Consider the following 239,256-nt stretch of genomic DNA (forward strand, 5'->3'; position numbering starts at 1 on the left):
CGGCCTTGCGGCCTGGCTTTCATACGGCGTGAAAATAGCGGCCTAGCGGCCTGGCTGCCTAACGGCATGAAATAAGCGGCCTAGCGGCCTGGCTTTCTTACTGCGTGAAAAAAGCGGTCTAGTGACTTGGCTGCCTTACGGCATGAAGTTAGCGGCCTAGCAACCTGGCAGTCAAACGGCATGAAGTCAGCGACCTGACTGCCTAACGGCGTGAAATTAGCGGCTTGGCTGCCAAACGGCGTGACGTTAGCGGCCTAGCGGCCTATTTTTTGTTGTTTTTTTTCAGGAAAGCACACCAAATTGTTGTGGACTTGACATCATTGACGTCACTGATTTTTTTCCAAGCACTGTGCGCGATGACGTTTGATTTTAAAGGGGCAGTGAAAAATATTTATGTCTTATTGTTACAGTGATGATATGTAAATATATACGGTTTTATTTAACTGGTACATTCGCTAAATCACAGGAAGGCATATACGAAATCCATACAAATAAGATCACGAATGTATAAGACAGATTCTTCATTAGCATAACTAATTTATACACAATTTTTAAAACACAAAATAAATCAGCAAAATGAAATTACAATTTTACGATGCAAGCGAAACGGTCCATTAAAATCCATTCGAATAATGAATGATACATAATAATGATAAAGGTCATTAACGTTATAGTGTGTTCGTTAAATCACTACGTAATTAAAATATAGCATAATTATGGCACAATTTCCCGTCGTGAGAGTGAAGTTCAATCGGCCATTTGTTTTCGTTGTCTGAGAATGTCCGTGGTGTTCCTATTGAGAAAAAGTTCAATCGGCCATTTTGTTTCTTTATTTTCGATGGAAAATGGCCAAGGTGTTCCGATTGAGTGAACGTCTAGTCTGTGTCGTCGTAATCGTCGAATGAAGACATGATAACGCCAACGTAAATGCCGACGAAGACGACAATAAACACAACGCTGACGATGCCGACGACGTAGCTAATGCGGACAAACTGCCGGGCGCTATTCGATGCCGACTGTGCTCCAATCAAATCGCCCCGGGCCAGAGCATCTCGTGACTAAAAACATAGAATGGTTACAATAAACAAGTGTTATTACATGTAGAAATATATATTCTAAATACAGCAACATGTTTACACTTTAATACACATAACTAGGCCAACCGCATCGTCGGCAACCACGGTACTTGATTACGTTACATTCAATGACAACGAAGCATAGCGCAGTTCAATCGGAACACCTCGGCCAGTATCCAACAGGTCTATCTCGAAGCTTGCCGGAGATGGCCGAGTTGTTACGATTGAGCGCAGTTGTGTATCGGCGTTATCCGACGATATACCCACCGAAATAAATTTACACAGTAGAAGTAAGACCTTTAAGAAGCTAGTGCGCCAACCACTGCGCTAACGAGACAAACTTCACATATGTCTTCTTAAGGAATTTGACTAACAAGACAACTCGCCCTCTGTTAGCGTCATTACCGTTCGAATGTTAAATGAATGATATTAAGTAAATTAAACATCAACCTTTTAATCTTTGACGTTTTGTATATGTGCTCTTGAAATTAACCACGGACCAATATTATAGGTCCGTGTTTAACTGAGATCGGGCATGTAGTGATTTGAAGGTTTAAGTTGTTTGGCTTATTTTTTAAGATATTATTTTTGTTATATTATTCCGCACATAAAATGATACCAAACAAGTGTGTGATACCACGGACCTGTAACCCGGTGCTAATTTGCCGTTTTTACTATTTCCTTGATAGAATATTATGTTGTGAAATTAGCGTTTTCATGCACGGAGATTTTCGTGAGATGTTCTCACTTCAAACATTGCTTTTGGGAAACATCTTGTATTGTACTTTTTAAAGTTAGGAGTTTTAGCATTATGATATTTGGTATGTATTGGCCCTTCATTGTTTAATTCTGCATTTGGTGCAATGAGTTGTATTGGATGCTTTGAATTTTCGGAGCAATTCATGTATTTTCGTGGTTCTTGTGAAATACTAGTTCAAGATAGCAGTGATGTCTCTTTCTTGTCTTTGTTGCACATTTTGCACATGTTTATAATATGTTGATTTACAGATTAACAGTACATTGACAACACGGTTATGGGGTGAGATAGGAGACGTTTCGAGATATTTATAGGACATTTGGTTCCACATACCTGTTAGTTTTCATTGTGTTTATGTTAGGTCATATCATACTATTTTACCATTATACCTTGTTACGGCCACTAGACGTATTACAACTTTAGTATTATGTGTGTACAAGATTATAATAAAGTAACATGTTTAATAGTAAAAGTATTAACATGCAATGTATAATTATAACTATGTATTAATTGTTATTCCATTGTCTATTTTCAGTATGTTCAGTTATATTATAGAACCACACAGTTGTGATACTCGTGGAATACACATATGATGAAAAGATATTGTAGTTGTCAATTTATCCACTTCAACCTTAATCCACCTGGACATTAAACCCGAACCTTACACGTCGACTCTCTAACTTTCAATTTACCGGAAATGTCGGCATGTTACAGACCTATAAACCATATGGTCCGTGGTGATACCATGAATCCAAAATGCACATATATTTTGGGATCGAATGTCTTCAACAATACTTAACTTTATCTAGGTCCACATTTAAAGCAGCGCACTTGTTCTGGCCAGTATATTTGTTGTTTTTTTTATGTGGGGAAATTAGATGAATATTGAATAGCAGGTTGAAATAATTTTCATTACACTTCTACCTTATTGTAAAGAGTGTCAATACAATGGTACTACCTTTAAGCCTAAACTGTTATTACTATATAGTGCACTGTTTGTTTTTTTGTAATTTCTCAGTAAAGTTTAAAGTCGTTGGGACGTATTTTTTTCAATAACTACAAAGAATTAATAACAACAATAATAGTAATAATTTGTTCTTAAAAGTTCAAACAACAATAAACAATAACAGTAAACATCGATTCAACGGCGACATACCTTAATTATAAAATATTAAATTGATAACCATACTTCCGTCGGCACCTTTAAGGCCAACACTTAACCATACATTCGTCGACACTCAAATACCCTTAGGCCCACACTTAACCATACATTCGTCGACACTTAAATACCCTAAGGCCCACACTTAACCATACCTTCGTCAACACTTAAATACTCTAAGGCCCACCCTTAACCATACCTTCGTCGACACTCAAATACTCTTAGGCCCACACTTAACCATACAATCGTCGACACTCAAATACCCTTAGGCCCACCCTTAACCATACCTTCGTCTACACTTGAATACCTTAAGGCCCACACTTAATCATACCTTCGTCAACACAAAAATACCCTAAAGCCCACACTTAACCATACCTTCGTCAACACTTGAAAACCCCATAGCCCACACTTAACCATACCTTCGTCGGCACTCAGATACCCTAAGGCCCACACTTAACCATACCTTCGTCAACACTTGAATACCCTAAGGCCCACACTTAACCATACCTTCGTCAACACTTGAATACCCTTAGGCCCACACTTAACCATACCTTCGTCGACACTCAAAATCCCTAAGGCCCACACCTAACCATACCTTCGTCAACACTCAAATACCCTTAGGCCCACCCTTAACCATACCTTCGTCAACACTTGAATACCTTAAGGCCCACACTTAACCATAGCTTTGTCAACACTTGAATACCTTAAGGCCCACACTTAACCATAGCTTCGTCAACACTTGAATACCCTTAGGCCCACACCAAATCATACCTTCGTCGACACACAAATACCCTTAGGCCCACACTTAACCATACCTTCGTCGACACTCAATTACCATAAGACCCACCCTTAACCAAACCTTCGTCAACACTTGAATACCCTAAGGCCCACACTTAACCATACCTTCGTCAACACTTAGATACCCTTAGACCCACCCTTAACCAAACCTTCGTCAACACTTGAATACCTTAAGTCCCACACTTAACCTTACCTTCGTCGACACTCAGATACCCTAAAGCCCACACTTAACCATACCTTCGTCAACACTTAAATACCCTAAAGCCCAAACTTAACCATACCTTCGTCAACACTTGAATACCCCAAGGCCAACCCTTAACCATACCTTCGTCAACACTTGAATACCCTTAGGCCAACACTTAACCATACCTTCGTCAACACATGAATACCCTTAGGCCCAAACGTAACCATACCTTTGTCAACACATGAACACCCTTAGGCCCACACGTAACCATACCTTTGTCAACACATGAATACCCTAAGGCCCACCCATAACCATACCTTCGTTGACACTCAGATACCCTAAGTCCCACACTTAACCATACCTTCGTCAACACTTGAATACCCTTAGGCCCACACTTAATCATACCTTCGTCGACACTCAAATACCCTTAGGCCCACCCTTAACCATACCTTCGTCTACACTTGAATACCTTAAGGCCCACACTTAATCATACATTCGTCAACACAAAAATACCCTAAGGCCCACACTTAACCATACCTTCGTCAACACTTGAAACCCCCAAGGCCCACACTTAACCATACCTTCGTCGACACTCAGATACCCTAAGGCCCACACTTAACCATACCTTCGTCAACACTTGAATACCTTAAGGCCCACACTTAACCATACCTTCGTCAACACTTGAATACCCTTAGACCCACACTTAACCATACCTTCGTCGACACTCAAAATCCCTAAGGCCAACACTTAACCATACCTTCGTCAACACTCAAATACCCTTAGGCCCACCCTTAACCATACCTTCGTCAACACTTGAATACCTTAAGGCCCACACTTAACCATAGCTTCGTCAACAGTTGAATACCCTTAGGCCCACACTTAATCATACCTTCGTCGACACTCAAATACCCTTAGGCCCACACTTAACCATACCTTCGTCGACACTCAATTACCCTTAGACCCAACCTTAACCAAACCTTCGTCAACACTTGAATACCCTAAGGCCCACACGTAACCGTACCTTTGTCAACACATGAACACCCTTAGGCCCACACGTAACCATACCTTTGTCAAGACATGAATACCCTTAGGCCCACACTTAACCATACCTTCGTCAACACATGAATACCCTTAGGCCCACACTTAACCATACCTTCGTCAACACATGAATATCCTTAGGCCCACACGTAACCGTACCTTTGTCAACACATGAACACCATTAGGCCCACACGTAGCCATACCTTTGTCAACACATGAATACCATTAGGCCCACACTTAACCATACCTTCGTCAACACTTGAATACCCTTAGGCCCACACTTAACCATACCTTCGTCAACACTTGAAACCCCCAAGGCCCACACTTAACCATACCTTCGTCGACACTCAGATACCCTAAGGCCCACACTTAACCATACCTTCGTCAACACTTGAATACCTTAAGGCCCACACTTAACCATACCTTCGTCAACACTCAAATACCCTTAGGCCCACCCTTAACCATACCTTCGTCAACACTTGAATACCTTAAGGCCCACACTTAACCATAGCTTCGTCAACAGTTGAATACCCTTAGGCCCACACTTAATCATACCTTCGTCGACACTCAAATACCCTTAGGCCCACACTTAACCATACCTTCGTCGACACTCAATTACCCTTAGACCCAACCTTAACCAAACCTTCGTCAACACTTGAATACCCTAAGGCCCACACGTAACCGTACCTTTGTCAACACATGAACACCCTTAGGCCCACACGTAACCATACCTTTGTCAAGACATGAATACCCTTAGGCCCACACTTAACCATACCTTCGTCAACACATGAATACCCTTAGGCCCACACTTAACCATACCTTCGTCAACACATGAATATCCTTAGGCCCACACGTAACCGTACCTTTGTCAACACATGAACACCCTTAGGCCCACACGTAGCCATACCTTTGTCAACACATGAATACCATTAGGCCCACACTTAACCATACCTTCGTCAACACTTGAATACCCTTAGGCCCACACTTAATCATACCTTCGTCGACACTCAAATACCCTTAGGCCCACCCTTAACCATACCTTCGTCTACACTTGAATACCTTAAGGCCCACACTTAATCATACATTCGTCAACACAAAAATACCCTAAGGCCCACACTTAACCATACCTTCGTCAACACTTGAAAACCCCAAGGCCCACACTTAACCATACCTTCGTCGACACTCAGATACCCTAAGGCCCACACTTAACCATACCTTCGTCAACACTTGAATACCCTAAGGCCCACACTTAACCATACCTTCGTCAACACTTGAATACCCTTAGGCCCACACTTAACCATACCTTCGTCGACACTCAAAATCCCCAAGGCCAACACTTAACCATACCTTCGTCAACACTCAAATACCCTTAGGCCCACCCTTAACCATACCTTCGTCAACACTTGAATACCTTAAGGCCCACACTTAACCATAGCTTCGTCAACAGTTGAATACCCTTAGGCCCACACTTAATCATACCTTCGTCGACACTCAAATACCCTTAGGCCCACACTTAACCATACCTTCGTCGACACTCAGATACCCTAAGGCCCACACTTAACCATACCTTCGTCAACACTTGAATACCCTAAGGCCCACACTTAACCATACCTTCGTCAACACTTGAATACCCTTAGGCCCACACTTAACCATACCTTCGTCGACACTCAAAATCCCCAAGGCCAACACTTAACCATACCTTCGTCAACACTCAAATACCCTTAGGCCCACCCTTAACCATACCTTCGTCAACACTTGAATACCTTAAGGCCCACACTTAACCATAGCTTCGTCAACAGTTGAATACCCTTAGGCCCACACTTAACCATACCTTCGTCAACACTTGAAACCCCCAAGGCCCACACTTAACCATACCTTCGTCGACACTCAGATACCCTAAGGCCCACACTTAACCATACCTTCGTCAACACTTGAATACCTTAAGGCCCACACTTAACCATACCTTCGTCAACACTTGAATACCCTTAGACCCACACTTAACCATACCTTCGTCGACACTCAAAATCCCTAAGGCCAACACTTAACCATACCTTCGTCAACACTCAAATACCCTTAGGCCCACCCTTAACCATACCTTCGTCAACACTTGAATACCTTAAGGCCCACACTTAACCATAGCTTCGTCAACAGTTGAATACCCTTAGGCCCACACTTAATCATACCTTCGTCGACACTCAAATACCCTTAGGCCCACACTTAACCATACCTTCGTCGACACTCAATTACCCTTAGACCCAACCTTAACCAAACCTTCGTCAACACTTGAATACCCTAAGGCCCACACGTAACCGTACCTTTGTCAACACATGAACACCCTTAGGCCCACACGTAACCATACCTTTGTCAAGACATGAATACCCTTAGGCCCACACTTAACCATACCTTCGTCAACACATGAATACCCTTAGGCCCACACTTAACCATACCTTCGTCAACACATAAATATCCTTAGGCCCACACGTAACCGTACCTTTGTCAACACATGAACACCCTTAGGCCCACACGTAGCCATACCTTTGTCAACACATGAATACCATTAGGCCCACACTTAACCATACCTTCGTCAACACTTGAATACCCTTAGGCCCACACTTAATCATACCTTCGTCGACACTCAAATACCCTTAGGCCCACCCTTAACCATACCTTCGTCTACACTTGAATACCTTAAGGCCCACACTTAATCAAACATTCGTCAACACAAAAATACCCTAAGGCCCACACTTAACCATACCTTCGTCAACACTTGAAACCCCCAAGGCCCACACTTAACCATACCTTCGTCGACACTCAGATACCCTAAGGCCCACACTTAACCATACCTTCGTCAACACTTGAATACCTTAAGGCCCACACTTAACCATACCTTCGTCAACACTCAAATACCCTTAGGCCCACCCTTAACCATACCTTCGTCAACACTTGAATACCTTAAGGCCCACACTTAACCATAGCTTCGTCAACAGTTGAATACCCTTAGGCCCACACTTAATCATACCTTCGTCGACACTCAAATACCCTTAGGCCCACACTTAACCATACCTTCGTCGACACTCAATTACCCTTAGACCCAACCTTAACCAAACCTTCGTCAACACTTGAATACCCTAAGGCCCACACGTAACCGTACCTTTGTCAACACATGAACACCCTTAGGCCCACACGTAACCATACCTTTGTCAAGACATGAATACCCTTAGGCCCACACTTAACCATACCTTCGTCAACACATGAATACCCTTAGGCCCACACTTAACCATACCTTCGTCAACACATGAATATCCTTAGGCCCACACGTAACCGTACCTTTGTCAACACATGAACACCCTTAGGCCCACACGTAGCCATACCTTTGTCAACACATGAATACCATTAGGCCCACACTTAACCATACCTTCGTCAACACTTGAATACCCTTAGGCCCACACTTAATCATACCTTCGTCGACACTCAAATACCCTTAGGCCCACCCTTAACCATACCTTCGTCTACACTTGAATACCTTAAGGCCCACACTTAATCATACATTCGTCAACACAAAAATACCCTAAGGCCCACACTTAACCATACCTTCGTCAACACTTGAAACCCCCAAGGCCCACACTTAACCATACCTTCGTCGACACTCAGATACCCTAAGGCCCACACTTAACCATACCTTCGTCAACACTTGAATACCCTAAGGCCAACACTTAACCATACCTTCGTCAACACTTGAATACCCTTAGGCCCACACTTAACCATACCTTCGTCGACACTCAAAATCCCCAAGGCCAACACTTAACCATACCTTCGTCAACACTCAAATACCCTTAGGCCCACCCTTAACCATACCTTCGTCAACACTTGAATACCTTAAGGCCCACACTTAACCATAGCTTCGTCAACAGTTGAATACCCTTAGGCCCACACTTAATCATACCTTCGTCGACACTCAAATACCCTTAGGCCCACACTTAACCATACCTTCGTCGACACTCAGATACCCTAAGGCCCACACTTAACCATACCTTCGTCAACACTTGAATACCCTAAGGCCCACACTTAACCATACCTTCGTCAACACTTGAATACCCTTAGGCCCACACTTAACCATACCTTCGTCGACACTCAAAATCCCCAAGGCCAACACTTAACCATACCTTCGTCAACACTCAAATACCCTTAGGCCCACCCTTAACCATACCTTCGTCAACACTTGAATACCTTAAGGCCCACACTTAACCATAGCTTCGTCAACAGTTGAATACCCTTAGGCCCACACTTAATCATACCTTCGTCGACACTCAAATACCCTTAGGCCCACACTTAATCATACCTTCGTCGACACTCAATTACCTTTAGACCCAACCTTAACCAAACTTCGTCAACACTTGAATACCCTAAGGCCCACACGTAACCGTACCTTTGTCAACACATGATCACCCTTAGGACCACACGTAACCATACCTTTGTCAAGACATGAATACCCTTAGGCCCACACTTAACCATACCTTCGTCAACACATGAATACCCTTAGGCCCACACTTAACCATACCTTCGTCGACACATGAATATCCTTAGGCCCACACGTAACCATACCTTTGTCAACACATGAATACCATTAGGCCCACACTTAACCATACCTTAGTCGACTCTCAAATACCCTAAGGCACACACTTAACCATACATTCGTCAACACTTAAATACCCTAAGGCCCACACTTAACCATACTTTTGTCGACACTTGAATACCCTTAGGTCCACACTTATCCATACCTTCGTCGACACTCAAATACCCTTAAGCCCACACTTCATCATACCCTCGTCGACACTCTAATACCCTTAGGTCCACACTTAACTATACCTTCGGCGACACTTAAATATCGTTAGGCCTACACTTAACCATAGCTTCGGCGACATTAAATATCGTTAGGCCCACGCTTCACCATACCTTCGTCGACACTCAAATACCCTTAGGCCCACACTTCACCAAACCTTAGTCGACACTCAAATACCCTTAGGCCCACACTTCACCATACCTTCGTCGACACTCAAATACCCTTAGGCCCACACTTCACCATACCTTCGTCGACACTCAAATACCCTTAGGCCCACACTTAACCATCCCTTCGTCGACACTCAAATACCCTTAGGCCCACATTTAACCATCCCTTCGTCGACACTCAAATACCCTTAGGCCCACACTTCACCATACATTTGTCGACACTTAAATACCCTTAGGCCCACACTTCACCATACCTTCGTCGACACTCAAATACCCTTAGGCCCACACTTCGCCATACCTTCGTCGACACTCAAATACCCTTAGGCCCACACTTAACCATCCCCCCGTCGACACTCAAATACCCTTAGGCCCACACTTAACCATACATTTGTCGACAATGAATTACCCTTAGGCCCAAACGTAACCATACATTTTCCAACAATGAATTACCCTTAGGCCCACACTTAACGATACCTTCGTCGACACTCAAATACCCTTACAAGTCCACACTTACTTACGCATATGCCCACACTTAAACTTCAAAAAGTCCACTATCCGAGAATACCTATGTCGAAAAACATACCTCAGACGCCTTCATGATAGCTAGGAGTCCAGTTGGCCAGAAGCAGCAAAGACAGGCGATCCAAGCCTGGGTCGTATAGTCCTGGGGCGAGGTCTGGTAAATCGGGCCCCCTCCTACCTGTGCCACCTGTATGAGGTAAGGAAATGAGCTTTCATCAGTATATAATTTCCTATTATTAAGATATGAGTCTGAAAGACAATGTATGCGAATCATCAATAAAATCCCTAATTATTACACTCACCACAACATTGCTATTTGACATTGAACTGCTGTTTACAAACTGTCCCTGCGATCCGTGGGCGTAGCCAGCATACTGCCCTTGGGGAGAGCCGTTGTAGTGTCCCTGGGGCTGGTCATAGCCATAGTTAGTTTGACCTGGATAGCTCGCGTTGGCGGCCGGGTTCTGCAGGCCGTAGTTACCGGAAGTCGGCGGGCTGTAGGGTGGCGGGGCTTCTCCTGAAAACCAGAATACATAGTAGGTAAATTGACAAAAAATGATGTTCGTGTATCTTAGCAAGCCCGCTATGGACATGCAGGGTCCCGTTTCAAAAAGATATCTTGTATTGCCATTTGTGACGTTAATACAGATTTAAGATAATCAAAGTCGCGACTAAAAGTCTTTATTGAAGCAGCCGCCATGTTTGTTTTCTACATTTATTTCATAGAAAGCAGTACCATGGTAACCAGTGTCATTCATATATATTTATGATGTGAGGATGTTGTCTTGTTGATTTCATGAATTATCGAACATTCTACAGTTCGAAGATCATTGCCCTTCATCAGATGGGGTATATTTAGTATATCTCCTATATGACGTCTTATATGCATCTACAAAGCTATTTGAACATGCCAGGTTGAGTGTCTTATTGTGAAGTTCACAGCGTACGTTGTTAACGTGATTTGTCGACAAAGGTTTTGTAAACATTATATCCAGTTAATTAGTGTTCAAGTTAACATAATTTTGACATCATGTGGTGGTATATCTCGTCAAGTTGGCAAGCCTTTATGATTAAATAACCAGTACAGAATATAAACGCTTTCATAGAGACACCATGGTCACTTCCTCAGGATATAGGATATACGCTTCCATAGCGTATATGGTCAATGCATCAAAACGTATATACACTTTCATAGACTACATGATCAAATCATCATGTTGGTACTGTATACGCTTCCATAGATATTTGTGAACGCATCTCTTAAAATGCGTTTTAAGTAAGTGTTATTAGTATTTTTACAGATTACATTAACATCAGCTGACGCCAAAACAAACATTACTGGATAGACATTTCCTTTGTGCGACTCATCACTGCATGCACTGGATATGTATTTCTTTTGACGACTTATCAGTTGATAGACATTTCCATTGTACGACTCGTCACTGGATAGACATTTTTTGATATTCATTTCCTTTGTACGACTCATCACTGGATAGATATTTCCTTTTTTCGACTCGTCACTGGATATATATTTCCTTTGTTCGACTCGTCACTGGATATATATTTCCTTTGTTCGACTCGTCACTGGATAAACATTTCTTTTGTACGACTCGTCACTGGATAGATTTTACCTATGTACGACTTATCACTGGATCTACATTTCATGTGTACCACTCATCACTGGATAGACATTTACTTTGTACCACTCATCCCTGAATAGACATTTACTTTGTACCACTCATCCCTGGATAGACATTTACTTTGTACGACTCACCCCTGGATAGACATTTTCTTTGTAAGACTCACCCCTGGATAGACATTTTCTTTGTACGACTCGTCACTGGATATACATTTACTTTGTACGACTCCTCACTGGATAGATATTTCCTCTGTACGACTCATCACTGGATAGATATTTCCTTTGTACGACTCATCACTGGATATATATTTCCTTTGTACGACTCATCACTGGATATAAATTTACTTTGTACGACTCATCACTGGATAGACATTTCCTTTGTACGACTCATCACTGGATAGATATTTCCTTTGTACGACTCATCACTGGATATAAATTTACTTTGTACGACTCATCACTGGATAGATATTTTCTTTGTACGACTCATCACTGGATAGATATTTCCTTTGTACGACTCATCACTTGATAGATATTTCCTTTGTACGACTAGTCACTGGATAGACATTTCCTTTGTACGACCTATCATTGGATATACATTTCCTTTGTACGATTCACCATTGGAGAGACATTTCCTTTGTACGGCTCATCATTGGATAGATATTTCCTTTGTACGACTCATCCCTGGATATACATTTCCATTGTACGACTCATCATTGGAGAGACATTTCCTTTGTATGACTCATCATTGGATAGATATTTCCCTTGTACGACTCATCATTGGATATACATTTCCTTTGAACGACTCATCATTGGAGAGACATTTCCTTTATACGACTCATCATTGGATAGATATTTCCTTTGTACGACTCATTACTGGATAGTTTACTTTGTACGACTCATCCCTGGATATACATTTACTTTGTACGACTCGTCACTGGATAGATATATTCTTTGTAGGAATCATCACTGGGTAGACATTAACTTTGTACGACTCATCAATTAATAGATATGTCACCAAGACTTTAACAGCTGTTCTGGATATTTTTACAATTCGATAATACATTGATAACAAAACATGATAATGTCACTGAAAACTGTTAGTAACGGTATTGAAAATTGTGGTCATTAAAGCAAATATCAACATTTGTTGAAGGGTTCCAGATTTTGAAATTTTAGTTTTAACACATCTTATTATTTGCCACAATTTTTTTCGTAATTAAAAAGTGCATTTTAAAAAACATGATCGGGTCCCTTTTATTAACATACATTTACATCACTCCATAATTATTCTGACAGGTATAATCTTATGTATGTATGCGGGAGTTTAACGTAATATTATAACAAAAATAAATGTTATAACTGCATAAAAGAAACAACATACCTTTGTCATCCATGTTTAAGTCACTAATGTAATTCCTATATCAGTAGATAATGTGAATATACATGTGAAATGAGACGGTATCATAACTGGTCACTGATAAAACAAGATGATTTCATTCACATGAGCTAAGTTATGATTATAAATGATTAATCATTGTATTAAAGCAATCCTGTCCCCAAAACCACATATGTATTTAACAAACTATGTTATGTATGCATTATGTATGTATTTTTGTACATAGTAGATCATAAAAAAATCCTCCAAAAACCTAGAGATACTAGAATATAGAAATAATTGTTATTGTGTTTACGAACCCATATTCATAAAAAATAAACAACATTCAGTGTAACTATGGCGACTACGGACTGGTTTTTGACACATTTGTTCTGTATTGCAAAATATTACAATTGTCAGAAGCTCTTTTTTAAATTCGAAAATTTAAGGACACATTCTATAAGAACCTGTGATTTTAAAAAGTATAAACACATACGATTTTGATAAATTTTGCTTTAATGTGATAAAATGAATTGAGATTACTATGGGGCAAGATGCACGCTGACCGTGACCGGACGAGGTTCCAACATTCATGATTAAGCGTCAACTTGACGAGTATAGACCGACATTTCATCATTAGCTTTCAGAAGGTGAAAGTAATATGCAGCAGGCACTAAATGCAATGTCGCAAATGTGACTCTGTGGTTCCAACAACACCTAGGCGAGTACACTGTCATTTAAACTCTATCGATTGTGCAAGATACAGAATGAAACAATACAACACTAAATTCTTTTACTTGGCCCTGAACCCAAGTCTGCTTACTAGTAATACAAACCTTGGATGAATAGGCGACAATTTGTTTTTACAAAATTTCAGTGAACTCTTTAAATGGGCGAGGACACACTACTCAACTCAACTCAACTCACTTAATTTACATTTTTCAAGATGGAGTTTCGCAATGGCGGTCTGCATATTTGCCTTGATGGGATTAACATGTGACCCACGTTCCATCACTATCTTCTAAGGGAATATGAAATGGACAGGACGATATCACGCGCTGACATTCCATTGATAACACCTTCCCTTTTTTGGAGGAGAGACCAAGAAGATATGGACATACAAAAGCATGACCAGTATTTAAAACTGCACTCTCACAGATTGAACGTTTTGAAAACTTTTTTTGTGTGGGAACGAGACAATTTTTTCCATTATAGTGTGGAAACTAGTGATATAATACTACATACAAAAGATCCGATCGCAGTTTTTCATATTTGCATTCGAAAATTGATGTTTCATGCGCTTAAAGAAAAATGAGATTTTCGGCAGTTTTCCAGACAATTGAGATCAGTTCTTTAGTAAGTTATCTTATATGACTGAATTGAAGGTACTGATGCAAAAATCAAGTGATTCCGAGACAAAAAAAAAGAGTAAATGTCAAACTGTCAATCTGTGAGAGTGCAACTTTGAGATATGTTCTTTAGTAAGTTATCTTATGTGACTGAATTGAAGGTACTGATGCAAAAATCAAATGATTCCGAGACAAAAAATAGAGTAAATGTCAAACGGTCAATCTGTGAGAGTGCAACTTTAAAGAATTGGTCATGTGTACACAAGTGAAATCATACCTCATATACATTTTCAGAAAACTTAATGCTAAATATAATTCTGTTTATATTTTGATTGATATATTTTAAACATATTTATTTTACAACGATTGTGAAACAAGTTATTACAACATTATATTAATCACTCTCGTTGGCACGATGTTACGCGAGAGTGTGGTCTTGTGTTGTGGGGGGAAACCGGAGAACCCGGGGAAAACCCACTTGTGCGACATAGTGACCACAAACCAAACGCACATGCGCCCAAGCCGGGCCATTGATATGACAGAACAATAAAAACAAGAGAAGATTCAATTTTAATTTTAATATATAATGATAAAACAAGGAGAATAGGTACAAAATTCCACTTAAAACTACGACATACACACATGTAACTTAGTTATCCCATTCAAAAAGAAACTAAAGAAAACCACACAAACATTTTCGATGACAATCAATAATAGTTCAAAACTTGATTTTCACTATAATAAATTGATAAATAATTTGTTTTGCATAAATGCATATTTAAAAAGTATTTATAAGGAATGATATTTGGAAAATTTACATTTATGTCCACAAAAAAACCCATTCATAAGCATAAATTATAACACAAACTCTTATGTATTTATTCAACGCAGACATACTCAAAAATGGTATCGAAAGGATAAATGATGAATAAAATCGTTTTTATGAAAAAACTTGTTACATGGCATATACAAATGTTGGCTATAAAATCATTTTATACATTTACAAGTACCATATCGATACAAAAATGCTTGGGTATCAAAAAACAATTCCAAGAGACTGAAAGGTTTGGACTTGTGCTTTTGTGATGAAAAAGCCTTTAATAAATTGCTATTTAAACTGATGTGGTGTGAAATTATTAAAAAAAGTACAAAATCGTAAATGTATGAACCTAACCAGTCAGTTTGAATTACACAGATTTATTCTACGAAATATCAACCTTTCGAAATATAATACTTTTAATAAGAGTTACCAGCGATGTTAACATTTCTTAAGATTGTAGGCATTTTTAGACATGAAACAAGAAAGTAGTGTATGTGCCTTTTCTTGATAACTTCTTTCACTCAGGCAATAAAATGTTTCTGCCTAGCAGAAAGAAATATATAATGTTTTTGACAAATTTGGATTCATGGTCTGACAGGTGGCTGTTTCATCTAGTACCTTAGGACCAACTTCAAACTTAGAAGAGATATTTAACAGTGCATTATCTCTCCTAGTGACAGAGGCACTCTTTTTAATGAAACTGATCCAGGATCTTAAAGGGACTTAACACCAGATGGGCCCAAAATCGACAAATAAAGTATTTCCTTAAAACTTGCCTAGAATTATTAATTCCAACTAGTATGAGGCCGATAATACATCATTATACATAATTAAAATGATATTTTATTACTGTTTCAGCTTGGATTACCTGTTTTAAAATAGGGCATAATGGTTTCCCCTTATATATTTAGAATGTGATAGTTAAGTGATTAGTACAGATTTTACTTTTAAATTTACCAGGATTTATGTGTTAGACACACCCAGTAAATAGTGGATTGGAAAAATATGCGAAAACAGCAAAATACACGTGTCGTAAGCGATGTGATACATCAGTAAGTAACATTTTCTTGCAATGGTGTCATCTGGTGTCTTGTCCCTTTAATAAATGCATGTGAACCATTAAGTACTTTCAAAGACAATGTAATGCATAATGTATAAATATATTTATAATGTATATCGAAGATAACATAAAATGTGCAATTAAAAGGTATAAACTAGAACAATCTGGTTAAATTATAATGCAAATATTTACAAAGAAAACCGAATACAATGATACAAATATTACAAGAATCTGAATGTATATAAACCGAACTGAACATAAGGTTTGCTTTTCCTTTAACATTTTTCTTGCAAACATAAGTTGTGAAATATTTATATAATAATTTTTGATACATTAATAGACTATTGTGATAAAATCCTATTTTGTAATATGAACAGCAATTTTTTTCTATTTTTGTAAAATGAATTACGAAATATTCCAATTATGTGCCTAATTCTAATAGTGAAATATTCTAACTATTGTAAAATGCATTATGAAATAGAGGATAACTGTTTGTTTCAGTGTAAGATCGTAATATATTTCACTGAGTGAGCACCAAAAGATATACTTCCATGAGTGGCTTAGAGGTGAAATATATTGCTATCTTACACTGAACAAACATTTTTTTCTTTTTATTATATGCCAGAAATTAGAATGAAATTTAATTACACTTTTTTAGCCCTCATGAGCACGTAACGGCATTAAGTAATTGTTTACCAGCCCTGTGCAAGGCTGACGTTTGACTTGGCAGGCTAAGATTTCAAAACATTGAAATATATCAATGTGATATTTTCACTGTTTCAAACAGTGAAATATAAATGCTATTTCACTGATAATCTCTATAAACCACTGGAAAGCATATAATAAATGTTCAAACTTGTGAAACATTCAAAGTTTTTTTATTTGTCATTATAGCAGTAGTAGTCTTTACATTAAAAAAACAACATCAGGTGCCTGTTTTAATAAGGCATTATTCCAAAATTATTAAATCTGTGGAAGTATATCAAAAGGCAACAAATGATTTATTTTCAATTTACCGACATTATTTTCAACCCTAAACTCATAACACACAAATAAATCGCAAAGTAATGACATATGATACTTATGCCTACAATCTTTGATGAAACAGATTACTATTATTGCATATACATGTACGATGTATTCTTTTCACACATGAACAAAAAATTAAAAACTAGCTATATAAAATATTAAATTAAGCCTGTAATTTTCAACATGAAATACATGCAGAATATTTACCCTAATGAAGTGTTTTCAGTGTTCAGTAAACAGTATGATCAGTGTTCTAACAGTATGATTGGTGTATTAACAGTATGATCGGTGTTCTAACAGACTTATAACATGAGGAGACTAGACACAATATTTAAAATAATCAAACCACAATGCTGTGAGAATTTCTTAAATCTACAGCCTTGATTAATAATTTGAGCATTAACCAAGCATTTACAAGAAATTATGGATTTACTTTAAATTTCAACAAAATATCATCTCTTAATTCACTCATATATGTACATAGATATGTACAAAGGCTGAAAGCTATGTATATGAATGTTTAGATCAAAGACAGGACTCCTTGTGTTTAGAAGTTTAAGAAAATTATACTAGAAATCTCAATTGAATAAAATTAAAAACATTTTTCTACATAATGTATATACATCTGCAAGACATCATAGCTTGGGAAAATTTAACGTTTTCTTTCACAAAAGTATAAAAACATCAAGTTCAATGCACATTATGCAACCTATGCAAAATTCATGCTAATCATCATTGTGAATACATATTCTTCAACTTATTGTCATTTTTTTTATCTTTATAATGACCTTGATCTTTTCAAAGTTGAATGATCTCGACCTTTTGAATTCTACACATTGGTGACCTTTTGACCCCAAAGTTGAACTCTTGACCTCTCCACATTGTTGACCTTTAAATGACCTTTCTACATGCCCTTGACCTTCATCATCTTTGTCCTGGCTTGTTTCCTCTTCATGTCCCTTTTGCTCTCCTTTTCCTGAAATACACATACAGACTGGTTACTTTGGTTTTTAAATATTCAACTTATGTTGAGGAAAGCTTTAAACCATTATGAATCAGCCTCAACTACATCACAAGAAAGTGCAAGTATGTGAAATTTAATTCATTTGGGTTACATGCCGACAAATATACTAATTACTTTTTAACAACGTCACTCTCTTCCAACATGGTTAGCAAGAAGATTAAACAAAATTTAAAACATGCCACCACCAACTCAGAATATCAAGGGGCACAACCCAAATTATAACATCCAAGAGTATGAGTTTGTTCATGAGGAAAACACCTACAAGACCTTGAGAACAGGGACTTATTCTTAAAATAAATAATAAAAAAAACAACGCCAAAAACAACTGGCACCTATACATTCTTCAAAGATAACACCTATAAGGCTATGAGGAGCCCTTAATTTTTTCCTTAACCAACACCAAAAACAACAATACATACCTCTAGCTTGCGTGCCCTGTCAGGATCCTCCTCGTTCATGATGCGTTCCTTCTCCTGTCTCCGTTTTTCCTCGCGCCGTTGTTGGGCCGCCTCCTGCCGCTGGGAATGCGCCAGCTTCAGGAACGCTTCTTCAGCCTTCTGGCGGTTACGTTCAGCCTTGGTACGTGCCTGTAAAAGTTACCATCATAGTAAATAATCTAGATCTCTAACATTTATATCAGTGATGTGATCGAAATTCACACTAACCTATCGAAAAAAAATCGAGTAAAACTTCTTTTTCAGGCTGGTGGATATATCGGAAATTCTCAGGTAAGGTCAGACTAGATTGTTTATTTAGCATTGTATACAATGACGATAGCAATTCAGACAAGTGCTTGAAAACCTGAAATTCTTTGACTGGTATAAGAAACCCACTTAAGTCACTGTGTGCCACACATTCTGTAGCACCCAGATTCTTGGTGAGAAGGAGTACAATGTGTATTTTATATCCATTTGTTAACATATCTTATTTCTTATTGTAAAAATTCATTACAAACAAGAAAAAGAAACGGAAGGGTAATAACTCTGTAATCATCTGAAATAAGGATATGGTTCTTGCACACTACGATTGCTCTCTTTTTCTATCATCTCATGAAGTTTAATCAACTACAATCCAGTAGTTTTCAAGATATCCTTCGGACAAGGAAAATTGTAATGGACTGACCAACCATTCCTCCAACCAACCACAGGGTGATTCCAACATACCCCCTTCATGCAGTGTTCAACAACCTCTTTCTTGTTACATTAATACGTACCTCCTTGGAGAGGGACATCCTGCTGACTTTGTCCACGCAGTAGAAAACAAGCTTCATCAGTACAACTGTACCCTCGATGTCTGACACACGCGTCTTACCCTTGCCAGGCACTGGAATGGAGGGTATTTAAGGATTGAATGTTGCTGCCTTCATCATTAAAGAAAGGTTAGCAACAACATACACTTGTATAAAAGAACAGCTGTTTATTAAAAACAACAACATTCTTTAAATGCTGTCACAGTAATCACCAACAATACCAGAGCTCACCCCCTTTTCCCACTTTAAATCAGTTATTTCACTTGATTAAATAAGTAGGATGGATGGTTGTTAACACTTGTGTTAAGTATTTGCTGAGATATTGACTCAAATGTGCTTACATGAAAGACCTTAACCAATGTGTGACGATGACGCTAAGTTGAGTAGTAAAGCTCTCCTTATTCTAGGAATTGTCAAGCTAAAAATGCAGAGGTCAAAATTAACACAAGGCTGCAAGAAATGCACTGGTAAAATGTCTTCCTGGCTTGCTTAAATTCTTAATTTTACATAGCAGGGCTTGTTAAATTTTTTGATGCCAAGCAAGTATAAGAAGTATTCGGGCTTGTTCATCCAAAAGTCCAATTTCGATGGCTGAAAATGACATCATAGAGCATTGCAGTTAATACATAATGAACCTGAAGATTTCTGAACACAAAAGGTTAGGTGAACAAAAATATAATTGAATAAGTGCAAGCGTACCGTTGAAGCAGAAGACAAGTGATGGGGTGACTTCCGGCATCTTTGTCTGGGCATCACTGTAAAACAAAGTATAATGAGAAGGTGGTCATCTTAAATAGGAATGATTACATTTTACCATCCTATCAACTATCATATCGTACAATTATTTTGTAATAAAAGTAAGTTCTATTATTTTCCTAAAAGGTAGTTCCAGATAATATAGCGGCATTGCTAAGGTATTTGGGTATCACGGACATGCAATAATTCTCAAGAAATTATAATAAGAATTATCACGGGTTATCCACTCAAGATCCCTTTTCCTCTTGAATTTCAACTGGAGCGGGTGCTCCATAAATTTTAATAATACCTATAGTCAAAATAATAGTTGTATTAATCAGTTCAAACCTTCTTTCTAAGATTTGGCCACCAAAAACATTCAATTTCATTTGTTTCACTGACATATAATTGAACTGAAATTATTGGTCTTGTATTATTTTGTTGTACCATATTATCACACATACATTAAAATATAATCATTAAACCAATGTTAAAGTCTATTGTGGAACCACTATCACATTCATAATAACTCGGCCATCTCCAGTTTTGCCATATCATTGGATAAAACCTGAGCGTGTTCTAATAAAGCATGTTTTAAACATTTCTCCGTCAATCCCACCATTTTTCAAAACAGTCAAAAATATTAAATAAAATATTTCTTCTGCATTTTACTTTTGATATTGACATAAGTTCTCACTAGGACCATCTGAATTGCCTTTCGGATCTCAACAAAATTTAGATGACCAGGCCTGTAGGTACGACAGTCGGTAATTGTGAAGACTTGTAAACTTGAACATAGTCAGAATCTTTCTTCAGTGAAAATGACATCAATATTACACAGTGATAATTGACAAACACTTACTCATACTGGTTCTTAGGTCCGGAGTACTGGTCCGAGATGTGGATGTACTCGATCTGACTCTCATACTGTTCTAAGGCTGAACATACCTGCACAAATAGAATACTTTCTTATGAAAAGGAATGGCATTGTTATGTTTGAAAATTATCCATGTACACACTTATATTTAATGAGATCCTGGGTGATATATGTATAAAATCGCATTACAAAAATGTAAGTTATGAGAAACTGGCTCAAAATCAAAATATTAAAAAATACATTTTCCCCAAAGCATATTTATATATACATTTTAAAGAGGGTAATTGTTTGTTTCAGTGTAAGATCGTTATATATTTCACTGAGTAAGCACCAAAAGCCATATTTCATGAGTGGTGAAACCTCAAGTGAAATATTCAATTTTGGTATTCACAAGGTGAAATATATTTTGATCTTACACTGATTTTGTTTTATTCATGTTTAAAAAAATAATTAATATGGTCTCCTTTTTTATAAGCCTACCCGTTTGTCAAGTATAAAGCTGGAGGCCTCAGGGATCTCTGACAACATTTGGAAAGATGATGGGATGTTATATTTCTCGACACCTTTCTTCTCCGCAAACTGGCTCTGAAATTACACATGTATCAATATAGAATGTTCTCCGCTAACTGTCTCCTACTGAGGCAATTACACAAATGTATCAATATAGAATGTCCTCCGTGCATGGGCTCCTACTGAGGAATTTACACATATGTATCAATAAAGAATGTTCTCTGTAAACTGGCTCTGAATGATTACAATATATATTTTATTTTAACATTATTCCAACACTTAAGAAGTCCACTCAACAAATTAGGCTATACTTTGTGTAGTTTGTGGTTAGACATATTGAGAAGAAACATAGACTCAGAAGGTCAAAGCTAAGAACTGTAATACTCTAATAAGTCTATACAGTAACACTCATGGCTTCTTTTAAAAATTTGAAAGTGGAAGTTTCTTTGCCATCCCTTTAGAAAAAAATCCTCACAAACATTGAAGTTCAAATCTCAACGCAACAAATTTCTCCACAATTCTGACAAAATATGAAATAATTTGCATCAAAAAAATGCCAACTCCACAAGAGTGTTCTCAATATTTTATTTTTCTAATTGAAATCATGCCTTAAATGTAGAATTGATACCAGGTTTTGATATCCTAAACTTTTATCCACAGTGTCATAGTTTCTGTACTTCCATGCACCCAATTTAGGAAGTTTAAGCCCATTTCATTGAGTAATAACCTCTAAACTTCTTTAAACCAAAACCATTATTATTATTTTTGAAAAAACTTGAATCATAAAGATCAAATGCAGCATTTTTACTCATCATTCAGGGAAAGGAGTCTGGGTCCTTCTGATTGGGATGAAATGAGACATTTTGACTATAATTGTGAATTTCTGATTTTGCCTAGAAATGAATAAGACTGCTTTAATATAATTCAGGAAATTATCCAATTTTGATTTGATTTAAGTACTCCAATGACCTTGTGTTTAGAAAATGATTATTATTACCCGTCTTATACCCGAGAAATGACATCTTCTAACTTGAACTCTTTTAATCTAAATAATGTGTAACAAACACTATAATAAAATAATACTAAGATATTTAAGCCTTCAACAGAGGTATAATGATTTTCTTACGAAATTTCATAGAAACTCCATCTTTAAACTACATTATCATATGCAATAAAACAATTTTAAAAATTATCATTGGCACCATTAATTAGATGATTTCATTATCTTATTGCTCTATTATATATTGACATCAAAAAGATTCAGCCATAATTTATATTAGTAATAATGACCTAAAGGTCATAAGGGTCCATAAATTAGCACTTGACCAATAACACTGTGACTAAAAAGGGCCTATATAAATAAGGACTGCTTATCAGTAAGTTGGCTATTGATTATTGATAAGCTATCCACTGGCTGTGGTATTGACTGGGAGGGCTTATCTGGTCACAAGGCTATCAGCTAAAGGGTTAAAAAAAATAAAGATAAAACAAATGTGATGAAGTTTGTTCTGGGTGGTGTCCATTTAATTAACTGTTTTCAAAACAAAGATAGGGAATTTCAATTTCCATATCAGTGAAAAAATGGTATATGTTTTATCATTAAGACTAGGGCTGCATTTCGATCACAAAGAGTTTAGGAAAAACCTTCCACTGCCCTACCCACCTACTCACCAAATCTGTCTGCTCCTTGTGAAGTTTTGCGATTGATTTCTTGTTGGCCACACAGAAACAGAACTTCTCCATTGCCGGATCCATTGTCACCTTCACAACCTGAATGAAATATTACAGTGACTCAGTGCTAGACATTCACTATCATAAGGAGGAGACAAGTCTGTTGGACTACCAACTTACAAATTTAAGAAGACTGTGTGAAGATTATGGGGTCCTTCGCATTTAAAAGAAAACGCCCTTGTCAAAAAAATACAAGGATTTAAGCAAATTAACTTCAAAGATACTTATTTTCATAAACTCACAATAACATTTATATACTGTGAAATCATTAATGTTCGTGGGCATGAAATTTCGTGGTTTGCCGAAAAAAAAAACAATTTCGTGGGTACTTGAATTCGTGGATTTTCATTTTTGAAAAAAAAAATCGAAGATGTGATCGTCCTAGATCGTCTGCATAATATCCACGCGCTGGCCCGTGATTTCCGTCTTCTACATCACTCGGTTTATGACACTCGCTAATGTGGTAAGACATGCCAATTAGTGCATATACCCATGTCACTTATCGATTTAATTGGGAATAAAGGTAATAAAAGAAGATGTACCCTGATCATAAATACAGATAGGGGAAGCCATTGAATGCCAATTAAGAATTTTTCAAACTGTGAAAACACCGAAAAGGTGCGTATATTGTCACGTTCGGTGCTTAGTAACCTTCAATGTACTAGTAATTGATTAATTATTTCATTAAATAAAAAAATCGAGTACAGACACTCATCACGCACATCTTGTAAACTTGGAGATTTTCATTAACAGCACACGTTTAAACAGGTGCTTATAACTGTCATTTGCTGCATAAAACACATTTAATTGATTTGGTTAATTATTTGTTAAAGGCAGTTATAATATATTAACAGAATAATGATCGTAAGTTATACAGTGAGACAGGTTTTAACACTGTATACTGCGACCTCTGTAAATAATATACTAGAGTATGTACGTAACAAGACAATTGAAAAAGTGAATAAAGGGTTTATATTTCGTGGGATCTTGAATTCGTGGATCACCCAACCCACGAAAACCACGAACATTAATGCCCAACGAACATTAATGATTTCACAGTACATGGAATTATATTATATAATCATGGAATTATAATGACTTTTGAAATTAAGGTAATTGTTGTTCTGAAAGAAGCTTTGGGTTAATACTTAAGTATATAGAAAATAAAGTAATCAATTTCTGAAAGGTTTTCTTCAGTTTTAGTCTAGGCAAATTGAAAGAGCCAAAGCTTAATTTGAAACTGCCACAGACAGTGCACCCTCAGTCATGAGGCCAATTACGCCACATCCACTCAGTGTTTGATGAGATCATTATTCATCGTTTAGCATTATTGAAATGTGTTTTAAATATACCTCCCGTGTAGGTGTACAACCTTGACACCCAGTTGACTACCTATTTAGACAATGAAATGTTTATGTCATGGTATGGAAAGAGAGTTATTAGAGACAATAAACCACGCCACTTTTCAATTCCTACATGTAGAATAGACAAACACTAACAAGGAAGAATATTGAAATGACTGTTTTAGGAATACTTTGGGTTCATACTTATATAGAAATAATTTATAATGGCAAATGACATTTGCAACATAACAGCAAAGGATCAGTCGCCAAGGCAATTTATGAACATGTAAGATCATTTGGTCGAAATTACCAGTTAACCAATTGGAAAATGCAACCATGTGCTTATATTTAGGGCTATTCCATTTAAGCAGATAACCCCCATGGGGAAGGCACTTTTATGCCCCCACCCCCCTACAGAAGCAAATTACCCTTGTGGGGTGCAAGTTAGCAAAAAAAGACACTTGCCTATATACTATTTAAATACTTGCATTCCCTCCTGGGGGTTATATCTTTTACTTGAATGGCCCTAAGTGACAAAATATCATCCTGTTATTGGTCAACAGATTGGTTGATTGACAACTGCCACCTGGTTAATTAATCCTGATGGCCAAACCCAGCAGTCAGCCAGTGAAAATGTTGATATATGAAGGAGGGGGCAGTTCATATACTCACAATCTGGTCAGCCAGGGGTTTGAGCAGCGTGGCCATGACATTGATGAGGTCCTGCCTCTTGATAAGCTTCAGTTCAACCAGCATCCCCTCCACACAAGTACGTCCACTACACCACAGGGTATAGATGTTCTCTGATTCCTTCATTAACGTTCCACCTGCAACTTCCTTAGAGGTGCCATCATCACCTAAGATAGAAAAAGATCATTTTAGTGTCACTAAATTAATCATGTAAGTCCATACATGTCCGCCCGCTAATGCAGTACAAACATGTTCCCTGATTCTTTCATCAAGTCCCAGCCAACAGCCTTTTAACCTGTGCCCCTACAATGCTTCAGTCAGGATGTGAAATGGTTACTGGTAGGACGGATGGGCATTGAATGAGCCTTAATGGGCCACTTGCAAGAGCAAATGATCATTTCTTATTGTGTATGATTTGTAACTACTTTCAATACTGAAAATTTTATGAATACCTTGTGTCACAATTATGTATATTTATTATTTTTATACCTATTTTTAAACTAGAAATGTGTCCATAGGACACGGATGCCCCCACTTTGATTTTTTTGTCACAGAAAATAAGCCATAATGATTATTCAGGATAATCTGCACATATAGGATAAGTTGAGTTGAGTTGGGTTTTACGGCATCGCAAGACTGTATAGGTTATATGGCGCCATTCAGGCAGGAAAAAACTTGTTGGATCCACATCTCATTTACATCGAGATGATATTTTTTAAGTATTGTTGGGAAATAAAGGGCCCTAACTCCTAAAGGATTAAAGCGATTTCCATGGCTATCGAACTTGATCAAGATATTATGGTCACAATCATGTATGTAAAGTTTGGTGAGGATTGGACACATACTTTTCAAGAATTAGATTGGAAACATATATTTTTGAAGTATTTTTGGCAAAAAAAGGGCCGTAACTCCTAAATGACTAAAGCGATTTCCATGACTATCGAACTTGATCAAGATATTATGGTCACAAACATGTGTTTAAAGTTTGGTGAGGATTGGACAAACGGTTTTCAAGAATTAGATCGGAAACAATCTTCGGGACGTACGTACGTACAGACAGACAGACAGACGGACAGACGTACGTACGGACAAGGGCAACCCTATATGCCGCCACTTTGTCAAACCCTGTCAAACATAAGGGCACTGCAGGGTGCAGTAATGAGTCAGCAGGGTGCCGGAAATGGCAGCAGGGTGACCCAGCCTGCTATTAAGGCCAAGCTGGAGCACTGACCTAGGTTGAGAGAAAATTTATATCTGGAATGACTGAAATCATAATTTTTCACAACTGTCCCTCCCCTACATCACAAGAAATATTTGACTGTTAATTACCAGATAACAGACAATTCACAAAGACATCACTTTTTCTTAGAAACCCAAACCTGCTTCATCAAACCAAGATGTAAACACAATCCACTATCTTACCCACAAGTGAAAAATTCTCATCCAGAAGAGTTTTGTGTGATGTAAACCATGCCTGAGCCAACTTGCTGTTCTTCGTCTTTCCAGCGAGGAAGTTCAAGAAATACACACCCAACCCAGCCAGCATGAGCATCTCAAGGTAGAAACTATCCCAGTTGGTTCTGAGATGAATAGGCACCTGTAAAAGTTTCCTGTCATATTGGTACAAGTCAATGAAATAAAACTTCGCTTAAGGGAAGTCCAAATTCTTACACTAAGGCTTGGCATTAAAGAAGTTTTTATATATCCTACTACTATTTCAAACCCTGAAGTACAGCCAACCTAGCAAGCATTTGACCGGAGCTTTGTGGTGCTAATTTCAAAAAATGGTATTATGTAACATTAGAACTATGGACGTTATATTCCAAGATTGATTCACTTATGTCGCTAAAGTAGATTCACTTCTTTCAGACAATGCGAATGTCCGTCGGACAATCGGACATGTCCAGTATATTTCCATTTTGACCTACGAAACTTTTGTTTTGGTCGGTCACAATGTCTGGTGAAAAATTACAGTCACCACTGTTAAATTTTCTTTCAGTTTCTTAATAAATGTTTTGAGTTATTTTTAACTATTACAGTGGTCGAAATTAGCACAAGCCTGCAAGCCCTGCACTGGTAAAATGTCTTACGGGCTTGCTCAAATTCTGAATTTTATATAGCAGGGCTTGTTCATAAATATAATTCCATGCAATAGTATAAGAATTCGGGCTTGTTCATCCAAAAGTCTAATTTTGATGACTGCTATTATATCATGATTACTCAGCATGTTAATCCGTATATCACAATTTGTAAACCCCGTTTTGCACATGTTTCCGTAAAAGCCGAATAAACACGCAAGTTTCTGATTTCAGCTTGTACTCTAATACTTTTTAATAGACAGAATTTTACGGAAATGTTCGGAAATTACAAAATTCCGTATGTATTTTTTTATTCGGCGAAGTGGTTCCCAGCAATTGTGTTAATTTAAATATGATGATGAATATAACGAGCTGACACTCTTTCCGCTCTGTTTAACATTGCCAACAACAAGAACTCTACTTTCATTTTCGCATAAATGTTGTGTCTGAGTTTGACTTGTAGTACAATTCGTACTGTACCTTTAATTTAAATATGAATTAAAATAGTAAGATCTATGGGCAGACGAACCGACAATGAGTTTTTTGGGGAGGCAAGGAAGGAAAGACATATATTATGACTTACGATCCGAAATATTGATTTTTTACCTGATGTTTAGCTTCTTTTTTGTAATTTATAATAGTAGGACACATCTAACCAAGAAGATCTAAACCAGTTTTAATGGGGAATTACAAAACTTATTTAAATATGAATTAAAATAGTAAGATCTATAAGCAGACGAACCGACAATGAGTTTTTTGGGGGGGGGCAAGGAAGGAAAGACATATATTATGACTTAAGATCCGAAATATTGATTTTTTTTACCTGATGTTTAGCTTCTTTTTTGTAATTTATAATAGTAGGACACATCTAACCAAGAAGATCTAAACCAGTTTTAATGGGGAATTACAAAACTTATTTAAATAAGAGGCTTAAAATCAAGGTTTACTGAATACTGTTTGTAACATTGCGACAGGTAAAAAATTTGTGTGACAGGTAAACTTTCAGTGTTTACCTGTGACAATGTCCTGTGAAGAAACAAGGTTTTTGCGTTGTCTGTTCTTAAACTTCGTTTAAAAGGAATAAAATTAAGCAAAATCCTTAAATTTCTACCCAATTTTAGGCAAACACAACAGAATCATCACTAGCTGAAAACTTACAAACAGAGAGATATGAAACCACTTACTTTGGCAATTTTGAGATCAGGCACATCATGTGGCTTGCCTTTACCTGCCCGAGTGTCCCGGTCAAAACCTATAAACTCTTCCTCATCCATCATGTGGTCAAACTCATCATCCTCTGTCTGAAAATTAATACTTCATCAAATATCCGCACTATACAACTGAAATATGCAACATCTGTAAATGGGTATTCAATTTATATAATGCAAGTTTACCAGTTTTTTTGTTCCAATGTATATGTGGCCAGGGCTCTTATAATAGTAAAATAGCAAAAGTATGGCTAACTTTTGATTTTACCTAGCATCTTGGTGGGTATAATATGGCGTTCGAAGCATTTTGGGAGGACTAATTTAATAAGGTTATGATTCATTTCATTGGTTCGATCATTAACAGAGCACTTTCACATGGCCTATCAGGGACACTAGTTTTAGTTTTAACTCGAAGAAAAAAAACATGATTCGATATCCAGCTTTCATCACAATTGAGGCTAAAGAAATTGAACTGGTTTCAAATAAATCATTGTGTTTCGACTTAAAAACCAATATACAACCATTACCTCTACTACTCCTTCATCTTCTTCCTCTTCATCATCATCATCATCATCATTTTTCCCTGCTGATGCTGCCTGGCCTTGTGACTCACTTTCACTGGGAAACTCTGCATCTTCTTCAACTACTGTACCTTCCTCTGTAAAACATGCAAATAAATGTAAGAATTTATCACCAGACATAGATGCCAAAATAATGTTACACACTTAGTAATTCAAAGTCTCAACTTTTTAGAACTAATAACCCATTTTTTTATAAATTGTGTACCTTCTTCATCATCAAAGTCTTCAAACTCTGCGAATTCATTGTCTTCAAAGTCTCCATCACTATGTGCCTTCTTACTGCCAACTCCCAAAAGACCTGTCAACAGCAACACTGTGACAACAAAAAGAAGTCGCATCGTGTTGCCTGAAATCATAACAAACAAAGCTGAGTGAGTAAACCTTTCACATTATCATGATAACTAGAAATAAACAACATAGAAACCATTTGAATAAGTGTTTATAAAAAATAATTGAGGTATTTGAAGAATTTTATCTTTATCCGAATCATTTCCATCCGATTATGCGCTTTTTAGAAAGAAGGTATATAGTTGTACGTATTCTGAAATATTTGGGTGAAACTTATGCTTTCTAATAATGCAAAATAAGAAGCTGTATGATAAAACGTATACTTACAAGAATACAGACAAGAACTCAGAGAATTATTTCGACGTTTCGTCAGATACTTTTTTGCCGACACGCTATAATATATCACGTTGTAAAATTTGCAAAACTACTTGAGTTGGCGGCAGCCAACAGTTTGGCTCGAAAACAAAGGGGATGCGTGGCTTATCTATACCTGGTTTGTTTTAAGATAAGATAAGATAAGATAAACTTTATTTTAAGTCGGCAAGTCAGAAATAACAATATAACATAAGCGACAAGCGCTTTTGAACCGACTATAACAATAGTATACATGTTGAATCACAATATCATGGTAAGAAAGCTGTAAAATAATTTTGAGCATTGTTAAATAAGCACATATCACATAGCAAAGCAAGTAAAAGAGGTTAAACCTGTGAAAGATCTGCTGCTCTAGACCTGAGGCCTAAGAGACACTTAAGAAAAAGAGTAATAAAAAACTGATAGTCAAAATAGTTGCAAAAAGCAGATTAGAAGTAGTCTAAACGAAAATATCACCACAGATCAGATCTGGGATGACCTGAGCAGCAATTCCTTCACAGCAGCACATACAAGAGCACAATCAATAATAAAGCATGGTATGACAATGACGATATCATATACAAAGAGAGTTTTATTAATAAGCTACTGCATAGCAAGTACTAGTAAGCAAAATTAAGCAGTAAAAGCAAATCAAGTAACGTACAACTATACAAAAAGAGCAGAGCATGCAGCTAGAACACTTGAACAAGCTAATGCAAGCAGAAACACATAACACAAAATAAACTCAAAAGACACAACACAAGCAAGATATAAACTAAGATAGATATTGAACAAAAAGACAAAGATGATGTCCGGCCCTGTAGAACAAGCAACTAATTTGATTTGCACATTGAACACCTGCAGTCCCGTCCATTCCAATGTGCAATCAAGCTTTTGAATTGATTGTAGTTTGTTGTATTTCTAAAAGCTTCTGGGAGCGAGTTCCATAGGACCGGAGCAGCATACTTAAAACTATTTTTCCCATACCTAGTTGTTGTTACTCTGGGAACTTCTAATAAGCTTGCATACCCAAAATTAATATGGCGGAAGTGTAGGTGAGCGATTCCATAAGAATAGAACGTTTACAGGCTATTTTGGCGTTAAGTGATCAATGATTGACCATCAAATTCAAATCAAATCAAATTGTACTGATAAAAATTCCAAAAATGGTACTTAGAATACAATCTGAAATGTTTAGAAATATCATCTTAAACATACAACACACAAGCATCTGAATCATTGTTTGTCACTAAAATGTTGTTTAAAACCATTTTGGGTTGTTTATCTCATTGTATATACCCAAAATGGTTATAAACAACATTTTAGTGACAAACAATGATTCAGATGCCTGTGATACAACATGGAAAACAAAAAAAAGTTCTTGATGCTGTGCTCATTCAAAAATGCTTGTGTCCCCTTGTGTCAATAGAGACGTTTTAGCACAGTTTCTTCAATATTTCTTAAAAACAAAGCAATAAAACTGGCAGTATTTAGAACTGTCTTTACGTCCTTAATTTTTATCAATAATACGTATGGCATCCCATTTTTAATGAATAGCATCTGATTGAAATATATTGAGTTTTAGTGTTGTGTTGCCAATTGTATGGATAATTCACGTAGGTGCAAATCTTATGGAAATTTCTTTAAAATGTAACTACTCTATTAATTAATTGCCTGCACACTTCCGAAAAATGTCTGTATAGCTCACTCCGTGTGTCTGTCGTAGGACAATATATATATATATATATATATATATATATATATATATATATATATATATATATATATATATATATATATATATAAATTTAATTCCTCCCGATATAATACAATTCCTAAAGAACGCTTTGATGTATGCTTATTAAACATCAGCGGTAGGTTGCCCTTGACAGGCGAAAGAGGTCAGTATGTCAGGTCAACGTCCCCAGTGTTTTGAAAATTTTGTTCACCCACACCCACTGGAGCCAGTTTGATGTAGTCCTGAGCAGGAGGTTGTCATTGATCTGTTCATGACCGCTATTGTTTTAGGGAACAGTTGGTACAGTGTCAAAGTTACAGTCAACGATGTTCGTTCTCACCAGACAGCAGAGCGACGAGGCTTTGTCATTGTCAAATCTCTGATGAGCGAGAATGTCAATGTTATGAATACGTACACACAGAACATCAGAGAGGGTTGAATCAATACCATTTGACATTCAGTGGTATTTTGCCAGGATTCATATCCTTTTGGGGTCAGTAGAGAAAATGTCAAGGTAACAGCCAACAATTTTATGAATACTATGTCCACACAGAACTGCAGAACAGGCTAAATTTTGATTATTTAACCTTCTGTGGTATGTTGCCCTAGACGTTAAAACACTAAAAAACTATGGGGTCAGTGGGTCAAAGGTTATGGTAACAGCCAACAGTGTTATGATAGCAAAACTCTATACTTGTTTGACCTTAGACCATTGAACCTTCAGTATATGTAAATGTAGGTTGCCATTGGTAAATACATACCCATTTTATTTTGAGTCAGTGCGTATAAAGTTTTAAGATCATTGTCATGGTAAACATGCAATGGTCTGAAACTGTCCGCAACATTGTTTTTAATCCGCATACAAACATATAAAAACATGTTTCAGTGTCATCGATTAATTTTGACATCGATCACTAACGAGGTATTTTATCGGCCTGTCCTTATGATTACTGTCAATCTCCTCGTGTGTTTCACGGCTAAATGTACGTATGTATGTATGGAAACCTCTCAATTGAGGTTCGGCGGGGGACACAGTCGTAACATCGTTCGAATTGTCACAGACGCGTTTAACTCCAGTCTCCTCAAGGGGGATGCTTAGTGTTTGTTTTGCTCACTATGACTGCGTTCACATAGAGTCCCGTATCTGTTCGGAGTTTCGAAGTTCAAAGGACCCGTAGAGCTTTCATACGAGGTTCTTTGTCGAGATCGCCCGCGGTCGTGGTGCGGCATGCAGGTCTGTTAAATACGTCGTTTTGTTGTGGGGGGTCCTCATACAGATGCAAATTGTTTTTTATTAACATCATACAATTGTCCATTAACATAGAGGCGGTCTGCAACAATAGAACATTTGTAACTTTTCCGTTTGAGAATGCGCATCACGAGAAATAGTTGCCTCCTCTTCTGATCAACATCATATGGAAAATGTTCGTTCCATACTGATTGCATTTTTCAATATTAAATTTAATCCCTGCTTCTCGAATGAGCTCCCTATCGTTGAAACTGAAAAGTTGCCAGTATCAGGCGTTAAGGGTAGTTCGGGCCTCTAATTCGATGTACCTTTTGGAAATTTATGTTTGATAAATCAAACTGTTTCACATTCACTTCTGGGTCAGTTTGTAGTTTATTTGTGATGAAGTCTCGGAGGGTAGTTTCCCACTTTTCCTTTTTGTTTAGTGCTTCAACGGGACTGTTATCTGGATCTTCTGCGATGCCAATGAATGCAAGGTTGTTTTGGAGGGATTTACACCTCGGGTCAGTTGATTTTGCATACTTTCAGTTGAGATTTTTACGTCCTTCTAAGCTTTGTCGACAAATTCTGATTTTAACGTTGCAAAGTTTACATATCAGATTTTTTATTATACGTTTCACCGGAGATGAAGTTCATCGATTTTTCCACATCAGACATAGTTTTTGGGTAAAATTATGCTGTCGATCATTACTGAGGTGTTGCTGTTTTTAATCACTGACAGTCTTGCGTTCTTTTTTCTGCCTAGATCAATGAGCATTTGGGTATATCCAGCCTCTCATGACTGAACTTCCGACATAGGGATGGTATCATTTTTAATGAGAAGTTGTAAATGTCACCTTGACATGTGCCACTTCAAGCCAAAGCACAAGTGATGAAGAATCACATACTGTTGGGTGGCAACCTAACAAGCGGTGACATTGTATTAAAGACATAGACAGAGCTTGTGTTGACTCAGTTTAAGATCTCCTTTAAAGAGCTCTATGGTATCAACAGCTGTACGTGGCCATAATATACACAATATTGGATACCATCTGGCAAACTATGCACTGACATGGTCCATTTATGGGCATGGTCATGCTCTGCATTTCATTATCTGAATGTGGTTTAAATAGTCTGCCCAGTAGCTAGGGCTTAAAAACTTGTAGGCCCGATGATTCCATGAGAGTTTGGGGACTTCTGTATGCACATAACACGCAATCAAATAAATAAAGAATTTGCAATAATTACAATAAAAACAAGCAATACACCCTGTAAACGTTGTTTAAATAAACACCAAACTTGCTTTGGTTTAAATAAAACAAACTTTAGTGTTGTTCAAAGTGTTTGAATAGTTAGTTTTTTTAGTTTATTGCATTTTGGGTTATTCATTTTTTTTTCCATTTTTCAGAAAAGGTGTAGGCCCAGGCCTACAAGGCCTATGTGTAGCTACGCCACTGCCATGACACTGGAGACGCCTGCATGCAATTTCTGACAACGCTTCCCGCACAGAAAAAGCTTCATAGTGCAGTGAATGAGATCAAAAACATTTCACATTAGACATGCTAACTACTGGTAGGAGAAGGAAATATTCTACTGAATGTGGGAATTGACCTTGCTGGGCAAGTTTTTGATTTGCCATGATCAACAATTGAATTAGCAATTAATGAACTGCTTTGGCACAGCTTAATAATCATGTTAATGTTCCCTCTAAAGATTGTCTCACATCAACCTAAATGGCCAACTGATTACCTACAAGAGGATGCAAAAAAAAATGTTTCACTGCGTTTATTGAATTACTGCTGCATCAATACAGTGAATATTTTTCTGTCTAATGAAATCTGTGCTCTGTGTTTTGCCTTTGTAAAAGAAATGAAAGTTATAGGCCTTGTAAATGAAAAGGTTTGTCGCCTGATTCATGTTAAAGAAAATGATTGGGTATTTGATTGAGTGGGTATTGGGTGTTTGATAGAGAGGGTATTTGATTGAGTTGGTATTGGGTGTTTAATAGTGTGTATTTGATTGAGTGGGTATTGGTTGTTTGATAGAGTGGGTATTTGATTGAGTGGGTATTGGGTGTTTGATAGAGTGGGTATTTGATTGAGTGGTATTGGGTGTTTGATAGAGTGGGTATTTGATTGAGTGGGTATTGGGTGTTTGATAGAGTGTGTATTAGTAAACAATGTTGTGAAGAAGTCAATGTACATTGACGGACATTGCTTATGTGGTTAGGCTTCCAAACTTCTTCAGCAATAATGTGTATGAACGTGACTCAGTTAAAGAGATTAATGTACACACATGTACAGAATTGAACAGTTGGTATTTACAAATGACATAGGTCATTTGGCAAAATAAACATTTTAGTATCTCTGTACTGAAGCTTTTTAACACAATATTTGCAAAATGATTAAAAGTACAATGGAGGTGTGAACATAAACATGTAAACCTGTCAACAAATTGCCTGCGGTCGCATTAACGGATCATTTTAACATGTGAATAATTTAAAGGGACTGGATTAAGTGGTCGTATTAATGAATAACGGGGTGGCCGTTTTTTTCGGGGACCATTGAATTATAGAGGAAAAAAATCGGTCTCATGAGCGGGTTTGTCGTGTAAACGGGGTGGTCGCATATAGGAATTTTACTGTACATGGAATTCAAAAAGCTCAAGGTGCTTGTACATTTTCTAATCTTGTTAATTTTGCATCCACATCAACTGGCTTTGAAATAAATATGTTCATACTACAGCAATTTATATTTAAGAAATTTACTTAAATGATCAAATATGCTTTAGCAAATACATTCAAAAGCTAGGCAATTTCATATTTGAATATAGATGCGAAATTGATTCTCTTTTCTTCTATATATAAATTCTTGAAATATGTACCAGGTAAATATGAGATCTTCACCATAGATGCTGGTATGTTCATTTCAAGATAGCTACACAGTTTGCCACAAGTTACATACACATATATTTATAATTTGACACCTTTGTATTTTATTTGGCATCTGCTTTTGTATCCATATTGTTTGCATTTTTGGATTTTAGTTCAAGCTAAGTTTCCAATATTATATTATATTCAGTCATAAGTACATTGTCTGAACATTGCCTGAATAATCTTGTTATCATAGTTTTTAAATAAACAAATATTCTACTCAGCAGTAATAATTTTAGTTTTCTTATGTGTTCATAATGTTTTATCTATTTAGAATAAATGTATTTATAAAAATCTAATATAAACTCATTTTATGTCCAAACTGTTTTGCTAATACTTTTCAATTTTAATCTTATTTTAATGCATTTATTATCTTTTAGATTCTGTATTGCATTATTGATGTTATTCGATTTGAATTGTGTCAGAAAATAGCTCTGTGAGCAAGTGAATGTAAATCCAACATTAATTTTTCTTGTAGATCTGGTATCAAATGACTCACAAAATATTTGAATGGTGGAAACCCTGAATGTGAACCAAACATAAATACTAACATATTGATGACCTATTGATTTTCGTATTTAATCTTGGTAATTTGATTGCACATTTTTTTTTACGAAATGCCGAGGTAACATTTTATGTTGTTACATTTTCTGAAAGTTTGGCATTTTAACTTCTCCGTGAGATGTCAAATAATTGCTTTAGATGCAGCTCACTTTTATGAATTTAGTGATGTAAAAATTTTGAAACCGAAAAAAGTGCAGCTTTGGCACTCTAAAGTGAGGCCCATCGGTATATATACATGTATATTTTATAAGTATAAAAACTATTTCTACAAGTATATGCTATAAATCAGTATCTAATTTCAGTGAAAATAAACACATGCTATAGAAAGTTTTGGCTACTGTATCCATTATTATGTGTGAAGAAATTTAAATTATGGGCACAGTGCAAAATTTGTGACGTCATGGTTATGACATCTTTAAAATCACATGCAAAATGTGGAAATTTCAATTTAGTGATTACTTGTTTTTTTGTTTTTTTCAGGCAGTTATCAAGAATTCTAGCATGCAAACGAACTGATAGGAAGGCATTTGTGAGGCATTTCCCATTGTACACTAAGAAAGATGGCATTTATTCTTAGTCTTCTAAAAATAAGTCGGCGTCAGGCTGTGCCCGGCCTGATGTCTTACTTTAGTAGCAAGACCTAAAATACACACAAACTTTATAACTCAATGGCCAGTTGTAACTTTCAAAAGTATGATTATTCTTTCGCAGGCCCTCTTAAAAGTAATAAGTCATACTTAACACAGATCTTCAAGCACGTCTTGTCAACTACACAGTACTATAAGTATAATTCAACAATTATCAAGCATACATATTTAATATAATTTGGTGAGTCAAGAAGAGACAAAATGAAGTTAAACTATTTATTAAACTATTTATTTAAATAAATATTATATAAAGAGGACTAAGTAAACATTTCCTTAAAGTCAACATAATTGGTTCAAATGTTATCGCATTCTCGTTAACAACTTAACATGCATGAAGTTGAATTGCCTAAAACATCACAAAATATAAAAGGCATATGAATTATTTTTTTTCTATGGCCACACAAATTGAATTGTTTTGTTCCACAGTTTTGGGTTTAGAAAAATAGAGAAAGCAAATAAAAGAACATTTTTTTGCATTTATCGAAAAATTGGTGCTGTTAATCCGTTACGAGTCAAATTAGTGAGGCCTTAACTAAACTTTTAAACATGAGTGATATGCAAATTGTAGAACATAGTATATATCAAGTATCATGAATGTAAATAAACTTAAGAGCGCCTAAAATGAAGCTTTTAGATTTATTGCAGTATAAATGCATAAAGCTTAGATTTGCTGTATATTTGAATTATTTTCACAATGGCTTGCAAAAAATGGTATATTTTTAGGTTTGTGTTTTCTTCATTACATTTGATATTTTACAGCAACTTCAATGTGATTGACCGTTGTTGACCAGTAGCATGGTAACATATGAGCAAATATACTTTATTATAAATATATAATTATGTATAAAATAAAACAAAGCATTGCTTCCTTAAATGCATATCACAGAATAACATGAATCACATGATATCTTTTCCAATAAAAACAAATAAAATCATTTCAAATTTCAAACATTCAACATATATACGATAAAATAGATAAAATGAATCTTGATCATTACTAAGAAATACTACTTGTTCATATATACATGGCGATGGACGGGTAACATCAATTGAGCATATCAGCATTATATCGCACAATTTTAGATATATTTAGGTGGCAGTTTTTCGCAATTAAATGAACATTTTACACTGAAAGAAAATTTAAAAGTAGGTTTTAACATGTATATGAGATAATATGTTTCTAAAGACTAAACATAAAGAAAATTATGCAACAAATACTTGCATCTGACCATCACAAAAGCATATGGTCTCTCTTTAAGTGTAAAAAGGACTTGCCAGTGCATTGGAGTTTAAAGTTGCATTCGCACAGATATACCATTTTGACAACTCATTTATTTTTTGTCTTGGATAGAGCAAATTTTTGTGTAAATATCTTCAAACCAATGATAAACGATTGCTGACAAAAGATCAGATCGCCGATTTTCATAGTTCAGTTCAAACAATAATGTATTATAGATGGCTTAAACTGTTACGAATGGTTTAAGAAAAATGCATAAAACAATGTTTTTTGAACTAAAATATAAAAATCCGCGACCTATTTTTTGTCAGCAGTCTACTAGAACTGATTTCCATGGATTTCACCAAAAAAGGGCTCGTTTCAAGACAAAAAAATAAAAAATTGGTCAAAACATTCAATCTGTGAGAGTGCAGATTTAAGTCAACATTGAAATAACTGACATAATTATACTGTTTAATTCTCAATAAATGCTTAGTTAATTAAATAAACAACCAGAGACTATAAACTTTCAATACACACAAAATATTAACATAAAAACAACACAAATGTACATACATATCAATCTTTTAGTGTAAATATCATAATTTATATAACAACAGTCCTACATGACAATTTCAACAAAAGTCCTACATCACAATTTCATATCTTTATAACAAATATATTTTGAATAAAAAACACTATAATCTAAAAAATCAATGACACAGAAACACGTACCCTGTATTGATCTTGTAAGTTATAAAAAAATCTTTCACTTCCTCCAGATTCTGAGAGTGGGGAATATCTCTCTAAAAAATCTAAATATTATGTTTTAATTTCATTTATTAAGTTATATTACATGGATATCCCTTATTACCAAAAACACATCTATATTATTTATTTCATTGTTATAATAATAAAGTGTGGTTTTTTTTAAATAATGCAGTATTTAACTGTTTAGTTAATTTAAATTTATTTATTTTACAACAATGAAAATAGTTATTACAACATTACCGGTATATAAATCTTGATTTCTCTGCTTCAATAATGGCTGCACCAATTATCCACAATCAAATCTCCATAATACATACATGCCATATTTCTAGAGAACATTCCAGGGGATTTGTTCAGAAAGGCTGAAAATTCAGGGGGATTTTGGTAGTTTTCAGGGGGATTTATTAAGCAGGTCTAAGTTGGCGAAATTCAGAAGTATTTTTGGACACAAGTACGAAAAAATGTATTCACATATATTTACTGCTATGAAAACCTATATTTAAAGTGACACTCTTGTTCAAAATCAATACATACACATGTATAACAAACATCAGTTTTGACTGATAAACCTTCAACTACTTACTAAATAATACATTTATGAAAAATATTCATTACTGATAACAAGATCGTAACCATGTATCAAAAAGCGCAAAAATATTACATGAATGGTGAATGCAAACAATTTTTTTTTTCAAAACGGTCAATCTGTGAGAGTGCAGCTTTTAACGGAACTAACATTCTAACTAAATAAGCAAATAGTCATTCAAAGTTGTGCAGTAGTCTCTGCTCAGTAATTGTTTTATCGGAAATTTTAAATTTAACATTCAAATAAGCTAACTAAATTGAGTTGAAACTAAATTTTGCTGGATTTAGATTGACTAACAAAAAAATCCCTAAGTGTGTGACAAAGTTGATCCTTGTTTAGACTGCTGCTATAAGTTTTATTGAATACTAAGCATTATATGCTTTCGTTTATTATATTGCATATATTTCTGCCATCTGAAAGTCAATACTCCAAATTTATGCCGTAAGGTTTTGTCATGATCTAAATTTTGTTTACATATTTTTTGGTTAGTGGACATCTTTTTACAAGGAAATGGAGGAGGTTTTTTCTTGAATATCTCAGGAAATACTGATTCTTTTCAAATAAAACACAGGGAGAAAGTAATACCCCTGATAAAAACATTTGTATGACAAGAATAATAATTCATGGTTTATTCTAAGAACGAATTCCTGTGCCAAACAAACTTAGTAAAACCCACAATGTTTTTCGCTAGAAATATTCAACTTCCAATACATTTATCTCTGTTTACTTACATATTGTTGCTTGAGTTAATTAAAATGGTCATATTTTCTAGCCAAACATACACCATAATAAGGTAAAAAATGTGCCAGTATGCCCTCTGTTCATTATAGCACAGTTGATCTGTAATGGTACGCACCTCCAACTTATAAGAATTTGCAAGAGATCTTTAACGACAATATCACAGGCAATCCAATATTGATTTACACTATTACAAAAATTTAACTGCCATATTATAATAAATTATCATCACTATAGAGTCATGGAGGTTTGACTACAAGTTCATATAACACCTACCATTGATAGGATTATGTCCATTTTACCTGTTAAACCTTAGGTATTGTACATATATCCAGTTGCAAGTTTGAACCTGGTGAACTCGATGAACCTGATGAACTCGGTGAACCCGATGAACTCGATGAACTCGTATCACTCTTAGGTGACTTAGCACCAGCTTGTGCATCGATGTTACATTCCATATACTGGTATTCAGCTGTTGTTTCCTTGTCATAGTGATGTTTGTCTTTGCTGCTCGAGCGATGCTTCTGAGAGTGACCCTTCCTTCTTCTGGACCGCAGTGATTGATTGCTTGGCCCAGCTTTGTCATAAAGATGCTCGGCATTATCATAGTGATGCTCAGCTTTGTCATAGGAATGATGACTGGCCTGTGCATATTCTTGACCTAAAGTAGCATCATATGTTGGATTGGAAGTCGATCTTAGATTCCCACCTCCTCCATTTGGACCATCCCCTCCATTTGGACCACTCGATTCAGAGAGACTGTCTGTTAACATTCCCTTAAAAAAAGAAAACAAGGAATCATCATAATTGCATATATATATATATATATATATATATATCGAGGGCTCAATGCAATACTGTTGTAACTCCATTTTTCAAAATTGTTCAGGAGAAGGAAAAAACTTTCTTAATTTATTTGTGTCGGATATATTTAAAGTATTTGAACATGAATGACAATGCTGTACTGTATGTTAGTTTTAAACCAAAAAATATATTATCTTCAAACATTGACCACAAAAGATAAATTTGATGGAAATATGACTATTGACTTACTACAGTTTTCCACCTCAAAAGTCAGATTTCATCAAAGTATATGTTTATGCAATACTGTCGTAACTTGACTTACGACAGTTTTTCACCTGATATTATTTCAATTTGAGAAAATATATTTATGCAACACTGTAGCACTTTTTGCCTATTTTATTATCAATGAGATATATGGTTTATAACTAACAAGATAATGGACAACTTTTATTATATGATAATTGTTACAACCAAAGTAGTGCATCACTTTTGAAATTGCTTATAATTTGAGTTGAATAGAGGTCTAACTTTACACTTAAATATTGGGAAAGGGTCAGTCTGTATGAGCCGTAAAATAATGAAGCATAAATCAGAACATAACACAACATGACTATTATTTTTGAACATTTAATCACTGAAGTATTTAACTTGCACAACAAGATTTTGTTCATCCGTAAAATTTAACAACAATGTTTAAGCTTTAACAAAGCATAGATTCATGATTTAAACATAAGTTCAAAAACAACTATAATTAACATCATTTTCGCAATGCTATAAAGCACACTTTCAAAACTATCATTCAATTTTGAAATAATGTATATCTATTTTATATTCTTTACCTTATAATCTCATCCCATTTAACTGACAAAAATTGGCAAATTTCTTGATAATTCCATCTGACTGTCCAATTAAATTTCATTTAAAAAAACCCAGAGAAAATGATTTGGAAAATATCAGAAAAAATGACCTTCAAAGGAATCTTATAATGACAATATTGACCATTGTTTTCAAATATTTGGTTTGTTTCCATACAGGGGAAGTTCTTAGTAATATACAAAGATCACTTGTTCTATGAGCTCTACTCAACTGGTTCAAAAACACTTAAGGTCATTGCCAGAAAATATGTTTTAGTCAAAGCAGCCTTACACCAAGTAAAAGAAGAAAAATCAATTAACTTTCTTTTTCGGATGACTTTGAAAAACTATTTTCAGACTATACAATGTGTGGAATGCACGTGTTTCAAGCATTAATACAAAACAAATAAGGTTTTCTTATTTGCAATGACTACCCTGGACTTTGACACTGCAGTGTCATGTGGGAGTAGGAGGGAAAAGGGGTGGTGGACATCTGGAATGATTGGCCTTATGCGCAAGCTCAATAAATCTGGTTATTACATTGGTCAGTTTTTAAATTGGCTTTGACATTAATTGGCTAATAAAATTTCCCCTTTGTCAACAAGATAAGTCAATGGTATATCATCATCTTTCTAAAACAAGAGGCACATCAGTGCCTGTGCTCCACTGGCCAAAAGGTTCAAGCAAAGACCACCTAACGAACATTTTCGTCAAGTTTCATAGAAATACAATCATCAATTTTTGAGGAGAAGTTATTTAAAAATTTTTTTTACTTTAATAGCTCTGGCTGCCATGTTGTGCAGTGGACCGAAATGATTTGGGCAATTTGAGTAAAGGAGCACCAAACAAACATTTCTGTCAAGTTTTATCGAAAAAAGGTCATCGGTTTCGACGACAAGTCGTATAAAGTTTTTTTTATTTTTTAGCTCTGGCAGCCATGGTGTGCAGTGGACTGGAACCATTTAACAAATTTTGGTTAATGACCATCCAAGGAACATTTCTGTTAAGTTTCATCAAAATCTGATCATCGGTTTCTGAGAAGATGTTCTTTAAAGGTTTTTCTATTTTTTTGCCCTGGCAGCCATGTTGTGCAGCGGACCGGAACCATTTGAGCAATTTTGGTTAAGGACCACCCAAGGAACAATTCTGTCAAGTTTCATCAAAATCTGCCTATCCGTTTCAGAGGAGATGTCGTTTAAAGATTTTGCTATTTTTAGCTGTGGCGGCCATATTGTGCAATGGACCAGAACCATTTGAGCAATTTTAATAAAGGACCACCCAAGGAACATTACTGTCAAGTTTCATCAAAATCTGCCGAACCATTTCAGAGGAGATGTCGTTTAAAGATTTTGCTATTTTTAGCTCTGGCGGCCATATTGTGCAATGGACCGGAACCATTTGAGCAATTTTGGTAAAGGACCATCCAAGGAACATTTCTGTTAAGTTTCATCAAAATCTGATCATCGGTTTCTGAGAAGATGTTCTTTAAAGGTTTTTCTATTTTTTTGCCCTGGCAGCCATGTTGTGCAGCGGACCGGAACCATTTGAGCAATTTTGGTTAAGGACCACCCAAGGAACAATTCTGTCAAGTTTCATCAAAATCTGCCTATCCGTTTCAGAGGAGATGTCGTTTAAAGATTTTGCTATTTTTAGCTGTGGCGGCCATATTGTGCAATGGACCAGAACCATTTGAGCAATTTTAATAAAGGACCACCCAAGGAACATTACTGTCAAGTTTCATCAAAATCTGCCGAACCGTTTCAGAGGAGATGTCGTTTAAAGATTTTGCTATTTTTAGCTCTGGCGGCCATATTGTGCAATGGACCGGAACCATTTGAGCAATTTTGGTAAAGGACCACCAAAGGAACATTCCTGTGAAGTTTTGTCAAAATCCGCTTATCAGTTTCAGAGGAGATGTCGTTTAAAGTAAAAGTTTACGCACGCACGCACGCACTCACGACGGACAATCTGTGACGACATAAGCTCCATGGCCTTCGGCCAGTGGAGCTAAAAAACACCATCAACATCGGCATCATTGCCATCACCCCAATCAGCATCATAATCATTAACATTACCCACATTAACATTGCCACCAACCACATCAAAATCATAACAATTAACATCTCCCCCATCCACATCATTGCCATCAACCACATCAGCATCATAACCATCACCATCTCCCTAATTGACATCATTGCCTTCAACCACATCAGCATCATAACCATTAACACCTCCCCCATCAACATCATTGCCATGAACCACATCAGCATCATAACCATAAACATCTCCCCAATCAGTATCATTGCCTTCAACCACATCAGCATCATAAACATTACCATCTCCCTAATCGACATTATTGCCATCAACCTCATTAACATCATAACCATTAACATCAACCCCATCAACATCATTGCCATCAACCACATCAGCATCATAACCATTAACACCTCCCCCATCAACATCATTGCCATCAACCACATCAGCATCATAACCATTAACACCTCCCCCATCAACATCATTGCCATCAGCATCATAACCATTAAAACCTCCCCCATCAACATCATAACACCATAACCATTAACATTAACCACATCAGAATCATAACCATTAACATCAACCACATCAGCATCATAACCATTAAATTCTCCCCCACCAACCAACTCAGCATCATAACCATTAACACCTCCCCCATTAACATCATTGCCATCAACCACATCAGCATCATAAGCGTTAACACCTCAACCATCAACATCATTGTCACCCCTAAATAAAAAAATATATCCATCGTTTCCTCATTCCAGTTTGTTTGTTGAATTGAATAGGATGTTACTAATGCGCACACCAGATTTTGCTACACATTGTCACCCTCTTCCACAAAACACTTTGCTTCCTTCCAAGTAGCTTTTGCTTGGAGCATGATGTGAAATCTGAAGATTGATGACAAAAAACTGACAAGAACTGTATTAGCATTATTAGGCATTATTTGATTCCCAACCACTTTGACTAATATCAACTTCAGGGAGCAATTTTTTTTATCCATAATCACAATATTTTGCCTTAATAGGTATTTTTTTTTTATAAATATTAGATTTCCAATACCACATTAATAATGCAAGCTATTTTAACTACTATGGTATAGAAGTATTAAAGTAAGACTCATTAATTTATCAAAATGCTACATAAATATCCTATAAGTTTGATAAGTAATTTATGGAAAAAGTCAGTTTTATTAGGATAAGACTTCATTCACTAAGTAAGATGCTACTGCAATAACTTATATCGCCTCAGAATATCAAATATAAGGTAATCATTTAACTTCTATAAGCACAAGTTACAATACATAACTAGCATAAGGAATATTTCATATTAAAGTATTTAAAAAACAAAACAAATAAAAACACTTAAAAACTGTTATCTTCAGATGTGGCGTAAATAAATCTACAAAATTCTTTGGATTTCACAATTTTTAACATGTACATGTATATTTTTACTGTTGTTGTTTTCTTTTCTGAGAAAAGTGAAATTACAGCACCGTGGCATCATTATTATGACATCATTTTGTTTAAAATCATTGAGTTACTACAATGTTGCATATTTTTTTAATTAAACTTGGCCTAGTTTTCAGTGCAACACTGAAAATTAAGATACGACTTTTGGACAACTTTTCATTTTAAGTACTTAAAAATCAATATTTAAAAAAAATATTTTTATGACAGATAGAAAACTGTTAAAGCATGTGAAAAATGCAAAAACATCATTTTGTGAAAAAAATGGAGTTACGACACTATTGCGTTGAGCCCTCGAATTATGTATATCATTTAATTCTTGGAAAAGGGAAATTTATAATTGATCAATACAAGATTTTATCTAAAGAGGTATAATTCGTAAATCTTATTTAAATGTAGTTTTCTGGAATAAAATCCTTGATGCCTTTTCTGGACAGAATACAAACAATCATGACACAGATAATTGAAGAGAGCACTTTTTAAAACACTAAGTATGCTGGTATTAAATGTAAGAAATGTAAAAGGAGAAAAGGGTGACGTTCTTACTGCATTATCAGCCATCTGGCCCTTCTTGATAGCTCTAACATTACGACCAACAACAGCACCAAATGATTGATTGGAAGCCGATTTTAGATTCCCACCTCCTCCATTTGGACCATCCCCTCCATTTGAACCACTCGAGTCAGAAAGACTGTTGGTTAACAGACTCTTCAAAAAAGAAAACAAGGCATGATCATAATTGCATATATTATATAATAATATTAAATTCTTGGAAAATGGAAGCATCATAATTAATCAATACAAAATTTTATCCAAAGAAATATAATTTGTGAATCTTATTAACATGTAGTTTTCTGGAATAAAACCCCAAAAATAACATAACACTGACATTTGAAAAGAGCACTTTTTAAAACACTAAGTATGCTGGTATTAAATGTAAGGAATGTAAAAGGAGAAACGGGTGATGTTCTTACTGCATTATCAGCCATCTGGCCCTTCTTGACTGCTCTAACATTACGACCAAGTTTCTGGAGGGGAAAATAAAACAAAAATATAAATCATGTTAGAAATCTATGCTTGTTCACATATAAGGTGTCAATATAATAATGATTTTGAAAGCTACATTCATGGTATTAATGTCCTAATATGTACCATTACCACTACTACTTCTACTTACATCATCACCACCACAATCACTACAACTACTTCCATCACCACGACCATTTAAACTTACACCATTACCATCAACTTCGCTACCAACCCCATTACTACCACTACACCACCATTAGCATGGCTACCACTGCCATCAACACGACAACCACCAACACCACCACAAACATTACTACTACACTACAACTATCATCTCCACCACTACTACCACCATCACCAACACAACCATAACTACAATTACCACCACTATCATTTCTACTACTACTGCCACTGCCACCACCACATACACCACCACTATCAACACCACCTTTCTCAACCACCACCATTATTATTATTATAATTATTTAAAACAAGAGGGCCCTGAAAGCCCTGTATCGCTTACATGATCCAATTCAAGTGTGAAATAAATGTTTTCAGGGCTAGGGCAATTGTGACAGGGGGTTAGGTCCTTCCTAGTGATGAAGTTTTTTTTTTAATATCACCGATGAACAAGTTGTAAACCTTACCTTACTGTAATAAGTACATTCTGACCAGGTTTCATATAGATAAAGTAGAAAATATGGCCTCAACAGTGCTTTCACAATGTTTCCAATGATTTGACTTTGTGACATAGTTTTTGAACTCGGGTTACCCAAACTCTACCTAAAGATCATCAAGAATATCATTCTGATCAAGTTCCATGAAAATATGGTCATAAATGTGACCTCTTGAGTGTTAACAAGATTTTCCTTAAATTTGACTTGGTGACCTAGTTTTTGACCACACATGACCCAGATTTGGACTTGGCCTAGAGCTAATCAATATAAACATTTTGACTAACTTTCATGAACATACAGTCATAAATGTGACCTCTAGAGTGCTAACAAGCTTTTCCTATGACTTGACCTAATGACCTAGTTTTTGACCGCACACGACCCGGATTCAAACTTGACTTAAAGATTATTAATAAAAACATTCTGACCAACTTTCATGAAGATACAGTCATAAATGTGACCTCTAGAGTATTAACAAACTTTTCCTTAAATTTGACCTGGTGACATAGTTTTTGACCGCACATGACCCAGATTTTAACTTTGCCTAGAGCTCATCAATATAAACATTCTGACTAAGTTTCATGTACATACATTCATAAATGTGACCTCTAGAGTGCTAACAAGCTTTTTCTATGATTTGACATAATGACCTAGTTTTTGACTGCACATGACCTAGATGTAAACTTGACTTAGAGATTATTTATATAAACATTCTGACCAACTTTCATGAAGAAACATTTATAAATATGACCTCTAGATTGTTTTCAAGCTTTTCCTTAAATTTTACCTTGTGACCTTGTTTTTGACTGCACATGCCCCAGATTCAAACTTGGCCTAGAGCTTAACAATATATACATTCTGGCTAAGTTTCATGAACATACGGTCATAAATGTGACCTCTAGAGTGCTAACAAGTTTTTCCTTCAATTTGACCTGGTGACCTAGTTTTTGACCATACATGACCCAGATTCAAACTTGACCTAGAGAAAGACCATACCTAAGGGTGTAAAATGGCCAGAGCGTATTCATGTTTGTGTCAAGGAAAAGGGGTGGATGGACCAGGCCATGTGCTATGATTGGCTACCCACAGTATGGGATAAACGACCTGGTGCTGGCTTCAACCGCTCATTGTTGGTTCTTGATGCATTCAGAGCCCATACCACACCAGGAATGAAAGAAAGGATGAGAGACACGAGAACGACATTGGCTGTAATCCCTGGTGGCTTAACTTCAATCCTACAGCCCCTAGATGTCTCCCTTAACAAGCCGATGAAAGTCGCCTTGCGTCGCAAGTGGAATGACTGGATGGCCGGGGACAGCCATACATACACAAAAGCCAGACACAGAAGAAAACCCGAATTAGAACAGATCTGCTCTTGGATTGTGGATGCCTGGGAACAGCTCAACCACAAAATCATCATACATGCTTTCAAGAAATGCTGCATATGCAACGCTCTGGACGGAACAGAGGATGACATACTTTGGACCATGTAAAACCAGCGGACAACCAACACACAGAGGAAGAAGAAGAGGAATGCTGCAGTTTCTATAGTGACAAAACACCGGAGATGACCGAAGAAGAGATTGAAAGATTCTTCGATAGCAACGCAGACGATGAATTCGAAGGCTTTGATGCAAGCGACATCCGACTGAGGGAATAAGACTTGACTGTGCTATTGTTATTATGTGTGCTATTATTTTTGCTGCTATGTGTGTTTTTTATTTGTCATCGTTATGCTAAAAATGTAATTTCATTCTTGCAATAACAAAGAAACAAATATCAATTTGGTATTTATTAACGCATGGTATTTATTAGCCTTTGTGCCATTTTCACAAACGTAAAATAAAATGACAAAACAAAATGGTGGTCTCCAACTTTTAGCTCCAATTTTTTCACTGCGTCTTTTCTATAAAGACCTATCAGGGTTTTTACCTGATTTCTCACCAAATATTTTGCCTGCGTCCTATCTATGCTAGCATCCTATACATAGTATAATATGGTATTAATATTAACATTCTGACTAAGTTTCCTGAAGATAAAGTCATAAATGTGACCTCTATAGTGTTAACAAGCTTTTCCTTTAATTTGACCTGGTGACATAGTTTTTAACCCCAGATGACCCAATATCTAACTCGTCCAAGATTTTATTGAGGTTAACATTCTGAGTGTTAACAGTCAAATTGTTGACGTCGGACAACGGACACAGGGCGATCACAATAGCTCACCTTGAGCACTTTGTGCTCAGGTGAGCTAAAAAACTATACTGATAATCGTTATTATTAGTATTATCATAATTATTTAAAAAATTAAACTAATTATCATTTTTTTTTTTTATTATTATTATTATTATAATAATTTAAAAATCAAGCTAATTATCATTATTTTTTATTATTGTTATCATTATTATTTAAAAATCAAGCTATAGAGAATTTCTGATGAATTATGAAACAACACATTACCGGGAATTTAAATTCTGACCGCTCAGTATCGGGATTCTGCAATAAAAATAAAACATAAAAAAAGCAAAAAATAGGGAAACATCTTAATGAAACAGGTACATTATTAAACTAATGGTTGCCTAGTTAGTGCACTCACTTCTCACCAAGACGACCCAGGTTTGATTTCCCAGCCTGGGCGCATGTGTGTTTGGTTAGTGGTCACTTAGCCAAGTGGGTTTGGGTACTTTTTCACAATTGTTGTAAAACATAGAATACTTATCGAATATTCAAACTGAACGATGTACATTAAATGTAATTGAATCATTTATGCTTGTACACATAAAAACATGTAAATATTTAACAATAATTTACAACTACCACCACCACCACAATCAATACCACTTGAGTCTGCTTCATACAGGACATTTGGACAATTCTAACAATACTAATGCTTGCTAATGGTACTTAATTTACTACTTAACCACACCAGGAAGTGTTTTAAATTAACAAGTAAAAGGCATCAAAAATAAAACCGTACCTTTTCTACATCTGGTATACATCTACAGTAAAACATTGGGCAACAACACTCATGTGTGATTTGAGGTTCTGGATCATTTTTGTCGGACTGATTCGGACTCACTCGCTTTCCATATTAAAAGAAAGAGAAAACATGACATTACAATGTGAGAAAAAATATTACAAACTGAAAGTAAAGTAGATTATGTATGTATGCATTAAGGTTAATGGGCAATAGTTGTCAATGAATCATTTGTATGTTTTGCACATTTCTATACAAATCTGGTCTTCATATGAAAGAGCTATATATATAGACATATTGGGGGTGCTTATGAACCAAATTACTCATGCTATTCTTCCCGACAAAAATCACAACTGTTCAAACTTTTGATGTGATGGATTATATTACCCAAGTGCAATAGACTACACATGTACTTTGATACTGCTGCACATCAATTGTTTTATTCCATTCATTCGTTATATTAATATTATTGCATTAAATGTAATAATGATATATTATGTTTTGTAAACACTGTATTGAATATACTGAATTCTTTATGAATAATGATAAAAAAAGAATAAACCCCCATTTTCCTAAACATAAGTTTAATATGGATAAACTTCCATTGCAAAAAAAAACAAAAAAACATGACATTACAATGTGAAAAAATGACATCAAACCAATTGTATAGCTGATAAGCCCCGTTACCTTAACATACTTAATAATGGAATGGAATCTTTAGGGACAACATGTTGATGTGATTAAAAAAAGAGGCCAGATGGTAGAGCAAACATCAATTTATTAACCTATTTGGGGTAAGTATAATTATAAAGGAGGATGCCATGGTTTTGTGCACAAATGTACAAACACTAAAATGATTATCACCAACAAAATGAGTCGTTTAAATTTACTAAAGTTTGGCAAAGTATGTCAATAAATGAAAAAAATAATCCTTATGTCTTTCCAGCCAAGTTTCTTGGCAATCATATCACAAGATAGTTTTTATAATGGAAGAAACCAATTAAATAATAACCACTGTCTTAAATCAAGCATTCATTACTGAATTTGGTAAAAAAAAATAAAACAACAAAATAAGGAAAACAACAAAATTAAGATTATTTTTTTTACTATAATTTTTTGGTGAATAACAGTTCTTTATAAATATTAACTTCATTGCACATTTTTCACTTTTAGGCTAGAAAAAAAGTTCCTTGTATCCAGAGTTTCGCTTTATCCTGAGTACATTATCTATTTATATTTTTTACATTGAATAATTATGGGCAAAAATCAGGCTAAAAACACTTGTTAGTTATATCCGGAGTTTCGTTATATCTGGAGTTGTTATATCAAGAGTTTACTGAATTACAAGTTGAATGAAAGTCTTGAACTTTATAAAGTTAAAAAGGATTACTATTTGCATTGTACACCAATTTTAAACATTGTTGCTTTTCAAGCAGACAGTCATTATCATTGGCAAGGTGGCCCAAAAAAAATCAATAACATGACTCATATTTTGTAGTTTTTTGTTTATGAAATATTCATGATTAAAAGAAGTTTTCTAATTACATTTTTTTTGCTATATGTAGCAACTACTTACAGTATTTTCCTCATGTTAACGATGGAAGCCATTTTGTAAGAACAATTTTTTGTGTTTATTTCTCAACCCTCTATTATGTATTGGATTTTTTTTCATCAAGAACAGAGATTTTAAATGTCATTTGATTCCAAAAATAACAACTGGTTTGATGACTTCAAACTTTAAAATTACATACCGGTAATTAGACATTTCATAACTGACTAAAATGGAAAATTGGGAAGTCTGAAACATCATGTCACTCAAGGTTTTAGCTTAGCTGGCATTCTCAAGCAATCACAGTTTTGCTGTTCTATTAAATATCAGTTTTTATTAAATTATAAGACTGAAATAAAAAAGAAAAAAGTTTATTTCAGTGTAAGATTGCAATGTATATCATTTCGTGGACACCATAAATAAATATTTCACTTGTTGCACAGTCACTTGAGATATATTACTTTTGGTGCTCACTCGGTTAAAGCTATAATCTTAAACTGAAACAAACAATTATCCTCTATGTAACCTCTGTGTGATGTTCATGTTAGTTTGCTCTGTTTGTCTATATGTATTTTCTCTCTTTTTGTGACTCCTGTGTCTTGACATAGTAGTCAGTCATAGAATATCTAATCCATTTTATTGCTGTCAGATGAGCATGGTAATTAATACACATTTAGAACGTATGACGTCAAACATCATAAGATTGAACACATTTAAAACATTTTTTTTAATATACCAAAAAGCATGAACAAATCTCGAAAACAATGGTGCTTATGAAGGATACCAAGATTAATTTAAAAGAAATGTGCAGAAAACAAGGTATTGCTACCTTATGAGACAATAGTTGATCCCAGTAAATCTTTTAGCATTCACCAATCATTTAATATTTTTGTGTTTTTAGCTATTAAATACAGTAAGAAATATTGTTAATAGTAATTAATGTTTTCCATAAATGCATTTTTAAGAAAGTAGTTGAGGGTGTATCACTCAAAATTCATTTTTGTTTTACATGTGTTTGTATTGATTTTGAATAAGAATGTCACTTTAAATAAAGTGGAAAGGATCTTATCAGGGAAATTGAATTAATATAGAAAGGCCAATCTGAGTGGACCAGGAAAATCAATACTGGCTTATCTAATAATCTATAGACAACATTAGTTTATCCATAGTGCACTCCTAGTGCACAAGAGTGTAAAGTTTGTTCTAAACAGTTCTGTATACAAGGAATTTATTTTTGATTTCACGAGCTACTGATTTTACAGATTGTTCCTTTTTGAATGTAGATATAAACACTAGAACACCTCACCTGTCCAGTTACCAAACACCGTCTGTACAGGTATATTAGAAAGGCAATAAATGCAATACCGACTCCAAGGCCAATCACGACGTAAACAATCAACAGAGCAACTGAAAATCACACAAATTCACATCTCTATCAAACAAAATCAGTAAAACAGCACCAAAGTCATATCTCGTTAAGGGCCTGCCACAAAAGTGGGTGGGATTATCAGGCCAAATATCAAAACATTTCTAAAGTTAATGCTTTATTTAATTTTGAAGTATGATCTTTTTGGGGGAATAAAACGTACATTTTTTTTGTGACATGGTTTGGGGAAGTAAAGAGTTGACCAAAGTTTAGGAAAAAAGATTTTATCAGATTTTGGATAAAAAAGCCCAGGACTAACTTAAACTAATAAACAATAAAAGTAGCTGCTATCACCACAATGCCTTAAGACATTGTTGATTAGTTAGAACTGACAATTTTGACACAAAACATACTCATTTTGTATAAGGCATTTTCTGAAAAAATGGTTTATGAAACACGCTGATGGAGTAATACCATTTCCTCTCCGAAAAGCCAAGACTTTAAGGAGTTGAAATAATTATACTTATAAATCTTAAAGCAAAACACAACTTACCGTGCTCACATCTGCCCCCAGTGACAGCTGTGTGACCACTATCACAGACACAGGTCTGCTCCTTGCATATCTGGTTAGTTCCACATTGATCAGTCGCCGAACACTCACCAGGAATCGCTGGAAAATATGGGAAACATGTGGCTATGGTTTACTGTCATTCATGTACAAATGTGGCTCAGGAATGCTCTGAGTGGGACGCAAAAGCACAACCCCTAAGTTGTGAAATGACAATGATCCTACTGAATAATCTAATCTGGGCAACCTCTTGAGGCCTTAAGGTTGCTGACCACATAAATGTGAATCTTGGATTAAAGGTTGGATTAAAGGTTGCATACATAGACATATGTGACTCTTGGATTTCAGGTTTCCTTTGTAGAAATTTGTGTATCTTGGTTTAAAGTTTCCTATGTAATAATATGTGAATCTTGGAATTAAAGTCTGTTATGTAGAAATATGTGCTTGGATTTCCTATGTAGAAATATGTGTATCTTTGATTTTAAGTTTCCCTCATAGAAATATGTGAATCTTTGATTTAAGGTTTCCTATGTAGAAATATGTGAATCTTGGATTTAAGGTTTCCTATGAACAAATATGTGAATCTTGGATTTAAGGTTTCCTACATAAAAATATGTGAATCTTGGATTAAAGGTTTCCTACATAAAAATATGTGAATCTTGGATTAAAGGTTTTCTACATAAAAATATGTGAATCTTGGATTAAAGGTTTCCTACATAAAAAATATGTGACCCTTGGATTTAAGGTTTCCTATGTAGAAATTTGTGTATCTTGGTTTAAAGTTTCCTCTGTAGAAATATGTGAATCTTGGATTTAAAGTTTCTTATGTAGAAATATGTGCTTGGATTTTCTATGTAGAAAAATGTGTATCTTTCATTTGAATTTCCCTCATAGAAATATGTGAATCTTGGATTTAAGGTTTCCTATGTAGAAATTAGGAATCTTGGATTTAAGGTTTCCTATGAACAAACATGTGAATCTTGGATATATGGTTTTCTATGTAGAAACAGGTTTATCTTTGAATTAAGGTATTCTTCATAGAAATATGTGAATCTTGGATATATGGTTTTCTATGTAGAAACATGTATATCTTTGATTTTAGGTTTTCCTCATATAAATATGTGAGTTTTGGATTGAAGGTTTTCTTTTTTTTTAAAAATGTAAATCTTGGCTTTAAGGTTTCCTATGGAGAAATATATGAATTTTGGATATAAGTTTTACTTAGTACAAATATGTGAATCTTGAATTTAAGGTTTCCTATGTAGAAATTTCAATAAACATAAACATGTAATAAAATAAATAAAACAAGAGCTAAAGTATTTTCAATTCATGACTAAAATTGACGAAGATTTCAATTAAAACAGGTCCTGAATTCATCTTAAAGATTCAAAGTCAAGATCGTTCTTAAACGTTCTTTTGCAATTTTAACAAACTATATAAAAATCATTTGGTCTCTTTTACTTTATTTTTGCATTACATTTCAACATACTTTGTGATTTGTTTGTTTATACTTAAAATTTAAATATACCAACAAGTTATGTCATCTACATTCTTTTTTTTAAATGCTTTGCATGATATTTAATCAAAATATTTGATTGACAGACCTTCATCACACCTTGTGCCTCTGTAACCCGCAACACAATCGCATGTGAAAGAGTTAATCCCATCCACACACATGCCAGCCTTACACGAATCCGCTGTGCACTCGTTGATGTCTGTAAAATAAACAAGTCAAATTAGCCATTACCTTTACCATTACTTAGACTGACCGTACAGTTGTAATATGATAAGTTTACATACAATTTGATTCTGAGATGCATTATTATATTTGATCAATATTACTTTTTAATGTTATAAAATCATTTATAATTGGTCGTGTCATTTGAGAGAAGCATGTAAAAAAAAATATTTGAAAAATAATGAAAATTAAAGGAAGGTGGAATATTAATATGAGTGCAATCTATCAATGTCAACATATTATATTTTGTTTATAATGCCTAAAGAGGCGGACAGCAACAAGCAGCGTCTTCTTTTACTCTTCAATCAGGATGTCGTTACTATATAATAAAGAGGGTAGGTTTTATATACATACACCTTCGGTGGCTGACTGAATGGGCCTTATAATGTCATATTTACCTCAGTGGTATGTAATATTTCTTAATTTATCAGGGGCGTAGCCAGCGTTACGCACTAAAGCATGTGAGTTTCATCAATTTGAAAAATAAAAACAATATTTATGGCCAAAAATGGCATCAAAGTCGAGGGCTAAGCTAAAAATTGATATTAGAACAAAGGGAAGATCAACTATAGTCTCTCTGTGCTAGATAACATACTGAGCCTAAATCCATCTGTTGGTAACTACATAGTCGGCGGCTACAAAGTAGAATCTATACATCCCTCCAAATACACATCAGTGCTCAACATGTTAGTTCCATTTTCCATTTTTCCATGGGAAGGCTCCCGAACCCCCCACTGGCTACAGGGATAATCTCCCTCCCACACCCTCCCCCTTTCATGCATAGCCCTCTATTAATGTTATAAAGTCTATTATGGTAATGTTTTTTGAGATACTCGTGTAGAAGTAAACAAAAATAGCTGTATAAAATTCAAACACAAAGTCATACTTATTTCACAGTTGACTCCGGTATACCCAGGAACACATGAACACGTGTAGAGACCAATAAGATTAGTACAGTTCCCACCGTTCTGGCAGGGGAGGGATATGCACTCATTAATATCTGAAAGTAAAAAAGGACAGACAAAAACCTGAAAATGCAATTATTCTGATGAATAATGGACAAAAAGTTATAATTTGGGAACAAATTATTATTTTCTTGGGCCCATTTCATTAAGGGGTCTTTGTTGTAAATTAAAAATATGTAAAATCTGTGTAAATACCACAAATACCAACATGTTGATTTTTTTTATTTCTACAACATTTGTTCATCTTTAATACTGGCTAAATTTGAACAAATGTTAAGCAAAATAAGCACTAAATAACACAATGTTAATTTTGATTTTCAACTAAGACAGACTTAGATTTGTATTGACTTGGGCAGAGAGCCTTATATAGTGCAAGAAATATACCTCCAAGACGATCAAAAAAGGGAAGATACAGGGGTGGTACATGCATAAAACATCTTAAATCAATATCCTAAAATTTCGTAATCAAAAGAAAAGCATAAGTATTTTTTTACATAAAAGTTTGTATTGTGAATCAAATCAATGAAAATAAAGTATTTCAGATATTATCAAGAGATTATTTCATATCGTAAGTAAGATACTTAACTTAAGAAAATGACTTAAGTTAGAAAATGAGATGTCTTATGAATACAGGCCTAGCTACTAAGAAAAATTGTATTGTATCCATGTACTTTATTGCATGCTCATGGACCTTAAAGCTGCACTCTCACAGATGGACAGTTTTGACGTTTCTTTTATTTTTTGTCAGAATCAGGTGATTTTGGTATCAATGCCTTCAATGTAGTCATATAAGATGATTAACAATTTATACCTTACATAAATGTGTCCCTTCTTTGTGTACATAAAGTTGATCGGTCTGTATATTAATGTATTTTAATAAAAATCCAGTTTTCATGACGTCAGCAGTCCATATCAAGTTTTTTGGCCGGCGGGACCTCGCCAAAAATATAATATGGACCGCTGACGTCATATAATATGACCCGCTGACGTCATAATTCTGGCGGGTGCTGCTTGAAATTTTCACAACGACATTTTTTGCGCAAGTAAACTTTATTAGATTTGTTCAATAAAACATATCAAAGGCGCTCTAAAATTATTAAATGGTAAAAATGTGTTCGGTATAATATAAGAAATATTACACACCACTTCGGTTCGGGCCATATGGCATTATAAGGACCGGCCAGTCAGCCCCCGAAGGTGAATATATGAATATACACATTCGAGGGCTGACTGGCTTGTCCTTATAATGTCATATGACCCTCAGTGGTGTGTAATATTTCTTATATAGAACAGATCCCAATTGTTTGGAAAACTGCCAAAAAAATCAATTTTCTTAAAGCATTAGTTAAAAGGTTTTTCGAACACAATAATGAAAAACTGCGATCTGATCTTTTATCAGCAGTGTTATATGACGGTTTCCTAAATTTAAGCAAAAAAAAGGCCCATTCCAAGTCCTTGTCGTAACTGCGTTGCCCGAAACCCAGGACAAGTATATACTTTTTCGGAGAAGTCAAAATTCCCAGGTGGATGCCCCAAGTGCATTTTTCCAAAATTAAAATCCCTCAGCTAGTTTCTTCAGCAACAATTCACAAATCCTGAATGAACGCTCTTAATATTGGCTTTCACATATTTACGCATGATTTGATGCATTCCACATGCTCAACATTTGTAGTATTCAATTAATAAGCGTCTTAGCGTCTGCCAGACGGTTTTATTAAATACATTTATCAGCTTCTAAGCATCTGCTTGACACTTGGACGCTTATTATTTAAATTCTCCTCTCGTTCATGTTTTGGTTTTGATTACAAAATGATGAAGTATGTTGCGGGTAAAAAGCCAAAATAGCTGAAGATATACTAGTACATCAGGTAATTAGAAGCAGTATGAAGAAAAACGAGAATGATCTTTTGGATGGTGATGATGGTGATGACTTAGAGATGACTGAAGACCTTGTTTTCAATTTCCTGTTATCCTTTAGCGAATAAATGAACACAACAATTTGATTTTTGTTGGGTTTTTAAAAAAATATTTTGGGCAAGTAAAACTGTTTTTGGGCAAGTGGTTTTCTTCAATCACTTACCCGAAAGGACAAGTGCTGATTTTTTTTTAAGGCAAAGACCGCATTCCAAGTCAAAAAGTAAAGTTGTCAAAAACAGTCAATCTCTGAGAGTGAAGCTTTAACCCTTTGCATGCTGGGTAAATTGTCGTCTGCTCAAAAATGTCGTCTGGTTTATTCTAAATTTCTTTCAATTTACTTAAAACTTTGGGGATATATTGACTGAGTGGCAAACAGCTTGGAACCTGACCAGACGCCGAGTTACTCGGCGTCTGGTCTGGTTCCAAGCTGTTTGCAAAGCCTTTAAAATCCCCATCAGCAGCCTAAGGGTTAAGGCCTTTACGCATTTAATGCATTTAAAATAAAATATGAAACTACAAAACTATGTGATTGTAACACAGTCATCCAAATGTGAACTGGAAGAGGTAACAAATCATTCTATCGAAACAGTTGTAAAATGTGATTTTGTCTTTCTCATGGTCTGGACCTTAAATGTTCACAAACAGTCAAGTCATAAACTCACACTCAGAAAAGCCCTTTTATCAGGTAACAAAGAATTATATTTATTCAGTTTTGCCCCTTAAGCTTAATTTCAGACTTTCTACTGTTTGTAATCTAGGCCCCTTAGGTATTACAAATTTGTATGTTCACCTATTTCGCAAAGGTTGCCAGTATATCCAAGCGGACAAATGCAATTGAAGCTCCCAATGGTATCTATACACGTGCCACTGTTCCTACAAGGGGAACTCAGACATTCCAGCACATCTGCAAATAAAATAAAGGTAGAAAACAGCAATTATTGGTTACATTCCACGAGCTACATGACGATAAGGTTTTAGTTAGAAGAGCCACTTGTTAACATACTTATACTATTTTTTAAACTTGTAGAGATCATTAAGCATAGGTAGGTTTGGTAGAATATGCAAGTCCATTGTGTAATGCAACCATGTGTTTTATATATTCACAAATATACTCCAATCATTGGTCATCAACTGATTCTTTGATTAGGTTATATAGGTTATGCACCAGTCAATTGTAACCACGACCTCCCCAGGTCCGGGGAATAGAGGGGACTTTGTCTTTGGGTCAAGCAAAGCACGGGTAAAATCCCGTCCTGCAGGGATAAACTGCTGGTAAATCCAGCCAAATATCCTCGCACCCCAGGTAAGACCCATTCCCCGCTATTTTTGGCGCGAAGACAAAACCTACGCATGCACCCGGCACTGTGGGGCCACCTGAAAGATAAACAAAATACGGCCCATTTCCCCGGGGCTGTGGTAACAATTGACTGGTGCATTACGGTATACTAATTTCTTTGAGCTTGAGCGTGATGAAACTCGATAGGTTATAGAATAACTCTTGCGTCTGTTTCCTGGGAAGGAACCAGTATTGGCATCCATTTTGAAAGGCCATGAGAAAGTACCCCTAGTGGGGATCTAGCCCACAACCTCTTGGGTAAGCGGCAGACACCTATACCACTAGAACACTCTCACCCTGGTGGGAATCCAACCCACAACATATGAGTGAGAGGTGGAAACCTTTACCACTAGACCACCCTCACCCTGGTGAGGATTAAACCCACAACCTCTTGGGTGAGAGGCGGACACCTTTACCACACCTTTACAACCTACGACCATTCTCACCCAGCTGAAGATTCAACTCACACCCTCTTGGGTGAGAGGCAGACACATATACCACTAGACCACTCTTACCCTGGTAGGGATCAAACCCACCACGTCTTGGGTGAGAGGCGGATACCTTTACCACTAGACCATTCTCACCCAGGTCGAGATCGAACCCATAACCTCTTATGTAAGAGACAGACACCTATACCACTAGACCACTCTCACCCTGGTAAAAATCGAACCCACAACTTCTTGGGTGAGAGGTGGACACCTTTACCACCTGCCCATCTTACCCAGGTCGAAATTGAACCAACAACCTCTTGGTTGAGTGGAGGACACTTTTACTACTAGACCACACTCACTCTGGTCGAGATTGAACCACAACCTCTTGGTTGAGTGGAGGACACTTTTACTACTAGACCACACTCACTCTGGTCGAGATTGAACCAACAACCTCTTGGTTGAGTGGAAGACACTTTTACTACTAGACCACACTCACCCTGGTCGAGATTGAACCAACAACCTCTTGGGTGAGAGGCAGACACCTTTACCACTAGACCACTCTCACCCTGTCAAGGATTGAACCCACAACCTGTTGGGTGAGAGGAGGAAACCTATTACACTTGAAAACTCTCACCCTGGTTGGGATGGAACCCACGTCTTGGCTGAGAGGCAGACACTTTAACCTCTAGACCACACATGCCCTCATTGTTTGATTGAAATTTGGCATCTGAATGATTGGACCTTTACTGATACACTGGGCTTTGGATAACATGTACTTGTTTGACTGCTATGTGTTTTTAAATAATAATAGTAGGCATTATATAAAAAAAAATACTAATGAATGCATCAGAGCATGATATTTAAAAGTGTGGACAAACTACTAATTCCTTAAAAAAACTTATTGAGAAATAAGTTTCCATCTACTTACTTATCCTACAGAATTCACCAGTAAATCCAGTCGGGCAAAGGCATGTGTAACTGTTTATACCATCAATACATGTGGCATAGTCTGCGCATAAGTTATTTAGGCAGTCTGGGATATCTGGAAAATACAACTATATCAGTTACCCAACTTTCCCAAACCAAGTTTAAAGGATTAAAAAGATAATAAGTAACTCACTGTAATTTTACCCTTGGCTGTGCTAATTTTTGTACTTCTTTGAATTCATACAGTGTGACTATTGTTGACCTGCCTTCATTTGATGAAGTGTGCTTATTTCCCCCCTGCTTTTAATTCATAATGTGTGTTTATATTTTACCCGCTTTTAATTAATAAAGTGTGCTTATTGTTGTTCTTCTTTAAACTCATAATGTGTGCTTATCGTTGTTGTTTTTAAATTTATAATATGTGCTTATTGTTGTTCTTCTTTAAATTAATAATATGTGCCTATTGTTGTTCATCTTTCAATTCATAAGATACAGTTATTGTTGTTCTTCTTTAAATTCATATGATATGCTTATTGTTGTTCATCTTTAAATGCATAATGTGTGCATGTTGTTGTTTTTCTAAATTCGTAAGATATGCTTATTGTTGTTCTTCTTTAAATGCATAATGTGTGCATGTTGTTGTTTTTTTAATTCGTAAGATATGATTATTGTTGTTCTTCTTTAAATGCATAATGTGTGCATGTTGTTGTTTTTCTAAATTCGTAAGATATGCTTATTGTCGTTCTTATTTAAATTCATAAAGTATGTATGTTGTCTTTCTTTTTATAATGCATAAGATATGCTTATGCTGTTCTTCTTCAAATTCATAAGAGTTACTTCTTAATAATCTTTAAATTCACTTTAAATACTTATTGTTCTTTTTCTCTAAATTTATTAATTGTGCATGTTCTTGTTGTTTTTCTTCAAATATAAGATTTAAAGATAAATTGTTGTTCTTAAAATAAATAAAATATGCTTATTGTTGTTCTCCTATAAATTCATTTGATATGCTTGTTGTTGTTCTTCTTTAAATTCATGAGATGTGCTTTAGTTGTTCTTCTTTAAATTTATAAGGTGTGGTTATTGTTGTTCTTCTTTAAATTTAAATTTATTCAGTGCACATGTTGTTGATCTTTTTTAAATTCATAATGTGTGCTTTTTGGTGTGCTTATTGCTGTACTTCTTTGAATTCATAAAATTGTGCCTTTTTTACCTGCTTTTAATTCATAATGTGTGCTTATTATTGCACTTCTTTTAATTGAAAGAGTATGCTTATTGCTTTGTTTCTTAAATTCATAGAGTGCTTATTGTTGTTCTTTGTGCCGATGAGCTTTCCATTCGTAAAGTGTTTATTGTTATTTTTCTTTAAATGATTGTATTTTGTATGGCTATTCTTGACCTGCATTCTTTTCGTAAATGTGCTTATTGTTGACTAGCTTTCAATTAATAATGTGTGCTTATTGTTGACTACATAAATTCAACCAATTAGCATATTGCTGTTCTTTTTTTTCGATTTAAAGCTTGTGTGCTTATTGTTGACCTAATTCTAATTCATAAATGTGCTTATTGCTGTTCATCTTTGAATTCATATCATGCTAATTGTTGCACTTCTTCAAAATTCATAGTGTGCTTTTTGTTGTACGGTCTTAAATTTACAAAAAGTACTTACTTTTGAACTAGCCTGGTTATTGAACTAGCCTGGTTATTGAACTAGCCTGGTTATTGAACTAGCCTGGTTATTGAACTAGCCTGGTTATTGAACTAGCCTGGTTATATAAATTTATAAAATGTGCTTCACATGTTTGTTTCAAACATGCTTAATAATGAACTAATCAAAATGGTTTGAATGACAGTTCAACACATATAATTATATCAGAATGTCCAAAAAACATACTAAAGTAATACAAAAGCTTTGCAGTAATGCTTTGAGTTAGGTGAGAGTCCTTTCAAATATAAAACATGTCTGTACGCTAATCCACATATTAACAAGACAGTTAAGTAACTGAACCTACTTATTCCACAGTTGGGTCCGGTAAATCCAGAAGCACATTCACAGCTGTAGCTAGCCACGAGATCCCGACAGGTTCCGCCATTCATACAAGGCAGTGAATTACACTCGTTGATCGCTAAAATAGAGGAATATAAATTTTGGGTAATATCTTGCAAAAAATGTCTATAATATATAATCGTAAAAACATATGCTATTTGCTTATACCCTATAACAAAAAAGGTCATTGACTGCATTGCCAGGAATGACAGTAAAATTCCAGATTATAAAATATACGTTGTGATCTACAAATCAACGTCAATGATGCTACAAGCTGAAAATAGATGCCTTAAAAATAGCTCGCTAAAGTCCAATTAAGCAGTGAAAATGATGTCAAATGGTTAAAGCACAGGACCAGCAGTCCAATGATCTCGGCTTGATTCCCTGTTGCGGAGGTGGATATGAATATGAAACCTGCGATCTGATCTTTTGTCAGCAGTTTTTAATCACTGTTTCCCGACATTAAAGTAAAAATTATTATATTATTATTATAAAAGTATTTCAGATGTTACGCTGTGAAACAAATATACTGGTACTCATATGTCTTGCACATCGAGCCCAAAAAGCCAGGAGGCCTATCGGGTGCTTGTGACAGGACATGGGTATACAGTTTAAAACTTTATTTAGATGGTGTACATAGAATAAGATGACTTAACCTATGCATTTCACACATTTCATGAATCCTGGAGGACAAATACAGAGGTAGGCATTTACAAGGTCCTCACAGCTGGCTGTGATGGGACATGGATATATTGTACAAGGGTATGCTTTCAATAACCAAGGAATTTAACAGTATATTTACTCACGTGCTTCACACATCACCCCCGTGAACCCCGGAGGACAGTTACACCGGTAGGCATTCACCAGGTCAACACATGTGGCTTGGGCAGGACAAGGGTTAGATGCACACTCGTTTATATCTGTAAAAAACAAGCATAAGAGCAACATTGTGGAGGTCAAAGCTAATCAGGTTTTCTCAGTTGACCAATGGGCATAACTCGACAAATATAATAAGATATGATAAATGCATATTGTGTGTTTTCAGCTGCATGTGAATATCTTTTATGATTTGGGACAGTTATGCACCAGTCAATTGTTACCCCCCCCCCACCCCACCCTAGGTCAAGGAGTATACTGGGTAAGCGGTGGAAATGGGCCTAGTTTTTATCTGCCAGTAGGCCTCACAGTGCCGAGTGAATGCGGCGCTTTTGGTTTCACCCTGAAAATAGCAGGGAAAGTGCTGTGGCTTTGTGCAGAGGTTACAACTGACTAATGCAGAAAATTGACAGTTTTCGCAGTGAACAGCAGGAGAACATGATCACATATGTTTTTTGTATTAAATTCTAGTAACTAATTATCATTATAATTAGAGATCAATCAGAATCTTCTGTTGATACACATAGCTAATTAAACTAGCTATGATGAAAACTAAAACAAGAGCACCTCACATGCACACTCATCTGTGGTTTTACATTGCAAAAATGGGTAAATCTCAATCATTATTTAAGCCATATTTATGGACATTGCTCAACAGTGATTGGAATTTCTCTGGTAACATGTGTTGTAGGCAGTGTTAAAGTCTATTCACACTGATGACAATGCCACCAACAACAATGCCATCGCCGCCAACAAAACTGCCATCGCCACGAACCACAATGCCATTGCCACCAATGACAATGCCATCACTGCCAACGACAATGCCATCACCACAAACAACAATGCCATTGCTGCCAACAACAATGCCATCGCCACCAACGACAATGCCATCGCCGCCAACAACAATGCCATCACTGCCAACAACAATCCAATCGCTGCCAACAAAACTGCCATCACCATCAACAACTATGCCAGCACCACTACCAAAACTGCCAACAACAATGCCATCGCTGCCAACAACAATGCCATCACTGCCAACAACAATGCCATCACTGCCAACAAAAAACTGATGCCACGAACCACAATGCCATCACCACGAACCACAATGCCATTGCCACCAATGACAATGCCATCACCACCAACGACAATGCCATCACTGCCAACAACAATGCCATCACCACCAACAACAATGCCATTGCCACCAACAACAATGCCATCACCAACAACAATGCCATAGCCACCAACGACAATGCCAACAATGCCATCGCTGCCAACAACAATGCCATCAATGCCAACAACAATGCCATCACTGCCAACAACAATGCCATCGCTGTCAATGACATGCCATCGCCACAAACAAAAAAGTTGTTTGCATTTGATATTTAAAGGAAACTGCTTACTTGTTTGGCAAATTCTACCAGTCCAACCAGGTGCACAGACACACCTGAAGCCGTTAAGGAGGTCAATGCACAATCCATTATTTTGACATGGTTGGGATGCACACTCGTCGATATCTGAAGTACAAATAATATATCATTGGAGTGATTTTTGCGTGGCATGAGGATTGACAACCATAATTTGATAATCATTCATTCAAATAATATGAATACCTGAATATAAATCACAGGAAACATCAAAGGAACTTTTGTACAGCATGAGAATAATGACACTTAAACCAGGTTTCAAGGTGTATCATTTGTTTTTGTTTATACAGTAACTCCCATATTGGAAATTGTGTGTTGCGTTTGAATATTGAATCACAAAAATAGTGTATTTAGTGACTGTTTCGCACTAAATTGTCACAGTGTTCAATAATTAAGTAACGTGTATATTGGAATATCGTAATTTATCCGCACGCTACTTATGCATAACCAAAATCAAAGGATTAAACACTATATTTTTTAGTGTTTCGGGTCCGGATCTAAATAAATGAATTTTGATTGAATGAAATTCTTAAGTTTTAGAAATGGAAACTTTCCTTCAAAAGTGCATTCTGAAACTGCTGTAAAATAGGACTGTATCTTTCAAGTTTTATTTCTTGACACAAAGAGTGGTACAGGTGTTTCCACACACAAAATGGACTCAGGGAATGATTCAAAGCAGTGTTCATGTAGCCAACTGTATATCACTCTTGTATAAGTTGTCCATATGTTATGTTTAGGCTAGGTTGGACATATTAATTATTTGATTGGTTAATATCAATTTTTGAATAAATATTGACCAATCACTTAACAGATACAAAACAGAAACAATTAAAAATACATCAAACAGCATTGAGAGTGACAGATTAAAATTAACTTACTCGTTTCACATCGTATTCCAATGTACCCAGGAGGGCAAGAGCATGTGAACCTGTTAATTCCATCTCTGCATGTGCCACCATTCCGACATGGTGACGACAGGCACTCATCTATATCTAAGAAACAGAAAAAAACTTGAACAACAAAGAGCTTTGGCTTTATACTGGAGTACATAAATACTTCAATTAAATGTATAATTGTTCTTTTCTTCATAACATACATATACTCAAAAAACACACACATACATGTAAATTAGGGATGCAATCGAATATTCGAATATTCGATCAAACGTTTGGTATTCGAATGTCAAAATCGGTATTCGAAAATTCGAAAAAAAGTTCAATAAAGAGAATAAAAAACCTTTTGCCTACAACACTGTTGTTGTTTATAAAGTTCTTTTGTCTTGTCTTTAAAACGATTGGCCCCTAATGCTAGAGGTGTGAATGTAATGACAATACACACACATCTTATGTCATTTAGGGACTTATCGTCGGGTACTATAAAAAGTCCCCCTACTTTTACAATATCTGGCTAGGAATCGGCTTTAAGACCAACGTGTTGTCTTGGCTGCAGATTAAGCTGTGCAACATAGCTCAAATTGCTGTGATGATAAGAATGACATGTGCTACAATTATGTTGTAACATATATGTGCTTTAAACTGTTTTCCATGCTTCGATACAATGTTCGTGCTTTGAAATGTAAATGTATAGTATAGCGTTTTAGGATATATTTCCTCTATTGTTGTACACTATATGACTCATATCCATATATTTTCGTTTTATTATTTTATTAGTTCCCGAATTGGTTTGGGTTTTCCATAGTTATATTTAGTCAATTTAGATGTCAATCACAGAACGAGGTTGCATGTCCTACAGAAAGACTCTCCATTGGCGCAAAACGCTATTTGACTAGGAATCCAACTAATTTCACATCGTTTGCAAATATAAAGGCAGCGGGATTAAAATTATTCGATATTTTGTTTGTTGTTTATAATGTATTGCTTATTTCTTCCTGAAAATTGGAGATTTTCTAAAACTCATTTGGAGAAAATCAGGGTCCGCTGTGCGTACTGGCTACAACAAATTACGGGATAAAATTACCCCAGCTATTAGTTTAGCTAATAATAATAGTAATTGACTACATCTTCTAAAATATGTATTTCGGTAAATAAATATTTGAATATTCGATCGAAAGATTTAACGAATATTCGAATATCAAGTTTGCCATTCGTTTGCATCCCTAATGTAAATACATTCATAATGTCTGGAAATTCTGGTAATTTATCACACTGTGAAACATATTTATTCAAACCAATTAGTGACATTTAAATGTACATATTGTATGTATCCCTTATGATATCTGCTTTTTAATCTTATAGTAAACCAGATATACTTTTTTGAGTCACCAGGACTTTGACCTTTGACCTACTGGTCTGAAAATTAGGGCTCATCTACTGGTAATGACCAACCAGTGTACCAAGTATTAATTTCTGGGGTCCAAGTCTGAAGTTCATGGTTCCACGAGTTCTATAGTTATTCATCAGAAACAGTGTGATACACCTACTGGTAACTAACAAATCTTTTTCCACATGAAGGCCACTTTGACCTTGACCCACTAATCTCAAAATCAATATGGGATATCTTCAATTAATGACCAACAGTGGACTGGCATACCAAGTATGAGGTTCCTGGGTGTTCTTTAGTAACTGAGCATACATCATTTTTCAGCTTACATATCATTTGCCTATAGGTCACTGTGACCTTGACCTTTGAAATACTGAACTCAAAATCAATAGGGGTCATCTAACAGTCATGACCAACTCCATTCCAAGTATGATGTTCTTGGACCCAAGGGATCTTCAGTTATTGAGTGGAAACCATTTTGTCACCTCAAGGACACTGTGACCTTGACCTTTGATATACTGATATCAAAATCAATAGAGGTCATCTACTGATCATGACTAAACTGAATATAAAGTATGAGCTCCAGCGTCAAAGTCTTCTATAGTTATTGAGAGGGAAGAAACAATATGTCTCCCCATGAATGAATTATTCATTTATATTATTTTCTGATGAGCTCGTCCCTGTAGTTTTCATAGTAAAGTAAGAAAACAAACTGTATCAAATTTTGATTATTCCCTATAACATACTTATTTCACAGATGATTCCTGTAAATCCTGGTGGACAGACACATGTGTATCTGTTGACGAGATCCATACATATACCGTTATTCAAACACGGTAAAGAGGCACACTCTGGTATATCTGGAAGTGAAGGAAATGATATAAATCTTTATGTCATGTTTTTCGGTGGTTAATTGGAAAATAGTTGTGGATCATGTCCAGAAAACTCCCCATTTAAACAATGAGTTTATCAAAATATAACTTTATTGTTTCCCTCATTTCTGCCCGTTTAATTCTCTGTAAAGACGAACAAACATCAACACACACAGTATTTTTTTATTTTTGATGAATTACACACTTGAAACAAAGGAATTTGTTTTTTTATTGCAGACTACAAAATATTTCACCTTTCATGAGCACCATAATTAAATATTTCACCAAAAGGCATGCAATATAACTTTGAGGCTCACTGTTAAAAGTATAGTGCCCCTCTTATTCTTAATGAAACAAACGTATTACCTCAGATTTATTCTTGCTGTCAACATTCTAATAACCAGTAAATTTTGCATAAGCTATAACCAAGAGATTGTTGTTGATGGAACTTCATTAAACTTCATTAAAGCAATGAATGAGGGTAACATGACTCAATTTGAGACAACTTATTTTATTATTTTAATCTGCATCCTGCTAGAATGAGTTTCTGAAATCAGTTTTTAAATACTAGATTCAGTTTTCTTCCTCCCACCATTATGGGAATGATGCCGAGGTCTTTAAGATAGGGACAAATGTTTCATATTCACTAAATTTGGGATTTCCAATTTTGCCCGGAAATTTACAAGAATATTAAAACAAATGGACAGAAAAGATAAACAAATGTGGTAAATTGTTTCTTTAAGAAAACAACAACTTCTATACAAAAATGGTTTGGAGGTCAAATTTTAGTATTAAAAAAAATGAGAAAAAATAATATTTTTATCAAAGCATTAAATTTTATTTTCACATGTAGGAAAAAAATTATATGCTTTAGGAAAGGAATTGGAGCTGTAATAAGTCAGGAAAAAACACTGAAAAAAAACATTTAAAAGACATGATATTGACATAACAAAACCATCGCAATGTACACAACCTACCCTGAGGCAATTCACAGACATATCAAGCAAGGATGCATACTCACCAATCTCACAAATGATGCCTATGTAACCAGCAACACAGTTGCATGTATACATGTTGATGCCATCAATACATGCGCCGCCATTCAAACATGGTCCAGAAAGGCATTCATCAATGTCTACAAAATATAATGCAATTTAATCAAAAGCTTACAGAAATCATCTGCATTTATTTTATTATTATAAATGTAATATAAGAAATAGGTTGAGATCTTGACTCACTGTTCCAAGACGGCATCCACAATATTAATGGATAATGATATTTTAATTTCCATGGGTTGTCTGGTGCAGTGGTAAGTGCACTTTGCTTCTCACCTAGGTGACCTGGGTTCGATTCCCCCCCTGAGCAAAAGTGAGTTTGGTTTGTGGTCACCAAGCCAGACCAGTGGGTTTCCTCCAAGTACTCCAGTTTCCCCCTCAACACAAGACCACATCCTCACGTAAAATTGTGCCAACGAGAGTGATTAATATAATGTTGTAATAATTTGTTTCACAATTGTTGTGAAATGAATAAGTTTAAACTAGTTTCCATGTAATCTATATTTGTAATCATGTGATGTTTATTTGGCTTTTTATCTTGTGCAAGTAAAAAATTCATAGCCAAATGTATGGCTATATGCAAGACTTCTACTGGAGCGCAGTGCTAAAAAATTGGCTTACTAGTTTCACAATGTATTCCCGTGAATCCTGCTGCACATGTGCAGTTGTAACCGTTAACTAAATCGTTGCAAAAGCCATTATTTAAACAAGGTGTAGATTCACATTCTGGTATGTCTGAAACAAAAAAAGGAATCTGAAGTTCAAATATGATTTTCATTTTGTCAAGCTATTATACATTTTTTCATGCTATTATTTGTTTTGTCATGCTATTATTCATTTTGACAATCTATTTAATGTTTTGTCATGCTTTTATACTTTTTTTCATACTATTATTTGTTTGTCATACTTTTATCAGTTTTGTCATGCTATTATTCATTTCATCATGTTATTATTCGTTTTGACAAGCTATTATTCGTTTTGTTATTATTCATTTTGTTTTGCTATTATTCATTTTGTTATTATTCATTTTGTCATGCTATTATTTGTTTTGTCATGCTTTAATTATTCATTTTGCTTTCCTTTATTTGCATACATACTACAGATCACAAGTGTATCCATTAAACTTCCATTGTAGTTAAGATTTGCAAGTTAACAATGATGATGTTAATAATGTTGTTAACTTTACCAAAGTTCTAAAAACAATCGGCCAAATGTTGAATTGAAGTTACCATTATATTAACTTTCAATCAGCACAAATATGTTAAAGCTATCTTAAACTTTATAGCTATGGTTTTTAACGTATTTCACTTTAAAACCTTTGTCATAAGCTGAATTACATATACTTTCAATCTTTCATGTAATGTTTCAAATACAGTAAAACTGCAGTCGTTTGAACAGGCATTCATTAAAAACTGGCTGTCAGTCAAGGTCCAAGCTTAGTTCCGACCATTATTCCTTCTATGTTCATATATAAATTTACTGACAGTTGATAGAAACCTGAATAAGTCGAGGAGTCGAACACCATTGCCAGTCCCAAATACACATATCATGAGCAAAACCTTATGATAACATCAGGGTCATAATTTCACATGACCACAGTTTTACTGTACATGCATGTTTATAAATAATCAGGCATTTTTAATGATTAAGATAGGCTCATTTGCTACGCCTTCTTCGCCCATTCTAAATCATTAAAATTTTACTTCATGTTATATAACTATTACTCAATCTACTATAACTCTGCTATTTTATCTGATTCTACTTTATAACACACTTTGTGACACATATCAAGCTATCTATTGTCTTCCTCTCACTAAGCCTGTTTGAAGTAGCTTGATCTTATAGATTTAACATTTCTCTATCATACATTGCCTAATATTTATCTGAAAATATACATGTTATCTTATCTTACCTTAACTTAATTATCTGCTCTTACCTATCTCACATTTCGGACCCGTATAGCCAGCTCTGCAGACACATGTGAAGTTATTTACTCTGTCAATACAGTTTGCCCCGTTCAAACATGGGTTCGAAGCGCATTCATCATCATCTGAAAGTCAGAAAATAATCAATAAAGAAAAGTTACAGTTGTTTGAATCATTTTTGGTCATTTTAAGTTGAACAAATATCAACAAGAGCTATCACTGGATTCTTAGTTACCCCACCATACCACCTTCTTGTAATAAGAAGTATCACAGGGAGTGATCTATACTCCTTGAGTGCATGATCTCGTGAGAAGGCACCAATTAAGTTAATTGTCCTTAGTTCTACTATAATTTATTTAAATACAGAAATAAGGACTATAACATCTTTAAAAATAAGGCATGAAGTTTTAAAAAGCATAGCACAGTTTATAATTGGGATGACTGTAAGGTTGACCATTGCTGTATAAATCAATACCTTAAAAACATAATTATATAGTTATGGAGAAGAGGTAAAAAGAAAATAAGTATAAAATATGTGTATGAAGTTTGAAGTCAATAACATGTAAAAAAAGAGTTATGGAGAAAAGTAGACTAAATGTCCAGATGTCCATGGAAAGACGGACGGACGGGACAAGGTGATTCCTATATCGCCCCTACCTCAAAGTGGTGAGGGAATAGTAAAGTAAAGAAATAAGAGTTATATTCATTATCATCCGAGAGTCTACAACACATCAACAGGAATATTGAGAATTGAGTTCAAATTATGTAAGTACATACAGGGAGTTGAGTCTCATTATAAACTGCAGGGGGCTCTCCCGAGGGGCGACTTGGACAAAATGGTCACCTAAAATCCCCAAACTTCGCCTATATGTATCAACAAAGCCACATTGATTTCACCGACAATTTTAGCACATTGTAAATCTGTCAATCAGCGAGTATTTTGCCACTGTCCCATCAGTAAAAACCATCGCAATTAGCCATTCATAATTAGTAATCTTATAATCCAATAATTGGGCAATATCATCCAATCACCGAAACATTGACAGCTCTGTTTAACAGTAAGTTATAGTAAAGTAACCGTGAAAGGTAGGAAAACAAGTTTATTATCACTCTGTCTTACCTATATTGCAAGTAATGCCGGAAAAGCCGTCTGGGCAGACACAGGTGAACGAATTAATGCCATCAACACATAAGCCCCCATTTTGGCAAGGAAGTGAAGCGCATTCGTTTAAATCTGCAAGTTGGGATAAAATAATCTTGTATCGGATATACTGTCATTATGTATTTGCATTTTTAATATTGTATAATACAAAATGTAAACAATAGTTTGAAGCTTTTTATTTTTGAAACATGCACTCTTGCTCCCAAATAAGATTTACCACAATTGATCCAATTGTTTTGATAAACCAAAAAGGACGAATATATGTCATAAACAATAGTTCTGATGAAGGATACCGAGCTTAAGAAGGTCCAGAAAACATGGTATTTCTACTTATCAGACTATAGTAGATCACAATAAATCTTTTAGCACTCACCAATCATTTCATATTTGTTTTATTTTTCAGCTATATAGGACAGGGTTATGATCTTGTTATCAGTAATTAATATTTTCCATATAATTATTGCATTATTTAGTAAGTAGTTAAAGGCGTATAACTCAAAATTTATGTTAGTTAAACATGTTTATGTATCGATTTTGAATCAAAATATCACTTTAAGAATGCAAGGATGATATGCTCTTACCATCCTGGCAAATTGTTCCTATGAAGCCGGCCGGACACACACAAACGAACCTATTAACTTGATCAATGCATGTGCCGCTGTTCTGGCAGGGGTTTGATTGGCACTCGTCTATCTCTAAAGTAAATGAATAAAAATATTATTCATAGAATAAATCAAAATATTACAAATCACCAGCCAATAGGTATAGGCAAATTACAAGAATAATGTAAATATCTGGGAAATAATCGAATACTTCCTTGTTGGTAACACATTTGATGGGAAACATTTTAATCATATCTAACAGGTTTAAAAGAAAATTGTTTAAATTGGTCTTTTGCCTCCAATTTTCACAGTCGGTACCTTTGTTATGAAACAGGTGCTTGTTAACTATTTTCCTAGTAACAAGGAGAAAAATCAAAGTGCTGCTAGCACTGGTGTTCTGACTGCATTGGAACTGGGTTGAGTGTGACATCTTTGCATTTGTCATGTATTAAGGGGCAGCTGCAGTGACCTTCCAGGCTTTTTACATTTATGATACTTTTTGCATGCACTATATTAAGCATCTGTATACTCCTAAATTGTTTTTCTACCTTCTGTACCCTGTGCAAAGGAGTGTATATAGACTATTCTTACGCCTAAAATTAGACCACAGCCATTTTGTTGTCAGGTGACCATCATGGCCATTATAGAAGTGAAAATCCCAGATAGTCTGCAAGAACGCTCACACGCCATTTTAATATTAAAATTGAGTCCCAAATGACCTCCGAGAAGCATCTACGCAAGTTATTTTATTGGAACAGTTTTTCTGAATGTAATTGTAATAGATAGTAGACCGTATAGTACCTTCTGAGCAGTTGACTCCTGTGTACCCTGCCTGACAGGAGCATGTGTACCTGTTGATCCCATCAATACACAGTCCTCCATTCACACAAGGATTCGGACTGCAGTCATTTATATCTGTAAGTAAAAGTTCCCTTGAAAGTTAGTTGTCATGCCTCCATGTCTCTGTTTAAGCCTTTTTAAGTTTTGAATTTTGGCAGGCTTTAGAGTCATAGCTTAATGACCTTTGAAAACCTATATGGTAACCCTTTGTAGACTACATGTATGGATATGTGTACATTTGGACTATTTTTTGTGCACTACATCATCCAGGTATGTGTACATTTGGACTACTTTTTGTGCACAACATCATCAAGGTGCGTGTACATTATACAAGTTAAGAATTACATGCACAAAAATTATTCCAGGGCAAAAATACACTTGAGCAATTGCAGCATAAAGAAAAACTAATATACTCTTTTTGGTGTAGATTTTTTTTCTTGAAACTTGATTAGGAAAATTAATCAAAGATATTTTGTGAAAACTCCATAAAAATAAATATTAAAATACATTAACATGGAATTTAACTCAATATACCGTACATATCTGTACAAGGCTACATAAAACATGTGGCAAGAATAAGCTATTGATTTACAAGAATTTCAACATTGCACCTTATGTAATTTTAAAGGCTGATTTGGGAAGTAGCTAAAATATCTCTTTCTTAAATCATATTCTTTTAAAGCTGCACTCTCACAGATTGACCATTTAGACAACTTTTTATTTTTTTGACAAATAAGCCAAATTTTGCATGAATCTCTGAAACCCTTGAAATAAAACTGCTGTTAAAAGATTAGATTACAGAGTTTAATAGTAGCGCTTGAAAATTTATGTTTTCTGGCTAAAAGTGTTACTGATGCTTTAAGAAAAATGAAAATTTTGGCAATTTCTAAACAATTGAGATCTGTTCTATTGTGTGTTATGATATATGACTGATTTGAAAAGATTGATCCCAAAATCATCTGATTTTGATTCAAAAACTGAAAAAGTTGTAGAATAGGTCAATCTGTGAGAGTGCAGCTTTAAATAATTTAAGGAAGTATCACTTACTGGTTTTGCAGTTAATGTCAGTGAATCCAAGCAGGCAGGTACATCGGTACATGTTGATTCCATCCACGCAGATACCGTTGTTTTGACATGGTTGAGAAGCACACTCGTCAATGTCTGAGATAAAAATAAAAGAGTTAAAGGGCAGGACCCAGTTTATGCTTTAAGGCATCAATGTATAATTAAATACTGCGAAGTATTTCTTCTTGGGCATTCTCCTTCTTGTTGATATGGTCTTGAATTGTTTAAAAAAGAATTGACAACATGGTTTTTGGAAACATAAGTGACGATTGTCGTGGAGTATGCAACTGTATATAACAGAAAAAAAAGCACTGACTTGAGTCAAAAGAACAGATTGCATACATTCACTTGAATACATTTAAAGACATTTTGCTAAAACATGTTGTAATTAATATTTCTATTAGATATAAATATTTATACTAACTTATTTGACAGTTGACTCCCGTGAAGCCAGGTAAACAGACGCAGTCATAGCGACCAATACCATTAATGCACCGACCCCCATTTTGACAAGGAGTGGAGTCACACTCATTTATAACTGAAGTAGAACATATATATATGTACATGTATATCAAAGTTAAAAACATTCATCAAAGCGAGTTTCTTCATTGCAGACATAATCATCACATTTGTCTAGAAATTCCTTGATTTTAAAATGGGTAAATTGGTTCAAATCAATTGTACCATAATTTGTTACTTATGTTATATAATGTTATTTATTATTGATGAGTAAAACATGATGGACGTCAACAATAACTTCATAATGCACATTGAAATCAACTAACAGGTAGTCACATAAAACCATTTTGAAAGAATTTTGGTTTCTTTCATGGTCATTTTAAGACAACTTCCATCCTGCTGTTATACATGTATATGGTGGTCATTTTAAGACAACTTAACATCCTGCCCTTATATATGGTCGAAATTATGAAATATTGATCGAGACCTGAATGTCTTTCTGTCTCGTATGCAGTTTTTACTATTTTCATATAATTTTATATATTCCCTTTATAAATGTTAACTTAAACTCCATGGCCCCGTTTCACTATCTCTAATGAATTGAAAATGATTGCCTTTGACACTATATAATCCATGACAAAGAGCGGTCCTTTATTTGGAGGAATATAGCGAACTCAATCGGCACATACTTAGCTCGCAGTTGACTCCTGTGAAGTCGATCGGACACTGACAGATGTAACTGCCGTAAGTGTTCAAACAGGTCCCTCTGTTGTGACATGGAAGGTTTAAACACTCGTTGATATCTGAAATAAGTATTATTAGAATACGAGCTACATTTTCAGCCAATGAAATTGCAGATAGGCAATCAATAAGTACTATGCTTAATCATTAAGAATTTCAACTTTTGTGGGTGTTTCAAGGTCAACTTACTGCCTGTCATCCAATACACCATCCCTGTGTCTGTTTTTTGCGTTGACAATGTGTCTGCCAATGACATTGAATTCTAAGTTACCGTAGATGACTTGCTGTAAAATCTTAATGATGAAGAAGGGCTCATTTGCTCTGCCCATTCTTTATCATTATCATTAAGATTTTACTATTACATAATATGAACACGAAGATATTACTTATGTAATAAAGCGGCTTCAACAGAATTATCATTGACTAAGTATTTCATTTTTTTACTGGATTAACATTGATATATTGAAGGATTGAACAAATACAAAGATCTGAGCAGGGCCAATATTCATATTAGACATCGGTAGTCATTTCCTTACATAAGCATGACCAAGGCAAGTCTCTGTATTGATCTAGAACATCTAATTATTGATAACTGTAAAAAAACATGTGTTTTAACAGGTGTTCGGGAATTTTGTCCTATACGGGTTTGTAACATCAACCAGTAATTCCCGCATTCTGTATTGATCTAGATCATCTAATTATCGATCACCGTAAAAAACACATGTTTTAACAGGTGTTGGAGAATTTTGTCCTATTTGGGTTTGTAACATCAACCAGTAATTCCCGAACTCTGTTGATCTAGTTCATCTAATTATCGATCACCGTAAAAAACACATGTTTTAACAGGTGTTGGAGAATTGTGTCCAATTCGGGTTTGTAACAAATTCAACCAGTAATTCCCACCTACCATCTTGACACCTGTCGCCAGTAAAGCCGGGACGACAGATGCACTGGAAGCTGTTGACCATGTCCCGGCATGTTGCACTGTTCTGACATGGACTGCTGGCACACTCGTTAATGTCTGAAAACAGGAAGTGGACACTCTATAACATTCATAATGACCTGACTGTAATTGCATCCATGTGAAATAGAAAAGCACAATCATGTCACACACTGGCTAAACTATAAATGTATTATCTTGAAATGAAAAATCAAAAGCCCAAGGTTATATCAATGAACAACAATGAATGACATCTAATGCATTACACATTCTATATATAAGAGATGAAAGGGCCTTGTAAAAGAAGGCCGAGCATAACTGGTGTGCAAAAGAAAAATAATATTTATCCTTGCTACACAATCACTTGCTAAAAGTATATCAACATTTTTCTTACTGTTTTGGCAGTTGATTCCATCATACCCTGGCACACAGCGACAAGTGTAGCGGTTGACTTCATCGATGCATGTGGCGCCATTCACACATGGGTTGGACAAACATTCGTTGATATCTACAGTGCCAAGAATTACTTGTATATAATTTAGAGCAGTTTAATTGTGTTTGTGTAGATATTAACTTCACAGTTATAAAACCAATGAAATGTACGCAATTTTTGTCATTGAAAATTATGGATCAAAATGAATTCAGATTTTATACTTAAGATTTTATACTTAACATACTGCACTTAACATACTGTACTTAACATACTTAACATTGTACAAAACTGCATTTATAATGTATTTGTTGACCACAGAGCTAAACACATCAATTAAGGCCCTCAGACCCTTGCTTACCTGAAACCTGGTTCAAAATACTTAAGATCATCTATTATACTTAAAAAAATTTTTTTTAACAATTCATATAAAAGCTGTCTTACAAAACATTCAAGAAGTCATGAAAACTCATATTTTGTAAGAGTTTCCAAGTAGTGATTGTCAAGTTAGCGCAGTGGTTAGTAGACTCACTTCTCACCAAAGCGACCCGGGTTCGATTCCCGGCCTGACCATGCCATCATGAGATTGATTAATATAATGTTGTAATAACTTGTATCAAAATCGTTATGAATGAATAATTTTAAAAATGCTCACCTATTTCACAATTAACACCTGTGTACCCAGGATCGCACTGACATTCAAATCTCCCAACACCTTCCTGGCACACTCCATTCAGGCAAGGGTCAGGGACACAATACAGGATGACTGAAAATCATAAGAGAATGGTAATACATAACTATGATGCATGACTTCTGATTGTTCAGTTCTTTGTTCAAGTTCATTAACCCTAAAAAAAATAGTTTTCTGGTTTCCCTACCGATCCTACTAATTTGCCATCCACACTTTTATATTTTGTATTTACTTATTTAGTTCTTTTTTTATTTATTCATTTATTTTGTTCATTCCTTAAAATTTCACTTGCCAAAAAAATGTGGTATACAAATGTTTCATCTAATTGTAAAGAATTTGCTCATTTCACAACAATACTTTTTTTCAGCACCAAATGGTGCTAAAGTTTTTGTCCCAGACGACAAAAAAGCCCTTTGACAATACAAAAAAACAACAGCCCTACTAACTATCTTTTCAGGAATAAGTTACCAAAAACCCATTCTTCAGGCCTGATGTTGTTAACATCACTGTCATTAACTTTCAAATGTTAACTAATCTGGAAGTTTCATGGACAAGTTTTTGATATGCAGTACTTATTACAAGTGAACTGTTTCAGCTGTGCTTGTTTATAAAAAAAAATATACAAGCACATCATTGAGTATTTCACCTATAAAATTTAACAATAATGCTGTGAACAGAACTGAACAATACTGTTAACTTTTACAAAGTTCTGAACAGTTGGCTCATCATTAACATTTAAATTAAATTAACAAAGTAAAAGAAGCTGTGTGGAGTAAAAGCTATCTTTTACATGCATTAGTTTGGACTTTTTGGTTTTACTATGGCTTATAAATCTTATTGTTGGTTGATTAATAAATTAAATTTTGTTGATAACAACTATTGGAAATAAAATAGAGTGAACACCAAAATCTACATTTCAAGAGTGAAATTATTTACTTCAAGTGTTTATGATATCTTTATCAAGTGAAATATATAGGATTTTTTTCCGTTAAATATATGCCTAAAATGGATTTAAAATGATACTTATAATCATGGAACTATAAACCATGGATTGGCAACTCTCATCTGTGTTATTGCGATAATCTCAAAGTCACGCGTGCAGCGGGATTTCATTCCAAGATCTTACTTTGTGGTCATTTTTGAGACGTCCGACATTGGCGGAATATAAAAATGTAGGAGAACATTAATTAAAATCGACTCAAATGCGCGGTACTTTCATTTGAGTTGATAATAGTCCAATTGAATTTGATTAAAATCACAGTTATTAATAATAATTAAATCTATAACGAACAAGGCATAATATTAGCAGAGTTGGCGGAAATAACCGAAGATCGCCGTTAATCACCGATCGGAGATTCGGCGTAATTTTCGCTATTTGCCGAGTGCGCGCAAAGGATTGTGGGTAAATTATTATTTCTTATCGTTTCACCGATATGGGGCAGTTGCCAGTCCATGGTTTAAAGGTCCGTGTTATAATTATTGTAGTTTTTCAGAAAAACATGCAGAATTGTATGTGAACGAAATGCTATTTCATAAATGACATCAATGAACATGTGTCCAAGCTATTAAAAATAGTGAGAAATATCCAACTGATATTTTGCCTTTTGAAACAGTGAAATATCATTTTTATTTCACTGATGAATCTCTATAAATTACTAAGGAAAGGGTATGTTAAATGAAAACAAAGACGCTTCATTAATCAAATTGATATTTTCACTGTTGTTATTTCACTGTTAAAACTCCGTATTTCATCGAAAAGCATGAAAGAAATAACTAAAATACTGACTAGATTCACAGTTGGTCCCAGTAAATCCTGGAGCACAGGTACAATTGTACTCTGCAATTTGGTCAACACAGATACCGCCGTTCTGGCAGGGCAGGGACGCGCACTCGTTTATATCTGAAATACATTGATAGGCAGCTTGATGTAATATAATTATTGTTATAATGTAGATCCTGATTTTGGCAAAACATTTTTTTATCCTAAAAAACTAATAACCTATTCAGATGTCTGCTTCAGACTTTCTTTTTTGTAAAGCATGTCAAATAATAAAAAGAGAATGTATTCTTTTAAAAAAACTACAAGAAAGAATTACTAAATGCATTGATCTTTAAATATTTCTATGACTGCTTTTTTAACAATAAAATGCTACCATAGCACAGGCATTAACTGGGGCTGTATGTCAATGTTTAAGTGATTTAATAAGTATATGAATGCGCATAATGCTACCAAACTTTGTGATTGAATGCACTTATATTTTATTAAGAAAATTTAAAAATAATAAACAAATGTGATTCGAACTTCCTGGGAATGAAGCATTTATTACCAAAGTGAGCGATAGATGATGGATTAATATGTCGAAATGTGAATTGTTCAACAACATTTATTTGTGTTTTCATAAAATTTTCATTTCTGTAAAGTTTCCTGTTCAAACATTGTCTAAAGTTACATACTATTGCAGAGTTATTGCAGACAAAAATACCCCCCCCCCCACCCTCTTAAATCCAAATTAAACAACATGATTATCTCAGCATACTGTGCTTAGACGGACATAACACCAGATGATCCCAAAATCAGTAAATACAGTATTTCCTCAAAGCCCTGGGCCCAAGGTTCTTCAACATGAATAACCTGCATACCAAGTGAAACTCCTGGGTATATAAGTTATTTAGCAGAAACCATTTTTTCACCTCAAGGTCATAATGAACTTTGACCTATTTATCTCGAAATCAATCTGGGTCATTTATTAGTCATGACCAACTGCCATACCAAGAATGCAGTTTCCTAGAGCAAGGGCTCTGTAGTTATTTAGGGGAAAACAATTTTCAGCTTAAGGTCACTGCCAACATATTGTTTTGCACCAAGAATAATACTGTGACCATGACCTTTGACCTACTGAAACCAAAATCAATAGGGGTCATCTACTGGTCATGACCAACCTGCATACTTAGTATGTACTTCCTGGATCCAAGCGTTCAATAGTTATTGAGTAGAAACGAAGTAAGACAGACAGACTGACAGACAGGGCCAAAACAATATGTCTCCTTATGAATAAGGGAAAACATAACTATATAAATTTCAAAGCTGAATTATGGTCTTTTTGCAGAAATTAAAACAACATCATTTGACATCATTGGATTGCCCTGTTTAGCTCTAACATACTCACGTTTATTTTAAGACTACATGAAGCAAAATCCCGGAATCTGAATGAAATTTTGAACGATTTCTGTGGATTGTTTTAATATAATTATTACCTCTATTATATGGTTATATACAGTGTCTACATATTTTTGGTATGGCTCTCTTACATAAATGTTCCTATCAGTGTATTATTTGTCTTGAAAAGTTTCGTGTGTAACACTAGAATATGCATATATATATGATAATATTATGACCAATCAACAACTTATGACCATGCTTACGGTAGATTTACAGAGACTTATATAAATCAGAGACACATGAATTACCTCTCTGACAGGTAGTTCCAGTGAACCCTGCAGGACAATTGCATATGAAAAAGCCAACAAGATTGATGCATGTGCCGCCATTCAAACATTGAGGACGAGGTTCACACTCATCTATATCTGCAAAGAAAGGAAAACTTTTTTTTTGTCAATTTTACATGTTAAATAATTATATAGATAGATATATTTTTTCCTAATATGATGTATATATGATGAGATTTACCCCCATGGGCAAATTTACTCCAGGGGAAAATATGTGCATATGAACACAAATACCCACAGGTTAAAATTTACTCTTGGGTACAAATTAGCCCCAAGCCCAGGGGTGGGGTCCATTAGCAAAGATTGGATACTCATTCTTCTAGCTCTGCAAAGAAGAAAAATATTGAACAGAACAGAACAGAAGTTTATTTTGATTTAGACTTCATAGTCTCTCATCATACAAACAATCACAGAAATGTACATACATAAAAAAACAAACACATACACATACAAATAATACATTTAAAAATAAAACAAAACATATAATAATACAAAGAAAACAATGTGGAGGGTAGTAATAAAAAGTTCAGAAAACCATTTATTATTATGTTACTATATTTTTTATAGCATATGTATCAATAAGCATAAAACAGAAACCGTCTTACTTTAGGTATTGTTTAAGTTATTTCTAATTTTAATCGCACAATTTATAAAACAAGAAAGATTGTTTAATACATTCTTATTTTTACTTTGTAACAGTCCTATAAGCTTAAACATACTTGGATTCTGCCAGTAATAACGACTTATGTATCTTTTACTTATGCTTTTATATATATCACACTTGAACATGAAGTGAAACTCATCTTCAATGTCTCTGCTATCACAAAAAACACATATTCGATCATGTCTCTCTTCTCGTTTTCTCCCGTAACGACCAGTCTCAATTCTGAGTTTATGTGATGATAGTCGCAGTTGACTTAACACATGTCGATAACACTTTGAGTTCATAACGTCAAGATACTGTTCATATTCAATCTTTGGTTTTACATATTTATAAAGAGTAAGTATGTTATTATTTTGGAGGGAAGTGTGCCATTCTTGGGGGAAGTGATCAATAAGCCGCTGCTTAAACAATTGAGCAAAACAGTTAGAATTTATAGTTGATGGATTTTCCCATACATTCCCGAAACCGTGTCTATAAAGTAGGTCCTTTATCTTTGACGACCAGTTATCTAAATGTCTAATATTGTTGTCAGCAACTAATTCGTCATCAAGTGCCTTAATTACACAGTTGTTAGTATTGATGACTTTAAACCAATATTTCACCATTCGAGTCTGTCTTATAATATGTAATGGGTAGCGTCCTAATTCACCATAAACACCTACATTACTTGTTGCAAGTTTTACACCTAGCATACGCTTGCAAAACTTCAGATGCACTCTTTCCAATTCTTTGGTATTGGAATATCCCCATATTTCACACCCATAGCCTAATATCGAACCAACAAACGCGTCAAAAAGGTCACACTGTGTCTTTGGGCTCAAATCAAAGCCCTTTAAATTCCCACTTAAAGTAAACATAGCTTTTAAAGCTTTTCCCACTAGCATTTGCTGGTTTTTGTTGAATTGGCCGTTACTACTAAATATCGTTCCTAGGTACGTGAATTGGTCAACTGTTTCTACTACTTTATCGTTATAGATTCAACTTTCACCAAGTTTCAGCCTTCCTCGTTTTCTAAAAACCATGATTTTACTTTTATCGACATTGACTTGCAGACCCCAACGCTTGCAATAATCGGATAAACTGTTCAAACTTCATTGTAGATCTTCGGCCGTTTCCGCTAATATTACCATGTCGTCGGCATAAAGGAATGATATCAAAGTTAGATGTTTCAACGTGATTCCACTGTCTGGATTAGATTGTAAAAATAATTCTAGATCTTCGATAAACATGGCCCATAACAAAGGTGAGCATATTTCTCCCTGCTTCAAGCCGGTAGCTATATCAAAGAAATCGGAGTAACTATTGCAGTGCCGTACCTGTACTCGTACATTTTCATACATGTTCTTAATAATTCTAAAAATTATGCCCCGTAAACCAAGTTGTTTATAAATTTTGTACCACAGACCATTTCTATATACACTGTCAAAACATTTGGACATATCAATAAATGCCGCATATAGGCGTTTTCCTTTAAAGAATATGTGTTGCATGATGCTATTCAAACAGAAAACAGCATCCGTAGTTGATAATCCCTGACGAAATCCAAACTGTGCGTCTGATATGTTGCTATTTTCTTCGGCCCGACTCTTCAGCCTATTATTTAAAACCAATTTGAAAAAATTGACAGGCAGCTGCATAGGGTAATTGCTCTGTAATTATTCACATTGCTATCATCGCCCTTTTTAAAGATTGGGACAACAATGCCTGTATTGAAAATCATATTAAAAATGTCCGTTAAGTGTGCAATGATTATGCCCCCTGCTTCGATGAAAAACTCATGAATCAAAAGGTCGGTCCCATAAGCCTTTCACCGTTTCAGTCCCTTAATAGTCCGTCTAACCTCGTCAACACTTATTTCCCTATCTAGCTCCGGAAATGCCGGTGTGTCAGTCGGGTGCTCCGTAGAACAAAAATTCTCCGAATCTCTCTCATACTGTGGTCCGATTTGGCTCGCTAAATTTTCAAAATGTTCTTTGAACTCATTAACGTCTACATTTTGTCCTTTCATTTGCCTTTCCTTAGCAAAATATTTCCAAAACTCTTTCGGCTGTTTGCCTTTCAATCGTTCAATTTCTTTAATCTTTGCATGCCTGTAACGTCGTTTTGTCCTCTTCGTAATGCTCTTGAAGGCCTTTTTAGCACCGACCAGTCGTACTCTATTATCATTATTTTTAAGATTATTAAAGTCCCGTAATGCATTCCCATATGAACGTTTTGCAACTCGGCAATTACCATCAAACCATTCATTTGTATACATAACCTGCGTGTTCACTAGACGGGAACGTTTAACCGTGTTTCTCTCTTTGCAGAATAATGGTTGCGTAACCTCGTTCATTACATTTAAAAAACAGTTTAAAACATTGTCCATGTCGTCACTACATTGAATTGAACAATCATTTATGATATTATTAAAAATTGGCAATTTCGATATCATATTTCATCTATATAATTCTTTCTTATCAGAGTTCCACTTAATATAGTTCGACTTTTCTGTGCCCGCATCACTGGTCCTTTGAGGTTGTCCCTTTAAGCTTATCCCTAGCGGCGCGTGGTCCGAAACAGATTAAAATCTAGTACTTCGAAATTGTTAATACATTTAAAAGCAGACTCGTTACACAAAAGATAATCAATGACCGAACATCCCGCATTACAAAAGTACGTATGTTTGCCATCTCTTTCAATACGTCCGTTGCATATTCGCATTTCCGTTGATTTACATAGATCAAGTAATTGCAATCCTTGTCTATTATGAACCATGTCCATACTGGTGCGCAGTAGCCGCCTATCTGGAACATAATCGTCACTATCTATGTATTCATTGAAACAGTCCGATTCGATATAATCTATCTCTTGGCCAACTCGTGCGTTCATATCACCAACAGCAAAAACGACCCCTAAATCTTGATATTTACAAATGTCCCTTTCAAGAATTTCAAACAAATTTGTATTAACAACCTGGTAAGCCGGCGAGTCTTTGCACCAAATGTATGACACACATATAAATATGTCTTCTTTATTTTGAAAGAAAGTCTTTTTAAGTTTAATCCATATTATAGTGTCGAAATGGTTTTCTACTATTTCTATTCCAGGCATCATAGTGCTTCTACAGTACAAAACAATGCCACCGTTGTTTCTTTTCGCCCGTCTATTCTGAAATTTACGGTAAAAATTTAGTGTTTCGTAACCTTGTATACCGGAAGGCCCATGCTGATCCGTCCATGACTCAAGTAGACATATAAGATCATAGTTATCAAAAATATTTAAAAAATCGTCATTTTCCTGTTTATCTCTAGACAAACCATTGCAGTTCCATACTAGCACGTTAATATCACCCTCCCGTCCGTCCTATTCGACCTTACCGTTCTTGCCATTGCTGTACGCTTTGCCGTCCACATACAACTTGTTGTACTTAATGTACGAGTCTTTGCCATCCTTTCTGGCTGCTACCATTACTGGAATCAGCTTTCACCTTTGGCTAACTATCTCGGGTGGGTATTGGTCGTGCATGAAAATTCCAGTATTCTTGGAGTCATTATTGTTTCCGTGTGATTTAACACAGTCTTTATCCGACAATGTTTTGAACACAGCAAGGATACTTCTATGTTTTCCTTGCTGTTTAGTACCTATTCTCGACAGTTTTTCAAACATAATCGCACTTGCCCTCTCTTCAGGAATTTTCAGAGTGGTCGTCATAAAACCATGCATGGCGTCATGAGTTTCCTTTGAGTTCGGGCGTTCATCTCCCTGTTCGTGTATGCCGCCTATAATCAGATTGTTCATCATCGCCTTAGCGTTAATATCTATCATTGACTCTTTCAATTTCTGGCTTTCATCCTGCAAAGTTTTTACGTCCTTTCGCGTTGCATCGAGATTGAAATCCGTCACGTCACACTTTTCTTCTATCGAAATAATAGTCTCTGTGTTTTTTGCCACACGCTTATCAGTATCAGTAAAGAGTTTATTAAGCTTGGTGTCGACGTCGGTAATCTTTTTTTCAAGGCTTTCTAATATACAAGGCCATCCTTAAAAAATGTTTGCTTGCAGCCTGGCAAAAGAAAAATTGGGCCGTCCTATTTTCTACAGAGGGGCGTTAGTAGCAAAATACTACCAGGTAACCTACCCACTCCCAAAATTGTGGGTAGGTCTAACTATTTTATTTTGTTATTTAAATAATACCAGTATATATATTGACAAATATGTGTTTGAAACATTTATGTTCATTATCTAAATTACACTAAAGCGATATTGATAACACATGGATTTAAAATGAGATTTCAGGGACATTCTAATCACCCAAAACAATGTACCAAGATCTAATTTGTTTTATCATAAGCAGCAACAACTTGGTGAACAACAGGTTATGAATAAAGTTTTGTTTGAAGAAAAGAAAGAATTGCATTGATTGTACTGATTATAATCATTGACCCTAAATAATTTATAACATAAAACATATAAATAGCAAAAGTAACAATGATTTAGGTACTTATAAGTTGTATTCCACGACCATGTATTTTCATGTGAATACATGTATACCCTTTTACATTGCCAGTATGATTTCTGAATTAAAGGTCAAATTTTCGTTGGGATCTTGCATTTGTGGATAAGCCAACCCACGAAATCCAGGAAAATGAATGTCCCGTGAATGTTTATGATTTCACAGTATATTATTTGACAGCTTTTGCCAAGCCAATTAGTTTCAGCAGCAAGTTAAAGTAAGTTCCTTGAGGTACCTTCAAAATGTCTACCTCATCTCTCCATTTTTTCAGGTATCTTAAAATAAAAAATCATAACAAAGTCACAAATCAGGTGCTTATGCATGCAGCATGCATATATAGTCAGTACATAGAGACTTACCAATTTCACAATGGATGCCCACATATCCTGTTGGACACGTGCACGTGTACTGGTTAATCCCGTCCACACAGATCCCGTTGTTTTGGCAAGGGTTTGAGGCGCACTCCTTTATATCTATAAATGTAAGATCCCCAAATGATGACCATTTAATCATTTTATTGAAAAATGTAATTTAGACCGATCATCAAATTCTAGAAGAAGGTATGATGAGCAAATGACAGTCAGTACTTTTTAAGAACACCTTTATGGTCAATTTGCATGGATACAGTTTAAAGCAATATCTCTCTGACTTAAACTCATGAGAACTTTGACTAAGTTTGACAATTTATTTTATTTTTTCGTGTGGCCTCAAATCAACATGATTTTTTTTTTTTTTTAAGTTTTGAATATATGTTCTTTTTTATATCAATTTAATACAATTTTTTAGACTACTGCTCCATTGGCACCAAAATGTCATAACCTACTATGTTCACACAGCGTGCCATCAAATCCTGGGCGACACCCGCACATAAACATGTTGGCTCCATCCACGCATGTACCACCGTTCAAACATTGATCAGGTATACAATCATTAATATCTGAAACAAAGATGATTTCAATTAACAATACTACACCAGGGCTATTTCTATAGTACCCACGGGTCCGACTATCGGACCCATTCCCAAAGCAAAATATAAGATATTTTTCCCAATCTTCAGAAAAAAATCCCAATCCAAAAAAAAAAAAAATTTTTTTTTTTTTTTTTTTTTTAGAAATTCTTTATACCTGTACTGGTTCATTTTCAACATGCTAATAAATTATGTGATGTAAAGTTTTTTTGGTACTTGAACTCAGAAATCATTGATTTTCATCACATTCAGAGATATGAAATATCTGTCATGATTTATTGAAATAGATATTTACACCCCAAGGATTGATATTTCAGCCATTGTGGGTGTTTTAAAGAGAAAATAAACTTATATTAAATCATTTCCTAATTCACAGGAGACTAGACAGCTTTTTCTTTTCACTGTAAAATTTCCCAATTTCCGCATTTTCACGACGCAAAATTTCCCAAAATGTCTAAGGTCTTTTTCCCAAAATGGGCAGAAAAAGCCCTGTACACTGCTGCGAATGGCACTCTACATGAAGTATATTCTTTTTTGGAGTATTTTTTCCGGATGAAACGGTGTGATACCATTATAACATTATACAGCATTTAATATAACTATATAAGATTTAATTTGACAAAGATTGTGATGTCAGGAATTAAAACTTAATTTCAAATTTTCCACACCAATTAAACCAAAATTGTGGATATTTGAAAATAACCTCTTTACAAAATACCAACTTTCATGAATACTGAAATAAAAGGAACCATAATGAGGATACCATACAAACTGTATGCACATGTTTATAGCATGCCTCCAGCATGAATGACGCAATGCCATCATACCAGGACTGGTCACGCGGTGACCCCATATTTTTCCATGTTTGGTCAACAAATTTATATCATACCAATATTACGTCTACTTATTATCTACTATTCCGATGAATAATCCGATGAATAAATGAAACATTTAAACATGTACACAGGTGTTTGATGTTATATATACAGGGTTAGTAGGTGACCAAATATGGGATATACAGGGTGAAAGAAGCCATATTTGGGTGAGAGCAAAATTCCTTTGCCCCGTATATCCCATATCGGGTCACTTACTAACCCTGTAACTTATAATACTTACTTATTTGACAAATATCTCCGGTGAATCCAGCAGGACAAGTGCAAGTGAACTGGTTTATCCCATCAACACAGATCCCACCATTAAAACATGGATTCGGGTTACAATCGGGAATGTCTAAATATAACAGAAGAAATAAGAGATATCATAATAAGGATTATTATATTAAGATTCAAGTATAAAGGTGTTACAACACTTTGAGGGTTTTAATTCAATGCTACCACTATCTCAAAGTACACAACTTGAAGGTCATAATAATTTAAGAAAAGAAATTAGCACACAAAGAACTGAATCAAAGTTATCTTACAAATTTCGTTACATACATATGTAAAAGTTTAAGGGAAACAATCTTTTGACATACAAAATTTATAAGGCTTAAAATGTTGGCAGGGTTGGGGGGGGGGATGGTACTCCCCAAAGAAAGTTTTAACAAATTCTAGTCCGGAATGGTGCATTTTGAGCATATTTTATTACCTTATTTCAATATTAACAAATTAACTTTTTAGTGAGGGTGTGCGCTGGATACAGCCTGTCCCCCGCCCCCCAGCCCCTCCCCCTTAGTCCGCTAGTGATTAAAAACCTTAGATTATGTTAACAGTAATCTACTTACTTTCCTCACACATGATGCCCGTGAAACCAGTGACGCAAGTGCATGTGTAACTTGCTATCCCGTCAATGCATGAACCACCGTTCAAGCACGGGTTCCCCGTGCAATCAGGAATGTCTGTAACATGTGTATTCATATAATCTTGTATTCATATAATCCTGTATTCATATAATCCTGTATCATTATAATCTTTTATTCATATAACCCCTTATATAATCTTGTATTTATATAATCTTGTATTCATATAATCGTGTATTCATATAATCGTGTATTCATATAATCTTGTATTCATATAATCATGTATTCATATAATCTTGTAATCTTGTATTAATAAAATCTTGTATTCATATAATCTTGTAATCTTGTATTAATAAAATCTTGTATTTATATAATCCTGTATTCATATAATCTTGTATTCATATAATCTTGTAGTATTGTTTAATAGATTTAATAAGGAATTCTTACTAACTAATTTATCATTTAAGATTAAATTTCTGTTGAAATATATCACTTGTTTACCTAGGATCAGATTCTTAATAACTGAATTGATATAAAAGCATTCAAACTGTGTTAAATTTGATCCAATGAAACAAAAGATTACTTGGCATGAAGAAGACTCTTATTGGATATTACATACTTGTTTGACATTCGTTTCCCGTAAATCCTCTTGGACATAGGCATGTGTAGCCATTCACCTGGTCAATACATATTCCACCGTTCAAACATGGGTTCGGGATACAATCGGGAATGTCTAGAGATAAGATTAAAAAATGAGATATAATAATGATTATAACATATTGACATTCACACTTGATTTTCTGTATGATAAGATTTGCATTCATTTACATGTCCCCTCACACATTGAAAAAGGTATGCACTGTCCTACGTGGAAGTCCGTATTTGACAACAGTTGACGTCAGAGCCAGATACCATCATGATCTCCATGCACAAACTTTCATTGTATATTGAGACATATAGAATGAAGTTATGTCCCTGAGAGTAAAAATGTTTTGAATTTTTAGTATAAGGAGTCATTTATAAATAGCAAATCCACTCACTTGTCTGACAAAAAGTTCCGGTGAAACCTGGTAAACACTGGCAGGCGAAGGACGCCACCTGGTTCAGGCACGTGGCATTGTTCTGGCACGGGTCGGAGGCACACTCGTTGATATCTTGAATACCATATTATTTGTGTATAGGGGGCATTGTTACATAGTGGCATACGTGGTTTTATATTGTTAACTTATTCAGTAATAAATTTTAATTCGTAATAAAACATATATCTATGGCCTCACTTCAAAATGCAGAAGGTGCATTTTTTTCTGTTTTTGAATTTTCACATCACTAAAATCATAAAGGTCAGCCACATCTAACTGCAAAATGCTGAGTAAATAGTCCAATGAGAAAATCGTGTTATATCATGTGATCAAAATGTCGAGCAATGATTAGACATTTCACAGAGAAGCAAAAATGCCGAACCTTCAGAAATTGAAACTACAAAAATTGTAACTTCAGCATTTTGTAAAAAAAAAGTGTGATCAAATTACCAATGCAAGATTAAATACTTAAAACGTTGCTACTGAAAAAATGGAAATTATTTAGAATTGGATTTAGATGAATATGTACATACTATTCCAGTTAATTAGTTTCATATAAAATTCAATTATATTAATTTTCTTATCTTAATTTTTTTCTTACTAGTTTCGCAATGTACGCCTGTATATCCTGGCTGACAAGTGCATGTGTAGGAGTTGATTCCATCTGTACAAATGGCGCCATTGAGGCATGGGTTACTTGCACACTCGTTGTTGTCTACAAATAATCAAATACTGCAAATAATGATTATAGTCACTAGTATGTGTGTGAATGTGAATGGATGCCCTTTTTAATCAATTGGACTCCAAGGAACTTGTACTAATGAAATGAAAAGACCAGGCGCAAATTTCTCAAAACTACATAAGCTTAACCGGCTTAAGTACCTTATTTCAGTTAGCCCAAATACATACTGGATACTTATATTGAATTTTGATAAATGAATCATTGTTTATTATAAAGATAATTCATATCTGTTACAAGTCTAAAAACTCTTTAAGAGGTAAATATTACGCAATTAATTTTAAACAAAAATAGTGAGGTTAGCTTAATCCTGTTATAAGGGATTTAAGGAGTTTCGAGAAATTGGGGCCAGAATAATTAATAAAATTGATAAGAAATCTAAAAAAACTAAACTCACAAATAATTCTAAAAACTTCCTGAAGGAAGTCTGAACAAACACAAGTGAAATTCAAACTTAAGCAACGTATTTTGTTTAGATCATTGTATATATTATCAAACAGATGCAGTTACTTATTTCACAGCGATTTCCGGAAAATCCGAGGACACATGTGCATTGGTATCCGTTGATAAGGTCTGTGCATGTGCCTCCATTCAGGCAAGGGTTTGACAGGCACTCATTGATGTCTGAAAGAAAATGATAATGTAAATGGATAAATGAAGCTAATTCTCACAGATGCAACGAAATATTATGTTATCCTTGGTGTGAGCGACAGCCTTAACAGTCACTAATGGTCAAGCCAAATTAACCACTGCCTTGCAAGACCATAAAATTTTAGCCTAAAACTGGTGGGCCAAAGTCACAAAACTTGAAAACATTTGAAAGAAGGTCCAGAGGTCAATGCATTCCGATACTTACTTGTGTTGTAGAACTTGTCAGTCAAGCTGAAGAACATTATAGCAAAATATTGGAAAGCAGGACACACGGTCAGTGTCTTGGTTTACCAATACTGCATACATGCCATATCCCCCGGCGGGGAGAAAAATCCCCTTGAATTCAGAGCAAAATCCCCTGGGAAGCCTCTCAGAAATATGGCATGTATGGTACTGGTGTGTTGAAACTTTCTAGCAATCACAAAACTGTGAAACACACAGGTACCTAGAGAAATACTGATGGCTATTTACTTGTTTGGCAGATATTGGAGTTGGTGGAATGAAAGACTGGACACATTAGGTCAGTGGTGATGGCTTAACTTACTGGTCTGGCAAAACTGGTTATTTTACTACCAATATCACACTTTAAAATGTGTAAATAGCTACTTACTAAATCGATAAAAGTCAGCGTTGCTTAGCTGCTCACTGGTTTGACATATAATGTATGTGTCAGGCTAAGACAATGTGCAAAAGAAATCAATTTCAATATACTGAACACAAGGTCAGCGTTGCTGGCTGTTCATTGGTTTGTCACATGTGTCAGGGTAAGACAGTGTGCAAAAGCAATCAATTTCAATATACTGAACACAAGGTCAGCGTTGCTGGCTGTTCATTGGTTTGTCATGTGTCAGGCTAAGACAATGTGCAAAAGAAATCAATTTCAATATACTGAACACAAGGTCAGCGTTGCTGGCTACATACTGGTTTGGCATTGGTCATTAGTCCATCCAGGTGCACAGTAGCAAATGTCAGCAATACATGTGGCACCGTTCAAACAAGGGTCGGGGTTACAGCCCACTGGGTCTGAAAAATAAATGAGCAAGATGAGATATTGATCATTTGATTAAAGAAGCAAGATGTTATAGAAGAATGGATGACGTTAGCTAGCACAATGTGAGGTTTGTGATAGCAAAATATCTGTTCATATTATAAATACTATGCCAAATCAAGGGAAAAGGTCACATCTGATACTGACAACAGTTTATTGTACAACAAGAGGACCTAGATGGCCCTATATCGCTCACCTGATTAGATAAAGGGTTATAAAGTTATCTTAAAACAAACTGTACACCTTTCTGTGAAAATATTTTGAAATCTGGTCAATTGTTTTCGAAGAGAAGTTTTTCAAAGTTATCAATATAGACATAGTGTAAAAAACCCTAACCCCTTCCCTGGCAGACATGTTTTTATGAATCACAATGGGGTGAAGGAATTAAATATAAGGAACATTTCTGCGAAATTATTTTGAAATCAAGTCAATGGTTTCTGAAGAAAATATTTTTATAGTTTCCCATATAGACAAATAGTGGCAACTAGCCCTGCCCCTGGCAACCATGTTTTTTTTAAATAAATTACCATGGGGTGAAGGAATTTGACAGAGGATCCACTTAAGAAACATATCAAAATCATTTTAAAAATTGAGCCAATAGTTTCTTTAGAGAATATTTTCAAAATTTTCTGTTTAGATATATAATGAAATGTAGTCCTGCCTCTAAAGCCATCTGTTTAATGGATCAACATGGAAGTTATTTGATTGAGGGTCACCTATTAAGGAACATTTCTGTGAAAATATTTTTAAATCGAGCAAGTGGATTCTGAGGAGAAGATTTTCAAAGTTTTCCATATAGACATAGTGAAAAGAAGCCAAAACCCCTGGCAGCCATGTTTCTTAAAAATCAGCATGGGATGAAGAAATTTGATTGAGGGTCACCTAAGGAACATTTCTGTGAAATTACTTTAAAATCAGGCAAGTGGATATAAGAAAAAGATTTTCAAATTTTTCCATATACCCAGTAGACATACACATGTATAGTGAAATAGCCCGGCCCCCTGGCGACCATGTTTTTTATGATCTAATATGAATAAATATTTATTAGCAAATCCAATTGCTGACGTTTTCTGCCAAGTATTGAACCAATTATGCTTTTAACCTGCTGGAGAGATATTCCCATTTAGACTGGTCTAACATACTTTTTAATAGACAAAATGTAGCATGGTAGTTTGATATGACTTATACATGGCATTGAAGAAATTTCAGACTTATTGTATACAACAAAAAGCACTTACCCGCGCATATGGGTCCATCGAAGCCATTGACACATGTGCAATTGTAGCCATTGATCAGATCCATACAGACGGCTCCATTCTGGCAGGGGTTTGGGTCACAGTCTGGAATATCTGAAATAATATTTCATTAAATATAAGAGAAGTGGCTGTCGAAGAACCTTGTAAGATAAATACGATCCACTTTCCCCATTTGGCAATTCTCTTTCAATTTAATAATCCGTCGGGAATAAAGTTATAAAAAATCAAATACCAACTCCAATTGCCACAATTAACCAGCACTTTGATAGTAGGTGGAGTCGAAAGCCCGCGACTGACAAATGAGCAATCAGTATCATCTAAAGCATAGCCGTATACACCCCCTGGTGTGTAGATCAGTAAAATGGTTTACTGAATACATGATTATTGTTTATTGACATTGGTATTTGCATAATAACTTCCCTTTATAGTACGACTGATACTTAGACATGCCAGAGTTACTCCCCTTTGATGTAAATTGACCATTTGTAATTTTAAAGGAGTCATTTGAGGAAACACCAGCTCTAACATGTTTCTGGCATATTATTATTGTAAGTAATCATCGATACTAAGTTCATTATGTTACTTATTGTATTCATTAATGTACTGTACCAATTATTCTTTAGTATCGTTTCCAATGTTAATTATCGGGACAACATATTATTTGGTAAATATCTGAGTATGTCTCATTTATGTATTTCAGACTGTGTTCATTGTTAATCTAATAAAGATGCACAAATAGACCACGTTCTTATATGAACACAGTAATAATAATATTCCAGAAACATGTTAGAGCTGAACACATGGCTTAAATAAATCAATACACAACTTTAGGCAAGAATGAGAAATGTTTCGCTCTGTTATCAATGAAGGTGGTGTGTAACCTAAATTTTACGATAGGGTCTGGTTTTATATGCATCTTATCAGCAGTCTCTGCAGTTGGGCTAAACACAATGTTATGCTGATGTTAATATGTTTCTCATGGGAACAAATGACCTTTTTTTTAAATTTTGCAAGTTAATCATAATTCAAGTCGCAAAATTCCAACAAAAGACTGTCTAATATCACATTTATGTTATAATCAAATTATTGTACTATCATATCCTACAATATCAAAAGTCAGGAGAGAAGGACAAATTAGGTTCATACTGCATGAGTTGATGAATGTAGATTATAGACAATAACTTATATAAATACATGTAATACGGATTTATAATAGATAGAATATTAATGCATTGATAAATCTATGTATTTCATGGATATGGGATTCACAGTTCATGCATTTAAAATTAACAATAACCTTTGAAAAGACTAATAATTATTTTTGGCATATATATTTGTCTTAACCTGGAGTCAAATAGTGCATAACTGCACCAATTTGAATCGTTGTTTAAGTCATATTATATATAATTAAATGATAATAGATTTGCGTATACAATTAAACTAAGCAAATATAAATATCATTATATTCAAATGTTTAAATTGAAAAACTATTTATAGACAAAATCCTCATCCATAATGAGATAAACATTACTTGTTTCACAACAAATTCCAGTGAATCCCAGTACGCACTCGCACTGAAAAGCTGCCAAATAATTTACACATGTGGCCCCGTTCTGACATGGATCCGATAAACACTCATCAATCTCTGAAAAAAAAAATGAATTGCAAAATAATCCTCAATAATCATCACTTGTACATACAATTACTAACTAGCCTCAATAGTCATCACTAGTACACACTATTACTGACCCTCCTCAATAGTCATCACTGGTACACACTATAACTCTCCGTCCTCAATAGTCATCACTAGCACACACTATTACTCTCCATCCTCAATAGTCATCACTAGTACACACTATAACTCTCCGTCCTCAATAGTCATCACTAGCTCACACTATTACTCTCCATCCTCAATAGTCATCACTAGTACACACTATAACTCTCCGTCCTCAATAGTAATCACTAGCACACACTATTACTCTCCATCCTCAATAGTCATCACTAGTACACACTATAACTCTCCGTCCTCAATAGTCATCACTAGCACACACTATTACTCTCCATCCTCAATAGTCATCACTAGTATACACTATTACTTACTGTACTCAATAGTCACCACTAGTACACACTATTACTGACCCTCCTCAATAGTCGTCACTAGTACACACTATTACTCTCCATCCTCAATAGTTATAACTAGTACACACTATAACTCTCCATCCTCAATAGTCATCACTAGCACACACCATTACTCTCCATCCTCAATAGTCATCACTAGTACACACTATTACTGACCCTCCTCAATAGTCGTCACTAGTACACACTATAACTCTCTGTCCTCAATAGTCATCACTAGCACACACTATTACTCTCCATCCTCAATAGTCATCACTAGTACACACTATAACTCTCCGTCCTCAATAGTCATCACTAGCACACACTATTACTCTCCATCCTCAATAGTCATCACTAGTATACACTATTACTTACTGTACTCAATAGTCACCACTAGTACACACTATTACTGACCCTCCTCAATAGTCGTCACTAGTACACACTATTACTCTCCATCCTCAATAGTTATAACTAGTACACACTATAACTCTCCATCCTCAATAGTCATCACTAGCACACACCATTACTCTCCATCCTCAATAGTTATAACTAGTACACACTATAACTCTCCATCCTCAGTAGTCATCATTAGCACACACCATTACTCTCCATCCTCAATAGTCATCACTAGTACACACCATTACTGACCCTCCTCAATAGTCGTCACTAGTAAACACTATAACTCTCCGTCCTCAATAGTCATCACTAGTACACACTGACACTCTCCATCCTCAATGGTCATCACTAGTACACACTATAACTCTCTGTCCTCAATAGTCATCACTAGAACACACTGACACTCTCCATCCTCAATGGTCATCACTAGTACACTCTATTACTCTCCATCCTCAATAGTCATCACTAGCACACACTATTACTCTCCATCCTCAATAGTCATCACTAATACACACTATTACTTACTGTACTCAATAGTCACCACTAGTACACACTATTACTCTCCGTCCTCAATAGTCATCACTAGTACACACTATTACTCTCCATCCTCAATAGTTATAACTAGTACACACTATAACACTCGATCCTCAATAGTCATCACTAGCACACACTATTACTCTCCATCCTCAATAGTCATCACTAGTACACACTATTATTTACTGTCCTCAATAGTCACCACTAGTATACACTATTACTCTCCATCCTCAATAGTCACCACTATTACACACTATTACTCTCCATCCTCAATAGTCATCACCAGTACACACTTTTACTCTCCATCTTCACTAGTCACCACAAGTACACACTATTACTGACCCTCCTCAATAGTCGTCACTAGTACACACTATTACTCTCCATCCTCAATAGTTATACCTAGTACACACTATTACTCTCCGTCCTCAATAGTTATCAGTAGCAAACACTATTCCTCTCCATCCTCAATACTTATAACTAGTACACACTATAACTCTCCGTCGTCAATAGTCATCATTAGCACACACTATTACTCTCCATCCTCAATAGTCATCACTAGTACACACTATTACTTACTGTCCTCAATAGTCACCACTAGTATACACTATTACTCTCCATCCTCAATAGTCACCACTAGTACACACTATTACTCTCAATCCTCAATAGTTATCAGTAGCACACACTATTACTCTCCGTCCTCAATAGTTATAACTAGTACACACTATTACTCTCCCTCCTCAATAGTTATCAGTAGCACACACGTTTACTCTCAATCCTCAATAGTTATCAGTAGCACACACAATTACTCTTCGTCACCAATAGTTATAACTAGTACACACTATTACTCTCCGTCATCAATAGTCATCACTTGTACACACTATTACTTTAAGTCACAACAAGTATACACTATTACTGACCCTCCTGAATAGTCGTCACTAGTACACACAATTACTCTCCGTCCTCAATAGTTATAACTAGTACACACTATTACTCTCCATCCTCAATAGTCATCACTAGTACACACTATTACTCTCCATCCTCAATAGCTATAACTAGTACACACTATTACTCTCCATCCTCAATAGTCATCACTAGCACACACTATTACTCTCCATCCTTAATAGTCATCACTAGTATACACTATTACTCTGCGTACTCAATAGTCATCACTAGCACACACTATTACTCTCCATACAATAGTTACATCAACACACACTATTACTTCCTGTCCTCAATAGTCACAACTAGTATACACTATTACTCTCCGTCCTCAATAGTCATCAGTAGCACACACTATTACTCTCAATCCAATTGACATCACTAGCACACACTATTACTCTCCATCCAATAGTCATCACTAGCACACACTATTACTCTCCATCCAATAGTCATCACTAGCACACACTATTACTCTCCATCCAATAGTAATCACTAGCACACACTATTACTTACTGTCCTCAGTAGTCACCACTAGTACACACTATAACTCTCCGTCCTCAATAGTCATCACTAGCACACACTATTACTCTCCATCCTCAATAGTCACCACTAGTACATATTAGTACTCTCCATCCTCAATAGTCATCACAAGTACACACTATTACTCTCCATCCTCAATAGTCATCACTAGCACACACTATTACTCTCCATCCTCAATAGTCATCACTAGTATACACTAATACTCTCCGTCCTCAATAGTCATCACTAGTACACACTATTACTTACTGTCCTCAATAGTCACAACTAGTATACACTATTACTCTCCATCCTCAATAGTCATCAGTAGCACACACTATTAATCTCCATCCAATAGTCATCACAAGTACACACTATTACTCTCCATCCTCAATAGTCACCACTAGTACATGTTGTACACACTATTACTCTCCATCCTCAAAAGTCATCACTAGTACACACTGTTACTCTCCATCCTCAATAGTCACCACTAGTACACACTATTACTGACCCTCCTAAATAGTCGTCACTAGTACACACTATTACTCTCCGTCCTCAATAGTTATAACTAGTACACACTATTACTCTCCGTCCTCAATAGTTATCAGTAGCACACAGTATTACTCTCCATCCTCAATAGTTATAACTAGTACACAATATTACTCTCCGTCTTCAATAGTTATCAGTAGCACACACGTTTACTCTCCATCCTCAATAGTTATCAGTAGCACACACTATTACTCTCCGTCATCAATAGTAAAAACTTGTACACAGTATTACTCTCCGTCATCAATAGTTATCAGTAGCACACACTATTACTCTCCATCCTCAATAGTTATAACTAGTACACACTATTACTCTCCGTCCTCAATAGTTATCAGTAGCACACACGTTTACTCTCCATCCTCAATAGTTATCAGTAGCACACACTATTACTCTCTGTCATCAATAGTCATCACTTGTACACACTATTACTTACTGTCCTCAATAGTCACAGCAAGTATACACTATTACTGACCCTCCTCAATAGTCGTCACTAGTACACACAATTACTCTCCGTCCTCAATAGTTATAACTAGTACACACTATTACTCTCCAGCCTCAATAGTCATCACTAGTACACACTATTACTCTCCATCCTCAAGAGTTATAAATAGTACACTCTATTACTCTCCATCCTCAATAGTAATCACTAGCACACACTATTACTCTCCATCCTCAATAGTCATCACTAGTACACACTATTACTTACTGTACTCAATAGTCACCACTGGTACACACTATTACTCTCCATCCTCAATAGTCATCACTAGTACACACTTTTACTCTCCATCCTCAATAGTCACCACTAGTACACACTATTACTCTCCGTCTTCAATAGTTATCAGTAGCACAAACGTTTACTCTCCATCGTCAATAGTTATCAGTAGCACACACTATTACTCTCTGTCATCAATAGTTATAACTTGTACACAGTATTACTCTCCGTCATCAATAGTTATCAGTAGCACACACTATTACTCTCCATCCTCAATAGTTATAACTAGTACACACTATTACTCTCCGTCCTCAATAGTTATCAGTAGCACACACGTTTACTCTCCATCCTCAATAGTTATCAGTAGCACACACTATTACTCTCCGTAATCAATAGTTATAACTAGTACACAGTATTACTCTCTGTCATCAATAGTCATCACTTGTACACACTATTACTTACTGTCCTCAATAGTCACAACAAGTATACACTATTACTGACCCTCCTCAATAGTCGTCACTAGTACACACAATTACTCTCCGTCCTCAATAGTTATAACTAGTACACACTATTACTCTCCATCCTCAATAGTCATCACTAGTACACACTATTACTCTCCATCCTCAATAGTTATAAATAGTACACACTATTACTCTCCATCCTCAATAGTAATCACTAGCACACACTATTACTCTCCATCCTCAATAGTCATCACTAGTATACACTATTACTCTGCGTCCTCAATAGTCATCACTAGCACACACTGTTACTCTCCATCCAATAGTTATCACTAGCACACACTATTACTTACTGTCCTCATTAGTCACAACTAGTATACACTATTACTCTCCATCCTCAATAGTTATAAATAGTACACACTATTACTCTCCATCCTCAATAGTTATTAATAGTACACACTATTACTCTCCATCCTCAATAGTTATAAATAGTAAACACTATTACTCTCCATCCTCAATAGTAATCACTAGCACACACTATTACTCTCCATCCAATAGTCATCACTAGTACACACTATTACTCTCCATCCAATAGTCATCACTAGCACACACCATTACTCTCCATCCAATAGTCATCACTATCACACACTATTACTCTCCATCCAATGGTCGTCACTAGCACACACTATTACTCTACATCCAATAGTCATCACTAGCACACACTATTACTCTCCATCCAATAGTCATCACTAGTACACACTATTTCTCTCCATCCTCAATAGTTATAAATAGCACACACTATTACTCTCCATCCTCAATAGTCATCACTAGCACACACTATTACTATCCATCCTCAATAGTCATCAGTAGCACACACTATTACTCTCCATCCTCAATAGTCATCACTAGCACACACTATTACTCTCCATCCAATAGTCATCACTAGCACACACTATTACTCTCCATCCAATAGTCATCACTATCACACACTATTACTCTCCATCCAATAGTCATCACTAGCACACACTATTACTCTCCATCCTCAATAGTCACCACTAGTACATACTATTACTCTCCATCCAATAGTCATCACTAGTACACACTATTGCTCTCCGTCCTCAATAGTCATCACTAGTACACACTATTACTCTCCGTCCTCAATAGTCATCACTAGTACACACTATTACTCTCTGTCCTCAATAGTCATCAGTAGTACACACTATTACTCTTCCTCCTCAATAGTCATCACTAGTACACACTATTACTCTCCGTCCTCAATAGTCATCACTAGTACACACTATTACTCTCTGCCTCAATAGTCATCACTAGAACACACTGATACTCTCCGTCCTCAATACTCATCACAAGTACACACTATTACTCTCCGTCCTCAATAGTCATCACTAGAACACACTATTACCCTCCGTCCTCAATAGTCACCACTAGTATACACTATTACTGACCCTCCTCAATAGTCGTCACTAGTACACACTATTACTCTGGGTCCTCAATAGTAATCACTAGTACACACTATTACTGACCCTCCTCAATAGTCATCACTGGTACACACTATTACTCTCTGTCCTCAATAGTCATCACTAATACACACTATTACTCCCCGTCCTCAATAGTCATCACTAGAACACACTATTACTCTCCGTCCTCAATAGTCATCACTAGTACACACTATTACTTACTGTCCTCAATAGTCATCACAAGTAGGTACACACTATTACTCTCCGTCCTCAATAGTCATCACTAGTACACACTATTACTCTCTGTCCTCATTAGTCATCACTAGAACATACTATTACTCTCCATCCTTAATAGTCATCACTAGAACACACTATTACTCTCGGTCCTCAATAGTCATCACTAGCACACACTATTACTCTCCGTCCTCAATAGTCACAACTAGTACACACTATTACTCTCCGTCCTCAATAGTCATCACTAGTACACACTATTACTCTCCGTCCTCAATAGTCATCACTAGTACACACTATTACTCTCCGTCCTCAATAGTCATCACTAGAACACACTATTACTCTCCATCCTCAACAATCATCACTAGCACACACTATTACTCTCCATCCTCAATAGTCATCACTAGCACACACTATTACTCTCCGTCCTCAATAGTCATCACTAGAACACACTATTACTCTCCGTCCTCAATAGTCATCACTAGCACACACTATTACTCTCCGTCCTCAATAGTCATCACTAGCACACACTATTACTCTCCGTCCTCAATAGTCATCACTAGTACACACTATTACTCTCCGTCCTCAATAGTCATCAGTAGTACACACTATTACTCTTCCTCCTCAATAGTCATCACTAGTACACACTATTACTCTCCGTCCTCAATAGTCATCACTAGTACACACTATTACTCTCTGCCTCAATAGTCATCACTAGAACACACTGACACTCTCCGTCCTCAATACTCATCACAAGTACACACTATTACTCTCCGTCCTCAATAGTCATCACTAGAACACACTATTACTCTCCATCCTCAATAGTCATCACTAGCACACACTATTACTCTCCGTCCTCAATAGTCATCACTAGCACACACTATAACTCTCCGTCCTCAATAGTCATCACTAGCACACACTATTACTCTCCGTCCTCAATAGTCATCACTAGCACACACTATTACTCTCCGTCCTCAATAGTCATCACTAGTACACACTATTACTCTCCGTCCTCAATAGTCATCAGTAGTACACACTATTACTCTTCCTCCTCAATAGTCATCACTAGTACACACTATTACTCTCCGTCCTCAATAGTCATCACTAGTACACACTATTACTCTCTGCCTCAATAGTCATCACTAGAACACACTGACACTCTCCGTCCTCAATACTCATCACAAGTACACACTATTACTCTCCGTCCTCAATAGTCATCACTAGAACACACTATTACCCTCCGTCCTCAATAGTCACCACTAGTATACACTATTACTGACCCTCCTCAATAGTCGTCACTAGTACACACTATTACTCTGGGTCCTCAATAGTAATCACTAGTACACACTATTACTGACCCTCCTCAATAGTCATCACTGGTACACACTATTACTCTCTGTCCTCAATAGTCATCACTAATACACACTATTACTCCCCGTCCTCAATAGTCATCACTAGAACACACTATTACTCTCTGTCCTCAATAGTCATCACTAGTACACACTATTACTTACTGTCCTCAATAGTCATCACAAGTAGGTACACACTATTACTCTCCATCCTCAATAGTCATCACTAGTACACACTATTACTCTCTGTCCTCATTAGTCATCACTAGAACATACTATTACTCTCCATCCTTAATAGTCATCACTATAGAACACACTATTACTCTCTGTCCTCAATAGTTACAACTAGTACACACTATTACTCTCCGTCCTCAATAGTCATCACTAGTACACACTATTACTCTCTGTCCTCAATAGTTACAACTAGTACACACTATTACTCTCCGTCCTCAATAGTCATCACTAGAACACACTATTACTCTCTGTCCTCAATAGTTACAACTAATACACACTATTACTCTCCGTCCTCAATAGTCATCACTAGTACACACTATTACTTAATGTACAATTATTCACCGTCTCTTAAAATCATCAGTAGGTATTTTTCTTACCGGTCTCACAGTCGGTACCAGTATAACCCATTGGACACAAGCACTGATAAGCGTTCACTAAGTCCCTACAGATACCCCCATTTTGACAAGGTGAAGAATCGCACTCAGGAATGTCTGTAAATGAAAAAACATATTGATTAAATAGCCCTGACAAAACACAATTTAAATATTTAATTGTGGATTTCATGGTATCAAAATATCCCTTAAGTTTTTCTCTTGAACACATTTTGATGTACATGTTGACGGTAAAACCACAGGGGTTTCCCTAAAAAAATTTTACCCTATATAATATAATCTTTTGTCAATAGATTATATATAGCGTAAAAAAAAATCGAGATAAACCCCTGTGGGTAAAACAACACAGTTTCAGAGCAGAACCATGGCATTTACAGCAGCCAGTAGTGCACACTATTTATGCTCAGCTTTTGAAAAGAGAAATTCACTTTTCCAGGAATAAACATCATATACTTGTTACAAGTTTTGACTTTTAGTATATTGTAATTTATATATAATTAGTTATCAATGTCATAATATCAAAATGTACTTTATCTATGTTTTGACAGATACTATTATTTAATCCATGCTCACTTATTTGCACAAGTAGTTTTCATGTATGTATTGTGTGATGTTTGCATGGGCTGGTGGCCTTCTAGCAAATAAACTGTTTGTTGTTTGTTGTTGTTGTAGTATAAAGCTGGTACAATTTTAAATTGTGTAAAATCAACCATAATGCCTATTGATTGGTTCATTTTTATTTTATTTGACCTTACCAATCAAATCATTTGAATTTGAAAACTGTTGACAAAGTTTCAACCCTTATGGTTAATTATGTGTTTGTTGTACATGAAGTTGTCAATTAGCTGTAAACAGCATTGGACCTAATTGTTTACTCGAACAAAAATAATATGAAATGAAATACAAAAAATAATGTATTATATTTAGCATAACTCTTCAGGCAAAACTAAACAACTGCAAATTGAGGACAAATTATAATGGGTACACATAGTTGACCTACTTGTTTCACAGTATGTGCCTGTAAAACCGGGTCTACAGTTGCATGTGAAGGAGTTGGGTGTATCAATACATGTGGCCCCGTTGAAACATGGAGTTTCTACTACACACAGCCCAATCGCTGAAAGAGATAGATTCAAATTATTACATTATATAGTCTGAACACAATATTTTTATCATTTTTAACTGAATCTACAATAAGTAACAAGCAAAATAGCCTAATTTGGTAATTTATTACATCAGAAGTCCTGATATAATAAATTACCATAGGTACCAAAATACTGACTTAGACGTTGTGGACCGAAATTATTAAAAATGAGAAAATTTTGGACCGATTTTTTCGACACTTTTTGAAACTGGAATCGGTCTGACTTGGTCAAAATCGGTCCAGACCGGCAAATTGCCGGTTTTTAGAAGCCCTGTTCAGGACCATTGCTTGACCAGTTTTCAAAATATCTATAGCACACTGATATTTATCTCCAAGCAGCCTCAAGTTCAACCATTATACTTTTAAAAGTCGTGAAAGACAATTAAAGGCTGTCAAAGAACTTATGCTTGACCTACTGACCTACTTTACAAATGTAGCACTTACAGCATGTTGAGGGACAAATATGTTATCATGTGTCAATGTAGCACCTTGGTTTCTTATTGTGGCATCTTTAAGAAAGGCTGTCTAAGAACATATGCATGACCTAGTTCCCAAGATGAACAATTAGACCATTACCCTGCTTTTTTTGCAGGTTTTACATATCGCCCTGATTTTTCCTTACCGCAGATGTTATCTTTTTAATTTAATTTTCACTATACCATGCAATATAAGCATAACACCCACCACGTTCCCTTCTATGATTTTCCCCAGTTCCCAATGCATCGAATCAACGCTTTCAGTCAGTGAAATTTTGGATGACCAAGCCCGAATTCTTACAATAGCTCTTGGCATAGTTTTTTTAACAAGCCCTGCTATATAAAACCCAGAATTTGAGCAAGTTTTGAAAGTGCAGGGCGTGTGGACTTGTGCTAATTTTAACCACTGTGCTATACGCAGCGTTGGGAAGTATTAATTAATAGTGATTAAGGCAGCTGTGAATTGAATGAAGGCTATATCTTTGTTCCTGTTCTATAAATATAATTAATGTCAGTTTTATTAAACTTGTACAGCTCAAACCATAATCTACAAATATTGACTTAGTACATACTTAAAACGTAGTTTGAGCCCTGAAAATTATGCTTTACGGCTTATCAGCCCTGCATTCTGATTGGCTGATAGGACCTGTCAATCAAATCCTTTCGTAAGGTCAATTGTGGAAGTTTTCAGATGTTATTTAACTATCACTTTATTCACACTTATCTAAATTTTGAATGACCTTGTTAAACTTCTGTGAATGTGAATAAATAAAAAATATAATAGTACAATGTAGGGTATCATTATATGATATTCATTATTGGTGGTTAAAAATAGCTAGTAATTTTCCAAATAAGAATAATTAAGGCAAAAAGTCCTTCCACCAAGGGCTGTGAACGTGGCTGACTCCAGTCACTTTAAGTGACTTCAATTGTGATTTTCCGAAAATCTCGAAAATGTAACATACATAACAAACTAGAGCTGTCACAGTAGTGACGAATACCCCCAAATGCCGCCTGGACACAGGAATGGCAAACCATTCCTTTGAAAAGAGGCCATAACTCCAAGGTTACTGCAAACTGCATCTTCTTTTATCATGCATGTACTGTTTTATTTAAATATGTTGAGTAATTTAGAAGTTACACTGCTGACAAGAAAAACTAGCCTTTCATGAGTTATCGTCCGGAAACTGTTTTTCTATTTTTAGTAACAGTGACCTTGACCTTGGCCCCAGCAGCCCCGATATCAAACTTGACCTGTATCTTCTGATGTTACACCTGTGTACCAAAAATTTTCAAATCTGTCTAGCCTTTCATGAGTTATCGTCCGGAAACCGTTTTTCTATTTTTAGTAACCGTGACCTTGACCTTGGCCCCACCAGCCCCAATATCAAACTTGACCTGTATCTTCTAATGTTACACCTGTGTACCAAAAATTGTTCAAATCTGTAAGCCTTTCATGATTTATCATCCGGAAACCGTTTTTCTATTTTTAGTAACAGTGACCTTGACCTTGGCCCCACCAGCCCCAATATCGAACTTGAGCTGTATCTTCTGATGTTACACCTGTGTACCAAAAATTGTTCAAATCTGTCAGGCCTTTCATGAGTTATCGTCCGGAAACCGTTTTTCTATTTTTAGTAACAGTGACCTTGACCTTGGCCCCACCAGCCCCAATATCGAACTTGACCTATATCTTCTGATGTTACACCTGTGTACCAAACTGTATCTTCTGATGTTACACCTGTGTACCAAAAATTGTTCAAATCTGTCTAGCCTTTCATGACTTATTGTCCGAAAACTGTTTTTCTATTTTTAGTAACAATGACCTTGACCTTGGCCCCACCAGCCCCAATATCGAACTTGACCTGTATCTTCTGATGTTACACCTGTGTACCAAACATTGTTCAAATCTGTCTAGCCTTTCATGAGTTATCGTCCGGAAACCGTTTTTCTATTTTTAGTAACAACTAGACAAAGCTGTATAATTTTTGCCTATTTTAACTTATTCAGGGGCCATAATTGGGGACATGATCAGGTGATTCCAACCACAATCACAGGGGCAAATGTTCTCACCATGGCTAAAAGTTTGAAAAAGATTCATTCAAAAATGACGAAGGAGTAGGACGAACAAAACTAATTTTACCCAATTTAACTCATTAAGGGGCCACAACTCCACTCAGGATCATGTGACTCCCACCAAATTCATGGAGGCAAAGGTTTACATCATGGCCATTAATATTTGAAAGTTTGAAAAAGATTCATTCAAAAATGACGAAGGAGTAGGACGAACAAAACTAATTTTACCCAATTTAACTCATTAAGGGGCCACAACTCCACTCAGGATCATGTGACTCCCACCAAATTCATGGAGGCAAAGGTTTACATCATGGCCATTAATATTTGAAAGTTTGAAAAAGATTTGCTCAATAGCTTCAAAGAAGAATCCTGGACAAAGCTAATTTTGCCCAATTTAACTCATTAAGGGGCCACAACTCCACTCAGGATCATGCGACTCTGACCAAATCCACGGAGGCACAGGTTTACATCATGGTCATTAATATTTGAAAGTTTGAAAAAGATTTGTTCAATAACGACAAAGATGAATCCCGGACAAAAAAAAAACGGACGGACAGACGGACAGACGGACGGACAACCCGATTCCAGTATACCCCCCCAAACTTTGTTTTGGGGGGTATAATCACATTTAAACAAACACTTTGCACAATCATAACTTATGAAAACGAAATTCAAATTGGGTTTATTATTTTGACACTTACAAAAACGTATACTTCGCAGGTATGTTTTAGTACCAGACTGAGTTAACTTTTTTCAAAAATGTTTAAATAAACACTCATATTCCAGCAACATAATTATCAAATTTGGGGGATGAGATTTGTTTACCCTTGCAATAGGGTGAATTAGCCTATCTGAAATCAAGGTACATTTCACAATTTTTATTTGTACTAAATCTTATTTAATTTAATTTTTTATGGTACCAGGTGTTAAAATGCCTGCATACCTCGATAAGTCGTATCTCGGCGATATGCCACATGCATGTTTTAGGAAGTCATACGTGGTAGCAGGCGATGAACATGGTGATAAAGCACACCACCGCGTTGGCTACGGCAAAATGTAATTATGACCGCAATTTATCGCGATTACGCAATCTCTCCTGCGAGGGCAACATGTTTTTTTTGCAAAGAATGTGTGGTTGGTATTGTAGTATGCAGATTTTTATTTTGCACCACAAGAATAAATGTATGTTCATATATCTAGAAAATAATATATGACCTTTGTTTGCCTGTGGTATCATTTGCTAACAATGGAACAAGCCTTTGTTTGAAAAAAATATATCGTCAATAAAAGTCTACAGAAAAATTTAAGATTTAAACCATTTGAAATTTTAATTAGTGATTGAAATCTGGTAAATCGCTTAAATTTCAAGACTATTTAATATTCCCAATTTTCCGCAAATTGATCCGTTGACTAATCGAAATGTTAAATTGTCAATAACTTTCTATTTTGGAATAAGCGCTTTGCGAATTTTAAGCATCAAAAAAAAAAAAAGAATTTGCACAATTGAAACAATATAAAGTACTCACGACTCTGGCAGTTAATCCCCGTCCATACCGGCGGACATGTGCACACATATCCGTTCACCAAGTCATTGCAGATACCACCGTTCTGACATGGGGTCGAGCTGCACTCATCGATATCTAAAAACAAATTATGCTTGTGAATTCAAAATTTGAATTGTGCATGCAAAGATTTATAAAAATGATATATTTTGGTCCATATATGTTGAGGAAATATTTATTTTTATTATATACCCATAATAAATCCACACGCAATACATATTGCAAAATATGGTAGTCTGTATTCCACTCTAGTGCAATACGGCTGTATTTCACTCTTGTGACATCACGTCATAACAAGTATCGTTGCGCGGTGTTAAAATGACTTCATAAAACAAAATAGTGTGTCCTTTAAATGACATTTATTATAAAAACATGTGGCTTTTAAGTGATCTAATCAGTATTGCATATACCGTAATAAAAGGCTTATTAGTACTGCGTATTGATTTGTATGTCAACCGATTGCGCCTTGTGAAATCAGAATCTGCAAAAATCCACTCAAGTCAAATACAACCTCCCGGATAAAAACGCAGTACTAATAACCCTATTATATAATTAGTAATTAAACTGAATCTAAACATGTACTGGCTTAAACACATGACTTACCGCATTCACAATTGGTTTCTGTGTAACCAGGACGACATAGACAAGTGTAACTGTTTGGTTGGTTAGTTATGCACGTGCCCTGGTTTTGACACGGTAGAGACAGACACTCGTCGACATCTGTTTAATGTAACAAAAATTAATGAATATATATCAGCTCTATGATAAACTTCCATCAACCAATTTTCGAAAGATAAAGGACTTAAAAGCAGCAAAAAATATTTACTTATGAATATTGAAAAAATCATCATAAAAAGGTCTTGTGAACAAATTGTTTCACGTAAAGACATCAGCAATGAATATAATAATTCTTTTAACCATGAAATATGATGACTTGTGTTATCAGTAAACATTTGCGTAAAAATTAAGTCCTGCACTAAAAACGTGTGTACCTATTTCACACAGAGTTCCAGTGTAGCCAGGAGGACACGTGCACCGAAAGTCTAGATGAAGATCCGTACAGATGCCTCCATTACACGGGTTTGGTTGGCATTCATTTGTCACTGGTAAAAAAGAAGATTTTTCAAGGAGTCATAAAAAGAAGTCATAATTCAGCAAGCCACCTAACAAATATTGATTGAAATATTGGGATGCTTCCCTGTACGGCTATAGTTAGCTATACATAATTCAGGATTTTGCGGTAGAGGGATGCACTGTGGATGTGCAACAACGAATGCACACTCTCTTCCAAAAGAATATGATCAATTTATAGTTTTAATGGGCTAATTAGGGCAACGAAAGATTGAGACAATTGAGTCTGAAATATTGCATTGAAATGCATTATTTGCATATTTTTCCTCGGATATTGATATAAAAAAGTAAAATTCAACACTTATAGAGGGGGCACGTGCCGGGTGCACCCCCATCTAATTCGTCTTGTGATTATGGGCACATCTTTTCTATGAGCATATGACATGGAGAGATTTATATAAACTTTATTATGTCCAACTAGGATGTTTACCTGTAGGCTAGTTTGCTATACAAAATGGGCATGTCTTATCAATGAGCACATGATAAAAATGTCATAAGATCATGATTTTCAATGGCATTCTATTTAGCGACTGCCAAAAATGAAATTAAAAATTGATTTTTTAAATCAGGGGCCATGATTACGAAAAGTCTCAAGTTCAAGTCTAGACTCAGACTCAGAAACTCATTTATTCAATTACATCAATCATTCTTATTCCATTCGTTTTACAAAAATAAATGTGAGTAATAGTACAATTTTTGAACATGGTTATAAAATTCAGCAAATTTCACCATTAAAACTCAACTAGAAATAAAATAACAATGAAATGAAGATTTTGCAGTCTTGCCACTTGGGTCTGAACGTAGACTTACGACTGTTCGTAATCATGGCCCCTGAACATTGTCAACTTAGAGTATAAATTTCCAGTCAAACTTTTAGTTTTGAAATATGTCTCGTTACAACCAAGAATGAAGAAAACAAATCAAAGTACACTCTCACAGATGAACGTTTTGACAACTTTTTCATTTTATGTCTTGGAACGAGCCAATTTTTGCAAAAATCCATGCAACCAGTTCAACAAGACGGCTGACAAAAATTAATTTGCAGATTTTCATACTTAAGTTCAAAAAATGATGTTTTAAGCATTTTACTTAAATCGTTAGTAACAGTTTAGGTCATAATACATTAATTTTTGAATGGAATATGAAAATCTACGATCTGATTTTTTGTCAGCAATCTTATACCATTGGTTTGCAGATATTTATGCAAAAATTTGCTTTTTCCAAGACAAAAAATAAAAAAGTTGTAAAAATGGTATATCTGTTAGAGTGTAGCTTTAAGCGTTGACAGGTTTTCGGTCTGCCATGTTTTTTGAGTATCTTAAGAATTGTAATTGAAAACAAATTTACTTAAACAAAGATAGCATATCAATGCTCATGAATTCATTCACAAATACTTTTAGATATTTATGCTGATAATCAATTAAATAAAAACCATGGAGTCACTTGAAATATTTATTTGATAAGTGGAATGCCCAAGTAATAACAAAAGCTTGGAGTAATATTACCTGTATAATATAATTGCATATGAAACCCAATCCGGAACTTTGGTTTCATAAACAATGCACTGCCACAAAATACGCATTTAGGCATTTTTAGTTATATCTACTCACACTTCAAACCTGCCTGAGTCATATTTAATTTACTACCTCAGCATGGGTATGTCTGCTGAACCAAATGCATTCAACAAAATACATTGAACATTTTAACCCTTAGGCTGCTGATGGCGATTTTAAAGGCTTTGCAAACAGCTTGGAACCAGACCAGACACCGAGTAACTCGGCGCCTGGTCAGGTTCCAAGCTGTTTGCCACTCAGTTAATATATCCCCAAAGTTTTAAGTAAATTGAAAGAAATTTAGAACAAACCAGACAACATTTTTGAGCAGACGACAATTTACCCAGCATGCAAAGGGTTAATAAAGGTTATGTTTGAAGTCTCTAAATACTACAATGACAGGATCCTCATTCATGAACAAATCCAGCTCCATAACAATGTATTAAAACTACACTCTGACAGATTGATCATTTGGACAACTCTTTATATTTTTTTTGTCTTGGAAAGAGCCAAATTTTGCCTAAATGTCTGAAAATTGGTGATATAAGACTGCTGATATATGATCATATTGCAGTTATTAATATTTACGCTTTAAATTTGATATTTTATGGCTAAAAGCGTTTCTAACATTTTAAGAAAAATGAAATTTTCGGCAGTTTCCTAAACATACAGATCTGTTCAATGGTGAGTTATCCTATATGACTGACTTGAATGCATTGTTGCCAAAATCGGCTAATTCTGATTCAAAACATGAACATGTTGTCAAATCAGTCAATCTGCGAGAGTGCAGCCTTAACAATCATGATTCAAGGCCCCAGACTCAAACTTAAACATTTTTTTTTTTTAAAGTATACAATAAAAGAACAAATACAAATTATAAGAAAAATAATATTGTTACCTCTATGGCAATCTGCTCCAGTAAATCCAGGAGGACATGTGCACAAGTAGCGGGCAATGAAGTCTTGACATGTCCCACCATTCTGGCAAGGGTTTGAGGCACATTCGTCAATATCTGTAGATAAAGCAATATTGCATTGAATTTGGATGACATGTCCCACCATTCCAGCAAGGGTTTGAGGCACATTCGTCAATATCTGTAGATAAAGCAATATTGCATTGAATTTGAATGACATGTCCCACCATTCTGGCAATGGTTCGAGGCACATTCATCATTTTCTGTAGATAAAGCAATATTGCATTGAATTTGGATGATATGTCCCACCATTCTGGCAAGGGTTCGAGGCACATTCATCATTTTCTGTAGATAAAGCAATATTGCATTGAATTTGGATGATATGTCCCACCATTCGTCAATATCTGTAGATAAAGCAATATTGCATTGAATTTGGATGATATGTCCCACCATTCTGGCAAGAGTTCGAGGCACATTCGTCAATATCTGTAGATAAAGCAATATTGCATTGAATTTGAATGACATGTCCCACCATTCTGGCAAGGGTTCGAGGCACATTCGTCAATATCTGTAGATAAAGCAATATTGCATTGAATTTGAATGACATGTCCCACCATTCTGGCAAGGGTTCGAGGCACATTCGTCAATATCTGTAGATAAAGCAATATTGCATTGAATTTGGATGACATGTCCCACCATTCCAGCAAGGGTTCGAGGCATATTCATCATTTTCTGTAGATAAAGCAATATTGCATTGAATTTGAATGACATGTCCCACCATTCTGGCAATGGTTCGAGGCATATTCATCATTTTCTGTAGATAAAGCAATATTGCATTGAATTTGAATGACATGTCCCACCATTCCGGCAAGGGTTTGAGGCACATTCATCATTTTCTGTAGATAAAGCAATATTGCATTGAATTTGGATGATATGTCCCACCATTCTGGCAAGGGTTCGAGGCACATTCATCAGTATCTGTAGTTAAAGCAATATTGTATTGAATTTGGATGATATGTCCCACCATTCCGGCAAGGGTTCGAGGCACATTCGTCAATATCTGTAGATAAAGCAATATTGCATTGAATTTGGATGATATGTCCCACCTTTCTGGCAAGGGTTCGAGGCACATTCGTCAATATCTGTAGATAAAGCAATATTGCATTGAATTTGGATATGACATGTCCCACCATTCTGGCAAGGGTTTGAGTCACATTCGTCAATATCTGTAGATAAAGCAATATTGCATTGAACTTGGATGACATGTCCCACCATTCTGGCAAGGGTTCGAGGCACATTCGTCAATATCTGTAGATAAAGCAATATTGCATTGAATTTGAATGATATGTCCCACCATTCCGGCAAAGGGTTCGAGGCACATTTGTCAATATCTTCAGGCACATTTGTCAATATCTGAAGATAAAGCAATATTGCATTGAATTTGAATGACATGTCCCACCATTCCGGCAAGGGTTCGAGGCACATTCGTCAATATCTGTAGATAAAGCAATATTGCATTGAATTTGGATGACATGTCCCACCATTCTGGCAATGGTTCGAGGCACATTCATCATTTTCTGTAGATAAAGCAATATTGTATTGATTTCCGACACTTCCGGCATTTTTGCAACAGTCTCAGTGCATATTTATAAGGTACCCTGCAACAAAGGCGTCAAGCCCCATTCGGCATTATTCTGACACAGATCATGGGCTTGTGTCATTAAAGGATCTCTGTAGTAAATTCATCTTTAATCTCACTGCTCTGGCCAGGAAATGAGAAGAGCAGGATGCTAGGTCAGAAAGGGCATTTTCAGTGAATAGTGTCAGACTAAAGCTGTCAGTGAATACCGGCCCTGGAACCATCAGAGTCTCAGACTCAAGTTGTCAGTGAATACCGGCCCTGGGGCCATCAGAGTCTCAGACTCAATCAAGTTCTCAGTAAATACTGGCCCTGGAGCCATCAGAGTCTCAGACTCAAGTTGTCAGTCAATACTGGCCCTGGAGCCATCAGAGACTCAGACTCAAGTTGTCAGTGAATACCGGCCCTGGGGCCATCAGAGTCTCAGACTCGATCAAGTTCTCAGTAAATACTGGCCCTGGAGCCATCAGAGTCTCAGACTCAAGTTGTCAGTCAATACTGGCCCTGGGACCATCAGAGTCTCAGACTCGATCAAGTTCTCAGTAAATACTGGCCCTAAAGCCATCAGAGTCTCAGACTCAAGTTGTCAGTCAAAACTGGCCCTGGGGCCATAAGAGTCTCAGACTCGATCAAGTTCTCAGTAAATACTGGCCCTGGGGCCATCAGAGACTCAGACTCAAATTGTCAGTGAATACCACGCCTGGAGCCATCAGAGTCTCAGACTCAAGTTGTCAGTCAATACTGGCCCTGGAGCCATTAGAGACTCAGACTCAAGTTGTCAGTGAATACCGGCCCTGGAGCCATTAGAGTCTCAGACTGAAGTTGTCAGTGAATACCTGCCTTGGAGCCATCAAAGTTTTCTCAGACTCAAGTTGTCAGTGAACAACGGCCCTGGAGTCATCAGAGTCTCAGACTCAAGTTGTCAGTGAATACTGGCCCTGGAGCCATCAGAGTCTCAGACTCAAGTTGTCAGTGAATACCGGCCTTGGAGCCATCAGAGTCTCAAAATCAAGTTGTCAGTGAATACCGGCCCTGGAGCCATCAGAGTCTCAGACTCAAGTTGTCAGTGAAAACCGGCCCTGGAGCCATCAGAGTTTTAGACTCAAGTTGTCAGTGAATACCGGCCCTGGAGCCATCAGAGTCTCAGACTCAAGTTGTCAGTCAATACCGGCCCTGGAGCCATCAGAGACTCAGACTACAGTTGTCAGTGAATACTGGCCCTTGAGCCATCAGAGTCTCAGACTCAAGTTGTCAGTCAATACTGGCCCTGGAGCCATCAGAGACTCAGACTACAGTTGTCAGTGAATACTGGCCCTGGAGCCATCAGAGTCTCAGACTCAAGTTGTCAGTGAATACCTGCCTTGGAGCCATCAGAGTCTCAGACTCAAGTTGTCAGTCAATACTGGCCCTGAGGCCATCAGAGTCTCAGACTCAAATTGTCAGTCAATACTGGCCTTGGAGCCATCAGAGTCTCAGACTACAGTTGTCAGTGAATACCAGCCCTTGAGTGATCAGAGTTTCAGACTCAAGTTGTCAGATAATACCGGCCCTGGAGTCATTAGAGTCTCAGACTCAAATTGTCAGTGAATACCGGCCCTGGAGCCATCAGAGTCTCAGACTCAAGTTGTCAGTCAATACTGGCCCTGAGACCATCAGAGTCTCAGACTCAAATTGTCAGTGAATACCAGCCCTTAAGTGATCAGAGTTTCAGACTCAAGTTGTCAGTGAATACCGGCCCTGGAGCCATTATATTTTTCACAAATTTTTCTTAATTTTCATCCTGATTAAACTCCTCTCCTCATTAACGCAACACATTTTTTGGGATGGTCTACTTTTGTCAGTTCTCAGTAAATACTGGCCCTGGAGCCATCAGAGTCTCAGACTCAAGTTGTCAGTCCATACTGGCCCTGGAGCCATCAGAGACTCAGACTCAAGTTGTCAGTGAATACCGGCCCTGGGGCCATCAGAGTCTCAGACTCGATCAAGTTCTCAGTAAATACTGGCCCTGGAGCCATCAGAGTCTCAGACTCAAGTTGTCAGTCAATACTGGCCCTGGGACCATCAGAGTCTCAGACTCGATCAAGTTCTCAGTAAATACTGGCCCTAAAGCCATCAGAGTCTCAGACTCAAGTTGTCAGTCAAAACTGGCCCTGGGGCCATAAGAGTCTCAGACTCGATCAAGTTCTCAGTAAATACTGGCCCTGGGGCCATCAGAGACTCAGACTCAAATTGTCAGTGAATACCACGCCTGGAGCCATCAGAGTCTCAGACTCAAGTTGTCAGTCAATACTGGCCCTGGAGCCATTAGAGACTCAGACTCAAGTTGTCAGTGAATACCGGCCCTGGAGCCATTAGAGTCTCAGACTCAAGTTGTCAGTGAATACCTGCCTTGGAGCCATCAAAGTTTTCTCAGACTCAAGTTGTCAGTGAACAACGGCCCTGGAGTCATCAGAGTCTCAGACTCAAGTTGTCAGTGAATACTGGCCCTGGAGCCATCAGAGTCTCAGACTCAAGTTGTCAGTGAATACCGGCCTTGGAGCCATCAGAGTCTCAGAATCAAGTTGTCAGTGAATACCGGCCCTGGAGCCATCAGAGTCTCAGACTCAAGTTGTCAGTGAAAACCGGCCCTGGAGCCATCAGAGTTTTAGACTCAAGTTGTCAGTGAATACCGGCCCTGGAGCCATCAGAGTCTCAGACTCAAGTTGTCAGTCAATACCGGCCCTGGAGCCATCAGAGACTCAGACTACAGTTGTCAGTGAATACTGGCCCTTGAGCCATCAGAGTCTCAGACTCAAGTTGTCAGTCAATACTGGCCCTGAGGCCATCAGAGTCTCAGACTCAAATTGTCAGTCAATACTGGCCTTGGAGCCATCAGAGTCTCAGACTACAGTTGTCAGTGAATACCAGCCCTTGAGTGATCAGAGTTTCAGACTCAAGTTGTCAGATAATACCGGCCCTGGAGTCATTAGAGTCTCAGACTCAAATTGTCAGTGAATACCGGCCCTGGAGCCATCAGAGTCTCAGACTCAAGTTGTCAGTCAATACTGGCCCTGAGACCATCAGAGTCTCAGACTCAAATTGTCAGTGAATACCAGCCCTTAAGTGATCAGAGTTTCAGACTCAAGTTGTCAGTGAATACCGGCCCTGGAGCCATTATATTTTTCACAAATTTTTCTTAATTTTCATCCTGATTAAACTCCTCTCCTCATTAACGCAACACATTTTTTGGGATGGTCTACTTTTGTCAGTTTAAGAAGAAAAACATTGCTTACCAGTTGCGCAGGTGTCACCCGTGAACCCTGCTTGACAGGTACACCTGAACGTGTTGATCCCATCAGCACAAAGTCCTCCATTAAGGCAAGGATTCGGACTGCAGTCATCTATATCTGTAAGTAAAAATGCCCTTGATGGTTAGTGTGGCTTCCAATTAACTGTGCTTAAGCCTTTTTAAGTTTTGATTCATGGCAGGCTTTACACTGAGTCATGGGTTACTAGCATTTGAGAACCTACATGATAAAACCAGAGAGGTCGCGATACACTACTTGTACGGGGACATGTATGTGTTGACTACTTTTTGTGCACTACTTCATCCAGGTATGTGTGAATTTAACAAGTTTAAAATGTTACATGAGAATAAGTGTTTTATGTGATAACAGTCAGCCTTAACAAGTACAAGGTTAAAGAGAAACTTTGCATATAACTTTTTAAATCAGTTGCAACTTTTCATTGTATATGAAGCTACACAAACATAACATAATGTTTCGCGACCTCCAAATTTATTTTACAACCTCGTTATTATCACAGATGATGGTACCTTGTTGAAATTGTTTAAATTTGGGATAATGTTAGTTTTTAAACAGTTATTCAAGTCATATCGGAAGTTTAAATCTCAAAATCAACTTGAAAAAGTGCAATTGTCTAATATTTTCTAAAACAGGCGTCTGTACCTCATAGCCATGTCAGGTGCTGTTGACTATCAGTATGTATTTTCTTTAGATTACCAAAGAGCATTATATGCGATGGAGCTTGTAAAATTATTTAGGAAAAAAAGATAAGCTGCGTTAATATCTTTCCTACAACCAGAGTGTTGTTTATAACTTACCCATAATTTAAAAATGAATGCTAATGCGTTTAAATTTGAAATTAAGAAATTCTGTTAAAAAATGCATAGAATATAGTTAAAACTTTTTGGATTATGAATTGTATAATGATATTTTCAAAAACATTTAATGCTCGATCAGATAACTCTGCATAAAAATAATAAAATCATTCGCACGCCTTACTGATTTCGCAGTTGGGTCCTGTGAATCCTGGTGGGCACGTGCAAGTATACGGCAAGCCCGCGTGATCAGTACAAACGCCTCCGTTTTCACATGGCTGCGAAAAACAGTATGTTACGACTGCAAAGAGAAAAAATACAGGATTTGTTTTTCATTTTGTCATCTCAAATAAAGGGACTTGTTCACCTTTAAAAGCATACATGGTATATCCTCCTGTGGGGGGGGGACTATCCAAGAATTTGAAAAACAAAACAAACTATTTGTATTAATAATAAAACATCGGCAAAAGTTTAAACTAGATCTGTCGATAATTATTATTGAAAAAAAATGACAGAAAAGGCTCTATTGTGCTACAAAGCATTAGTTATGCTATTGAAAACTCAATGATTTTAGCCTTGGATTTATTCAATTCTGTTCAAAGGAGAACCTTGCAGGTCCCGTTTAAATCTTATTCATAAAAGCAAGTAATTCACTCAATTTTTAAGCAACTTAAAAAAAAAGGTTTATCTGCGAGTCTCTAGAAACTCTGGGGTACATTATAAATATTATGTATGTATTTAGACATACATGTGTATTTTAAAACTATATGGGTATGTGGTATAATTTGTTTATAGTTTCTGATCCTCTATTAACCTGATACATACTGAATCAAGATAAAACTCATAGTAGAAATTTGAGTAATTGTTCTCTTTCCTTAATTAAAGCTGCATTCTCACAGATTGATTGTTCTGACAACTTTTTTATAATTTGTCTTGGAATGAGCCTACCAGTAGTTTTGAGTAAATGTTGGAAACCAGTGATGTTACACTGCTGACAAAAGAGCAGATAACAATTTTCATATTTACGTTTGAAAATAGATGTTTTATGGCTAAAAGTGTTACTAAACACTTTAAGAAAAATGAAATTTTCGACAGTTTCCCAAAGAATTGAGATCTGTTCTATTGTGAGTTATCTTATATGACTGAATTGAGATAACTGATTTTAAAATGAGTTGATTCTGAGACAAAAAATAAAATGAAAAAGGTCAAAACTGTCGATTTGTGGAAGTGCAGCTTTAAGGCGTTCTTACTTATAATGTTGTATAATATATTTAGGTTCCTCTGTTTATTACCAGAGGTGTAATTCAAGTTAAAACCTATAGTAGGAATCGGAGTAATTGTCTTCTTTTCTTAATGTTTAGACCTATTGAATCACATTCATAAATATGAAAAGGCATTCAAATAGACATATGGAAAATCTACATGTATAAATTCTTCAAACTTGTGTTCACTTTTTCACAAAAGTGTTATAATTTTAAAAACATTGATGCAAATTAATGATTAAAATACAATTAATATTTATAAATTTTAATTATACATAATTATATTTAACTTAAGACAAATTATGTTAATTAATAGAACTTTAGAAGCATTATTAATTAAATAATTTTTCAATAAAAATAAATAATTGTCTGATATACCAGTCTGGCACAGTATGCCTGTGTATCCAGTTGGGCAGGTACAGGTGAAATCGTTGATACCATCTCTACAGAGTCCTCCATTCAGGCAAGGCGTAGAGGCGCAGTCGTCAATGTCTGAAAGCAAACCCCCAACAATGGAATAAGAGAACCTCTTTAAAAAGATAATTGGGGGGGGGGGGGGAAGATGGGGGGGGGACTTTCTTAAAATCATTTCTTACTGATCAAGTAGCAGGATTCTTTAGAAAGGAGGAAATTATGTTTAATAAACACTTTCTAATTACCTGCTGGAAATGCAATACTAAAAGAAAGGGCTAAAGGGATATGGTAAGATAAAATTTCCAAAATCCAAGGCGATAAACTAAGGACCACATGGACACGAAATAATCCAATTTCAGAAATCAGGATAAAATGCATGGAAAATCAAAGACCAGAAAAAGGGGGTATTGGAAGAATAAAATACTTGAAATAATACAATTAAAGAATACGGGAATATTTTAAAGACAAATATGTATTGCAACAGCTTACCATTGTACGCACATCATCAGTCATATCCTTCTTTAGCCCACCCACATTTAATTTAATAGTTTAAGCCCGGAATATAGATATGCTGGTTTTCCCAAGCTAATCCTCCGGTTTTAGAATGACTAATCGTACGGTACAAACAAAACTATACTGTTTTAATATACACATGTTACTTCAGAAGCAAAAGAGTCATTGGAATCTTACATGAATTTAAATAGCTCGAAATTCACGTTTTATTTGTACCGGCATGGGAAAACCCAGTTATGTGAATTCCGGGCTATATATATTATGACATGCTTGTACTGGCCATACTACACATTGTAAACAAACTGTGATCTCTCATCTGACCAATAGCAGTTATCAAAAAGCTGATATCCAGGCCCCAGTTTCCCGAAACTTCCTTAGTCCCTTTTAACAGAATTAAGCTAAGCTCACTATTTTTGTCTTTCGAAAGTTTGTTTAATATTAACTTCTTTAAGAGATCTTATAGTTCATATAGGAATTATCTTTATGAATTTCACAATAAAACCATTTGCATTAATCAAAATCCAATTTAAGTATGTATTTTGACTTATTGAAATAAGCTTCTTAAGCCTCTTAAGCTTTAATTAAAAGATGTTTTGAGAAATTGAGTCCTGAATATTTGCTTTTATTGGTACTCGTTCTTACTTGTTTGACACAGCACTCCCGTATATCCGGTCCGACATTCACACACAAAGCTGTTCGGACGATCATGACATGTGCCATTATTATGACATGGAGTGGAAACGCAATCATCGATATCTGAAAACAGGAAAACTCAGTATATTATGTATGTGTGTTATGTGATTACACCCTGATGCCCGCTTGCAGGCTTGCTTTTCAGATCAACAGCCAGTCACCGAGTCACCTGATATGAACATGAGTGGTAGTTGATTGCCCAATCAAATGGCTCAAACATTGTGATAATGAATTTTACTCTGCGTGGCCATTGGTATTTTGATTTTGGAGTCTGTAATTTTATGCATGTCTGATCATTTACTAAGAACCTGACCTTAACAAAAAGGGTCGAAAATGAATCAATTCTGGAATTAACTAAATTAATTCTTAAGATAACAGTTTAAAGAAGACTTAACCCTATAAAAATCACTTTTGGAATAGTCAGTCATGAAAAACACAAAATGAGATTTTATTGTTTTATTAATGAAATTCTACTTTTTAAGTTCAAAGTGCAGAAAAACATTTTGTAATTCCATACATGATACGAATGTGATAATGAGAAATAATATAGAAAATGAGAATGAGAATGAAATCGCAGTTACAAATTTTCTTTTTGGTTACATATATAATACGCTTTTATTTCTGGGAAGAAAATAAACCACACCAGTAGCAAAAAGTCGATGTAATTTGAGATGTCATAATCGTGACAACTTCCAACATGCATGCTTTATTGATGTATTGCTTTTTTATGCTTTCAGGTGTTTTAAAGAGTTTTAATAATGAAATAAAATTGATATTTCACTGTTTGAAACAGTGATAATATTGAATTGATATTTTTCACTGTTTTGAAATTTTAGCCACCTCACACTTCCAAATCAAACGTCAGTGCGCACAGGGCTAGGACACAATTTCAAAGACGTCTTTTCCGAAATGATTTTACGTTTGCATACAAAATGGCGCGCTTTTGTGAAGGAAGTGTAATAAGATGACTTTTAACTCCAATTTTAAGCATATTATAGATTTTTTTTGTTTGTTTCTGTGTCAGATAGCAATATATTTCACCTCACAATCACAAAAAGTGAATATTTCACTCATGGCTAAGCCACTTGGTGAAATATATCTTTTGGTGCTCACTCGGTGAAATATAGTATGATCTTACACTGAAACAAACAATTATCCCTTATAAACATAATCATATGTGCAACTATGAGTTAACTGTTATTCAACATCGCTCTGCAAGCAGGCATGAGCTTCATTAGAAAATTATCAAAAATGTTTTGTGAGTAACTGACCCCCAATTGTATAAAACTTGGTGCATTCTGGGCATTCTGAGGTGCTTCATTTAGTATGGAATTTAGTTTGGAATATGAACAGTTTAAGGATCATGTAGTCAATAACACATGCTGCAACTTTGGCTGATTTGTTTTTGTCAGAATCATGTGCATTCTGCCATGTAATCACGTATAACCATCTATGCACCATTTTTCAACGATTGAAACTTACTGATTCGACAGTTGGGTCCTGTATAACCAGCAGCACAAGAGCATCTGTATTCATTCAGAAGGTCGGTGCACGTGCCACCGTTCTCACAGGGAAGCGAAGCACACTCGTTTACGTCTGTAGAATTAAAAAAAATAAGATATGTATTTTCTATGTATTATTAACATTGTACATATCTTTATTATATACCATAAATCCAGATGCAATATATATCTCAAAATATGGTAGTCCTTCTTCCATTTAAGTGCAATACGGCTGTATTCCACTCTGCTGATGTCGAGTCAGATCAAGTATTCATTGCACAACTTTAAAATGACGTCATTAAACAAAATAGTGCATCATTAAAAGATCATTTATTATGAAGCCTTTCAAGTGATTTAAACCGACAATAAAAGCTAAAATTGGATATAAAATTAAAGTCTAGTAAAATGAAAATCAAAATTTAAGAGAGATAGTCCAACGGTGACAAATATATCACAGCAAATTTGCCAGCTAAATTACATACCTCGGTTATTAAACATCAATGCCGTAAGAATTCCATAACTTGTTCTGTTACTCACTAACATAATGGCAAGACAGTGATTATAAAAATATATAACTATAAACACCAAGTATAAGTAATTATGTACCTATACTACAATTGCGCCCAATGTAGCCATCCCGACAGCTACACGTGTAGTCATTTACATTGGTGTCACATCTACCATTTGTGCAAGGGTTAGGCTCACATGGATCTGAAAAGGAAGATTTGAAACATAAGATCTTAATATGCATAAAAAACTCCGTTCCCGATCAAAATTGAGGGAGATAATTGTAATGTTTTAGCAATGAATAGTCAGGGACGCAGTCAGCGTTACGCATTTACGCATGTGCTTAACATCAATTTGAAAAATGAAAAAGATAATTATGTACAAAAATGGCATCAAAGTCAAAGGCTAAGCTTAACTCAGAGCTCAACAAGGTAGTTCCATTTTCCATTTTTTCCCTGAGGAGGCCCCCGATCCCCCAACCGGCTACAGGAATATTCCCCCTTCCACAGCCGCCCGCTTTCGTGCCGAACATTCAGTAAAGCCTGGCTACGCCCCTGATAATGATACTGGTCGGGCTTCAGTCTTAACCTCAACTTAACACACCACAAGCCTTAATTTGGTTTTAACTTATATAATTTTACAACGATTGTGAAACAAGCTATTGCAACTTACATTAATTACTCTAGTTGGCACGATGTTGCACAAGTGTGTGATTTTGTACGTGTTGTGGGGGAAACTGGAGTACCCGGAGAAAACCAACTTGTCCGACTTGGTGACCACAAACCAAACTCACATGCACCCAGGCCGGGAATCAAACCCAAGTGCACTAACTCCTGTATTTTTCTTGGACAGGAATAAAATTACCTCCCTAAAGAAAATTCCTGGTCTCTAGAAATTCCCAGGAGGTTCCTGGTCCCAAAAAATCTCAGTAAGTTTCTGGTCTCAAGAAATTCTCATGAATTCCTGGTCCCAAGAAATTATCAGGAAGTTCCTGGCCTAAAAAAACTCAGGAAGTTCCTGGTCTCCAGAAATTCTCATGAAGTTCCTGGTCCCAAGAAATTATCAGCGAGTTCCTGGTCCTTAAGAAATTCCAAGGAAGTTCCTAGTCGCAAGAAAAGTTCCTGGTCCTCAAGAAATTCTCAGGAAGTTTCTGGTCCCAACAAAAGTTCCTGGTCCTCAAGAAAATCCAAGAAAGTTTCTAGTCCCAAGAAAAGTTCCTGGTCCTCAAGAAATTCTCAGGAAGTTCCTGGTCCCAAGAAAATTTCCTGGTCCCCCAGAAATACCAAGGAAGTTCCTAGTCCCAAGAAATTCTTAGGAAGTTTCTGGTCTCCAGAAATCCTCAGGAATGTCCTGGTCCTAAGAAGTTCTCAGGAAGTTCCTGGGCTCCAGAAATTCTCAGGAAGTTCCTGGTCCAAAGAAATTTTAAGGTAGTTCCTGGTCCTCAAAAGATTCCAAGGAAATTCCTGGTCCAAAGAAATTCTCAGTAAGTTCCTGGTCAAAAGAAACTCTCGAGAAGGTCCTGGTCCTCAAGAAATTCTAAGGAAGTTCCTGGTCCCAAGCAAATCTCAGAAAGCTCCTGGTCCTTAAGAAATTCCAAGGAAGCTCCTTGTCCCAAGAAAAGTTCATGGTCCTCAAGAAATTCTCAGGAAGTTCCTGGCCTCATGAAATTCTCAGGAATGTCCTTGTCTCCAGAAATTCTTAGGAAATGCCCAGTCTCCAGAAATTCTCAGGAAGTTCCTGGGCCTAAAGAAGTTCTCAGGAAGTTCCTGAAGTTCCTGGTCCAAAGTAATTCTCAGGTAGTTCCTGGTTCCAGGAATTTCCTGAGATCCTGGGTAATTCCTGAGGAAATCTTGGACACATGATATTTTGAAGAGATTTCAGTCCTGGAGTTCCTGAAAAATTCCTGTTTTTATACTGCACCTGGTTCCCAGGAAACCATGAACTTCCTGGGATTTTCTCAAGATTTTTTCTTGTAAAATTCCAAGGAAATTTTCAGTAATGTCCATGTCTAGGTATTGGTAATTTCTGCACGAGTTACCAAGACACACTTAGCCTTTGATTATTATCTCTGATTTCAAATATTTCGGGATCACAAAAATAGATTTGTATGTTAGTCAACAGTTTCCTCAAACTTCTTAACTTTTTTATAACAGGTTTAAACTTACCTGGTAGCTCAATATTCTTGTTTCTCTACAATTTGCGTAAAATTTGTAAAGAATTTTTAGACTTTATAATTTTTTCTGTTCATGACTATTATAAGGAACTTTTTTTCATTTATCTAAATCAAATTGAAGTTTATACTTTAGCTTATTGAAAAATGGTACTTAAACCCGTTGAGCTTCAGAAGTTTTGAGAAATTGTGACCAGATCTTACTTGTGTATCCTAGGTTACAAGCCCCTGATAAGAATGTCAACAATAATTATTTGGGCTTGCTATGATGTAAGAACGCTTCAATGTATAAAAGAGGTTTGTATATTACCCCACTTATCCTAGCAAAAAGAATGAGCCAATAAAGTAGGTATTTGATCACAGGGAAACTATGATACAATAAATTGCAGCCTTAACGACTAGATTGCCAAACTGATATGGAATTATTTTTTTTTGGAATTGCAATTTAGTTATTTAAAGTCCAATGTACACACTTGGGTGTTTTATAATGAGAATCAAACATATCTGTTAATTCATGAATGAGCTTTTCTAAATTGTTTGAATGCATAATAATGGTATCTCAGTCCATACTTTCAAACATTAATTTTTCCATTTTAAAAGATTGCTTTGCCTGTTGTTGTTTTTTTCTATCTTAAAACTTCTAAAAGAAAACTTTTTCCACCGCCTTTTGTGCTCACTCGTTAAAATATATAAAGTGGATATCCATAGTGTCAGGAATGTTAGGGTAGCTACACGGCATCAGATTTGAATTTATAAAGACAGAAAACTTGCGGCTGCAGTACGGCCTTTGGAGTAATGACGCATGGTTGCCTTATATTTTTTATTATTATTATTATTATTATTATTATTATTATTATTATTTATTATTATTATTATTATTATTATTATTATTATTATTATTATTTTATTATTATTTTTTTTTTTGGGGGGGGGGGGTGGAGGTGGAGGGGTTGTGGTTGTGGTCGTTACAAGGGGTGTGGCATAACAGCACACCATGTCCCTGTGGACAATAGGGTATAAAACAGATGCAACACCCATCCCCTTGGGTGGAAACTATACATAACTTGCATGTTATACTAGTTGTGTATATACATGTTATTTGATAAATTATGTGTAATAATTATTCCTTATGTATCAAGTTACAGTAGTATATCTTACTTGGGCATGGTATGTTGATGCATAGGCATTGATACCCGAAGTTGATTGTGCTACAATTGTAGTCTGCCGGCGGTCGGCAGGGATTGTTGGGAACACAAATGTCATCGGCAACTGAAACACAGAAAATAATGTTGAATAATAACAACAACAAAAGATCTTAATAATACTTGACAATGTACTTCAAATTGTAGTAGGTATGGCCACATAGGCCAAGTACATTTTGGCTTTACCCAAATTCAGTACCCGGTATCCGATCAATACAGCAATGAACTAAACAATACAGCAATACAAATGCATTTTTTTTAAATTTATTTAAGCATTGTATAACAGAGACAGCATTTCGTCTTTTCATGACATTGTTAATTTGTGCGACGAAACTGTGTATTTATTATTTGTGTAAATTCTACAGCATTCCCAACACACCACATCATGAGAAGCGGTATACAAATGAATACCTTCCTACCCTTTTTAAATTTATCGATCGATTACTATCATAAACTACCCGAAAGTAATAGTCTAAACATGATGTTGCGAAACTGCCTTCAGTAAAATATAGTTTAGCTAAACCACACCTCACACAGTCCTCTCCCCTTGTTTGAAATTAGCCATAAACTTAACATCGTCTGACTTTCATAAAGTCAATTCTATTAGAATTATTGTAATCTTGTTGTTTTTTTGGTTTTAATTAATGGCGTGTACATGATGTTTTCAGAACTATTGAAATCAAGGTCAGCTTTAAAAAATTAACATCAGTGTGGGGAAAACAATTTTAACACGTGACACACACATGGTAACGTACACACAGGAAGTATGGCAAAAGTGCACTCATCAGGTAAGTTATTTGCGTATTTCTACCTTCTTAATTCGCTCCCAAATTCGAGACCTAGCGTGCCGACTGCACCAATTCAAAAGCTTTCCGAAAATGTTTTTGTCTTTCAGAGCGTTTTACTTTTTGAGAACATTCAAACACTATCTTGGAAACACAGCATGCCAACGTGCACGCATTTGACCAATTTTTTTATGATAACGTCCCAAAATACCGTTCACAGTCGTTTGCAAATGTTTTGAAGTGGCCTTTTCGATGTAAAAGAAGATCCTACCATGCTTAGACGCCAAAAGCAGGATTTTAAAAGAAAATACAAAACAGGTGGTACTGTCGAAATGTCAACGTGCACACTAGTGAAATGTTTTGCTATGCTATGCCAACGTATATACTTCTAACGTTGTATGGTGTAATTCTTAACTAACGTTTTATGGTGTAATTCTAAACTGCTACCTTGATAGCATTTTAACGTATTTGAATTATCTGAACTATATTAATTATAACGTTGTTTGAATTATTTTGTAAGGGGCATAGACACTGCGTAGACTTTGCCGTATCATGCAAAACCATGTGTTGCCTTTTGTCGGGAGCTACAGTTTGTGTTTGATTACCAATCGCTTATTCTGCAAGCGTAAGTAACAGCCAGGAGCGACAGACGTGGATGCTTTACCCTGCCATCAACCTGACCTACACGGGTCAGTGCGGTATCTTTCCGCTTAAGGTATAGGGCACAGACTTCCACAGGCACTGAGCTAGAAGCATCAGCATAAACACTGTCGGCCTCGCCACGAACTGCTATCTCTCAGCGTATCTCTAATGTTAAATTTGTAATGTTTTTAAAGGAAGAAAAATGAGATTATTGTTATAGCCTTGGCTGCATTGTCATCAGCGATGTAAAGAATTTTAATGTTGCCATTAAACTAAGACCGTTTCAGACATTCAAATGTTTGTTGATTGGTAAATACTTTACAACTATAATAACAATTAACCAATCAAATAGTTTTAATTGGTCAACCAGCCAAAAGATAACCTGTGAAAAACTTTATTCATATCAATGTTGTATACAGCTGTATTTCTCATGAAAGACTTTCATCGAAGAATGCCATGCACAGGGAGAAATCCTCCATCCGAACCAAGATAACTACGATTACGAATTGTGGTAATTGAAAGAGTAAAATATAAAAAGTGAAAGCAGATTAGTTATGGTTAAACAGGAAAGACATTAATAACAGAGAGGAAATGGAAATAGTGGATAGAATGAAAATAATAGTGGACATTAATTGTAGGGAAAACAATAAATGGTGTAAACTTATAATAACTAAATCATATAACACATAAAACAAAGGCACACAGATCTATACATAATAATGACCCCGTAACATAAATAAATTCGATTTGCGTGGGGGGAGAAAAGGTTCACAGAAAACGAAGAAAGCTCCGATGCAACTTGTTAAAACAGGGTGTTCCATGTAAACAATTCACGGTAGCTATCATATGTGAACTGCCGGGGACAGAAAGAAGAATTGGTGCATTTTTGTAGGGGTCAATGTCAAATTCTTTGTTCATTAAGTTGACGTACAAAAGCACATTTTTTTTAAAACAAAGCACTAATGGTCGATCAAACATTGGTTAATGTCGAACATTGGATAAAAAGTGTATATAATCCTCTACTTCATTACAACAAATAATTTAAAAGGACAATCTTTTAATATCAAAGTGAATAAATTAAAATTAGTTGCAACAAAATTATGTAACAATTTAATTTTATAAAATGTTTGACTTTGCTGTCGACAAATGACTCATGGATTATATAGTACCATTATTTCCATTTTCTTTCATGCTAAAATGAAATATCAATTTGATATTTTCCCTGCAAACTAAGAAGTCAAAATATTCTCTTTATGAACTAAATATCTTTTAAAATCCATTGTAGTAACATTTTTTTGTTCAAAATTATACACATCACCTTTGAACAAGAAAATGTTCTCAAAAATTGAACTTCAACTTTGAAGCTGAATGTTCGAACATGTGCTTTCATTCAAAACAAATCACAGACGAAAACAACTGCTCGAACACAAATTCGATTTGTTTATCCATCAAACATATTTTTAAACTGTTTGACTTTGTAATTAATACGGACTTCCAAGAAAATTATCAAAACTATAAATAGATTAACTGATGATTTGTTTTACCCCACCCACGCCTCAAAATTGTCAACAACCTAGCGTGGTCTTCTCTCTTTATCTGGAAAATGACCTGCCTTAAAGCGATTTATTTTATAAATAAATTAGTGTCATCTGCAAGCTGATCAATAACATGTAGCCGTGTTTCGTGTACGTTCATACCTTTATACGTTTCTATAGATTTCAGTTGGGTTGATAGACCTTCAAAAACTATAATAAAAAGTACAGCAGAGAGGAGACAGCCCTGCCGAAACCCACATTGTAGATGAAACGAATCAGATATCCATCCATGATTTGTTATTTTGGATGTTATATTATAATAAAGAGTTAAACCTATTTTATTAAATAATTTTGAATATTTATGCGAAAAGCTACAGAAACCAACTTTAGTCAGAAAATTAACATAAACGGTCATTTCACTGTATCAAACGCTTGTTTAAAATCAATATATATATACTTGAGTGGCTTTTTTCTGGTTGAAAAAAGATCATTGTAATTAGATTACATCATCTATTAAACTGATGTTAAAACATATACACACATTGAATGTTTTGTTAACATATATTCATATGCAAAGTAGCCAGCCAGTATGTCAATGGTCAATGACTCGATTTCAATGTGAAAACAACCAATCGATAACTGGTTGGCAATTACTTAAGAATTGTAACGTCACTCATCAATCTGTATATATTCATATTCTTTATATTGTTGATCGAGACTTTTAATTTCAAGTAAAACTAATAGCAAGTGTTTTAATTTGAACCTAGTTTATAATCGATATCTAAAATTGATATTGGACGCCAATTTTCAAGGCTTTCGGGGTCTCCAATTTATGTATTATAAAGAAAAGACTGCTTGTTTCAGGGAAAAAGACAATTAACTTTTTTTGTAACTTTCATTTCATGTAAAGACAACCCGGTAACCGATAATATCCCTTAATGTTTTATAAAACTTTACAGTAATTCCATCAAAACCTGGACATTTGTAAAGCTTCAAGTCATTTAGTGCTGCGGTCGCTTCTTCGAAAGTTATCGCTTCTTCGCATTTTTCAGCGCTGCATTTGATTCTAAGTTGACAGTATTATATATTGGTTGTATTCTACACCGTCATTTTAAATTCAGTAGTGTACAAATTTGTATAAAAATAACCTCTTCTTGCGCCGTCGACTTATATTGAATTTTTAAATTTTCTGCATTATTTTGATTTTGTTAGATTTAGAAAATATTTTGAGCCTTAGTTTCACCGTTTTCAATGAAGTCTACTTTTGCACGCAATTGAGCTCCTATAATGTTTATATTTATCCTATATTTCTGATTCAATTAAGTTGATTTGCATTGTACTTTCTTCATTCTTGGCTTGACTATCAAATTCATATACTAGTTTAAGTTCCCTTTCTAATTTATTCATACGATTATGCCGTCCTCTTGGAATTTGCTTGGATAACTCAATTGTTTTATTTTACGGTATTACCATTGCAATTGAGGGCTTGGATTTATTTGAATAACTTGATCAAAAAGATTTCAAATTTTGCTTTTGTATTCATTGTTAGCGAAAAGATAATTATTTATTTTCAAATAGCCAGGACCAATTAAGTGTCGCTGGGCACATAAGGCCAGAAAAAGTAAACGGCATCATTCCGCTGCTCATTTCTAATATACACACTTAAAGAAAACTTAAATGATGAAGGAAATTATGAGTATGAAGAAAGATTTCATTTAAAATTTCAAAACATCGAAGAAATAAGTTGTACATGTATTGGTTATGTACAAAGTTGAGTATGAAAATGAACATTGTCTTGATGTTAGATAGACATACTTTTTGAACATGTAAAACAAAACAAAAACATACATATAATTTTCAATAAGAAATCTTATTGTCTTTAAAATGGTATACAGGTACTGTAGTAACATAAAACAAGAGGGCCATGAAGGCCCTGTATCGCTCACCTGATCCAATTCAAGTGTGAAATAAGTGTTTTCAGGGCGAGGCCAAATGTGACAGGGGGGGGGGGGAAATAAGTGTTTTTCAGGGCGATGGAAAGTGCAACGAGAGGGGACTTAATTAAAACAAATTAAGGACTAGTTTTCAATGCTACATGTTAAATATTAAAGTTGAAGGTATTACAGTTTTAGAGAATTTGAAATGTCAGTCTGGTGGTTTGCTACCTTTAAAAGGATGCATACTTGTCTTTGTTTGTACATTTTTATTTTCTGTTCTTGTTATGGTTCGAGTATAAACATGAAAATTGTTTCATTTAATTCAGAATGTATTTAAGCAGAGAGTATTAAAACACTTGTTCTGCATGAAAATGCACGAAACATTGAAAACTTATTATACATACTTTTGACAACATCGTGGAATTTTTTTTTTTTTACTAAATTACAGAGTATATTTTCAATAAATCTGCACATAATCATGAAGTATGGAATCAAAACATTTATACCTGCTGGAATTAAAAGATATTACTTAGATCCTTTCTAGTGACCAAGGTTTTTTTTTAATATCACGGATGATTTTTTTAATATCACGGATGACCCAGTTGCAAACTTTACCTTGCTGTAATAAGTACATTCTGACCAGGTTTCATATAGATTAAGTAGAAAATATGGCCTCAACAGTGTTTAACAATGTTTTCTATGATTTGACTTCGTGTCCTAGATTTTGAATTCAGGATACCCAGTTTCAAACTTGACATAGACTTCATAAACACAAACATTCTGACATAGTTTCATGGTGATCAAAGAGAGAATGTAACCTCTACAATGTTTACAAAGTTTTTCTTTGATTTGACCTCGTGGCCTGGTTTTTGTCCTCTGATTACCCAGTTTCAAACTCTACCTAAAGATCACCAAGAATAACATTCTGATCAAGTTCCATGAACATATGGTCATAAATGTGGCCCCTAGAGTGTTAACATGCCTTTCCCATTATTTAACCTGGTGACCTAGGTTTTGACCACACATGACCCAGATTCAAACCTGACTAAGTCATTATTAATATAAACATTCTGACCATTTTTCACGGAGAAACATTTATAAGTGTGACCTCTAGATTGTTAACAAGCTTTTCCTTAAATTTGACCTGGTGACCTAGTTTTTGACAGCACATAACCCAGATTTAAACTTGGCCTAGAGATTATTAATATTAACATCCTGACCAAGTTTCCTGAAGATACAGTCATAAATGTGGCCTCTATAGTGTTAACAAGCTTTTCCTTTAATTTTATCTCGTGACCTAGTTTTTAACCCCAGATGACCCAATATCGAACTCGTCCAAGATTGTATTGAGGGTAACATTCTGACCAAGTTTCATAAAGATTGTGTAAAAATTTAACCTCTAGAGTGTTAACAGTCAAATTGTTGACGACGGACGACGACAACGGACACAGGGCGATCACAATAGCTCACCTTAAGCACTTCGTTTCTCATCATCGTTTCTTACTTGTTTCATACTCGTGAGTACCAATTAAACATAAAGATCAACATGTTTGAAACGACCTATATAAGTCTACCTGAATAACTTTAACATCTTTGCAACTGTTTTTAGACATTCATTAAGATTGAACTCGGATGTGTAAAAAATGATGTTTCACACTGGCATCATCAGACTCCATAACAATTTAAATTTCTTGACTTAATTTTGTTGAGTATCACAGTAAATGCAATGGCATGTGCTTATTAAATAAAAAGTACAAGGGTATGTTCAAATTACTTTTATGGCCAGTGAAATGTTTTTATAATCCCGGATTATGCTGTAAAGAAAAAATAACCATCTCCGTGGCCTAGTGGTTAAGCATCCGCCTACGAAGCGGGAGGTCGTAGGTTCGATCCCTAGCCGCGTCATACCAAAATACGTTAAAAATTGGTACAAGTAGCTCCTTTGCCTGGCGCTCGGCATTTAAAGGTTAGTAGTGGTGTACTCAGTACTGGTTTAACCCAGGAAAGTTGTGCCCCGTATATCGGTGCTTTACACCGAGCGCATAAAAGAACCAAGGGGTCTCTTCGAAAAAGAGCTAGGGTATCGCACCCGGACTTCCTTGTATCCCACCACTGTCTCTTCAGCGTGCTGTCCTTTCAGCAAAAACAAAGGACCCCGTTGGAAATAAGTGCTTGCACTTTCACGGATTATCCTTGACCGCAAGGTCTAAAGAAATACATACATACATACATAAATTAAGGTGATAAACTTAGGATAGGCATACCTATTTTTGGTCTATCCGCACCAGTGTGAATATCATTATTTGTGAAAATATATTTGTTCATTTGGTAAAAAATGACTTTAATACATCAATTTGGAACAAACAATAAACCATGTTCTTTTCAAGAGATGCTGTCTTCTTCAGCATCGACATCATGAGTAAAATTCTGGTCACTTGAATTATGATTTGAATCAAATAATACTTTATTGAGTCATTGTTCATCATTCCGACTTCCATCCAAAAAGAATCAATAATAACGCAATATTACAGCTACCAGTATCAGATACGTGTTTTATTGCATCATTATTTATTCAATTAATTTAATTTAAACTTATTAATATTATCATAATATTATAAAATCATAGACGCGGGCGTACAAAAACAATTAAAATATTTTTTTACATTTTTCAAAAAAAAATAGGAGAGGTAAATCCACGGAACAAAACATTAATTTGGTGTGGCCTTAGTATAGGTTAATATTTTTTTCGTGAATAAGAATACTAAGGGAGCGGAGCGTTATGGAGCGCAGCGACTATCCAACTTAGTGTAAGACCCTCCTAAATTGCATTAATCAGCTTTAAAATAAATCCGTGCGCCTGTCAAAAAGACTTGTCAATCAAAAGTCATATATTATGAATGTAATTGATCGATGTCTGACCTTTTAAAATGTGAACGAGACCCTTGAAACGTGTGTCAAAAAATAGTACATCTATTTTAATGGGTTTTTGTTCAATTCTGCGTTTTAACGCAAATTTTAATTTACTTCCTGGTTGTTTGCACTTAAATACACAGCAAATTATTTGGGTTTGCAGGTTTGGAGTTAGAATGGCGTAACTTCGGGGCGTTAATTTGGACATACATCTCTAACTTTTAAATATGGGAAGGATCGAGGGTCCCCCGCCCCCGATAATGTTTAATACAATAATCTCGGGGAATGTATTTTCCGTTAAGAATCCAATTCAAATTTTGGAACAGTATTTATAAAGGTTTTCAGCTTATTAAATAGTAATTTTATATTGATCTATGATTTCATATAACTTTTGTGTCATGCTGACTTGTTTTGAAGTATTTTCAAGGCTCCGTTTTTCATACCCTTTGTTTTCTTTTCAAAAGTTTACGTTTTTGTTTGGAATACGATCCGGCCATATCTACAAATTGAAATGAACCGTTATAGGTGACTCTTTGAAATGTTCAATTCAAATTGCGTAACTATATTGATCTTGATAAATACAAAGCCTGGCTTCGTACTGAAAAACAACTATCGTATATATGTATTAGGATAAGTTGTTTGACCAGATCAGAAATGTAATATGCTTATATTGACTCTTTTATCTACTTCTATTCTCGACACAGTTTCAAATTTGGTTTGCTTCAGAAGAAAATTCTCACTCGTATAATATCAGAAAACTCATTGACTCTGGTTTGGGTTTATTGACATTCTTATACGTTTCACAGAGAAGTGTAAGGTATAGCAACGATGCCTACCAAGGTATGTTTAGAAGCATTGAATGGTCGTGACCTTTGCTCCGCCCAAAACCAACAAGTTAGTTTCGGATCAATAAAACATCGATGGCTTGTCAATCGACTATCAACGAATTTCTACGAAACACCGACTGCCGCCCTCAGTGATTTAGCGTATTCTATAATGTATCACTAGGAACTTACATCGGCAGAAGCGGGCTCATTATTATACATTTACAATTCATAGAATGAATAGATACTTTGTTCGTTTATACCAAACATATAATATAATTCGAAGCATTAGCAACGCAATTCATACCACTAGACTAACATTCAGACAATCATGTTTGTTTTATTTTATCTCATAAAAATGATATAAAAATACACCATTAAAAATAGGTTGCTTAAAAATTCTGGGTCACGAAAGGTCATAATGGCTTCAATTAGGAGATTGGGCAATTGCGGTCGGCAATGATTTTTTATAAATTCTTGAGCTTATCTCTAATGTGATAACAGTGTATTATGTTACTTTTCTTCCAGAGCCTCAATCCTTTTGACCAAAACCTATCTGATAAATATAGCGATCTAAAAAACGTTTTATTCTGCTTAAACTTAAAACGCCGGGATACAAAGTACAGCGCGGTAGTAGCCGAACAAGTACGAACTCATACTCGGACTTCAATGCAACTAACCTTTTTTTGATGGCTTTGACGTCAGTCTGCTAGACAAAGAGCGCATTGACACCAACAAAATGGATTATTATTTATATGTAAAACTACAGAAACAGGTACAGTAGTCGAAAGTTAAAACATAAACCCCGTTTCATGGCACAGGGTCAACGCCAAAGACATAGAACACACAAACAAACAATCACAAACCAGAAACATGGACAAAACTCGATAAACATCACACTACATATTGAATGTTTACCATTTGTATAAAAATAATCATCCATATTATATTTTATCTGTTTTTTTTTGTTTTTTTTTCGCTTTTCCTTCTTACCTTGCCATGTATCATTGTGACCATACTAATTATTATTCGACATATCATATTTTGTCAAGAAACTGTTATTAACATGTTTACGAAAATAAACAACTCTGTCTGTCTGTCTGTTATATAATATATAAAAGCTCGGGGTGTTTGTCAAGGAATTTTAGGTAGCGCCTTGGAACGGTCAATAAAATGTAAATTTACTGGATGTTTTAACTAGTTTGAGCGCACAATCTCACTCTCATAATGCACCAGTCATTTGTAACCACGGCTCCCCAGGTCCGGGGAATAGGCGGGACTTTGACTTTCGGTCCAGTCAACCCCGGGTAGGCGGGGACGAACTGATGGTTAAACCCTGGCCAAATGCCCCCGCACCCTAGAGACTCTATATAAGGTCCAATCTCGGCTTAATTTGGCGCTATGACAAAACCACCGCGGTCACCCGGCCCTGCGGGGCCACCTGGAAAGTAAAAACACGGCCTTTTTCCCCGGCTATCCCCGGTATACCCCTCGGACCTGGGGGGCCGTGGTTACAATTGACTGGTGCATAATTAGAACCGACATGAAAATAAATAGTTGTTAGGAGTTTGCGGTCTAAGCGCAGATAGTCTAAATAATGCGCTGTTACAAACGAAACTCTATGGAGAGATAACACTAACATATCGACGCATTCACACTGGTTACAGCCATTCATTATTTTATGCATGAAATTATTTCCAAGGCATTGAGAGCGATTGCTTGATTTGCAAAACATAATCAATACCCGCCTCTATTAATCGTTAAAACCAGATATTCTATTTACAGCCATACCAGATTCTTTCTCTGTTTAACGTCCGCTGACGGATAGGTTAGGGCTTTGGGCTTCCCGATAAAAATACCAACACATTTTATAACATACATAACATAACATAAGTTTTATTAGCATTAATGTTGTGGCAACATCATAGCCATACAAAAATGGGTTTTATATGATCAACGATCTTGCCGAATATTTTTTCTATCCTTTAATTGTTATTCCATATGTGTAAAATAAAGTGTAAACAACATGCTTTATACTTTGTACTTGAATTTCAAAATACAATGCATTATTGTGGTGGCAAAAAAACTGCCGTAATCGTAATACGAATTGTATTACGTTAACCTGTTAGTATGTTACTATTTAAGTGGACTTCGCAAACCATAATTTTAAGATAACCTGTTAGCGCCTGAACATGGAAAGCATTCATAGCTAAGTGGTAACACAAATCTTATTGCGTTAACCTGTTAGTATGTTACTTATTAATTAAGTGGCATTCGCAAATCATAACGTTAAGATAACCTGTTAGCGCCTGAATAAGGAAAGCATTCTGTTAGCGCCTGAATATGGAAAGCATTCTGTAAGCGCCTGAATATGGAAAGCATTCTGTTAGCGCCTGAATATGGAAAGCATTCTGTAAGCGCCTGAATATGGAAAGCATTCTGTTAGCGCCTGAATATGGAAAGCATTCTGTAAGCGCCTGAATATGGAAAGCATTCTGTTAGCGCCTGAATATGGAAAGCATTCTGTTAGCGCCTGAATATGGAAAGCATTCTGTTAGCGCCTGAATATGGAAAGCATTCTGTTAGCGCCTGAATATGGAAAGCATTCTGTTAGCGCCTGAATATGGAAAGCATTCTGTTAGCGCCTGAATATGGAATGCATTTATAGCTAAGTGGTAACACGAATCTTATTAAGTTAACCAGTTAGTATGTTACTTATTAAGTGGCATTCGCAAATCATAACTAGTTGACCCGTTAGTGTTGTACAGCTAAACAAGGTAATAGGTGGCAGTTCTGGGCACTTTCAAGTCTGTTTTTAGTCTTATGACATTTATCTTACCGAAATTGTTTCGCGAATATTAACTAGTTAGCTAAATAATTATTGCGAAAAAATAAGTGGTTAACACGGAACAATTCGCGAACGTTAATAGGTTTTCTCCCACCTCAGATAAGTAGATTCAAAATTTAACCATGCTAAAATTCTTTTCTCCCACCTCAGATAAGTAGATAAAAAATGGCCATGCTAGAAATTCTTATCTTGCCCATGGGGAAATATTAAACAAGTAACTGTATGGAACTCCTTTTTAATTGTCAGCACACAATTACCTCCCTTGTTGAAGACCGTCGTCTGTAGCATCATGGAAACCTTGTCTTGTGGCAACATTTATAATGCTAATTAATTATTCTCGCTTCAAATGGCACCAAAAAAGAGTTTTAAAGTACCATTCAAGAAATAATGCTGCACTCTCCTCTGAACTTTTTAAAGATCGATGTGACTATTAACATGATCTGAATCACTGCTCGCATATCCATGCCAACCACGAATTATCACATCTCCATAGGCATTAATTTTCACTACGCACAAAAGAGTTGCAGCAAAAAAATACATTTATACTTCATTTTGATTAACTGAGGTGGGAGAAAAAGCATCTACCATAGCCGCTCGTGTTAGATAGGTTCATCCCGACCCTCGCGCATGGTGTTTTGCGGAAACTCGGTAAACCTCGTTTCCGTAAAACACCCTACGCTCGGGTCGGGATGAACCTATCTTACACTCTCGGCCATGGAAGATACTTATAATCTTACGGCATTTATATGTCACCATACATTATGTGTGACTCCAATGAGTAACACAATTAAAACAAGTTTTTATACGAATTCATTTTGCAGTGAAAAACTATCTAACAAGTGATCGGGATATCCTTGTTTTAAATATAGCTAGATAAGATTTTATAAAGAAGGATCGACGTTAAACATAAAAGCAATTTGGTATGGCCTAATATTCCTCCATGAAGAACCGACATCATATTTCCAGTGTATGTATACCACGTGATAAATAGCGTCATAAATGCAAGAAGATAACAGAAGGCATATTTTGCTTCGAATGGAAACTTCAAACAAAGATAACTTTTTTCTTCTTCGCAATTTTAAATTAAACAAAGGGCAAAATAACGTGTTGACAGTGCTCCATCAAGCGGCGTTTTTGTTAGACTCTCTATCAAACTCTAGTAAAAGACCTAAGTGTGTGTGTGGGGGGGGGGGGGGGCTGTGTAAGCGGCATAGAATGTGCTATGTTTCATTTAAAATGGTGACTTCCAACGTAGCATTTATGACCTTTTTTATCACGTGGTATACACACATTAATCTCTACTTGCGCATTTCTAACAAATTGATGTATCTCTCTTATCAAGGTTTCGCCTAATTCAGTATTAAATTGTGCATAATAGGGTAATCTATGCATGTACATTTTCCCAAGCAAATTGATATGAATAATTCACTGGGAATATCTCAAACAAACCAAGTAGTGGAAAATCAATTTCGTAGAAATTAAACATTTCAGTCATCAGTATAAACCATTATAGGTTCACAACTGCCGTGTTGTAAATTAAGAGAAGACTATTGTATCACTATTTAAATAGTGCTTCCATCGATCTAATTTATATCAGATGAAATCGTTTGTCAAAACGATAATGTTATCTATTTTTATAAGCATTCATCGATCGGATAAACTTGCTTCAAAAACTGTATATATTGAAAAGAAGAAGTTTGTGTTACTAAGTTCTGCCCCAGCGAATCTTTATCAGATAAAATCGTTTGTTTCAAAACGATAATGATAATGTATTTTTTATTAGTAATCATTAATCGGATATACTTATTTTGCTTCTAAAATAGTATATTTACTCATTGCCGGAAGCAGAAAATAACGGAACAGACATTCGGAACTCCTCGGCCATTTTTATCGAAAACAACTGCGGATGTATTTGGACGGTTAACATACTCAGAACTCGGTATGTTTAAGTCCGCTGCAAGTAGATCGCGTAGATATTTAATTTAGCAGTTAACCTAATGGCTTACTCTTGGAAATCTTAATTATGTTTGGAATACTACATTTCACTGGCAATCAATTTAAACATAGATCAATAAATACAAGCTAAAACACTATATTTAAAAAAAATCACGAACTACTTCAACTGAGGTACCAGCATATACATCCGAGGTTGCTTTCGATAAAGATTGCCGAGGTGTTCCGAATGCAGAACAAATAGTTTATGAGGACGTATAGCACATCGTATCCATAACCACGTTTATAAACACGACCATGAATGAACAAATACTTCAAAACATGAAATAAGAAAGAGTAGAATATGGATATAAGCTGTATTAAGTTAAGGTGACTACACGCTCGGATATTTTGTTGAGAAAGAAATGAAATGTTTATGTTCATGAACACAATATTAAAGGGACTAAACACCAGATGATCCGAAAATCAATAATAACATTATTTCCACAAAACAAGCTTAGAATTGTCTAAACTAGATATATCAGGCCGATAATACAATCACTCTACATGATTTAAATAATATTTTGACGCTGTCTCAGCTGAGCATACCCGTTTAAAAATAGTGCAGAATGGTTTCCCTGTTTATAGTGAGTAAATTTAACATATGAAGGTCCCGTGATTAGTACAGATACATAATCCGATTTTATGTTTAAATTAACTGGGATTTACGTGGTTGGCAAACCCAGTTCATTTGGATTTGGAAAATACGCAAAAGCTGCGAAAGATACATGTGTCGTAGGCGATGTGATTAAAATTCAATGTGTTGTTCACAGCGATATCAATTTTATGCCAGATTTATAAATTTGTTTTCTTTCATTGTTAAACTGGTGTCTAGTCCCTTTAACATACAATTTTGGATCAATCATTCAGAATGCTAGCTTGCTTTTCAAGAGTTTCGTGTTTTGTGTTGATAAACACACACGCACACAATTACAAACAAGAAAAAAAAATCCGTTTTACTTATAAAATATATAAATATGGAGCAAAAAATGTTGCAAAATATTATTTTACAATTTACACATCCTTAATCCTTAAACCTTTTAAGAAAAGGTAAATTTTCACATAATGTCGTTTTATTTTCCTGTAAAAAATGTCCCAAACGGAAAATTCAGACAAAAACTTAATTATCTCAATATATGATTATATCCAACATCTAATACCATTAGCTAGGTCCTTTTTTGAGATATTGATGGGTTTTGAATGTTTTTTTTCCTGAAATAGACAGACTTTTCTCCCACCTCAGATAAGTAGATCCAATAATTTAACCATGCTAGAAATTATTATCTTGCCCACGGGCGAAGATAAAATGCCCGTATGGAACTCCTTTTTAATGGTCACCACATTGTAATAACCTCCCTTGTTGAAGACTGTCGTCTGTAGCATCATGGAATTCTTGTCTTATGGCAATATTTAGAATACTTATTAAGTATTTCTCGCTTCAACTGTCACCATAAAACAGTTTTCCCGCACCTTTGAAGAAATAATGCTTCACTCTCCTTAGAACTATTTAAAGACCGATCTGAATATTAACATAATCTGAATCACTGCGCGCATATCCATGACAACCACGATTTATCGCATATCCATACGCAATTATTTTCACTAAGCACAAAAGAGTTCCAGCAAAAAATAAAATTTTACTTATTTTTTTTAACTGAGGTTGGAGAAAAAGCATCTACCAAAGCCGCTCGTATAAGATAGGTTCATCTCGACCCTAGCGCATGGTGTTTTGCGGAAACTCGGTAAACCTAATTTCCGCAAAACACTCTACGCTCTGATCGGAATGAGCCTATCTTACACTCTCGGCCATGGAAGATACTTATAGTCTCCACGCATATCTAAATATGCTTACAAATATCACGTTCCCGAAACATCTAAAGTCCCTTATAACAAGATTTAGCAAGGCTCACAATTGTTGTTTTAATATGGTTTGAAATATATTTATATTCATAAGAGAATATGGGTTTTTAAAATTATTAATAATAATCACGATCAATTATTTTCATTAATAAATATCAAGATTAAGAAAGATATTTGGCTTAACGAAATACGCTTCTTTAGCTTGTTAGCTTAAGAACTTTCGAGAAATTGATACCAGTAATTTACACGTGCATGATATTAACCACACGTATTGCAATCTTGATGTTATTTTATCATCGCAGATGTATTTTTGAAGAAAGAGAAACTCGCGTATAGATCTCAAAAATAATCGGACACAAATTGAACATGAAAAAGAGGTTATGATAGTCTGGTAACCCTCGACAAACCTGCACGTATATGATAAGTGGTCAACATTATATTTTGTCAAATGAGAAGGCAGTATTCCTCAACGTTTCAAATACATTCATAAATTAAATCGGCAGTCAGCAGTTATTGATTTTAATCAGGTGAAGCGGTAAACAGTGGCCCAGTAAGTGGACAGGTTTCTCGATATAATGTAGACCACCAATTTGTTAAATCTTGTTATAATGAATTAACACAACATAATAGTAATGCGACTGTGTCGTACCAAACTATTTATTTTTGTATGTTCATACTTAAAAACTTTAAAGCTGCACTCTCACATATTTACCGTTTTGACAACTTGATTTATTTTTTGTCTTAGAATGGGCCAATTTCTGCGTAAATATCTGCAAACCAGTGATATAAGCCTGTTGACAAAAGATCAGATCAGGTTTTCTTGCATTTAGCCTAAATTGGTTCGGTCCAAGACAAAACATAAAACAATTGTCAAAACGTTCAATCTGTGAGAGTGCAGCTTTAACCATTAATTACTGTTGAATATATAATGACCTGAAATTTCGTTGACTAGGGAACGTTAGTAACGCTTTTATTTTTTCAAAATGTAAGTAAAATCATAATGCAATGAAATACTCCCAAATGAAATAACTTTCTGATTGCTTCCTTCAAACTTGAATAAAAGGTATTTTATCCTAAATCTCCAATTACATGCAATGCAATAACAAATAAACCCAATAACCTTCTGTCGCAGCGTATTGTCATCACCACGATCTTTGCTATACGCGGCTTCATATACGTATTGTTTGAAACACAATAGTGCCTGCTTCAAATTGTCAAAATAAATATCTTAAACTAAAATAATCATAATTAGTATAATCTATCATTAGTTATTGATCCTCAATGTAAACTTGAACTTGTTTTGATAAGCACTAAAATATATTTTTATTCAAGACATGTTTGTTAAGTCGGACTAATATGAAGTAATGCTTTAATTATTTGTACTTTTGGCGTTTTTAAAATTTACATTTCGAATACCATTTTGTAGCTAAAGTATGTAATAGACAAGTGATTAAAATTGACAAACGTTCCGTCTCCATATTGTCTTGAATTATATCTTGAAAATGTTATAAAATATTGTTTTGACCAACCCATGTCTTTGATTGTCAATTTTGAAAACTTTCATCTCCTCATTACTTACTTTTTATTGCATGTAGTAAAAAAACATTTCTTTTTTTGAAAATGTGAACGATGTCATGATTTTTTTATAAACTGGGAACGCATACAACATGTTTGTTCACATGCAAAAGTCGCATGTTAGAGACACGGCATTTGAAACAGAACGGATAAGTAAGGAAAATAAAAGTCTTACCCTGGGCTTGTATGAAGCCTGGTACAGACATCAAGAAGAATGCGAATATCCATCTATTGTCCATGATGCATCCACTCTCTATAAACTTTTCCGAACACAGTGGATTAAGCAAAACAAGCAATGAACAAACACGACATCAAATATTTGGTAGCATAACGACCAAAGACAGCTAGATTGCCTTCTCGTTGTAGGCTCTATCGGGAAAACCAAATATTTGATGTTTGGTTTTCCCGATAGAGCCTACAACGAGAAGGCAATCTAGCTGTCTTTGGTCGTTATGCTATCAATTAACACAGCTTACGAATTCACTAAATCTTTTGAAGCATTACATAAAGTTTGTTTTGTTTTCAAGAGAGTAAAAATGTTGTCAAGGCTAGAGCGCGCATTGTGAAAAAACTGCACAACGGAATCATTCTCACACTAGTAAGCACCGGCTCGTCTTTGTGCAACTCCTCACTTAATATTGGAAATTCAAACTAGCTCTGTTAGCGCATGTACAGGGAATGATAGTCAATATTTGGCGCGGAGTTAAAAATTGTATTTTCAGAAAATTTGAAAGACAAGGACACGTTAACATGTTCGTACACGATAGGAATTGGTTTGATGTAAGTTATTACGGGGTTAGTAGGGGACCCGATTTGGGAAACAGTGGCGTAGTTGCATATAGGACTTGTAGCCCGGCCCTACAATTTATTTTGAAAAATGTCAAAAAATAATTAACCATAAAACGTCATAAAAACGTATAGCTACTCAAACACTTTGAACAACTCAAAAGGTTGTTTTATTACAACCAAAGAAAGGTTGGTGTTTATTTAAACTGCATGAAGGATGTATTGCTTGATTTTATTGTATTCTTTGCATATAATTAGCGTGTGAAATGTGCATATAAAATGGATGTAATTATGCGCCTTTTCTCTCTCCTAGAATGCTTCCAAATTGTACCATTTTGCTTTTAATTCAGAAAGAAATCTTGGGGGGGGGGGTATCTCAAAACTCACCTAGAACCATCGGCCTAGCTACGCCCCTGGTAAATAAGTGGCAAAGGAAACCGTATACCGAATATTGATTCCTGTGCCCCGTATATCCCGTATCGGGTCACATACAAACCCCGTAACGTATATATAACGTTGACAGCCTGTTTACATGTTTCATTTTTCTATCGGAATCGGAAAAAAGGCGCCATTGTGGTACGATATAATTATTGTCACCCTGTATGGAAAAAATATGGGGTCACCGCGTGACCATTCCGGACCAATGGCGTTGCGTCATTTATGTTGGAGGCGTGATATACATCCTTATGCTATTCTAACTTTTGACTTGCTATCATATTGTATCTAGAGCGTACTATTGTTACCGGGTATTCGATGTATATTTGGTGCTTCTATCAATTTGAAGGTGAACATAGTTTTATCAGTTTTGGCTATCTTCATAAAATGTTGGTTTTAAAAGTGATATAGTCTTGGTCAATGAAACAATGGAAACTTAAGGGACAAACCCTGTCGCATAGATTAGTGTAGGGCCAAACAACCATAATAGACACCTTTTATTTGCAAAAGGCTACTCCAGGTGAAAACGACCTCCCGAATGAAAAGGCAGTACTAATAATACTCTTTTATTGAACGTATTAAATGTTAATATCAGGTGTGCAGGGCCCAATTTCTCGAAACTTCTTAAGCTTAACAGGCTTAAGTCGCTTATTTCAATTAGCCAAAATATATACTGAAAATGGATTTTGATAAATGAAAAATAGTTTATTCTGATAATCATACAGATTATTCCTACATAATTTCTAAAAATTCTTGAAGAAGTTAATTTAACACATTTTATAGAACAACAAAAATAGTGAGATTAGCTTAATCCTGTTATAAGGGACTTAAGAAGTTTCGAGAAATTGGGGCCAGGGCTTCTTCCAAACGGCTACTTTCAAAATTGGGATAAAGTTTGCCTTCCGAAGATCTTGCCACATTGATGTTGTTTGTTTCTTTTATGGCCGCAAGATCATATTGACACAGTAATCATCACTTCTAATCAGCTATCATGCAAAACAACCACAACCGACCTATCAATCATGCCAGAAATTATTGAATGAGAAAGCAGCGATTTTTTCACCACGGCCTGTCTGCAATTTATACCCGCAAACAAAGCAGTGATTACTGTACAAGCTGAAATTTAATATTGGTCTTAATTGGATCTAAGAACGATGTAACTAATCGGATTGTTTGTTCTAAATAACTGACTAACAGAGTGAATGTTTGTATGGCCACTAGATTGACTACAAATTGAAAACGACCCCAGTACAAGTTATTATAAAAAACTAACGTTTCATTTATTGATGCAGATTTAAATGTTTTCCTCGAGATTCAAAATACGAGTTTTGGATGTTTTTGGATGTTTATGCTCAACTCCATGGACATGCGTACTCGTTTAAAAGAACACCCATTACACTGTGACGTGCACTTGGTATCGAAGTGTTTACACTTAGTCACTTAATTTGACTTTTATCCATGTCTCATTGACTACATGATCAAAACTGCGGTCGAATAAAATGATTTGGCAATCGGAGTTCTCATTTACGACATGTTCAATTTCCACGAAAAGCAATGATTCTTTATTTGATTCCTTTTGAAAAATCCTTCAATGACATTGTTTATGAGCAACCTTGCTATTCAATCACCATATCAGGTTACATATTTACATTTATTGCCCGGCTGTAGTCAACGAAATCTTGCTGAATTACAATATCTGTAATGCGATAGAGTAATAATTGTCGTGTTGAATATAATGGCTCAGACTAAGCCATAATTGTAAAGAAGGTAATTGCAAAGACGGCATTGAAAACATGCTACCTACCAAAAAAATCACCGAACTCAAATTATCTCCATTTGGTACCTTAAGGGGACTCCATAGTGTAAAAGTGGGTGAGGAGAGAAAACATTAAAATGTTTCAAAAGCGGGTCCTGGGGCAGGTTTACTTTTTATGTCAATAAAGGAAAAACATACACCCAAAATGCACTGTGGAAGACCCTTAAGTGAATAATTTGTTATGCCTGCATGCTTGAAGTGTTATAATGAACAGAGTAATTGTTGAGTTTAGTTTAAAATCTTTGACAATAGAATGCAATTTTAATTGCTCTTTGAACATATCTTTTAAAGCTACTTTTCACAATGTAACAAAATCAAATTATCCACATTTGCTACGATAATATACATTACCTTGTAAAATATGAACTGCTACACGTTTGGGTATAATACCATTTCAACTGAGATGTATCAAAATACAACACACGAACTGTATTGTATGAAAAGACAAATAGTATCATTACCTAAAATTGAGATTATAAGACTAGGCCTACTATCATTTCTTTAACTAAACAATTGAAACTCAAAGGCAATTAGTACTGACCATTTCAAGGCGATAACCCCATCATGTATGTGTGTCTTCGCTGACCGTTCCAACACCGACAACTCCATCAGTCATGTGTGTTTTCAAATGCCGTAACACCATAATGTATGTGTGTTTTCGCAGACCGCTCCAATGCGGTAGCCCAAACACGTTTGGGTGTGTTTTTAGCTGACCGTTCGAAGGCGGACACCCCATTATTTATGTGTCTGCCCTCGCTAATTGTTCCAAGGCAGCTATTTTAACACGTGCATATGTGTCTTCGCTGACCGTTCCAAGGAAGTATCCCCAACATGTACATTTGAGTCTTCGCTGACCGGTCCAAGGAGGTATCCCCTACATGAATATGTGAGTCTCAGCTGACCGTTCTAAGGCGGTATCCCCTTCATGTATATGTGAGTCTCAGCTGACCGGTCCAAGGCGGTATCCCCTACATGTATATGTGAGTCTCAGCTGACCGTTCTAAGGCGGTATCTTTTACATGTATATGTGAGTCTCAGCTGACCGTTCCAAGGCGGTATCCCCAACATGTATATGTGAGCCTTTACAACCCGTTCCAAGGCGGTATCACCTACATGTACATGTGAGACTTCGCTGACCGTTCCAAGGCGGTATTCCCTTCATGTACATGTGAGTCTTCGCTGACCGTACCAAGGCGGTATTCCCTACATGTACATGTGAGTCTTCGCTGACCGTTCCAAGGCGGTATCCCCAACATATACATGTGAATCTTCACTGACCGTTCCAAGGAGGTATCCCCAACATGTACATGTGAGTCTTCGCTGACCGTTCCAAGGAGGTATCCCCAACATATACATGTGAATCTTCACTGACCGTTCCAAGGAGGTATCCCCAACATGTATATATGAGTCTTTACTACCCGTTCCAAGAGAATTTTCTACATGTACATGTGAGTCTTCGCTGACCGTTCCAAGGAGGTATCCCCAACATGTACATGTGAGACTTCACTGACCGTTCCAAGGCGGTATCCCCAACATGTACATGTGAGTCTTCGCTGACCGTTCCAAGGCGGTATCCCCAACATGTTAGGTGAGTCTTCGCTGACTGTTCCAAGGCGGTATCCACAACATGTACATGTGAGTCTTCGCTGACCGTTCTAAGGCGGTATCACCAACATGTATATGTGAGTCTTCGCTGACCGTTCTAAGGCGGTATCACCAACATGTATATGTGAGTCTTCGCTGACCGTTCTAAGGCGGTATCTTTTACATGTATATATGAGTCTTCGCTGACCGTTCTAAGACGGTATCCCCTTCATGTACATGTGAGTCTTCACTGACCGTTCCAAGGCGGTATTCCCTTCATGTACATGTGATTCTTCGCTGACCGTTCTAAGGAGGTATCCCCTTCATGTACATGTGAATCTTCACTGACCATTCCAAGGCGGTATCCCCAACATGTACATGTGAGTCTTTACTGACCGTTCTAAGGAGGTATCCCCTACATATACATGTGAGTCTTTACTGACCGTTCTAAGGAGGTATCCCCAACATGTACATGTGAGTCTTCGCTGACCGTTCCAAGGAGGTATCCCCTACATGTACATGTGAGTCTTTACTACCCGTTCCATGGCGGTATCCCCAACATGTACATGTGAGTCTTCGCTGACCGTTCCAAGGCGGTATTCCCTTCATGTATATGTGAGTCTTCGCTGACCGTTCTAAGGAGGTATCCCCTTCATGTACATGTGAGTCTTTACTACCCGTTCCATGGCGGTATCCCCAACATGTACATGTGAGTCTTCGCTGACCGTTCCAAGGCGGTATTCCCTTCATGTATATGTGAGTCTTCGCTGACCGTTCTAAGGAGGTATCCCCTTCATGTACATGTGAGTCTTTATTGACCGTTCCATGGCGGTATCCCCAACATGTATATGTGAGTCTTCGCTGACCGTTCTAAGGAGGTATCCCCAACATATACATGTGAGTCTTTACTGACCGTTCCATGGCGGTATCCCCAACATATACATGTGAGTCTTCGCTGACCGTTCTAAGGAGGTATCCCCAACATATACATGTGAGTCTTTATTGACCGTTCCAAGGAGGTATCCCCAACATATACATGTGAGTCTTCGCTGACCGTTCTAAGGAGGTATCCCCTACATATACATGTGAGTCTTTACTGACCGTTCTAAGGAGGTATCCCCAACATATACATGTGAGTCTTCGCTGACCGTTCTAAGGAGGTATCCCCAACATGTACATGCGAGTCTTCACTGACCGTTCTAAGGAGGTATCCCCAACATGTATATATGAGTCTTCACTGACCGTTCTAAGGAGGTATCCCCAACATGTACATGTGAGTCTTCGCTGACCGTTCTAAGGAGGTATCCCCAACATATACATGTGAGTCTTCGCTGACCGTTCTAATGAGGTATCCCCAACATATACATGTGAGTCTTCGCTGACCGTTCCAGTGAGGTATCCCCTACATGTACATGTGAGTCTTTACTACCCGTTCCATGGCGGTATCCCCAACATGTACATGTGAGCCTTCGCTGACCTTTCTAAGGCGGTATCACCAACATGTACATGTGAGTCTTCGCTGACCGTTCTAAGGCGGTATCCCCAACATGTACATGTGAGTCTTCACTGACCGTTCCAAGGAGGTATCCCCTACATGTACATGTGAGTCTTCGCTGACCGTTCCAAGGAGGTATCCCCTACATGTACATGTGAGTCTTCGCTGACCGTTCTAAGGCGGTATCACCAACATGTATATGTGAGTCGTCGCTGACCGTTCCAAGGCGGTATCCCCTGCATGTACATGTGAGTCTTCGCTGACTTTCCAGTGAGGTATCCCCAACATATACATGTAAGTCTTCACTGACCGTTCCAAGGAGGTATTCCCTTTATGAACATGTGAGTCTTCGCTGACCGTTCTAAGGCGGTATCCCCTTCTTGTACATGTGAGTCTCCACTGACCGTTCCAAGGCGGTATCTTCTACATGTATATATGAGTCTTCGCTGACCGTTCCAAGGCGGTATTCCCTTCATGTACATGTGAGTCTTCGCTGACCGTTCTAAGGCGGTATCCCCAACATGTATATGTGAGTCTTCACTGACCGTTCCAAGGCGGTATCCGCTTCATGTACATGTGAGTCTTCGCTGACCGTTCCAAGACAGTATCCCAAACATGCATATGTGAGTCTTCGCTGACCGTTCCAAGATTGTATCCCAAACATGTATATGTGAGTCTTTACTACCCGTTCCATGGCGGTATCCCCTACATGTACATGTGAGTCTTCACTGACCGTTCCAAGGCGGTATCCCCTACATGTACATGTAAGTCTTCGCTGACCGTTCTAAGACAGTATCCCAAACATGTATATGTGAGTCTTCGCTGACCATTCCAAGACGGTATCCCCAACATGTACATATGAGTCTTCGCTGACCGTTCAAAGACGGTATACCAAACATGTATATGTGAGTCTTCGCTGACCATTCAAAGGCGGTATCCCCAACATGTATATATGAGTCTCCGCTGACCGTTCCAAGGCGGTAACCCCATCATTTGTGTGTGTCTTCGCCGACCGTTTGAATGCGGATCATTCATATGTGCGTTTATGCTGACCTTTCCAAGGCGGTAACCCTACCAGTCATGTGTGTGCCTTCGCTGACCATACGAATGCGGTAACTACATCATCCATATGTGTTTTCGCTGACCGTTCCAAGGCGGTAGCCCCATTATTCATATGTGTGTTATCGCTGATCGATCAAAGGCGGTAACCCCATCATTCATATGTGTGTTACGCTGACCTTTCCAAGGAGGTAACCCTATCATTCATGTGTGTGTTATCGCTGACCGTTCCAAGGCGGTAACCCCATCATTCATATGTGTGTTATCGCTGACCGATGCAAGGCGGTAACCCCATCATTCATATGTGTGTTATCGCTGACCGTTCCAAGGCGGTAACCCCATCATTCATATGTGTGTTATCGCTGACCGTTCCAAGGCGGTAACCCCATCATTCATATGTGTGTTATCGCTGACCGTTCCAAGGCGGTAACCCCATCATTCATATGTGTGTTATCGCTGACCGATCCAAGGCGGTAACCCCATCATTCATATGTGTGTTATCGCTGACCGATCCAAGGCGGTAACCCCATCATTCATATGTGTGTTATCGCTGACCGTTCCACAGCGATAACACACATATCATTCATATGTGTGTTACGCTGACCGTTCCAAGGAGGTAACTCTATCATTCATGTGTGTGTTATCGCTGACCGTTCCAAGGCGGTAACCCCATCATTCATATGTGTGTTATCGCTGACCGATGCAAGGCGGTAACCCCATCATTCATATGTGTGTTATCGCTGACCGTTCCAAGGCGGTAACCCCATCATTCATATGTGTGTTATCGCTGACCGATCCAAGGCGGTAACCCCATCATTCATATGTGTGTTATCGCTGACCGTTCCAAGGCGGTAACCCCATCATTCATATGTGTGTTATCGCTGACCGATCCAAGGCGGTAACCCCATCATTCATATGTGTGTTATCGCTGACCGTTCCAAGGCGGTAACCCCATCATTCATATGTGTGTTATCGCTGACCGATCCAAGGCGGTAACCCCATCATTCATATGTGTGTTATCGCTGACCGATCCAAGGCGGTAACCCCATCATTCATATGTGTGTTATCGCTGACCGTTCCACAGCGATAACACACATATCATTCATATGTGTGGTATCGCTGACCGTTCCAAGGCGGTAACCCCATCATTCATATGTGTGTTATCGCTGACCGTTCCAAGGCGGTAACCCCATCATTCATATGTGTGTTATCGCTGATCGATCCAAGGCGGTAACCCCATCATTCATATGTGTGTTATCGCTGACCTTCCAATGCGGTAGCCCCATCATTCATATGTGTGTTATTCATATGAGTGTTATCGCTGACCGTTCCAAGGCGGTAACCCCATCATTCATATGTGTGTTATCGCTGATCGATCCACGGCGGTAGCCTCATTATTCATATGAGTGTTATCGCTGATCGATCCAAGGCGGTAGCCCCATCATACATATGTGTGTTATCGCTGATCGATCCAAGGCGGTAGCCCCATCATTCATATGAGTGTTATCGCTGACCGTTCCACGGCGGTAACCCCATCATTCATATGTGTGTTATCGCTGACCGTTCCAAGGCAGTAGCCCCATCATTCATATGTGTGTTATCGCTGATCGATCCAAGGCGGTAGCCCCATTATTCATATGAGTGTTATCGCTGACCGTTCCAAGGCGGTAACCCCATCATTGATATGTGTGTTATCGCTGTCCGATCCAAGGCGCTAGCCCCATTATTCATATGAGTGTTATCGCTGACCGTTCCAAGGCGGTAGCTCCATTATTCATATGTGTGTTTTCGCTGACCGTTCCAAAGCGGTAGCTCCATTATTCATATGTGTGTTTTCGCTGACCGATCCAAGGCGTTAGCTCCATTATTCATATGAGTGTTATCGCTGACCGATCCAAGGCGGTAGCTCCATTATTCATATGTGTGTTTTCGCTGACCGATCCAAGGCGGTAGCCCCATTCAGCATATGAGTGTTATCGCTGACCGATCCAAGGCGGTAACCCCATAAACCCATCATTTATATGTGTGTCTTCGCTGACTGTTCCAAGGTGAATCATTCATATGTGAAGTTTCCAAAGCATTTGTGTTTTTGTACCGGCCAACACGATCATGTGTTATTGTTTGTTTGTTTTTATACTAAAATTGTTACTTAATTGCGCAGACACGTTCGATACAAATGGATATAATAATACATGGCATAGTAAAACTGAACAGCTGCACTAAAACTCAAACCTTTGCCAGTTTCTGGCAGTGTCAGGTAGCATCAAATAGTTAAAATGGTATCGACGTATTTGGTTAAAGATTAATTCAATTAGACTTTAATTATAATAATCAATTATTAAATTTAATCTCTTATCTCTTCCATGTCATAAAAGTTGCTATATTTTGTTTTGCCGTCATGAACAGTGATTTAATCATTATTAGAGTACATGAATGAATATATTTCAGCGTTTAGTTTACGTGTGAGGTGGGTGGAAAACAATACCTTATCGTAGACTGATCGTGATGAATATTCATGAGTTGTACTACAGTAGTAAATGGATTGTGAACAATCGACTATTCGATCGCCATAAACGTAGAGTTTTATTAAATGGTAGTGAACTTTAAGTGACTCGCTCATGTTTTTGACTAAAAATTAGTTTTCCCGGTAATGCATCTGAAAACACTAATTTGATCATTATTCTACTGAATGATATCGAAATTGCAGAAAAAATACAGTTATAGCATTAAAAAGTATTTTGGTTTTAGTGGGGTTCGAACCAACGCCGGTAAAGTCAAGACGAAATAGATTACAGCCGGTTAGTTCACACGGCCACCGGGACTTGTACAGAATCGTGGATATGTTGACCCCTTAATGATACCTTGATAACATCACGTGAAAATGTTAATCACGCAACACCACAGCCGTATTAATTTTCAATCGCATTATTAACGCTTATGAAAATTGTGGTCTGTAAAGACGATATTGGAGCAAATATCAACATTTGCTGAATGGTTCCAGCTTTTGGTATTTTTGTTTTAACACTCCTAAGGAATTGCCACACTTTATATCGTAATTAAAAAAGTGCATTTTACAAAAATGAGCAAGTTATTTTAAACCACACCTTAAAAGACCGTACTTATAGCGTAGCAAATCTTAGAGGAATTGCACTGCTGCGTTACGTATTCGTTAATACTCATAGCCATGTCCTATAGATGAAATCGGGACCATATTTCAAGTACGATTAATGCTTCACTCACATACACGGATATTTCTAACGAATCCTTAAATTTGGCACAAATTCGTAATAGTTAACGGATCTTAACGATTTGGCACATTTTGCGATCGATTTAAGAGTGTTTACGAGAACTTATGTGCCATTACCGATTAATAACGAGTTATTGCGATATATTTACGGCAAGTTCCGAGTTACCACGGATTATTACGAGCAAGTTACGACTTTTAACGATCTTTTTTATCGGTTGTTACGAGTATATTACGGAATGTTACGATCTAAGTTGACATGCAAATTAAGACCTAAAAACGTGCTGTTACGAATAGTTGCGAGTTAGTTACGAGTTTTACGTTTAATTATCTTTGCTTGCAAAAAGATATGCAATTATGTCTGTATCATCATTCGACAAGTGACACCCAGCAAGACAAGTAGGCATATGAGAAACAGATTGCAGTTATGCACCAGTTACTTGTAACCACGGCCCCCAAGTCCGGGGGTATACCGGGGATAGCGAGGAAAATAGGCCGTTTTTTTACCTTCCAGCTGGCCCCGCAGTGTCTAGTGAATGCGGTGGTTTTGTGTTCACAAAAATATAGCGGGAATGGGCCTTACCTAGGGTCCCTGGGGTGCGGGGGCATTTGGCGGGGAATTTACAATCTGTACGTCTCCGCAGGGCGGGGATTTTACCTGGGGTTGGCTGGACCGAAAGTCAAAGTCCCCGCTATTCCCCGGACCTAGAGGGCGTGGTTACAATTGACTGGTGCATTCTAGCAATGATTTCTACAAGCCCAGAGAGAAGAGGAAGATATCAAGCAACAAATAGATATTCCTCGCAGAATGGACGCCAATTGCTTGATACACAAGAAAGCAAATAATTGTAAAATAACATATTATATTATTTTATATTATATTATACTGAGCATACACTTGGTGTACCCATGTTGTGTAAGGCATATAGAAACTGCTTTCCCAAATGAGTTTAATATCTAACAAAACAAATATAACCTGTAGAACAACAAGCACACATTGCGGTAATTATAACAATAACTGTTACCTTCTTCTGAAGCGGTCATGGCAGTAGCTGTAGCTGCACCATCGGCCATAGCCTCACTTGCGGAGTCACTTTCTCTGGCTACTGTATCAATTTGAAGTTCAATGTCTTCTGCATCAGTAGAGCATAGCTGTAATTTTCGGTTAAACGGAAGGAGGGCCTGCTTTTATCACCTCAGCGGGCTGTCGCTGCGGATGTAGTTTGGGAAGGTGAACGCGTTCATTTTATCAGTATCAAACATATAAAAACATACAAATAAACACGAAAAATTGCTAAGATCACAGTATAAAAGTAAATTAATGCACAGAAACACAGAATATATGACACATTTTAGAGCACAGAAAAAAACGACAATTAAAAACCAATGAAATTAACACATACCCCATTTATGTATGTCTAAAACAATGTCGAAAAGTATCTTGTACTGTGATTTTTCTGTTACATGTTTACTATATCATAAACGGCGCATCCCAGTCTCTACAAAGGTGAGTTTTCAAGCTAAGAGACAAACTGTCTTTTCATTAAAGACGGTTTATTTTTCCAGAGCCTAGGGCCAACTGTACTCAAACTTCTGTCATTAAAGGATTGCTTTTGTTGAAAGGTGTTTCAAAATGTAACTCTATCGAATATGAAGACCTTCACCCTGAGGTGGTATTCAATATGCAAATAAAGTTATTCTTGGGGTCATACATCATTGACCTCATTCATTCTTTTTGTCAATTATAAATAAAAAGTAATCCGATTAGCTACATCGTTCTTAGACCCAATTTATACCAATATTGAATATCAGCCCTGCTGATCTCTATTGGGTATGTTAACACAAGAGTTCCGTGAGGTAAGCAGCTGCATTATTAATAAATAACTGGTACAGGAAAAAAAAACTATTTGAGTTTAATCCTGGCATTGATAGGTAATCAATGCAGTTGTAGTTTGAATGTTTAGATCTTTCCAATTGATAACGGTTTAAGACTAGCTTTGCACACATATTTTGAGTACGCTGCATTCTGCAATGCCAAATAATACATGATTTCAGTAATCTTAAATGCGAAATGACTAATGAAAGTACAAGGATTATTGTAGAATCTTTAATATTTTTAAGAATACCCTTAAAGCTTAGATAGTTTGCATTGCGGCCATAACTTTGGTGTTACATGCTCATTAAGAGTTAAAGTTCTTGACCTTCGCCCGTGAGCAATATACGAATTTCCCAAGTATGACCAAATATTTGGATCTACTTATCTAGGGTGGGAGAAAAGGATTTCCCGTATTGCTAAATATGTGGATCTACTTATCTGGGGCGGGAGAAAAGGTTTTCTCATATGGCCAAATATTTGGATCTACTAAGCTGGGGCGGAAGAAAAGGATTTCCAGTATGGCTAAATTCATGGGTCTACTTATCGGGGGCGGGAAAAAAGGATTTCTCATATGGCCAAATATTTGGATCTACTTATCTGGTGCGGGAGAAAAAGATTTCTAGTATGGCCAACTATTTGGATCTACTTAGCTTGGGTGGGAAAAAAGGTTTCCAGTATGGTCAACTATTTGGATCTACTTAGCTTGGGTGGGAGAAAAGGATTTCCATTACTACCCTTATGGCTATATATTTGGATCTACTTATCTGTATGGGAGAAAAGGATTTCAAGTATTTTTAGAATTGCTGTATATTTGAATCTACTTATCTGGGTTTTGAGAAAATGATTTCCAGTAAGACCAACTATTTGGATCTACTTAGCTGGGGTGGGAGAAAAGGATTTCCAGTATTGCCAACTATTTTGATCTTCTTATCGGGGTGGGAGAAAATGATTTCCAGTATTGCCAAATATTTGGATCTACTTATCTGGGTAGGAGAAAAGGATTTCCAGTATTTCAAGAATGATTAAATATTTGGATCTACTTGGGTGGGAGAAAATGATTTCTAGTATGGCCAAATATTTGGATTTTCTTATCTGTGGTCGGAGAAAATAATTTCCAGTGTGGCCAAATATTTGGATTTTCTTATCTGGGTTGGAGATAAGGATTTCCAGTATGACCAATTATTTGGAAATACTTAGAATTACCACAAATTTGTATCTACTTATCTGGGGTGGGAGAAAGGGATTACCAGTTTGGCAAAATATCTGGATCTATTTATCTGGGGTGGGAAAAAGGATTACCAGTATTTCCAGTATGGCCAATTATTTGGATCTACTTACCTGCGTAGGAGAAAAGGATTTCCAGTATTTGCAGAATGATTAAATATTTGTATCTACATGGGTGGGAGAAAAACGTTTACATTCAGCCGTCTATTTGTCATCAAACAAGGAACTATATCATGTTCAATCCTATTTTATTTTCAATGCTCTAAAGCGGAGTGCAGAATACTAAATAAAGGGGTATTATATTGCTGTTTGTACTTAAACTCATGATGATGTATACCTTGTATTACATTACAAAATAAACATACAAAGGATTGTGTTGGATACGATCTTCACAGGTGACCTATATCAAGGACAAATAACTTTAACATTCCATATTGTCTTACCTATTAAATCAGATACCTTTGATATTGTCTGTCATTTGTTAGATATTATTACATTCGATACCCGAACCGAATTCATCAAACCCCGATCAAGAAAACGCTTATGACAAAGAGTTGTAATTTAAAAGAACTTGAAAATATCTAAAACAATTTTTGTAATCCATTCTTAAACAATATTTGGAATAAATCGAACTTATTTGCTTTAGTTATATTTGGCTGTCGTTTATATTTGTGGTCACGTGTTTTGTTTGTTGAGCTGCTCCCTTGTAGTGTATTTACTTTGGTTTTTAGTGGTTCTGGAGTTCAAACCTGTCTTTCGCTTTAAACAAATACCGGCTTGTTTGTATGAACCATTAAGCAATATGTATAGACATGAATCTATTGAAACGCCTACATTTTTATTTCTTTGACAGAATATTAGCTCGTCCTAGCTATTTATTGTTAAAAATGTTTTGAATAAATTATTAACTCATATCAATGTCCTGCGCTTATAGCCATATTTCTCATAAGGCTTCCATGATTTTTCTCTTCAAAAATTTTATTGAGCTTAAATTGCACTTAATTTGCGCTTTTCTCATGTCTTAAAATTGTTTAGGCCACCGTATGGCTTTCTTGTTAGGCCTAATAAAAATATGTCTGTTTCGGGTAACCCGACCCTACCTATAAAAATGCGCCGACACTAACTATTTTTTTTCCGTTTCTGAGCAAAAAAAATATTCGTTAGCGAATAGAGAGTTACGAAGGGCGGATAAATGCAGATTTTAATCAGAATTATTGTTTATATGATAACACAAAGTCAGACAATGACAGTAATGTAGGAAAGACTGCCATGTGCAAGAAAACACTCTGAACTTACGACAGATTTTTAAAAAATAAAAAAATAAAAATAAAATCCCTACCTACCCTGCCTAGAAATTTTGGGAAGGTTACCCTAAACAAACAATTTTTTTTTGGCCTTATGGAGCGGAATGCGTCTTTCAGTCTTAACAGCATGATGCATGCCAGCGATAGCCTAATTACCATATACTTGTTAAAACTATAAGACATAAATTTCTACCACTCCAGATAAGTAGATCCAAATATTTTGCCATGCTGGAAATCCTTATCTTGTCTATGGTCAAATATATAAAAGTTCCAGTCTGCAAAATATAAAATTAAATTACATTTTGTACCATATTTTGTTTAACTGAGGTGAGATAAACAGCATGTTCATGGTTGCTGGTTTAAGATAGAGTCATCCCAACTCTCGTGCGGGGTGTTCTGCGGAATCTCGGTAAACGCTCGGCTCGGGATGAACCTATCTAACACTCTAACATCGGCCTTGGAAGAAACTTATCAAATATTCATGAAAACATAATTTATATAACGATCAGTTATGCCAATAAAATTCATTTTGAACAAATTTCTGTAATTTTACAAACAACATGTACCCCAGCTCATGTAGTCGAAAGCATTGCATTGTGGTTGGTCCCTAAACGTTTCACTCTCATTCGCTGCTCATTGTCTTCGTCTTTATTCATGTTCTTTTTTTTAATGCATTCGATTGCCTTTGACACCAAATAAGACACAGACATTACAAACTGTTTTGTGGTGAATAGATATATATCTCTCAAATGTGTTCGATTTAAGATATTATAATGATTTTCCTTTGCTTTGTATACTACCAACCACGAGTTTTTGCTAAAAAACTTTGCCCCCGCGGTCATGATTGCGTCATCTAGGCGAGATATATCGCAGTAGCCGCCTCTCCGGTGACGCGCATAATCACTAAGGTTCATCTGCTGCTAGCGCGTACGCTTTCCGAAAACATCCACGCGGCATATCGCCGCGATGCGATATGCAGGTATTTTAACAGGGAACGTTGGTACAAATAAAAGATTGTACAAGTAAATTGACCCGTGCTCGCATAATGGATTTCACTCGTTTGCGAAGAAAAACGATCATTCTCAAAACTTGAATGTTTGTTGAGGTATTTTTTTCAGTTACTTGATATCGAGATATAACTGCGAAAGGGCTTACACACCTTTAGGAAGAGTTTATACCAGTAGCCCTGTTAAGTTTTTATGCGTCTTTGTTGGAAGAACAGATATTATTAAACATTTTTGTAAGTGTCAATACTACTAAAATTTAGTTTTTAGTTAAACAAATATCGTTGCGCAATGTGTCTGTTTAAATATGATAAGTATGATACAAAATCACTATGATAGTGGTATATGGTTAAAATTAAACAAACTATTTTTCAATCTTGATACTGATGTTTATCTATGTGCTTGTATATTTATGGTATGAAGGCTCACCGGCGTATGAAATAGCAAATAGTAATTCTTTTGATTTGATACAAAACGATATTTATGAGTTCGATCGATTAGGAACTGTTTAATTAGTCAGTGATTGGAATAGTCGGGTTGGAAATACCAAATAAAAAAATTGTTTTAATAATATTGATAATTCTCGTTTGTTCCAGACGCCTCTCTCGACAAAAACTGTAATGCTTTTGGTATTCGGTTTCTTGAACTTCGTGTAAATCCACGGGAGTTCGTGTCTGTAACGACCGACTGGGCAACAATTACAATTGTGGTCCATATACCTATATGGCGAGAAATAGGTAGTCCGTTATTGATTACCTATTGTGCAAAGAATTCAATTTTAATGATATTATTGAATTAAATATTTGTCCATTTAATGTATGGATTGACCATTGTCCAATATCGTTTTCTTTCATAATATGATAAAAGACGTTACTTTTGCTGGAGTTGCCAATGCCTTGTTTAACAAACATTATATTTTAAATGAGCAAAATATGTGTGTTAATTATAGATTTCGTAATAATAAACAATGGTTTGTAAAGTTGTGTGCTGTTCTATGTTTCTTGTTTGTGAATTTGTGTTCTATGTCTTTGGCGTTTCCCATTGCCACTAAACCGGGTTTATGTTTAAACTTTTTGCTACTGAGCATGTTTCTGTAGCTTTTTGCATATATATTGATAGCGATTGAATAACGGCTAAGCGTTATAACACTGATGCTGTTAACTCGTACAATCATTATAAAACAAACGAAAATAGAACTTATTTAGCTGCTATGAACAATGTGTACATAGGGATACTTGTTAAACACAAACGTAAATTGTTTCAAGCCGCGCACTGTTAACGCTTGAATAGTGACGTTTTTTTCTAAAAATACGTTAAAGGTGTAAAACAAGGCAAAAGTAATGACATAACATTGGAAGGCACTTACTGTGTTATTATCTAATTGTAATAAATATAGTATAAAGCCTAGCACTTTATTTCAATTAGTTGATGCTTTTGTTGGATCAATTACAAGTTATGGATCTGAGATTTGGGGATTTGGAAACTAAAGAAATTGATACAAATTGATAGAATCCATTTAAAGTTTTGTAAAATAATTCTACATGTATGTATTCATACATGTAATTGTGCTGTATATGGGGAATATGGGGAATTAGGACATCATCCATCACGTTTTTGTATAATAATAAAACAAAGATATAAAGTTGCAGACACACTGACAATGTTCTACTTAAGGAAATATATGATATGTCTGTTAATGATTGCGAAAATGAAAAAAATGCAATTTTGTTCCTGATGTTAAAGATCTCGTTAGTAAACATGGTTATACATATGATTTTAATAATTCATCGTTGTATGATGTTAACACATTTGTAAGCATATTTAAACAAACATTAATTGATACTCTAAAGAAACATGGTGTATTGACAAAACAGTAGAGTGTAAAAATTGTATGATACTATTAAAGATACATTAGACTACGAGCAATTCTTAAATGTTCTACCACATGATTTACGATTCTATGTTAGTAGACTTAGAGTTTCTGGTTTCTGTTTTTATTGCCCAAATGTTCATTCATACAAACATTTATAAATGACATATATATTTCATTCAAATGCGCTTTACAATACTACTATATACTAGAGCTCTTTTACTAAGATAATAAGTGTTCTAATTGTTGCCATCGTCTATTATAGGTGTTGATTTTATTCTTCATTGTTGCTATTATTTTCTCTATTTTTAGTCGTTTATTGAGATATTGGACAAACATGGCACATGTTGGTATCTTTCCTTCTCATTTTGATTTAAAAATGAAATATTTTCCTAGAAGTATCATAAAATTTATTGATAACCAATTTTTTCTTTGTTTGGCATTCAATCACAAAAGGTTACGGTTTTATATGATAGTTCTCTAAAGCTCACTTCATTGAAAGAATTTGTTATGAATGTTCTAAATTCACCCCAAAACGTCTGCGAAATATGACATTCCCAAAACATATGGATGTTTGAGTCGATGTTCATTAAACAAAAATCACATAACCTTGATGCAACAATATTGTACGTGTAAAGCATGTCATTGTTTGGAAGGATATTCATTATGTATAATTTATACTGGAATTCCCGAAGTTTCGTATCTATTGTTAGTTTGAGCGCCTGTGTGTACACATTTTTCCATTGTATAGAGTTAAGATCAAATTGAGATTACCAGTTTTCTTCTCGAGTTCTATTTTCAGGGTTAAGTTTCGGCACATTCTTTAAAATTCCGTTCTGGAAGATATGCAACTAACAATATTCCCAGAAATGAACATAACTTTTTTTTGTAATTCTCGTGACTTAGAAGATGAATATCACTTTGTATTAATCTGTCCTTGTTATGTTGACATTAGAAGAAATTTTTTGACGTTAGATCAAACATGTATAAGTTTATAGTATTGTTAAATTTGAAAATGAAAATACAATATCTAAATTGTCCAAATATATTAAGAATCTGTAAAACATAGAATTAATCTTACTTATGATTATTAATATAATATGCTCATCCTCATATTATGTATGTATGTATGTGCATTTATATGCATTTTCTCATGACAACTTATTTATTTATATTTGTATTCAACCTACATCGGTATCGGTATTGAGAGACTTGTTGAATTCATATTTGTAAGGCCAAAAAATACACTTTCGTTTCTCGGGCTCTTTTTAAAAAAAGGGGGAGGGAGTGCTCAATATTTATCTGCCAAATTTTGTTTCCTATTTTAAATTAAAAACAATGATAGTAACGTTGTATTTACATACTGTTTTGTACAAATGACTCATTTTCAGTATAAATATAGTGTCGTTTAAAATTATAAAATGATCGTTGAAATTTGATTCATATACAGTCTTAATAAATGTTTAGTTCAACCTCCAACTATTATTATTCCAAACTATAATGTTTTTACTACTTTTGACCAATATTGTAAGACATGTTACACAATCATTAACGGTGTATCTTCAGGTTGGCTTATAATACATGTATGATTTGTAGACGATGTACTTTGTACAAGTTAATCTTAATAAAATTTCTCTTCTGGACCAGTATTCAATATTGATCTTATGCTTATCCTTAGACATGCCTCAGTGATTCCATTCAGCCTATTGGTCAGTTAAATATACAGTCAAATCAAAACACTTACTAGTAGTTTCTAATTTCATATTTAAGATCAATCTAAGTTGCTTATTGAATACAGCCCCAGGGTAAGATCTGTTCACACATACAAAAAGTCATGTGTTCAATGAAGAATTAAATTAATGAATACAATAATTTAATACATATTTCTATATCTGTCCTGAGTATTAAACCTTGTAGATTCCTTGTACATATAAGTGAAAACACATTTTTTTAAACATTGCCTTTTCTTAAAAAAGGAATGATACAACAGTGGACATCACATTACTATTTTATATATTTATCATGGCGACGCTTATAGAAACAGCCAATTCCACTTCAATTATCCAGACTGATTTTGAGGTTACACTACACTAGCAATCGGTTGATTTTTTAGTGAAAAAAAAGATTTGAAAAATAAAATAAAACATAATCAAATTGGAAAAACTAGAGCGGGTGGAAAAAAACTAATGCGGCGGTGCCTGAGGAACTAAAATGTATTTGTTTTGGGCCTAAATGTGTTTGATATTACTTGACTTTGTACTTTAGTGGTACACGTCTTATAAAATTCCGTTCTGTTCTGTTTAATTTATTCACTTCTTTACGAATATCACAATTATGGTTAAAGTGTCACATTTAAACACACTGAAGATAATCAGACAACGGAATGAAATAGTAAGTGCTTTCAAAGTGTCAGGTGTTTTGCAAAGAAAGGGCCTCGCTATAAGTAGGCAGGGTGTCGAATACTACTTGGTGTCACATGCATAGATAAAAACTGTGCAATGAAAGAATCGGTTATTCTAGTTGTATACTTTGTCGAGGGGGCATTTAAAGAAGCTATAATTTATAGCATAATTCGAACCATCGTTTAGTTGTTCAGATTATATCAACTTATCATTTATGGTGAATAATAGACTCGAGAGGGGCATTTTATTTTACTCGATAAGAACGTATACAATTCAATAAAAAGACATTGCAGGACACAAAGCATTGTAAAATGATTGAAAAACCTTAGCAGTTTTATTCAATATATTTTTTATTCACAATCACATAAGTTTATCGACGGCAATTGGAGTTTAGATTTTTGCGAATACATAAGGAATAAGATGACAATAGCGTCTGAATAGTTCCACATTTGCATTGAGTACAAACCAAGATTTGCATATTACGGGTTGAGTTGTATGAATTTAATAAAACTGACTACAATTCATTATAGGACGGGAACAAGAAAAAATCTTCAGAAATTTGACAGCTACCCTAGTTACCGTTAATTAACACCCCGCAACGCCGCACATCGCAGTGACTCGACGCGGTGGAACGCGGTGTGGGGGGGGGGGATTATAATTATGAACGCGGTGGGCGTAATGCTTCAAGCGCGGCGTACAGTGAAAATTAGATTAAAAGATAACGTCCGCGGTTAGAAAAAAAGCGGCGATGTGCGAAATGTGCAAACAACGCGTGGTTATTAGTGTATTTAGGCTTGTATTCTGAAAATAGTCTCCAAATATAAAATACATTTTGCCTAGCTTACCATAATTCTGGAAGTAAGTTGAGTGGGAGGAAATGTTATGCAAGAGAGAGCAGTATGACATGTAAAAGCGGGACTTCGACAAGAGTTATTCGTATATCGATTCCTTCATAAAAATAGGGACATTAGTGATTTTAAACCGAAATGCAAAAAAAGACCTTCAATGGATTCAGCAGATTTAAAAAGAAAACGTTAAATCAATACAATTCACTTCTGTATTAATACATTTCTTCCAACAGATTTCTATATTTTATTGCGGAACATTTGTCAATAAGTTCAAACTTTGTAACACTACAAGTTTCTTCAAACAAAAGTAACTTGACAATGTGATTGAGTAAACAAATAAAGCGCCACGATGTTTGCACGTCTATTTGATTCAAAAGGTTAACACACACTAGTCAATAATAGTCTCATCAATCAACCTCCAGTGATTTATATGTAGGTTTGCTATTGTGGTGGATATTTTTATTATAACTAATGTTAGAGGACTGTATAATAGAGCTTTCTTCACGGATTCGGAGTTCACTTAAATTCTTCAAACTAAGTTTTGATTTTTGTTAAATAATCCACGAATAAAAATATATTTTTAGTTTTACGAGTTTTAATATTCCAAATTTATTAACTCAAAATGAACTTTTGATATGAATAAATTTAAACTGAGCCAACGTAATCTATGTCCAAAGTAACTAAACAAAATGATATGTAAAGTTCATGCAAATTCTGTAAAAAGCCCCAGTTCAGACAACTGTGCAGGCTTATATAGTAATCCAACGCCGAGCAGGGTGGCGCAAAAATACTTCGTGCAACAAGAGAGAACGGCAAAGGTAACCATTGAGACCTTTGACTAACGGTTGCGACCCCCTTTCACCTACGACATCAATATTCAAACATAATACTAACCTAACAAATACGTATATATAACATTCATAAATCGCGTTTTTCGCGACATTCCCGAAGGCTGAAAATTGATCACATGTCAACAAACCATTAATAATTAATACACCATATAACATAAAGCAGTTCCGATGCATCTCCGTATGAGCGATACTTCAGGGTGTCAAATATTTCGCTTATTTAACTCGAAACCTCCATATTAGGTCTTCCTGCGGACAGGACACCTCCGGAACATCCCTGGGATCACTAAATGCACTCGGGACTTCCGCAGCAAGGTCCATTCGAATTCCTGGCACTTCCAGAACGTCCATGGGTTCACGGATAGCAGACCCATCCTCCGTAGTGAGGCTAACGTAGATATTCGGCACTTCCGGGAGGTCCATAGATTCACCGACGGCATTTAGAACCTCTGCACTGAGGTCTCGCTTGATGCTTGCTACTTACAGAACACCAAGGTCACACAACGAGCGTGTTGATGTATCCTGATTAATACAGTCCATATGCCGTGGGTTCACAAACCCCTTAATGCCACTGATATCACTGTCGTAATATAAGAATCAGAATAAAATTCGGAATGTATTTTATTTGGAATTAAACATGTAGTTTATCATCCATAAACATGTAACAATAATATGTACAAGTCAATAGTAAAGAAATACAAATTCTATACAACAAACGTGTTATGTTAACCTATACTTGTATAATAAATACAGCAGTGTACTGCATATAGTTACTTTGAAGTATTGTTATTTACTTCAAACTCAATGAGCAAATTTAATAACAACAACAACAACAACAACAACAACAATACTACTACTACTACTAGTACTACTACTACTACTACTACTACTACTAGTACTAGTACTAGTACTACTACTACTACTACTACTACTACTACTACTACTACTACTACTACTACTACTAATAATAATAATAATAATAATCGCAAGAATGAAGATATTAATGAAGTAACTCATCATAATCCGTTAAAACCAAAAATTAAATTAATAAATTAATAAGACTTTGCTGGAGGGTAAATTAATAACTTTCAAAACAAATATCATATTTACTAAAAAGGTTCCTTACACAGGTATGTATATTTATATTTAGACCAAAAGAAGGCATGTATTTCGAATAGCGCTAAAAATAACGAGGGGAGAGCATTTAAATAAATATGACTTCGAGAAGGAAACATTTACAATACATAGACTGTTAAAACAATGACAATCTTAACCTTGTAATACATTATCTCTAATTTTAATAGCACAACGTATATAAGTTATCATTTTATATAATACATAAGAGTTCTTGCATACAACAAGCTCAAGAAATTTGACCATATTTGGCCTTTGAATAACATACGCCGGTAAATAGCGTTTACGGATAGTTTTATATTTTTGACAAACACACATAAAATGAACTTCATCTTCTATGTCCCCAGAATGACACACTTCACAACGTCTCTCATGTCTCTCTATACGATTGCGACCGTATCGTCCAGTTTCCACCCGTAGTTTATGGCAAGATATTCTCAGTTGTGTGAACAGTTTAAGCAAATGAGTAGGAATACTCGCACTTAGATATATTTCATATTCGAAGTCTCTTTTTATTTCCTTACAAACTGTGAACACAGAGTTTGATTGTTAATTACTTGTCCAGTCCTGGATAAAACGGTCTTTAATTCTTTGCTGGAACTCGTTTATAAATAGTTGTGTATTTATATGTGAGGCATTCTCCCAAACGTCACCAAAGCCGTATTTAAATAATAAGTTCTTAACATCAAATAACCAATTTTTTTATTTGATTCTAAGTCCCGCAAAGACATCTCATAGATACTTTTTACATTACAATTTTTGGTACATAATATTTTTGCCCAATACTCGATGATACGTGTGTAACGGTTAATGAATAGTGGGTATCTTCCTAAATCCCGATATATTGCCGCATTGCTTGCTGATGGTTTAACACCCAGAATCCGTTTGCAAAATTTTAAGTGTAAACGTTCAATGTCCTTCGATTTAGTAAAACTCCAAACTTCAGATGAGTAATTTAGGATTGCCGTTACAAAAGCATCAAACAATTGACATTTTGTTTTAGGATTGTTATTAGATAACGTCTCCTTATGGACCTAGGACTACATTCCTTTGCAGCACAAGAGAAAGCCTTGTTGTATGTCGGCTCTCAAAAAAATCACACGATAAGACATGTTTTCACATACTTTTAAATCAACTCAAAAGTTTAAATTATAAAATGAACAAGAAGAAATTATATACATTTACTCAAATCCGTTGCACGACGAACGTGTGTAGATTGCCGTTTAGATTTGTCAGTTGGTCACAATCGACGTGTCCGCTTACCAGGCTGTTGAACAACACATTTTTGCATAGTGTGAGACCATTATTAGCAGTCAATTATCATTTAGTTGTCCTGTAAAATATCCTTTATATTTTGATTTGCTTTCTTTGAGGGATCTTGTGTTACTCTTCTCAGCCTGATTTTCACTGTGATTTTCTATCTTTTCTTTCACCTTTTTATTTAAATTTAAATCACAGCGTCATTGATTGCGTCATATTGCATTACCTCAAGTGGATAGAGTAAATTAAATCATTCGAAGAAAGTGTTGTCCATTTTTCCACATTGTCAATATTTTTTCAGTAGTATTTTCAACCGGCAATTAAATACCTTCATTGGTTATTTCAGTACCAGAGTACCACAGTTCAAGGGCAATACATGTTAAGGTGTTATTGCAACGTTGGAGTTTATATCATCATCTACATGTATTTATATTAAAGTATTGAGAATAACACAGCATCGATTTGTTTTATTAAGATTTGAAGTTGTGTGATGGTCAGTAGTCGTTTTCCGATGTCTTTTCTCAACGAACGTTTTACCAGTCCTTTAAAACGTACTTAAAAACCCCTGACCAATAGAACAAGTTCAACGTTGAAGGACCACGTAACTCCTTAGCACGAAACATAGCTCCAAACATCTTTGTGGTCACAAAGTCGGACAAGTGGGTTTTCATCCGGGTACTCCGGTTTTCCCCACAACACAAGACCAAACTCTCGCGCAACATCGTGTCAACGAAAGTGTTTAATATAAGTTGCAATAGCTTGTTCCACAATCGTTGTAAAAAATATGTCTAAATTAAACATCTTTGTCCTTGTGAATCTTACTCCATACACGATCTAACACTGTTCTTGCACAATGAAACTGTTTGGCGATATCAATGATGACAAATTTCGGGCCTCCTCTTTTAGCTACAAATCGTTTGAAACACAACAGAAATTTTAACGAAGACACAGCACATACAACTGCAAGATGTATTGCACGAGTCACTAGGCACGTGGATAAAGAAATCCGCCTTTATCACTGGGCCTCGCATGTTTTGTATACATCGGTCTTTAATAATACAATTTAACACATTTGAATGGTTGTGTGCGTCCGTAACTCGACTCTTAGAGGGTAGGAGCACATAGGTGGCAACTTGCAAGCGCCACCTACATGACTGCGACATATGGAACACTTTTTTAAGACCGACTTTACTTCTGTACGATCTTGTGGAGCCCAAAATTAAGTTCTGAATGAGGACAAAGTTTGTTGGACACTACAGTGTATAAATATGTTGTGAGTTTTATCCACAATCAATCTCGTGATGTATAAAGCCTTCGGCTAAAGGATAGGACGTCGGACACTTTGGGCAAGATTTGCGTTTTCTAGACGATCACCCAATTGGCGCTGTATATGAGTTATTTTGTTTACATTTTATGCCTCAATTACTGACCTAAAATGTTCTTTTTGAGCGAATTCGATCCACCCTTGCTGGGATGACTTTAACACCTCAGCTTGCAATAAACAACATATGGGATCTTATGTTTTCTGAGCTTCGCAATGAAACGAAGTACTTAGGCAGAAACGCGCACAAGTTATGTGGAAGATGAAAATCTCTTCACATCAATGTCAAGAGGTTTTTTTAAGAGCGACATCATCACTGATATTTGCACGTTCACTTAAATGTGTTGCAATCAGCGTTTCAAAGCGCTCACGACTATGTTCACCTTGAGGCGTGGTATCATATGAGCCATCTTCGTTGTTTGCAACACTCAAACATCAATTTGTGTAGATGCCCATGGTGGACCATTCCTCATAACTTGGATCTATTATCTATTATCACGATTACGGAAATATGCCTCCAACATTGACTTCAAGCGTTTGGAAGTATTCCAGCCTTTCACGGAGTATGCAACTGAGTCCCTCCCCATGCTGGCTTCCTTATTGGACCCGCGCCATAAGAAGCTGAGTTTCCTCACAAGACAGTCGCGCCGGAAGACTCAGCAGGTACTTGAGGGCCGGCTCGATGACGTTCCACTAAAGGTCATCGCTCGAGAGGAGGTAGCGACGCCCGCCAAGCGTCCTCGGCATGGTTACGTCACCCGAGTCGTCGGTCGATGACGATCTTCATTTGTACCTGGCAGAGAAGATCGACGGATCGACACCGGCCATAGAGTGGTGGCGGCGCAATGAGACCAGGTTCCCAAGGTGGCGCACGTGGCGCCCAGTGTCCTTCCCGTACCGGCCACCCCTGTTCCATCCGAACGAGTGTTCTCATCCGCCGGTCTGGTACTGAGCAAACTTACAAATCGCTTCAACAGTAACATGATGACCGCTATCTTGTTTCTGAACAAGAACATGTAAAAAACTATGTATGTTTATCAAGGACTGTTAGGTACCGCATTGAATGGCAACTACCAGATCACTTTTGTTCGTAAAACCGTTTGACTGGTGTATGTACACCACCGCTGAGTTTGCACTTTCAGACGCATCACAGAAGTATAGAAACCTGTATTCCATGCTTTTTTAATCAAGAAGTCCAGCATTTCTATTCACTTTGGTGTTTTAGGTGCTCAAAAAGTCCGACTGTAACTCATCCTATCTTTTGATATCTTCAAGTTTTTCATCCCAATCTATTTTTCTTTTCCAAAGTTCACGAAGAGTGTTTCCCCGAAGCGTCAGAGGACAAACAAATTCCAAATGATCGAACACTGATGCCAGTTGGCTGACCGCTGTACGCTTTTAACAATTCTTTGATGTATGGATATGCATGTCCCATATATTGAAAGTGAACCGTTCTACAAATCCAATTTATGACCCAACACTTCCGTGCTTTCTGATTTGTAGCTCGATGCAAAATAAATAATCACACACTCGTCGTTTGACGTCCACTCTCGAAGATCCATAGAACCCTTTTTAAATATTTGTTTTGCCGATATGTACAATTTCATTGCCTCTGACACCGTGTTTCCACCGTTGATAAAATTGTCCACATAAATATCTTTTTTTATTTTTTTCTGATGTAAAATTTTCATACTAGTTCAGATGGGATTCGATAGTGGCTCCTAGCAGGAAGGGACTAGAAATCACACCGAATGGGACCTATGTAAAAAGGTATTCCTGAATATTTCGTAGTGTCAATGTCTGCAGTGTTATACTATTCAACCAGAAAAAATATCGTAACATCGCGTTGGTTCTATGTCTTCCAAACTTTTGGCTTCTTTAGTGGTCTTTGCGCGTAAACGAATCTTAGTTTGGTCCATGTCTTGTTGGGCCCGCAAGGTGGGGAATGTTACGAACTGTAATGAATTGATTATTAAAAACAAAATTGAGATATTTCCAAAATAAAATTATTTTAATTGCTTTAGCAGACGACTTTCATAACCTTTTTGACCAGGTTGATAAAAAATGTTTCGAAAGCTGACTTATATTAATTTGAAGAAAAATGAGGTAATAAGACAACGGTTCTTACTTTTTCTACATTGTATGTCTTACTTTTATACGTAATGATTTGTTACTGATTGTTTTTTTTAAAAATACCGATTTATAAATGTCATATTATTTAAAAAAAAAAAAAACATCCTCCGAAACTTTTATTCTGAGCTTAAAGTTGTCGATTCCTAAGGTTCGTAATCCAAGATGTAAAAACACAGCTTACGAGTTCGGGAACAAGTAATTAAATACCCATTAAAAGTGTCCAAATGTTTGTAATAACGGTATAATTCATAACCGTTTATGGATCTTGATGTTACTTCTTTAATCAGTTTGTTTAATTATTCGTTCGTAAAAGTACAAAAATAATGTTGGCTGGTCAATTCTGATCACGTAGCCCAAATATGATTCAACTTTGGAACCTATTCAATTTTGACGTCGCGTTACTATGCGAAGTCAATGAAAAATCTAGCGGATTTAATAATTTTAATGGTTAATGTCTAACTGCCTCTAGTGGTCACCTTGACTTTATTTCTATAAAAACCACCCGCAGACAATTGTAAAGATGTTGGATATATGGTCAATTGTATTTTGGATAAATATTGACAAATTAATAGACATTTTACTAAATATCACTGAAAGTACAGAATGTGGCACCTGATCCATTTAAAATCTCTATACTTAAGATTTAAAATGCTACTTAGGAATGGTATTTTGTGTATGTATGTGATGCACATTTTAATATTTGCTGTACTTTAAATTTAGTTGAATATCTTCATTCAGAGAGAAATCGCAATAGCTCACAGATTTCACATATTTTGCTGGAACGGACACCGGCCGGATACAATATGGACATTTCCGCAGTTAAGATTCCGGAACGGTAGATCGACAATTCAAGCTCAGTTTTTATTTTCTATTTCTTATACAAAAGTATCTAAATGAAAAATAAACGTCTTTATTGTATATTTGTAGATTTGAAAAAGGCATTTGATTGTGTGTATAGGAATGCAATGTGGCTTAAAATGATCTGGTATCCAGGGTAAAGTTTAAGAATAGTAAAATATACGAAAATATTAAATCGGATGTTAAAGAGTTAAATAATTACTCTGATTTCTTTGAATATGCTATGGTGTGATTAACTCCAACGAGAGTGGGAGGAAGGCGACATTCCCTTTCATTGATTAATAAACACGTGTTCACCTGAATCGGACGGAAATGTGTGGCTGTCATAGATATTAAACGCTGACTATGGCAATTTTCACCAATCTCAAGTGGTGCCTGTTTTCATTAAAACGTTAAGGGAAATTAGTAGTGTTCAACCTCGAGACTTTTATGTGCCACCCTACGGTTATAACGCACTAAACTTTAGTCGAGTCTTTTCTGAAGAATAGATTATAAATATATATTCAACAAATGCATGAAATATTTCGTTGTCATTAACATGTCAAGAGTTTTGTGGTTACCCGTACCTTTTTGTTATCAAGTAAACCGGAGCTATTTGGTCATGGTACAGTTAAGGTACTAAATCATGTGTGGTTTTGTAAGTTAATATATTCCTATTTTTGTATTATTTCATTAGCATTCACTATATTATTATACGTTACATGATATTATGACACTTTCTGGTACCTATGTTGAAATAAATCTAATTTCCCAAGGAGTTTGATAAATGTTCACAGCTTTGTAATATTCATGATTAACTATTGAAACAAATGAACAATGTAAACAAAACAGAACCAAACATTTGTTAACCAGAAGATAAAATATCTATGTGGCAGGATATTGATAAACATGGAGAAGAATATAAATATTCATACACTTTTTAAAATCGAAATTACGAACAAAATATACGAAAATAGACAGACAGACAGACAGACAGACAGACATACAGACATGGAAACAGAGAGGCAGGCAGGCAGCAGGGGCTGGCAAGTAGATAAACAGACTTTAAGTTTTATGCAATTGTTACAACTATCTTGCTACCAATTCTATATATAAGATGAATACGAAATCAATGTGTTTTGTACTGAAAACCAAATAAGAAGCATAATTTTAATACTATCAAAATACTAACTAACATCTGTTATAAAACTAAAACTAATGCGTGTTATGTTTAAAAAGGGTAAATCATTCAACATCAACATAATATTTACCGTGCGACATATGGACCCCATACGCATGAACAACAACTATTTGCACATCAAAGAACCAACACTAACATGCTCATCACACGATTATGAAATAAACCCTATGCTTAACCTAAATAAATGACCATCCAATTCCACATGAGTTGCACAATATACGTAATCCTTTACATGTATGATGCAAAATGTCGTTTTCATTCATAACAAAATATGCTGATACTGAGTCACGCAAAAACATTGAACTGCAAACATCGCATTACACGACTTGATGAAACGTGAAAGTATCAGTCAGAGCTGGTGAACAATGTTTTCGATTAAAACAATTGTTGTTATATTATATTATAGTCCGTCACGCCTCCAACATAAATGACGCAACGCCATTGGTCCAGGACGGGTTACGCGGTGACCCAATATTTTTTCCATATTGCGCATGAAACCATATTCGGTTTCGAGCTTCTCTGTCACCCGATACGGTTTCCTTTGCCCCGTATATCCCATATCGGGTCACCTACTAGCCCCGTAACTTTTAATATCATACTTTAGTTTATTTCAAAACTGATCTATCTTATTCTTACTGATACTGCAACCTATGGATGAGAAGCGTACCCTCATAGGACGTAATGGCGTACCCCCGTAGGGTATGGGGGTATAGCGTTAACCCGTTGTAATTAACACAATTATCATTAACTTTGAACAATATCTGGCAGTACCAGTCAGGAATGGTAACTATCGGAACACCTCGTTCAATATACAACAGCATTTGAAACACCATGGTCATTAAAGACGTAAATCAACGGCGGATGTATGCCGTTACATCAGTAGTAGTAGTTCTTATAATTATAAATAGTATTAATAAATTGTAGTATTCTAACGTGTATTTTCTAGCACTAGGTCCAAATTGTTTGCCTGTGAAGTTTGTTATTGCATAAATAATGAATAAGATAATAAATAATAAGATTCTCAGAGTCAAGTCCTTAGGTTTAATTGATGTATTGATATCACTACGCGATCTACTTGCAGCATAGTTAAATTTAGATATTCTGACTCGAGTTGACTTTCATTTTCCAAATATCGTGATAGATTTATGGTGTCTGTTAGGTACGCGTGTTGAATTATTGATGCCATTTAAAATGTCACTGATCTGTTTTGTATCTGTACGTTTATCATATGCATATTTTTGTCTTTTATCTGTACATTAATTGATTGCATATTTTTCTTGGTAATAAATCTTGGCATCACTCTATACTGTGTGCCTTGTCTAATGCTTACAATGCTAGGTCGTTCTCAGTGCAAACAATGTATTGGAGCATGCGTAAATGCACATCAACGAGCTTTAATATACAGTAATCCGTTCAATGGTTTTGCAACATGTGTTCATATTTTATAACAAAACCATGATTGAGCGTGCTCAAAGAGCAGTGAACACTCGTCGCCCAAAGATGTTGTCAAGGTTAGTACACCAATCATTTTTAACAATTGCCTTTATAACAATTGACTAAAATGCTGAAATTTAATAAACATTCTGTTCTGTTTTGTTTTATTAAAAAAGCAGAAACAAACAACAACGTTTTGTTGCCAAAGATTATGACGGAGCTTCTTTTCTATCGTTTATGTTAAATGTGTGTTTTTATGGCGTGGTGGTCGAGAACCGATCCAGCATGTCATGATAGAGGGGCACACAATGGGTGCGTTAGTTACGAGTTTCGCCCCCAACCCAGAGCCCAACACTATTAGTTTTAATCTTGGTTTGGCGTTTGGCTGATTTTATTTTAAGTGTTACATTATAAGAATCATATATACACAATTCACTGGGAAAACTATTTTGGGATTAGGGGCGGTCGCCGGTTGCGCCCAAGCTGGGCCAGCTAAAGTGGAATGTTTCCAGTTGAGTGTCTGTAACGTCTTGCTCCTTGTGCTTTTAAATAGGATCATGGTTAAAATGCTAGTCTGGTATCGGTTGTTTTTTGTGTATTATAAAAAAATAGCACAATACATTTTCAATATAATATTACTGAATAATTGAATTTAATATTTTTGAAATTTAAAAATAATTTCATGATTTTGAACAAATCTTAACAGTCACTATAAAAACACTATATGAAATTATTTTTAGCTCTGGCATTGTAATCTTGAGTTTGGCAAATACTTTTCACATTTATTTTTTTTACATTAATAAATATGTGTACAAATAAACACAAACAACTTCATCTTTAAATAATATAGCATTTGGCACTTTACTTGATGTTTCATGTATCAGTAATATTCCCAGCAATTTTGTCTGAATATGGGTTAAACATATTCTTTAGTAGGTCTACGATGAAGGTTGTCTTCGTTTGGTTTGCGTTGTCAGCAGTGGCATGTGATAGTGGGTACGCTAAATGCAACCAACGCTCTAAGGTCACATTGGAGCAGTTCAGGAATGAGGTAGGTGTGACGAGCTTGTGCTATTACAACACCCACAAATTGCGCTTACCACACCCAACAATTTCGCTAACAACAACTATAAATTGCGCTTACCACACGCACAAATTGCGCTTACCGCACCCACAAATTGCGCTTGCGCTAACAACACCCACAAATTGCGCTTACCACACCAACAAATTGCGCTATCAACACCCACAAATTGCGCTTACCACACCCACAAATTGCGCTTACCATACGGACAAATTGCGCTATCAACACCCACAAATTGCGCTAACAATACCCACAAATTGCGCTTACCACACCCACAAATTGCGCTTACCACACCCACAAATGGTGTTAAGCTTGACCCCAAAATGCGCTAAGCACACCAACTAAGCACACCCGAAAAGTGTTCTAAGCACACACAAAGGTTGTGCTAGGGACACCAACAAATTGCGCTCCAGTAGACATCCGCTGATCTTTGCTGACCATATAAGACTCACACAAAACAGAAAAAAAAGAGTAAAATTAGAGAAAGTTTGTTTGAGGATACAAATAATTACCAACTGAAGTTGCTCTGAAAATCATGTTAGACGTTTTCTGTATCCAAAGATAGCTAGGTAGATTTTGTTGCATCTGGATTGCAAATAAAAGTGCTACACCCAAGCTTTTATCACATGAGGGTTTCTCTAAGAATAACCTGTTAAAAGGCTTACAATCACTAAACGAGAGACACACTTCGTACAAAAACACACACATACAACATATGCATCACAATATCTTTATTGATTAGAAGTAACCGGGAGGCCGCGTCGTTAAGAATACGTGTTAACAAAGGCAAATAATAAAAACAACAAAAAACACATTTATTTCTTGTTTCCTTGTATGCTGTAATTGAATCGTTTTGATGTCTGTGAATAGATAAAACACCGGTATACAATATTTTATAATGAAATAAAAACCAGCCTGTTTTAATGAAAAACAACAAATTAAGTCGCTGCCTTTTTATTGAGACAGGTCGATGGTCAGACGCAGCGGTTTTTCGCTTTGTCAATGGAAAGCACTGCGATTGATAAATCGCTACATATTCATGCGCATGCCTGTCATAAATAATAGCGATAAGAACCACAGGGTACAAGTTTCAGATTACCAAAATAGACAGACATTAATACACTAAAATAAGGCGATTGCGCACCTGATATCGACCTTACGTGTATGGAACATATTATACATACAAGTATCTTCTAAATTGTCTCATATTATTCGAACTGACTTATTGATTGTCACTCGAGAGGTGGGGGAATACATGTTTTCTTTAATCTTTTACATGATATTTTTTACCGGAGAATATCAATTCACGTCACTTCTGTTTATTTCATCACTTCATGATTACAACTTATTAATCGTGATAAAAATGTTTCCGCACTTGAACTTATTCAGCCGCGTCTTTGATGTTTTGTATTAAAATTCGTTTTGAAATTTTATGGGTCATTGTATTGAAACGGTAGGCGAAGCAGGAGTTCACTGAGTGTTTAAACTAGTTTTCGAGTACTCATCATCAGAATCGTGATCCACATTTATGAACAAAGACCGCTACTGCAAGACCGCACTAGTTTCCGTTGTATTAATGAATAGTTTTCATTACGCAAATAGTATGTATTCCCATCCATTTTATCACTGGTTATGAAACATTTGTTTTATAGATAGCAAAAGGCGAGTGGATTGGAAAATATACTGTTGAGTTTGGGGCTACTACCGCTTTCGCAAAGACGCACAACCGCTGGTTCCCTTATGGAAAGGGAGGATTCCGACGGGAAACAAGTAGCTAGTGGGTGTTTTAACTGTAAATGAACACATAACATAGAATTGTTTTATTTTCTTGTATTAAAAAACCCATATCCATATTCTCCAATTCTATTACATGTGTTAACAGAATTGGTCGTTGTTTCATTATATTATGTTATATAATATTGTGTGTTTTTTATATCAGCGATGTGGATAATAGGAAGTGTTCTACATTTGGATTCAATTACGAGGCTTCTTCGGACCTTTTTGGAGCACGATTATCACAAGGTACTGGTAGTGTAAAAGGTAGTTCAATTATATCCTGTGCCTCAATATCACTGGAATATCATAAGTCTTTTCATAATCCCTACATTTACTCATTTTATTCACATTATAGCAAAGATTATTAAACAAATATTACATGTTTTATGTTGGTAGACATCATTGCTCAGTTTTCTCATGACAAATGATTGTAAAACAAAATTGTACTTGAGTACTTGAATGCCAACAAAAGAAACGATTAAGAATGCAGTATATGTTCTGGTCTTAATTCATTTTCTTTAGGGTATTGACTTTATATTCTACGGAAAAAAATAAATTTAATATTTTAAAAATAGAACAAAACATTAAACATCATGAATCAATGCGGTTATGTGGTAAAATGATTTGAGATTTTGATCGAGAAATTACTCATGAATTTTAGTGATAGTGTGGCAATATAGTTGATAAAAGCTAAAAGGTTCTGGCTGTCTCTTTCATAAAATAATTAGAACCATCTTGTTTAATTACTTTGTTTAAAGTCATAAACGTATTTAGAAATACGAGTTTGTTCTTAGACTGGTTGACTGATATATTTTTTCATTGGTTGGTTGACTGGTGAATACCTGGGAATAACTCTTACTAATGCTTTTAAACTTAAACTCTGGAAATTTTAATACAATTATATTCTAGTGGACGGCCCGAGAGTGGAACAATTTGTCAGCCAAGATATTGGAAAATATTTCTGGTGGTACATCTGCATTACTCCAAACGATACGGGCTGTGCACGTGGGTTCTTTGACCTTCTGGTTAGAGATACCAGGAAGGGTTCGTATACATTATAATACTTCGATCGCAAAGGTTGGTATTGCATGAATAACGATCGAGTCCAAACAAGAGCTATTGCACATCCCTGGTTTAAATCAAAGATCTCGTAGGTTAGAGATATGTACTTACAGCAGTATGCCAAGAACGTTATTCTTTTAAAATGTTACCCATATGACCAAGATTGAAAGCTTGTTTAATGTTTTCTGATTGTTTTAGCCTCTCCGGTTGTCATAGTTTGTTTTCGATTTTTATAGCGATACATTCTTATTTCTTAAGAAGCAAAAAAAACACATTACAACAAAAAACCAACATATCTTCCCATATCTATAATGTGGAATTTCCGATGTTCAGTTGTTGTTCACCATTAAGACGGCACGGTTACAAACAAATTCCGTTGAAGTGCCAAAAACTTAATGTTCATTTTCTGAACTATACCAATTTATGATATTATGAACTTAATTTCTTGGAGGGGAATTCAAAGCGTGATTAAGGACTGTTCAATTTTGTGAAACAACTTTTTAAGATGCCTTCTTTCTACCACAAACGATATACCACAAAAGAACACTTGTTTTAAAATACCCCAAAATATAAATAACTATCAAAAACTGTGGTTCTTAAAAAGGATACTGTGTTTAATTTGAAAGAAAAGTGAACCAAACATGGTATTTCTACCTTATGAGACAATAGTTGATTACTGTAAATCTTTTAGCACTTACCAGTCATTTAATATTTGTGCATTTTCAGCTATTAAATACACGGTAACATTCTTGTTGTCAGTAAAGAATAGTTTCCATAAATGCTTTATTAAGTAAGTAGTTACAGGCTTTTTCCACTGTAAATGTATGTTTGTTAGACATGTGCATGTATTAATTTAAAAAAATGAGTGTCACTTTATTTAAAAATAACTGTCTGACGTGGACGCTTAGCTAAGTTCTTTGCAAACTTTAGACCTAAGTATTTTGGTTTAGGCAGGGTTGCATTCATAAAACATCTCAAGTCATTTCCTAACTTAAGTACATTTCCTAAATTTTCTATAGTTTATTTGTTTTGCAAACAAGTTGGAATCGTGTTTATAAAATTATGAAAAGCATACATTATTAAGTAATTATATAAAATGACCAGTGAGGCACACACCTTATAAATACTTAAGTTGAATACCGTCCCTGGTTCCTACAACTGTGCCTTTCATTTTAGTTCCTATTGAGTTTCATATTGTGATATTGATCAGATCTTTTACATATTTCAAGGGAATGTCACGGGCGAACTCGACCTGAATGGTCTTCCATTAAATCAGATTGTGCAGGATTTAAAGTCAACCCTTGGCCTTACCTTCGACATGGAAAGAGTGCGATATGCGTGGCTTGGCGAAGGTAGGTGGTGTTCAATATTACAAATGTACGTGTATTGTTTTAATCCTTGTCAAATGTTAGGTTCAGGTATTGTAAATTATTACCCCCTTCTTGCTTCTTGTATTGAACACGTACAATATAGAGTAAATGTTTTGTTTCAGTATCTTTTATTTTAACTAGAGCGGTACAAATCAAGAGTCAGTTAATTTAGTTTGTCTTATTGTAATACTAATGTCCAATTTTTCTTTAAAAAAAGGTTTTTATATCATCTTAAAATCGTTATACAATATCGTTTATTAAAATAAAACTAACGCTTCCTTATAATTAATCCAGGACTATTTGTTTTATAATAAGTGTTATACATAAGGAAAGAATATTTCAACTTATGTTTTATAACGATCCCAGACGATTAAAAATGAAGCATTGGCATTTTTCTACAAGTATATACTAGTTATAAAGGTTTTTGTTGTTGTCTTTTGCTGCAATAATTCATATACATGGTCTTAATTTCAGAATGTTTTTTCGAAGACTAATTCGACCAGCACCAGCCAGACCTAAACAATCTCTTTGATCCTGTATTTAGCAAGGAAATAAAAGATATTTAAATAGACATGACTTTAACTTACACATGTGCGATAACCTGATAAGTGTATGTACCCCAACCCGAGTACGACATTCCGTGCACGCCCGTAAGGCGTAAAAACTACTAACCCTATCGACCTTTTTCCCGTCCGACCCTACACTTGTTTTTACCGTAATGGGTACCCCCCCCCCCCCACCCCCTCAAAAAAAAATTAAAAAATAATAAAATAAAATACAAAAAAGTAAAGCGTACCTACGTACTCAATTTTTGGAGATGTTAATGGAAGATGTTTTGGCCTAAACCATTATGCGAGGTTATGGCTTACTTACTAATTTAAACCTAAAAAAGACTCGTATTCTGGTCAACATATGTTTCACTGACCGGTCCAAGGCGGTAGGTAAACCGATCGTTGATCAGTAATGTTGTTTAGATGAGTATGTGGCCTGTTTGTGGTGTTTGTATTTATGTATGTGTCAACTCAACTCAACTCAACTCAACTCAACTCAACTTATCTTTATTTCCACCACACGTAAATGATATTCATATTATAAACAAATAGTAATTAATAATGACAATACTGTACAAAGTAAGCAGATTAGCGTTTCACTTTGACAATAAATACAATTTTACACTGCAAAAGGCATTATGTCTCTTACACTATGTCTCTTACACTATGTCTCTTACACTATGTCTCCTACACTATGTCTGTTACACTATGTCTCTTACACTATGTCTCTTACACTATGTCTCTTACACTATGTCTCCTACACAAAGTCTCCTACACTATGTCTCTTACACTATGTCTCTTACACTATGTCTCTTACACTATGTCTCCTACACTATGTCTCTTACACTATGTCTCTTACACTATGTCTCTTACACTATGTCTCTTACACTATGTCTCCTACACTATGTCTATTACACTATGTCTCTTACACTATGTCTCTTACACTATGTCTCTTACACTATGTCTCTTACACTATGTCTCTTACACTATGTCTCTTACACTATGTCTCCTACACTATGTCTCTTACACTACGTCTCTTACACTATGTCTCTTACACTATGTCTCTTAAACTATGTCTCTTACACTATGTCTCTTACACTATGTCTCTTACATGTTTTAAACACAGCTTTATGTCTTAGACATTGATACACTAATATATAAACATATACGATCGCCTCAAGAACTGTCTGCGAGTAAACTGGTAGTCAGGAACTATGAGTTCTGCGCCAAAAAGTACGAGGAAAAATGTTTCTCCGTCCATTGATGCTAGGTCTTGGACAAGGTTGACGTCAAGTTCTGTGACGTCAGCGATGAAACACCACCTATCCCGTTCATGTACACTGCATTCATATACTTTGTGTATTTCTACGTTATATGTGTTGCGTATTTCTACGTTATATGTGTTGTGTATTTCTACGTTATATGTGTTGTGTATTTCTACGTTATATGTGTTGTGTATTTCTACGTTATATGTGTTGTGTATTTCTACGTTATATGTGTTGTGTATTGATCGTTTCTCTTGTTCCTTCCGTTTGGGCCGTCATTGCCAAATCTGTCTTAAAAAGGGTCAATTTTTCTCGTATGTCTTGTCCCTGTAGTTTTCATTGTTTCATTGTAATTCACCGATATTCCACGACTACCCATGGTAAATATTTTTTTCTCACTACAAGTTTCCGGGACAAAAAAACTAAAAACACTTATTTTTTCTTGCTGGAACACCTTTGGCCCTTCGGCACGGACGTTAATTATTAACGACGATACATTAGTCGATGAAGGGCGTACACTAGTTCCAGATAAAATGATATTTCAAGTTAGAACTACAGCATAGATACATGCCTACTTAACGCCATCGACACTACTAATCGATGGCGCAAAGAAAATGTGCTGTGGACAGTTCCGGGTTGCAGCCGTGCTTTTCCAGACATTCCCGACTTTGCTGCGAGGACTTGGTATTTAAATAGTCAGTGTTACGGTTAAATATACCGGCACATTGACTACTCCTTCCTGGCTAGTTTACACTTTGGTTGTGGTATTTCGCATAGCCCAGCAACGGATAAAACAAAATATCACTAGAACAACAATACATGACACTAACAGTACCCTATTGTATTCCTTTCAAAGACTTTACAATAAATAAACCTTCAGCGCAAATCATACTCGAACGCTCCTCTACTACTCCACAACGCGATCACTAGTTCAACAACGCCATCAATATGTATGTGCTTATTTTTTCTTTAAGAAGAGCTGGTAAGTTTTGATGTGTGCCGGCGTAAGTTCTTTACATAACTTCTGTCTGCATGGGCCAGAATGTTCTTATGGTATGTTTATTCACCAAAATCTGATTGAAATGCAAGCAAATCTAAACATATTCACTATTCCGAATCGAGAGATAAGCTCCTGGCAAAAAATCGTAGCAAACCTGTAGTAAAAGAGTTCTTACACTATTTCACATTCTCCGATTTTCGAAATATGCCCATTAAATAAAAATATCAAATAAAATATAAGTCATATTCACATGTGTACAAATAAACAACCGGGACAGCTGCACCACGGAAGTGTCTTCAGCACAATTTCTTTTCACCACCTTGTGGTGAAATTGACATTAAAGTAGGCGTGAGATGTGACAAGCATTATTTAACAAGAAGAGATACTTGTCAAAGTTATTTTAATTATAATCAACATGTGTATTTTTGCAGAATAGGTTATGCTAAAATTGAACATACTTGGACCAATGTAAGTGTGCAAATGTATAGCATTTATACATGTTAATTTTTAACCAAGAATCAATCAATACATTCCAGTTTAAATCATGTCATTTGTATCTTAAAATAACTTGAATGTTGGTGTATGTCACTTCTATTCTATTCCATTCCATTCCATTCAATAAGTAGTTGATAGAGTTTGAATTGCAATTCAGATATGGTTTTGGGTATCTACTGTCCAATTTAAAAGCATATACAAATTCATATTCAATAACATTATTCCAAAAGTGAGATTTTAGTAATGAGGACACGTTTTTACAAGAAAAAGACCAACCATTCAATATATATAAATGCTTATATATACCATCAATTCACTATAAAGAATACTAACAAAAACGAAAAATAAGAGAACAGGCCCCATTTTCTTGAAAGTTCGTTACCGCAACCAAACTTAAGTAGCTTATTTCATTATGTCAAATGTTTCTCCGGTTAGCGCAGTGGTTAGCGCACTCGCTTATCACCAAGGCGAGCAGGGTTCGATTCGAGTTTGGTAAGTGGTCACCAAGCCGGACATATGGGTCTTCTCCGGGTATTCCGGTTTTTCCCCACAACACAAGACCACACTCTCGCGCAACATCGTGCCAAAGGGAGTGACTTAGTATAAGCTATCATCGATTCCTTCGTTGTAAAATATATAATGGTTAAACTATATGTCTTACATACTCTTGATTTAAGTAAAACGTAAATAGTTTTAAAGCAATTGTCATAAAGGTAATTCCCTTGTTCTTAAGAATGCCAATATTACCCCAAATATAACTCAACAAAAATAGTGAGCGTAGCTTAACAATTTTATAAGGGACTTCGTGAAATTTGGGTCAGTGTCAGGAGTTGCATCCCTTGTCTATGGATAAGACTTGAATAGGTGATATGACACACCATTTAGATCCTTGTGGGTAAACATACTATATTAATTGACCCGTTGTATTCTGTAAAGTAACTCTCCAGTTCATCAACCTTAGATCTCAATCATAGTACTTTGAAGTGGGATTGAGTATTTGCCATGAGGTGTCTGTTGTTAGTCAGCTAGTAAGAACGTTAGCAAGAATTAAACCTTGTGATTCTGCTACAACCAGCAAACAATTCATCGCTTATAGTTCTTATTGGCATTTATAGATTGTATCATTGGTCATACGGAAATGATACATAAAATACAAAATATTGTCAACAGTACTCAACTTTTCCTAAAGCCAGTCTGAGCTTCAATATATACGAAATAATGCTCAGTCCATTTATCTATTCTATTGCTAAGAATATGTGTAAACATTTTACCTTACTGCCTTTTTACGCAGTGGTACAAGACGACTATTGATGATTAAGTAAATTGCTATACCTGCGCATGTAGCCACGCCTACTTCTTGCATATATAAAGGCGCATTTTCAGCGTTAAATGACGACAAAATATCTTGGGGACTGGGATCATTCAGTGATTGACATATCTTTTTGACAGGCGCAAGGGGTAATTTAATACTGATGCAAGTTGGGAGGTGCCAATTCTCAGTCGATTAGAATTTATTAAATCCTAGTACTTTTTTTGTGTATAGAAACCTCGGTCGCTTCGCCCTGCTCCCTTAGGTTACCTTTTCACGAAGAAATCACTTTATAGCAATTTCTAACCTATGCATACAATGCATTCACAGAAGGACACCGCCATTTATGGTTTGGATTCGTTCGAGCGCTTTTTTTCATAAACACTACTGAACCCAATATTTACCATGCTTGAATATAACCTACTAGCACTAGCAGGACGTCATAACCTATGTTCAATTAAATGTTCTGTTCTAAAAGACAATAATTATTACAAAACAACATGAACTAGATTCAAATTAGAATCCTGAATGACGACATTATTTTTTAAGCCCATTATCTATCTCTCGGAAGATTTATAGTATAGTCATTAAAATAGATTGAAGTCATTCTATATTAAAGGGATTTGTTCGCGTTTTCAGGGTCAGATATCGCATTTTCTAGTTCGCGTAAATATGAAAAAATGTTTGCAAAAATGATATAACATCTTCAAAAAAATAAATTTGCTCTGGTGTTACAGTTATTGACCAATGTGACAGAATACATTCTATTTTGAGGAAAATAGTTAGTAACGGTATTTAAATTGAATCATTTTGGGTTTGGATTTACTTAATTTTGTTCAAAGAATTATTTGGTCTTAGTTAAATATATCTCCTTCAACACTTATCAACAACTTTTTCAATATTTTTTTGTTCGCACATATTTGTGCGAGGATACAATCGAGGATTTACCTCATTTACTGTAGCTCCATATTATGTTAACCAGATTTGACGGTGAATACAAATTTTTTTTATTTTCATTGTATTTTGTCGGTCTACAAGATTTGGTACAGTCATTTATTTTTCATAGATCTCCCCTGTGCACATGCGCGAGGTTACTATGATTTGCAGTTAAGGATGCCGTTGTCTGGAGGCAATTGAAGCCAACGTCATTATCCCGATTTTGAAATAGATGTGTAATCAAATCGTGTTGACGACTATTCAGTGCACAATTAAAATAAATGTGGCGATCTTGAATTACAAATTCTCATTTACGTTTCTTCCTTTAATATGCTCTTTATATTATTCAAGCAATCAAGCAAGTTCAGTAAGAAAATGTTGATCATTATAAATAAAAAACAACAACTTGGGAATCTAAGTTTAGTTTTATACTATGTTAATACACCTATTCTGCCTATTTCTTATAATACAATTATCAACAACTTGTTGATTTTTTAAAAGTACCAACACCGTTCATGTTTCGGTGTTTTTCATATTTTTTTTTAAAAATCAATCCATTTAGTTTGCTATTATGACATACTAACTAAGACGCAATAATTTTACATCGCCCGACATTCATTTTACAATAAATTACCGAGGGAGGTTAAACATTTGCACCAAAATACCTTGTGAATACAACACCGGAACAGCTAGTGGGTCAAATTAGTGCGAGCACCAAACAAGTTAGAGCTCAATTGACGATCTACAAAAAATCGTGCGAGATTTCTCGGTCTGCGGCCTCGCTGTGCTTGCTTTATTGTTTGTAGATCTCCAAAATAAACATACATGTTGCCAATATAAAATCTTTGGACGAATCCCTTTAACCAGTGGTATTTCAACTGTTGGATATAATCATGTGATCTTTTCGAACGATGCCATTATTATTGCATTTAAACCGTCAATTTAACCAGCGTAATGAGTAGTACTTAATGTAGTTGTTTTCTATCTACTAATTGAATTTTGTGTTAGTACAGATGAAGTTCATTATGTAATGAATATATACTGAACAGATAGATGAGAAATCCACAACGGTCAAAATATTCCTAAAAACTAGACTATTGCCGACTTTTTTGCGGTTACATCAAACCAGTAACACGATGACTTCAGAACATGTTAGCGCTTCACCGACCTTTGTGCGGTGACATCCAACCTGGTGCACGATAAATAATATTATGTTAGATTATTGCCGACCTATGTGTGGTTACATCCCACTGGAGCACGATTACTTAAGACCATATTAGCGAGACTATCGCCGACCTTTGTGCGTTACTCTTCAACCTTGTGAAGGATTACTTAAACCATATTAGAGTTTCGCCGACCTTTGCGCAGTAACCTTCAAGCTGGCGACCAATTACTAAAGATTATGTTAGACTATCGTCGACCTTTGTGCGGTTTCATCCATCATGGAGAACAATTTTTAAAGACCATATTCTTGGATGCGAACATTAAAAACAGTTGCCGAGTCATAGGCGCCAAATCACAAACACTCTTTTTCTATACAAATGAAGTCCACAACAGACAACACAATCGAATGTATACTCGAAAGTGGTGCAACACATATAAGAAAATAGTTTGAATTGTAAGTTTATCATTTATAACGTTTAGAACTCTTGTGACGATATTGATAGCTTATAAAATCACGGTCAAGTCCGTTCCAAAATAAATAAACTTGCACTGGTGCCAATATAGAAAGGCCATAAGATATTTTAATGGTAAGGATCGCATCTACAACCTCTTGAGTTTACTACTAGATCACTCTCACCCTCTTTGAACTGCTGGTGGTATTCGTTCCAATTTGAGAGTTAGAACATAACTGCATTGTGATAACAAAATTTCAACCGTCCTTTGTTTAACTGCATGATTTAAAAGCATACGTCTTTATGCAAATAAGGTAAATCCGAAGCTTAACCAACAACCTGATGTTGAATAGTGGCTCAAGCTGAAAGAAACGATACTTTTTACTAATGATTTCATGCCATGTTTTCACACGTTCATAAACAATATTCGAGTAAATATGTAAATTTAAATCGTTATCTTTTGTGCATATTGTTTATTGCACATTGCCTTCAGTATTAGCATTTACTACGAGATCACAGTGGTGTTTCGGCTACTGGGATGTGGTAATTACACTTATTGATAAAAGTTAAGACAAGTGTGAGGTTATGGCCATACAAGTAGTCCCCCCCCCTCCCTCTATAAGACTCGTTTTCCAGTCAATTCGCGTTTCATTGACCTTTTCAGGACGGTTATCGCATATCGATACAGTTATGATATGAGTGTGGTATTTGGATTCGTGTTTAAAGTGTTTATATGTTGTGTATCTTGTACATTGTTGTCTGGGCCCTTTGACTTGTGCCTTAAAACAGATGTTAGTCGTGATTGTTTGACCAGTTACACCTTTTAGAAACAAACTACATTTACAGCCAGTGAATTTGCAGGCAGTTACTAAGTACTACGCTCAATCATTACGAATTTCAACTTTCGCGGGTGTTTATAGGTCTGCCCACTGCCACTCATCCGATACACAATCCCTGAGTCAGATTTTCCGTCGACTAAAATCAGTGAGTCAGGCATGAGGTTGTATTCTAAGTCAGTTTAATGACGTGAATTAAAATCTTAGTGCTTAAGAAAGGCTCCTTCGCTATGCCCACTCCGCCCATTCTAAATCATTCAGATTTCAATACCTGTCATCGAATTATTACGTTGTTTTCATTGTAATATTGCCTCTTAGTTAACGTCACATTATTTCGAAAGTGACATTTGAATTATATATTTTTCTAACTATCCATGTTTTACTATATATTAAATGTTGAATATCATGCAAGCATTAAAGACTATAAAAAATATTGAATGGAATATTGCAACCTAAACATGTATACTTCTGATCTATTTTTTTTGTTCTCCATCTTCCGTCAACTGGCCTTGATGTGAGACGCTTGCAATCCAGGCGTGAATATAAATATACCTTGATTTTCTGCATTGAATGCTTAATTAAATCCCTCGTCATAAAATCACGCGAAATAGGCATTTTTTAAGACACGACGAACTTCATTTTATTATGGTATGTTAGGAAAAGCCTTGTTAAGCTATTTAATGATTGATAATCATTTTGAGATAGGATACGAATTGACCTTATGTTTAATTACTTACGAAAAGCTAAGCAATCACAGTCTTTTTAGCGCATGAGCTTCTTGAGTGAATTGCCATGTTGGTATTGGGCATTTAATATCTCATAAATCTCCCAGAAATTAACTTCAATCCTTACATCAATGCAGTATTCACAGATTTATATTTTCCGGAGTAATGTAAACATATCAAGTGCTAAATAGATGACATAAAAATAAATTCTTAATAATTAAGATTGAATTCAAGTCATCACATTTACTTTAAATACAACATCATTGGCTGACAAATTGTCAACACAAAATCTGAAGAAGGGATTGTGTGTCGGATGAGTGGCAGTGGGCGGACCTTGTACACCCGCGAATGTTGAAATTCTTAATGATTAAGTCTAGTACTTAAGGATGATCTTTATGCATGTTGGCATATTTTTATTCATTTATTTGCGGTTTTGTCTTTTTGAACATAAAGTTCAATGCATACAAACCCATTGTTTAGTAAATTTATACAACTTTGTAAGTGGTGCTATTGCAAAAGGATTGGAATCCCCACCCCAGACCACTAGATTTAAATATTTGGCCATGCCGGAAATCCTAATCTTGCCTACGGGAAAGATGAAAAAGTACCAGTAAAAAATAGATTAAAATACATTTTACTATATTTTGTTTAACTGAGGTGGGGGAAAAGCCCCTACCATGGCCGCCCGTATAAGAGAACTTCATCCCAACCCTTGCGAAAGATGGTCTAGCGAAACACGATAAACCTCGTTTCCGCATAACACCCTACAGTACGCTCGGATTGGGATTGGGATGAACATATCTTACACGAGCGGCTATGGAAGATCCTTATAATCTTACAATATCGGCCATGAAAGATACTTATAATCTTACAATATTGGCCATGAAAGATACTTATAATCTTACATGAGCGGCTATGGAAGATCCTTATAATTTTACACGAGCGGCTATGGAAGATCCTTATAATCTTACACGAGCGGCTATGGAAGATACTTATAATCTTACACGAGCGGCTATGGAAGATCCTTATAATCTAACACTATCGGCCATGGAAGATACTTATAATCTTACACTATATGCCATGGAAGATACTTATAATCTTACACAATCGGCCATGGAAGATACTTATAATCTTACACTATCGGCCATGGAAGATACTTATAATCTTACACGAGCGGCTATGGAAGATACTTATAATCTTACACGAGCAGCTATGGAAGATCCTTATAATCTTACACGAGCAGCTATGGAAGATCCTTATAATCTAACACTATCGGCCATGGAAGATACTTATAATCTTACACTATCGGCCATGGAAGATACTTATAATCTTACACAATCGGCCATAGAAGATACTTATAATCTTACACTATCGGCCATAGAAGATACTTATAATCTTACACGAGCGGCTATGGAAGATACTTATAATCTTACACGAGCAGCTATGGAAGATCCTTATAATCTTACACGAGCGGCTATGGAAGATCCTTATAATCTAACACTATCGGCCATGGAAGTTTAAACCCGGTTTAGTGGCAATGGGCAAACGCTAAAGACATAGAACACAAATTCACAAACAAGAAACACAGAACAGCACAAAACTCTACAAACAGCACAGTACATACATATATATATATATATATATATATATATATATATATATATATATATATATATATATATATATATATATATATATATATATATATATATATATATATATATATATATATATATATATATAAATGATTGGTATGTTTATCAAGAATTGTTAGGTACCGCCTTGGAACGGTCAGTAGAATGTAAATTTACTGGGGGTTTAAACCAGTTTATGTGCACAAACCTCACTCTTATCCCAACAATTCTTTATAAAGATAAAACGCAAAAGGTAAATCTTATCAAAGTATGCATTAACTTGAGGAAACTTATCAATAAAACAAATAATAATAAAAAACGAAAAGGTAAACCCAAAGTACTTCAATGATTAAAGATCCCAACTCTATCTGCAAGTCTTAAAGTTACACTCGTATTTAAAATCAATACATACACTTGTATAACAAAAAGAGATTTTGAGTGATAAACCTATAATTACTTACTAAATAATGTATTTATGGAAAATATTAATTACTGAAAATACGATTTAAACCGTGAATGTTATAGCTGAACACGCAAAAATATTAAAATGATTGGTGAGTGCTAGAAGATTAACTGTGCTTTACTGTCGTCTCGAAAGGTAGAAATACATGTTGTACCGTTTTGTCTGCACCTTTCTTTTAAAGTAAACTCGGTATCCTTCAAAAGAACCATTGTTTTCATCATTTTTGGTATTTTAAAACATTTGTATTAATTGTGGTTTATCTTATTTGGGAGTAAGAGTGCATCTTTAAGAGTTGTTTCACAAAATTGAACAGTCCTTAATCACGCTTTGAATTCCCGCTCTCGGAAAATAATTCCGATATAATCATTAACTATATTGGGCGAGTTCTTGTGTGTGTTTTAGCATCAGTCATTACTGAGATAAAGGGCGTGATAACGGAGTAATTATTTTGTTTTAAGTTAATGTATTTTAGCAACATTTAAAAGATAACATCAAATTTACGAGGAGCACGGTTTTCACGGAAAGCGAAATGTTAAATCTCATACTTAGTTATTAAATGGTCTAAATACAGTTAGAAAAGTTAAAACCCGCGAAATATATGGGTCATGCCTCACGATTACAATAAGAAAGATGATTCAAAAGCATATCTGCATAATTTCAATATAACTTTGCACGCGTATTTCCAGTAAGAAAAAAACAGATAAACATATTTATCTGTATAAGTTTCTGTCAATATTCGCTATCTTTTACTAGAACAATGGAGGATCTCATTTGTTCGTTAATTCAATTGGCAACCTGAACTGAGACGAGTCAAGCATCTATCGTTGTCCAACGTAAATACGTTTGCTATCTCCCAACGCCATGACGTCGGGAACCCAATTATGGACTACCAAGTTTTGAATGCATTATTAGAAATTAAAACTTGAATTCGATGATATTGTTTTATCTGTACCTAAATTACATGCATTTTGTTTTTGTTTTTTATCATTCAAGTCAAATGAGTTAAACACGATGATGCACTAATAAATAAAAAAAATGCATCATACTATAGATTGCGCCTTACAGGGCCTATAAATTTACTCTTGTCACATGCTAAGTACTATTGTTGAAAATTTCAACGAAGAACGAAATCACTCTGAGTATTATTAATGAAACGGCTCCTACCATGGCTCAAGAATCGTAGTATATGTTTATCAATTGATGTATTGGCAACTGTCGTGGAATTGTCAACATAAAATCAGGGTTAGGAGATAAAACCAATATCCGAATACTCGTACATTTTATACTGAAGAAAGTCAATTCATACCGCATAGGCGGTGGTTTCAAACAGTCATCGTTCTTGCAAACGTATACTAAATCTATAATTGAATTGCTTGGTTAGTAATAACAATGCAAATTTTGTATGTATAGAGGCTACGAGAAAAAATAGTTCCACTTGATACGAAAAAGAATACCCCAAACCGCTTACGACGGCAATCGGTCTTTCTTTTATTTGTGGCCCTATTTGTTGATATGCTTGATTCGAAAACCATTCGGTGGTCTTGGGCGGAGCAATATTCACGATCTTTCAATGCTTCAATAAGTAAAAGTGCTAAGTTCATCTTCAATCAGTATCAGAAAATTTAAATACATACTTTTTGTATCAGAGCAATTTCAAGCAATGCCGCGTTCTTGTGTTTATTAAAAAGTTTTTCTTACTTCAAAAGGAAGAATATACATGAAGCGAAAATTATATCATAGAGTTAAAATAATACTCCTGACTTTTCCAGCTCATAAAGATAGCATGAAAACATATCATTCTCGATGTGTTTGTCTTTTTTGAAATTCCTGTTTGGATACAGAATCCCCATGGGCTTTCCATTCTCATTTTTCACGATACATTTATTTCGTTTATTTTGCATTCTATCTTGTGTATGAAAACAATTAACTACAAATGAAGCGTATTTCATTTAAGGCAGCGATATCATTAGTTTAAAAGTAAACAATTGTGATGTACCTATTAATTGCTGTAAGTATTAACCAGCTCTAACCGATTTACCGTTATGTGAGTAAACTTAATGAAGATGTGAATATTGCAAAACTAATGACGTAAACGTATTGAACTGATAACACCTTTATATTTTTAAAGTCTCCGGCGCACTTGTAATTCTAAGGCTGAGTTGACTTATCACGATATTTGAAAATAAGATACTGCTTCTGCAGGTGCTAAGGGTGTTGAGAGTGTTGGACTCATTATTGCTGGCTTTGACGTCACAATCGAACCACCCGAAGGATATCTCTTCCAGGATGGACAGTGTTTTCACATTTCATTGATATTCGTTTTTAGACCACGTAAGCGAATGGGCTAAAAGATATCTTATTCATTAGTCTCGAAAAGAACAGAATGAGAAATATCACAACTACTTGATCATATAAATTTGGTTCACACATATCTTCCAAATTTAATAAAAGATGATGAATGAAAATCCCATTGAGCGTTAGTAAGTTAATTATCTTTTAACATACATTGCTGCTCCGACCGTATCTTTGTTGAAACTATCCGTAGCTATAACAAAGACGAGTCACGATATTTCGATTTTTATATATTGTTTTGTCCTCTTGTGTCGTTCAATGTTTATCTAAAGTGCCTGTTTGGCATTCATTGTTACACAATGGTAAACCTCGTTTCCGCAAAACCTCGGCCATGGAAGATACTTATAATCTTACACGGGCGGCCAGGGAAGATACTTTTACTTTGCAAGGATTTTTTATCCTTTGTAATGGTAACAAGTCTTAAGAGTTGTTTCACAAAATTAAAAGGTCATTAAACACGCTTTAAGTTCCCGCTCTCGGCAAATAGGTCCGATATGATCATGAACTATATTGGGTGATTTCTAATTAAGTCCTGGTAATGCTGTAGCATCAGTCATTACTGAGATAAATTGCATGAGAACGGGGTAATTATTTTGTTTTAAGTTAATGTATTTTAGCAACATTTATAAGATAACATCAAATTTACGAAGAGTGCGGTTTTCAAGGATAGCGATATGTTAAATCTCATAGTATGTCATTAAATGTCTTTAGAACCGTTAGAAATTCAGAAAATTACGGGCAAAATATATAGGTTATCCCTCACGATTTGAATAAGAATGATGATTCAAACGCATTTCTCTAATATCACTTTACACGCACATTTCCAATAAGAAAAAAAAGATAAACATTCTTATCTGTATAAGTCTCTGTCAATATGTCTTTGAGTACAACAATGGAGGATCTAATTTGTTCGTTTATGCTATTTGCAACATAAACTGAGACGAGTCAATCATCCATTGTTGTCCAAAGTAAATACATTCGCCTGTTCCCAACGCCATGCCGTCGGAAACACAGATATTGAAGAACACGTTTTGAATACATTATGCTAAATTAAACTTGAATTGAATGAATGTTTTCTCTCCCTAAGTCGTATGCATTTTTTGCTATTAACAATAAAGTCAAATGAGTTAAACTCGATAATGCATTACAAATACATCAACCTATATTTTGCACCTTAAAGGGGTTGTATATTTTCTCTAGTCACAAGCTTTAAGTGCTTTTGTTGAAAATTTCATCGAAGAACAAAATTACTCTTAGAATTATTGATTTAACGGCTCCTAGCAGCTCCTTGCAAGCTTTATAATGATAGCTTGTATCATGGCGCAAGGATCGAACTACTGCGTATTATATATATGTATATCAATTGATGCATGGAATACTGTCGTTGAATTTTCACCAGATAGGCGACCAGTCAATAGATTAAACCGATATCCGAATACTCGGTATCTAATACTGAAGAAAGTCAATTCATTCCGCATAGGCGGCTGCATCAAACAGTCAGAGAAAACTTTTCAAATATTTTCGTTCGTCATTTTTGCAAAAGAATTCTAAATCATCAATGAAGCGCATATACAGAATGTAAGTCCCTTTTCCAACATGGGATAAACATGGGTATTGATCGCTATAGTACATCGGACGTACAAGATTGCGTTTAATTTGGCCAACTCAGCCCATGAACCCGTCATTTACAGGTGGTTAACGTTCGAATATGCGCAATGTACAGAGTAGACCAATAGGGCGGCGTTTTCTAATGAGCGTTACTAATACAAATAAAGCGTCAATTTTGTAATTAAGCTATATTTGAGATACTAGTATTCGCTGAATTTAGGAACCAGCTTTGTGCATGCTGAATGTGTTTAGATTTCCAAATAGTGAAAAAATCCAATTGATATAGTACCTATTTGAAAGTTCATTTCACAGATAAATCTTTATAAATCAAGGGAAAGCATATAACAAGTTTTTGGACAACTATTGTTGGACAAAATGACTTTTACGGTACAATCAAGACACACTTCTATTGGCTTAGTAATGATTTAGGCACTAACTAACTGAACACAAAAATAAGTCATACAGTTTTATAACTATTGCTTGCCATTCCACGATCATTGAGATATGGCACTTGGCATTATACAATGATAATCACACATGACATTTACCCTTCGTGTTTCCTGTAATATATCTGTATTAAATCTCAGAATAGTGGTTGAAGTATTTCCAAGCAATTCTGTTTAAGCTTAGTATGGATTTGTAAATCAGTAAGCTTATAGTTTTAAGCCGAGTGGAAACCAATGTTATTCAATGTAACTAAGCAGCGTAATTAGTTCTATGATTAATAGCAAAATTAACTTAGTTAGAAATAAATGAGCAAAGTCAGGTCATTTAATTAAGATGCGTGTTACAAATTGTAAAAAAGGAGGATTAATCTTATACCAGAGCAATAAAGGAAGCATAGATGAAACGATTGGCATGCATTCATCCGACCAGGATTATATCTTGTGTATGATTAAAATTAACTACAATGAAAGGTCTGCCATTTAAAGCAGCGAGATCATCAAAGTAATGAATTTAAATGCACATTTTGTATTTCTGTAAATTACCCTATATACCAGTTTGATTGCAATGCGATTTTTGATTTATCGTTATGTGACAAAACTTAATGAAGATGTGAATATTGCAAGTCTCAAGACGTAAACGTATTGTACTGATAACACCTTTAAACAATATTTCTTCTGCGCACTTGTCATTCTAAAGCTAATTGACTGAGCACGATATTTGAAAATAAGATACTGCTTCTGCAGGTGTTAAGGGTGTTGACAGTGTTGAAGATACTATTGCTGGCAATGACGTCAATATCGAACCACCCGAAGGAAATGATATATCTTCTAGGATGGACAGGATGTATTAATTTGACGATGTATTGAGTTATATTCTTTTGTAGATAACTAAAGCTAATGGGCAAAATTATATCTTTTTCATTTGTCTTCAATAAAAATAGAAATAAAAAAAAATCACAAATACCTGTCGATCGAAAACTGGTCCACAAACATCTTCAAATTAAAATAATAGATGCAAATCCCGTTGAACGTAAGTAAGATGTCTTTTAACATACTTTGTTGGCTCCATCGTGTTTTTGTGGAAACTAACAGCTCCACGGCGGTTACCACAACAAGGACGAGTCACGATATTTTGCCATTTATATTTATATAATATGTGTGTTGTCTTCTGGCAAGTAAATCTATTTTTAGTTACTGTTTGGCATTCATTGTTGTGTCTTGAAACAGGAACTTGGTTAAGTTGTTGAGTGCTGGTTCGTTATTTGTTTTAGTTTCCCTTAAGTTCATCATTGTGATTCATTGTATTTGGACTACGGCATGAAGTACTGTTACTTCAATGTTCTTAAAGCTAAAACAATAGAGCTCTATGGCTCCGAAAATATTGTTAAAAAGAGCGCGGATCCAGGCATTGATGTTATAGGGGGCGTAATTTGGGGATGCAACATTTTTACGTTCACCCCTCCCTCACAACCGAAATGTTATTGGCATTAAAGGTTAGCACGGTTTTTTTTGGGTTTCTCCCCGACGAAAAACGAATAGTAAATACTTAATACGTATTAAATCATTTATCACATACAAAACCTTACGGTTTTATACAAGCATAACGTATTTTTTGTTTAATACGTGTGTAATACTACTTTGCTCTAGTTTATATTAGTCAGAAAATATATCGTTCTGCATATATAAGCAAGCAATTTTCCGGAACAAACATGTTCTTAATTGGTAACATTTCTACAATATTGTTTGGTTATTATTATTTATCTGTATTTTAATAGACTTGTTAATGATTTATCTGTATTTTAATAGACTTGTTGATGATTTATCTGTATTTGAATAGACTAGATATGATTTATCTGTATTTGAATAGACTAGATATGATTAATCTGTATTTGAATAGACTAGATATGATTTATCTGTATTTAAATAGACTAGTTACCTTTCATTCGAACTCATTAGAAGAAAAAAGCATTTTCCTCTTGATTTTCTTAAAAACTTACGTTAAGACGTTCAGTATTTTATCAATTTATTCACTGATAACTTAATGAATATCATTTAAAATCATGACATCAACAAAACAGGTATAACTTCACGATTTAAAACTGAGTAAATTGTATTAATAGTCTATTTTTATGTAGCATTTCTTGCTAGATTTAATCTCAGTATTTATTCGTTTTTAAAATGCAATTAAAATATAAGACATATAACTCGTTTCAAATAAATCCCGATAGAGTCATACAGTGTATGCCGCGTGGAAAATGGCATTGCTTTCATCAGCGGTACAGGTGAAATCTTTATTTTTGACTGGAAAAAAAACCCCATGTAACAAGAAGAAACCCGTCCCCTTAGTATGCTAAATGTTATTCAACTCGCCATCTGCTCGCTTATCTAACACATTTCCTCAAGTCGTTGAATAGAATTGTCTGTTATATGACAAAACCATCTTCAAGATGCAGTAGCCGGAGTCTGAGGAATTTCTTTTGACGTTCACAAATGATGACAAAGACAAATATGTACTTCATTTTGCAGACGACAAAAGCTATTTATTCAATTTTTTTTCTGTCGCTTTCATGTAATAACACAGTTTCAAAGGATTTATAACAATGATGATAGAATTATTATGATTTAACTCAAAGTTTTGAATAAGGAGTGGTTTTGTTCCAAGAACGTTATAGTAAAACACTAGAAACATAAGCTGGATATGTATTCATAAACATTAAATCTTGACGTAAGAAAGTATAATAAGAAAAACATCAGAGAAAATCCCATTTGGCCATAAATCTATATTTTTTTCTTAATTGATTAACATTTTTAATATATGTTCAGGAAGCAAATGTCTTAAGTTTTCACTCAATTTATTTTACAAATCGAACCTTAATTTTGACCGTATTTCAGTTTCACTTTTTAATTTTTTACATCTAAGGGTAAAACCTCTGTCACAAATGCATATTTTTGGAAACAAATTCATCATCGTTAAGTAAATTTAGATCTGTTGTCAATATCAAAATATTGATTTTATAAAATGGGTTTGGTATTTTTTTGTAAAATCAAATACTACACTATTAAACAAGCAAATATCTGTTAACATTTAAAATGAAAATTAAGTTAAAAAAATACATCAATTATGTTATGTCGTTTTTGATAGATTGTATTGTTGCTAAAAAATCTTAAAGAAAAGTTCGTATCAAGACAGCATAAATTGATAAGGAATAATAGCGATAAAGTATCAAGCTTACCGATGTTGTGTTTAATGTATTAAAAAGAAGTATGATAAAATCTTGAATTTTCAACGAAAAACAATATAAAATGCTTCATGAAACGGCCAATTAGTGCTAAATGCTTGTAATCTTTAACGAAATGCTACGTAGTTAAGTTTTGTAAACCGTTATTATTTTGAATTCATCAAATCTACATTGCATTTAGATTTCTTGTTCCATTTAAGGTGGAATTTACGGAATATTGGTAACAAATGGAAAAAGGTATGAAAATGACCCAAACTGACAACATCTACTTTCAATTATGTCAATAGGATCACACAACCTCTACCTTCGGATGTTACACACCTCAATTAAACGTTTGCACTCTCAGTGCTGGAGGTATACGGTGTGCTTGGAGTAAATTGTCCAAATTACACATTTTACAAAATCTATACCAATTTTCCCCAGCATTTTCAAATTCAATGACAACAATGAAATGTGGTAACTATTATTGTACAAACATAATGAATCAGGCGTACTGATATAAATGAGTAAAACTTTATCATGAAGAACGTGCTATCTAGCCAAGGTTTGAAGCAGACCCTGTTTGTTTCTTTATCCTGTTTATTCAAGGTATGATCCATATCCACCATAGTAGCCGTAAATTTGGTTCTAGTATAATGTTTTCTCGATTTTCTTTTATCTTTAGTGCGGTCATTCTCCGACATAGAAGCCGTACTTTTGGTTGAAGTATAATGTTTTCTCGATTTCCTTTTTTATCTGAAGTGCGGTCATTCTCCTACATACAAGCCGTATTTTCGATTGAAGTATAATGTGTTTTCTCGATTTCCTTTTTTATCTGGAGTGCGGTAATTCTTCTACATACAAGCCGTATTTTCGATTAAAGTATAATGTGTTTTTTCGATTTTCTTCTTTTTCTGAAGTTCGGTCATTCTCCGACATGCTCGTCGTATTTTTGGTTCTAGCATAATGTTTTTCTCGATTTCCTTTTTTGTCTGAAGTGTCGTCTTTCTCTTACATTCTTGTCGTATTTTTAGGTTCTAGAATTACGATAATTTTAAATTTTCCTTTTTATCAGAGGTATGGTTATTCCCCGCAATACTGGTAGTTTTTCCGATTCTTGAATAATTAAATGGATACTTCAAGTAGGCTATGTTTGTTCCATTTAGTGGTTATCCGAAGTATGGTTATCCCCTACTTTACTAGCGTTTGTGGCCTTAGATCTGTTCTTCGATGTCGATACGCCGGTATTTTGTACTGCAATTTCCACCTTGGAATAAACCGCGTGTATCTGAATTGGAAAGAGTTAGAGAATTAGTAAACCTCACTCTTTAAATTCATATACAGTATCGAAATATGGTAAACTTAAGCAGGCAACAAATTTCACTTTTACCCCGAACAGTAACCCGCTAGCGCACTGCTGACCGCTGACGTATATAACGATGCGGTACGAGGTTTTACCGTTTACCGTTTCCATTCGGCCATTTTATAGTAAACAACCTCGGATGTATGCCGGTACATCAGTTCAAGTAGTTCGTAAATTTGTGAATTAGTTCATTAATTAAATGTAGTGTTTTAGAGTTGTACTTATTCATCTAAGTTTAAATTTATTGCCAGTGAAGTGTATTATTTCAAACATAATTAAGATTCTCAAGAGTTAAGTTATTAAGTTTAACTGCTAAAAAACATTACTACGCGATCTACTTGCAGCGGACTTAAACGTACCGCTTTTCGAGTATGTAAACCGTCCAAATACATGCGAGATTGTTTTCGATTGTTTCCATTTGTCTGCGCTTTTTATGCGCTTTGTTTTAATTTTGGTATCAGACGACAATCACAAGGTAACTTTCAGATTAGTACAATACTCGACCCTTATTTAACAATAATCAAAATGTCCTGAATTTACTTTTTGTCATAGTCTTAAGCCAATCCTTTATAAGGAGTATTATCCAATCAAATTATATTATTTTTCAAAATAAAATTCATTATAACTGATAATGAGTGACATACATGAAGCATTTGCTCAATGACAGCCAATAATACAAAATAAATGAATTTCACGACATGGACTGGCTGGACTGTTATAAAACGTTACCATATGCCAAATAATCAGTGTTCTAAATGAATAGGAAGTTTTATAAAATTGATAACATTCTATCAAAATATAATGTAATGGCTATGCTTATGTCGACTGTTATCCGAAGATATCGCTCACCTTTGGTAGAAACACCACGAGCTGTGTGACAGTAGTTCCAATGATGAGACATCCGGACGTGATCCCATACAGCATGACAACCTCATCCTCCAGGAGAAGAGACAAGGTGAGGCCAACCGCGCTCAGGACGACAACGTTGTATAGACAGAGGCCAATCTGGTGGGAGTCATTCAGGGCCTCGATCTTCACCTGAATGATGAGTTTGGTTTCGTAGGGCAAAGCTGATCGTAGTTTGAGAGATTAAATTTTTTGCATGGTGCAGCTGACCAAAGCTTGAGAGAGGCGTTTGTTTTTGCAGGGTATAGCTGATCGTAGTGTGAGAAAATGTTTTTCAGGTGTAGCTGCTCGTAGTTTGAAAGATGAGTTTGTTTTTGCAGGGTGTGGCTGGACGTAGTTTGCGAGATGAGTTTCGTTTGCTGGGCGTAGCTGATCGTCGCTTGAGAGATGAGTTTGTTTTTGAAGGGTGGAGCTGATTGTAGCTTGAGAGATGAGTTTGTTTTTGCAGGGTGGAGCTGATCGTAGTTTGAGAGATTTGTTTGTTTTTGCAGAGTGTAGCTGATCGTAGTTTGAGAGAGGAGTTTGTATTGCAAGGTGAAGCTGATCGTGGTTTGAAAGATGAGTTTGTTTCGGAGGGTGTAGTTGATTGTAGTTTGAGAAATGTGTTTGTTTTGCAGGGTGTAGCTGATTGTAGCTTGAAAGATGAGTTTGGTGTGCGGAGTGTAGCTAATTGTAGATTAAGAGATGAGTTTGTTTTGCAGGGTGTAGCTCATTGTAGATTAAGAGATGAGTTTGTTTTGTAGGGTGTAGCTCATTGTAGTTTGAGAGATGAGTTTGTTTTTGCAGGGTGTAGCTGATTGTAGCTTGAGAGATGAGTTTGGTTTGCAGGGTGTAGCTCATTGTAGTTTGAGAGAGGAGTTTGTTTTTGCAGGGTGTAGCTGATTGTAGCTTGAGAGATGAGTTTATTTTGCAGGGTGTAGCTGATCGTACCTTGAGAGATGAGATTGTTTTTGCAGGGTGTAGCTGATTGTAGTTTGAGAGATGAGTTTGTTTTGCAGGGTGAAGCTGATTGTAGTTTGAGAGATGAGTTTGTTTTTCAGGGTGTAGCTGATCGTAGCTTGAGAGATAAGGCCACTCCTTTTTTATTTTTTGGTTTACAATAATTTTTGGGAAAAATGTCCACCGGGCGGTCGAAAAAAACAAAAAAAACAAAAAAAACATACTCTTAAAGGGTAAAAATCAGAGAACAACATAAAAACATTGAAAATTTATATCATTTACATGACATTTTAAATTTTTAAACTGCTATTAATGCATGTTTTAATACACTCAAAGTTTCAAATTTCTAATTAAACATACAGTTTAAATCTTACAAACTGTGCATATAAAACATCAATGAAATTGACTATAAAACATGTTTACATGTATAAAATACACTGTTTATCAAAGATACATTGAATATCACTCAGCAAGACATTTGTTAAGCTTCAAGGGTATGCTAAAGCAAAAGTGAATGCAGAACACTAAACTGAACAATATTAAATTGAAAAAAAGAAAAGGCAATTTTACGCATTAAAATACAAAAAGTTGCACTGTATTAAAACAATACATAATATTTTCTAAACATTGTTTCAGTTATTTCAATATTGGAAAATGCCAATAAAGTGAAATAATTACCAATTTTGTAAATAAGGAAGTAACATTTTATGAAGAGATTTGAGCTTTAACATTGTGAAAGCAATTCCTGAAAAACTAAAAACCAAACTAGACCTAGATTTGAGTTTTAATAACCTTTACCATGGTGGGTCCTAGTTGTGTGTAACCCGATCCGTGCTAAGTTCGGATATTTTCGGACCGGGATATTTACCATGGGATGTTCACCAAATCCATTTCAAATTCAAATCTTGCATCAAATTACCACATCAGTACATAAAAATCACATAACAAAATAATAAATCTAGCATGTGACTTAACTTTATGTACCAATGATAGTAACAGAGAAATCCATAATTATGTATCGGATATTTTCATCTTCTCCCAACTCCGCCATTTTGTGTATACACGAGTTCACAGGGCATCTATACTTCATGCTTGTTTATTTTTCATTTTAAAGAGTATTCCTTGGTTACAACAAGAAATCTCATTTATAGTGAAATATCAAGTTCATTACAAATTGAAATGGACTTATTCAAAATAGTTCTCCGTGTAGTTTTATCTAAATGTTTTGCACACAACTCATGGCATTAGTATTAAAATGTCATCGAGACATGTGTTCAACTCTTTCATTGTTTTTACTCTACTATTAACCCAAACATGAATAAACATGTAATCTAGAATAAACACAAGCTTTACATGACTCAATAACAAGTATTTCCAAACCATTTTGTGATTTCAAATCCATAAACACCATCGACCGAACTTGTGAAATTAGGTCACCGGTATCAACTTAGAAATTTTACTTTCGATTTCACCACTCACACTTTGTGCACTGTTATTTGATATTTAACCATAAAATGTTATAAAATGTTTTTCTCACACATAATTTACAGATATTTGTGTCTACTAATTCGATGGCAGCCGCTGACAATTTTATTTTTTATCTATTAACAACAATATTTTCATGACCTAAATTGGCGGGGAATAACAACAATCACGTGACAGTTATTGTTTGTGTCGGCTGTTAAATTTGCCAATGTTTATTGCTATTGTTATTTAAACATCTCCTGCATATTTTAATTAATTATTTCATACAAAGAATGACTGCTATCGTCAATTCCGCCATTGCCATCGGCGCTGCCATAACAGTTGACTGGCTCACATGCTATCACTATAAATTGGCAAATACGGCCACGGAACAACAAACCAGTCCAGATCTACTGCATTCGTACTCTTATCTGAGCGTTTTTCTTTCCTTTCGCACCAAAATCAATACGGTCGGGAAAATAATTTTGAAAAAATAGTGAAATTCATTTTTTATTTTTTTTGTACTTTTCGGAAAATTAGACCCGCCGGTTTTGTAAACCAATTTATATAAAAGTAGTGGCCTAAGATTGTTTTTGCAGGGTGTAGCTGATTGTAGTTTGAGAGATAAGTTTGTTTTGCAGAGTGAAGCTGATTGTAGTTTGAGAGATGAGCTTGTTTTGCAGGGTGAAGCTGATTGAAGCTTGAGAGATGAGTTTGTTTTGCAGGGTGAAGGTGATTGTAGTTTGAGAGATGAGTTTGTTTTGCAGGGTGGAGTTGTTCGTAGTTTGAGAGATGAGTTTGTTTTGCAGGGTGGAGTTGTTCGTAGTTTGAGAGATGAGTTTGTTTTGAAGGGTGTAGCTGATTGTAGTTTGGGAGATCAGTTTGTTTTGCGGGGTGTAGCTGATTGTAGTTTGGTAGATGAGTTTGTTTTGCAGGGTGTAGCTGATTGTAGCTTGAGAGATGAGTTTGTTTTGCAGGGTGTTGCTGATTGTAGTTTGAGAGATGAATTTGTATTGCAAGGTGTAGCTGATTGTAGTTTATGAGATGAGTTTGTTTTGCAGGGTGTAGCTGATTGTAGCTTGAGAGATGAGTTTGTTTTGCATGGTGTAGCTTATTGTAGTTTGAGAGATGAGTTTGTTTTGCAGGATGTAGCTGATTGTAGTTTGAAAGATGAGTTTGTTTTGCAGGGTGTAACTGTTTGTAGTTTGAGAGATGAGTTTGTTTCGCAGGGTGTAGCTAATTGTTGTTTGAGAGATGAGTTTGTTATGCAGGGTGTAGCTAATTGTAGTTTGAGAAATGAGTTTGTTTTGCAGGGTGTAGCTGATTGTAGCTTGAGAGATGAGTTTGTTTTGCAGGGTGAAGCTGATTGTAGTTTGAGAGATTAGTTTGTTTTGCAGGGTGGAGTTGATCGTAGTCTGAGGGATGAGTTTGTTTTGAAGGGTTTGCAGGGCGTAGCTGAGTGTAGCTTGAGAGAAGAGTTTGATTTGCAGGGTGTAGCTGATCGTAGCTTGAAAGATAAGTTTGTATTGAAGGGTGTAGCTGATTGTAGTTTGAGAGATGAGTTTGTATTGCAGGGTGAAGCTGATTGTAGTTTGAGAGATGAGTTTGTTTTTAAGGGTGAAGCTGATTGCAGTTCGAGAGATGAATTTGTTTTGCATGGTGTAGCTGATTGTAGTTTGAGAGATGAGTTTGTCTTGCATGGTGTAGTTGATCGTAGTTTGAGAGATGATTTGTTTTTGCGTGGTGTGGCTGGACGTAGTTTGCGAAATGTGTTTGGTTTGCTGGGCGTATCTGATCGTCGCTTGAGAGGTGAATTTGTTTTTAAAGGGTGGAGCTGATCGTAGTTTAAGAGATGAGTTTGTTTTTGAAGGGTGTGGCTGATCGTAGTTTGCGAAAAGAGATTTTTATGCAGGGTTTAGCTGATTGTAGTTTGCGAGATGAGTTTACTTTGCAGGGTGTAGCTGATTGTAGCTTGAGAGATGAGGGTTTTTTTGCAGGGTTTAGCTGATTGTAGCTTGAAAGATGAGTGTGGTTTGCGAGGTGTAGCTGATTGTAGATTAAGAGATGAGTTTGTTTTGCAGGGTGTAGCTGATTGAAGCTTGAGAGATGAATTTGGTTTGCAGGGTGTAGCTCATTGTAGTTTGAGAGATAAGTTTGTTTTGAATGTTGTAGCTGATTGTAGTTTGAGAGATGAGTTTGTTTTGCAGGGTGTAGCTGTTTGTAGTTTGAGAGATGAGTTTGTTTTGAAGGGTGTAGCTGAATGTAGTTTGAGAGAAGAGTTTGTTTTTCAGGGTGTAGCTGATTGTAGCTTGAGAGATGAGTTTGTTTTGCAGGGTGTAGCTGATTGTAGTTTGAGAGATGAGTTTGTTTTTGCAGGGTGTAGCTGATTGTAGTTTGAGAGATGAGTTTGTTTTTGAAGGGTGTGGCTGATCGTAGTTTGCGAAAAGAGATTTTTATGCAGGGTTTAGCTGATTGTAGTTTGAGAGATGAGTTTATTTTGCAGGGTGTAGCTGATTGTAGCTTGAGAGATGAGGTTTTTTTTGCAGGGTTTAGCTGATTGTAGCTTGAAAGATGAGTTTGGTTTGCGAGGTGTAGCTGATTGTAGATTAAGAGATGAGTTTGTTTTGCAGGGTGTAGCTGATTGAAGCTTGAGAGATGAATTTGGTTTGCAGGGTGTAGCTCATTGTAGTTTGATAGATAAGTTTATTTTGAATGTTGTAGCTGATTGTAGTTTGAGAGATGAGTTTGTTTTGCAGGGTGAAGCTGTTTGTAGTTTGAGAGATGAGTTTGTTTTGAAGGGTGTAGCTGAATGTAGTTTGAGAGATGAGTTTGTTTTGCAGGGTGTAGCTGATTTTAGTTCGAGAGATGAGTTTGTTTTTGCCGGGTGTAGCTGATTGTAGTTTGAGAGATGAGTTTGTTTTGCAGGGTGTAGCTGATTGTAGTTTGAGAGATGAGTTTGTTTTGCAGGGTTCATCTGATTGTAGCTTGAGAGATGTGTTTGTTTTTGCAGGGTTTAGCTGATTGTAGCTTGAGAGATGAGTTTGTTTTGCCGGGTGTAGCTGATCGTACCTTGAGAGATGAGATTGTTTTTGCAGGGTGTACCTGACAGTAGTTTGAGAGATGAGTTTGTTTTGCAGGGTGAAGCTGATTGTAGCTTGAAAAATGAAGTTGTATTGCAAGTTGAAGCTGATCGTAGTTTGAGAGATGTGTTTGTTTTTGCAAGGTTTAGCTGTTTGTAGCTTGAGAGATGAGTTTGTTTTGCAGGGTGGAACTGATTGTAGTTTGCGAGATGAGTTTGGTTTGCTAGGCGTAGCTGATCGTCGCTTGAGAGATGAGTTTGTTTTTGCAGTGTGTAGCTGATTGTAGCTTGAGAGATGAGTTTGTTTTGCAGGGTGGAACTGATTGTAGTTTGAAAGATGAGTTTGTTTTGCAGGGTGTTGCTGATTGTGGTTTGAGAGATGAGTTTGTTTTGCAGGGTGTAGCTGATTGTAGTTTTAAATATGAGTTTTTTTTGCAGTGTGTAGCTGCTTGTAGTTTGAGATTTGAGTTTGTTTTGCAGGGTGTAGCTGATTGTAGTTTGAGAGATGAGTTTGTTTTGAAGATTGTAGCTGATTGTAGCTTGAGAGATGAGTTTGTTTTTTGCAGGGTGTAGCTGATTGTTGTTTGAAAGATGAGTTTGTTTTGCAGGGTGTAGGTGATTGTAGCTTGAGAGATGAGTTTGTTTTGAAGGGTGTAGCTGATCGTGGCTTGAGAGATGAGTTTGTTTTGCAGGGTGAAGCTGATTGTTGTTTGAGAGATGAGTTTGTTTTGCCCGGTGTAGCTGATTGTAGCATGAGAGATGAGTTTGTTTTGCAGGGTGTAGCTGATTGTACCTTGAGAGATGAGTTTGTTTTGCAGGGTGTAGCTCATAGTAGCTTAATAGATGAGTTTGTTGTGCAGGATGAAGCTGATTATAGTTTGAGAGATGAGTTTGTTTTTGCAGGGTGTAGCTGATTGTAGCTTGAGAGATGAGTTTGTTTTGCCGGGTGAAGCTGATTGTAGCTTGAAAGATGAGTTTATATTGCAAGGTGAAACTGATCGTAGTTTGAGAGATGTGTTTGTTTTTGCAGGGTGTAGCTGATTGTAGTTTGAGAGATGCGTTTGTTTTGAAGGGTGTAGCTGAATGTAGTTTGAGAGATGAGTTTGTTTTTCAGGGTGTAGCTGATTGTAGCTTGAGAGATGAGTTTGTTTTGCAGGGTGTAGCTGATTGTAGTTTGAGAGATGAGTTTGTTTTGCAGGGTGGAACTGATCGTAGTTTGAAAGATGAGTTTGTTTTGCAGGGTGTAGCTGATTGAAGTTTGAGAGATGAGTTTGTTTTGCAGGGTGTAGCTGATTGTTGTTTGAGAGATGAGTTTGTTTTGCCGGGTGTAGCTGAGCGTACTTTGAGAGATGAGATTGTTTTTTCAGTGTGTAGCTGATTGTAGTTTGAGAGATGAGTTTGTTTTGCAGGGTGAAGCTGATCGTAGTTTGAGAGATGAGTTTGTTTTTGCTTGGTTTAGCTGTTTGTAGCTTGAGAGATGAGTTTGTTTTGCAGGGTGGAACTGATTGTAGTTTGCGAGATGAGTTTGTTTTGATGGGCGTAGCTGATCGTCGCTTGAGAGATGAGTTTGTTTTTTCAGTGTGTAGCTGATTGTAGCTTGAGAGATGAGTTTGTTTTGCAGGGTGGAACTGATTGTAGTTTGAAAGATGAGTTTGTTTTGCAGGGTGTTGCTGATTGTGGTTTGAGAGATGAGTTTGGTTTGCAGGGTGTAGCTGATTGTAGCTTGAGAGATGAGTTTGTTTTGCAGGGTGTAGCTCATAGTAGCTTAAGAGATGAGTTTGTTTTGCAGGATGAAGCTGATTATAGTTTGAGAGATGAGTTTATTTTGCAGGGTGTAGCTGATTGTAGCTTGAAAGATGTGTTTGTTTTTGCCTGGTTTAGCTGATTGCAGCTTGAGAGATGAGTTTGTTTTGCAGGGTGGAACTGATTGTAGTTTGCGAGATGAGTTTGGTTTGCTGGGCGTAGCTGATCGTAGCTTGAGAGATGAGTTTGTTTTTGCAGTGTTTAGCTGATTGTAGCTTGAGAGATGAGTTTGTTTGGCAGGGTGTTACTGATCGTAGTTTGAAAGATGAGTTTGTTTTGCAGGGTGTAGCTAATTGTAGTTTGAGATATGAATTTGTTTTGCAGGGTGTAGCTGATTGTAGTTTGAGAGATGAGTTTGTTTTGCAGGGTGTAGCTGATCGTAGTTTGAGAAATGAATTTGTTTTGAAGGTTGTAGCTGATTGTAACTTGAGAGATGAGTTTGTTTTGCAGGGTGTAGCTGATCGTAAATTGAGAGATGAGTTTGCTTTGCCGGGTGTAGCTGATTGTAGCTTGAGAGATGAGTTTGTTTTGCAGGGTGTAGGTGATTGTAGTTTCAGAGATGAGTTTGTTTTGCAGGGTGTAGCTGATTGTAGTTCGAGAGATGAATTTGTTTTGCAGGGTGTAGCTGATTGTAGTTTGAGAGATGAGTTTGTTTTGCAGGGTGTAGCTGATCGTAGTTTGAGAAATGAATTTGTTTTGAAGGTTGTAGCTGATTGTAGCTTGAGAGATGAGTTTGTTTTGCAGGGTGTAGCTGATCGTAGCTTGAGAGATGAGTTTGCTTTGCCGGGTGTAGCTGATTGTAGCTTGAGAGATGAGTTTGTTTTGCAGGGTGAAGCTGATTGTAGTTTGAGAGATGAGTTTGTTTTTCAGGGTGTTGTTGATCGTAGCTTGAGAGATGAGTTTGTTTTTGCAGGGTGTAGCTGATTGTAGTTTGAGAGATAAGTTTGTTTTGCAGGGTGTATCTGATTGTAGTTTGAGAGATGAGTTTGTTTTGCAGGGTGAAGCTGATTGTAGTTTGAGAGATGAGTTTGTTTTGCAGGGTGTAGCTGATTGTAGTTTGAGAGATAAGTTTGTTTTGCAGGGTGAAGCTGATTGTAGTTTGAGAGATGAGTTTGTTTTTGTAGGGTGTAGCTGATTGTAGCTTGAGAGATGAGTTTGTTTTGCAGGGTGTAACTGATTGTAGTTTGAGAGATTTGTTTGTTTTTGCAGGGTTTAGCTGATTGTAGCTTGAGAGATGAGTTTGTTTTGCCGGGTGTAGCTGATTGTAGTTTGAGAGATGAGATTGTTTTTGCAGGGTGTAGCTGATTGTAGTTTGAGAGATGAGTTTGTTTTGCAGGGTGAAGCTGATCGTAGTTTGAAAGATGAGTTTGTTTTTGCAGGGTGTAGGTGATTGTAGCTTTAGAGATGGGTTTGTTTTGCCGGGTGTAGCTGAGCGTACCTTGAGAGATGAAATTGTTTTTGCAGGGTGTAGCTGATTGTAGTTTGAGAGATGAGTTTGTTTTGCAGGGTGAAGCTGATTGTACTTTGAGAGATGAGTTTGTTTTTCAGGGTGTAGCTGATCGTAGCTTGAGAGATGATATTGTTCTTGCAGGGTGTAGCTGATTGTAGTTTGAGAGATTTGTTTGTTTTTGCAGGGTGTAGCTGTTTGTAGCTTGAGAGATGAGTTTGTTTTGCAGGATGTAGGTGATTGTAGCTTGAGGGATGAGTTTGTTTTGAAGGGTGTAGCTGATCGTGGCTTGAGAGATGAGTTTATTTTGCAGGGTGAAGCTGATTGTAGTTTGAGAGATGAGTTTGTTTTTGCAGGGTGTAGATGATTGTAGTTTGAGAGATGAGTTTGTTTTGCAGGGTGTAGCTGATTGTAGTTTGAGAGATGAGTTTGTTTTGCAGGGTGGAACTGATCGTAGTTTGAAAGATGAGTTTGTTTTGCAGGGTTTAGCTGATTGTAGTTTGAGAGATGAGTTTGTTTTGCAGGGTGTAGCTGATTGTAGTTTGAGAGATGAGTTTGTTTTGCAGGGTGTAGCTGATTGTAGTTTGAGAGATGAGTTTGTTTTGCAGGGTGTAGCTGATTGTAGTTTGAGAGATGAGTTTGTTTTGCAGGGTGGAACTGATCGTAGTTTGAAAGATGAGTTTGTTTTGCAGGGTTTAGCTGATTGTAGTTTGAGAGATGAGTTTGTTTTGCAGGGTGTAGCTGATTGTAGTTTGAGAGATGAGTTTGTTTTGCAGGGTGTAGCTGATTGTAGTTTGAGAGATAAGTTTGTTTTGAAGGTTGTAGTTGATTGTAGCTTGAGAGATGAGTTTGTTTTGCATGGTGTAGCTGATTGTAGTTCGAGAGATGAGTTTATTTTTGCAGGGTGTAGCTGATTGTAGTTTGAGAGATGAGTTTGTTTTGAAGGTTGGAGCTGATTGTAGTTTGAGAGATGAGTTTGTTTTGCAGGGTGTACCTGATCGTCGCTTGAGAGATGAGTTTGTTTTTGCAGGGTGTAGCTAATTGTAGCTTGAAAGATGAGTTTGTTTTGCAGGGTGTAGCTGGTCGTAGCTTGAGAGATGAGATTGTTTTGCAGGGTGGAACTGATCGTAGCTTTAGGGATGATGTTTTTGCAGGGTGCAGCTGATCGTATGAGTTTGTTTTTGCAGGGTGTAGCTGATCGTAGCTTAAGAGATGAGATTGTTTTTGCAGGGTGTAGCTGATCTTAGCTTGAGAGAGGAGTTTAATTTCCAGGTCGTAAGTGATCGTAGCTTGTTTTATTTATATCATTTTTAGTTTTATTTATTCTGGTTGGACCTGAATGATTTTAGTTCACGTGGTTAACTGCTAAACTATATGTAGTTTTAAATATCAACTGCAATCACATATTGCAAATAAAGAAAAACAACCTAACATTTCTATGTTCTTCAATAAAGATCACAATACATGTACTTATATATATAAGTAGTGTCTAAATATAAGTACAGTCTTAAATCTCGGAAATGATATGATGATGAGGAGGAGTGGAGTATTTGAAATATCATAATGTGTATCATTTTGACTTTAAGCATATAGTTGAAACATATATATATTCTTAATTAACCAGCGACATTGAAAGACAATATTAAAACATGTATGTTTGTTTCAAAAATTAGTTCATAGGCACAGCATCGAACGATTTAATAATATTGTTAACTTTGCAAAATTTGATTTCACTCATTCTCTTTTTGTTAAATTCGCAAAACACTTCGACGCGGTGCGAACCAAATTGATGTCGTGTTCATCGGATTTAGCGCACAAATTTCTGAGATTAAAAAAATACGTATGCGCGCGCACCAGGGAAAAGAAGAATTATTTTGGAGCGCACCGATTTTCAAACCAAATCAAGACACCGTTTTTACGGAATTTCAGTATAATGACCCTTTTCAATTTCTAGATCATGATAATTAGTTCTAAAAGATACATATATAAATCCTAATCTTCGCATAACTTTCCAGTTGTAGCTAGAGGTCTGTAGACGCTTTTGTTACATTTTTTTATATTGACAGCTTTATCAATCGCTCTGAAAATCTCAAAATTTGATTATTATTTATTTGCTCGCTCGCGCCATTTTATTTTGAATAATCCGATGACCAATACTTCAATGTGTGTGGCCTTAAGTGTGAATCTGATTACATATAAAGTGTATTATCTAATAATATATAGAGACTTTGATAACATAATTTTGAACCTTCACTTAGCCGAGCCGTGTCAGATGGAGGCAGTGTATGATTGTATCGTTCATTGGAAGAGTCTTCTTCATGTCTCCGGCTTGATTTTTTTTTGCATGACTGGTGATGTCAGTTTGCTATGTGGTCATTAAGTGATAACTAGAAGTTAATTTGTGATTTTATACGATGTAATTTTCTGTAAGTTGATTCCGTCTACGACATTGCGAACAGGTTTATGTTAGATGTACTGATTCTTATGAGAAAACAAACGAGTTGTCACGAAAAGGCAATTCCAAAACAATTGATTTGAAATAGTAAATAATTTTGTTCAACCTGATGATACCCGCTTGGAAAATTGAGAATGAGATATCGCACTAATCGGTTCAACTCCAAGTTAATTTTCTTCCGTGCAAAAGCGGTAACTCTAACATGTAGGGCAATTTACACCAATTCGTAAGAGCCTAATCATTGTTACATTGCCTTATTTTTTTAATTAACACATGACCTTGAATCAAATCATAGTTTTACCATCTGAGACCATTGGCTACCTTCCATATTTATAGGTTTTGAAGCTGGATGGTTTGTGATTTCAAAAACAGGCTGAACATGACGGATCTACTTGCTTCTTATTGTTTACATTTACACCGCATTTTTTGTACTCGTACACCGGATAATGTCATTTTATCAAATACACAGTCTCTGTGGTTACGGTCAACCAATTTTAGTTTCTTAGGAGAAACGTAATAGTTTGTCTAACGTTGTATTATTATGAGTACACACGTGGACCTTCCTTACCATGAATGGTGTTGGGGTTGCGATGCACTATAAATCCGTGTTATTTTGCGTGAAAACTGGTCAATCGTCTAACCGAAATATTGGGAACTTATTTAGTACTTTTTGACATGCTTTAGTGCTTACAAATTCCATGTGTGTGTTTTAATGAAGTGATGCGTCGTCTGTTTGTTTTGTGTTTGGCATTGTTTTTGCGCCTTTAAACAATATCAATGTTGAACATGTTTGTAAATTATATAAAATACATTTGAATAGCATAAAGCACCCAACAGTGATGTTAGAAGTCAGGTGTTCATAGGTTACCTGATATGCGATATACGAGGCAAAGAAAACCTAACTCCATAACGTATATATCATGAGCACAACGTATTGACATTGATCAAGACGCCAATACCTGCTGGAAAGATAACATTTATTCATCGAAATCTGAAAAAGACGCCATTTTGGTACGATATGAATATTATTGACCCAATATTGAAAAATATGGGATCACCGCGTGACTAGGACCAATGGCGATGCACCATTTGTGTTAGAAGCGTGTTATATACACTTAGTATATCGCAATACATGTGATTGTACACTATATAGCAACTCACTCTGTGTCTCTGTTTTTTTTTTTTCATTATCTTCATAGCTATTCGGGTTCCTTAGGAATGAAGCTTAATTAAATAGCTAAGCCTCTTATTGAGCTGAGCTTTTGTAGACCAAACACATTTTCACATTGGGCACACATAGTAGGCAATTGATCAATCGACCGATATTGGCTAAGTCTTCCTTCCTTAAATTAATACGTGTATCTGTTAGCAAATCAATCTCATGACCTGTATTGGCAAAGTATTCCTTCCTTAAATTAATACGTAATCTGCTAGCAAATCAATCTCATGACCTTTGTTGCCTGAGTCTTTCTTCCTTACCTAATATAAATACATGTTAGTGTGTCTTATACATTAAAGTGAGTTTATATAGTTAAGCACAAAAGTAAATAGTATAATATGTGGATTAACTAATTTCCTTATATGATGTATGAAATACAGTTTCTCATAGGTCTCGAGCGTGATCGGCGGTTCTCATACCCGATATATATATATGTGGTCTAAGCTAGCGCCTCCTCTATATCCGACTCATATAATTATGTGGTCTAAGGGACCTGTCAAACACTACCAATGTACCTCGCCGTACTGAACCGGAGTACAGAATTGACAACGGCGAGAAAACCGACAGAGCTCCGTCGAAATAGCATTTGAAAAATCACAACTGATCGTAGCAATACCGATTAAGTACCAGCGTTAGAGCCGATGTGCTACCGAAATACCATTTTTCTGGCATCGATGTTATACCGAAGGGCCGACATTATTCTATCGATGAGCCACCGCTGCATGGAGCTATAGAGGAGTGATACCGATGCGCTGCCGTTGTACTACAATAAATGACATCAATACGGTAGAAGAACGGTATCACATCGTTCAGAACGGTAACTCATCATTAGTTTATCGACAGGATAACGGTATCACATCTGTACCAGTACGGTACAAATTGAGGCCACCGGAGGGCCACCGATCCATAACTAGGCGCTACCAGTATAGTGACATTGCCGAAGCCACATCGGAGTACTGCCGTTCAAAAATGTATACCGTCTCCGGCCGATGCTGTTGTTTTCATCGGTATTCTTACAATGTTCTGACGATGTATTACCGTTTTTAATGAAGTTATGCCGTTGTGCTGCCGTACGAGTAACGATTCCCTAAAGAATCGCCAAATTTGTGCTCCGGTATAGCTCCGGCGAGCCAAATCGGTTAGGTGTGACAGACCCTTTAGCTAGCGCCTATTTGACTCATATTCATGGTCTAAATTAGCGCCTCCTTGATAGCCAATACATATCTGTGGTATTGAATTGCGCCCACTTGGAAATTGCCTGATAATCATGAGTTAACTTAGCGCCTCATTTGGTAGTGAACTAATATTCATGGTCCAAACTGCGCCCCCTTTGATACTTCGACTAATATTCATGGTATAAACTTGCACACCCTTGATACTTCGACTGATATTCATGGTTTACATTAGCGCCTTCTTTATACCTCACACGTATTTATGATATAAACTAGCGCCTACTTGATAGCGGACTATTACTTATGGTCTGAAATAGCGCCTCCTTGATATTAATTTAGCTGTTGATATTAAATACTGTTAGTTGAATGATTTTATTCACATACTTTTTTGCTATACCGTCAATATTAATAGTGCATTTTAAGAGTTCTGGATGAATTTTGACCTCGGTCAATAGGACTTCTTGCAAGTGAATATTAGTAATATTCGCCAAGGTCAACATGTGTTTCTGCTCCATATTTTACTGCTTCAATATTATTTAATTTATAAGATTTTGAGACATGGTCTAGGGACGACGCATTTTATATACATCGAATTACTTAATGTGATGCGTGTCTGGTATTTTTGTGGTGTTTGTATTTGTGTTTGTGGTGTTATATTATTTGTGTCTCTAGTTCATTGCCGTTTGGGTCAGTGCCTTGTGCGTCTAAAAAAAAGATTATTTTTTTTTTAATTTTCGACTACTGGGTATGTCCCTATAGTTATCACTGCATTGTTAGGAGAGCATGGTTCAGCCGATGAACACTTTGGTAAACGGAAATCACTCAGTAAACTACTCACACAAAAGTGCTTGATTTATTATATGTACACATTAGGAATATCCATTAGGCCACCCTTTATTTTGCATGATTGCAGTAGCCCGACCAACTCACCAAATCGACACGAATGACTGATGTTTTTCAATGCAGTTTGGTGTATATTATTATTTTTTTAATGTTACGAAAACATTTATTTATACAAGAAATTGCGACTTAGCGAACCACAGAAAGTCCCTGAGTTGGACAATAAACGTCATATATTTTATAGAATGGCCTTACGTGTCGTGTTTCCCAGGCAAGGAATGCTCCAAACGACAGAAGGGCGCCCTCTATAATGTAGATAGCCCAGGCGAAGTACACCGAATAGTCAGACCTGCACATGCGCACAAATGGTCGAACCTCGGCGTCGTTTCCTTCCATATGCACCTGGAAACGAAATTAATTTGAGTTTTTTGTGTGTATCTGGACGTCGATTACTTGAAGTTAATTTATCAGCTGTGTTTTGCATTATTATGCTTTGGAAATAATATTCGGTATATTTATTGTATTTCTTTCTTTTTTTATTCGTGCCATACTATTTTAAACTGAGATTGTCCATGTTGTTTAACTGCATGTTGTAATAAGGACTACAATATTAGCGATTGAATTCTCTAAGAACACCTTTATACAAACATTATAATACGAAGGTCACCTCTTTTCCCAGGTATTGCACAACTACGGAGTGAGGTCCGACCGCCTCCCACGCAATAAGAACGCCGGTAACCACAGCAATAAGAATACCTATTATTGCAAGAAGCTGGTAGTCTTTAATTGTCTGGAAAATTTAATATAATGTGTTTTTATAAGCAAGATTTAGAGCCAAATAAGCAATATAAAGGAAAAGACGACAAACTGAACAATAAATCGCTCGAAGGTTTTTTCTTGTTTAATATAACAGTGTTGCCACCTGGCTCCGACTTATGCAACAAAGTGCTTTCACAGTCTTTTTATTACGTTAACATCACAAATTGTAAATTAATACATAAAATGAAATAAGCATTATGACTGTGTCATAATTTAATGGTTTATCAACAGTTACAATATGAGACCAATCAGACGATCATTCAAACGCTTACCCTTTTGAGAAGTTTTTTGTTGGTGAAGATTCTGTATACTCGCCATGTTTTAGAGAATAGCGCACCAAATGTCACTGTGAACCCGATACAGAAGAGGCAGACACGAGCCTATACAAGAAGAAAGGGATTGTGCAACAGTGAAATATCGATTTTATATCACTGATAAATCTCTATAAAAACAGAAAAATGTTTAATAAACATGGTTATTGTAAATTTAATATATTAATATATCTTTTTCATAAGAAGCAGACGCGTCCCATTACAAGTACAAAATGATAGATGTAACAGAAGACGAAGAAAAACGGTCTGAAACATATGGATGTTCTATTTATAATGTTTAGTTTTCATGTGATCAAATCAAAGTTATATTTGAGTACAAAGAATAAAGCACTTCTCAAATACGTGTATATTTGATAAAAGAAATTCAAGGTTGTTTTAAACACGAAAGACATACACATATATCAACGCCAGGTATGAAAACAAAAATGCAAACATAAAGAAAAAGAATACGAGTGACATTACGGGAGGACATATTTTACTTCTATAAGAAGATCATTAACAAGTGTTGACACTTCCTATAAGCATATCTGAATCATCCACATTTGGCAATAGATTAAGTGGCATTGCACAACGAATAATCAAAACGAGGTGTGTATCAAAACAATAACATACGAGGGCATTAATCACATTGCTTTACGCTTGACTGAACGTTCGTTTCTGCAGAGGCAACAAATTCAGCAAGGCAGTTCGCACTGTACATTGATATTTGTTACATTTCCAACGCTGCTCTATTCTGTATTTGAAATTTTCAATAATAACAATAACTAGTCGAACAAGATATAACTCGCCGAAGGAGTTATGGTCATTACTACCCTTGTATGAAATGTCAATAGAAACACATGCACCAAGTTTAATTTGAATGCCTTAAACGGTCTGTGAGTTGTGGCCAATGATAATATAATTTCCTACGTTTGAGTAAAACGAATTAGAAGGAAATTATTTTCCCTTGGTTTTAATGAAATAACCACCAGGTGGCGATTGATAAGCATGAGGAATTTCGTGCGCATATGAATGTAAAGGCATTCAGCTTTGGGGAACCGATCCGTTCACATCGATTCAATTGATTGTTAAATTTTACAAGAAAATGTTTATTGTGAACGTTTTCTGTTACTATGCAATTTCATCATATGAAAGACCAATCTGTTTTCATTTGTCTACAAAGAACATAACCGTGTAATATCTATGTGTATAACTTGATAAAGTACGTAAACATGAATCATGAAAATGATATGTTTTCTATACATCTTTGTTAAGGAGCTTATGGGTGATGAGGCCCGACATCTAGTGGTACGAGACAAATCCTGTAAATCTAGATGGCAAACGGGAAGAGGTTTCTAAGTTTTCCCAAGTAGGAGGGTTTATCTCAGTTTTTCCTCGGCCAGCCGACCACGTCTGTAAGCTCCATTTTTGTCAGGCATGTTGTTACCAAGACATACTTTGCTCATGTTGCTAGTTCATGCTGTGTGTGTTAATCGGTTTTCCCAAGTGCTTCACTGAGACTTCCAAAATTATACCAATGAAAAGTATTGAATTTGTTGTTTTCTATAGGAGGTTTTAAAATGGTATTCAGTGAAAAGCTTTAACACAGGTAAAAGGACCGTTATGTTGCATTAGGTCCATAAAAACAATCACCTTGCAAATTGCGCCATGCTTCGTTTCAGTCGGTTTCATGAACACGGTGATATAACACAGCACACAGCCAAACAGTAACACATTGTTGATGTTCGGAGAGGACATCTTTACCGATCTGGAAGCAGTGAGTTAAAGGTTGAAATCATTTGTGGACTTCTGGAACATAGGTAAATCTACTTTAAATCGTAATTACGTCTAAATCAACACACGTTCATGTTAACATCATGCAATTGTATTGTTCTTTTTAGAAAAACAACAACAATATAACTATGTAATGGTATGTCACATGGGTCACAATAACGTAATATAACCAGTGATGGTATGTCACATGGGTCACCCCGATGGTACTGAACCAGTAATTTTATATCACATGGATCACCATGAGGTAACATATTCAGTGATGGTGTATTAGATGGGTCTCAATGACATAACAAATCTAGTAGGGTATATCAGAGTGATACTATTACTAAAAAAACATGACTTTAATACACTACTGATGCTAAATATTAATATTGCTATAGTTTAAGCATTCTCTACAGTAAGACAGAATATAACCTTTTACAGAAGTACATATTTACTCTATGCAAATATATATGGACTTGTCATTTAGAGATATTTTTCTAGCATATAAAATCTCACCTTTAAGCGCATTCAAAGTTATGACTACACAGATGTATAAAAGAGCATGTCGATGCCAAGTCCTTGATCATTATGTAAACACACGCATTGACATGCGGGTTCATCATACGGAAGCGTCCTTATGCCACAGTCTATGATGATATTCAAATACTAATAAGGATATATTTTCTCGTAATTAGGAGAAACAAAGTCCTAATAAGGAAAAGCTAAGTCCTGATTAGGGGATAATACGTCATTACTAGGAGATACTATGGTTATAATTCGTTATGAATAGGATTAGCTTAGCCTAACCCGAACCCTACGCTAGGTAACTATCACACAATATGACTAAAGCTTGTCAGTATGGTTTTCATTGTATTGTTTGAATTTCCTTATTAGCAGATAATTCACTCAAAGAATAGCTTACGCTTTGGCACTAGCAGGCTAGTTTATCCCTGTATGTTCTTTGCTTTTTCCAGGACATATTGTACAGTTTAAAAAAACAACCTGTTTTTCCTGAACACAATGTTGAACCCAAACAAGGTGAGAGCCAGGATGATTCCACAAGCTGCCAAGGTACACAAGGTTATGTACATTGACGGAGGGATGGTGACCTCTCGGTATGTCACGGAGGTAGAGTCACGTGGTATTATGTTGTCTGGAAGAAATAAGTGTAGACTCAAATTAAGATCACCGTCATGTTTATACAGGTAAGTACAAACAAAGACAGTAAGTCAAAGCCATGTTAGATAGGGTAATTATGACCCTGTATATCTCCTAAGGCTGAAATGTTATCTGGTATTTCAGTAGCTTATGTAAAACGGCGATAGAGAGCAAAGACGCTGGTGAACATTGTCAATCAAACAAAGACAGCCTGATTTCATAATATGAACACGTTCCGTCTTTCAAAACGACCCCCTTTCAGAAAATTGTGACAATTCCACGGAAACTATGTCTAAACTTCCTGTTTGAAGCGAATCAAATATAACAAAATATTGTGTGTAAAATCAAATATATAGAATGTTGCCTCGCGTACTTGACTGACATCTCATTAGTTAGATTCGAGGTTTGTTAGCTAAACTACTGTATATCCATTTTTTTTAAATCCGTTCATTACTTTAGTCATGCAAGCATCTCTGTATATCAAATTTATGCCAGTCACGATAATAAAATTATATTACGATTATACCAGATTACGACCGCTTTGATAAGTACCTACTTTGATTAATAAAACAGTATATCTAAATACAATTCTTTTGCAATTGTTATTCTGTATTTATTCACTATCTGGTGTCACAGTTTTGTTCAAGGTGGTTTGATGTCATGATAATTTTTCTTAACGATACTTCCCGAATTGACCTAAGTACTATATCAGATTTATATGATATGACTCTCATCATATAATTTACAATGCAATTTAATTATCATAAATACAATGAGTAAAATCCCTTCATTTCACTTTCATATTCATGTTATAATAATGGTTACTCCTTAATGGGTTTAAAAGAAGGTATAATGAAATAATATATATTCCTTCGAAGTGACAATTTCTGTCTGCTGGAGCGATCTTAAATGAAAGTTATTGCTATTTTGAGGAGAAATAATTGTTTAAACACCTCTGTGTTACGATACTTCTAGTTCATCGCTTTATGAAGTCAATCAGAGCCAAGCATATCGACGTGCTTTGTTTCTTAGTCGATTAAAGGCCCTGACTTCATACTAACCGATTTTATTACCTGACTTTCAAAGATAACTTAATTTTTCGTTTGTAGACACTGACTTCATACATACAGATTTGATGAGCTTACTTTTAACGATAAACTTTAAAGTCGGATATAGTTCATGTAGAACAAATCAAAGGAACTTATTCAAATGGTCGCCATCGGTCCCTTGAAACGAAGTCGTTTAAATTGTAATATATAACCTATTACATAAACACAACGAATGTTTCTAAGGAAGATACAAACACTGGTAGCCTTTAGAAATTATACCTAACACATGTCATTTTATACTTGAACATTTATAATAATTTTCTTAAAACAACATCTCAATTATACTGATTATTCCTACAGAAATGTTATAAGGTATCTAGTATCCTAGATATGTTATAACCAAGTTTAAATAATGTCGGTATGACACGCAAATATTTGGTTTCAACAGTATCTATTTAAATAAAACACATTTTCAATTTCCAGTTATAAAACGTTCGAGTATAAAAGAAGGATTTTGTGGCAATATTAGGTGAATCGTAAACAGTCAATTGATATATGTACAAAGCAGAATAATCAAGACAGAATTGAAAAAAGCATTGTAGCTTGTGCTATATTACGCTTCTGTTATTAGTTCAAACTGCTTGTATCTTTGTTATTTGTTTAGAATGAGGCTGTTAGTTTGAAATTTGTCGTCCACTGTTCATGATTTGGTGATGAGGTTGAAAGGCGTCATAACATTGACCATGATACTTTGGATAAACTGAAATGTGTCATACCACTGGTTATAATATGACGGAAAGCATGAAATATGGTTAAATTGATATTTGTCATTTCACTATGATGCTTTGGTAGTTAGTTCATAATGTGCTGAAGTTGAAATGTCATACCACTGGTCATAATGTGGTGGATAAGTTAAAATGTCATTCCACCTGTTATAATGTGATTGCTAGCTTGAAATGTGCCATTCCACTGATAATAATATCTTTCATAACTAAAGTTGAAAGGCGTCATACTATGTCGGCCGTAATATGGTGTCATACCACTGGAAATAATGTGATGGAAATGTTGAATTGTGTCCTACCTTTCCATTTCAACACTCCTTCAATCCAGTTAGTTCGTTTAGTATTGGTATTCTGTGTCACATAACCGACATTCAATCTCTCGCCTCCTGAAATAGATCATGGTAGAAATTCATTGTCTTTCCATGAAGAAATATATACGTTATGAAACGACAAGGAGATTAACTATGATTATGAACGTTCAAACACGAGGTTTTGTGAATAAACAACGGTTAATGTTATCAAGTGACTATTCGAATTGTTATAGATTCCTAAAATTGTAAAAAGAAAATCAAATAAGATGCATAATTTTGTTTTCTATTGTATTTATGTATTTTATCAGAAACAAAATATATATTCAAAGATAAATCGATGTCATTTTGGTACAACAACAGTTGTGTTGTGTGTGACCTAGGGTGGCATGATTTTTACTTCCGGAAAATATGAATTTAAAATGGCAATTCGTCAAATTAAAGAACAGTTGGCTTTCTACGGTTTTATCAGACGCAAAATGGAACTTTTATAATCGTTGTTGGTGTGGACATTGTTTGTACTACGTGTCAGAAATTGTGAATTTGATGATAAAACTCATGTTTACACCTTGTATCACCTTTTTACATATTCAGATAGTACTATAATTTCGTTTGGTTGCCTGTGGAGATATACATCCCTGTCCTGGTTGTCCTGTTTCATCAGGTTTTTCACATGAAAACAAAGTTTTCAACAAGCGTGGTTTTCATTTCATCCATCTCAACATCATAAGTATTTTACCGAGATTGAACAAGTTACGTTTATTGGCTAATATAACTAGAGCTGCTTGTACATGTATCTCTGAAACTTGGCTCGACGAATCTGTTTTTGACTCTGAGTTACATATTGAAAAGTATTATATATGTTTAGATACAAATTGGCAGGCCGGAGGTGTTTGTATCTATATAAGAAGTGACCAAGTTAAAAATCTCAAACACGGGGAATTGTAAGCAACCTGTCTGAAACTGATATTACGAAAGTCCAAACACATTTTATGTGGAGACTTTGACGGACCTCCGTAACTGATTTACTTTTATTTTATTTTAGAACAGTATGTCTATGTACACATTTTGTAGCATAAGAAACTCTTTTAGGAGATTTTAATACGAATCTTTCAAACGAAAAACAGGGCGTTAAATATATGTCATATTTTAGTGCTTTTACTGATATGTGTCATTTTAAGCAATAAAATAACGATTTAATTTGATTTTATAAAATATCATCAACTATTGACTTTATTTTAGTCTCAGATCGTGTAATGATCAATGCGATGTGATAAATATATGTATTCGTGATTATTGAACGCTATGTTGTACTATAAAACTGTATAAATCATTTGTATGGAAGCAGATCACTGATAAAATTCGTGCTTTGAAGAACTATTACAAGAAAGACTTCCAATTAACTTTATTATTTGAAGACAGAAATGTTATTTACCTCACTGACAATTTTTCCGAAGCTTGAGACAGTTTTAAATCTAAAAAAAACATTGCTCTCACTGGTTTAAAAAGTGAGAATAAAACTATAGACAGAACTCTGGATAAATGCTGATATTCATCGAGTGTTACAGATTTTTTTATGTCTATAAAAAGATGTGTCTGAGAGAAAAATCATTGCTTTAACAGTTAAGAAATAGATGATACAGAGTTTTTTATGTATATAAAACAGATAACTCTGTGAAAAAAAAACATTATTTTAATCATATAAGAAAAGGATCGCAAAAACTTATAAGAAAAGCTTAACATCATTATTTTACAGATCCGTCGAAAAAAATCCGATTTTTAATCTTAGCGGTACACTTTGAAAAAACTTGGTCTACCTTTTAAAAAAGGAAAAAAAAATCATTATGTAGTATATTGGTCTTAAAACTGATAATGGTATTTGTTTTTACAAGTTTAAATGTAGCAGAAAGAAACACTGTTGCCTCTAACTTTGCTGAGAAACTTCCATTGCCTTTTCATTATTTTGAAAAGAATTCTATATTAGCATTTTACAACGCTAAGGGTAGTTTACCGAGCAGTTATTCCTTTTTCTGTTATATCAGAGAACAAAGTTTAAAAATATCTAAATAATTAAAGCTGGAGCTCGACCCTGAGTATTTTTTCGGTTAATGTCTTAAAATTGGTAAACAAATAAAACAGCATATGCCCAATTAGGGACTGATTTTTTTAAAATTTTCAATATTCGAAACAGTTTTGAAACCACAAGTCTTCAAAATTTACCACTGAGTCAATATTGAGACGTCTGTCATTATTTTATGTTCCAGCTAAAATAACCGATATTTTCATCAATTATTAGTTTAGGGTCGCGTTCCATCTTAAGTGAAAATAAAGCCACTTGATTATATGGTATTCTTGCCCGGTTTGTTAGGGATAGTGCTATTAAATTTCCTGCCCTCTACGCATATAAAAAATCTATTATTTAAGATGTTGTCCCCGATGGTTTAAAGTCGACAAGGGTTGTTCCCATTGAAAAATGAAAACACCGAAGTCGGGAATTATCGACCCGTTTCCATAGTTAGTATTGTTTCCAAAATATTTGAAAGGGTAGTGTATGAGCTGTTGGAACGGTATCTTTAAGAAAACGAAGTTCACTCTATAAAGTTCAGTCTGGTTTCAGAAGTGTTTATCAACAGACACCTGTCTTACACATATAACAGACTATATCAGGCATGGTTCTGAATCTGCAAAAGGCTTTCGATATTGTAGACCACTCCATTTTCCTCATAAATGATGCAAGCGTAAGGTCTTGACCACAATATTATCAGATGGTTAAATTCATATTTATCTAATAGACACCACCTTGTGGATTTTTCTTGAATGTTTTCATCCTCCTCTAATAATACATGTGATGTTCCAAAATAATTTATTTAAGGCCCACTGACTTTTTTAATTAATGTAAATGATACGTCTTCTGTGGTCAAAAAAAGAGAAGTTTACTTCATGCAGATGGTCCTAGTATACTTGTTGTAATAAGTCATTTATCGAGTTGTCAGATTATCTTGAATATGTGAGTCTAAGGTTAATCGATTATTAATTGTCTTTTCACCGAGGAAAAACAGAGTCTGTATTGTTTGGCTCCAAGCCTAAATTAAGATCAGAAACAGTTCTAAATATTAATTTAATGGCACTGTTATTGAGCAAACTTCACCTGTCAAACACCTAGGTGTACGTTTTATCAAAAATTATCATGTGAGTCCATGGCCCGTTCTGTTATAAAGCAGGCTTATTTATACAAGGTAGTGCAACATACCCAAAAGCTAAAAAAGTGTCACTTATTACTCATGCTCTTTTCGGAAGTCAGAATACGGAAACATTAAATAATGCAGAACAAGTTAATGCGGGTTGTCCTGCGATATCATTATTAAAGGCGAAAGGGTTAATAGTAGTTTTTTAACTGGTAAGCATGACTCAGTATCATAATTAGTGCTCTAGATTTCAACAATGTTATTAAATATTGATTCAAGAGAACTAGCAGTGCAAGAGGCGTTGGCAGGAATACTATTTTCAGTACTGTCAATAAATTGTTTCAATCGATATTATTACTTTCAAACGTACGTGTTTGGCATCATTTATGTGTTTTTAATACATTTATCTTACAAGCTATTCCCTATTATACATTGCAGGGTCCACATGTACTAACGTGTTGATACCGAGTTTGAGACAAGAGAAATGCGAATTCTTAAAAGGAACAAAACATCTTTGTTATGAATGGTTCAAATGGTGTAAATAATTAAAGATACAGTCATCTGTTACAGATACAGAACAAGTTGCAATTATTACCCTTCTGATAACATTTTTAATAAGTTTAAAACAAATCAGTTTTAATTCATGAGCCTTAAACTCAGACCCAAGATGTTGGAAAAAACGGGTCAAGATCGTTTTTTTTTTTAAATGTTCATAGTCAATTTAAAAGAAGACTATAAGTGGTTTTAGAATAATATAAGTATGACTATTCAATAACATTAAAGAAAATAAAAACAAAATCTGATATTATTAAGTTACTACATGCGAATCAAATGAACAGTGTGATACATACTTATGTTAGGAAATAACTTAAGATGTTTGATGAATAATGGCCTAGGTTCATAAATAATCTGAATAAAGTTGACGGCTTGACAGGCAGTGCGTGCAGGGTTTGATTTCATAAGATGTTGAAAATATAATACGTTTAGGACAAGATTTATGTCCCGACCTTCTTCCTTAGTTAATGAAGTCGTAAAAGAGACAACATTTTAACACTGACATCAAAAAATTACAATGAATCTCCTTGTGTGTATTGATTTTTTCCATATAATACAGACAGAACATTTAAAATTTCGCTCCGAATATCGATATCATGAATTGCTCAACAATCTGAGAACCTAAAAATCACAACAAATGATGGCCATGGAAATGAAAAAAAAACCTGTCATCTTACTTATAATGATGGGTTTGTTTAGTTTGTTGTAGTGCCAATTATGATTCATTTTATGTGGAGAATAACGTCTAGAAACGCAACAGTACCATGGGTAAACTTGTTCTTAAGAAACCTTTTTAAAAACTAATTTTCAGCAGTAAAACAGATATGTGAAATGTGGACCTACTCCTTTTAAGAGATAATGAGTCGAGAGTGAGTCAAGGGATACAATTATCTATTTAAATATTCAAAATTGCTATTTAACAAACGCGTCCAGTTGCTAACGCTAAAGCTCGTCTATATCAGCCACACAAGGCCTATATAAGAATGTCATTTTCATCATAGCAGAATGGTGGTGGAAAGTTATCTTCTGTATAAGCATTTAAGGTTTTAAACAACAAATTGAAAAGCAATTAAAAAAATAATGTTTTTTTTTTTTTAAGTTTTCCATTTTTATTTTCAAACTGATTATAAAAACGGTAGGGTCGGCGCATGTAGGTCGGGTTACCCGAACCAAATGTATTTTTCTTTTTAGGCCCAAGTGTCAGACCTTCACCACTACCACATTTATATACCTTGTTACACGTCTGCGCTTTGTGTCAACAAGCTTGTTTCATGTGAACAACTTTTACGTTTTTTTGAGTAATAACCAATGCCAAAGCGTTTGATTGAAGCAGAACACCGTCACAACGATACCAAGGTTGTCACAATGTCCCCGACATTTAACTTTGAAAAAGAGATCAGCAAAAAATATACAAGCTTAGAAAAAATTTACCTAGGAAAGAAGAAGCAAAAATTAGAACTACAATACCCTACAATTAAATTGGACACATTTTGTTGCACCAGGCCAATGCCGATTTTAACTACCTTAGATTTAATTTTAAAGAGTAGTATGCGAGTGTTTTGAATGGACTGTAAAATAAGTTGGCCATTTGTCTGAATGAAATCACTGAGGCATGTCTCAGGACAAGGATAATAATTATATTGAACGCGGGCCACGTTGAAGCGAAAATCAACATAATTACGTACCTTGTATGCGTTGTAACAAAATACTCTTGTCGGGGTCAGCGCCTCCTTTTGAGAATGAGAGGCGGCCGGATATTCCAACGAGTGACGAGTCACCCATACAATTAAATATGATTTCGTTAATGTCGCCGTCAGCGTATGTAAAGTCGCCAAGTCTTTTTTCGTAACCTGTTTTGAAACAATAAATAAAAGAACATGACAACAATATGAAATATATGGTTTTATTTGAGCATTTATGAGAATATATTGTTATAAGTGTGAAATATAACTGTGTCAACGTGTATTAGAGTACATAACGGATGCACACTAATTACTATAAATGGCAGAACTAACAAAATCAGTATATACGTATTTTTTTTTATTTTGGATTCTTAGCCTTTCGATTGTAAGAAATGATTTTGGTTTCAAATAAAGAATAACAGAAATTATTAAAGAAGTTTTGTATAACTTATTTTTCTTAGATTTTTTGACAACTGTTTCTTTTATTAACAATAAATTTCGAAACCACCCAAATCTATAGGTTTGAAAATGATCTGTGTGAATCAAACGAAAGGTGGGCGTTTTCGGATGGAACAAAGTGTTGTCACTTAGCTTGTCTAGTTCTGACTCATTTCAATTGGTATAAACATAGAGAAGGGTTCGCTTACTATCTATTACTTATTAATGATATAACTACTCAATACAAGATAACATAGTTTTCTCTGTAAGACCGTAAAATTAATGACATAGCTATTGTATCTTTTAACTATAACCAGGTCCAAGTGTCAGCTTCTAACAAAGTTATACGTCAAACCTGGGCTTTTCAACTACAAAGTTCCAGTGGATTAAATAACACTAAAACATGTTCTCTTCGACGTTTACAAAAGAACTATTTCTTTCAATCATTAAAATCAATATTAAAGAACTTCTATCAAGTACTTTCTTAGATAATGTCATTAAGTGTTTACCTTTCAAAATAAGCAGACGTTTTCTGAGGGTACTAATGGCAATGATAAACAAAACAAAAAGAAAGGGAAATAACTGTTCATTCAGGTAGAAGTCGAAAATTTACCACCGTGGTTAAATTCGTCACAAAATTAAATGGAAATACATGGAATAGCCAATTAAGAATTCATAGTCCGGTGAAATAGCAACTTGACACCTTTAACTTACTAATTAGTAACTTCTACAAATAATGTTTGTTCACTGTTGATCAGGTCTTTGAAATATAAGGGAAAACCAAAGAATTAAAGATAAATGGAAATATCTATATGTAATTATAAACACTAGTCCCTTCAAAGCCATGCTCACTTGTTTCATGTCTCTTTGGTTATTCCCTTAAGATGTTCAACATGGTAACACAGATTTAGTTTAAAGTTTGGACTTATTTTCGTTAGCTCGCTTGTGAAGAAAGCTGATCCTTTCCAGAGCTGTGACCGGATGTGGGTTTCGAACTCTAAACATATTGGGTGAGAGGCGGAAACCTATACCAGTATACCACTCTCACCATGGGTGGGACTGAACCCACAACCTCTTGGATGAGAGGCGAACATTTATACCACTATACCGCCCGCATCCTGGTTGGGATCGAACCCATAACCTCTTGGGTGAAAGGCAGACATTTATACCACAATAACACTCTAACCCTCTGCTTACAATGAATGTCGTCAGTATGTGTTATAATCATATACCCATGATAAATGTACACGCAATACATATCGAAAAATACGGTATTTTGTATTCGACTCCAGCGCAATACGGTCGTTTCTCACTCTGTTTACGTCACGTCATTACAAGTATCGTGGTGCGATGTTAAAATGACGTGATTGTACAAAATAATGCGTCTTTTGAAATACATTCGTTTAGAAAACATGCGTCATTTATGTGATTTAACCAGTATAATATATTATGAAAGGGTCATTCAAACTTTGTTTTGATAAGGTATGTCGTATTCGACTCTCGTGGATTTTTGCAGATTTCAGTTTTCTCGGCTTGCGCCTCGTGAAATCCGAATCAGAAAAATCTACTTGAGTCGAATACAACATCCCGGATCAAAGCGCAGTACTAATAATCTTTTCATATCACTAGCCAGAATGATTCAGGACTCTTTTACCTCTACGCTTTAGTTCAGTCTCGGTGCAGTTGAGTGCTAAGGCGGCAATCCAGATGTGGTCGTACGACTGTCCGAGGACAAATTTGTATATATCAAGGTCTGTGTTATAGTCTGGGTCTTTGTAGTAGCGGTCCAAGAAGTCTGAAACTGTAAATATTTAGTTCCTGAAAGGTGATTAACACACCTTTGTAAATATCCCTGTTTAACATCATGTTACATCTACACAAACTATTATATACATGCCCAGGAATGAATTGTATGTTTTTATTTACAAATGTTGTTTGCAGAATCCTTTCGGATTATAGAGAGTAATGCTTGCCTGCTTGGTCCACGCGATCTTTTTGTAAACGCCAATTCAGCATTATACCCCATTTTACTCCTGGGTATGAAAAATTCGCAACTATATGCATTATAATAAGTAAAATCTAAATTATTTCTCAAGTAGTTTTAAGTTAAAGAACACGCAATATTACTACCTTTAGCAGCATTAACTTGTAGACTCAAAACAAGCAGTAATCACACATAACTACCTTTTGAGTAAGAAGCAGAACCGTTTAATCAGAATAAAATGAAACAAACAGATAAACTTCAACATCATCACTACTTTAACACTCGAAAATAGCTTTATACCTTGTTTCATAACCTTAAAAGCGCAACGACATTTACTGAGATGAATCATTTAAAAATAATTAAAACAGAAGAGGAGTAATAAGTTTTCCTCTTGTCTTACACCAGAATGCCAAATTAAGAAGTGAGATAAAATATTGTGAACCTTGACATGACTTTGTCCTTTCATTACATTTCATGTTTTATCCTTATACATCTTTCATCGGTATGGTGTTGTAACAGCCTATGCCAAATTGTTATCCTAGTAACAGAATCGAAAGCCTTTCTTATAAAAGGAGAGAAATTAAAAAGTTAGTAACACAGTTTTGTCATTAATGCCGTTGCCGATTTGAATGCTTAGGTTAGCTATTTTTCAGTGTAATTTAGGGATTATTTTATAAATACTGTAATACATTTGGGCGATATAAAGTTTTTTAATATAGAGCTTTCAGATGGTCATTGATATGCAATTGATATATCACTGTTTTAAAACAGGGAAATTAACTTAGATATCACTCTTTTGAGAAACTTTGGCCCGTTTTTCTGTATAAATACAACATAAACTCACATAAAGCTTGTACAATAGTTCATGGCGTCATTTTCGGAAATGCGTGACGGTCATCAATAAATTATCTCGCGTTTGCAGTTCAATTTCAAGTTCAACGCCAATTAACTTTATTTTGAATTAAATTGAATACTAAACAAATAAAAAACTGGTATGTGAACATCGAAAGTTCACATTTATAAAATATAACATTCTTTGCTCAGGCGATGAAATAAAATTGTGTATCCCAATGAAACAATCGACTATTCTCAACATGTTTTTTGATAATGCAACCTCTTTCTATGCTATCTAAATTATATTGGCATAAAACATGTCCGATGATGGATCATCATTCCTAAATTCATAATTGATATCTCGCAATTTCACTTTTGATTATATATTGTTTGGACAAGTCTTGTGTTTAGGTAATGAAAAATTCGATGATAAAATGCTATTTAAACTAATGTGGCTTGACACAATGAAAATAATACAAAATCGTAAATGTATGAACCTTACCAGTCAGTTCAAATAACACAGACTTATTCTACTATATGTCAACCTTTTGAAATATAATACTTTTAATTTTTCTTCTTCTTCTTCTTTTTCTTCTTCTTCTTCTTCTTCTTCTTCTTCTTCTTCTTCTTCTTCTTCTTCCATATACTTAGCTGGGCTCTTCAAAGAGCGTAAGTAGCTCAACGAGACTAGGCGTGGTGGTGGCGCACAGTGTCTCAAATGTTAAAATTCGCACAGTGTCTTAAATGTTAAAATTTTTAATACTATATACAGTGTCATGTCTGGTAAAGAAGTGTCAGGTTACTCCACTAAGAGCAACCTGAATGCATCCATGGTGGGCGCAGATACTGTGCTAGCAGGTAAGAGGTTCCATTCACGCACTGTCCGTGGGAAGAAGGTGTTTGCCAGTACCTGGTCTGTTATTCGCTCCTGGAATAGCCGGTGTTGGCCCCTGGTCGCCATCGCCACTTTGGAGTTACCTGTCTGCTTTGATGTCTACATGGTTTTTGCGGATCTTGTACATCATGGACAACCGGTTGTGTTTTCGACCTGTGCGAGGGACTCCCAGTTAAGGTCTTTGATCATGTAGGAGACGCATCCTGGGGTCTTTGTAGAATAGTCGTTGAAGACAAAGCGGGCTGCTCTACGCTGGACCTGCTCAATGGCTTTGATGTGGTTTTGCTGGTGTGGGTCCCAGACGGTGGCTGCATTTTCAAGTGAGAGCCGGACCATGGCCTTGTATGAAGCTTCCTTGAGGTGGCCTGCATTCCCTAAGGTTTCCGCGTAGGAATCCCAGTATCCGCTTGGCCTTGCATGTGATGTTGACTATGTGCTTCTCCCAGGTGAGGCTTTCAGTGATTATGACTCCAAGATATTTGCTGGCGTCAACTACTTCAAGTGTGTGGCCATGGAGACTGTATTTGGTGTCTATGATTTTTCGACAACGAGGGGCGATTCTGATGACAGTACACTTAGTGGGGTTGAAGCTCAATTGCCACTTTTCTTCCCACTTTTCCAGTGCCGCGAGGTCTTCCTGGAGGAGTTGTACATCAGGGTCGTTCTCGATCACATTGAAGACTGCACTGTCGTCAGCAAATAACTTAGATGATGATGATTTGATCACGTCTGGGAGGTCTTTGATGAAGGCTAAAAACAACAGAGGTCCAAGGACTGTCCCTTGCGGAACGCCGGATAGTACATCTGCTGTTCCTGACTTGGCACCATCAAGAACGACTTGTTGTTTTCGGTTACATAGGAATGACTGTACCCATCTCTTGATGTTTCCCCTAACACCGTAGTGGTCCAACTTGTGCAGTAGGCGGACATGGGGGACTTTGTCAAAGGCTTTGGCAAAGTCCAATAGAATAACATCTACTTGCTTCCCTTTAGCAGTGTTTTAGGCGATTTCTTGGATTGTGGTTAGGAGCTGTGTCTCACAGGAGCGTCTTTTACGGAAACCGTGCTGGTTGTCGCTCAAAATGTTATGCTCGTCAAAGTGCTGCATGACATTGCTGTGCACTATGTGCTCCAAGAGTTTGCACGTTATGGACGTCAAGGATACTGGTCTATAGTAAGATGCTTGGTGTCGGTCGCCCTTCTTGAAAAGTGGGACTACCGAGGCATCCCGCCAGTCTTGAGGTACTTCACCTAGGTTGAGCGAAAGCTGGAACAGCTTAGCTTGGGCAGGGGCTAAGTCTGTAGCAGTTGCTTTCAGGATGATGGCTGGAAGCTCATCAGGTAATTGGAGTTACCTGAGATGTTAAAATTTCTTAAGATGGTTGGCATTTTTTAGTCATGAAACAACAAAGGAGTGTAATTATATGCCTTTTCTCGAAGACTTCTTTCTTCTAGGCTATAAAATGTTCAAACAGCGCGGAAATTAATGACTCTGTACACGGCAGCACAAGGTAAGAGCACGAATAGAGAAGAAATGGTACTGTGTTACACGTGTTAGAGAGGATGCTTGATCAGCATTCCATTACTGAACATAAAACATATAAAAGTATATAAAGCCCCAACATGAATGACGCAACACTATTGGCACAGGACTGCTCACGCTGTGACCCAATATTTTTCCGTATTGGGTTATTTACATTTATATCGTACCAAAATGGCGGCTGTTGTCCGATTGCGATGTATAGATGAAACATTTCCAAGATAGTGGTGGCGATTATTGGAAGAAGGAAACCATATATGGACTATACGGCGCACAAGAAACTATATTCGGGTTCGAGCTTATAAAGTTGATAGATGTATTGTGTAATATGATTTACTGTTATGTTCAGACATAAGAATGAAAAACAATAAATTTCATTGATTATAAAGTGTGTCTTTGTTTTTGAAAGTAAACTCATTTTGGGAATATCCAGCAAATTTTGCTTTTGCAAACAATAACATGCAATAGAAAAGTGATAAATGACTATATTTTAAAGGTCGTTAGACACTCTTCCTAAACCGAGTTTATTGGATTGAAAAGCATTATACAGATATTAATTTTACCGTCAGCTATTTAAGTATAAATCTAAATTGGATAAAAACAGCTAATCAACTGGCAAACCCAAGGCTTTACAGGAAATACGAACCATATACAGTGATAAACATTTTTTTTTTTCCTACATTTCGAATCTAAACAAAAAAAACCTAGGTGTTATTTTTCCCATAATATTATATCTTCTTTTACTTGGTTTTGTGACAGTAAATACCCTTCATATTTAAAAAAATATAAATCAATAGCGTGACTGATGGTATTTATCTCCTCGACTTCTCATAAATGCAGACATTTTTCACTCTCACATCGTTTTGCATATTGAGTTTCTTCTTGGCTAAAGGAAGTTATTTTTTGTTCCGAACGACACATTCACACTTGCATGTAACAAGTAAGTATGAAATAAAATGCAGTGTAAATGATAACACGAACTTTTATGACAGTTTTTAAGGAAATCGGATGTAATTTGATACAATGGAATCTACAGGAATAAACCCAGAAACACGAAGATAATGTGTACAGACAAAATGCCGATGCATACCATACTCTAAACGAAGGGCACCCAACGCACAAAAGACCAGTGCCATAGTAGCTTACTAGAGAGCAAACTAGCTGATGGGGCACTCGACCTCACATTGTTCCCCACTATTACAAATAATTACAAAAAATATAACTATAAAACATACTCTAGTCAGACAGTTAAAACACAAAATCATATAAACTGATAAACTAAGTTAACGTACTCTAAAAGATAATAGACATCACACGCACACAAATGAATCCAGCTGTAGAAACTGTACCAAATTCAAAGGTACGATAAAGGCAAACAAAGATATGAAGACAGATCTCCGACATTGACCTTTGCATCCAGGTAGAACACAATTGTCTTTATAAATATTTGGGCCCATTATTTACAACTTTTCTCTTATAAGATCGGTGTGTATAAGTAGATTTTTGATATAGTTTAGATATTTTGTTTTGTTTGATATTCTATTTAAGTAATAGAGAAACATCACATGTAGAATGCAAACATTTTTGACTAAAGAAATAACAAACTGACATTGTTTCAATTTATGTTGCCATACATGAGTGCCAAATGTACATATTGAAAACAGAAAGAACAATATATTACCTGTCATTCCGTGAATACCGCTCTCTTCTATAGGGTTGTAATACACGGCTGAGGTTATAAAGGCGCCCTCTGCTACCATGGCCATCTGCTCCGGAGTGCAGTCAATGTCATCTTGTTTTTCGAGCCAGAAAGTACTGGAGAACCAGCCAGCGAATGCCCACACGATTTTGGGGCCGTACAAACCAACCTTATATGCCTGTAACACGCAAATCATTAATCTTCTTCGATCCAACTTTAACGTTTAAGATTATGTGCAAATCAGATATCTAATTGAAACTTTGAATTAGAATAAGATATCGGAGGAATTATAAGAATTTAGTTACGACGACTTTTGATTAATGACTTTTGCTGATAATCACTAGAATAAAATGTTTTACTTTAAAAATATCTGAATATGGAACAACTTAGTTACTGAAAATAATAATACTGTTACATTTTAGATCACAAAAGCATACCAGGAAATTGCGATATCACATTATATTTCAGCAGTTTTTTTTTGAAGTTGAGAAATGGTTCAACAAGACAAGTCTTACAAAAACTTAAGTGATCGAACCTAATTTTTACCTAACCATTTGTTTTGAATTTTTTTTAAAAATAGTTTAATTGCTTGATTTTTATCCGAAATTTTGTAACGTTTACCGAGACTTTGGCATATTAATGTTTGTAGCATGGTGAGATACATTGATTCGGTAAACCTGTGTGCCTTTGTGTGCAATTCACATATTGAAATATGCTAACAACATAAACTATATACTTTTATATGGTTGTTCGGAAAAAAACTTAATTCAATTATAATTATAGTTTTATTTTCTTTGATATATTAACGAAGAAAGTAGTTCTCAAAAAGTAGTTCTCAAAAACATATTCTAATTTGCTTAATTACACACTTATGATAATGGTTAATGCTGCCATATATAAACTCCTTACTAAACCTGCTTTTATATGTATTCTTAAAAACAAAACAAAAACAAACAAAATATGTCCAATGTCTTCACACGGGACATTGTTTTGCAACATAAATCAAGATCTGTTTTATATGATAACACTAAAAATCAAAAAGAAATGCACCAGGTGTGAGGTCCAGTTTTTGACAGCAAAATATAACTACATTGAAGTATAGAATGTAAATGTTTATCACCCCAAAACACGAACAACATATAAAACAAACCTACTAACTTTATAAGTCCTCTAAAGTCTAATATCATAACAGATTTTATGAACATTTCAATATCCCCACAGCTGGATTTTAGACCCGGAGATTACCGTTAATTTTACCAAGATAGTTAAGTCTCAAGGCAATCACTCAAAAAAATCATTTAAAACAATCATCTTTAAAAAGACAGTATGGTAATCGCTTTGCCTAAATAACTGGATTATTAATCTGTATTTCGAAGAATACCGGTTGAAACTGAAAATTGTTCTTTGTAGAAGAAGTAAAACAACACAGGTAACACGTTTTTGAAGAACTGTTATTTACGACATATGTGTATTTTACCGCACACAGCACAGCTCTCGCTCGGTCCTCATACATCGCTGTCATGATGATTCTGGCATCATGCTTCTGACAATATGAAATAATAATTATGTATATAAACAATACAGTTATATGTAATGTCGCATCAGTGTCTTCCAAATACGTTAAGAAAGGCAAAGTGTACAGTTACACACACTGTGAAAAAAGCAATAAATTTTAGTTTAAAGCCTATTTGCAATCAGCTTATTTTGCCTTTGGGATAGCTAAAATAATAATAATGATACTACTACTAATAATAATGATACTACTACTACTACTACTACTACTACTACTACTACTATTACTACTACTACTACTACTACTACTACTACTACTACTACTACTACTACTACTACTACTAATAATAATAATAATAATAATAATAATAATAATAATAATAATAATAATAATAATAATTATTATAATTATTATAATTATTATAATTATAATAATAAAAGATAAATAATAATATAAGAAAAATAATAAGAAGAAGAATAAAAAATAATAAAAGTAGTAATTATAATAATAATAATGATTTCTTTTCGGAGTTTCTTGGCTTTTTCAAAAAAATATAAGCATTTAAATTGTTGTCATGGTCAGCCAAGATATACTATTAATGTATTTCTAGGATTTCCTAAGACCTACAGCGTTACATTAAATAGCGACTGGACTGGACTAAACGGGACATATTAAACTCTTCTAAGAGAGTATTCTGTAAACTAGTTAATACTGCCCTTTATGTCTTGTTTCATTGACCTGTAAAACGTATCCGAGAAAGTCGAATAGCTACTAGTTGTTACTGACCTTCAGGTTCTGGACCCTAGACATTGGATCGTTTACAAAAATCTCCTGGGAAATTATGGTGAGATTCAGATCCAAAGCTCTCCGAACAAAGTCATCCGTGACCTAGGTCAAAAAAGGAAGACCATACTAATCGCTATTGTAGACGAGGAATTTGCTAAAGAAAACATATGTTTCCACAAAGCGCATTTGTAACCCACTGCTGTCACTAGTTTCCTGGCTGTGAAGATTTGAAAAAACAAACAGACTATCATCAAGGAAATAAAAACGTCATTATGATGCAAACCAATAACGTTAATAAAGTCCTGCAAGTGCAGAACAGCCTTCCGTCTACTGTGTACGATTGTAAACTTTCTGTTCTGATTATGATATAATATTACTTTTTAATGCAATCACGTTCAAGCTAATGAACTTCTTAACTTAAAGTTGAACCTGAAATAAAAAGATGTTTCTTTTACACGCAATATGTATTTCATTTATATAATTATAACTTTCAAAACAATTTTGTCACAGTTGTTAAGTTAGTAGTAGTGTTTATTTTTGCTTTACGAAACCATTAAATCGGCATAAGCCGGGCTAACTGTTGCTACGAATGCCTCTTTACTAGTAAGCGTTCATACGAGAACTGCATGGAAATCAGACTCTTTCCGGAGATCCCATTTCGCGAGGCCTAAGCATAAACACTTCTATGGTTTGATTGTATGATCTCATAACAGCACCGATGCTCATTATTGCCGATTCATTATGCTATAAAAGGAATACTTGTTATTATGCTCTGTTTATACCGACTTAATTGCAGTGGAACTGACCTTTTTCCGTTATAGCTTAGAAATTATGTTTTGAGGAAATAACGTAACAACAAGGAGGTCGATCACTTACCTATACATTGAAATTAATATACATTGAAGCCATCTATTCTTTGATTTGAACTTCAATGAATATAACATTAATCATTTGTATGCCACCTTATTCATGGTATCATTAATACTTATAGGTATAATAATGGTAAGATGAAAACGAGCCTAAGACTTTCATTTACTGCAATTTTGTCTTTTTGACAATGTATGTCAATACCTATTTAATAAAGTTAACATGATAAGCCATCACTATGACGAATGTCATACACCATTATACAAACCACGGAGAAGAACTCGAGTGCTTGGTGGATTGTGGCGACCTTGTTCCAGTCAAATTCCTGCATGAGTTGGATCCTCGCCACGTTCACCTTTTGGTCCGGAGTCGCTATCCGGAAGAACTTGGGGAACCGCTTCCGGTCTGATAGGATGGGCGAGGAGGAGCCGTATGATAACTAAAATAGAAAGTTTAAAAGGGTTAATGTTGATAAAGGGTCCTAACCCCCAGTGAACGCCAACATTTGCTTATATGTTGTATGATATTCTGTCGTGTTTTGTCTGTGGTATGTCTGTGTTGTTTTGTTAATTCTTAGTGTCTCGTTTAGTGCATGTTTGGCTTTCAACTTATGCCTTTGAACAGTCTCATCGTAACCTCTTTGGAATTGTCAATTATTGCGCTCAGGAAAATCAAAGACAAATGTAAAATATAAATTTAATTTGGCCGAAATATTTGGCTGCTAGATTAGAAATGAAATTAACATAGATATAAAGCTTATGTCGAAAGACATTAC

At 35.6% G+C, this 239,256-nt stretch overlaps 4 protein-coding genes across 7 annotated transcripts; all 4 read right to left on the reverse strand.

Annotated features, from left to right (window-relative positions):
- Positions 1-492: 492 nt before the first annotated feature.
- LOC128238051 (proline-rich transmembrane protein 2-like) lies at positions 493-13,726 on the reverse strand. Its single transcript, XM_052953624.1, has 4 exons — positions 13,562-13,726; positions 10,844-11,058; positions 10,603-10,728; positions 493-1,058 (listed from the first exon to the last, which is right to left on the reverse strand). Exons 1-4 carry the CDS (start codon positions 13,572-13,574, stop codon positions 876-878), a joined length of 537 nt encoding a protein of 178 aa, XP_052809584.1. The 5' UTR covers positions 13,575-13,726; the 3' UTR covers positions 493-875.
- Positions 13,727-15,467: 1,741 nt separating this feature from the next.
- Positions 15,468-30,541, reverse strand: LOC128233498 (PAT complex subunit CCDC47-like). Its single transcript, XM_052947200.1, has 13 exons — positions 30,455-30,541; positions 30,045-30,185; positions 29,786-29,916; positions 29,235-29,351; positions 27,395-27,569; positions 25,955-26,139; positions 23,880-23,978; positions 22,179-22,283; positions 21,684-21,769; positions 20,786-20,841; positions 20,051-20,160; positions 19,257-19,424; positions 15,468-18,789 (listed from the first exon to the last, which is right to left on the reverse strand). The coding sequence occupies exons 2-13, from the start codon at positions 30,175-30,177 to the stop codon at positions 18,718-18,720; spliced, it is 1,437 nt and encodes a 478-aa protein (XP_052803160.1). The 5' UTR covers positions 30,178-30,185; positions 30,455-30,541; the 3' UTR covers positions 15,468-18,717.
- Positions 30,542-37,792: 7,251 nt separating this feature from the next.
- On the reverse strand, positions 37,793-145,405 carry LOC128230405 (neurogenic locus notch homolog protein 1-like). 4 transcript variants are annotated; one of them, XM_052942646.1, is made up of 56 exons: positions 145,350-145,405; positions 144,931-145,015; positions 127,804-127,914; positions 124,575-124,679; positions 123,949-124,062; positions 122,416-122,529; positions 121,225-121,338; positions 119,769-119,885; positions 118,758-118,871; positions 113,832-113,945; positions 111,242-111,352; positions 110,853-110,969; positions 110,214-110,327; positions 105,992-106,108; positions 104,977-105,090; positions 96,626-96,739; positions 95,077-95,187; positions 93,712-93,813; positions 92,650-92,763; positions 92,002-92,115; positions 91,362-91,475; positions 90,941-91,054; positions 90,307-90,420; positions 89,700-89,813; positions 88,440-88,553; positions 87,976-88,089; positions 82,419-82,535; positions 80,737-80,850; positions 78,915-79,025; positions 78,224-78,337; positions 77,797-77,910; positions 76,838-76,951; positions 76,114-76,227; positions 75,672-75,785; positions 74,586-74,699; positions 73,764-73,877; positions 73,141-73,254; positions 72,032-72,145; positions 70,717-70,830; positions 70,062-70,175; positions 68,915-69,028; positions 66,767-66,880; positions 65,865-65,978; positions 64,395-64,508; positions 63,554-63,667; positions 61,543-61,656; positions 59,638-59,751; positions 56,852-56,965; positions 55,832-55,942; positions 54,213-54,329; positions 53,600-53,700; positions 50,745-50,849; positions 50,228-50,263; positions 47,040-47,093; positions 46,612-46,773; positions 37,793-41,677 (listed from the first exon to the last, which is right to left on the reverse strand). In XM_052942646.1, the coding sequence occupies exons 2-56, from the start codon at positions 144,992-144,994 to the stop codon at positions 41,207-41,209; spliced, it is 6,444 nt and encodes a 2,147-aa protein (XP_052798606.1). In that variant the 5' UTR covers positions 144,995-145,015; positions 145,350-145,405; the 3' UTR covers positions 37,793-41,206. The 4 variants fall into 4 exon arrangements, with proteins under 4 accessions (XP_052798606.1, XP_052798597.1, XP_052798616.1 ...); XM_052942637.1 differs by having other exon boundaries at positions 145,232-145,364; XM_052942656.1 differs by lacking the exon at positions 145,350-145,405 and adding an exon at positions 145,232-145,327 and having other exon boundaries at positions 144,931-145,008.
- Positions 145,406-166,766: 21,361 nt separating this feature from the next.
- LOC128227153 (gamma-aminobutyric acid type B receptor subunit 2-like) lies at positions 166,767-230,141 on the reverse strand. Its single transcript, XM_052937407.1, has 11 exons — positions 230,018-230,141; positions 227,929-228,093; positions 222,495-222,581; positions 220,209-220,359; positions 219,084-219,198; positions 217,392-217,499; positions 216,968-217,090; positions 216,556-216,702; positions 201,826-202,014; positions 200,814-200,901; positions 166,767-167,026 (listed from the first exon to the last, which is right to left on the reverse strand). Exons 2-11 carry the CDS (start codon positions 228,023-228,025, stop codon positions 166,767-166,769), a joined length of 1,365 nt encoding a protein of 454 aa, XP_052793367.1. The 5' UTR covers positions 228,026-228,093; positions 230,018-230,141.
- Between the last annotated feature and the right edge of the window lie 9,115 nt (positions 230,142-239,256).

This window comes from Mya arenaria, chromosome 1 (assembly GCF_026914265.1).
Source record: "Mya arenaria isolate MELC-2E11 chromosome 1, ASM2691426v1".
NCBI classification, from domain to species: domain Eukaryota; kingdom Metazoa; phylum Mollusca; class Bivalvia; order Myida; family Myidae; genus Mya; species Mya arenaria.

Bases quoted from the DNA above. Each gene is read 5' to 3' on its own strand.
- LOC128233498 (XM_052947200.1), bottom strand. From the start codon at position 30,177: ATGCGACTTCTTTTTGTTGTCACAGTGTTGCTGTTGACAGGTCTTTTG. The intron at 27,570-29,234 runs GTAAGTGGTTTC...AAACTTTTACAG, and splicing joins CTGATCTCAAAATTGCCAAA to GTGCCTATTCATCTCAGAAC. The intron at 20,161-20,785 runs GTACGCTTGCAC...CCTCCATTCCAG, and splicing joins ACTTGTCTTCTGCTTCAACG to TGCCTGGCAAGGGTAAGACG.
- LOC128230405 (XM_052942646.1), bottom strand. From the start codon at position 144,994: ATGGACAATAGATGGATATTCGCATTCTTCTTGATGTCTGTACCAGGC. The intron at 119,886-121,224 runs GTATATCAGACA...TTCTCTTTGCAG, and splicing joins AGGCATACTGTGCCAGACTG to TCGTAACATACTGTTTTTCG. The intron at 72,146-73,140 runs GTAAGACAGAGT...TCTGACTTTCAG, and splicing joins CGGCATTACTTGCAATATAG to ATGATGATGAATGCGCTTCG.
- LOC128238051 (XM_052953624.1), bottom strand. The intron at 10,729-10,843 runs GTGAGTGTAATA...TACCTCATACAG, and splicing joins TGTCAAATAGCAATGTTGTG to GTGGCACAGGTAGGAGGGGG. The intron at 1,059-10,602 runs GTATGTTTTTCG...CTATGTTTTTAG, and splicing joins CTATCATGAAGGCGTCTGAG to TCACGAGATGCTCTGGCCCG.
- LOC128227153 (XM_052937407.1), bottom strand. From the start codon at position 228,025: ATGGGTGACTCGTCACTCGTTGGAATATCCGGCCGCCTCTCATTCTCA. The intron at 219,199-220,208 runs GTTGTTTTTTTA...CACTGCTTCCAG, and splicing joins ATTGTGTTCAGGAAAAACAG to ATCGGTAAAGATGTCCTCTC. The intron at 216,703-216,967 runs GTGACCTTCGTA...TTTCGTTTCCAG, and splicing joins TGCAATACCTGGGAAAAGAG to GTGCATATGGAAGGAAACGA.